Source organism: Mesoplodon mirus, assembly GCF_964341445.2.
Source record: "Mesoplodon mirus genome assembly, chromosome: 18".
Taxonomy (NCBI): domain Eukaryota; kingdom Metazoa; phylum Chordata; class Mammalia; order Artiodactyla; family Ziphiidae; genus Mesoplodon; species Mesoplodon mirus.
The window spans coordinates 17499248-17711531 of record NC_138994.1 but is presented as its reverse complement, the minus strand read 5'-3'; the positions used below and the strand labels follow the sequence as shown (position 1 = coordinate 17711531).

The window sequence follows — 212284 nt, the reverse complement described above, 5'->3', positions numbered from 1 at the left end:
AACCGGACGCGGAGGAGCTGAATGGAACTGGGCACAGTTGTGACACCCGGAGCTTGCAGAATGGGGCTGACTCATTGTGACCCAGCACTTGGGCGGCCCCCACTCGGCCGCTGTAGTTATGTAAACTCCCGCACCTCCGAGGTGGAGCTTTACCCGCAATTGTGGGGGTGAGGGGGACGGGTCTCACTCCCCACGGGGCGGCGCAGGTGCATCATTAATCTTAAGGGATCGGAGTTTGATTTTTAAGCAAACAACTGATTTCCGGACACGTGGTGACCAACTTTGGGATCCACCTGCTTGACTTGCCTTTTGAGTGAGATTTCCTAGGTGAAGGATCAAAAACTAGAAAATATTATGAAACAGGTAACAGCCTTCTGTGAGGTCTTGCGCAAAACCACCTGGAAGTTGCAGGACAAGTGCAGTGAAGTAGTGCATCATGGACATGATGAAGTCTGCCCTAAAGGGTTAGGGTAAATTCCACAGATACAATCTATGTAGCGGTTGAAAAGAATGAAGTCATATTCTATGTGCTGATGTGGAAAGATTGCTAAGGTTTGTCTGTACAACTGGTGTATAAATATACTTCTGTTTGTATAAAAAATAGGATAGGATCTAGATCTAGATATTTTCTTGAACAATCCACCAGACACTGTTTTGGCATTATCCCTTTGAAGCTCAGCTCTGGGAACTGGGGTTGGCAGGTGACTTACTGTGCATTGCGTGCTCTTTTGTACTGTTTGTTTACTGTGTGCATTTTAAATATTAATAATACATTTCAAAAAGAAAGAGAAAACCCACCCAGTAATGGGTGTGCAAGAATGGCTGCTACAAGGACCCTAAGAGGGAAGGTGGGACAACAGCGCAGTCCTGCCCTTACCCCTTTGCGACCCCGGTTGGTGGCAGAGGCAGAGGCGGGTTTTGTGGGGCCTGAAGCCTCTCCAACGTTGGAGGCCCTGTTTTAGAACTAAGATACACGATTATGAACACACAGTGCTGTGGCCACACTGAGGCCTCCTAGCAGGAGGGGAAACGTGATGAAGAGGAAGTCTGAGTGGAGCGAGATAGCAGGCTTAACCGATTCTGGCTTAAGTGTCCAAATTTTGCAAATTTTATAAAACCATGTGATCATGTGAACGCCTTGTGAGGGCCGCTCCCAGGTGGTGGAGAGGGCAGGTGCTTTCCAGGACCCACACTGAGGGGCTCAAGGGCAGTTCATTGCTGAACCAAGTAGGTGGCAAAAGGTCCTGTTTGGGCCCAGGTCTCAGAACTCAGATCACTCCTGCCTTCTAGTCCACACAGGCTCTGGCTGTTTCCAGAATGATCGCTTTTTGCTGAGCTGTAATTGCTCCTATTCTGCAGACTGGAGCTCCTTGATTGTGCCCATCACCACAGAACAGCCAGGCAGGGTCCAGGGTGACCCTGTTCCAGTCACCTTTTAAGCTCCAAGAAGCTTCATTTATTTGCCCCAGTGAGTTGGACAAGTATCATTTGTGCTAAACAAATAATCATTTTCTATGTGTGTCCTTATGTTTAAAAGACTAGAGAGCAGGGCTTCCCTGGTGGCGCAGGACCACAAAAAAAAAAAAAAAAAAAAAGACATGACACCATAAAACTCCTAGTAGAGAACATAAACAAAACATTCTCTGACATAAATCATACCAATATTTTCTTAGGCAATAGAAATAAAAGCAAAAATAAACAAATGGTGGGACCTAGTCAACTTACAAGCTTCTGTACAGCAAAGGAAACCATAAACAAAATGAAAAGACAACCTACAGACTCGGAGAAAATATTTGCAAATGATGTGGCTGACAAGGGCTTAATTTTGGAAGTATACAAACAGCTCATACAACATCAAAAAATCAAACAACCCAATTGAAAAATGGGCAGAAGACCTAAATAGACATTTCTCCAAAGAAGACATACAGATGGCCAACAGGCACATGAAAAGATGCTCAACATCACTAATTACTAGAGAAATGCAAATCAAAACTACAACGAGGTACCACCTCACACCAGTCAGAATGGCCATGATTAAAAGGCTACAAATAACAACTGGGCTTCCCTGGTGGTGCAGTGGTTGAGAGTACGCCTGCCAATGCAGGGGACACGGGTTCGTGCCCCGGTCTGGGAAGATCCCACATGCCGCGGAGCGGCTGGGCCCGTGAGCCATGGCCACTGAGCCTGCGCGTCTGGAGCCTGTGCTCCGCAATGGGAGAGGCCAAAACAGTGAGAGGCCCACGTACCAAAAAAAAAAAAAAAAAAAAAAAAAAAGGCTACAAATGACAAATGCTGGAAAGGGTGTGGAGGATAGGGAACCCTCCTACACTGTTGGTGGGAATGTAAGTTGGTGCAGCCACTATTGAAATCAGTATGGGGGTTCCTCAAAAAAGTAAAAATAGAGTTACAGCCTGATCCAGTAATCCCACTCCTGGGAATATATCTGGAGAAAACTGTAATTCAAAAGGATACATGCACCTATATGTTCATAGCAGCACTATTCACAATAACCAAGACATGGAAACAACCTAAATGTCCATCGACAGCTGAATGGATAAAAAGATGTGGTATATATATATACAATGGAGTACTACACAACCATAAAAAAGAATGACATAATGCCATTTGCAGCAACATGGATGGACCTAGAGATCGTCATACCTAAGCAAAGTAAGTCAGAAAGACAAAGACAAATACCATATGATATCACTTATATGTGGAATCTAAAATACAACACAAATGAACTTACCTACAAAACAGAAACAGACTCACAGAGACACGGACAAAGCCTGCAGCGGAGCCAGCAGGAAACCTGATCTCTCCCAGGGTCAGCAGCAGTCATAAGAGGGAACGACACCCTTCTCTCTCAGCAACTGCTGCTTTCCTACCAATGATACCCCTAGACAAGCTTTGCAACTATTGGCAGGGGTGCCTCAATACTAAACCACTCCCCTTGTGATGGCCCCCAGTCCCTAGTTAATCCCCAGTGCTTCTAATCCCCACCCAGAAACAGCACCCACTCCAGAACTGGTCCTTGCTTCCCATAGACTCTCCTCAGAATCTTTTAGAAGACACACCTGAAAAACAGCTTCCCTCTTCCCGCTCATGCATGGCTGGGCATCTTGGGGCAACCCTGGAGGCTGTACCCCCTGGTGGCTGGCTGCAGAGGCTTTACCAAAACAACTTTCCTGAAACGATATCTACCCTACTTACTACATGTTGCTGAAAAGCACTATTAGTTATGAGTTAGTTATGAGTGCATAGAAAAAATCTTATTGCAACATTGCACGCAAAGGAAAAGCTCCCTTGAGGGTCAATTCAGAGGTTCCCTCTTAGAAGGGACAATTTATAGAAGGAGTATGGTCAGAGAGCCACTGCTTGGCCAGAGGTCACTGGGTTTCTGATTGAAGACAACCAGGTAGGTGGGAGAGGTAACTAAGTTCCCAGAGCAAACCCCCCCTTTTTTTAAGATTTATTTATTATTTATTTATTTTATTTTTGGCTGCGTCGGGTCTTAGTTGTGGCACGTGGGATCTTCACTGTGGTGCACGGGCTGCTCTGTAGTTGTGGCGTGTGGGTTTTCTCTTCTCTAGTTGTGGCATGCAGGCTCCAGGGCGCGTGGACTCTGTAGTTGTGGCACGTGGGTTCCAGAGCACGTGGGCTCTGTAGTTTGCACGTGGGCTCTAGTTGAGACGCTCAAGCTCAGTAGTTGTGGCATGTGGGCTTAGTTGCCCCACGGCATGTGGGATCTTGGTTCCCTGACCAGGGATCGAGCCCACGTCCCCTGCACTGCAAGGTGGATTCTTTATCACTGGACCACCAGGGAAGTCCCCCAGAATAAATCTTAATGCCATTAAAATTTATTTAAAAATTGCTTAATGGCGGGGAGGGAGATAAATTAGGAGTTTGGGATTAACATATACTATATATACTACTATATATAAAATAGGTAGACAACAAGGACCTACTGTATAGCACAGGGAACTATACTCAATATTTTGTAGTAACCTATAATGGAAAAGAATCTGAAAAAGTATATATATATATATATGTATATATGTAGGTGTAACTGAATCACTTTGCTGTACAGTTGAAACTAACACAACATTATAAATTAACTAGGGACTTCCTGGTGGCACAGTGGTTAAGAATCGCCTGCCAATGCAGGGGACATGTGTTCAAGCCCCGCTACGGGAAGATCCCACATGCCACGGAACAACTAAGCCCGTGCACCACAACTACTGAGCCTGCGCTCTAGAGCCCACGAGCCACAACTACTGAAGCCCGCGTGTCTAGAGCCCATGCTCCGCAACAAGAGAAGCCACCGCAGTGAGAAAGAAGCTCGCGCACCGGAACGAAGAGTAGCCCCCGCTCGCCACAACTAGAGAAAGCCCGCATGCAGCAACGAAGACCCAACGCAGCCAAAAACAAATAAATAAATAAATAAAATTTTAAAATAATAAAATATATTAACTATGCCTCAATAAAAGAAATAAAAATTGCTTAAGCATTTCATCATAAATGCTATTTTTTTCCCCAGAAAGAGACTGTGAATTGTATCACCTAAAACAAAAAAAGAAAGAAAAGAATTGCCCCAGACCAGGTTTGGGACAATTTTTATTTTGTATTGTGATGTCCTCTGAGATTTTCTCTGATATTTTGTCATTTAAAAACTGCTAATTGTTGGGGCTTCCCTGGTGGCGCAGTGGTTGAGAGTCCGCCTGCCGACGCAGGGGACACGGGTTCGTGCCCCGGTCCGGGAAGATCCCACATGCCGCGGAGCGGCTGGGCCTGTGAGCCATGGCCACTGAGCCTGCGCGTCTGGAGCCTGTGCTCCTCAACGGGAGAGGCCACAACGGTGAGAGGCACGCGTACCACAAACAAAACCTGCTCATTGTTATGCCGTAAATTGATTTTGCAATCCTCAGCTTGAAAAACCCTGTTCCAGAAGGAAGGATGGGGGCAGAGGGCGACGGGGAGGAGAGAAGAGGAGGAGAGTCCTGGAGTTCCCCCACCCCCGCCAGAGACGGGACCTGCATCCACACACCTCCTGGAGCTGAAACTGTCCCGTATTTATGGTTCCCAAATCAGTTTACTAAAGGGTTGTGTCAATGAGATTTAGGTCATTCTCAACCTCTTGGTAGGGAGGAGATTTTTTTTTTTTTTTTTTTTTTGTGGTACGCGGGCCTCTCACTGTTGTGGCCTCTCCCGCTGCGGAGCACAGGCTCCGGGCGCGCAGGCTCAGCGGCCATGGCTCACAGGCCCAGCCGCTCCGCGGCATGTGGGATCTTCCCGGACCGGGGCACGAACCCGTGTCCCCTGCATCGGCAGGCGGACTCTCAACCACCGCGCCACCAGGGAAGCCCAGGGAGGAGAGTTTTTTTAAAGATATCACATCTTTGCTTCACTCTTCGTGGGCTAGGAGACTCAAAATACTGAGGGGCATTTTTCTATCCCTCAACCAAGAGGGCAGGCAAGACTTCTTGTTCCCAGGGCAGGGTTATGGGTTCCCTAACAGTTGTTTTCAGCTCTGGCTGAACACGGAATGTGCCAGATACTTTGAAGGTACCAAGCCCCAGGCTCTTGTCTGCAGCCTATTGCGTGTGTTTGGGGCTGTAGGAGCTGGAGGGCAGAAAGGGCAGAATGGTTGGACCTAGAGAGGGAAGGGGTGCCTTTCAGAGCCCCAGGACCGAAGCAGAGTTTGCGGGGTTCTCCAGTGGTAGCCTTTCCACCTGCCACCCGTCCTGCTCCCACAGGGCAATCCCAAGAGGTGGGGTGTGGTCAAGGGGGGGCCTGAACTGTGGTTTGGGGGTTTGTGTGAAAGGATCCAGCTATCTGAACAGAGAGAACTTACTATAAAGAATTAACACAGGTATAAAGCTAGCCATGTCGCTTAGGTCACTAGGTAACTGAAAAGGTGAAAAAAAATAATTCTAAGGTGCCCCAGAGGTGCCTGAACCTAGGACTGGGGGACCAAAAGGCAAAGTCGGAATAATTAAAACACAGAAGCTTGAAGGAAAAGCCCCTGGGAACTAAAACCCAACTCTCCGAAGGGGGCACATGCTTGCTGGTGCTGGAGTCTCTGAAGGGGGCTCCAGGCAGCTGGTTCTGCAAGGGTCGGAAAAACTACAAAGTGCATTTAGTTGCCGCTAAGGAACTGCAGCTGCCCCAGTGAAGAAGCCTTCCAGTGATGATGGAACCGCCAGCAGCTGGGAAGCAGCCAGCCCCTCCTCCTTCAGCCCTGTAAGCCCTCTAGCGCCCCCTGATGGCAGAGCCCGGCAGGGAGAAGCAGGTAGCGGAGAAATGCAGAGTCCCAGCCCCTGTATCACGGAGCCCAGCTTAGAGGGTGGATTTTATAAGTTGAATTTTGTCCCCCGTCTAAATTCATGTGTCAAAATCCTAACCCCTAGTTCCTCAAATCGTGATCTTATTTGGAAGCAGGGCTGTGGCAGATATAATTAAAGATGAGGTCATTAGTGTGCACCCTAATCCAATATGATTGGTGTCGTTTTAAAAAGGGGAAATTTGGATACAGATACACACACAGGTAGAACGCCATGTGAAGACAAAGGCAGAGTGCTAGAAGGATTGCCAGATATTGTCAGCAAATCACCAGAAGCTAGGGGAGAGGCCTGGAACAGAACTTTCCTCGAAGCCTCAGAGGGACCAACCCTGCCAACACCTTGATCTCTGACTCTGGCCTCCCTAGAGCTGGAAGACAATGCATTTTTGTTGTTTAGGCCACCTAGTTTGTGGTACTTTGTTACGAGAGCCCTAGCAGACTAACACAAAGGGGCTGGAGCAGAAAGACAACAGCTGGTCACAATCTCTAAACCTCGCTTGACTCAAGGGAGAGGAAGCTCACCATACAAGGATCACTTGGGCTCAGACACCGGGCATCTCAGCAGCTGCCTCAGTGGACAGAAGACCCCAACCCCCCAAAACATGCCTGAGGTTGAATTCCTTTCCCTCTTGGCAAAGGGCAGCTCATAATCAAATTTTATGATTTAGGAAAAATACCAAAATTGACATTTCTTGTACCTGAGTGTTATGGAGCCAATTCATGCTTGATCCACCGTATTTTTTTTTTTTTTTCACTCAGCCAGTCATCATCTTCCAATAAGCCAGCAAGAGAAAGACAACTCCTAGTAACCCTCAGCTTTCTGCCATTTGCTGTTGGTTGTTTGGGCTTCGGAGACAGAACGGGAGATGCCACATGGGGTGCTGGTGATGGGAAAGTGAGCTATTTCAGGGCGTGTCGTTTTGGCCACGGGTATTTCAGTAACACAAGTTCCTTGCTCCTCCATCAGTAAGCCCAGCCCGGGCTTGTCTGGGGCTGTTTCTGGTTGCTATGGAGATGAGCCCCACCCAGCGGTTCCCAGTCCAGACCTCCCTGCTCTGTGGAGTTCAATATCCCCAGGCACAGCTGCAAGGCCTGTTCTGAGTGATTCCTGCCATAGGAGTGTTTACACAACGCCCCTGCTGTCAATTTCCCCTCTGTGCCTCCAAAATCCCAGAAAGCCAGAAAGGCACAGGCATCACCTTCGAAGTTGTCCCCACCCCACCACGGAGGAGCCACGCCTTGAGGGACCCTTCTGCAGGAGGGAACTCAGGGAGGGGCTAGGAGGGGCTCTAGTGGGTCTGGGCCCTTCCCTGCTATTTCTGGGTCCTCCTTCCAACAGTCCAGGGTGGGTGGGTGGGGGGATCATCTCCATCTCCCTGGAAACATGCAAGGTCTCTCTCATCCTCTTTTTTCCCTCCTTAAACCCATTTCTCACTTAAATTACAGAGTGTTTTTTTTTTTTTTTTGGCCGCACTGTGTGTGGCATGCGGGATCTTAGTTCCCCAGCCAAGGATCGAACCCGCGCCCCCTGAAGTGGACGCGTGGAGCCCTAACCACTGGACCACCAGGGAAGTCCCTATAGAGTGATTTTAAACTTTCAAATCTGATTGTATCGTTTACCCATGTGAAACCCTGCCTTGGCTTCCCATTCCTCCTAAGTAAAGTCCAGAATCCTTACGAGGCTCTGCACTGCCACCTCATGTCACTTGCCTTCCTTAAAACACTTTGGTCCCCTGGAGTGCTTGGCCCCTTCCGGAGCGCACACCCATCCTCTTTGTCTTGCTAACTCCTTGTCCTCCAGGCCTCAGCTGTCCCTTCAGGGAGGTCCTCCCTGGAAATGAGCCTCCCCCATGCCTAATAGGGCCCCTTCTCGTGACCACTGTTTTTTTCCTGCTTTCTTTCTTTCTTTTTTTTTTTAATTTCTGTCCCTGGGAAATTTGTGTTTTGTTTTGTTTTGTAATATAGCAGAGGGAAAACTTTTCTTCCCCTCAGTAGTAAAATACACTGGATACATCATATAAAATTTACCATTGTAAGTGTACAGTTCGGTGGCATTAAGTACAATCACATTGTTGTGAGACCATCACCACGATCCATCTCCAGAACTTTCTCATCATCTCAAACTGAAATTCTGACCCCATTAAACACGAGGTCCTCAATCCCCCCTCCCCCAGCCGCTGGGTACCACCCTCCTACTTTCTGTCTCTATGAATTTGCCTATTCTAGGTGCCTCATATAAGTGGAAACAAACAAGATTTGTCCTTTTGCATTTGGCTTATTTCACTTAGCCTAATGTCTTCAAAGTTTATTCATGTGATAGCATGTGTCAGAATTTCATTCCTTTTTAAGGCCATTGTATATTCAGACCACATTTTGTTTATCCATTCGTCCACTGATGGACACTTGGGTTGCTTCCACCCTTTGGCTGTTGTGAATAGTGCTGCTGTGAACACGGGTGTACAAGCATCTGTTTGAGTGCCTGCTTTCAGTTCTTTTGGGTGTATCCGCAGGGGTGGAGTTGCTGCCCTTTTCTTATACAGTACTTACTACAGATGCAATTATCACACGGCCGGTTGTGTGGCACAGGCATCTCTGTTTGGGTCACTCACCACTGTATCCGCAGCAGTACACCACACTGAATAAATATTGTTGAATGAGTGAGTGAAAGTGTCCAATCTTAGTGGGTGGGGCAAAATGTAAGTAAGCATCCTGACAAATTTAGGTCTGGGTTAATCTTAGCACCCAAAGAACAAATCCATGGATCCCCCAAGGATTGACAAAACTTCCAAGAATATCAATTTTACTCATCGTTCAAGAGAAGAAGAATACCAATAACACTTATTGAAAGCTCACTCTGTGCCAGACTTGTGACAAGCACTTTGCCTAAATTACCTCATTTAATCCTCAAAATAACACAGACTTCCCTGGTGGAGCAATGGTTAAGAATCCGCCTGGGGGCTTCCCTGGTGGCGCAGTGGTTGAGAATCTGCCTGCCGATGCAGGGGACACGGGTTCGAGCCCTGGTCTGGGAGGATCCCACATGCCGCGGAGCAACTGGGCCCGTGAGCCACAACTACTGAGCCTGCGCGTCTGGAGCTTGTGCTCCACAACAAGAGAGGCCGCGACAGTGAAAGGCCCGCGCACCGCGATGAAGAATGGCCCCCACTCGCCGCAACTAGAGAAAAGCCCTTGCACAGAAACGAAGACCCAACACAGCCATTAATAAATAAATAAATTTATTTAAAAAAATTAAAAAAAAAAAAAAAAGAATCCGCCTGCCAATGCAGGGGACACGGTTTCGAGCCATGGTCCAGGAAGATCCCACATGCCACAGAGCAACTAAGCCCGTGTGCCACAACTACTGAGCCCGCACGCCTAGAGCCCGTGCTCTGCAACAAGAGAAGCCACCGCAATGAGAAGCCCACGCACCGCAATGAAGAGTAGCCCCCGCTCGTCACAACTAGAGAAAGCCTGCACCCAGCAACAAAGACCCAATGCAGCCAAAAATAAATAAATAAAATAAAAAAACTATATTCCATAATTTTATTTCATTAAAAAAAATAATGCTAGGCAGTTTACTCTGTATCTCCCTCACGTGTTTCTTGCCTCCCCCAACCCACTCCCCTCTGGCAGCCACCTGTTTGTTCTTTGTCTCTGTGTTTGCAGTTCTATTATTATCCCTATTTTACAAGTGAGGGAACCGAGGCATGGAGGGGGCTAAGCACCCTGCCCAAAGGCATGCAGCTGGGAAATGGCTAAAGTGGAATTTTTAGCCAAGACTTTCTGATTCCAGAGCTCACACACAAAAACCATTCTCCACTGTGGGGCAGAGAAGTGTTGTTCTTTACATTAAAGCAAAATCAGAGATATTATCGAGTAAAATTCAAAAATTGAATGTCATTTAAAGACAAAGTACACAAGGCATCAAAGAATGTGTCCTACCTGCCTCAGTGCTCGGGGTGTGAACTCCCTCCCTGGCGCCTTCTCTGAGGACGCTGGGAAGGAGGAGGTCGAGGCTTCTACCCAGGTGGAGACCATGAGGACCACCCACGGCCTCCTGCAGTTCTTAGGCATCTCAGGAGGATGTGATGGTGCAGAAAGGGCGTGACCTCGTGTTCCAGATTTTGAACGTTGGCATCAAATGGGAACGTGTCTGTTGGGTGTGGGGATGACTGGGTCACAGACCCTGCAGCTAAATGCTATTTTCTTCCCAGGGGAGAAAACCCAGCACCAGTAGAACCGTCTGCAAACCGCTGCCCCTCCCAGTTCAGCCCCATCTTCCTGGCCAGGCCCTCCTTTTTAGCCACAGTCTCAGTCCAGCCTCACCCTGTGCCTGGGAGGAGGGGAGGTGAAGAAAGGCACTTCTATGAGTTCCCTGAGTGGGTCGGAGGAGGAGAGGAAGGAAAAGGATGCATCTGTCCCTTTCCTCCTGGAGTTGGGGGTTGGGGGGGTATGGTGGGAGGGGTGAGGGGTACGGGACCCAGCTGTCCTTAGTTGCCAAGAGGGGAGAGATGCTTAAGTCCGTTGGTCAGTCTGTCGTTTGGAATTCCGGAGCTCATTTTCCCACAGAAACAAAGCTCAAGCGGCGGTTGGCTCCCCGCCTGGCCCAAAGGAGCCAGACTCAGCTAATAGCAACACAGCCTCAGAAGACCCTTCACATTCTTCACACACTGCCATTGTCTGTGACTGGCGGGGCTCCGGAGATCACAGACCCTCAGGCAGCTCTGGAGGAAGGGCTCTGGTGGCCGTGGAAACTGGGCCGAGGGCAGCTCTTACACAGGCTTAGCTTTGGGAAGCAGCGCGCACGCGCGTGCGCATGTGTGTTTAGACATTTTAAAGCACACACCTCAATTTCTTCATCTGGAAACGGTAGTGGTAAAAGAAGATGTGGACTAGATCGATCGTTTTCTAACCTTTCGCCTTTTTAACAGCTTCTCTTTTTGCAAGTCATCTTGGTTAAAATCTGCTCTGATTAAAGTGTTGTTAGGGGACAGTGAGAGGCTCGACCCCTGGTTTCCCCTCCCACCCCTCCAGCCTCGTTATACCTCCTCAGAACTCCAGGTGTCCTCAGAGCATGTTTGAAAAGTCACTGGGCTGGATCCACACACATAAGTACACAGACATACACACCCAGGCAGACGTGAAGACCTATACGCTAATGCACACGCAACATACAAGCACAGACACACACACAGAGGCACAGAGACACATAACATAGATACACATAGACACACAAACACACACATAGGCAAAGAGATACACCCGAAAACACACAGACTCTCACATACACCCCATCTCTCCGGCTCTAGTATTTTCCTAGAGTCACAGAGGAAGTGCAGGGTTGCAGCTAACACTCCATTCTGGGGATAACACTGAAACCTGGGGGCGGGCTCAGCCAGCTCCTTGTGAGCTGTGCAGCCCTGGGTGAGCCAGTCCCTTGCTTTGAGCTGTAAATCTGTTAACACTGGGAAGTGAAACTAGGATGCACAAAGTTCGGGACTTCCCTGGTGGCGCAGTGGTTAAGGATCCGCCTGCCAATGCAGGGGACACAGGTTCGAGCCCTGGTCTGGAAAGATCCCACATGCCTCAGAGCAACTAAGCCCGTGTACCACAATTACTGAGCCTGAGTTCTAGAGCCTGTGAGCCACAACTACTGAGCCCACGTGCCACAACTACTGTAGCCCACGTGCCTCTTGTGCTCCGCAGCCACCGCAACGAGAAGCCCGCACACTGCAAGGAAGAGGAGCCCCCGCTCGCCCCAACTAGAGAAAGCCCGAGTGAAGCAACGAAGACCCAACGCAGCCAAAAAAAAAAAAAAAAAAAAAAAAAAAAAGATGCACAAGGTTCCATGAGTCTTTGGAAGCTGGCAGTCACTCTGCAAGTTGGCAGGGACTTTGTGGCTGCAGACTTGACTAGTCAGGCCCGAATTCCAACCAGGAAGCGCCAGTCCTGTGCAGGGGCCATGTCCATCTAACTAACTCACGTTCCGGTTCCGTGACATGCCAGGACCCTGCATCCAAGGGTTCTCTGTAAGGGGAGTGTGTGGGGTGGGGTGGGGCGTGCCAGGGTAGGGGGTGAGGGTGGGGGTGGGAGGGGCTCTGGGAAAGGTGGGAGGCTCCCATTGGTCCACGTTGTGACAGCGACAGGAGCAGCCTCCCCCATCCGCCCCAGGCCCAGGGAGTCGGGGCCCTTGGCTGTCAAGGAAACCGTGTTGAGAACACAGAGCCCCAGGAGCCAGCAGGCCCCGCCCGGAAAAACAACATCCTGGCTTCTGGGGCACCAGCAGGCTCTGTGGGAGGGGCTATTTTTAGCTGGTGAGGCAGCCAGGGCGGGACTTGTATGGCCTTGCTGTCTGGCTGCATAACTCACCCATTGTCCCACCCGACCTTGGGCTCTTTGCCTGCCTCTGCTCTCCAGGCATGGCCCTCCCTGGCGTGCACCTGAGTCACAGACAACCCCAGGAGGAGGGGGCTGGCCTGGGAACACACTCACCTCGTAGCCTCAGGGGGCAAGCCTTCCCCTTGAAAGCAGAATGCGGGCATCCCAAGCTAGGATGGGGGTTCTGGAGCAGCAGGGGTACTGGGCCTTCTTGGGAGAGAGATGGAGGTTCTGCTGGGGCCCAGGGCCCAGGGTCTCCCCACGTGGAGGCGAAGCACCGTTCCAGCCGCACAGCTGGTGGGAGGCAGCTTCCAAAGGAGGACACAGGTCATTTTAGCGAAGACGTTCTCCACTCCAGGCGCACCCAGGGGTCGGTTCAACCACATCTCTCATGGGCTGAGAAGTTATGTGTATGAAAGAAGCTCTAGGCCTCAAACTTTCTTGCCCATGCCCAGGAGTCATGCCCCGCTCTTGGGGGGTGTGCTGTATTTAATCCTGGGCACAAACACCATTAGGCAGGTCCAGAACTAGGCTGTGGCATCATGGATGAAAATAGCGGATGGGGGCTTCCCTGGTGGCGCAGTGGTTGAGAGTCCGCCTGCCGAAGCAGGGGACACGGGCTCGCGCCCCGGTCCGGGAAGATCCCACATGCCGCAGAGCGGCTGGGCGCTGAGCCTGCGCGTCCAGAGCCTGTGCTCCGCAACGGGAGAGGCCACAACAGTGAGAGGCCCGCGTACCGCAAAAAAAAAAAAAAAAAAAAAGAAAATAGCGGATGGGAACCAGGCTGTCCAAAGCAAACACTCGGACAGCCAGAATCACTGTGGGGCTGGACCCCTCCGGGAGAAGCCACCTCTACCTCTCCCTGTCCAGCACCAGGGAGCAGGTGTGCCCCAAAGGGTAGGCACCCCATTTCAGCTTCCTCTTCCTGGGCCAGGGTTCTCCCTCCCAATAGGAATCTGGGACTAGGGGCTTGTTCCCTTGTCCTGCCTTTCAAGACCTGCTCTTGAAAGATGAGAAGTATTGGGAATTCTTGGTAGGTGGAGAGAAGGGTAGAAAAGGGAGTCATTCATTCGACAAATGTTTATTGAGCACCTACTATGTGCCAGGCACTGTCCCAAGAACCTGGGAGAGGAGGGGTCGGGGTAACCCTGGATCTGTCCAAGCTGCAATGCCTTCTCCCAGAAACAAGGCCTGCAGGGGGACAGGGTCTGGGGAGCCTCCTCCCTGAGAGGTGGAAGGCCTTGTATATGGAAGGTGGAGGCCTCTAGAAATGAGAAGCCTGGGGAATGTGTGGGACTCCAAGGCTGGTGTCTTCCCTGGGGCAAAGCAGGGTTGCAGAGAAGCAAGCTTCCCAGGAGCTGGGACAACAGCAGGAGGAGGCCCCGTGCCCCCTGCATCACCTCCTCTTCAGCACGGATATGCAGGACTTCTTGAGGGGCCCGATCTGCAGATGGGCATCCACGCTCTCCAGGAAGAAGGCGGGCTTGAGCCTGTGTGTGAAGAGCCCCGCAAAGTGGCTGTCCAGGCGGCTCTGGAAGGGGTCAACCGGGGAGGCTGGGGTGCCACTCCGGCGGGCCCGGGAGGACTTCAGCCTCCGCAGAAGGCTCATCTTGCCATCCCGCACGGCGTAGAAGGCCAGGGCTCGGTCAGCATATTCCAGGCAGATCCCGACGGTGGGCGAGAAGGGGTGGGGCAGGAGCACCTCCAGCCCGTGGAACCAGACGGAGAAGCTGCGTCCGTTCCACTGCAGGCAGCAGGAGTGAGCATTGCGTCCAAGCCGGCCCCGGTCGTAGGGCTCTTGTGGGGAGAAGTCTTCGGCCATGACTCCCACGCTGACCCAGCCCTCAATGATCTCCACCTCCCAGTAGTAGGTGCCCCGGTCCAGGGCGCCCTCGCCGAGCACCTGTTCGCAGTGGGTGAAGCGGGTGGGCGACTCGGGGTAGTTGATGGGACACAGCACCCTCTTCACACCCTTGGTTCCAAACAGCTGCAGGAACTTATCTGCCGTGTCGCTGTCCAGGTCCACGATGTAGGCAACTGCTCTCACGGAACAGAGAGAGATGCAGGGCTCAGGTCCAAGGTCAGGTGGGACAGCCCCTCCCCTAGGGGCCCACCTCCCCAAACATAGCCTCTCCCCTCCTCTGCAACTGGCCCTCTGCAAGCAGGCCACCCTGGGGAGCACCCCATGAGCTGACCTAGTTCACCACGTGAATGAGGGACAGGAATCCAAGCCCTCATGCGCCAGGGCCCAGCCCAGCAGCCTTGGGAGGGCCCCGTATGAGCAGCGGGGCAAGCCCAGATGTCGACTTACACTTGAGGAAGTAATCCCTGGGAGCCTCACTCTCCAGGCTGTTGGTGCTTTCGGGGTCCTGTGACTCAGCATCTGCTGCAGAAGAGGAGACAGTGCAGAGGGGGTCTCCCCGGCTGCCCGTGGCTGGGCCGCTGTGCAAGGTGACACACACCCCCGAACCTGTGACTGAACTTCCCCTCCTCCCCATTCCTCCCAGCACTCTAGGCCACCTGGGGACAGGCACATGCCCAAATATGGTACACTGTGTTCACACACAGGCCTGGTCCTTGGGCTCTGCCCTCGCTCCACTTCCTCCCTGGGCCTCAGCCCTTCTGAAGCTAGAGGGTGGTCTAGGGGAGGCCTGCTCTGCCCCCTGGGCTGTGGCCAAAGGGGCTGACTCGTGCTTACAGGGTGGTGGCTCCAGCCATTGGCAGGATTTTGGGTCCCACCCTGAGCCTGGCAGTTTCCATCCTCCACTCCTGAACGGGCACCAGGCCTGGTGGCCCGTGCGGGGAGTCTGGGGAAGGATGAGTCACTGGCGGGGGACACCCACCTTCCGCGCCTGGCTTCTGCAGCCCGTCCTCATCGCCGTCCAGCCCCTGCAGCTGCTCCCACTGGCTGGTGCAGGCCGAAGCCAGGCCGTCTCGTACCACCTGCATGGCCTGGGATGACTTGGTGAAGCTGAGCTCCCTTGGGGGCCCGGGCCCAGGGCCGCACCCCTCCTCCAGGGCCAGCCTGAGCTCCAGGAGCTCCTGTGCCAGACAAATGCCCATTAAGGCCCTGCTGGCCACAGCTCCTCCTGGCTGGGGTGAGATGGCACCGCCAGGGGGCTGGCACAGCCCTGAAGCCCAGGCACGCGCCGCCTTCTCCCTCCGCCTCCCGCCTACCCCCTTCCGTGTCCTCTCTGGCCTGCAGAGCTGCCCTCACCTGCAGGAAGCTGACCGAGTCGGCTTCAGGGACCTGACTGAGGTTGCGGCGGGCCCGGCTGAGCCGGCTTCGTTGTCCCTCCTGCCGTCGCAGGTCGCCCTGGGAGCGGCCCAGCATGGTCGCCTCCCCCTCGTCGATGAAGGCCAGCACCTCTGCCTGAAACCCCTGCAGGACGGCCTCAGCCTCGGCAAACAGCCGGCTCACCCTTTCCCGCTCTGCCACGGCTGCACTCTGCACAGGAGGACAGAGGTGGCGGTGATGAGGGCAAAGAACATCACTTCCCAGACCCCACTTTCCCACCCTGTCCTCTCGGGGGGACAGAAGCACCAGCCCCAGCTGCCCTGGATCTATGTCAGGTCAGGGGAGACACGTGTGCTCACTGGAGCCGGGCAATGCCTTGAGCGTGGGCTTCTTTAGAGTGCACGGTACCATGCTGAAAGCTCACACTGCCAGGAGGCTACTGCAGGAGTGAACGGGGGCGGGGGTTAGGACGGGATCGGACCTTGATGAGGGCCACCGTGCGCCGGGACTGTGCGATGCCCGCGCCCAGCTCGTCCATGCGGTCCTCCACAGCGCTCAGGACTTTGGGCTGCTCGGCCTGTGAACGACACCCTTGAGTACGGGGTCTGGCAGAGGTCACAACCCTGCACTGGGGTCCCAGGCCTCACCAAGGGGGGAGGAGAGGGGTGACCTGGGAGGGAATGGTATCTGGGTATAGGTGGGACTGAGAGTGGCCATGATATGCCAGAGGTGCTTCAAGCCCAGGCTGGTGCCATTCCCGAATGCCCAGGGAGAGGGCAGTCTGGCCAGCTGTAGGTTGTCTGCCTCCCCTCTTTGACTGGTGAGCAAGTAGAGGGCCATCTATGGTCCTCAGTGTTGCTCACATTCATTTGAGAACTTCCTTCAGTGGGGAAGAGGCAAAGAAAGAGAGTGAGGAGGGGGCCCTGCACAAGATGGCATTCAGCTGTCCCGGGGATCACTGTCCCCAAAGAGTCTGTGCCCCCAGCCCAGGCCTGAAAAATAGGGATTCCGGGCAAATCCCCTGGGTCTTATGAGTCACCACTCCAGGCAGGAGAGACGGAAAATCCCAAGGCAGAGGCGCCAAGACCGGGCTGGGGGCCAAAGGAAACTGGGGGCGGAGGTAACCGGCCAGGCAGCGCGCACATGCTCCCACCACGGGCCCCCGGAACAGCTGGACAGAGCGGTCTGTGTGCTCGGCCCACCCTCTGCAGCACTCCTTTCACCTGCCACACCCATCCAAACCCTCAGCCCAGGCAAACCTGAGCGGGGATCTGCAGGAGCTCGGCCGACGCAGCAGCTGCCCGGCGACAATCAGCCGCCTGGGACCACGTGGGCCTAACCCGGCTCCCGGTTGCTTAAACCCCCAAGGGCCCCGCTCCAGCCTCAGGCCCCCAGCCCGCCCATCTTTTTCGAGTTCTCACTGGGTCCCTCCAACCCCCATTCTCGTCCCGAGCGGAATGTCCCACAGCGAGCGGAGACCGTCAGGGCTGGAAGGGACCGCAAAAATCCTCAGGTTAGAGGAGGGAATTAAGGATGGGGGTGAGGGGTCCCCGGCCCTCGGCCGCCACGCGAGGCCCATCGCCCGCCCGCCCGCCGCGCCCGCGCCCCACCTCCTGAAGCGCGCGCTCCTGCTCCAGCGGCACGAGCTCGTGGCCCCGGTGCTCCTGGGCGGCACAGGCCTCACACAGGCACACTCGCTCCGCGCGGCAGTAGCGCTCGAGCGGCCGCAGGTGGCGCGGGCACAGGCTCTCCTCCAGCCGGCGCAGCGGCGGCACCAGGCGGTGTCCGCGCAGCGCGGGGCTGCGCTCGTGCGGGCCTAGGTGCGCGGGGCAGAAGGAGGCGAAGCAGGAGAGGCAGGAGAGCGCGGCGGGTAGGGCGGCGCCCTCGGGGCACGCGTCGCAGCGCACCGGCTCTTCGCCCGCCGGCCACGGCTCCGGCGCGCAGGGAGCCGACGGCTCCGGGGCGCTGGGCGGCGCGCTGGGCGGCGCACTGGGCGCCACCGGCTCGGGGGCCCGGGCCGGGCCGGGGCCGGGCCCCGGGCCCGAGCCCTGGCGGAGCTGCAGCAGCTCGGACAGCGTGTGGTTCTTGCGGAGCTGCAGGCCGTCGGGGAAGGGCTCCTGGCACAGCGGGCAGCGGGCCGTGCCTCCCGGCCCGCCGGCGCCACCCGCGCCGCGGTGCGGCCAGAGCGCGCCCAGGCAGGCGAGGCAGAAGTTGTGGCCGCAGGGCAGCGTCACTGGCTCCCGGAGCGGCTCCAGGCAGATGGGGCAGCTGAAGGGGCCGCTGCCGTCCATGGCTCCTCGGTCGCGGGGCACCGCCTGTGCTGCTCCCGTCTGGGAGGGACCCGGACTGTTCGCGATGCGGCGCCGCCCCTGGGACCGAGGCCTAGGATCCGACCCCGCCCGCCCCCCGGCGGACCGCCCCCCAGCGCCACAGGCCCGCCCCCCAGCGCCACAGGCCCGCCCGCCGGCTCTGACACCCAGCCCCAGCCCGGACAGGGCGGGGTGGCCTCTGGGCTCCGTCTGACCCTTAAGGGCTCCTGGACGAAAGGGCTGTGAGAGAGAGAGGGCAGAGAGCAGAGAAGGCAGTGCGGAGAATACGCTGAAAGCAGGGAAGGAGTTCACTCCTCCATGACCCCCCATAAACTCCCCCACCCCATTGCCAGCCAGGGGCTCCGGAGGGACTGGGTGACCCCACTGTGTTCCGCAGGCACCTTTGCGCTCCAGACCGCTCCGCAGCACCTTTAAGCAAAGTTGCTGAGCTGCTGAAGGCGGGGGTGGCGGGGGGGGCAGGGAATAACTGCTGATATGCGCATGTTTTTGCCCCTGTTTAACCCGGGTGGGAAACTTGGGCTTCTCTAAACTTGAAATGGGAAGTTGATGTCATCCTCCAGGTCCATCGTCCTGGGGACACTCATGTGGTGTGCCTGGGGCTAGGGATGTGGGTTCCCCAAGTGGAGGCATTTGCTGAGACTCCTTCAACTATGCACTCAAAATGGTGCATTTTATTATATGTAAACTATACCTCGATAATGTTAAATTTAAAAAAATAGAATGGCAACAAAATAACAAAAGTAGCATTGGGTTGTAACCCAAAGTATAAAATAAACCAACATCCATGAGTTCATGCTGGTGTAAATAAATGACTGGATAAATAAATAAATGAGGGAGAATAGACAAATTTCCCATTCAGAGGAATTCCAAACAGTTTTGGTAAATATCCAAGGTGGAGAATGGCTTCCCACTCCTTAAGTGTAGACGGTGCATAGTGACTTTCTTCCAAAGGGAGCAAAAGAGTAACTTTACAATGGAGAAACCTGATGAAAACCACATCAAGGTCAACATCAACAGTTATGTCATGTTGGCAGTAAGTACCCTGGATATGATGTGGTCTTCCTACCCAAAAGCCCATAATCCCACTCTAATTATGATTAAAACTTTAGACAAATCCCAATAAGACACAGACTACACAGCACCTTACCAGAACCCCTTGAAACTGTCAAGGTCATCAAACAAAAGCAGGGAAAGTCTGAAAAATTGTCACAGCCAAGAGAAGCCCAAGGAGACATGATAACTAAATGTAACGTGTATTCTGGACGTGTTCCTGAGAGAGAAAAAGGATGTTAGGGGGAGACTAAGGCAATTTGAATAAATTGTGGAATATAGTTAATAAGAATGTATCAATATTGGCTCTTTCAATGTGACAAATGTACCATATTCACGATGTGAACAGAAGGGGAAATTGGGAGGGAGGTATATGGGAATTCTGAATGATCTTTGTAACTTTTCTGTAACTTTGTAACTATTCTAAAGTTAAAAGTTCATTAAAAAAAAAAAGTAAAATAATTGGGGCAATGCTTCCTACCCCCAGGCCTGCAGACTTCCTGCTGATGAGAGGCCAAAGTGGAAGGAATAAAGTGGTGGAGAGGATTGATCCACCTAGAGGTGGGGATTAGCTTTTCTTGCTCTGCCGGGGGCCCTCTTGAAGCCTGGTGTAGTCTCAGAAGCCTTTCCAGAATAATGCTTTTAAATGCACAAAATAAAATGCAGAACATTCCATGGCATCCAATTACATTGAAATACAGGTCCAAACTATAAAGAAATAAATTTGTGATAAAGTAATATATGTGTTTCTTTAACACAAGAACAAATAACAAGATCTGATGGAGGCCTAAGAATTACTGTATTTTTGAAATAGTGATGAATGTAAACATATTTCAAGTTCTCTGCCACCTCTGTAATGTGCTATGAAAAATCTGTAACTTTTTTTTTGAATTTTATTTTATTTAGTTTTTATACAGAAGGTTCTTATTAGTTATGTATTTTACACATATTAGTGTATACATGTCAATCCAATCTCCCAGTTCATCCCACCACCATCACCCCCCCTGCCACTTCCCGCCTTGGTGTCCATACGTTTGTTCTTTACATCTGTGTCTCAATTTCTGCCCTGCAAACTGGTTCATCTGTATCATTTTCCTAGGTTCCACATACATGCATTAATATATGATATTTGTTTTTCTCTTTCTGACTTACTTCACTCTGTATGACAGTCTCTAGATCCATCCACGTCTCTACAAATGACCCAATTTCGTTCCTTTTTATGGCTGAGTAATATTCCATTGTATATATGTACCACATCTTCTTTATCCATTCTTCTGTCGATGGGCATTTAGGTTGCTTCCATGACCTGGCTATTGTAAATAGTGCTGCAATGAACATTGGGGTGCACATGTCTTTTTGAATTATGGTTTTCTCTGGGTATATATGCCCAGTAGTGGGATTGCTGGATCATATGGTAATTCTATTTTTAGTTTTTTAAGGAACCTCCATAGTGGCTGTATCAATTTACATTACCACCAACAGTGCAAGAGGGTTCCCTTTTCTCCACACCCTCTCCAACATTTGTTGTTTGTAGATTTTCTGATGATACCCATTCTAACTGGTGTGAGGTGATACCTCATTGCAGTTTTGATTGGCACTTCTCTGATAATTAGTGATGTTGAGCAGCTTTTCACGTGCTTCTTGGCCATCTGTATGTCTTCTTTGGAGAAATGTCTATTTAGGTCTTCTGCCCATTTTTGGATTGGGTTGTTTGTTTCTTTAATATTGAGCTGCATGAGCTGTTTATATATTTTGGAGATTAATCCTTTGTCCGCTGATTCGTTTGCAAATATTTTCTCCCATTCTGAGGGTTGTCTTTTCATCTTGTTTATGGTTTCCTTTACTGTGCAAAAGCTTTTAAGTTTCATTAGGTCCCATTTGTTTATTTTTGTTTTTATTTCCATTACTCTAGGAGGTGGATCAAAAAAGATCTTGCTGTGATTTATGTCAAAGAGTGTTCTTCCTATGTTTTCCTCTAAGAGTTTTATAGTGTCTGGTCTTACATTTAGGTCTTGAATCCATTTTGAGTTTATTTTTGTGTATGGTGTTAGGGAGTGTTCTAATTTCATTCTTTTACATGTACCTGTCCAGTTTTCCCAGCACCATGTATTGAAGAGACTGTCTTTTCTCCATTATAAATCCTTGCCTCCTTTGTCATAGATTAGTTGACCATAGGTGTGTGGGTTTATCTCTGGGCTTTCTATCCTGTTCCATTGATCTATATTTCTGTTTTTGTGCCAGTACCATATTGTCTTGATTACTGTAGCTTTGTAGTATAGTCTGAAGTCAGGGAGTCTGATTCCTCCACCTCCGTTTTTTTCCCTCAAGACTGCTTTTGCTATTCGGGGTCTTTTGTGTCTCCATACAAATTCTAAGATTTTTTGTTCTAGTTCCATAAAAAATGCCATTAGTAATTTGATAAGGATTGCATTGAATCTGTAGATTGCTTTGGGTAGTATAGTCATTTTCACAATATTGATTCTTCCAATCCAAGAGCATGGTATATCTCTCCATCTGTTGGTATCATCTTTAATTTCTTTCATCAGTGTCTTATAGTTTTCTGCATACAGGTCTTTTGTCTCCCTAGGTAGGTTTATTCCTAGGTATTTTATTCTTTTTGTTGTAATGGTAAATGGGAGTGTTTCCTTAATTTCTCTTTCAGATTTTTCATCATTAGTGTATAGGAATGCAAGAGATTTCTGTGCATTAATTCTGTATACTGAAACTTTACCAAATTCATTGATTAGCTCTAGTAGTTTTCTGATGGCATTTTTAGGATTCTCTATGTATAGTATCATGTCATCTATCTGCAAACAGTGACTGTTTTACATTTTCTTTTCCAATTTGTATTCCTTTTATTTCTTTTTCTTCTCTGATTGCTGTGGCTAGGATTTCCAAAACTGTGTTGAATAATAGTGGTGAGAGTGGACATCCTTGTCTTGTTCCTGATCTGAGAGGAAATGCTTTCAGTTTTTCACCATTGAGAATGATGTTTGCTGTGTGTTTGTCATATATGGCCTTTATTATGTTGAGGTAGGTTCCCTCTATGCCCACTTTCTGGAGAGTTTTTATCATAAATGGGTGTTGAATTTTGTCAAAAGCTTTTTTCTGCATCTATTGAGATGATCATATGGTTTTTCTTCAATTTGTTAATATGGTGTACCACATTGATTGATTTGCATATATTGAAGAATCCTTGCATTCCTGGGATAAATCCCACTTTATCATAGTGTATGATCCTTTTAATGTGTTGTTGGATTCTGTTTGCTAGTATTTTGTTGAGGATTTTTGCATCTATATTCATCAATGATATTGGTCTGTAATTTTCTTTTTTTTTTTTTCTTTTTGCGGTACGCAGGCCTCTCACTGTTGTGGCCTCTCCCGTTGCGGAGCACAGGCTCTGGACGTGCAGGCTCAGTGGCCATGGCTCACAGGCCCAGCCGCTCCGCAGCATGTGGGATCTTCCCGGACCAGGGCACAAACCCGTGTCCCCTGCATCGGCAGGCGGACTCTCAACCACTGCGCCACCAGGGAAGCCCGTAATTTTCTTTTTTTGTAGTATCTTTGTCTGGTTTTGGTATCAGGGTGATGGTGGCCTCATAGAATGAGTTTGGGAGTGTACCTTCCTCTGCAATTTTTTGGAAGAGTTTGAGAAGGATGGGTGTTAGCTCTTCTCCAAATGTTTGATAGAATTCACCTGTGAAGCCATCTGGTCCTGGACTTTTGTTTGTTGGAAGATTTTTAATCACAGTTTCAATTTCATTCCTTGTGATCGGTCTGTTCATATTTTCTATTTCTTCCCGGTTCAGTCTTGGAAGGTTATACCTTTCTAAGAATTTGTCCATTTCTTCCAGGTTGTCCATTTTATTGGCATAGAGTTGCTTGTAGTAGTCTCTTATGATGCTTTGTATTTCTGCGGTGTCTATTGTAACTTCTCCTTTTTCATTTCTAATTTCATTTCTAATTTTATTGATTTCAGTCCCCTCCCTCTTTTTCTGGATGAGTCTGGCTAATGGTTTATCAATTTTGTTTATCTTCTCAAAGAACCAGCTTTTGGGTTTATTGATCTTTGTTATTGTTTTCTTTGTTTCTATTTCATTGATTTTTGCTCTGATCTTTAGGATTTCTTTCCTTCTGCTAACTTTGGGTTTTGTTTGTTCTTCTTTCTCTAGTTCCTTTAGGTGTAAGGTTAGACTGTTTATTTGAGATTTGTCTTGCTTCTTGTTTCTTGAGGTAGAGGCTTGTGTTGCTATCAAGTTCCCTCCTAGAACTGCTTTTGTTGCAGTTTTGGATCATCGTATTTTCATTGTAATTTGTCTCTAGGTCTTTTTTGAAAAAAATCTGTAATTTCTATTGGTGATGTCACAGCTGTTGCTAATATCACTGCAGTGTGTTTTCTCCATTTGTAATAGAAATGCTAAGTTTCTGTTAGAGGACAGTGAAAATAAAGAGAATTTCCCCCCTAAGACCCTGGGTTAAAAATGTCTAATTTAGGGAGAATTCCCTGGCAGTCCAGTGGTTAGGACTTGGCTGTTTCATTGCCATGGCCTGGGTTCAGTCCCTGGTTGGGGAGGTAAGATCCTGCAGCACAGCCAAAAAAAAAAAAAAAAAAAGTCTTAATTTAGAAAAATGCTATGCAGAGCCTCCTGGAAAGAGAGAAGAAAACTAAGATCTATTACTTATTAACAGAGGTGGGGTCCACTCCTGGGGGATTTGTGGGAAGTGGGGGGAGGGCAGGAAACCATGGAGGCCTGCATGGAGGAAGTAGCATTTGAGTTGGGCTTTCACAGACTGCTAGGGCTCAGGCATGCAGAAACTAGGGTGGGAAAAGATCTTCTGGGCAGAGCAGCAGAGGGAACCAGGCTGGGTGTGCCTAGTTTGGCAGGAAGGCGGGTAATGAGTTCCATAAGTTGGTTTCCACAAGAAGCACTTGATCTTGACGGTCCCTTGTTTGCTAAGACCCAGCAACGGTTCAGAGGCTCAGGCACCAGCGCCACCCTGCTCTGCAGCTTGGCAGCCAGGAGGCCTGGGCTTGCTGAGACCACAGACCCGCCTGGTTCTGGAGGGGAAAGAAGGGTGCCACTCAGGTTTGGGGGTGCTCAGGGATGAGTCCCAGCCAGCCCTCTGCTCCCCACCCCACAGCCTGTTCAGGAAGATGTGCTCCCTCAGGAAAGCCTGGAGATGTGATTTGCCAGGGTGGCTGCATTTTGATACTTCATTTCTATTACGGTGGCTTTTTTTTTTTTTTTTTTTTGCGGTACGCAGGCCTGTCACTGTTGTGGCCTCTCCGGGTGCAGAGCACAGGCGCCAGATGCGCAGGCTCAGCGGCCACGGCTCACAGGCCCAGCCGCTCCATGGCATGTGGGATCCTCCCCGGCCGGGGCACGAACCCACGTCCCCTGCATCGGCAGGCGGACTCTCAACCACTGCACCACCAGGGAAGCCCTACGGTAGCTTTAAGTTGCCCAATATATTCATTATTCTTGAAATGAATTGGCTCTTAAGGGGAAAGGGTAACTGACGCTCTGCTCACGCCTGCATCTCACTCTGCCCTTGCCAGGACTGTCATGAAGGGGGGGAAATAGAATTCCAATAGGTTACATATCTTGCCAGAGGTCACATAACTAGTCCTGTGGAGGAGGTGGAATTTAAGCCCAGAAGGTGCAACCTGAAAGTAATCCTAAACCTCATATCATAAATGACCTTGTCTGGCTGCAGTACTGCTTACCAAAAAAACCCAATAACAAAAAGTCAAACAGAAACAAAAACAAACAAGCAAAAGCAGTTGAGCAAATGATAGTACTTAGCAAGCCACGCCTAGCTTTGCTTGCATCTCTCAAAAAAAATGGAAATGGGATCCAAGCCATGTCCCACAGTAGCACTTCTTTATGCTATTGACATGCTTTAAAACACTTGTGTTTATTTCAAAGTACTATATTTAGAGTATCTAAAAACTAAACAATTTAATGAGGCTTATAACAAAAACTGGCAGTCCCATGTCCCACCTCCTCCAGATTCTTGCTCCCATGGACAACCAGGTTCAACTCTTAACCACCTCTTCCAGCACTTACCTCCTCGTCTCTAAAGCACATGCTTATAAGCCTTGAATATGTGAATGTCTGTGCTCGTATTTCTGGAAATTTTGATTCTTTATCGCTTCTCCTTTGTGTTGAGCTCTTGTGTTGTGCTTGGATCCCAGGTCTCCCTTTCCCTTCATTAATTTCTTTCATTTTTGAAAAGTGGGTGCTCTGGGGGCTTCCTGGGAACAGATGCGGAAGTGTCTGCAAATGTCTTGGTGCAGGCTTTGCCCATGATTGACAGTTTGGCTGGGTGTGGAATTCTAATATTTATTTACTTATTTATGGCTGCGTCGGGTCTTTCTTGTGGCATGCGGGATCTTTGGTTGTGGTGCGCGGGCTCCAGAGCATGTGGGCTGAGCAGTTGTGGTGCGTGGGCTTAGTTGCCCCGTGGCATGTGGGATCTTAGTTCCCCGACGAGGGATTGAACCTGTGTCCCCTGCATTGGAAGGCAGATTCTCAACCACTGGACCACCAGGGAAGTCCCATGTATGGAATTCTAAATGGAAATCTTTCCCCCTCAGTCTCAAAGGCCTGGCTCCATTGTCTTCTAGCTTCCAGCCCCGTGTTACTTGAAGCCACATTTCCTATTGTCACCACGCTGCTCCCTTCCATCCCTTCCTGCCTGGGCAAGAGCAGCCTCTTATTCTCTTTACCCCTCCCCTCTCTGGCCTCCAATCCAACTCCCTCCAACTCCACTGGCCCAGAGGCCCCTGTCTTTTAAAATCTCTCCCGCCCTCCCCTGCTCTTTTTCTGTCCCTGTGCCCACCCTGCTGATTCTGCCTCACAGACGCCCAGAAACCATGAGGAGTGGGGTGGAGATGCTGGAAACACCCCTAGGCTCATCAAATGTGTCCTCTTTATAAAAGTTACACCCCAAAGCCCATGCTTCTTTCTCCCTCTACACCAAGGCATTTTTCCTGGAGAGGAGGCAGAGAGTCCTGTTAGAATCAGGAGGACCCAGCGAATTTAATCTGAAGTAGCTGTCCAGGAGATTTGTCAGTGCTTGCCTCCAGACCTACTTGGGAAGCACTTCTCCATAGCACTCTATAAAAATAGGGACTTCTGGGCTTCCCTGGTGGCGCAGTGGCTGGGGGTCCGCCTGCTGATGCAGGGGACGCGGGTTCGTGCCCTGGTCTGGGAGGATCCCACATGCCGCGGAGTGGCTGGGCCCGTGAGCCATGGCCGCTGAGCCTGCGCGTCCGGAGCCTGTGCTCCGCAACGGGAGAGGTTGTGGCAGTGAGAGGCCCGCGTACCGCAAGGAAAAAAAAAAAAAAAAAAAGACATCCCTGGTGGTCCAGTGGTTAGGACTCAGCGCTTGCACTGCAGGGGCCCAGGTTCGACCCCCAGTCGGGGAACTAAGATCCCACAAGCATCACGGCAAAAAAAAAAAAAAAAAAAGAAAAAAGAAAAATGGCAGTAGTGTTATACGTAAACAAAGGTTAATGATCACAATATAGAACCTTCCCACAGGACAACATGGAAAGGACTAACAACCCAATAAAAAAGTAAACCCACAGAATAAATGACCCAAGGCACTTCCCACCAGAAAGGGGGCTGTTCTTCCTATCTCTGCCCCTTTCAGAACGTGGGCTCGGCTAGCTGGACACTTGTGTCGGGTGTCGGGGCTCTGGGATCAAGAGGGACAGTTAGAATCTGTATGCCGGGACAGCCAGTGATGATGGCTACCTGACCAGTCCAGTCCTGCATTCTGCCCTGCCGGGTCTTTCAGCTCCTGTTGTTAACCCAGCTGTCACACTGTCGGGCTGCCCAGTGTCACAACCTCCTTCCCGTGTTTGGGGACCTCCCCACCTTAGGAATCTTACTGGAAGCTCCTTGCCCAGGCTGCACCAATCAGATGCCTGGCCCTGCCCTTGAACAGAGAGCCACACGGCTGAGGAGTGAGGCCACAAGATGGAGTCTGCAACCGTGGCAGCGGCAGTGGCCAGGTTACCATGTGGGGAGGGAGGTACACTTTATATAAAAATATTTTGTAATTTTTGGAGTATGTGTTATCCTTTAAAACTTTTATTGTCAGATACTTACACGTGAGTATATAAAACGTGAGTGTCCAGTGGGAAAAGTTATAAAGCAAACACCCTTGGAACCACCACCCAGATCAAATGGAACATTTCAAGTACAAAACTACTGCTCCCCTATGGCCCAGCACCCTCACTCCCAGAAACACAAGCAAAAACACGTACAAGGATCTTCGCGGAAACATGTTCTGAAGAGCAAAAACCAAAATAAAAGGAGTTGGCAGTGTGCTGGCACGTACACGAATGACTGTGCTTAATCCCCACACCCTGGCTGGGGATGAGGTGGGGAAGACGGCGGCTGAGGCTCTGCCACAACAACTTGCCTGGTGGGATGGCGGGGCAGGGGCACTAGCTGGCCTGACTCAAGGTTTCTTTATTTTGGTCCTTTGTATAAAAATAAAAAATCTTCAAGTGTTCATTGTTTCTCTGTTGAGCAATTCCTCTTTAGGAAATGTAGCCTATGTACATAACAATAAATATGGCCAAAGCTTTCTGTTCAAAAATAGTCATCACGGCCATATTTTTAGAGCCCTCAAGTAAAACGTTTTGAATGTCCAATAATGGGTAAACAGGGCTTCCCTGGTGGCGCAGTGGTTGAGAGTCCGCCTGCCGATGCAGGGGACACGGGTTCGTGCCCCGGTCTGGGAAGATCCCACATGCCGCAGAGCGGCTGGGCCCGTGAGCCATGGCCGCTGAGCCTGCGCGTCCGGAGCCTGTGCTCTGCAAGGGGAGAGGCCACAACAGTGAGAGGCCCGCCTACCGCAAAAAAAAAAAAAAAAAAAAAAAAAAAAAAATAATGGGTAAACAAATTCTGATTAGAATTTGTCTTTGTCATTAGAATGACTGTCTATACCGTAGTCATTCAGAGAAAAGATTTTAACAATGTGAAAAATGCTTGTTAAATAAAACGCGCAGAAAACACAATTGTTCATAGAATACGATCACAAGGATGTACAAAGTAAAAGAAGAAGACCAAAATATCCCAAATGTTAAGGAAAATAACAAAAAGAAAAGAGATAAAGATGAGGAGGGAAAAGGTAAACATCAATTTTCCCAAGATTCCCTCTAGGAATCGTTCGTTCCTCGGTCTACACTGCGGCTGTTGCACGTATGATTTCGTCTGTCCCACTCTGCGGTGTGTCCCGCACCACACTCGCTCTCCTGAAGGACCAGGAGCCCTGGGCACTGCGCTAGCCTCTGAGGTCCAGGCACTGCCTAGAACTGGGCTCCCATTTTATTTCCTTTAGCCCCTGTCCCCTTCAGAGAGGCTGGAAAGGTAAACTCCAGTTTGGAGGCTCCACCCACCTCTCTCTCCAAGTGGCTCAGCCTGGTCCTGACTCGGTCGTCCGGCCAACAACTGGTCCTGTTAGAGCTGTGGCCTCAGGCCCTCAGGCCAGGGGCTGGGGCAGTTCTTGGGCCCACAGGCCAGGTGGCACCTAGTCCTGACCCCGAGCTCCATCCCGTGCCTTCCTCAGCTGAGCCCTGAGGCCTCTTCCTGGAGCCCTGGAGGGAGCTCGGCCTCGGGCCGATGGCACAGGGTCAGGGTCCTACCCTCAAGGAGCCAGAAAACGGGGTGGAGGGGCCGGGCGAAGATGGCATGGAAGGTATACAAGGGTTGGGTCTCGGGCTCCAGGCTGTAGAAGGTGAGGCAGCCAGAGGTCAGGTCCAAATCCATGCCCAGGAGCCGCCCTGATACCCCCGGGAGGCGCTGGGCCTCCCCATTGTGCCAGGCCTGGGTGCTGTCCTCCTGAATGCAGAGCCCCCAGGAGCTGGGCCCGCGGCCGATGTTGTCTGTGTGGGGCCCCAGCTTGCGCCTCGTCAGTTCCGAGTAGGCGACGCCCAGCGTCACCGAGTGGTTGGACGCATGTACCTCCCAGTAGTGCCGCCCGGCCTGGAAGCTCTGGGCACACTGCACCTGCCAGAGCTCGAAGCTGCCCGGCCCATCTGGGCCCCGGGGCTTGCGACAGTGCTTTACCCGCTGGTCTTGCCGAGACAGGTAGAAGTGACGGTTGGCGCTGACGGGGTCGAAGGTCAGGTTGCGATAATCTGTTGGGCAGAGATGGACGGAACGTGAGCAGGCAAGGGTGCCTGTGCCTGGCCACCATCCTGTCCCCAGAGGGGAGAGACAGCAACTGAAGCTCCACGGGCGGATCGCCAGACATCTGCCGGGGCGACTGCAAGCTGAGCTAACATGGACATCATCTCAGCATCCAACCCTCCTCCATGCAACCCGAGGTGGAACCTTCCATCAGCCTCGTTTCACAGATGAGAAAACGGAGGTTCAGAAAGGTCACCTAACTTCGTAGTAAGTGGAAGAACTGTGATCGATCCCAGACCTGTGTGCCCAGAATCTCCTTAAACACTACACTGGCTGCACATTTAAGAGGTGTGCATCCTGCAACAGGTGTGCAGGGGGGCGAGTCTAGCCCCAGGGAGGGGAGTGAAACAGACTTCCTGTACAGAACAGTCACAGCACGTGCCCTGCACACACACGTGCGCACAGTGCACACGTGTACACACACAGACCCACGTGTACACACAATGCACTCACACGCACACGCTCACACAGGTGCACATACACATTCAATGGGCCTTCTTACTCTGCCAGAGTTTCCTCCTCAGTGGACAAACGAGGCTCGGGACTGGTGCCAGGGGACCTGGGGCCTCTAGGGGGCAAAGCAGTGTTTTAGGGGAGTGATCTGGAGGGGAGCTCATGGGGGGCTGGGTCCTGACTCCATTACCACCCCAGTGGGAAGAACAGCTGGGCCCAGAGGGGTAGAGAGAGATCTGGGGTCAGCCTTACCCATGGAGCCAAAGTCAGCAGCCTCAGCTGGTGCTCCGGGGTGGCCCCCCTCTTCCAGGAGGAGGGCACACAGCTGGCTCAGGGACTCCTTCAGGCCACCCAGCTGCTCATCTTCATCCCAATGTGGGAGAGTCAGTGGCCCAAGAGGGCCTGGGGGCACCAGGAGCTGTGATTCCTGAGCCCCGGGGACAGCTGCAGTAAGCCGGGACACGAGGGGCAGGCACACCGGTCCCCCACCCTGCCGCCCCAAGGCCCGGTACCTGGAGGAAGGTCCGGTCATCCAATTGCTCCAGGAGGTTGCAAATCCTGTGGTCACAGCAAGACAAGGCCTCCAGGTGGCCCTGCAGTCGCTGTTTCTCGTCCCGGGCCTGTTCCAGCGCCTGTGTCTTGGCCACCTCGATGTCCCTCAGAGCCAAGTCCCGCTGCATCTCCAGGGCCTGCAGCAGGCGGCTGAACTTGCCAGAGATCACGGAGGTCAGGGTGCAGGCTGAGCTCTGGGTGGGCACAGGAGAAGTCGAGGGCAGCCAGGGCCCTGGGCTGCCCGCTAGCCTGAGGGGTGGGAACGTGGGGAGCCACGGTCCCTGGAATCTCTCCCCCCGTTCAGCCCTTCCTTTCCTGCTGCCAGGAGGCATTTTCAAGGCAGCTTACACCTACTGCCCAGTGTCCCAGGGACCAGCCGGTGGCTGCTTGAAGGACACAGCATGAGGACATGGGGGGTGTGGAACAGACAGGCCTTATACCTGGATCTGGCTGCTTCGCTGCTGCAGCTCCTGTAGCTGGCTCTCAGCTTGGGTGGCCTGCTGCTGGGTGACCTCCAGTGTGGCTCTCAGCTGGGCCTGTGGTGCCCACCAGGGGACAGGTGACAAGAGGGGGCCAGGATCGGCTGTGAAGTTCCCCCCTCAGCCAGTCTAAACACCTGCAGATGCTGGGCATCCCCTCCTCATGCCACCCCAGGTGAGGCCAGCACGCAGAGCATCAGCCTTGGTGTGAGTCCCGGGAGAACTGGGTCAGAGTCCCAGGGAGGCCTGGACAAGGCCCCTTCCCCACCGGGAGCAGGGTGGCGCAGAGGCCTTGGGCTGAAGACGAGCAACCTGGGGCAGAGCAGCCCCCCACTACCCCCAGTCAATAAATGGGAGCTTAGGCGGCCTTGCGGGGAAGGGGCGACGACCCAAAGCACCAAAGCTTTTTGACAGGTGGGCAGTGCAGCGCAGGTATAAGGTGGGTTCTTCCAAATGCCTGGCCAGTCCTCAGGCCCAGCTTTGGACCTGAGGGGGAAGGGGGCACCCCTATTTGGTCGTGACATGTCTGGTCTCCTCGAGGATCAAAATGCTATACTCTCGTAGTTCAGGACTGCGCATCTGCTAGGGTTTGGTTCCCTGTACCAGGTCAAGAGCCTGTCTCGATTCTTCTCGTCCCAGCAACACTTTGATGGAAGGACGGATGTTATTCCCGATTCACAGATGAGGAAACAGGCCAAAGTAATCAGATCCTCCTAAGTGCAACAACGCTTGTGCCTCTGTTCAGGCCTCACCGCCTCCAGCACGTAAGACATGCTGAAGGTAGGAGGAGGCAGGGCAGACTTTTCTGGTTCACCCTGACTCTCCCCCACGTGTCCCTGGGACACTGGGCAGTAGGTGTAAGCTGCCTTGAAAATGCCTCCTGGCAGCAGGAAAGGAAGGGCTGAACGGGGGGAGAGATTCCAGGGACCGTGGCTCCCCACGTTCCCACCCCTCAGGCTAGCGGGCAGCCCAGGGCCCTGGCTGCCCTCGACTTCTCCTGTGCCCACCCAGAGCTCAGCCTGCACCCTGACCGCCGTGACCTCTGGCACACATCCAGCCCCTCACACCCCAGCGTCACGTCCCCTCTCCCTAGCCAAACTGTAGCTCCTGCAGTACGCCTGCCGCCGGCTGTACCACCTGCTCCTCCCTCTCTCCCTGGTGCTGCCCTCCACTGCAAACTTCGATGCTTAGTGCAAGGTTAGGCCCCACAAGCAGTAACACCCTGTCCTTACTCTGTGCCTTCAGCAGCCACAGGGATGATCCTCCACATCTGGCTCTGGGCTCCTTGACCTCCTCATTCCATCTCAGCCACTCACCCCTGTAACTTCACCCTGGACCCGTCACCAGCTCTAACATCTCTACTCCAAGCATCTATTTTCTGACCACCACCTCATTTCAAACCAGAATAAAAACAGGGCCAAGCGAAGCTGCTGAAGCTGCCAGCCCCGCCCGGGCGCAGAGAGCAGGACGGGGTCCCCCGAGGGTCACCTCGCGCTCTCGGCGCTCGGCGTCCAGCAGCGTCCGCTCGTGGAGGCGACACTCGCGCACGGTGCACACGCTGCACACGCAGAGGCCCTCGGTGCGGCAGAAAAGCTCGAGCGGCCTCCCGTGCCGGGGGCAGCGGGCGCCGGGGCCGGGGTCGGGGTCGGGCGCGGGCGCGGGCGCCTGCCGGGCGCACAGGCCCTCCAGCACGCCGCTCAGAGCCACGTTGCGGCGCAGCTCGACGCTGTCGGGGAAGGGCGCCCAGCACTCGGGGCACACCTTCTCGTGGTGGCTCCACCAGGCCCGGATACAGGCCCTGCAGAAGTTGTGGCCGCAGAGCAGCGTCACCGGGTCCTGGTAGAGCCCCAGGCAGATGGCACAGGTCAGCGTGTCCTCCAGCCTCTGCGCGGCCATGGCGGCGGCGGGCGGCCCCAGGCGGGCGGGCGGAAGACCGGAGCCTCTTAAAGGGACCGCCGGCGCCCGGGTGTGGGTGCGGCGGGCGGAGCCAAGACCCGCCTGGGAAGACGAACTTGACAGCCCTTCTTCCGCCCCGACCAGCCGCCACTCCCAGCGCGCTCGCTCCACCCTGCGCCGACGGCTGCGGGATTGGCTTCCCATTCCGTTGCTCGGCCCCTGTCAACTCCGAGACACCCCTGCCTGCCTTTTACCACCCCGGGCTGCGAGTTGGGGTCCAGCTCTCTCTGGGACCTCCATCCTGCTTCCCTAGATCCTCAGTCCAGCAGCTCCCGTGCAGGGAATCTGGACACACGAGGCTTGGGAAACCTGTCAGGCCTCCAGGCCTCCTCCTGGCTGAGGGCGACCACGGGAACCTCTTCTGAGCCCCTAATCTGAAAATCTCATGCAAATACTACTAACAACAAGGGTTGTTGTTATCTACCTCCCAGGGGTTTTGGCGATTAAATGGAACAGGACCGCACATGGGAGTGCCTGGCAATGAGCATGGGGCACACAGCTAGTACCCATTAAATGCTCTCTCCTGACCCGAGGGGCCCTGCTGCACTTTCTCCTTGAGCTGAGTTTCAGGCACTTGCCGGATTAGGGTGTCTCCCTTCTCTAGGTTATGCCCAATTTTGGTTCTTTCAAAGTAAACAGTGAGGTGGAAATTTCTGGTTACCAAGAGACAGAGACCAAAAAACAGTGGTTCCTTCCTACCCCCTTTAATGGAAACTCAAAGCAAGCTTCAACTGCACTTGGAATCCCCTCTTGGTGTCAGCCCTCTGCTGGGGAGAGTTCCTTGTTTGCAGGTCCCAACTGTTCTGGAACCTCACTTTTTAGAGAGGTGGTTCCCCTGCAGCTGAGCACAGAAGGATCCTGACTGCTAACCCACCTGCCCTGGGGCAGTGTGTGTTGGGCCCGCATGAGTTGGAGGAGGGTTAACTCTTTCTTTCCAAAGGAGCTGGCCTAATTTTGAGGCGGGGCGTCCTCTCCCTTCGATGCAGCAAGCATATTATGTCTTCTGTGTGGCAGTATGTGAAGTTTCTCTTGCTGGAAAAGGTGCATTGATCTCTTGACTGGCTACTAGGCAGTCTTTGCCTTTAGAGAGGAGAAATACCCTAACCATCCAGCAAGCACTCAGAAGCCTTCTGGGTTCTGAGCAGGGGGCGTGCCCAGAGATCTCTGAGACCTGCCTTTGCCCCACCTGACAATGTTTCTTATTCAAAGCATCTGGAGGCCAGGAGCCTGTGAATAGCGAGCAAGGGGCCAATGCCCAGGGCTGGCAAATTTCTTTCAAGAGGACTGTGGGAGCAGCCAGGGCCCACTGCCTGCTTTTCTTCTGCACCCGTCTTCAGCCAGTGGATCGCAGGGCTTCTGACACCCTCAGGAAGCAGAGGTGAGGGGTCACCTCCTGGGGTGGGAGGCAGCCTTCTTCCCACCCATAAAGCAAGAGTCCCACCAGGGGGCACTCTGGTTGCTCCCAGAACATAGACCCAGACCAGCTACAGCAAAAATCAATATATTCATACCCCCAACTCCCCAGCCTTCTTCACTCCCAAGCCCTGGGCCTGCTGGGAGGGCAGCAGAGGGGCTGCCTCAGGCAGGCCAGAGAACCCCAATGCTTGGCCCCCTTGGCACTGTGTCTCTATTGCTCCCGCCTGCAGAGCCTGACAGGGTGGCCTGAGAGGCCCAGTCCACTCTCTGAGGGGGGTGGCACTCCAGCCACTCAGTAGATGCCATAGGTGGGTTCGTGACTGTCTCTGTACCGGTCCAGGTAGCGCAGGGGCTGCCGGTGGGGGAAGCACTTCTGCTTAGGGTGATAGGGGGGTGGCCGCACAAACTCAAACACAGGCTCTCGCATGTCTGCAAGAAGAGTGAAGGGGCGTGTGTGTGGACTGCTGCTGGCCTGAGCCCCTCTCTCATCTGCCAGGTGGGACTGCCCAGGCTGGCACCACCCAGCCAGCCCACCCCAGGAGTGGCACGCCTGCTGGTGGCCCTCTCCTGACAGGCGCTCCTCCTGGCACGTCAGGAGAGGTCTGTGAGCTCAGGCCAGCCGCCCCCTCCCCCAGCCCACTCTGCCCTTACCCAGGAGCTGGTGGAAGATGTGGGTGACCGAATCATCCCAGCGGCACTGGAAGAAGGCCAGGCCAGCTGGAGTCATGGCATCTTGGTGTTTCTTGTAGAAATCAAAAGTGTGGAAGGTCCGCAGGGCAAGCTGGTAGCTGGAGGAAGAGAGGAGCATTAGAGAGTGGGGAGGGGGGCATCAGAGCCCCACAGGCAATGCTGAGAAGCCCCTTAGGGTCTGCCTAGCACAGCTCAAGTTACGAGAGAGGAGAACTGAGAAAGACTGACCACTGCTGGGAAGCTGGCCTGAGGCTGGGGGTAGCTGTGTGTGTGTGTGTGGGGGGGGCACAGATTACCAAGGTGAGGGCCGGGTGTCCCCAGAGAAGTCGATTGGCTTGTCCTGCTTGAAGAGCAGAAAGGCAAAGCGGTGGAAGCCGGAGCCTCGGGCAGGGAAGGGGGGCAGGTAGGGACACGTCTCCTGTCCTTCAGCCACCCTGTTGCCCGGGATGTTGGTTCTGGTGGGAGAAAAAGCATCTGTTAATTGCCACTCGCGGGGGGTGGCAGCAGGAACATCCCCCACCCGTGTGCCCCCTAGAGATTGATACACCTCCCCAGGAAGAGAGACCCTAAAATGATCTCTATTGTACAGTCAAGTAGGAAGTAGAGCTCTGTACACCCTCGGAGGGACTGCAAACTTGTGGACGGAACAGTAGGGGCTCAGAGGCCGACAAGGGCCCCAGGAACTATCAAGATGAGAGCTAGGTCAAGCAGCCCGTTTACTGGCCCTGGGGGGCTGTGGGGATGCCACAGCCGTGCATGCAGGAGAGCCATGCGACCTTGGGCTGTTTTTCTCCCCGTTTCCCAAAGCCTCTAGGTTTGTCAGGGAGTGTTTGCCCAGCCTGGCACTGGGATGGCCGCTGTACCTGCCCCAGGTACAACTCCCCAGAGGGTCCTGTTGCACAGGCTAGTAACTGCAGTTGAATAAAAATGCCTAACCTCCTCCCCTTGGCCTGGTGCTCAGAACCAAAGGCCACCGAGAAAACAAGAGGCAGCCCACAGGTACCAGAGGCCTCTCATGGACTCCTTTCCCATTTGACTGTCACAGAGCCCCTCAGGGTGGCTACGGCATGTGGTGGCATCATCCTAGTTTTACAGGTGAGGAAATGAGTTCAGGGAGACCAGGAGGCCTGTGGGAGAGGCCAAGGCCCACTGCCTGCTTTCCTTCTGCACCCGTCTTCAGCCACTGGATCAGAGGGCCCCTGACACCCTCAGGAAGCAGAGGTGACGAACCACCTCCAGGGATGGTGGAGCCAAGACTGAAATTCAGGTGCAGCTCTTTCCAGGATGCCAGGACCTCCTGGAATGCTTCGGACCCACTCCCCTACCCCAGGTACTCACACCAGCCAGTGCAAATACTCGGCATCCGGTTCCAGCAGGTGTCCATCTGCACACAAACACACCCCACTGACTGCGGGAACTGCCGCCCCTTCCCAGCTCCTCCCTTGGAAGGAGCTGGGGCTGGAGCTTTCCATCTGGCCCCTCCCCCAGCTCCCCAGGGCCCTGGCTCACAGGAGGTGAAGGAGGCAGGAGTCCTAGTGAGCCCCAGACACCTACCCAAGTTGGTGAGCAGCAGTGTCCACATGGAGCCTTCGTCTGCCTCATAGGTCACCTCCGGGGCCTGGGCAGCCTGGTGGGGAAAGAACGAAGGAGCTGTCCCCCCGTCAGGGATGGACAAGCTGTTCTAAACAGACCTTCGTTCTGGAGGTCAGGAGCCTGAGGAACCTTGGAGAAAGGAGCCCATTCTGAACCAAATGCCCATGACAGCCCCTTGAGAGGCAGGTGGGCAAAGAGAGACTTATAGAAAGAACCCTACAGAGTTGACTATCCAGAGATGTGAACCACAAGAAGGCCAATGACCAGGGGCTAGGAGGGCACTCTGAAGACAATCAGTCACAGTAGTATACCAAGATGGAGATTCTTTTCCTTTCATTTTACATTCTCTTCCTTGTAATTACTGTATCATGGTGTTGTTTATCAGGAAATCAAAAAGAGGAGACAGAGAACAAGAAAACCCCAGATCAGCCTACACAGATGCCATGCTTGTGTCCTTAACCACCATACAAACCACCTCTATAAATGCTTTCAAAAAGGAGTTGTTGTCTGTGGCCCCATGGTGGGATGTGTCTGCGTACACAGGGCGGGGAGGGGCACAGGCCAGCAGTTACCTCAGTTGGAGTGACCTCATTGCCGTAGTACACAGGCACCAAGTCGTCCTCGCCTACAGCGTAGGCCACGTGCAGGGGGACTCGGGGCACGAAGGTGGCCCCGTGGAACAGGTCTCGATAGAGGCCGTAGTGTTCGGCCAGACGCTGCTTGTGGTAGGGGCCACAGGTCCTCTCCCACTCAGCCCTCACTGCCTCCAGTGGGATGCGTGCTGGGAAGGAATGATGCCAGCTGGGATGCAGGGTCAGGGCAGGGACACACCCAGGACCCTCTCCCTTGGAAAGGCTTACCTGTGCGGAGGCGAGCGGCCCGTTCTTCCTCCACATTGGCCCGCAGCGCCCGGAGGACCCGCTTCCGCTCCAACAGCTGTTGGGTCCGGCAGACCTTAGGTGGAGGCAACCCAATGTCAATCTTGTCTTTGGGATCTGGGGAGGGAAGGTGTGTTGGAGAAAGTGGGATCAGGTCTTGGTTAAGCTGCCTGTCCATACCTTTCCTTTCACTGGGCAAGCTCTGCTGCTAAAGCTTACCCTTTAATTCACAAAACTAAAATACACTGTGTAGTCAGCTTCACAGACATGAACAGGGTCCAGTTGCTGAGCAAATTGGATATAACTTGAGACTGATTCCTAAACCAGGTTACATCATCTGTCTCGGTCACGGGAAATCGAGGTGGATGGTCATCCCAGTTATAGTTAGGGATCACCTTCAAGCCTGTTCACAGCTGGCCATGGACTCGCACCTGTGTACCTGGCAGAATTCAGAGCTGAAGCTAGAAGGAAAGAAGCACTTCTCACACTTTAATGCACAAAACCACACAAGTCACCTGGGAAACTTGTTCAAATTCAGATTCTGAATCAGCAGGTTAGCGTGGGGCCTGAGACTCTGCATTCCTAACAAGCTCCTAGGTAATGCCCATGCTGCTGTTCCCAGAACACACTCTGAGGTGCAAGACCCTAGAAAACTTTCAATCCAGCACCCTTTCCCATTTACGGTAGACTATGACAATAAGAAAAAGACACTGAGCCCACATCAGGAGTGACGTTAGTCTAAGAATTCCGATTAACTGTATCCTTTAATCCTCACAACGATCTTGTGACACACAATCTTTTTATTTTACAGTTGAGGAAACTGAACCTCAGGGAAGTCACTCCCAAGAGATTGACTTGGGTTTAAATAAGATTCCACATGTGTGCCCTTAACCATCATTAAAATGCCTTCATAAATGCTTTCCAAAGAACAAACTCCTTAAGCGTAGTTAGTCTCTCAGGAGCAGGGTCCCTGAGTCACCTTGCCCAGGGCTTTCAATTTAATTCAGCAAAGTATTGCACACCTACGTGCTAAGCACTGTGCGGGTGCAAGGATCCAATGGTGGTCAAGACAGGCAGGATCCCCATCCTTAGGGAGCTCATAAACTGGGAGGGAGACAGCGAAAAGAGTCAGGATACGGTGTGGCCAAGGCTACATGAACAGTATTATAGGAGCAGAGAGGGGCGTTCTAACCCGGAACTGGGCCGTGGGGAGCTGGTCAGGAAAGGGCTTTAGGTGAAGAAATATCTAAGGTGGAACTCTAATAATGAGAGAAGGGAACGTTCCAAGTAGGGGAACCGAAAGGTGTGAAAAATCCTGGTGGGACTAAATCGCCACCGGTGCGCACGGGAACGCTGGCAGGCCCCCTCCCCCAAGCTCGGGGAGGACGCCGGAGGGGCACCCCCGAGTCCCAAGGCGGCGGGGTCACTGCCCAGCTCCGGTCGCCCCGCACCTGACTGCTCCCCGAAATGCTGCCGGTAGGTCCGCCACCAGTGCGGGTCCCGCGCCTCCTGCTCCGCCCGGCGCCGGTAGCGGTCGAAGCTGCGGTACTTCTTCAGCCGCTCCAGGTTGCTCACGTCGATGACCTCGTTGGGCATCGGCCCCAGAGGAGCGGTCCGGCGGCTCAGGGCGGCTGCGGGCAGACAGCGGGACGTCAGGCCGGCCCCGACCCGGCCCCACGGAGGTCGGGGGCGGGAGCTGGCTCGATCCCCAGGGTTTGGCTATACGGAGACCTCCAAGAGCCCTCACCTGAGGTGCTGAAGCCCCGCCACCTCCGACTTCCGTACACCGCGACTCGCCACCAGGTCGCCGCCATCTTCCCTCAGGCCGCCGCCGCCGCCGCCGCCGCCGAAGTCGCCGCCGCCACTCCTAAGACCCGGAAGAGGCGGCCGCAGCAGCGCCTGAGCGCACGGCGGAAGCCCCGCCCTAGCGTCATAGGATCCACGCCCCTTCCTAGGCCCAGGAGTCTTACTTCCTGGGATCCCCGAGCTCCTCCCTCCGGGAGGTGGCTGCGAACCTCGGGCGCCCCGTCTCCGGAAGTGACCGGTGGTGAACGGCGAGGCGGAGCTGTGAGCGGTCCGGACCCCTTCCCGCGTCCAGCCACCAGGGGGCGGCACAGACTGGGGACGGTCGGCCGGGCCCGCAGCCGCCTCGGCTCAACGAGGTAGGCGCTTTGCGGGGCTCTGGGTGCTGCTCTCTCTCAAGGGTCACCCAGTCCCTGAAGGCAGCATCCTGAGCACCTCCGGCAGCAAGGGCAGGGGAAGGGGTTGCGAGCAGGGATTCAGGAGTCCTCCTACTTGGGTTCAGATTCCAGATTGTGACCTTGCTGTCGCCCTTGCAGTTTCCTCATTTGGAAAAAAAAAGCACGTAGTAATAGTGCTTACCTCATAGGATTGTTAGAAGGATTAAATGTGAATTAACATATATAAAGCACTTAACTGTGGGATATGTGTTAGCTTTTGATCACCTCCAAGTTTTTGCCTTTGCTTAAACCTTTTCAGGGTTGTGTTGTTCTTGGGATTCAGTTCTAACAAGATGAAACGGTACCCCTGGTGATCTGGACCCGCTTCTGCTCTGGTCCCTCTGTCCTGGAATTCAAGCTTCCATGACACCAACCGTTTGTAACCCAGCAAAGGGCTCTTGTGCCTGTGATGCAGAAAGCCAGACTCTTGACACTGGATTTGCAGCATAGTAGATTTATTGCAGGGCACCAAGCAAGGGAGTGGGAGACAAACCTCAGATCCACCCCACCTTGGTCTTTGGGTTTTATTTTGTGTTTTTTTTTTTTTTTTTTAGGGGAGGAAAAAGGAAGCTGGGATTAATCATCATTTTTTGACATTTTTTAAAAGAATTTTTTAAAATATGGACCGCTTTTAAAGTCTTTATTGAATTTGTTACAATATTGCTTCTGTTTTCTGTTTTGGTTTTTGACTGCAAGGCATTTGGGATCTTAGCTCCCTGACCAGGGATGGAACCTGCACCCCCTGCATTGGAAGGCGAAGTCTTAACCACTGGACCACCAGGGAAGTCCCTACATTTCTTAATCAAAGTTTTGGGAATCAGGATGTTTCTGGTTTTCAACTCTCTGGCCAGGTGGTCCATGGCTTGGGGGTCTGTTAGCTCATCTTGCCCTGGAGAAACGGCCTGAGTTTGCACATGAATGGCGATATCTATAATAATAGCAATTTTGGTACATTAACGATGTTATCAACAGCAGCAGTTTTAGTCATCTGACTCTGGTTGATTACTGTTCAGTTAGCACAGGATTGAGATCAGAGGGGATAAGAAAGGGAATCAAGTTTTGGATAGAGAGGTTAATCATAAACTCGGTAAGGGAACATGGTTTTACAGGGACTCGGTTTCACATTTTCACTTACTCAGCACTTTTCTCCCCCTGGCACTGGACCTTTGCACATGCTGTTACTTCTGCCTTGCACTCCTTACCTTTCCCCCTGTTGCTTGGCTACCTCCTAGACCCCGTGAAGTGGTCCCTCCAGGAAGCCTTCCCTGATGTCTCAACCAGGGCTGCTGACCCATTCAGTTGCTCTGGTACTAGCAGAAGCTTGAGCCTCACATTCACACTGAAATGGCATGAGGGGTCTCTTAATCCAGCAGGAAGTGGCCACACCTTGAATTTGGTTTTCATAAACAGCAGCCAAACAGCTAAACTCACTGTCACTCCCAATTTTCCCATCAATGCACAGCTACTATATGTTAAGGCCCGTAAGACCCAGTCCTGCCCTTAAGGAGTCATTGCTTATTTTTATTATTTTTTATATTTTCATTTTTATTCAGATGTTACTTATTTTATTTTTTTGGCCGCGCTGCGTGGCATGTGGGATCTTAGTTCCCCGACCAGGGATCTAACTCACACCCCCTGCAGTGGAAGCGCGGAGTCTTAACCACTGGACCGCCAGGGAAGTTCCTGGAGGCACTGCTTATTAATTTGTGAAATTCTGCTGATCGAAGAGCAGAGCTGAAGGTTGTGAGCAGACCAGGACTGTGCCTCAGGCCGGGAGGAGCACAGGGGTTCCTATATTTCTAAAGTCCTGCGTGTGTTTAAATCTGGCCTCCTTTGCTATTTTATCTTCTCCTTTTGTTTCTGAATCCTCTTCTACATGCCTCTAAACCCACCCCCACTCCAGCCTGCCCCTCAAGAAATGAAGACTCATGGGACCTCCAGGGGCAGAGGCACAGGGTTTGCTAGTCACTCAGATGGCTATTATTTCTCCATATTCCTTACTTTTGAAAAACATTCCTGTTCTCTCGCTGCCCTAGAACCCTCCAAGAATGGGGCTTGCTGGGATTTTAACTGTTTGAAAGGCCTAGCAGGGATTCCCACTGCTATCAACTTGAGGCAAATAATAAACATGAATAACTCTTGAAACTGGAAGTATTAGCCCAGCCAGTGTCTTTGATCATCATTACTTTCCACCAATATTTCTCTTTCTACAGGGAACATCTGGGTTATGACCTTGAGGAATTGTTTATAATTTTGAAGGGAAAAGGAAAGATCAGCAGATACATAACACTCACTCCTGTGTGCAGCCGTCTCCCACCTGTGGTGTGGGGGAACGTTAATGAAAAGAGGGTGTGTAAGCCACCTGCCACACCTCAACGCCAGTGACAGGGATCCAGAGCAGTTACAGGCATTGGGTAACGTGTCACCGTAACTAAGTGCCCGTGGAATGTGTCTACTTGGCTGTTCCCATGGGCACCCAGTTGCCCAAGACAGCATCCTGAGGGTCCTCCTCGACACGTCTTCCTTCCTGACCCTGCCTGCATGTCAGGCACCAGGTCCCTCCGTGCCATGCCCAGTGCTGTGCTGTCCCATCTCCCCTATACCACGGCAGACAGCCTTCTGCCCGCTTCCCTGTCCCCACTCTTGCCCCCTCCGGTTGGTCTGTTCTCCACCCAAAGCCACAGTACTTTTTCTAAAACACAAAGATGGTTCCACCCTGTTTAAAACCCTTCAATGAATACCCATTGCCCTGAAGATAAAGATTCAAACTTTAACAAGGTATACAGAGCCTCGTCGACCTGCCCCCTAATTCTAAACTCATTCCTGTTGGGTCTCCCTGCACCCTCCCCCAACATGTGCCTGTCATCACCCACATGTTTGTCAGGTGATTGCTTCAATGCCAGCTGCTCCCAGGCTGTACCCAACCTTAGACCCACCTCCGGCCCTTCACACAGGTGGGAATTCGTTAAGTGTGTGTTGAGAGGATTGAATTCCAAGCTTCAACAAGGCTTCTAATGGGACACGAATGCGTCCCTCCTCTGTGTGGGCACCACCCCAAGCAGCAGCTTGGGGATCTTCTACTTCACAGAAGCACCGTGTGCAGCACACTTTTCTAGAAGGAGCCAGCAGTGATGTGGCTGAGCGCCTGGGGCTTTGGTATCTGTCCAAGCAGAACTCAAATCCAGGTTCTGCTATTTGCTGCGTCACCTTTGGCAGATTATTTAACCTCTGAGTCTCAGTCCCTTCACCTGCGAAGTAGCGGTGATAATCACACCCTTCTCCCGCTTGCGGTCCAGCCAGGGGAGTATGGGGCTGGAGAGTCCCAGCCCTGGCCAGCTTTACAGCAAATAACAGCCCTACAGAGCAAACATTTCCAAGAAATAGGTTCAAACTGATGAGCCATGGCAAATTCTAAGAATCCAATCATTAACAATATTGCAATTTAGGGAATTCCCTGGCAATCCAGTGGTTAGGACTCTGCGCTTTCACTGCTGAGGGCCCGGGTTCAATCCCTGGTTGGGGAACTAAGATCCCACAATCCTCACGGCCAAAAAAAAAAATAATAATATAGCAATTTAGTGGGTCCAAGAGGCTGTATATAAATGAGCTCCCTCTGCAAGCGGCTCTAAAAGAGCAGAGATGCACCTGTGCCCGCTCACACCCCACTCGGCACTGCCCTCTCCTCCACCACCTTCCTGCTCCCCAGACGGTCCCCTCTGATGGGAGGTGAGAGAAGCCACTCTAGAGGTTAATTGTGATTTTATTAGTTGAGTCCTTGGGTCTGCAGGAGACAACTACCAATCCTCCCACCCCTCTCCTGGCACCCCTCTGGCCGGCCTTGGCCCTCTGCCCACACGTGGAGAAGGGCGGAGCCCCCCCACTGGGGACAGCAGCCGGGGTGCGGCCCCTCGTGGTCCTCGGCGCTCTGCATCCTCCCAGGCAGGGGCTCTCGCTCTGTCCTCTTCGTTCCCACTGGCCGGGGTTTTGTGGCAGGTGAACAGCACGGAGAACAGCCTTCTGTCCCTCCCCAGCCCCACTGCCGCCCGCAGCCTCCTCTTGGCCTCTGGGGGGCGCATTGGAAGAAGCCGAGGAGGCCAGCGTCTGTGCTAGCGAGTCCGCTGCCCCGGCAGCTGGGAACGAGGGGGGGGCTTTGTGCGCCAGCCAGGGAGCAGGAAGGGCTGGCTGAGTCCCAAGGGAAGGTCAGTCTGTGAGGTAAAAGCCGCGGGGCACGCGCCCTCCCTGCCCCTGCAGCACCTCCCACCCCCTCAGCCAGGAGGCTAGAAGGCTCTTGAAAATTTGCGGCCCGACTCTACGTCCCCATCAGGGGGGAGACCCGGCGCTCCCTCTGCTGGCCTCTCAGGCAGGGAGGGCAGCACACTCCTTGTGGCAAGGGAGTCGAGAAGACCCCCCGCCTCAGAAGAGGCCCAGGCGAAAAGATCCCCAGACCATCGATGGGCTGAGGGGCCGAGGGGCCCACAGAGCCCAGGCAGACGCTGGGCCCTGAGCCGGACGTCTGCGGGGCAGGAGCACCGACGCCGTCGCTGACGGTGTCGTGGGGCTGAGATGTCCTCAGGCTCGCGTCTCCCCAGAGGCTGCTGCCTCCTGGGGAGCCTGAGAGGCACGGGGGCGCCTGCCTGCCTCCGCGCGGGCCGGAGCGTCGGAAAGAACGCGCTGGCACCCTGTCCACAGGAAGAGCTGTAATCGGGCCCTGGGCGTTGCAGGGCTCTCCCCGGCGCCCCTGCTTGGCGCTGGCGGCCAGTGGGCAGTGGGACGGTTCTAGAGTCGGGCCTCTGCTGAGGGGGCAGTGGGGCCTTCAGGCTGAATGCGACGTCATGTTGTAGGAGGCTTTCTTCAGGGTCTCCAGGAAGAACTGTTCGTTCTCCAGGAAGTCACGGTCCTGAAAGGCAGAGCTGGGTGAGCAGCCACCCTCTGGTGCCCTCCTGCCCCCGCTTCTGTGCACAGGGACGCTGGGTTGCTGGACTGAGAGTGAGCTGGACCCTCGGTGCCAGCCGAGCAGCCCTTCCTCGGGGACCCTCTCGCTCACATCCTGGCTCAGCCTGGCTCTGGGAGTCAGTGGGGGTGGGGCAGGGAACAAGCACATGCCCTGGAATGAGACACCACTGCCGGTGGGGCCACTTGTTCGCACGTGACTTCATCCCTCTAAGCCTGTCTGTAAACTGGAGAAAATAACATTACCTGCCTTGTAGGGCTGTGGGAGGGTACAAGCTTATCAGGCTCGGCACAGAGCCTGGCATGTAGAAATGCTCCATCAGTGACAGGGCGAGCATCTCTGAGACGTGTCCTCTAAGCAGTCTGCGCTGCTGCTCTCCTGCAGGGGGTGGGTTCAGCCCTCCCCAGGGCCAGGCTGTGCTCCCTCCTGCCTCTGCCTGAGCTGCTTGTCCCCAATGTGAACACGAGGAGCCCTAAGTCCATGGGGAGTGGGTGGGCCTGGGCCGGGGCAGCATCTGCTCTGGGAAGCTCACCTGCTCAGCTGTGTGTTTCAGCAGCACCAGCTTGGCGTAGAGGTGCGAGGGGCCCAGGCTGGCTGGCAGCTGGCTGCACTGAGGAGCCGGGGGGACAGGAGCCATGATGGCTGTAAAGGCCGAGGAGGATGGAGTCAGGGACTGAAGCGCTCTAGAGCCCCTGAGCCACAACTACTGAGCCCGTGCGCCACAACTACCGAAGCCCGCGTGCCTAGAGCCCATGCTCCGCCATAAGAGAAGCCACCGCAATGAGAAGCCCACGCACCACGACGAAGAGTAGCCCCCGCTCGCCGCAACTAGAGAAAGCCCGCGCCCAGCAACGAAGACCCAACGCAGCCAGAAATAAATAAACAAACAAACAAAAAACCCAAGATGACTAAAACCCAGCTGCCCCCTAACCTGAGCACACAGGAGGCGTGGGCAGGATGTTGCTGGCCCTGCCCAGTGGGCAAGCCGACCCAATGTCCCACCCTCCTGGAGCCGCTTACCACTCAGGCCAGAGGCTGCTGGGCCCTGGGCCCTGGAGAGCAGCCCCACGGGCCCGGAGGGCAGGTCCTGTCGGATACGATCCAGCTGCAGCCGTTGCTCGGCCAGACTCAGATGCTCCTGTCCCCGTCCCCCCAGAGAGGACACAGCTGTGAGGGCAGAGGGCTGGGGGCAGGGGTGGGGGTAGGGATGCCCTGGGAGGTGGGGGGCGCGGGAGGCAGGAAGAGCCTTGCCTGGTGCACGTGCCGCTCCTGCTGCCGCAGCCGCTCCTGCTGCCGCTGCACCAGCTGCAGCCGGGCCTGCTGCTCCGCCTGCACCTGCCTGGCCTCGCGCAGGGCCCGCTCCCCCTCCTCATACTTCTGCGAGGCCACCTGCGGGGAGGCCGCCTGGGTCAGCTGGGCTGGCTGAGGTGGGTGCACTGCCCACGCCCAGGGGCTGTGCCGCTGGGCACCTGGCTCATGCTCTCCACCTCCTCAGCGCGCAGCCGGACGCGTTGGGCGGCGGCGCTGACCCTCTCCTTCTCCAGCCGCAGCTCCCGGCGCTCCTGTTCCAGAGCCTCCCTCTCGGCCGCCAGCTGGTCCTCTTTGGCCCGGAGCTCGCTTGCCCTGACCTTCAGCTCTGCCTGTTCCTGGAGACAGCAAAGCCTCTCTGCAGTCTCCTCCCCGGCGCTGAACTGGGCTCTGCTCAGGGTTCCGAGGACCCGCTGGCCGCCCTGCCTCATGGCTGTGGCTCGGCTCCGCCCTGACCCTGGGAGGAGGTGGTGGGAGACCTGGGGCCAAGCCCCGCTGCAGCCCCTCGCCCCTGTGCTCAGCTTCTCGGAATCCGATTTCTAGAATATCTAAGTCAAGGGAACGTGATGAGGAGTAAATGAGCAAATGTGTAGAAAGTACCTGCGATGATACGATAAAAGGAAGTAGTTATTACGATGACTGTTGTTTTAATTCCTATACTCCTGTTACCGCTGCGCTCTTTGCTAAACTGACGCGTCCTGACGGAGGAGCCGTGAGGCCCCGGGGTGGGGAGAGGGGCAGGGCTGCCTGGGCTTCCCGCTGTCCGGGGAGGCTCTGGGTCTTACCTTGGCCAGGCTGACGAGGGTGCCCTCCCGCTGGGTGTCCACCTGCAGCGCCCGCTCCACCGCACGCTCGGCTCGCTCCTTCCCCAGCTTCTGCTGTGCGCAGAACTCGGCCCACTCGGCCGCCAGGCGGCGCCGCTCCTCCCCACACTTGTGCATGACGGACTTCTGCTCCTCTAGCAGGGCGCTCTGGGGTGAGGGCGTGAGGGCACAGGTGAGCATCCCCGGGCGCAGGCGCTCTGGGGCGAGGGTGTGAGGGCACAGGTGAGCATCCCTGGGCGCAGCGGCAGGGACGGAGCTGAACGCGCTGTGGCCGGGCTCACCCTGGCCCTCTCCATCTCCTCCCGCTCCACGGCCATCTGCTGGGCCATGACCTTCCTCTGCTCCTCCAGAGCGCGCTGCGCAGACTCGGCCTTGGACTGCTCGGCGTTCACCCGCCAGCGTTCCTGCGGGCGGGGCAGGGTCAGGGCTGAGGGCTAGCGCCCCTGGATGCTCCGCCTGCCCCCAGTCAGGTCAGAACGTGCCCTGGGGAGCCGTGCAAGCCGCCCTCTTCTGGCTTCTCCCACAAACACATCCTTTCCTGAGCGGTGAAAACGGGAAGGAGCCTGAGCCTGCCGGGGCCCAGCCGCTGGGATTAACTGTGCTGAGGCTGATGGCTCGGGAACCGCTGCTGAGAGAGGCACCTTGTGGCTCCAAAGGGCCAAAGAACAGCAATATCCCTGCTCCCTGAATCGCCAACTACAGCACTGCCCACCTGTCTCTTGTCATCCAATAGGGAAAGAGCACCAGGGTGGGCATGACACCGTATGCCAGGGGACTCGGGGCACACACAAGCCTGGCCCGAGGCAGGCGCTGAATACAGCACCGAATGAAGGGCTGAATAAACATGGTTCACGATGTAAAAAATCTATGTCTACGTACTGATATGTCTACAGGATATATGTGATGTCATCAATGGCTATCTCTGGCTAGTGGGTAATTTTTATTTTCTTTATTGTTGCCTGTTATTTTAATGTTTTCAATGAGATGTATCACCTTATAACCTTGTACAGAAAAGGAAAAGGTATTATTATTATTTCTGAATTCATCAAATATTTATTGGATCAGTTCCATCAGGGATTGCTTTTTTGTTTGGCATAAGGTAGGGGTCAATTTGAGTTTTTTCATAAGTACAGCCAATTGTTTTATTTTTTAATTTTAATTTTTTTTTTTGCCGTGCTGCCCAGCTTGTGGGATCTTAGTTTTCTGACCAGGGATCGAACCTGGGCCCCCTGCAATGAAAGCACGGAGTCCTAACCCCTGGACCGCCAGGGAAGTCCCCACAAGTACAGCCAACCGTTTAAGCACACTTATTAAAACATGGAACACCTCACGAATTTGCATCATCCTTGTGCAGGGCCATGCTAATCTTCTCTGTGTTGTGCCAGTTTTAGTATATGTGCTGCTGAAGTGAGCACGAAAAGCCATGATTTTCTAAAGAATGAAGCTCGCTCTTATACCTGGAAGACACGTAGGGAGTTTAAATACGTTATCTGTTACAGCTCAGAAGGCAAGAGCACTTCTCCGAAAGTCCCAGGCATCCCTGATGAGCAGGTAGGAGCTGGATGGGGTAGGCCCGGGGCGCTTCTGGAGGTGGGGAGGTGGGAGCCCCTGCAGAGGCAGGAAAGGGCAGGAGAGACATTCCAGAGGAGAGTCCCGAGGCCCAGGAGGCGAGGTCCGAGTACAGCTGCCATCCCCTGGGTGCGCGGGGGAGACAGGCCCTGCGGCAGGAGGACGCGCCCCACCTGCTCCAGCAGCCGGCTCTGCTCGCTCAGGCGCGCCTCCATCTTCCCGATGACCTCCTGGAGCCGGCTCCGCTCCTCCTCCATGTCCCGCTGCTGCCAGCTCAGCCTCTCCTGCAGCGCTGGGGGCGGCCACAGGGCACTCACTGCCCGCCCACCTTCCCACCACGGGGGACAGGAGAGAGGGACGTGTGGCCTGTGGTACCTCGGAGCTGCTCGTCTCGCTGCCGGATCCCCAGCTCCCACTCCTGGGCAGTGCTGAGGTGCGAGGCCTCCACGCGGGAGGACAGCTCGTGCAGGCTGCTGGAGAACTTCTCCATCTGCTCGATGATGCCATTCAGGGACCTGCGGGGGGCTCAGGTCACGGCGGCCTGTGGAGCCCAGCATTGCCGCGCCAGGTGGGCAGGGCCTGGGTGGTGCGCCTACCGCGTATGGGAGGTGGCGCTGGTGACGGCGTCGATCTCCCGGTCCTTCAGCAGCTTCAGCCGCTGCAACTGCTCCTCGTGGTCCTTGCGCATCTCCAGGATGGAGGCCCTGGGGGACAGCGGGGAGGGCGGCTCTGCGTGGGAGGGGCCTGCCTCCGGGTGCTCCCTGCTCCGTGGGCCTCTCCTCCCCATCTCCGGGCACTGCCTCGCTTTCCCTGGCTCCTCTGCCTTATCTGTCTTGCTGCCTCAGTGCCACATCCACTTTCTGGGGGCAGATTCCTTGTTATTCAGCAAAGGACACTCGACAGGTGTGCCGACAACCCTTTCGTGTCTGGCCAACCTGAGCCGTGTGAAAAGGCCGGCTTGGCCCCCGGCGGCCAACTCCCTCGCGTGCTTTTTCTTAGTTTTGCTCTCATCTATAAGGTAACCAGATCAACACGCCAGGCACGACCTTTTCCAGGGCCAATCTAGTTACTAGACTCGAGAATTGGGGCCGGTGCGTGGGTTCACCAGTGCTGAGTTAGCCCTCGGGTTGCTTGCTGCTGCCAGGCCCTGCCCGAACAGCTAGTGACCTTGGGCCCTGCCGGTATGCCCTCCCCGCTCTGTAGGAGTGGTGGGTCCCCACCTGTGGGGCGATGGGGCAGTGAGCTCGGCCTAGGTCCTTTCCCAGAAGGGAAGGGGTCGAGCCTCAGTTCAGAGGCTGCTGAGCCCATGGCTTGGGGTCTCACAGCAACTGGCTTCCCCTGGCCACCCTTGAAGGCAGCCCCCCTGCCCCCGGGCCTCCCCCTCACCGCTGCAGCTCCCGGAGCCGCTCCATCTCCTGGTCCTTCTCCTGCACGGTGGCTGCCAAGTGCCGCTGGTGCTGGGCTGTGAGCTCGGCGCGGGCCTGCTCAGCCTCCTGGCAGCGTGACAGGTACTGGGCACACAGCTCCTCGTTCTCTCTCCGCAGCCGCTCTTCCCGTTGCTGGTACGATGTTTCTAGCACCTTGACACGGCTCCTGCCAACAGCACACCCAATCGTGGGGCTCAGGAGGTGCCGGCGGCCACCCGAAGGGCCTCTCAGAGCACGGGAGCTGGGGCCAGCCGTGAGCCACCGGAAGTCCGGGCCGGAGGAGCGGGGGTACCTGTGGGCGCTGTCGATGAGCTCCAGGTCTGCCTGGTGCCTCTGCTGCAAACTTGCCAGCAGCTGCTGGTGCTGTGTCCGCTCCAGCTCGAGTTTCCGCACCTGGGAGATGGCGGGAGGGACGGGGTGTGTGTGTTGGGTGGGGGCAGGGTCCCTCAGACCGCCTGGGGAAGCCGTCCGGCCCTCACGTGGCCCGCTCCCACTTCAGCCCTACCCCCGGAGCCGGCTGCCCCTCTGCCCCGCACCTGGGCCTCGAGTTCCGCCAGCCGGGCCTGACTCTGCAGGAGGTCAGCCTGGAGCTCGGCAGTGCCCCTCTGAAGCTGAGCCTGTGCCGCCAGGAGCTGCTGCTGGTATTCGGAGCCAGGCAGCAGGCTCCAGGCCAGGGACTCTGGGAGCAGGGACTGGAGGAGAAGGGAGGGATGTTCCCTGTTAGGTAGGGGACAGGGACTCAGCTGAGCTCACCTACCTCTGGCCCTCACTCATTGGACCTCCCAGGCCCTGTGTCTGATCTGTGGCTGTAGATGGGGACAAGGTCGTGACACCGAGAGGCCAAGGATGAGGCCCGGGAGAGTCAAATGGTCACTGTCCCTCCCCTCGCAGGTCTCGTTGGGGAAGATGAGTCTCCCTTCCGCCCTCAGAACAACATCCTCCCAGCAAGGGTTCCAGATCCCTGGATAAACAGCCGAGTCCCAGCAGAGCCTTAGCTACAACAAAAAGTTATGACCCTGGCCCTTTCTGTCAGGCCTGAAGTCCCAATGTAGACAGCTGTTCTGGTTCCTGCAGGCTGCCCACCACCCACCATCTCAAAGGCACTTCCGGGTTACCCGGGAGGTGCCCCCGTGGGGCTAGGCCTCCTCAGGCCCGGGGGTCACAGGCGCTGCTGCACCTGGGAAACAGAGGCAGTGCAGTGGGAGGATGGCAAGGATGGAGAAGGCTTTCTAGACAGAGCATCAGGACACCTGCAGCCCTGCTTTCTGATGAGAGCATTCCCAGCTGCCCCCACCTGGGTGCCACCTCACTTCCCTACTGGTGCTGGCAAATTCGCACCCAAACCTGCCTGGGAGTGGCACGGAAAGTGCTGGTGGGGAGCGCCGGGGGAGCTAGCTGAGAGCACGATGCATGCCTCCCAGCAGTTTGGCAGGTTTGGCAGGTGTTGCCTCTGAGCATATGAGAATTGTTCCATGGGCCCGAAACCTACACCTGTTGGTTCACCCTCCCTACCTGGACAGGCACAGAGAGCCCTGGGGGTTCCTGGGAGCTTGGGAAACCAACTGCAGGCTCTGAAAAATCAACAGCAGAGAAATGAGCAGGGGGTGCAGGGAGGCCCCGCGGGCTGGGTGTGTGCTCGGGAGAGCCCAGCTTCACTCGTCTGCCAGGGCCCCCCAAGGGAGCCCTCAGTGTCTCTCCTCTGCCCAGAGTTACACCCCTCGAACAAAGCAGAACACAAACCAGTGCCGGAGCAATCTCCAGGGGCTGCTCCCCTCTTTGGGTCACCTGCATGGAGGGCCAAGGCAGCGGGGTTCCAAGTCACGGGGGACCTGAGGACACAGGAATGGCGGTGGCAAGCTGAAGAGCCTTCTGTGTAGGACGCCGGGAGAAGGGGAGGGTTGGCCCAGCAGGAAAGGGAAATGTCAGGTTCAAGTCATCGACTGCAAAGGCCTGGAGGCTGGCAGTTTACTAAGAGTGAGGTCTCAGTTGGGAAAAGGGGACGGGGACCCAGCTTCGGGCCCCTTACTCCGTGGGCCTGCTACGTGGTCTGGGATAGCACACGCCATGCTGACCACGTGGAGCCCAGCACAGCCGTCCGCCGCTCTAGGGAAGGGGGCCCGGGCCGCCCCGCCACACCTCCCCTACCCGCAGCCCCGCCATGAATGTACCCTGAGGCGGCAGGCTGGGCAGGCGGCCTCTGTGCTGCCGTGCCTGGGGTCCCCCCGGCGGCTGCTGGCTCGAGCCCTTGGGTGCCGGCAGCAGGCTGGCTGAGGAAGTAAATGTTAAAGCAAAAGAGGCAGAAGGTCCGGGTTAGACTGGACCAAGACGGGCTGGGACAAAGCCCACGAGTGAAGCTGTGTGGCCGCCCCTCTTCCCGCCTCCCCTCAGCCTTCCTCCTGTTCCTACCCTCCCGTCTTGGTAATTCTCCTGCGAAGTCTGAGCGCCTGGCCTTCTGTACCCCGTCCTGGCCTCAGTGCTCACTGGGACCACCTGAAGATGTCCCAGGAGCGACCATGGGCCTGTTACGGGCAGCACGGCCGTGCGCCAGTCCACGCAGCTCGCTCAGCTTCGGCGGAGGGCCTGCCCACCCTCCCGCCGGCTCCAGCACCCTTTGGGCTCCTCGCTTCTGCTGTCGCTCCCCCTTGCTTCTCAGCTCTCGGGGTCACCTCGGTTTCAGGTCCAGGTCCAAACCGCCCTCCTCATTCACCAGAACCCCAGGGCTGGGTGACACCCCTGGCCTGTCACACAAGCGCCCCCCTCGTCTCCCCTTCGCTCCAGCTGCAGAGCATCCTGCTGCTTCCTTTGGACAGTCCCGGCCTCGCCAGCCCCCTCAGGGCTGCCCACTGTCCCCCCCACATTCTGCGGCCTCGCCTAGGAGCCGCCTCACAGCCACGGTCTTCTCGAACACTCCCCAAGAGCACGAGTGGGTCCCATCCCGCGCAAGCATTGCCTGCTTTAGCTTGGTCGGCAGGGCAGTTGGACACCGGGTGTCCCGCCAGCCCGAGGGCGCTGTGGACAGAGCCCCTGCTCAGAGGCACCAGGATGGCTGTGTGTTTGCCATAAGGGTGACCTTGGTCTCCTGCCCAATCAGGTCAGCACCTGTCCCCACAGCAGTCAGGGAGTGAGCGTCAGCAGCCCCCCAGCGCCCTCGTGTTTTCATCTGAGCAAAGGCAGGGAGCTAGACACCCTCCCCAGCACCTAAAGAAGGGGAGAAGCACGGCTAAGAGGCGGTGCTTTGCTCTGAGGCACACTGTCGGCACTCCCGACTGAGGCACCGAGGCAGCAAGGTCCTCCTTCCACTACAGACAGCAGCCCTGGGACTTCGTTGGTGGCACAGTGGCTAAGGCTCCGCGCTCCCAATGCAGGGGGACTGGGTTTGATTCCTGGTCAGAGAACTAGATCCGACTTGCCGCAACTAAGAGTTCGCGTGCTGCAACTAAAAAAGATCCCGGGGCTTCCCTGGTGGCGCAGTGGTTGGGAGTCCGCCTGCCGATGCAGGGGACACGGGTTCGTGCCCCTATCCCGGAAGATCCCACATGCCGCGCAGCGGCTGGGCCCGCGAGCCATGGCCGCGGGGCCTGTGTGTCCGGAGCCTGTGCTCCGCAACGGGAGGGGCCGCGGCAGTGAGAGGCCCGCGTACAGCAAAAAAAAAAAAAAAAAAAAAAAAAAAGATCCCGCGTGCTTCAACGAAGATCCCGCACGGCAACAAAGATCCGTGTGCTGCAGCTAATACCCAGCACAGCCAAATAAATAAATATTAAAAAAAAGAAAAGAAAAGGGACAGCAGCCCAAGCCCCTACCTGTCGGAAGGCAGCGCCCCTACCGAGTGCTGGCCCTTACAGGCTGCGTCGTGCTCCTCTCTGGCCAGACCTTGGGACTTCTTCCGAGACAGGGCATGGCTCAGCCAGTCCTCCTCCTTCTTCTCAGACGCTCCTGGCTGGGAAGGCTGGCTGCCTTTGGCAGGAGAACCGGTACCCTCGGTTGGTGGCTTTGCCCCCAAGGAGGGCAGCCCAGCCGGGGCGGAGTGGTGGCTGGGAGCAGAATGCTGGCTGGCGGGAGGGGGTCCCCTCCGAGCCTCCCTGGTCGGGGAGGAAGGGAGCAGGTCCAAGCCTTCGTCCTTGAGGCCCAGCCAGTCAGCGCCTCCCCTCCTGGGCTGGGTAGGGCTGGATGCTGCTGGGGTGCTCTGTCTGGAGCCTGGTTCTCCCTTGGGGTCTGTGCCGCCTTCAAAGAACCTACTTCAAGACAGAGAAGTGGGGGGTCTAAGGCAGGGCAAGCAGCCTGTCCCAAGAGCCCCCTGACGGGCCTTTCCCTCCACTGCTGGGGGTGACTATGGGGCCCGTGCTAAGAAGTCGTGATGCCCGGGGCCCTGCACAGCCAGAGCCGCGGCAAGCTGAGTGATGTCTGTAGAACACCACGAACACCCGTGAAAGACATCTTGGATTCCGCCCATTTTCCCAGCCGGCAACCTGCCTCCAAGGCCAAGCTCCTTGCAGGCCCCACTTACCTGACGGACTGCCGGCGGGACTGCCGGCCCTCGGAGGAGCCCACGGTGGGCTGATAGGCCCCAAAGGTGAAGTCCTCGTCCCCACCGGTGTCTTCTTTGTCTGTGAATGAAGGAACCTGTGATCTAGAGCAGGTGGACTCAAACTCTTCTTCTGTAGCTGCAGAATTCTTTAAGAAAAGCTGAACCGGGCTTCCCTGGTGGCACAGTGGTTGAGAATCCGCCTGCCGATGCAGGGGACGCGGGTTCGTGCCCCGGTCCGGGAACATCCCACATGCCGCGGAGCGGCTGGGCCCGTGAGCCATGGCCGCTGAGCCTGTGCGTCCAGAGCCTGTGCTCCGCAACGGGAGAGGCCACAACAGTGAGAGGCCCGCGTATAGCCAAAAAAAAGAAAAGCTGAACTGGCAGCTTGATGGGTAAGACGAGTGGTAGGGAAGCTGCTGTGGAGAAAGCAGGGTGAGGGGCTGGGCGTCTGCCAACACCTCAGGCTCCAGCCTACAAAACATCACCCAGGAGCTGTTAAAAGTGTACCAGCAGGCCCCTGACCCAGACCCCCTGCAGGTGAGGCCTGGTGAGCTGTGTGTGTCACGAAGGTGATGCTCAACAGATGGCCCGTGGGCCGATGCTCTGAACGGAGGAACACTGGTCCAGGGCAGTGTTTTTCAAACTGTGAGCTGCTGCCCATTAGCAGGTGGAACTACTCATTTAATGAGTTGCAACCAATGTATTTATTAGTCAAAGAGCACATAAATAAGTATTCAATGTGGTGATTATTATTTCCTGACATTTTTGGTCTCAGTTATAAACGTGAATAATTAAATGTGTGTCATGATGTAAAGCTTATTTCTTATTACGGCTCGTAGTAAAATCCTGTTCTGGGGGTCTACTCCCCACCGCCCCTGCCCCACAAGCTTCCTCACCCTGTGGCCGCTGATACTTCTTGTCCAGCTTGAATTCCCTGTGCTCCCTGATGCCTGGACGGGCCAGGAGTTTGGCGGCAGTGCCCCGACCCAGCAGCTCATCCAGCTTGAAGCGGGCAGGGAGGGGCCCTTCCCTGCAGGATGGGACATAGGGCAGGTACATGTGAACACGAGGGGCTCCTGGGGGGCCCACCCTGTACCCTCCCTCTCGCTTTTCCCTGGCCAGGGAGGGACTCTCCGCTCACAGGGACCCTTACTGGTCTCCCGTGTGCCTCCTCTCTGGTTTGGGGCTGTCTCCAAACCCCAGGGTGGCCATGATGTCGTCCCCATCGTCAAAGAGCAACTCCTGTTTCTTGCGGACCGGAGTGCTCTCAGGAGTTAGAGCGACAGAGGGCGCTAAGGGACAGAACACAAGGCACAATGCCCACAGCCTCTGGCCTGCAACGGTGATGTTTGAATGGGTCGAGGGGGGCGTTTCCCTGCAACCCTGGCCTTTGGGTGGAAGAGTGGGCATGGCAGTGTCTGGGCTGCCCACAGCACCCAGCTTCCCCGGCCCCACTCCCACAGCCCCACCCCCAGGCTCACGCATCCCCCCCTCCCAGTTCCCAGAGACTGATAACCTCTTGGTCCAGGATCTGAGACCTGTGGTCCCTGCCTGGTGGGGTGTCTGGCTCTGCACTGGAAAGTTCAGTTAGCCAACTGCACCTGCCCCGGGATGGGTAACACGCCCACCCCACCTTGATCTCTGGCCGGGGCTGGGCTCTTTACGGAAGCTGTTTTACTCTCCGTCCCCGGCAGCTTCTTGGCGATTCCTTCCTCATCGTCAGAGAGAAGTCCTGCCAACGGGTCTTCCAAGTCTCACGGCCAGAAGGGGAAGCAAAGGGAAGACTGCACACTTCGTTCAGGAAAACAAGCACTGTGCTGTGCTAGGGGAGTTAACGCTCTACTGGAGATTTCTAGCCGCTCTGATGCCTATACAAGCCGCTCGGCATCTGGGGGCCTGGGTTAGCGGGGCTCGGACACAGACCGGGCTGGGCCAGGGGAGAGGAAGCAGGGAGAGTGGCCCGGGCTTCAGGGCCTGCACTGAGGCAGGAGAAGAGAAGTAAAACATCCACGCATTCATGAAGGAAAAGGAACTTTTCCCCACACTTTAGAAAGTCTTCAGTTTGACACCTGGCTTCAAAGTCCTTGCAAATAAGTGCCCCAGACATGCCAGCCAGTAGAACATAATGAGCCCCTCCCTGAACTCAAGAGGAACAAACCCAGCGGCACGAGCTCTCTGCTCATCTGACATACGCAGTGGCCTGGCCTCGAGCAAGCAAGTAAGCGTCGCCCAGCCTACTGCACTCTCAAAACTGAAGCACCCCAGTTTTGTGACCCCACACCCCAGGTGTGACTGCAGGGCCTGTGGTACCTTCGAAGGAGAACTTCCTGTACTGATGCCCAAGGCTGGTGGGAGAGGGAGATAGCTTCTTGGTGGGAAGGGCATCTCCTGCAGGGAGCAAAGAGAAGGCAAGGTCACAGGTCTGGATCTCTCCTGGCCTATATTCTGCCAGACCAAGACTGGGACCACTGGGCTGGCGTGCACTTCTACCTGGAGGCTGAGGGCTTGTGGCCGTGGACACAGCCATGGGATGGGTCTACACCTCTCCGGTTCTCAAACAGGCTTCTGGCCAGGAAATGTGGTCTGGAAGCTACCTCTGGCCCCCTATTCACAAGTTGCTCCAACAGGGACATAGGTTTGGGAGATGCACAGGCTACCATAAAATTCTCCAGTTTAACTCAAATGGCTTCTCCAGGAGTTGCCATGTTGGACTTAGAGGGACTGGAAGAGCCGTAGGAAGGAGGAAAGCTCAACCTGTCTCCCTCCCCCACTATAAATACTCTAACGCACACGCACACAATGAGCTCCTGGCCTCTCCATCCCAGGCAGAGAAAACCCACAGTGCTGAGAGCTACCCTCTAAGCATCTCCCACATCCCCAAAATGTCCCTTGATTCGAGGACCTATCTCTCACTCACGTTTCACACTGGCTGTTAACACACCAGCAGGTTTAAGAGGACTAGGCTGCTCTTCTTTCCCAGAATCCTTTGCAGACCTTTTGCTTGAGGCTAGATTAGACTTCTTCAGACCCAAGAGATCAGCATCCATTTCATCCAGATCCTGGAAAAGCAGGAAGGAGGGAGGAATCCCCACAGGTGCTCAGCCAGTGGGTGCTAAACACCCTCAGGCTCTGAGTAGCCTGGTGAGGATGTTGCCTCCAACTTCCATATGGAACAAATGGGGACTTGGGGTGGGGGACTGACCCCAACAGGGTCACAGAACAAGGATAGAGGCAGGGCCAAAGCCCAAAGACTCAACATAGTCGATCTCAGATAAGCTGAAAGGTCTCAGGTTGGTACTCCTATCAGCCCCACCGGCAGCTCCTGCCTTGATGCTAGAATGAGAGGGTGCCTAAAACCTGCTTTCAGCAGCTTCTCACAAAGGCTTAGCAAATGTCAAAACTATTTGCAGTAGAAACGAAACAGCAGGATCCTGGGGTTTAAGACTCCCCAAGAGACTACCACTGGGCAGTGAGAAGGGACCTGGGGCAAGAAGATAACCCTCTGTCCAAAGTCAAGAAAAATTTGATCTCAGGAATTCCCTGGTGGTCCAGTGGTTAGGACTCCGCGCTTCCACTGCAGGGGTCCCAGGTTCAATCGCTCCCTGGTCAGAGAACCAAGATAACACAAGCCGAGCAAAAAAAAAAAAAAAAAAAAAAAAAGGCATGAAGAAGCCTGCAAAATACAAAGCCTTAAAAAAAATTTTTTTTTGATCTGGATTCCTTAGCCTGCCTGGGTCAGGGGAAGCAAACTGACAACGGAGGCAGAGGTATGATAAGAATGCTATTCTGGGTCAATGAATGGTCTACGGTAAGGGCATTAAAAACCACCATAAGCAAGCTGGGAGAGGAAGACGGTCAGGGACTCCCTGGTCGCCACAAGCCCTTGGTACAGACTGGGAGCATGACAATTTTGATAAGTGCGGTTGGCGTTCCAAGGGTGGCTGGCAGAAACGTGAGGAAACAAAAGAATGAGAAAACTATTCAGAAAAAAGGTAAGTTGGCAAAGATAATGGAACCAAAGGTAAGCAGAGTGGGTGGAGGGTTCAGCTCGTGCTTCTGGAATGAGAGACTCAGAGCCACCACTATGGACTAGTCAGAGGACTTGAGGGTCACGCCCAGGGGGCCCAGCTGCCTGGTCTTGGGGAGGAGCAATTTCAAATTGAGGTTAAAGAAGCTGATTCTGGAGCCAAGAAGGAAACAGACCCCAACCCTTCAGGGCCCCACAGGGCTGAAAGCAAGTGCTCAGCCCTGGCCTGTGGCAGCATGGGTTAACCAGAAGGGACGTGAAGCGGAGGTCAGGCGGGAGGATGCTGCTGGACAGAAGGGGAGGGAGAAAACAGGACCACTCAACGTTTTAGACCCCAGCCAGGCCACCCGAGCCCCATGAGATGGTGCTTATGTTCAGAATTTATGTCTTAAAATTCCATTGCAAAGATCAGCTTGGGGCTTGATCTCATGAGAGGACAGCTGTACTAAAGGGGACTTGGCAGGGGATGTGAAAAGAAATCTGGAGAAAGATTAAGAACAAGATTTAGGGGGGAATTCCCTGGCGGCCCAGTGGTTAGGATTCTGGGCTTTCACTGCCATGGCCCGGGTTCAATCCCTGGTGAGGGCAGCGTGGCCAAAAAAATAAAGAACAAGATTTAGGGGAAACAGTCTCCCCTTTCCTCAGGGGGGAGACAGCCCCATTTCACCAGAGGCCTGTGACGTGACTGTGTCTCTGGGTGGGTGAATTTCCGTAACTGATTTATACCCAGAGGGGCAGGGAGGGCAAGAGCTCATGGATGAATGCCATTCTTGCAGGAGGTAGGGCTCAGAAACACAAATTGTGAAAGAAGAAATGAGAGGGAGAATGAAGGCTTGGCACAAAATAGTATCCCAGCCCGTGTCCCTGGCTCCCTGAATTGTGCAAGCTGTTTCCTTACCTTCATGGCCTGGAGCAGAGGCTGCGGGTCTGCCTCGGAGATGTCTGAAACCTACAAGATGGGAGGTAACGGGGCGTGTTAGTCAAGGCCCAACAAAGCTCAGGGCCCTTGTGGCCTTGCTTCTGTTAGGGCAGGAGCAGAGGTGGGTCAGGAGGCATAAATTGGAGGGTCCTGCCCTCACTTGGGGCTCAGGTATTGTATGAAGTCAAGCCTGCCCAGTGTGGACACCCAGAAAGCGCTGCCACCTTCTGGTCCTCCCAGCAGTAAGTGCACAGCCATCATAGGACTCAAATTAGGCTACTTTCCATCCACGTGATTGGACAGCGTGGAGTTTATTATGGGAAGCACAGTCAGAAGTGGCAACATCGAGCCTAAAGCAGTTGCTCGGAGCTCTACTTTCTAGCTCATCTCACTGGTAGAAAGGAAAAGGATGCTGCTTTGGGTCCACTCAGCAGCCATTCATTCATTCATTCATTTATGGCCGTGTTGGGTCTTCACTGCTGTGCGCAGGCTTTCTCTAGTTGCGGCGAGCGGGGGCTACTCTTCGTTGCAGTACGCGGTCTTCTCATTGCGGTGGCTTCTCTTGTTGCAGAGCATGGGCTCTAGGCACGCGGGCTTCAGTAGCTGTGGCCCATGGGCTCAGTGGTTGTGGCTCGCAGGCTGTAGAGCACAGGCTCAGTAGTTGTGGCGCACGGGCTTAGTTGCTCTGCGGCATGTGGGATCTTCCTGGACCAGGGCTCGAACTCGTGTCCCCTGCATTGGCAGGTGGATTCTTAACCAGTGAGCGACCAGGGAAGCCCCAGAAGCCCTTTTAAGAACAAAGTGGCTTGGCAGGGACTTCTAAACCTCTGTGGGCAGCCCCTAGGCACGACACTCATTTCACTGTCTCTGGGGATAAGTAGGGTCGGTGAGGAGCAGGGAATGGGCCAGGCTCACCTCAGCATCAGCTCCTGCCAGGCCTGCCCTGGTGCTGAAGGCATCATCTTCCAAGAGGGACCTGCAAAGGGGCAGAGTCAGCACCCACCCACGAATGGTCCCCAGGGCACTGGATGATTCTAAGGAAGGAGAAGTGCCTTAAAGAGTCCAAGTGAACCTGGATAGACTCTTCTCTGGAAGAACAGAGTTGCTGAAAGGAATTTCACAGGTCACCTAATGCAGTGATTTTGTAAACTTTTTTAAAGCAGTAGAGCCCCTTTAAAAACAACAGGTAAGAGAGAAAAACAGAACTGCTTGGGCTAAAATGAAGGTGGAGGGCAGAGAGCTCACAAAGTGTCTCCCTATCTCGCAATTCTCAGGAGAAGCTCAGGAGGACAAACACAATCCGGGAGGCACCTATCTAGGCCTATCCTCTTATTCTGAGGGTAAGAAAATTGAGGCTCAGAGAGGTTCAGGAATTGCCCAAGGTCACACAGTAAATAACCCATGTAGGACTAGAAGCCAGAACCTCCCACCTCCAGTTCAGTTCTCTTCGCACTCCTCCAGGCTCCTTCACTGCCCAGGAGCTGACAGGAGGACCAGGAGGTGGTGACACTACAAGCAGGGACCACAGTGAGTGGAAAGTGACGGGTGGGTGGGGGAGGGGCAGGAGCATTGGGCCTGAAAGGGGCTTGGATGCCCAGGCCAGACCCCTGTGCTCACTTTGTTCTAGCCCTTGAGGGAGGGAGCGCCTGAGCTGCACCTGTGGCGTCTCTGGCACGTGAAGCTAGTTTAACAGGCTTCTCAGGCGGTGTCGCTGGCAAAAAAGAAAACAAAAGATGTGATTCGGTCACAGAGAACTGGAGTCAAGGGGAAAGGGATGGCAAGTTCCCCACCAAGCTGTCTCCCACACCTTCCTACTGAAAGAGGGGCCTTTTTGGAGGAAGGAAACTGGCCCTGTAGGCAGGTCCCTTAAAAACCTGAATGGGGGCGGGAACGGTACATTTCCAAGCAGGAAGTCAACCCAACTGGTGCCAAATGAAGAGGCCATGGAAATGCAGGAACAACAAGGCACTGCCATTGTCCATGGGCTTGTGCTTTGTGGGTTCTTGTGGGCCAGGTGGGGGGAACCTCGGCCTTGTTGTCCCTGGTGAGCTTTGCATGACCCCGAAGCCCTGCTTCTCAGTGCAGCAGACACAGACACAGAGGGTAAGGGACTAATGTCCAGAATATAGGAGGAACTCGCACAACTCAACAATAAAAAGATAAATAACCCAATTTAAAAACTGGGCAGGGCTTCCCTGGTAGCGCAGTGGTTAAGAATCTGCCTGCCAATGCAGGGGACATGGGTTCGAGCCCTGGTCCAGGAAGATCCCACATGCTGTGGAGCAACTAAGCCCGCGTGCCACAACTACTGAAGCCTGCGCGCCTAGAGCCCATGCTCCACAAGAAAGAGAAGCCACCACAATGAGAAGCCCGCGCACTGCAATGAAGAGTAGCCCCCGCTCACCGCAACCAGAGAAAAGCCTGCGCGCAGCAACGAAGACCCAACGCAGCCAAAAATAAATAAAATAAATTTATAAAAATTAAAAAAAAAGAAAACTGGGCAAAGATCTGAACAGACCTTTCTCCAAAGATATAAATGGCCAGGAAACACATGAAAACATGTTCAGCATCAGTCATTAGGGAAATGCCCATGGAAATCACGAGATGCAACTTTTCACCCACTAAGATGGCTATAATCAAAATAAAAATAACAAGTATTGGCAAGGATGTGGAGAAACTGGAATCCTCTTACACTGCTGGTGGGAATGTAAAATGATACAGTTGCTGTGGAAAATAGTTTGGCAGGTCCTCAAAAAGTTAATCATAGAGTTACCATATACCCCAGTAATTCAACTCCTAAATTTACACCCCAAAGAACTGAACACATATGCTCACACAAAAACTTGTACATGGAGGTTCATAACAGCATTATTCATAATAGCCTAGCCAAAATGCGGAAGCCACCCAAATGTCTATCAACTGATGAATGACCAAACAGAACAAGGTATATCATACAATGGAATATTATTGTCCAGCCGTGGAAAGGAATGAAGAAAGGAATGCTACAATGTGGACAGACCTTGAAAACATGATGGAAAGTGAAAGAAGCCAAATGCAAAAGTCTCATACTGTATGATTCCATTTTATGTAAAATGTCCAGACTAGGCAAATCCATAAAGAAAGTTAAATAAGTGGTTGCCTAGGGGTGGGGGAGGGGAGAATGAGGAGTGACACTAATGGTATGGAGTTTCTTCGTGGGGTGATGAAAAAGTTCTGGAATTCGACTGTGGTGATGGTTGCACAACTCTGTGAATATACTAAATGTCACTGAATTGTATACTTTAAAAGAGTGAACTTTGGACTTCCCTGGTGGCGCAGTGGTTAAGAATCCGCCTGCCAATGCAGGGGACGAGGGTTCGAGCCCTGCTCCGGGAAGATCCCACATGCCGCGGAGCAACAAAGCCTGTGCACCACAACGACTGAGCCTGAGCTCTAGAGCCCGTGAGCCACAACTACTGAGCCCATGTGCCACAACTACTGAAGCCCGTACACCTAGAGCCCGTGCTCCGTTAGCAAAGACAAGCTACCGCAATGAGAAGCATGTGCACTGCAACGAAGAGTAGTCCCCGCTTGCCTCAACTAGAGAAAGCCCACGCACAGCAACGAAGACCCAACGCAGCCAAAAATAAATAAATTTTAAAAAAAGTGAACTTTATGTGGATTTTATCTCAATTAAAAAAAAAAGAGCAAGCCTAAATCAGGGGATTCCAGCAAAGGGGCACTTACTCTCATCTCCCAGGAGGTCACCAAGGACATCATCGATGGAACCTGGAACAGAAAAGGGGCCACTGTGACTTCAGGAGGAAAGAATGGTCCTTAGGGCCTCACGTCTTGAGACCTCATCCGGGACCTCAGAGGTTGGGACTTAGGCTTGGCTCCCTCTTCACTGGCCATGAGATGTTTTCTAACTCCTGGCAACAAGTCACAATGCTTTGTTGAAAGACCCCCGGGTGGAAATTGAAAATAACTTGCTCAAAGGATGATGGTGAAGATTTTTCAGTAGAACCTACATTCTACCTGACACACTGGCCAACAAGCCCTAGGCTATTATGCCTATAATAGCCTATTCTCTAGGCTATTATGAATTGTAGGTTCTTCCAGACTCTGAACAAAGCCCAGATGCTTCTTTGGGAAAAGTGTTCAGGATTTCTAGGCACATATACAAGCTTCTTTCATACCAACAGTCTCCTTGTCCCCTTCCAGCTGAGCGCCCGCCCCTGCCAAGCTGGTTTGAGTACTGAATTAGTTCTCAGATCAAGCTTAAGTGCCTTTACCACCCTTAACCCCAACGGTATGCTTCTAGATACAAATACTTCAACAAGAAGGATTTTTTTCCCCAAATCCCATCTGTTGTTTATTTCTGAATTACTCCAAGGGCCAATGAGGCAGCATAAGGAATTCCCTAGGAAAACCAAAGCTGCCTATGGGATTATGGGGAAATCAGCAAGACTCACACTGAGAACATTCAGACAGACATGTCTGTGTTATGTGTGGACCCAAAGTGGGGGAATTATTTTTGGCCTAAGGGTGGTGTTCCACCTCCACTCACCTTTCAATCCCTTCTTGGTTTTTGGTGCCTAAAATGGGAAAAACAAATCACATTAACAAGATGAGACAGTGAACGTGTACTAAAACCAACAATGCAGAATGAACTGTTTTGCCTCTTGCCAAGTCACCAGAGGAGAAGGAGCACCAATGGCATTTATAGACAGAGGCCCTTTATGGTTTTGAGTTTCTGAGAACAGACTCATTCAGAGCATGAAAAGGGCTCCCACTAACTAGCAGGGGACACCACTGTGGGTGCCATCCGGTGGGCAGAAGTCTCTCCTTTTCCCTCAGATTTCCAGACACCACACGCAAACCCTCCCAGCCAGCCAGGATGTAAAGTTTTCCTCTATTCCATGTCCCCGACTCTTCAGGATCAGTGACAGACATGTAAGGATGCTTTCAGATGAACATTCAGAGGCTCAAAAGAGATGCTTGCTTACTGTTTAATAAGAAGTTTTTTTTTTTTTTTCTTCCGGCCGTGCCACATGATATGCAGGATCTTAGTTCCCTGGACCAGGGATCAAACCCGCGCCCCCTGCATTGGAAGCGTGGAGTCTTAACCACTGGATCGCCAGGGAAGTCTCATTAATAAGTTTGATATTGGGCTTCCCTGGTGGCGCAGTGGTTGAGAGTCCGCCTGCCGATGTAGGGGACACGGGTTCGTGCCCCAGTCCGGGAAGATCCCACATGCCGCGGAGCAGCTGGGCCCATGAGCCATGGCCGCTGAGCCTGCGCGTCTGGAGCCTGTGCTCCGCAGTGGGAGAGGCCGCAACAGTGAGAGGCCCGCGTACCGCAGAAGAGAAGGAAAAGGAAAAAATAAAATAAGTTTGATATCAATGCTCCTAACCATCACTCTTCTTTGGGGCCACCCAGCCCCCAAAGTACTTCATGCAGTCAAGATCTTGGAGGGGGGAGTCGGGGTGAGGGTGGCTCCCATTTCCACACACCTACTCTGCATTCTGCCTACCATCTCAAGGCTCTGGGGGCCGCCTGCAGCTCCTTCAAAGCGCTGTCCAGCTCATTTGAATTCTGCCCATCAGGCTCATCCTCCCTAATGAAGAAAATTGAAGTGGTTGCTTAAAAATGATTTGGCTTTAACAGTGGTTGAGCCCAAGGTTGATCAAGCCTTCTCTCACTTTACCCATTCAAGAGGTCAAAACATTTCCATCAATTAAAAATTCCTTGTAGGGCTTCCCTGGTGGTGCAGGAGTTAAGAATCCACCTGCCAATGCAGGGGACACGGGTTCGAGCCCTGGTCTGGGAAGATCCCACATGCCGTGGGGCAACTAAGCTTGTGAGCCACAACTACCGAGCCTGCACTCTAGAGCCTCCGAGCCACAACTACTGAGCCCACGCACCACAACTACTGAAGCCCATGCACCTAGAGCCCGTGCTCCACAACAAGAAAAGCCACCGCAATGAGAAGCCCGCGCACCGCAACGAAGAGTAGGACCCGCTCGCCGCAACTAGAGAAAGCCCACATGCAGCAACGAAGACCCAACGCAGCCAAAAATTTTAAAAATTCCTTTTTTTTTTTTTTAGGGTGAGCAATTCAGATGAGAAGCGAAGTGTTCTGGGTAACTTTTCTTTCTTTTCTTTTCTTCTTTTCAATATTTATTTATTTACCTGGTTGCACCAGGTCTTAGTTGCAGCATGCGGGAACTCTTAGTTGCGGTATGTGGGATCTAGTTCCCTGACCAGGGATCGAACCCAGGCCTCCTGCATCGGAAGTGCGGAGCCTTAGCCTCTGGACCACCAGGGAAGTCCCCTGGGTAACTTTTCGAGGCCTGGAGATTATTCGAAAAAAGTGCACTGGTCCTCATCCCTTACTCTGAAAGAGAATGTGGAAAATGGCAGGTACCCATCTCAGAAAAGAGGTGGGTGCCTAGCACTAAGGCCAATACACCTTCCCAGGTAACACCCATGACTACTTTCCTGGCAGCGTTCAGGGCAAAGAGCGGCTGCGAATGCTGGTTACTCCTTGATAGTATTTTCACTGTGGTGGAAAAATTTCCCTTCACACTAACTGTAAATCCGACTCCCTCCATTAATAGAGAACTGTTTTCCCCAGAATTATCATTCTCTCCCACCTCCTCCTCAACGTTGCCAAAACTGACCTTTGGCACATCTTGGAAGAAAGGAGTGGGAGGTGGGCCTCTCTAGTTCTCTGGTGTCGGCCTGTCCTGTTATTAGAATGCAAAGTTTATGTGAGGTTACTGTATAGGGGCCACTCTGAATGGTTGTGTTTCTCTTTCTCTGTAATGCAATGTTCACGGCCTACAAGTCTCAACACGTTTTGTCTCGTATCACATCCAGGGGCGTCTGCCATCTCCTAGCGATCCTCTCCCAGTCTCCCAGACCGTGGGAATTTCTAAGGGAGTATTGCAAAGGCCTCAGGGCCACAAAGACCATCGCGTAATTGCATCTGCTCAGCCAACTTCGTGCCAGGCGTTTTAAGATCCCGAGGCCGCCCCTTAGTTAGGGCCCTCCCGGAATCACCCCCTCGGTCCCGAGACTCCGCGCCCCTCCATGCGCCACCCCCTCCGCGCGCCCAGCCCGTCTCGATCCCGAGCGCAACCTACGATCCTTCCAGCCCCTGAAATCCCCCCCGTTACGCGCCATTCCCCTTGGAGGTGCAGCCGCTTGAACGTGTCCCAGACATAGCCGCTGCTCCAGGCTCCACTCGAGCCCAGCTCAATCAGGCCTCCCGCTTCGGAGCCTCTAGAACGCCAATCTCTCAGTCGCCCGGCCTCCGGAAGCAAGGCATGGCGCGAAGCATTCTGGGGTTGTAGTCCTAGGCCCGCTCACCTGCCCGAGCCAAGGGAACCTGGGGCACCGAGATGAACTACATTTCCCAGGGTGGCTCGCCGCGGCCGTTAGTTGGCGCCCGGCCTCTTGTTTGCGTCTTGGCACGTTGCTAGGAGCTGCCTGAACGCTCCTCTGTGAAGAGATCGCTACCGGGATCCAAGGCCGGTGAGCTTCTTCCTCCCGGTTTCCCTGGGGAACTGCCGGGGGCCTGGGCTCCACAACCGAACACTTCCAGGGACTTCCCTGGGGGTCCAGTGGTTAGGACTCTGCGCTTCCACTGCAGGGGGCATTGGTTCGATCCCTCTTCGGGGAACTAGGATCTCCCTTGCGCGCGGAAATCAATTTTTTTCCAGCTCTCTTCTGAGGGCTGACTTGCGGAGAGGTGGAGGGCGTGAGAAATGTGTCAAGAGTGGAAGACGGACGTGGTGAAACTATAAATATGCATTTATTCCACACCCCAAAGCTTAGGAAAGTAGCTGTGACCTTCCTGTTCAATTACGAAAATCAAAGCTGGGAAGCCAGAATGAAACCCAACACCATCACCTAATAAAGACACTTTTTGTGTTGATTACAGATTTTATTAAGGGTTTTTCAGTTTTACAAAAGAAGGAGATTAGTGGTTTGGCTTATTCGGAGGCCCAGCAAAGCTGGTGGGTCACCACTGTCCAACCATGATTCTCACGCTTTGGACCCCCCGCGCCTCCTTGGTACTCCCACCCTCACTGACACGTCCTGCCAGGAATGGGTAACAATACATGCTAAATGCATCTCGTCAGGTAGGAACCAAACTCAAACCACAACAGTTAAAGGGGAAAAAGGTAGCAAAGTAATTACACATTCTAAAAGATACAAGCCATTTCCTTGAATCCACAGCAATTGGAAATAAAATGGTCTTTACAAAGTAGCAATCAATTGGAATATTATGCGTAAGATCACATATTTGTTACCTAATCTGTGAAACGTTGACAGTAATGTGGCAAAACAATTTATTTTGGTTCAGAATTCTTTTTATACATTAAAAAAAATTTTTTTTTTTTAGCTATTTTTGGCTGTGTTGGGTCTTCGTTGCTGTGCGCCGTCGTTCTCTAGTTGCAGCAAGCGGGGGCTACTCTTCGTTGCGGTGCATGGGCTTCTCATTGTGGTGGCTTCTAGTTGCGGAGCATGGGCTCTAGGCGTGCAGGCTTCAGTAGTTGTGGCTCGCGGGCTCTAGAGCGCAGGCTCAGTAGTTGTGGCGCACGGGCTTAGTTGCTCTGCGGAATGTGGTGTCTTCCAGGACCAGGACTCGAACCCACGTCCCCTGCACTGGCAGGCGAATTCTTAACCACTGTGCCACCAGGGAAGTCCCTGGTTTGGAATTCTTAAAATCCCTCCCAATTTTCCGTGATCTTCCAGAGATAATCAGTGGCTCAGTTAAATTTAAGGCAAAATCAAAATCAAACAAAAATCCCTTCGAATCTAGGAATTTGCAGGTCTGCAACAGCTAACATTCAGTAACTCTAAAATTTCCTTGTTTCTAAGTTTACTATCATGGACCACAGAAATAGGTACTGAAAATTTTAGTTTGAACAACTATAAGCAAAACTCCACCAATATTTTAAAATGAAAATACATTTTCGTCATTTACAATGACTTGGTCTAATCCTCCAGGAATGGATCAGTAAATATTCAATTAGCTGAGATGATCTCTTTGTTATTCCATGAACATGATCAAAACCTTTATCTGAGGAGACTCAAAAAAACTCTTTGTCTCAAGCAGAATCATTCTCCTGGCACTGGTCCTCTCTCCAGGTGCAGCAGAGCTACTGCTTGAAGAAAAGCTATAATCCCTTCCACATGTATAAAAAGATTAGTGGGTGTTACAGGCCATCTGCATCTAATCCTCTCCCTTTCTACTAGGATGGATGGAAAAAACTCAGAAAGGGGTAGGAGGAACTTTGACCAACAGTCAATCGTCTAAGGAATTTTTGTTCCCCAGAGGACTCGAGGATGAAGAATCTGAATATATTTCCCCGACCACGCCTTGCACTGACGAGAATCCAAGAACTAAGATCTAACATTGGTAACTTTAGGAACTGTTAAACACCTCTAGGTATATGGTATCTGAAATTACAAGCAGTGAGTTCTCAGAAAGTACCTGAATGTGGTTAATGTTGCAATTAAGTGAATGTTCTGAAGATAAGCTGCTACTTAGCAGTACTATGTTCTGAAGACAAGAACATAAGGCCCCCGAAGGCTTTGGGGCCAACTGTGCTTTGAGGTCACTCATGTCCAAACACTTAAGTACACCTCGGTATCTACCGAGTAGAGCATGAAGTAGAACTCCAAATACATGAGGAAGTTATCAACCTTCATCCATTACAAATAGCAAAAACCTCTATGAAACTTCAAAGGCTTATATCGGTATCATCTAACAGAAAAATCTCATTAATTCTACTGAGATTTATCATCATTTTGGAGATTAGGTTGAAATTTATCTGTACTCTTTGTGAAAACGGCTCATAAAAGAACCCAACAGAACCAAACTTATCTGTGGCAAAGTCTGGCTTCTAAGGGACAGCAGGCTGGGTCTGCTGCTTCCTTACGAGCAGCCAAGAGACCTGTATTCCTGCATGGACAGAGCGCTCAGATACTCTGCATCGCGGCCTGTTCAGTCTTATCTGCTTCGGCAGTTCTCACGCCTTCCTTTTTTTGTTTAGTGTTACCTACACCTGTATCTTAAAATTCTTCATAATTTCAACTTACGTTTAGTTATGTGGCACATTCTTTCCATCTTGATAGTAACAAATTAGTGAGGTTTTACGATCTCTTTATTCTTTAATTACAGAGAACAAAGTGCAAGACAAAACATTCCAATGTTAATAAAAATACTGTCAATATGAGACTGTTTTTAAATAAAACTCAAGGTGCTGGACTGAAGGTGGCTCTGCAGAGTCCACCACCTGTTCCAACCTGCTTAGATCCCAGATCTATGCAGCTGGATTGGGTGGGTGTCATTTCAAACACCCTTAGATCCTGACCATGGATATCCCTCTGTGAATAAGATTTTTAACCCCTAATTGGAAACAATTCTACATTTAACAGGTCAACATTAAGGAATTTGAATTTACTCTCTGTTATTTCCCAAAATCTGATCTAGTCAAAGATATACCCAAATGAGATTAACAGAGTGCTTTTGTACTTCAGTCTTAGCACAATTATCAATCAGTGCTCCTGGCAGAAAGATTAAGGCTTGTGTCAACTGACAGTATTTCTTCTGCTGGACCTTATTTCCTATTACCCGTTCCACTGGGATAGATTTTATGGCAGGTCCCAAGACAGGAATTACATTTCCACTGAATTACATACTACATTGTCAAGACTGATGTTAGAACAACTGGTTTCATGAGGCAGATGTCACAAAGAGTTAACAAAAACAAAAAATCAAGTGACTTGTTTTACACTGATTTTAAGAAAAAATTCATTAAGAGATACATGTTTAGATTTTAAATATAGAGTGATTGTATAAATTAGATTTCAGCTGAAAGGACAATTTAGCAAGTCAGAAAAAGCTCCTAGAAACATACTGAAAATAATGCCAGATATACAATAAGAAACGGATTTTCTATGGAACTTCCATTTATCCTTTAGCCAGTTTCAATGATTATATTTTCTGATCCAAAAATCAGAACACATGGTTTGTCAAAGGATCTTTCTGTGCAACTCCTGGGTGTAAGAGGCGGCGAGTGATGCTTTTATTTTTGTAAGGCCAGACACTGTAACCACCGAGCATTTTTTTTTTTTTGCGGTATGCGGGCCTCTCACTGTTGTGGCCTCTCCCGTTGCGGAGCACAGGCTCCGGACGCGCAGGCCCAGCGGCCATGGCTCACGGGCCCAGCCGCTCCGCGGCATATGGGATCCTCCCAGACCGGGGCACGAACCCGTTTCCCCTGCATCGGCAGGCGGACTCTCAACCACTGCGCCACCAGGGAGGCCCCCACCGAGCATTTTAACAGCTTACACCAAAGTGATAGAATAGAGGGAATCTGGATTGTTTCAGAAAATTTAGTTAATATGGTCACCAGAGTTACAGTAACCGTAACTGATAGCTCTTCCTGCCCTTATTCTACTAAGAAGGAAATGTGACTCTCTTTTTCTCCTTTTTTTTTTGCCTCTCTCTCAGGAGAGGGAGAGGGAGGAAGAGAGAGAGCGGGAGACAAAACCACTGACTTGGAGGTCGCATCAGCTGCCAAAGGTTGTATGCAGAGATAACTGTGCTGCCTACCCCCCTCCCAAGAAGTTGGGGCGAAGGGAGCTGTACTGCTACGAGAGCAACAATTTAGGGGAACCCTCCAATGGAAGACTAGTTCCTAATCACATGGGGCAGTGACCCTGCAATAGCCTGTGCTGAAGAAATCCTTGTGTTAGAAAAAGGCTACTGTGAACAGGTAGACAGGAACAACACACCAGCAAAGGAGGGCAAGCAGGCAGGAAACATGTCAATGTTATCAGGCACGCACTCACACTCTCACTCACTCACACACACACACACACACACACACACACACACACACCAAGTTTCCTGATTAGTTTCTTTCCCCAGTCCCTCTTCTTCGGTCCTGCTTTCTAGCCAGGGCCCACGGCAGGAGTGGTAGGACAATTAGCAGGAAAGCTTGGAAGGGTTCTACCCCCACTTAAAAAATACCTTTGCTTAAAAACACTTGCATATCCAGTGATTAGCAATTAAGATGTGAAAATAATTAACTACTTAGTAGTTAAATTCTACTAATTATCAGAAGTCCTGGCCTCCTGGGATCAGCAGCATTACAGATGGAAGCCACACCGCATTTCTTAAAGCTTTTCCTGAATGCTTAACAGGTCTCTTTCAGTGTTAATTGCACTTGTAAAACACATCTGGTTTTTTCCTTTAATCTCAAATCTGTTCTTTTTTTTTTTCATTTATAAAAAGAGAAAAGGGTCAATTTATCATTTGCTCTAGCTTTTCTAAATTTGACAAAGATTCCACACAAATTTGTGTGACAGGTACAAGGCGAGTAGAGTATAGTTACTTCTGGGAGCAGATTGAACTTGTCCTCAAGACACTTCAGAGCTTGGACTGCAGTGACTTTAGGTGCTTGTGGTAAGATTCATGGACCTGCAGGGAAGGGAGAGAAAAAATTACTGATACAGAGTTTGCGATTTAAAGTAGCATACTTGGACTTCCCTGGTGGCGCACTGGTTAAGAATCCGCCTGCCGGGACTTCCCTGGTGGCATGGTGGTTAAGAATCCACCTGCCAATGCAGGGGACACGGGTTCAAGCCCTGGTCCGGGAAGATCCCACATGCCGCAGAGCAACTAAGCCCGTGCGCCACAACTACTGAGCCTGTGCTCTAGAGCCCGCGAGCCACAACTACTGAAGCCCGTGTGCCTAGAGCCCGTGCTCCGCAACAAGAGAAGCCACCGCAGTGAGAAGCCCGCGCACCGCAACAAAGAGGAGACCCTGCTCACTGCAACTAGAAAAAGCCCGCGCGCAGCAGCAAAGACCCAACACAGCCAAAAATAAATAAATAAATAAATATACTAATAAAATAAAATAGCATACTTTTCATCAAGAAATTATCTGAACCTTATTTGGATCCTGATTCAAAAAATCCGAAGTGAGGAGAAAAAAAGTATTGCGCTAACTGGGGAAATCTGGACACTGACTGGGTAGTAGTTCATGATATTAAAGAATTATTGTTAATTTGTTTAGGTGTGAGAATGGCATTGTGTTTATGTTTTTTAAGAAGAGTCCTTATCTTTTAGAGATACATACTGAAATATCTATGAATAAAATTATCTGGTGTCTTGGATTTGCTTCAAAATAATTCTTAGCTGGGAGGTTCAGATGAAACGCAACTGGCCATGAGCAGACAGTTGCTGAAACATGACAAAGGGTACGGGGGAGATGCACTGGAGTATTCTATTTGTGTATACATTTGAAATTTTTCAATTGTTGCTAAATAGTTGGGGAAAACTAAAAACCTGCACACTGCAGGAATGACCTTGTTCCCTTCAAAACCTGTTGCTCAAATAAAGAGACTGTCTGAAGTGGCCATGAGAGCTTTCAAAGCTTTCACAGATGATCACTCAGAGGTCTTTCCTGCCTTAATATTTAAATGAACAATTTCAAAACGTGAAAAGACATTGTTTTTCTTTTTTTACCTCTGTTTTGTTCAGTGGGGATTTCTTGGCCCATTCAAACAAGTTTTCATACACATTCCCATCATAGCGGCCAAGCACAGAGCCCAGTGTCACATCCTGAAAATCAAATGCATCAACCAGAGCAACAGCGTCAGGGCGAATCACAGTCAGTAACTCCTTTATGCGCTCATTCACTTGGGTGATTTGAGACTCTGTCATGATGCTCCCCTAAAAGAAACAAGCAAGCAAACAGAGATATTACATAGGTACGTATAAATATATTTATATATGTATATATACACATACAACCACAAAGTAAACCACAATTATTTTTCTATAAAAAATTAAGAAATACATAAATAAAAGGACTTAAGCTTAGAAAATACCTGAAGAAAATCCCCTGCGTTCCGACTGATTCCATACAGACAATACAAGAGACACAAATTCCTTAAGACGGCTTGGATGGATCTCTCTTGAATTTGGAGGAGTTTTTCTGAAAAGAGCTTAACTGCCACATAGTGGCAATGTGCCTAGATAAAAAGAAAACACCAGAGTGCAAGAACCTTTGAAAAAGACTCAACAGTGATACAGTTTTTGCACTAAGAAAATGAGGGGGGTGGTGAAGGACAGAGAAGGGGAGGGGGAGAGAGGACCATCGCTGACCTCACTTGCTTGAACGAGGTCAACGGAAGTTAGGTTCCATGCTACCTCCTTGCTTTTTCTGTGAGTCACTTCAGTTTGAAGGTTTTTCGCAGCAGTTTCTACTAATCTGTTAAAAAAAGAAAAGAACTGGAAAACTGGAGCTCAAGGAAGTGATCGCTAGTACTTGTGCCTTCCGCCTCTCCCGATAAGCCCCTGGCCACAGAGGCCCCCATGGCCCTGTCCCAGCTCTTGAGGGTGTGCTCACCTGGCCGCACGAAGCTTGTACGCTTCTGTCAGGCTGTCAGGGCTGTTGATATCCACCACGGTTGGCCAGACGGCCACCTGCTGTGGCTGGATGTGCTGGCTGGGCAGGTCATTCAAGTAGGACACCATGCCACACACCAACTTGCCTGAGTGCACCTGGTCATAACTTTTCATCAGGAACCTGAAAGTCACCAGGACACATGCTTTCAGCAACTATGCTTCTCGTGAAACAGAAATAAAACGAACTCCTGAAATGACTTTAAGCTGTGTGACAGCTGTTTCATACTAGCCTGACCCCAAGAAAAAACCGTGGGTCAGGATGGAAGGCAAAAATGACATCTTTCTGGAACAAATGAGAACAGGGCTTCCCTGGTGGTTCAGTGACTGAGAGTCCGCCTGCCGATGCAGGGGACACGGGTTCGTGCCCCGGTCCAGGAAGATCCCACATGCCGCGGAGGGGCTGGGCCCGTGAGCCATGGCCGCTGAGCCTGCGTGTCTGGAGCCTGTGCTCCGCAACGGGAGAGGCCACAGCAATGAGAGGCCCGCGTACCGCAACACAAACAAACGAACAAACAAAACCCAAAAAAACAAATATAATGAGAACAGAAAACATGGCAATAAGAACCAACAGAAAGGACTCGAACATTCTTGAGACCACATATGAGAAATCATGAATTAGATTCTCACCTGGCCGTCTGTAGCATCATGACAGTGTTTTCTCCCTCGAAGGTGCAGGTTGGGGTAAAGTTGACATAAATATTTGGAAGCCCACTGCAGTGAGAATAGCCATGCCCGCCACAAGCCATCCGACAGGCTTCAATACCAGCGTTAGTCGTCCAGGACGTGAAAGCCTTCAGCCCGGCAGTGAGGGCGTGAAGCTGAAGGGGGAAGCACAGGCCATCAGAACATCTGCGGTGCTGACAGCCCGCATTCCAATGAGACACACTTAGCCTCACTTAACAGCACTCATCACTTTCAAAATCACTTGGCAGGGACGTCCCTGGTGGTCCAGTGGTTAGGACTCCACGCTTTCACTGCCAGGGACCCGGGTTCCTGGTCAGGGAACTAAGATCCCACAAGCCACGTGGCGTAGCCAAAAAACAAAAAAACAACAACAAAAAACAAACAAAATCACTTGCTATGCCATGTAAACTGAAAAGCATGCTCATCCCATTGGCCTGAACTAGTAACACTCCCACATTCCCTTCTGAACTGTTTTACTTGGCAGAAAAGGCACCACTTAGGTTCCTTTGATTAATAAATGACCAACATGGTACAGTAATTCTGAAACTTAAAAACAAACCCACGGCGGCATGGACATATATACACTACCAAACGTAAGGTAGCTAGTGGGAAGCAGCCGCATAGCACAGGGAGATCAGCTCGGTGCTTTGTGACCACCTGGAGGGGTGGGATAGGGAGGGTGGGAGGGAGACGCAAAAGGGAGGGGATGTGGGAACATATGTATATGTATAACTGATTAAATTTGTTATGAAGCAAAAAAAAAATAAAAAATAAAAACAAACCCACGCATCTTCGCATCTGATCCACTCTCAATTACATAATTTTCTCTATCTTTTGAGAACATATGGATTCTTTTCAAGATACCCCAATGTTTAATTTTCTCTGGACATGATCCAATAGGCAAATATGAACCAGAAGGGTGCCCACAAGGGAACAAGACATGACGCAGACCTCAGGCAGCTCACTCAGGTCCCCTTGGCTGATGTCTTCATTAATCCGATGATAGGTCTCTTTCATGTATGCGCCTACAAACTGGAAGGCATAGGCAGTGGCCAGGAGGGGAAAGAGTTTATACTGCTGGGTTTGATAATCCAAAATCTGTGGTTCTGGTTCACTAAAGCATATAAAAAAAGGGGGAAAAAATTAAATGCCTATACAGAGCTTACTATGTGCCAGGTTCTGGTCTAAGCACTTTGAAAGACTAATTTATCGAGTCCTTATAAAGATCCTGTGAGGTTAACTTTTATTACCCCCATTTTACAGATGGAGAAAATGAGAAGTTAAGAACCTACCCAGGGAAGAGAGCTAATAAGTGGCAGATCCTTGATTTAAATCTAGGGCATTTGGCTATAGAAGACCACGTGCTTAACCACCTTAATGAGCTGCCTTAGTTGGACAGGATTTTCTAGCTGACTTTCATATTTTTCTTAGTCTTTCCAGTCTAAGAAAATTGTATCTCATGGCAACTTCCGGAACCAAAGTTCATTAACTTCACAGGAGGAAGACAACGTTAAAGGGGCCTAGATGGCTGAATAAACTATATTCTGACCACAATCTGAGGAGACCCAATGCACTGAGTTAAATATTTGAAGTCTAAGCAGGTCTGCTCTTATCAATTTCTTTATTCCTTCTTTAAGAGTAAAAAGCTTATCAAAGAGTCATGCCCAAGTAATAGGCAGTAGTAAGAGTAAAGCATGTCCATGAACACAACAGAGAACCAAGTTGAATGTCACTTTCACTATACCCGATTTGTAATTGTTAGTAGCAACTAGAATCTTCACACCACCTTCAGTGTTTTCAACATTTCATTTATAAAGCTCAAGTAATATTACTGTTTTCCTTAGAAGGTTAAAAGTAATAATTACGTGGTTATTCTCATCTTTCCACTTAAGGGAAGTCTAGGTTCTCAGACCCAGTACACTGCCATCCTAGCTAACTTTACAGCAAATGCACTTTCTCCACAACACATTTGGGAATTTTGATATTTGGATGGGGTCCAAGCCAGGTCTTCAGTATCAAGCTCATCTCAGACTCCACCCTTACCCTGGCTTGATTTCAGACTGATGCCTCACGGCACTGTATCGGATGGCAATGGTGCATGCCTTAGACAGAGACCGAGCGGATTCTCCCACAAGGAAGGACCTGATAAACACCATGGTCCCGTAGGTCAGCTTGTTGCTCAGGGGTTTCACGTATGTGCCATCAGGCTTCACCTGGAAAAAGAACATGAGATGGATGCTTCCTTCTGTTAAAACCAAGTGGCAGTTTAGGCAAGTCGTTCTCAAAGTGTGGTCCCCAGAAAGGCAGCATCAGCATCACCTGATGCTCAGTCCCCACCCTGACCTCCTAAATCAGAAACTCTGGGGGCCAAGCGCTCTAGGTTTTAGCCAGCCCCCCAGATGATTCTAATGCATGCTAAAGTTTGAGCCCCCACTGGTTTAGCAAAACAAAACATGTTCTTCATACCTGCCAACTGCTTTTGATTTCATGGCCATAATAAAAGCAGCTTCAGAAGTAAAAATCTGTTAGTACCTTCTAAAAGAATAGATCCTTCTAACCCCGTGATTATCAACAGCCACTGAAATCCCCGTGTTTGACACCTCTCCTCCTATTTTCTGTCTAAATATACCTGAGCGTGCTTCATCAGCATGTTTTCCCTGGGAATGCGATAATTGTCCATCTTCAGGTAGCCGTTATCCATCTCATCATAGCCAAATTTGGGGCCAATGTCTCCAACAGTAATACCTACCGCAGATGAAAGTCACAAGGTGTTTATGCTCTGGAATTCCTGGCTTCCCTCCTCTTCTTTAGTTATGTATTATACTTTTTGCAGAAGAAAGTGATTGGTTTAATTTTCACCTCAACATCAGATGAACAATTCTAACCTGGTAAAGGCTTATGGGTCCCAAGTTCACGAATAGGTACAATGAAGGCATGTAATCCACAGCGTTTCCCCTGAGTGATGAGTTGGGCGAGTACTATCGCATGATTTGAAGTCTTTCCAACTGCAACATCAAACAGAACAAGAGAGGGAAGTGATCAAACATTTTTACATTTTCATAGAAACAAAAGAGGGGGAAAAAAAGCATATGTCAAATATAACACCAGAGTCCATCAATAAAGTGTGCCCAGAGAGCTTTGCTTATGACAGTGCCATGCCTAGTTTTCAGAAGGAAATCCAGTTAAGCTGATAGTTATTCATTGAATTTTGGCAAAGCAATCCTTCATTTTTTAAAATATATATAAACACATTTTAAATTGAGATATAATTGACATATAACATTGTCTAAGTTTAAGGTGTACAGCATGTTAATTTGATAGCATTTTTAAAAAGTAGGCTTTTTCTACTTATTTTTCATTCATTTACATAAATAAATTTTTAGGATAATCCTAGAACATTACTTTAAATGACATCCTTTTTCTCCCTTAAGGCAAGGCTTTCCCAAACAGTAGCCACTAGCCACACGTGGCTGTTTACATTTAAATTAATTATAATTAAATAAAATAAAAGATTCAGTCCCTCAGTCAGCTAGCTACATTTCAAGTGCTCAAAAGCTGAAAGTGGCTAGTAGCTACCATACTGAACAGCAAAGACAGAGAACATTCCATCGTTGCAGAAAGTACTATGGGATACAGCTGCTTTAAGAGATTTTTGGTTAGCACATCCAGAAATATTTCTTTTTTTGCATGCTAGTTTTTTCCCTATCAAAATGTAACATCCCATATTAAAATATATAACATGAATAACAAAATCCTTCAACCACTAATCTCATCTGAAATATATATCCTAAAACAATAACTCAGAATGGAAGACGGTATTAAATAAATTTCATGTCAAAGCTATTTATAATAAAAATTTGAAAACAACTCAAATGCTTTCCAGTATGGAAATGACTAACCAAACAGGGAAAACTAAATTACTTTAAATGATGACTATGGAAACTATGCTAACACATGAGAATATTTAAATGAAAAACCATGAAAAGCAGAGTAAGATAGCTGCCCTTTCTGCGCTTTGCAAAACGTATAAATATCTGTAACATGCAACACAAGAGAATGTGAAATAGCTCAGAATAGTTTAAGCTCTAAGAGCTTTTTCTATATTTCAAAATTATATTCTCATATAAGCTCTACATTCTAAACACATTATAATAAATCTTAAAACATCCAATAACTGTTAAAAAATTCACTTACGCCCACCAGGCCACCACTTGATGGAGGTCACAGTAGGACTATTAAGAATGAACTCCTGGGTTTCAGAGTCATAAGTGGCTGTGGTTTCCAAGCCTCGAAGATGAGTTCCTAAGAAAATGAATTACACCTACTTCAGATAGAATATGGGAAAAAATAGGTACAGGGCAAAATCTCCTGCCCAGTCCTTTAAAGCTTTAGCATTGCAGAGAGTAACAAAATCTTGTTTTATTTTTTTTTTTATTTTTTTTATTTTTTCCAGGTAATTTTATTTTTTTTTAATTTATTTATTTATTTTTTTTTGCCTTATAACAAATTTAATCAGTTATACATATACATATGTTTCCATATCCCCTCCCTTTTGCGTCTCCCTCCCACCCTCCCTATCCCACCCCTCCAGGCGGTCACAAAGCACCGAACAAAATCTAACAACAACAAAACATCTATAGATGAACTACAAATGGTTGATAACCAAGATACGTAATTTCCTATGCTTAATTAATATGTGATTTCCTGATTTGTTCCTATTAAGCTGAAAATATGAATGTCAAGCATATTCCATTTCTGTACTTGATTTAGTGCACTTCTGTGGCAGTGGATATGGAACATTTATTTAGATCAACCAAAAGAAAATGTAAAATAAAGGCAGATTAGAATCGTAGTTTCGTAAGGTCACAGGATACGAATTTAACAGGGAAGTTAACTGACCTTTTAAAGGCATACCTAAGTTGTTAGTGTGCCAATTTCAACTCATTTGTATTGTGTCTACCACACCAATGCAATGTTCTGGAATTCTGTATTATAACAAAGAATGAGAACACGTGACAGGAAGAGACTCGGCTAAAGTTCTTGAAAACCGAGAATTTATTTCAGAATGAATGCTAGAAAGGAAAACAAGAACTTAAAAAGTTATAACCAGGACTTCCCTGGCGGTCCAGTGGTTAAGACTCCGCGCTTCCAATGCAGGGGGCGCGGGTTCGATCCCTGGTGGGGGAACTGAGATCCCACATGCCTCGCAGTGCGGGGGGAAAAAAAAAAAGTTATAATCATTATGCGGAAAAGACCTGCAACAGTGATTTTTTTTAATTTCTAAAAGTCCAATAATAAGGTCCAAGTTCACCCTGCAGACTCAACGCTAAGCCTTAACTTATTCCTGGCTGGTTCACTAGTGTGACTAGGAAGAGTTTCCATTTTTATGCATAATGGAGATGGACAGGGATTCGTGTTTTAAATCCTAATACAAACGTGCCAAAATTATTTGAAAAAAGTTACAGAAAAATGTTCTAAGTGACACCCTCCCTAGTAATACTATCCTGTAGCCAATGCTGAGAACCTTCTACCAAATTGCTTTGATAATGCCGGATCTCATTAAACACTTAAACTGTGAAACACTTAGAAACTCCCGAGTTAAATAACGGAAATGGACAGTTTATGTGTGATCCACAACCTTTCCCTGTGTGGGAATCAACGAATCAGACACTAAGACTGCTTTCACCAAAGAAGAAACTTTTATAGAAAACGAGGTAGCATATTAAACGGAACAGGTAATGACAAAACGTTTTCAAATGCACAACTGAATCAAACAGTATTCCACTTTGAGCCTTAGGAAAATCCTCTAAAATACTATTTACACGGAAGCTGAAAGCCAAATTAGCAATCAAATGAAGATAAAGTTGTACAGGAATAAGGAGCAAGTGGAAAATATACACTAGACCAGCTGTTCTGAAATGTCTGAGTGGGAAAAGAGAAGCCAGAAGTAAATGAATGGCAAACACAGATACCAACGTGGAACGGATGCTACCAGGCACAGCCACCACCTCCAGCCCCATCCAGTTCACAGGAAAAGACAGGTGAGGGATGGAAAGAAAAAAGAAAGGTGGTGCAGGGACTTTCCTGCTGGCACACTGGTTAAGAATCCGCCTGCCAATGCAGGGGACACAGATTCCATCACTGGTCCGGGAAGATCCCACATGCTGCGGAGCAACTAAGTCTGTGCACCACAACTACTGAGCCTGCACTCTAGAGCCCGCGAGCCACAACTACTGAGCCCACGTGCCACAACTACTGAAGCCTGCGCACCTAGAGCCCGTGCTCCACAATAAGAGAAGCCACGCAATGAGAGGCCCACGCACCACAATAAAGGGTAGCCCAACTCTCCGCAACTAGAGAAAGCCCACGCACAGCAATGAAGACCCAACGCAGCCAAAAATAAATAAATAAATTTGTTTTTTTTTTAAAGAAGAAAGGCAGTACATACAGAGTGTGAAATCAACTGCCCACAAGTACAACTTATCCTATTTTTTCTAAACTGTGGCCAAAGCCACTTTCAGAACTTTACTGAATTTACTGAATCAAGGCACAAATAATGTCAAGGTACAAAATGCTGCATGTTTGGGTTATAGAAGCCACTCATTTCCCTTCAGCAAGTCAAAGAGCACACATTCTATTAATCTGTATTTCTTCTGCAATCTGTGCAAGTTCATTAAGGTATCAGTAGCAAAGATAATCAGATAGTAATGAAGAAAAAGAGATGGGTTCAGACTCTATATACACACAAATTCCATACAACTTCAGTAAACTTGAAAAATCACTTATTAAGTAAGGCCTGACTTGTAATTCTTGACCTTCTGAAGGGGAACCATGAACAATCCATCAGCATGTCTGTGATAACATAAGCTTTAATTTCCACCGACCAAAGCATTGTCTATGCCAAGACTTATATGTGTGAAAACCCTGCAGAAACACTGCATTTAAACAGATCTTACACAGCACGTGGACGTGCCACTGCTGACACGTTGTGGACACTCTATGCATGCTAAGCTCGAAGAGCCCCGCCCAACCCAGAAGGTAGACTGAATGCACCGTACCATGACCCATCTCTGTCTGGGCATAAGTGCCAATGATCTCCAAGTTCCAGGCGGGCACGAAGAAGCGTTCCTGCTGTTCCTCGGTTGCCTGGTGAAGCAAGGTGGGCAGGAACATGCCCAAGTGAAGATCCAGAGGCCCAGACTGCCCTCGGTGCACAAAGCTTCAAAGAAATACCAAGGATGGGCATTTGAGAGAAGATTATCAGGTGTGAGAGAATCAGCAATTTGAACAAACAGAGGAAGGGAAGGAGAAAAAAACCCTTCTGTTAAGTATGAATTAATGGGTGGACTTTATCATGGATGGGAGCACTGCCCCGTCTGTATTACTTTATAACTCTTAGCTATTTCCATTTTTCTTACGTTGGCGAGAAGTACTTTCTCATGTTACTCATCTCTAAAATTAATTAATCTCGGTAGGGATTGGCTACCGATGCCAAAGCCTGTGCAGCACAAGACCATGTGAGCAAGGCAGAGGATTCGAGCCTTGCAATTAAAGTAAATAAAAAACCTGAAAAGCCTGGATGGAATGGAGAATTTAAGTTGTACAATGACATTTATTCTAATGAAAAGTTGAGACAAGAGAACATAGTGGTTCTCTTGGACAAAAGTTATTCCAGGATCTAATTCCAATAATGCTTCTAGGCTAGAATCTTTTCTGTTTGTCCGTAAAACATCCAGCATTAATCCACATTCCTCACATAATTCTGGTCATTTCATCTGGATCCATCACAAATAACCAGCCACATGCTACTGAAACAATGTAATACAAAAACTGACAGTGCTCTTCATCCCAATAATTAATTTCAGAAATAAAAAGACATGCGATTTTTAGTGAAGACCGTAACATTTACAAATAACAGATTCATGCATAACAAGCTCTCCATTATAATTATATGGGAATTATCACAAACGATACTAAACATGTTAGTTGTCATTTTAAATCCACTTTCTAAAGTCATTCTTTTCCATTTAAAATTTGCAGGTGCCTTAAACTTTTATGTGAATTTATTTCTAATAGGAAATAGTTCTATATGGCTTTGTAATGTTGCATGCTACTGGCATTTTATTTAACTTCCAGCTCAAAATTAATCAATTCTATATTACTCTTACTGTGCTCATTACCTTAGAAATGAGCCTAAACATTTCAGTTTCAAAATTTCTCCAATTGTTCCACCTGAGGAGGAGAATAATCAGGACAGGGTGCTCTAGGCAGGGGCTGACATGTGATGGCTTCCAAAGAGGCTGGGGGTGGGCTGAGCTTTCAGTTAACCAATCACATAAAGATTGAAGAATGCATGAATAACTTTCTCATTTTACAGAGAAATTAAAGCTGAGATGAACTATGTGTCTTCAGGTCAAAAAGATAATGGCAAAACAAGGACAAGAATCTCATCTCCTAATCACGTCTTCTAGTGCAACCTGGGCTGAGGACAACGGTGGGGACGCTAGAAAGACTTGCCAAAATCAGAGCTAGACTTGGAAGCATCAAAGTGGAAATCCTGTAAGGTGTCAGCACTGGTGCAAACTGGGTGAAAGGTTCACGGGACATCTCCGTGCTATTTTTGCAACTTCCTACGAATCTGTAATCATTTCAAAATAGAAAGTTAAAAAAAAGAAAAAAAGTGGAAATCCCTGGAAAAACACATTCCAGGGATGAGAGAGTACGTTTCACGCACAGACAAGAATGTCAACTGTGCTGTTTTTAAAAGAATGATGTGTAGGAAGAAAAATTAATGTGCGCCTAGGAGCTAAAAGAAGAAAACTCTAAGTTGGACTGAAAGCTGTGGCCTGGGGCCACCACTCACAGTGTTGAGAGGCTACTTTCCATGACTAGAAACCAGAGCGATTCCTGGTGAAGGAGAGGCCATTCAGAGGCGCCCATCAGACTCGTCACGGGTGGGCGTGTATTTGGGAATAATGAGGGGCACCAAGGGTTACCACAGAGTACACACTCAGGAGGGCAGGGGTAAAACTACTTATAATCAGAAACTGTCTTGAAGCAGAAAAATGTTTTCAGGAGAAAAATGTCTCTTGTGACTAGGATAAGGATTATTCAGAAGTGGATGAAATGCAGAAATGTTACAGGGAGAAAGTGACCTGGATAGTTTTTGATTTAAATCAAGTATTTGCTATACTCTTTATGCATGATAAAGATCATATATTATTTTTAATTAATTTATTTTAAAATTGCAAAGCACCACATTTTGCTTGGTAAAGAGCTGGAGTCGATTCTTCCAAAACCGTAACACCAGGCCTTCCCAGGCTCTGCTACATGATACAGGGCTGGGAAGGCTAGCAGTCAATACTGAGGACAAAATGATTAGATTAATAATATATGAGAAAGGAAGAAGTCAAAATTGCATCTCCACGGACAGTATGATTATAATCCTAGGAAATCAACAAAAACAAAACATCATCAATAATAAATGAATTTAGAAAAACCAGGATTAAAAAAAAAATCACTCATTCTTATCCATTAGAGCTATTCAAATAGAAAACCGTGGTAAAGAGAAAGGTGATTTATAACAGCAACAAAATATTTTAAAAATCTGTTAAGTAATTTAGCTCAGAATATTATAGATTTAATTAAGAGAAAATATAAATACCTAATTAGGATGAATAAAAGATATGAAAATGGACAATAGGAAAGAAATTGCTAATTCTTGTCTGAGAGGACTAAGTAAAATTAATACTTCCCAAGAAAATACAGGGATTTAAGGTAATGGGTTTTAAATTCCTACAGAATATGTTTTCGAACTTGGCAAATGAGATCAGAATTCATCTAGAAGAATAAGTATGCAAGAACACCAAATACATATAAATTGAAATATAGCAATAGTAGGCTTATTCTATCAGATTTTTAAATATCTTAAAAAGCAACAATGAGCCAATGCTTACGACGTTAGGAGAAAAACAAAGAAAAAAATTAATGTAATCTATTTAAGGTTCCATAAATAAACTGAAACTATTACAAACCTCTAAGACGAACCAGAAAGAACATAACAAGGGGAAAGAGGTACTAGTTAATAAACATAAAACTAGTGCGGGGTTCACTCATCTCTGTATCATACACGAGTCAAAGCATTAAACACAAATCAAACAAACAAAAAAGGGGATAAAATAGAAGATAATTATCCAAGATACGGGAAGAAGAAAATTTATACCTACTCAGAGAAGGATGCATTGAATACATAAGGGCAAAATGTTTAATCAAACAGAGGCAATAGAAAGAAATATTGGAAGGATACAATAAAATCTTATAAGATCAATATGCAGATTCTATTTATTCAGTACTCAAAGGAGAAAAAAAAGGCAAGAAGAATTCCCATTAAGTGGCCAGAACGTGAAATGATCAAATACCTGTGAAGACCAAACACATTACTTGCTTTGTGACCTGGAGAAACGTACAGTCAGGATAATACCCCTGGACCACGTCCCAGACTGTCCCTTTAACACCAGAACCCCAGGAAGAGGGTGCCCTCCTTGGCCCAGGCCTCTCTGCCTTTGATTAAGGCTCGCGCACCCACAGACCAAATGTGTGTTGGGGCTTGTGTGCCTATATAGACAGGTGTGTATTTAGAGGAGGGAAGACACAATTCTAGAGGGCAGAGAGAAAACTGGTGACCTAGACTTTCTGCAAGTGGTTGAATTTTAAGATTCTTGAGGATTCTGGAATAAGCCTGAGAAATTTTGAGTCTCTCACTTCTCAGCAGCTACCTAGAGGTGAAAGAATCCCAAACTCGAAGTTACAGCCAATTCTGTGAGAACACTTAGATAATCACTGTTGACCGTTCCAAGGTCTCAGAATTTAAATGGTCAAATCTTCATCCTGTACAAGTTGCTCTATTTCCAATCCCGTTGATGTTGAAGTACTTTTTATATATTCTACATAAGACTGTACTGTCACAGGATGCAAATTAGCCAACAAACTGACTGGCTTCTCTGGAAAAGAACAGCAGTCAGTGAAGCACAACTAATATGAACTGACAAAGTTCCAGCAAGAAACAAGACCTAATCTTAAAACTCTGTTCTCTAAATAAACCATAGAGATTGAGACAAAGTTGGTTCGAATACAAGAAAGCATTCGAAAACTAGAAGGAATAAGGGAAAGAAAACTCTAACAAATACAAACTCGCCCAGAGCAACACAGGAAGGACCTCAGTCCAACATTCCAGGCTCCTCAAACCAGTGAAGTTCAAGTCTTCATTTCCTCCTGTCTTCCTTCAAATATACATTTGAAATGTACCTTATAAATAGAGGCAGAAGGATTAGACCAACAAGAGATACACAGATCAGACTCACTTAGCCTCACAATAGTTTACATCTTATGCCCCCTATTTCAAAGCTATCTCAAGATAACAAAACACGAGCGCACACTCCAAGACAGGAACATTGTAGGAACGTGATATTCCTTCCGTTAGGACACCTTCCTTCAGGTCTGTCATCTCAGTGTTGATCATCCTGAAGATGGCCATGGGTGTTTGGCAGGGTGTTCATAAAACTGTACCAAGACCAGAATCTGCAGTTCCCACAGGCACTATGGGAAAGAACATTTCCTTAAACCAATTTGCAAACCAAAAAGCACCAAATCAAACACAAAAATGAAGTCTTCCTGATATCTGCATCCTTTTCTCATTCTTTTTCTTTACTTTTCTTTATTTACATAAGGGAAGCATTATGAACCGGGCAGCTCAAATTCCAAGACACTCAAACCTGTCAGTGGCCTCATCTATGAAAACAAACCTGTTTCACAAGACTGAACACAAAACTTTTTGAAAGTAGCCAGGTTTTTAGGAACAATTTAACCAAGAATTACTGATAATATAAAGTCCACGGACATGAATAGAAAAATGAATAAAAAGAAATGAAAAGCATCGTGGACTTTTTCCCAAACCATCTCACAACCTTCACCACTCTAACCCTCTGCCTGTTTAAAATCCACATCTTTAACTTCATTAAAGCAGAGCATCTTCCAGATGCTGCTGAGGCATGAACCCTCTTAAGAATTTTCAACGAAGTCTTTAATCAGACACCAATACAATGGGGCGCTTTGCCATATTTTCAACCCCATCTTTCCAAACTGCTCAACACCCATTTTAATGGGTGTATGCAGCAACGGTAACGAGCCTTAAAAAATAACAATGACAGATGCTTCAGGCCAGAGTCTTGGACCAGTTTAAGGGGAAAGAAACTATCAGAAAATAAGAGGCTGAATTTTATTTAAGATTTAACAATTTAAAAATAAAACCCCAAATGTGTAGCAGCAGGAAAAAGTCAAATGCCAGGAGTCATTTTTGTTTGTTTGTTTGTTTGTTTTTCCAGGAGTCATTTGTTAACTGAAGTCCTGAGGTGGGTTACCCGCTGAGCCTCAAACATGGACTAACCGTGGCCCATTTCCGTCTGGGCGTAGGTGCCAATTATCTCGAGTCCTTTGGATGAAGGCAGCCATTTCTCTTGCTGAGCAGTGGTGCCCTGATTCAGCAAGGTAGGAATAAACATGGAGTAATTGAGGCCCACAGGTTCCACAAAATTGACCAAATGTAGTCTACGGGAGAGAAAAGAAAAGGATCTCAGCCTTACTCTGGAAAGTAGTAGCATTCTACTACCAATCCTGCCAGATAGCTGTGGCCCTGAGGATGAAGGTTAGAAAAATTTAAACCCCTTTCTTATGAAATTAAGACTAATATTTATCATTTACTACCTAAAAAGCCAACAGCAGAATCTAGTGGAATCTCTTCTCCCCCTAGTCATTTCAGGGCCAGAATTCTGAATTTCATACTTAATCCAGGAAGCAAATTCTACCATGTTTTAGCCTCAACTCCCTTTTGTTTATTATATTGTTGGTGTTATTTGTTAGTTTGATTTTTTGGAGGGTTTACCTGTTTGTTTTTGCATTATTTTCAGGTTTTACTTGTTTCGAAAATCAAAAGACACTCCACAGAACACTTATTTGTTGACCTGTTAACAAAATGTCCCAAAGAAGAATAATTTAAACTATCTTTCCCTAGTAACCAAAGCAAATGTCCAGGATAGTACATATACATTCTGGGGCCAAAGCACATATCTCTAAAGGCCTTCAGAGCTTAGAGACAGCTAAGTAGGTAATGTGAGTGTTAAAAATTTATCACAAACGGTCTTTGAAAATTATTCCAGATTAAGGGAACTCTAATCATAATGAAATTCAGTCTTCAACGATTTTCTCACAAAAAAGAATCTGTGAGATAGTCAAAATATGAGTTATGTACACTAGTCAGCCTCGGCTACATTGTGCTATATATATAGATTTTTTAGGGGTCTATTCTGTCAGATCTATCTATATAGAGAGCTTCAGGGGCTTCCCGGGTGGCACAGTGGTTAAGAATCTGCCTGCGGGGCTTCCCTGGTGGCGCAGTGCTTGAGAGTCCGCCTGCCGATGCAGGGGACATGGGTTCGTGCCCTGGTCCAGGAAGATCCCACATGCCGCGGAGCGGCTGGGCCTGTGAGCCATGGCCGCTGAGCCTGCGCGTCCGGAGCCCGTGCTCCGCAATGGGAGAGGCCACAACAGTGAGAGGCCCGCGTACCGAAAAAAAAATAATAAGAAGAAGAAAAAAGAATCTGCCTGCCAATGTAGGGGACATGGGTTCAAGCCCTGGTCCAGGAAGATCCCACATGCAGCGGAGCCACTAAGCCCGTGCGCCACAACTACTGAGCCTGCACTCTAGAGCCCACGAGCCACAACTACTGAGCCTGTGTGCCACAACTACTGAAGCCCACGCGCCTAGAGCCTGTGCTCCGCAATAAGAAGAGCCACCACAATGAGAAGCCTGCGCACCGCAATGAAGAGTAGTCCCCGCTCGCCGCAAAAGAAAGCCCGCACGCAGCAACAAAGACCCAACACGGCCAAAAATAAAAATAAATAAAATAAATAAATTTATTTAAAAAAAGAAAAAAATATAGCTTAGGGTACAAAGTAAGTACCACCTAACTGACCCTCATGACTTTTCAAGGGATGGATTGGAAGCAGTATCACCGCCAGCCTATCCTGGCTTGTACAAAAGCAGAGCATGAATTAAGGGAAAGGGGGGGTAGGCTGCCAATTCACATCTGGGGAGGCCCTGAAACCATCCCACCACCTTTCAGGGGTGCTGGGGACAGATTCAAACATCCAAGGAATGCCTGGACTAGCCAACATCAGAAATGCTTTTTAACCCTGAGGTTCTATGATTTTCACACAAATATCAAATATTAATTTAAACTGAGGGCTTCCCTGGTGGCACAGTAGTTAAGAATCCACCTCCCAATGCAGGGGACATGGGTTCGAGCCCTGACCCGGGAAGATCCCACATGCCGCGGAGCAACTAAGCCTGTGCGCCACAACTACTGAGCCTGTGCTCTAGAGCCCGTGAGCCACAACTACTGAGCCCACGTGCCACAACTACTGAAGCCTGCGTGCCCTAGAGCCTGTGTTCTGCAAGAGAAGCCACTGCAATGAGAAGCCCGCGCACCGCAACAGAGTAGCCCCTGCTCGCCGCAACTAGAGAAATCCTACGCACAGCAACAAAGACCCAACGCAGCCAAAAATAAATAAATTTTAAAAAAATACCTTGGAAAAAAAAACCCTTAAACTGAAAGGAAAGAGGGGAAAGGAGGTATAGGAACAGCAGAGGTGAGTTCCAAGTAACACCAATCAGCAGCAGCTTCCTGCTACTGTACTAGAAAAAGAAGTAAGGCACTTTGCAAAACATACCCATCACTAAAGTGGAGATAAGTAATGAGGAGATAAATGTAGAAACTGGCCTCTTAACAGCAAGGGCACCACAGCACTCCCTTACAACCATGCTTTACTAAAGGAGGAAATGAACCTGCGAGAATTTCTGAGAAATAAAACCAGTAATTCAGGTGCTAAAAATGGTGGCAATATAAGACCCTCCCAGTCCCTTGAGGGAATTGAGGAGGCTCTGGGTTGGTAAAATGATGACACTGACACGAAATAATTAACTCTAGGAAACTGAGAGGGAAAAATATGTGACACAAAATAAAGACTGTCAAATACTTATGTTTTCATAAACATACTGAGACTTTTTTTTTGAGGCCACTTGAAAGTTAACTCAAGAACAAAATCTGAGTGTTTGTTTTTAAGTTATGTTTAATCCCTCCTGAAGATGCTTTTCAAGCAACTAGCTTTAAAAACCTAATAAGGATAACAGAAACCATGAATGATTCTCATCAGAATTTTAAATTACTTTTAAGAATATTTTACAGTTTTTGCATAGCAAACTGTATAGTTAAAAGACAAAATTACAGGAAAGGAGATTAGGAAAGTAACTCCTATTCCCCAAACAGCAAAGTCTTATTTTCTCAAGGAATGGAGAGGTGAATTCTTTCACTGCTCAAGTTGAGAAATCTCAAAGTACTTTACTAATACTTTAGTCAATTTCAACATACTCTCATGAGTTTTATTTTGTGATAGAGAAATTGGATGTAAAAGAGACCGGTAAATGCCCAAAATCCCCAGAGAAATATTACTATATTTCATTAACTATAGCATCCCTCTCCTCACAGCCAATTTTAGCATTTAAGAAATCTGATGCATCTCACAATTAATGGTACATCATAGTTAACTTTGTCAGTGATACATAAGACATGGGTGTGAGTGACAATCGATGGCGTTCAGTAATTGCCAAGACTAATTTTCAATCCCCTTCTCTAACATACATCGATCTCCCTGTCACATCCCAGAAATACTGGAAAGATGTCAAAGGGTAAGCCAAAGTTTGTACTTTGTATTTCCCAAATAGTGAGGTCTGTGTCGTAAAAAATGATACGCAAAACAGTTGGCTGGTGTCCACTGATCCTTAACTCACATAAAGGACTTTATTTCGTTGTGACTTCACTGGAGTCTGGTTACACGTTATGCACCACCACAGATCATGAAATCTTCTAACCAACTCTGAAACATACGGCATCAGCCATCTTAAAGTAAAACAAAACAAACCTCCTCTTTTGTGTTGTTTTAAGGAAGAACAAAATCTTACTAATTTTTTAAAGTTCACAGACCGAACTCAGGAAAATTACAAACATAATCTTCTAGGAGTTACTCCACCTCAGTATCCTCACAGCCATGAGTTACAAACTTTAAAAATAAAAAAAAAGCATTTGGAAGTTAGTAAGCACTCTGACTGGACTACCAAATTAACTGTATTTTTGTAACTAAAATGCAAAGGAGTTCTGAGTGTGGTCCTAAGGGCTGGAGTAAATCATTTCCTCTTGACAATAACAACCAGGTCAAACTGAAAATAATTATATACCACAGGTAACTGCAGCAGTAGTATAAGGGAGGAATGCCTATTGCGACATAAAGGCAGAACTTGTAACATGTTTCATTTTTCTTGGCTCTTAAATATGTACCATTCACACCATTTATTCTTTATTGATGAAAATATTGGAGTTCTTCTAAAATGTAGAGGCCTAAAACAGGAAATGCCCAGGAATAAGCGAGAAGTGTAAGAGATGCTGAAAGTCAAAGAAATCTTGTACTAAGATCATATAATTATAGTGTTTATTTACATAAAGGCAAAAAAAAAGTTTTATTTCTAATCTAAAAACACAACAAAAAGCAGATGGTCTGAAAAAAGGACATACTCTTTTCAGCAGTAGGACCAAGGCATGTTTTTATGAGGTCTTGTATGACAGGGGAGCCATTTAAATACCACCACCAGATTCAACAATGCTGGGTTGAGTACTTTATACTCATTCTGAGGTTTGACTAAAGTTCTTCTTCATCCACCCACATTTTCCATTATTTTAAACTCAAGATCTACACACATATGAAAATACAAACTGTTACTGCTCCAAAGTATTTAATATTTGGTCCTTGCAACTGAAAACATCCTTCCAAATGCAGCTTCTAAATTTAGCAGGCCTCCTTCTTACAAAAAGCAAAGTCATTCTGTATTTAAATCACTCAAAATTGAGACATCTGGGCCGAATTTGTATGATTCTTGAGATAGAAAATTATAGCATTTCCATGATCAATTTTTTACAAATGCCATCCCTTTAAAAGGCTTAAATACAAAAGTAAACATTATTTTCGACACAAATAACTTCAAAATGGCGTGAAAATATGCCAATTCGAGTCTTCAAACGTCAAGCACGATGAAAAAGGACGCCGCAGGTTGCGGATTTGAAGTTTTGGCTTAGGCACTTGATCTAAGCTAAGGCATACCTACTTTTTAAACCACATGATTTCAGCAGGGTCTGCGATGTTAAACTTCCTCATCTTCTCCACCATGGTAGCACTCTTCCTAACAGCCACCTCGTAACGCTGGCTACGACTGAGGAAATTCAAGTCCTCATGCTGGAAGTCTGGGTCTTTCAGAATCAGGTTCTCTGGTAGGGAGTTAAAGGGTATCAAGAGGAAGACAGAAATTCAGGGCTCCGTTAAAGCTCCCTGGGTCACAGCAGGTTTCAGACTCACGGGCACAGGTCCCCTCTCGTTATAGGCGATTCCCCCAGCCAGAGCCGCCCCTGGAAATGGGGCTCCCGGCTCCCCTAAAGCTGGGCCAGAGGCTGCGGCCTACGCCCTACAGCGCCCCCCGACTCCTCCCGGAGGGAGTCTCAAGCTTTGCTCGGGGAAGGAAGGAGGCCTGGCCCGCCGCCCTCACCGATCTCTCGACGGCGCCGGGTGTTCTCGGGGCTGCCGTCCAGGACGTGCGTGAGCAGCTCCGGGTTGAAGCTGGCGGCGGCCCGCTCCTTCTGCAGGTCCTGGTTCATGGTGACGGCCAGCAGAGGCAGCGGAGGCCGAGGCGGCGGCAGCAGCAACAGCGAGTGTCTGGACCTCCAGCGCGGGCCCGGCCCTAAGAGCCTCCCCAGGACACCGCGAGTCCCCGCCCCGTTCGCCTCGGCCCGCCCCGGCCCTCCCTTTCTCCTTCACCGCGGCCCCTCCGCGCGTGACCGACCGCGGCCGAGGCGGAGGCGGCGCCGGGGCGGGCGGGTACCCTGCTTTCCGCCAGGGTAGCCTCTGAGCGGCGCCCGGCAAGGAGACCCCGGAATAAGGTCAAGAAATTGCCCTGGGGGGGAAAGCGAAGCGCTCCCCGCAACCCGCCCCTCCCTCGTCACGTGGTCACGCTGAGCGGAAAGAGGGAACCCAAGGCCAGGAGGCCCAGAAAGGTTCGCGAGTGGTTGGGAAGGGGCGGGACAACGAGGCTGAGGAGGACTGCGCCTGCGCCTCGGGACGCGGCCACCCCGCCGCTTCCGGGTCCGCGCGCTAAGGCATCCCAGGGAATGAGAGGTGGGAGGAGACTCAAGGCTTGAGGCTGGGAACCCGCGTGCTTTTCCGAGTTACTGGGGAGGTCGTAGGGTTTCCCAAAACCTTCCAAGATTGGAGAAAAAAAGGACGGGAACGAGGGTCGCACCGGGGAGAGGCTCCAACTATCGTTTGTTAAGATAACGGCATCTTTGCTGCCAGAGGCGTGGGCCGCGGGGAGCTGAGTGTGGAATTGGGGGCGCTCCCCCCTGTTTATGGGGTGAGTTTGGACTTAGAGTGAGACGGAACTGGCAGTGTGCTTAGAGGTCTTGGAAAGGAGACTTTTTTGTTTTCACAATTATCGTCATCAAAGTAGTAAAAGCACACGCTGAAAAAAGCTAGTGTAAGAGGATTTGTAATGAAAAGCAGAAGTTCCCCATCCTCAGAGGCAGCCACTTTAACCATAATAAATTGTTTCTAGTTTTGTTTCCTAAAGAACATCGAAGTAAAATACTCTCAAGCTATTTCTTGATTTGCTCATTTTAGTTACCTTTTGACCTCATGCCATGGTAACGAAGGTGTGGTACGCTACCCATCTCCTTTATCTCTCATTTACCTTTGTAACTTTAAACAACATACTAATCCCATTTTTTAAAACTATACACTTTTAATAGTGTTAATAGTTTTTTAAAAACTTGTTTGTAAAACTGACGCATCAATTTTTAATAACAGTACTGAGAATAGGGTAAGATGAGTGAGGCATTCCCCTCAGACACAGTACAGGGAGCACCAAAAAACTAATCAAGATTAGTTTTTTTTTTTAATAAATTTATTTATTTTTGGCTGTGTTGGGTCTTCGTTGCTGCACGCGGGCTTTCTCTAGTTGCAGCGAATGGGGAATACTCTTCATTGCGGTGCGTGGGCTTCTCATTGCGGTGGCTTCTCTTGTTGTGGAGCACGGACTCCAGGCGCGCGGGCTTCAGTAGTTGTGGCATGTGGGCTCAGTAGCCCACATTATGGCTCACGGGCTCTAGAGCGCAGGCTCAGTAGTTGTGGCGCACGGGCTTGGTCGCTTGGCTTCATGTGGGATCTTCCCTGACCAGGGATCGAACCCGTAGTCCCCTGCATTGGCGGGCGGATTCTTAACCACTGCGCCACCAGGGAAGCCACCCCCACCCGCCCCCCGCCGCGTCCCTTTTTGAATCCCAAGGAGGCTTCCTGCGCATGTGCAGACAGGGAAGTTTTCCTTAACCTCAGGAGTGGTCATCTTACCTCTTTACTTAGCAGAGCTCAGCTTCTGCCACTAGCTTTGTCCTTGGAGTGTCTGGGTGAGAACAAAGCTTCAGTTTTACTCCACTTGACAAACCCCAGCTGTCCGGCCCATCTATCTCCTACCTCAACAGATCCAATCAGTATTCAGATTTCTCTGACTGCTTTGTAAAAAATTGTCTGCAGTTGGTTCATTCAAATCAGGGTCCAAACGAGGTCTACACATTGCAGTTGGTTGATAAGAATCTTAAGCTTCTTTTAATGTATAGGTTTCCACTAGACATTGATTTTTTCTTCGATTTATTTATTGAAAAAGCTAGGTTGTTTTTCATGTGACTTGCCCACAATTTCCCTCTCTGTGATATCTTGAACATGTTCCTCTATTTCTGTATTTTCTATAAGCTGTTGGTTAGATCTAGAGGCTTTATAAGATTCAGGCTTGAGGCTTTAGCAAAAAATACTCCTGTGGCATGTTTTCTATTTTAAAATATCACTCTGGGGACTTCCCTGGTGGCACAGTGGTTAAGAATCCACCTGCCAATGCAGGGGACACAGGTTTGATCCCTGGTCCAGGAAGATCCCACATGCTTCGGAGCAACAAAGCCCATGCGCCACAACTACTGAGCCTGTGCTCTAGAGCCTGTGAGCCACAACTACTGAGCCCGAGCGCCCAGGGCCCGTGCTCCACAACAAGAGAAGCCACCATAATGAGAAGCCCGCACACCGCAGCAAAGAGTAGCCCCCGCTCACCACAACTAGAGACAGCCTGTGTGCAGCAGCAAAGACCCAACACAGCCAAAACTAAATAAATAAAAAATAAATTTATTTTAAAAATACAATAAAATATCACCCTGGTTGTTATGAAGAGAATGGACTGTAGAAGGAAAAGAGTGGAAACAAAGAGACCAGTTATAAAGGCGGTAAAGGCCTGGATGGAGTGATGACCATGGAGATGGAGGGAAGTGGATAGATTCAATATGTATTTTGAGGTAGAACTGACAGAAATTTGTGATGGATTGGATGCAACCATGAGAGAAAGGGACACATCAAGAATGACTCCTGGAAAAAAAACAACAACAAAGAATGACTCCTGGGCTTGAGCCAATCAGGGATGGAGAAGGGTGGCTTGGAGGTGGTATTAAAGCCATGGAACTTGGTTCTGGTTAAAACATCGTCCTCCTGTGCCTATTTCCTCTCCCTCCCAAGGATCCACCTAAATGGACAAAGAGAACAGGAGAACAGCAGTTATCAAATTAAGGAAACTTAACGTTGATACAATACTGTTACCTAATCTACAGACCTTTCTGTGGATTTACAATTGTCAAATAAAGTCCCTTATCACAATTTTTTCTCCCAGCCAAGGTCCAATCCAGGATCCTGAATTATATTTAGTTGTATTAGTTTGCTGGAAGTACCATAACAAAGTACCACAGACCGGGTGGCTTAAACAACAGAAACTTGTTGTCTCACAGTTCTGGAGGCTAGAAGTCCATGATCAAGGCATCGGCAGAGTTGCTTCTTCTGAGGCTATGAGTGAGATCTGCTCTATGCCTCTCTCTTAGCTTCTGATAGTTTGCTGGCAATCTTTGGCTTTTCTTGGCTTGTATACATATCACCCCAATCTCTGCCTTCACCTTCACCTGGCCTCCTCCCTTTGTGCATGTCTGTCTCTGTCCAAACTTTCCCCTTTTTATAAGGGCACTAGTCAGATTAGGCCTTCAGTAATGACCTCATTTTAACTTGGTTACCTCTGTAAGACCCTCTTTCTAAATAAGGTCACATGCTGAGGTCCTTGGGGGTTAGGACTTCAACATCTCTTTTTGCGGGGACACAATTCCACCCATAACAGTTGTCCTATCACTTTAGCCTCCTTTAACTGGAGCAATTTCTTTATCTTCTGTGATTTTGACACTTTTGGAGCATATAAACCAGTTGCTGTGTAGAATGTCTCTCAATTCAGATTTGTGTGATATTTCTTGGTGATTAGATTCAGATTATACATTTTTTTACAGGAATATCACAGAAACAATGTATCCTTCTCAGTGCATCACATCCAGAAGGCACATGAAGGTTGTATTTGCTAATTTTCTTCACTGTGAAGTGGACCATTTTTCCCTTTGAATTAATAAGTAATCTGTGGGGGAGATACTGTTGAGACCATGTAAATATGCCGGGTCTTCATCAAACTTTTACCCAGTACTTTTTGCATCCAGTGGTGATGTGGTGGTGCATCAGTGATTCTTCCCTGAATCCATTTTTACTCTGGTGATTGCAAAACTTTTAAAGGCATAGTAAAATAATCATTTTACTTGGTTACTGTAAAACTCATTTAGTTGAGATTACACTTAAAATTGGAAATAATCCCCAGGTGATAGAATCTTTTTAGGCCATAGGTCAAATCATGTGGCATAACTCGAGTTTTAATGTTGGAGATTCACTGTATAATATAGACTAACAAAGACTTGTAACTTTAAACACATTGATGAATGGCTTCTGGGTTGGTGAACACAGGGAGGGGCTGGGAAAGTGGCAAAGCTCAGAGAGGGCATGGAAGCTCCACACCCCTCCCCACCTACCGTGTTCTATGCACCTCTTCTCTCTGGCTGTTCCTGAATTATATCCTTTTATGATAAACCAGTAACCTATTCTAATTGTGGGGTGATAAACATATACAATCAAGTTTCTTGTCCCCAAGAAACAAACCCAAAGCCGATAAAAGCTATGATGAACTTAGTTATAAGTATTACTTCTCTGACCTTCAATCCCACTACAGAAATCTTGACAGTTGCTTCAGAAAAGATGAAAGAAGCAGTCAGATTGGTTCACCATCCTTCCTGTACAGTATTTTCAAACCTCCCAGTTGTTAAAAAGAAGCATATTTCTCTTCTTCATACCATGGATTTTTTTCTCCTAGAAGATATTTTGCCTTGGGGAATGAAAAGGGCAAGGCTTGAAGTACAGATTGTACCATTACTCAGACTTCTAGAGAGAGTATTTGAAATCCAGTTGACCCACAAGAGAAGCCTGTCCTGATATGTCTTCTCAGAAACTTTCCTGAATGTGTGATAATGTATGGATAATGATTTATGGAGCCAGCTGTGCTTATTTAACAGAAGTGTCTTAACAAACACATAGCAGCTTTTGTTTGAAGAAGAAATTGAGGTTAAAATTTACAAAAGAGTATCTCCCCCAACCCTAACCCCACAAAGAGTCAAATGCTACTGCATGGTCATTTTAAAAATAAAAATAAATTTAATGATATAGTTACTTATAGCTTAGCTTATACGTAGTGAGAGTAGAAAAATTACTTTTAAAAAGATTCTAGGACTTGCCTGGTGGCGCAGTGGTTAAGAATCTGCCTGCCAATGCAGGGGACACGGGTTCGAGCCCTGGTCCAGGAAGATCCCACATGTCGCGGAGCAACTAAGCCCGTGGGCCACAACAACTGAGCCTGCACTCTAGAGCCTGAGAGCCACAACTACTGAGCCTGTGTGCCGCAAATACTGAAGCCTGTGAGCCTAGAGCCCATGTTCCGCAACAAGAGAAGCTACCACAATGAGAAGCTCGTGCACCGCAATGAAGAGTAGCCCCCGCTCGCCGCAGCTAGAGAAAGCCTGCGTGCAGCAACGAAGACCCAACGCAGCCAAAAATAAGATAAACAAATAAAATTTATTTAAAAAAAAGAAAATGTAATGTGGGATTCTGGAGGGGACTCTGGAACAGGAAAGAGACATTAGGGAAAAACCAGTGAAATCCAAATAAAGTATGGAGTTGAGTTAATAGTACCATATTGATACGGGCTGATTAATCGTGACAAATGTGTCATACTAATGTAAGATGTTAATTATAGGGAAAACTGGATGTGATGTTTATAGGAATTCTCTGTACCATCTTTACAGGTTTTTAAAAAAAATAAATGAAAACCATTCTAAAATAAAAAGTTTATTTAAAAAATGTGAAGACTCCCTTTATATACAACTATGAAAGTGTCAAAATATATTAAGTGAAAAAAAATCAAGAACAATATGTATACTATAGTATAAGGGAAATAAATATATACTCATATTTGTCCTTATTTGCATAATGAAAAGATAAATAAAAATTTATGGAAATGGTCCCCTCAGGGCAGGGGTTGGCAAACATCAGCATAGGCCAAGACAACTCATGACATGTTTTTGTAAATAAAGGTTGAAGGAAATAAGGTACACTCATTCGTTATTTATTGTCTTTGTTTTCATACTGTAATGGCAGAGTTTGGTAGTTGTGACAGAGGTCATTTACCAATCCCAGGTTTAGGGGCTTGGGGAGGGAATGGGCTGCATGGGAATTAGAGTGGAAATAATACACTTTCCACATAGATCTTTTGTGTATATATATATATATATATATATTTTTTTTTTAATATGTGAATGCATAAACCTATCAAAAAATCTTTTTAAATTTTAAAACACCACCCCCTGGAACTACCTTTTCAGTTGTTGCTGGTCTCATGTCTGTTAATCTCCATCTTGTGGTTGGCTTGGTTTGTCAGGAATCTTCAAAAATCCATCTCAACTATTTGGTTACAGGAGCAATGATGCTGCCCAATCCTGGGATCTATTACTTCCCCTGGGAGGTCAGTGCCTGCCAAGTTCCTGATGGGGACACACTGAGGACGTTTGGCAGGTGAGAATGTTGTTTTCACACGGTGGGGGGATGTTTTAAAAAAATTAGTCTTTTTTAAAAATTATAATATTTTAAAAATTATTTTTAAAGTATATATATTTTTTTAATAAATTTATCTTATTTATTTATTTTTGGCTGTGTTGGGTCCTTGCCGCTGCACGCGGGCTCCCCCCAGCCGCGTCAAGCCAGGGCCACTCCTTGCTGCGGTGCGCTGGCCCCTCACCTCGGTGGCCTCTCCCGTTCGGAGCACGGGCTACAGGCACGTGGGCCCCAGCAGTTGTGGCGCGCAGGCTCAGCAGCTGTGGCCCGTGGGCGCCCAGGATCAGCCACCGTGGCACACGGGCCCAGCCACTCTGCAGCATGTGGGATCCTCCCGGAGGGCTGGAACCTGTGTCCCCTGCACTGGCAGGCAGACTCCCAACCCCTGCGCCACCAGGGAAGTCCCCTAAAGTACATATTTTTAATTACTAAAAAAATCACTTATTTTTACATTTTAAATTATTTATTATTATATATTTTCAAAATTATTTAAAAAATTAAAATAGTCATAATTTTATCTAATTATTTTTGTGTTTTTAAATAAATTTATTTATTTTTATTTATTTATTGCATCTTCGTTGCTGCGTGCAGGCTTTCTCTAGTTGCGGCGAGCGGGGGCTACTCTTTGTTGCAGTGTGCGGGCTTCTCATTGCGGTGGTTTCTCTTGTTGTGGAGCACGGGCTCTAGGCGCGCGGGCTTCAGTAGTTGTGGCTCGCGGGCTCTAGAGGCCAGGCTCAGTAGTTGTGGCGCAGGGGCTTAGTTGCTCCGTGGCATGTGGGACCTTCCCGGACCGGGGATCAAACCCGTGTCCCTTGCATTGGCAGGCGGATTCTTAACCATTGCACCACCAGGGAAGTCCCTAATAATTTTTTTTTTTCCGGTACGCGGGCCTTTCCTGTTGCGGAGCACAGGCTCCAGACGTGCAGGCTCAGCGGCCGTGGCTCACAGGCCCAGCCGCTCCACGGCATGTGGGATCTTCCCGGACCGGGGCACGAACCCGTGTCCCCTGCATCGGCAGGCGGACTCTCAACCACTGCGCCACCAGGGAAGCCCCCCTAATAATTTTTAAATGCTAAAAAATTAATACATATTCATTGTAAAAAATGTAGACAATCCGTAAGGGTGTAAAGAAAGCAGGTAAAAATCATCGGTAATTCCACTGTCTGGACAACCACCCACTGCTAACCTTTTGGTGATTACATGCTTTTTCATGTGTGTTTGTGTGTATATGTGGGTGGGTGTGTATATACACAATATGTGTATATACATATATACTGTGTTAGTCACATATTGCTGTGTAACAACTCACCCCAAAATTAAGTGGCTTACAATAACAATAAATGCTTATTTTTTCATACTTACTGAGTGTCAGGAATGTGGGCGTGGCTTAGCTGGGTGGTTCTGTCTCAGATTGACTTTGAAGATTGCAGTCCAGATGTTAGCCAGGGCTGCCAGCATCTGAAGGCTGGCGTGGACCTGGAGGATCTGATTCTACGATGACTCATTCACATGTTTGGCAATTTTGTGCTGCCTGTTGTCAAAAGGCTCACTTCCTCAATACGGATTTTTCTATATGGCTGCTTGAGAGTCTTGATAACATGGCAGCTGGCTTTCACCAGAAGGAGTGACTCAACAGAGAGGGCAAAGAGAAAGCTACAATGTCAATGACCTAACCTCAGAAATCACTCTAGGTCATCTCTGCAATGTTTTATTGGTTACACAGGTCAGCGCTAGTCAGGGTGGTAGGGACTACACAGGGATGCGGATGCCAGGAGATAAGAATCATTGGGGACCATCTTGGAGACATATATATACATACATGTATAAATATTTTAAGCTAGATGAGATCCTATTATATTACTATATTGTACCATACTTAACTGTGTATGGTAGACCTAGTTCCTTGCCAAATATGTAAATCTATATCATCACTTTAAATAGATCCATTTTATTTCATTGCATAGACATACCATAATTTATTTAACCACATCTATTTATTTAACCAAAAGCAATTGATTTTCAGCAGAGACATCAACTTAATTCAGTGGGGAAAGTATAGTCATTTCAACAAATGGTGCTGGAACTACTGGATATTTTTATGAGGGTAAAAAAACACCTTGATCCCTACCCCACAGCATACCAAAAAAAAAATCATTCTGACTGGATCATAAATGAACAAGCTAAAACTATAAAATCTTTAGAAGAAAACAGGAGAAAACCTTCACATACACCTTGAGATAGGCAAAGATTTCTTAGACTCAGAAAACAAAAACCATAGGGACTTCCCTGGTGGTTCAGTGGGTAAGACTCCAAGCTCCCAATGCAGGGGGCCCAGGTCCGACCCCTGGTCAGGGAACTAGATCCTGCAGGCCGCAACTAAGACCCGGCGCAGCCAAATAAATAAATAAATATTCAAAACAAAACAAAACAAAAACCATAAAAGAAAAATAATGAATAAATTGGACTTCAACAAAATTAAAAGCTTCTCATCAAAAGCTACCATTAAGAAGATTAAAAGGCAAGCCACGAACTGGTAAAAAATAAGTGAACATGTGTGTGTATATTATCTATATTCAACAAATGATTTGTACCTAGAATAAACAAAGAACTCACATAACCCAATAAGAAGACAAAGAACTTAATTTTTAAATGGGTAAAAGATTTAAACAAGACACTGCCAAGGAAGATATACAGAGGGCAAATAAACATATGAAAATTTGTTCAACATCATGTGTCATTAGGGAAATGCAAATTAAAACCACAATGGTATGGTATTTCATGCCCACTAGAGTGGCTAAAATTAAAAAGACTGACCGTATCCTGTGCTGACAAGGATTTGGAATGACTAGAACCCTCACATGTTGCTGGGGGGAAAGTAAAGTGGCACAATCACTTTGAAAAACAATTTGGCAATTTCCTTTAAACAAACAGATTGACCATATGACCCAGAAATCCCACTTGGGTATTTCCCCACGAGAAATGAAAACATATGTCAGCACAAGTCTGTAAGCAAACCAAATCAGCTGGTGAGGATAATAATAATTTATTGATCCATTCAACTGAGTGCTGCCAAGCAATAAAAAGGAACAAACTACTGATTTACCCAACAGCATAAATGGGTCTCCAAACCATTATGCTGAGTGAAAGAGGCTAGACACAGAAGAATTCATGCTGTTAGGATTCCATTTACATGAGGTGCTTGAGTAGGAAAACTCACCTGTGGAGACCAAGAGCAGATCAGTGGTTGCCTGGGGTGGGAGGTGGGGAGACTGAGTTCAGAGGGGCACAAGGGGACTTTTGGGGGTGATGGAAATGTACCAAAGCTTGATTGGGGTGCTGGTTACACAGTGTATACTTTTGTCAACAGTCAATGAACAGGTCCCTTTTAATGCATGTAATTTATACCTCAGTTATGTAGACCTAATTAACCTTTTCTGTTGCTGCCACTTTAATTTCTCTGATCCGAGTGAGGTTGAACATTTTTCCATGGATGTATTGGCCTCCCAGAACCTTTTAAGCTTTGGGTTGGTTCTGTCTATGGATGGAAATGATCACACTTACCTGACCTCCAGGTTGTACAGCTACGACATGACAAAGTCCCGAGTGACCCTGATGGCTCAGCACAGATCTGACCAGCACCCGATCCTCGTCTGTACCAAGTTGGTGGAACCGTTCCAAGCCCAGGTGGGCTCCCTCTACATGGTCCTTGGGGAGCTGGAGCACCAGAAGGGTAAGCCTTGGCTTCACACACCCTTTTTCACTCTGGGTCCTGAGTGGGGCAGTCTTTTGGGTGCCTGGACTTGGCTTCTGACCCAGCACGGGTCCCTCATTGGGGTTAACATTCCTTCCAAATCAGCCCACGAGTTATAGGGACTCATAGGAAAGAGATGTGATTGGGCTTGAGGTGGACCTGCCGTAGGGAAGCGAGAAAGGGGGGAGAGAAATCATTAATTTCTGAAGGCCTACAACATGCCAGGCCTGGTATTAGGAGGTTTGCTTAAATCTTTTTGAATCGCTCACCAGCCCTTAATGAGTCATCTTATGGCTATTTCATAGATGAGAAAACTAAGGCTCAGAGAGTATGGGGCTGGAGTAACAGGCCAGGAAGTCAGGGTAAGAGAAATAAAACACAAGGGAAGGAACAGAAGAAACCTGGGAGAATCTCTATGGCATCAAGTGTTGAAGCTTGCCCTTTAAAACCTAGGTACTTGTATTCTTTGCCTCCCTCTCTGGCTGTCACTGTGCCATTTTCCTTTACATGCTTTATGTAACTATAACATGTTGTATCTGGTTATTTTCATTTAACATTATATCATAAGCAATCCCCCGTGTCTTGAAAATGTTTTCTAGATATAGTATTTAATGGCTGTATAATATTTTATAGATTAGATGTGTATACTAATTCACACAAGCATTAGACATTTGTATTGTTTCCATTTTTTGCTCTTATAAGTACACTGTAAATTAATTGGTTAAAGAAGCTATGAGATATTCAGCCAGGAGAATATTATACAGCCATCAAAAATGGTGTTGTAAATTTATATCAGTTGACATGAAAAGATGTTCGTAGTATTTTACTAAGAAAAAGCAGTTTACAAAACAGTATGTATCATATGATCTCATTTTTGTTAAACAGACATTTTTGATACACATAAAAGTTTGAAATATTATTTACCAAAACGTTAATAGTAATTATTTCTGGGTGGTGGGGCTGTGGGATTCCTTATACTTTTATTAGCATTTGACAGTGAAAATGTATTGCTTTATAGCCAGAGGGAAAAAACAGTTTAAACAATCTATCTAGATATTTATTAAAAATGCTGTAGTTAATAGCCTTTAACTATTACCAATCTTTGTCCAAGATCAGAGTACCAGTCTTTGTCCATTTTCTGATTATTTCTTTAGGGTAGTTTCCTAAAAGTGGAATTGCTACATTAAAGGATATGAACATTTATGTTTCTTGATTTACACTCCCAACTTACTTTCTAAAAGTTGCAGTGGTTTTTAACTCTGGAAGAAATGCACTAGAAAAAAAGTAAATGGGGCTTACTTTAATTATGTTTGATTTAATAAAAGTTAATTTTTATTCAGGCTTAAGCCTTTGAGCTCAGAGTCCCTGCCTTCATAATTGATTTGAGAGAAGTATCAGGAGGAGGGGTGGAAATGGGTACAAAGGGCCTTGAATAAATCATTTCCACTTTGACTGCAGCCCACATCACCTGAGACTCCCTCCTGCACTCCTGGCCCCTACAGGGAGCCCTGGGAGCTCTCAGGAGCCAACTGCCCAGTATCTGTAACTCAAAGGTCTGATTGCAGATACAGAGAGGGGTTGATACTAAGGTGGGACATCAGGCCAGGACCAGGGCGGGACTTGGAGAAGACATTTAGAATTATTTGTGGGAAGAAAAATGGAAAAAACTTTAAAGTACAAATTCAACCCATATAACTTTTTTTTTTTTTTTTTTTTTTGCTGTACGCGGGCCTCTCACTGCTGTGGCCTCTCCCGTTGTGGAGCACAGGCTCCGGACACACAGGCTCCGCGGCCATGGCTCGCGGGCCCAGCCGCTCCGCGGCATGTGGGATCTTCCGGGATCGGGGCACGAACCCGTGTCCCCTGCATCGGCAGGCGGACTCTCAACCACTGCGCCACCAGGGAAGCCCCATATAACTTTTTTAATTTAATGTTTTCAAATCAAACAAGCACAAAAGTAGAATGAGCCTCCATGTACCCGTCACCCAGATTCAGCAGTGATCCACATTCCACTGTTGTGTCATCATCGCCCGCATTTACTTACTTATTTTGCTGGTGTATTTTAGAGCAAATCTGACATCACTTCATTTATCCATAAATACCTCAATGTCTATCTCTAACATCACGATCACGCCCAACAAAATGAATAGCTGTTCCTTAATATACTCTAGTACATACCTTGTCTGTGTTCATTCCCCTCCTCGGCCCCAAAATGGCTTTTTACAAAAAGTTAGTTTAAAAGCAGGAGGCAGGGCTTCCCTGGTGGCGCAGTGGTTGAGAGTCTGCCTGCCGATGCAGGGGACACGGGTTCGTGCCTGGTCTGGGAGGATCCCACATGCCGTGGAGCGGCTGGGCCCGTGAGCCATGGCCCCGGAGCCTGTGCTCCGCAACGGGAGAGGCCACAGCAGTGAGAGGCCTGCATACCGCAAAAAAAAAAAGCAGGAGGCAAACAAAGTCCATGCGTTGCCTTTGGGTTACATATCCCAAGCCTCTATAACAGTTCTGTCTTCCTTTTTTCCTTTTTTTAACGCCATTTATTGGAGAACTTGGGTCTGGAATTAGCTAATTGCTTCCTCCTGGTTGCATTAAACCTGCTCTTCCTTCCCTTGAGTTTATCCTACCATTTTCTGAACGGATTGTATTTCAGGGAAACCAAATGGTTGGAGGAGGGAACGTTCTTTAGAGAAGAATCACAGTGAATAAACGCAGGAGAAACAATTAAATTCTAAAGTGACCATGTTAAAAGCCCCGAGGAAATAATAAATCCAGGCAATGATCGTTATCACTGGCCACTCAAATCATTAGGTGGAAGCTTGCCGGGAACACTGTAGCTCAGGTGATCAAACATTACAAAAATCTGACTGATTGATCGTGTACCTCTGGTGTGATGCACCAGGAGAGCACGGACAGTACTGCTCTGATGTGTTCTTGCCAAAAAACAAACAAAAAAATGGAACCTCAGTAGTCAAGCCTCAGACCCAGCAGGATTCTTCCTAGGCTCTGGCTAGTTTACCACTTATCATTATTTTCATCACAATGTGTAGGGTTTCTTGTTTCTTAAAAAAAAAATTTTCCCCTCAGTTTCTAATTTCTGAGACTACATGCTCGACATTCGAGACTGACACAAGGAAAGAAAGACGACGGTGAGGAGGGAGGGCAGAGTGTGGGCTGAGCTTGGCAGTGGTCGCTGACCTCCAACCTGCAGTGGCCTGTCTGGCCCCCGGCCAGGTCTGAAGTCCTGTGGGGACACAAAGGTCAACCACACACGGATCCTGCCCCGTGGCAAGGCTGGCAGTTCTGAGGATGGACTAGAGGCCCCCTCAAGGCACCTTTCTGAAATGTTTGCACATGAAAGAGAAGAAATGCCAGCCATGTGCCAACACCACCTGGCCAGGACACCCCGCAGGGCCGAGGGCCTCCAGTCCAGGGACTGAGATGTGAGGACACAGCCTCGGCCCCTCTCTGCTCCAGGGGCCCGCGTGGAAGACCAGGCTGAAGGTTACTCGCCTATAGCAAGAAGCTGCCCCAGAGCTCTCACCACAAATCCCACCTGTTCTGGTTTCCGTTCACCTGACTGCTTCCTGCCCTCACAGGCCTTCCTTGTGTCCTCTCGAACCTTCAAGCCCCCTTCTCTGGGACTTGCCTGAAACCTGGCCTTTCCCCCCAGGCAGCAGTTCCCCTCCCGCCCTCCCACGTGGAGCCTCCCAGGCCCCATCACAGAACCCAGAGGTGGGACGGAAATCCTGCCAGCTCCTCCTTTGCGGCGCCAATTGTACCACCTCCGCCCTACTGCTGCCTGACTTACCCGGACCCGCCTGCCTCTGCCGCCTGAAACTAGGTTCCATCCTCAGTGTCTTTCTGCCTCGCCACCCATCGGGACCACCTTCTCTCCTCTCCAGCTTGACCTCACTATCGTTTCAACCACTTTCCTGGCAGAAGTTCCAACCCCTCGTCTTCCATCATTCCTCCCTGCTTAAACCCCAATCCCCACCCTCTCAGGTCCCACCCAGCTGTTCATGGAGAAAGTTCACAAAGCTCCAGGGATTCCTAGCACAATGGTTTCAAGGTCTCTTATCTCTTCCGGGCCCTTCACGCTGCCTAGAATTCCTTCCACATGTCCTGGCTGGTCCCCCCTCCCCCTGACCCGCAACAGCTATTTCAGGCATTCACGCAGGACCCCCTTCGTCATCACCTCCCCGTCCCTTCCAGCAAATTACCTCACCTCCTACACCCCGGGTAAAATTGAGGCCACATCTGCAGCCTCTCCTAAAATTATATGCATCCACACCCATCAGTAGCCCCTTTCCTCCAGTCTGGGAGAGAGGAGGGTCCCTCCTGCCTGCGGTGCAGCCCCTGTGCTGTGATGCATGCCTGCCTTCCTGCAGGGGCTTTGCTTTCTCAGCTGAATCCTTAACCTGTTACCACTGGTTCTTCCCTCCCAGCATATAAAGCGCTCAAGTTCAGCTCTATCCCTACCTAGCTGTGACCCTCCTCCCTCCACAGTCAAACTTCCTAAAAGAAGATCTGTTCTCCATATCACCCCTCCTTATCTCAGACTCACACCTCAACCCACTGCATTCTGGATTGAACCCACACCCTCGGCAGTGAAAGCGCAGGGTCCTAACCACTGGACCACCAGGGAATTCCCTCAGCCCTTCTCCTTTGCCGCAGGTTCTTTTTCTTTGTAAGAAGAGATTCCCCTAAATGACTATTTCTCTGGCTTCATAAACTCCTTTCTCCTCCCCTGCAGCACTCTTCAAATGCCGTTCTTTTATTCCATTTACACAGAGCTTTTGCAGATGGACTAACAGAATTGCCGAATTTGTCCCTGTGATAATCATACTTCTAAAGTTCACTTCCATTTTTAATAACTTTTTTTCATTCACGGGAAGAAGCATGTTTCACTATCTGTATCTCGAAGAGATACTTTCCCCAGGCTGAGGCGAGGAAAGAGCTGACACGCATTATTATTGTAAGGAAAGTTCTGTGAAATTAAGTCCAATAGTAAGAAAATCTTAATACAGGGAGTTTGGAAACATTTGACCTATGCTTCTATTTTGAGATTTTAAACTGTGAATTAGAGCACTCTGATTTTGTCCTTGCTCTCCCTGTGTCATCCTGAACACATGCAGCTGCTCTGTGAAAACTATTTAGGGCCACATGTGTCACAAGAAAAGGTCTAGGCCTTTCAGTGCCAAATGAAGTTTAGGCAAATATCCTGTTTGATTGATCAGTATAGATGAGCCAGCTATTCCTGAAGAGGCCCGAGTGATGAGAATCAACAGTCTACATCCATCCACAGATCCACATACTGTTCCATGCCCCCCCACCCCATTCTAGGCCATGCAGCCCCTGCAGTCCAGCGCTGGGGCCAACAGAAGCTGACGACACACAGGCAACCTCATGTTTCAAATGAGTTCATCTTCCTGTGTTGAAGCCTGGAATCTACACAGTCCAGCTCTCTGAATTCTGCCCCCGGGCTCTGTTAACTCAGTAAAGTGGCCTAGACTAGAGGAAAAGTTAGGCATAGACTTTAACCAGAGAGAGCCTCTATCTCAAAACGGCATCAAAAGAGGACGGCATAATGTTCTAGAACATTGAATGTACAGAGAGCAGAGAACATAGTGCAAAAAAAAAATACAACAACCAAAAACAACCTATTAGGGCAAACCCCAGATGTCCTTCCTATGTGGTGTCACCTGAACACTGACAAACCTTTCCATCAGCTCACCACAGCATCTGCTAGAAGCGCCCCCAGCCCCTTGTCCAGGGTGGGATGACTTGCCCCTGTAAGTCCAGACTCTCCCCTTGGATTGATTAAATATGGGGTTCTCTTTGCTCCAATTTCCAATGCCAGTGAACCCTACGAAGCCAAGGGGCCCTTCCCTTGGTACAAATGGAGAACTAGGGTGGTGATTGAGACCCCTCCTCAACTCTGGGCACTTGGGAGCTACAGAGAAGCTGGTAGGAGTTAAGATGACAAAAGAGGGAAGTAGAGGCTACACCTCTCTGGGCCGGAGTGGAATTTTCAGGCTACCCCCTGAGTTTCAGCCATGTGCCTGTAGTGCATGGTGGGCCCGCAGTTCTGAGGCCCAAGTAGGCAAATGGTCAGCATTCTGTAAACCATCCTTCTCACCTGTGCCCTGTCAGACTCTTCTGTCAAAACCCAGGACCGATGGGCTTCCCTGGTGGCGCAGTGGTTGAGAGTCCACCTGCCGATGCAGGGGACACGGGTTCGTGCCCCGGTCCGGGAGGATCCCACATGCCGCGGAGCGCCTGGGCCCGTGAGCCATGGCCGCTGAGCCTGTGCGTCCGGAGCCTGTGCTCTGCAACAGGAGAGGCCACAACAGTGAGAGGCCCGCGTACCGTAAAAAAAAAAAAAAAAACCCAGGACCGAGAACAAGTCGAGGGGAAACGGCTGGAATGCATCTGCAGGGTGTGTTGCTGACACTGCCTGTGCCTTGGTGTCTGTGTCTTTCAGATGGAGGCTGCGTGGTGAAGGCCCGGGTGCTGACTTGTGTGGAAGGAATGAATCTCCCCTTGTTAGAACAAGCCATCCGGGAGCAGAGGCTGTACCAGCGAGAGAGGGACAGCAGCCAGTAGAGAGCAAAACGGCAGCTCCTGGCAAACCGCGCCCCCCGCCCCCGCGCTGGAGCTGCTGCTGAGAAGATGCAGGAGCTTCCTGGAGAGAAGAGGGGAGGGGTTGTTCATCGGGATTGCCCCAGAAATGGGAGCCTAGAGATTAGAGGCCGGGCTCTGGGGCCCTGGGGGCTGGGCCCCGTGTGGGTCCTGGAGGGTTGCAGACGGTCCTCGTGAATAAAGCCATGTGGTGTGACGGAGCAGTGCGTGCACGTGGTGCAGCGCCGGCAGGGGCCAGCAGGGGGAGCCTCGGAGCAGGCAGCCGGCCCGGCAGTGAGGCTGCAGGAGCGCAGGGTTTCTGGTGAATTCTGGGCTGGGGGCCTGAGGGGAGGGCGCTGGGGGCGCTCAGGACCTGGTGGGGGGCCAGGGACACAGTGGGGGCTGCTCCTGCCAAGGTTCTGCCCTCACAGGAGGCCAAGCGTCCCCAAACAGGCCAGGCCCAGCACCTCGCCCTGGCTATGCAGCCTAGGGCAGGACTGTGGCTTCAGAAGCCCTTCCTGACCCCTGACCTCTGCCCTGAGTTGACCCTGGCCCCCCTGGGCGGCCCCTCCGGGCAGCCTTCTGCCCCCGGGGTCCAGGCCTGGCTGGGCGGGGGCGGGGGCTGGGGCAGGAGAAGTTTGGGCCCTCCGGTGCTCCGTAGCCCGGCTCAGGGCAGCCGCTTCCTAGGGCCTGGGGCTTTCTGCCTGGGCTGGGCTGGGCGAGGGGCATCCCTGCGCCACACCAGGTTCCCGGGGCTGGGCTGGGGCTGGGGCTGGGGCTTTGGTGGGCGGTGGGAGCCGGGCCTGGGCGGCCTGGCAGGCAGAGCAGGGTGAGCCCTGGGGGCCACAGGCCTCAGGAGCCGGGGTGGGGGGCGGGGCAGGGGGGCGGTGGGGGGCCTGGGCAGGGGCCGGGCAGGCTGTGCCGTAGAGGCTGGAGGGGCAGCGGGGGTGCTGGGCATGGGGGCGAACGCCCCAGGCGTCTTCTGTTTCCAGGGCGACTCTGCGGGCATGGATGTGTTCCAGAAGGTGGAGAAGATCGGAGAGGGCACCTATGGGGTGGTGTACAAGGCCAAGAACAAGGAGACCGGGCAGCTCGTGGCCCTCAAGAAGATCAGGCTGGATGTGTGAGTTCTGGGACGGCCTCTGAGACCCCCTGGTCCAGGGGTGACCCACAGCCCACCCATCCATCCCTCATCACAGGGTTTTGTGTTCCACTCCTTTCCGAGTGCTCCCCAGTTACACGGGGGCCACAGAGGTGCAGCCGTCATGCGTCCTCACCCCGACCAGGCTTTGCCCCCGGCCGCTGGGGGTGACGGGTGTGTGCCGAGGAGCACAGAGCCCCATCGCTGGGGAGGGGGGTGGGCATCCTTAGGGAATAAGGAACAGAGGTGACACACCCCGCCCGCCCCCCGCCCCCCAGCAGAAGGGCCTGCTCAGCTGCTGCCTCCACTGCTGTACCACTCTGTTCTCCAGGGAGACCGAGGGGGTCCCGAGCACCGCCATCAGGGAGATCTCCCTGCTCAAAGAGCTTAAGCATCCCAACATCGTCAGGTGAGGCGGGAAGGAGTGGGGAAGTGGGCCTCTCCCAGCCCGGCTGGGAGCCGCATGGTGACTGGTGTCGCCCGGCCAGGCTGCTGGACGTGGTGCACAGCGAGAAGAAGCTTTACCTGGTGTTTGAGTTCCTCAGCCAGGACCTGAAGAAGTACATGGACTCCACCCCAGCCTCCGAGCTCCCCCTGCATTTAGTCAAGGTACCGGGGGAGGGACGGGGGCAACCAGCGAATGCTCGCTCAGCCGGCCCCGCCTCTGCTCAGCCAGCTCCTTCTCACGCTCGCTGTTCCAGAGCTACCTCTTCCAGCTGCTGCAGGGGGTGAACTTCTGCCACTCTCATCGGGTCATCCACCGAGACCTGAAGCCCCAGAATCTGCTTATCAGTGAGTTGGGGGCCATCAAGCTGGCTGACTTTGGACTGGCTCGGGCCTTCGGGGTGCCCCTGCGCACCTACACCCATGAGGTACCGCAGGACAGAGGGGAGAGAAGGGATGTCACCCGTGCACCCAGCTACCCTGAATGATGCTGTTTTCTTGTCCCCACAGGTGGTGACACTCTGGTATCGTGCCCCCGAGATCCTCTTGGGAAGCAAGTTCTACTCGACAGCTGTGGATGTCTGGAGCATTGGTTGCATCTTTGCAGAGATGGTAGAGAGAGGGCCAAACATGGCCACAGGGAGGCCACAGGGAGGCCACAGGCAGGGTCCTCTGGGGTGGGGGGTAGAAGGGGCTCTGATTCTATTAGAAATGGATTAAGGGGTGTTTGGGACTGGCTAAGGTCGTTTTCCAAAAAAGGCCAGGATTTTTAGCACAGCCCTGGGAAAGATATCTTGGAGGTGCCTCCCTGGTCTGGCCTCTTTTCTGGTATTGGATTCTGCATGACAAGGGAGTAGACCCCACACCTTCTCCCCGTCCCCGTTCCAGGTGACCCGCAGAGCCCTGTTTCCTGGCGACTCTGAGATTGACCAACTCTTTCGTATCTTTCGGACCCTGGGGACACCCAGTGAAGCCATGTGGCCAGGAGTCACCCAGCTGCCTGACTATAAGGGCAGTTTCCCCAAGTGGACCAGGAAGGGGCCGGAGGAGATCGTGCCCCACCTGGAGCCAGAGGGCAAGGACCTGCTCATGGTAGGTACAGGTGGGCGGCAGGGAGGCTGAGAAAGACCTCCTCGCGCCAGCTGTTGCTCTTGCTAGAAGTGTCCCCTTTGTCATCTAGCCTCTTATGCAGCCCTGGTTCCTTCTGAGTCCCAGCTCGTCTCTTTTCTGACTCCTATACAGTTGGCTTGTCCCCATGTGTATTGATTGCTCCACCTGGAAGCCTCTCCCATGATAGGTCCAATGTTCATCATCCCTTTTAAAACTTCTCTCTTCTAGTTAGCTTTGTTCTTATGCTGTGATATGTGCCCTTTTTCTTAGTTGCCTTGTGTTTTGGTAATTTTTTCTCGTGGACATTATTATCCCATCTAAGCTGTAAGCTTTCCCAGGCAGGACCACACCGCCCACTGCCTCGGTACCCCCGCAATGCCTTCCATAGCGGTTACTCTTCACACGAGGCTGTTCAGAGCAGGCTGCTCCCCGCTGCCTCGGCCTCTGCCCCAGTCCTCACTCACCCCTCCGCTTGTACCCTCTTGACCCCTTGGGCTGGCCCCGGCCAAGGCTGCCTGGAGGGCCTCAGGCAGAGCTGTCCATTCTTGCCCACAAAGACTCAGAGCACGTTTCTCTCTTTAGTCTGGTGTTGGGTCAGAGGAAGGCAGGGCAGGAAGTTCATCTTCAGGCTCTGTGTCCAGCTTTCCAGAGGGCTGTGTGCGCCTCCCAACCCAGTGCCAGGAGGATGGAGTGGACTTCCCACGGAGCCTCCTAGCCCTCCATCCTGGCTACTCTAAGGCAGGGGGGTCCTTCCGCAGCCTGGCCAGGTTTAGGGATTTCTGTGTTTCTGCCCCACCCTCAAGCATGCTCCCCGGACAGGTTTGGTTCCCTCATCCTGATACCTAGAGAAAAGTCTGTCTCAACTAGAACTAGGCTGGAGCCTGGAAAGCTCCCTAAGGAAGAGGCGAGACTGACTCAGCCTCAGTAACGTGGAGACGGGGTGACTTAGCAGGGCTGGACTAGAATGAAGTCTTTGTCCCCAGATTCCGGGAGTGTCCAGAACTGGTTCTCAAGCTGGGAGGTACTGGCTTTGTGCCGTCTGGGTGTGACGGCAGCTCTGCTTCGGGGCTTGGAGCCCCGGCCACCCCTGGGCCCAGTCTCTCTCCTCCTCCTCTTCCTCTTCCTCCGCAGCAACTCCTGCAGTACGACCCCAGCCGGCGCATCTCAGCCAAGGCCGCCCTTGTGCATCCGTACTTCTCGTCCACCGAGACCTCCCCGGCCCCACACCAGTGTGTACTGGAGCGTTTCTGCCGCTGAGAAGGTGTGAGGCCTCAAAACCTCTCTCCAGCTGCTGCCCCCCTGCCTCCCCACTCACTTCCCAAGAAAGAGGACACATCTGGGGGGGAGAGCAATTTGGCATCAGCCGTCAGAGGGCTGAGTTTGGGTTTGTCCTGCCAGCAGGTTAGCGAGTTCCTGTGTTTGTTGGGTTTGCCGGTGCCGTTTCAAGATGGGGGCACAGAAGCCCCATGCCCGAGGGGGTCCGTTAGAGGCTGGGTCCCCTGGCACCAGAATGGCAGGTACCGAGGAGAGTAGGAAGCCTGCCCGGGCCTCCAGTGAGGCCCTCCTAGTGCCCTTCAGCTGCCTGGCCCTCAGTTGCAGAGCCAGAGCCCGGGGGAAAGGGTTTCTCCCGGCTGGTCTTCCGGATTTAAAATGGTTTGGGGAAGAGTTGAGTTCCAGTTAAGAGTCCCAAGTTAAACAGGAAGCGGGCTGAGGGAGAGAGGACATCTTCCTGATCCTGGGGCAGGCCGCGTGTTCTAAGTAGTTGTCTTGTCACCTAGGATATGCTTAACGTTTGTTTGCTTCTGGCTTTAAGAACAGAAAATAAAACTGATGCATTCCTGAGTTTTCCAGTGTTTCTCTGCTCAGGGGGGGACACCAGGGACTTGCTGACAAGGGGGAGGTTGACAGCGGGCTGAAGACAGTTCCTGGCCTGAACTGAGAGGCCCTGAGCCGGTGGGGAGCAGGGGGAGGGCATCATCCTCCATGGCCTGCCCCCGTCGGGTCCTTCCTAGAGTCAGAGGAGCCACAGGCCTCCGAAAGCACCCCGTCCCCAGCAGGGCCAGTTGGGCGTGTCCACTCCCCAGGACCCAAGTAGTGCTGTCCCTCATGCTTATGCCCCAGACGAATCGACTCTTATGTTCCCAAATGTGAACAGGACACCAGGAGAGTTTGTTTATTGGAAGCACTGGGTTGAGGGAGGAGGGAGGAAAACAGAACTGCTGATCTCCATCCAGATCAGGGGACGGACTGGGCACCAAAGTCGGGGGGAGGGAGCCCAACACCGAGAGTCAGTCAGACAGAGGGAAGACCCACCCCCTAGGATTGGGCTGCCCTGGGGGCAGGGGTGCATGCATCCTACCCTCCCCCCTCACACAAGCTCCTGTGACTGCTTTGGCCCCCGTCAGTGCAGGGAGCGCAGGCTAGTGCGGGAGGCCGAGCGGTAGCAGTGGTACCCCTCCAGCGAGGCTGGGAGGAGCAGCAGGCCGCTCAGGGGGTCCTTCCGGCAGCGCCCCATGGCCTCCTTGTAGCTCAGCCGTTCCTTGGAGATGGGGTCTGTCAAATCCTTCTCATAGCTGGCCTCGTCCTGCAGGAGCTGGGCCAGCTCTTCACTGATCATGCCGGAGAGTGTGGCCTGCGCGACGGGGATGCGGCCCGTCCTCTTGGGGTCGATGAGCCCTCCGGTCAGGTGCTGCGCCCGCAGGTACGGGAGCATGCTCTCCTGGGGCATCCAGCCCTTCTGAATGGCCTCGCCCACCGACAGCCTCTTCCTGGTGACGGGGTCCTCGATGCCGGTGAAGCCCTTCTGGGCACTGAGCAGCCTCTGCACTGAGCTGTTCTCGATCAGCCCCCTCTCCACAGCCTTGTGCACGGAGTAGCGCTCCCGGCTGAGGAGGTCCACGATGCCCCCCGTGGCTGCCTGCGCCTCCAGCAGCTTCTGCCCGGTAATGGGGTCCAGCATGTTCTTGGCCACGGCCGTCTTGATGGTGACCTTGTTGTCCGTGGTTGTGTCGTAGACGCCGGCGATGGGGAAGTTGTCCTCGCTGAGCCCGAGAGAGAAGCCGAGAGAGAAACCGGGAGAGAAGACTCTGGTGCTCTGGGGGGCCGGGGAGGCCAGCGGGGACTTGGAGATGATGGTGCCGATGGAGACGGGGGAGCAGGGCTTGGTCTCCCCGGCCACGAGCAGGGCGAACTCACTGATGGGCAGGTGGCCGTCCTTGTAGAGATGGTACTCCTCCTTGGAGATGTGCCGGCAGCGCAGGGCGGCCTCAATGGAGTACTGCTTCCCGCTCTTGCGGTCCAGGAGCACAGTCTCCTCCCCTCGGGGACCCGAGGTGGTGACCTCGTCCCAGTCACACTCGAGCTCCTGCAGCTGGAGGTACTGGCCTCGGTCGATGATGCCCCTCTTGTAGGCCTCGTATGGGGACATGTCCTTCCCCGTCTCAGGCTCCAAGATGGAGATCTTGGTGGAGAGGTTGGTCTCTCGCGTCTGGGTCTCCTGGTTGAGCTCCTCCCGACTCACCTTGGTGTGGAGGTCCCAGAGGGTCCTCTCCTTCTCGTAGATCTGGTCCTTCTCGCGGAGGATGGCCGTCTCGAGCCGCGAGAGCTCCTGGCCCCGCTGGGCTGCCCTCTGCCGCTCGCTCTCTGCCTTCTGGCCGAGCAGCTTCGACTCCTCCTGCAGGCTCAGCACCTGCTGCTGCTTCCGCGTCTCCAGCTCCTGCAGCTCCTCCTGCAGCTGCCTGCACTCCTGGCTCTTCCAGTCCCGGGCCTTCTGGAGCTCGGCTTCCTCCCGCGCCCAGGTCGTCCTCAGCGCCTCCGCCCGCTCTACCTGCCCCCACAGGCACCTCACCACCTCCTCCCGGCTCTGCCGGGTTGCGCGCTCCCTGTTGAGCATCTCCCACACCCGGGAACGCTCTCCCTCCAGGACCGGGTCCTTCTCCACCCTGATCACTTCCTTGTAGATGGTCTTCTCCTGCGGTTTGGTTTTCTGGAGCACGTCGATCTGCACCTGCAGCTTCTCGCACTCCCGACGCAACTCGGTCACCTGGCTCTTCTCCTGGTCCAGGTCCCGCCGCTGGCCTTCCAGGGACTTCTCCAGGTCTGGGTCCTTCTCCAGCTGGACCACCTCCTCCACGATGACCTTCTCCTGCACCGCGGGAGGCCGCTTCTGCAGCTCCTGGACCCTCAGGGTCAGCTGCCTCAACTCCCCCTCCACGGCCAGCTGCTTTCCACGGTCCTCCCGGAGGCTGAGCAGGCCCTCATCCTCCTGCAGGGCGGCCCGCAGCTGCTGCACCTCCCGCTCCAGCTGCCGCCGCCGGCCCGCCTCCTCGTCCAGGCTCCGGCTCAGCCGGCTGTGCTCCTCGCGGCACTTCGGGTCCCTCCGGGTGACCACCACCTCCTGCACCACCACCTTCTCCTCGGGCCGCCTCCGCTCCAGCAGCAGGTACTTGTTCTGCAGCTCGGAGACCGCGTCCTCGGCCGCCCGTCGCTTCTGGGCCGCCTCCCACAGCTCCTGGCGCAGCCGCTGGGCCTCCTGCTCCAGGACCGGGTCCTTCTCGTGGCGCACCACCTCCTTGTTCACCGTCCTGGTCTCCACCTTGGAGCGCTCCCGTCTCCACTCATCACGCTCCCCCTGCAGCCGGATGAGCTGCTCCTGGGCCCGCCCGCTGCCATTGACCAGCTCGTTGAGCTGGTCCTTCAGGTGGTCCATCTCCCGCAGCACCTCCGGGCTCCTCTCGTGCCTCACCACCTCCTGCGTCACCTGCTTGTACTCCACCACGGGCTTCTGCGCCCGCAGGACCGCCAGCTCGGGCAGTAGCCGCCCCGCCGCCTCCTCCACGCCGCCCCTCCTGCGGGCAATCTCCTGCAGCTCGGCCCTGAGCCGCACCATCTCCCGCTCCGTCTCCGGATCCACCTGGAAGATCTCGTGGACACGCTCCTGCAGGTCCACCCTGGGCTTCTGCTTCTCCTCCGCGCTGTGCTTGCTGCGCAGCTCCTGCAGCTCCCCGGCCAGCGCCTCGTTCTCCCGCCTCTCCGCCTCCAGGCGGCTCCTCAGCCAGGACACCTCTTGGAGGAGGACTGGGTCCTGCTCCACCCTCTTCACCTCCTTCACGATCACCTTCGGCTGCACGGCCCGGATCGCCTGCTCCAGCTCCGCGATGCGAGCCTGCAGCCCAGCCACGGCTGCCTCCGCCCCCTTCCTCTGCGCCGCGTCCTCCTGCACCTGAAGCCTCAGGGCCTGGGCTGCCTTGACCATTTCCAGGTCCTTCTCCACCTTGACCACCTCTTTCACCACGACCTTCTCCTTCACGCTCGCCTCCTTCTGCTCAAGGGCCAGCAGCTCCGTCTTCAGCGCCTCCAGTTGGGCCAAGACGGCGGTGTTCTCCCCCCGCAGGAGCTGGATCTCGCTGCTGAGCTGGGCCACCTGGCCGTCCAGGCCAGGGTCCCTCTCGATCTGGGTGACCTCCTTGGTCAGCAGGTGAGGCTGTGTGGCCTTCCTCTGGTTCTCTAGCTGCACGACCTTCTGGGCCGCCGCCTCCAGATCTGCCTGCAGGCCAGCCCGCTTCTTGCCCTCGTCCTCCACCTGGGACTTCACCCTGGACAGGTTGCTCTCCAGCTGGGGGTCCCGGGAGAACTCCACCACCTCCTTCTCCTCCAGTTTCTCCAAGGGCCGCTGGGTCTTCAGTTGCAGCAGCTGGTCCCTCTGCTCCTCTAGCTCGCGCTGAACCTGGGCCACCCGCTTCCTCTCCTCCTCCAGCTGGGACTTCAGGGCCTCTGACTCCCTCTGGGCTCGGGCTGGGCTCTCGGACCCCTGCCGTGCGTCATGGGTCACCTGGATGTCCTCACTGAGCTCCTTCTGCAGGGTGAGAGGAAGAGGGGAGAGTCCTGGGGTGAGGGGAGGAAAGGGATAAGCCCACCCCACCCTCCTGAGATCAGGACCCTTCCCTGCTCCCTGAGACTTCCTAGTAGGTCCTGGGAGGTGGAACTGAAGACCTGGGATGCTTGGAGGCAGGATTTTGAGAGGCTCCATCAATGCCCAGGATGTTAGCATTCAAGGCAGCGTTCAGGCCGCGTTTGCAAATAGGAAGGTCCTCCCTTCCTCAACTTTCCCCCTTCCACTTCCACCCAGGCTCCCAGAAATGGGCCCACACTCCTCTGGGGGACCCTGGAGCACGCCTCTGGGTGGGAAGAAGCTGGCCAGTCCTTTGGCCAGTCACCAAGTCATGGAGAGCACCTGGCTCCTGGTCTCTCAGGGATGGAGACCTAGGTGGCCTCTTGCCCACTGGGGCTGGATCCTAGGCTGAAGACCTTGTGGGGATTCTCTCCCGTCCCCACCGGAGCACTGCCCAGTGGCGAAGCTATGACCGCATCGAATGACATCTCCTGGTACTAACTCTGAGACGGTCACCAGCCTGTAAGAGCTGCTGGGGGAGGAAGGGAGCAGCACCTCCCTCAGGCTGCTGAGCTGTCCCGGGGCTGCAGGCTGCAGTGGGGGGAGGAAGGGGCGTCTGCCAGGTCGGTCACCGGGCCAGGCTGCTTAGTGCGGGCGCCTCGCCCCCATACCTTCCCCAGAATCCGTCCCGCAAACTCCAGCCGGTGCAGGTGCTGCTGGTGCACGGCTGCAACCTCAGCGTAGGCCTTCAGCAGGTGCTTCTCCTGGAGAGGCCACAGGGAGGTGGGGGCGGGCGGCGTCAGCTCCTGCCTCAGAGGCCGCGGAGCCCGGCGGTGTTGAGGAATGAGGGACACAGAGCCCCGGCTCACCTGGGCCTGGATGCTCTCCTGCAGGGGAGCCACTCGGGGTCTCTTGGGGGCCGACCCCGCCTGGGTGGGCTCCAGGGAGCAGTGGTAGGTGTCTGCCTGCAGCTCATAGTCCTGAGCAGGGGCGGAAAGGACAACAGGCTGGCCGTCAGTGGGGGAGGTGGATGGAGGGGGAGGAGGAGACTGTCAGGGAGAGGGAGAGGGAGAGGGAGAGGGAGGAGGGAGAGGAGGGAGAGGGAGGAGGGGGAGGAGGGAGAGGAGGGAGAGGAGGGAGAGAGAGGAGGGGGAGGAGGGGGAGGAGGGAGAGGAGGGAGAGGAGGGAGAGGGAGAGGAGGGAGAGGAGGGGGAGAGGGAGGGAGAGGGGGGAGGGGGAGGGAGAGGAGGGGGAGAGGGAGGGAGAGGGGGGGAGAGGAGGGGGAGGGAGAGGGAGGGAGAGGAGGGAGAGGAGGGAGAGGGAGAGGAGGGGGAGGGAGGGGGAGGGGGAGGGAGAGGGAGGGAGAGGAGGGGGAGGGAGAGGAAGAGGAGGGAGAGGGAGAGGAGGGAGAGGAGGGGGAGGGAGAGGAAGAGGAGGGGGAGGGAGAGGAGGGGAGGGAGAGGAGGGAGAGGGAGAGGGATAAAAGGGACAAGCTGAAGTAACTGCTTACCTGCAGGGCCGCCTGCAGGTGCTGGGAGAGGCGGGATGCCATGGCCCTGTCCTGCTCTCGGCCCTGGATCTCCTGAAGCAGCCTCTGCCGGGGCAGAAGGGAAAATCAGGAAATACCGCTCACCTGGACTCTCCTCCAGCTGGGCACCTCCAGGGCGTCAGGCAGCCAGTACCGCCCAGAGGCGGGAAGGACTCTGCAGTTATCCACCGTGGCCTCTGCCCAGGACATTTCACCCCTCCACACACACACACACCTGGCCACGCTATTTATTCCTCAGGCCTCAGCCTGGGTGTCAGTTCCTTCCAGGCTGCTTGCCCCGACCCCCATGCATGTCCTGCAATGGGCTCCCGCAGTGCTCTGGCTTCTCCACCAAAGCACTTAGCAGCGTCACGGCCTGGGATGCACCGGCCTCCGCCTCAGACTGTGGGCTGCCTGAGGGCCGGGCTGTACCCCCGCCCCTGGTTCATTACCAGCATGTAATAGGGGCTTGGCAAGCATGAGGAAGAGGATGCAGTAGGAGGGGGGGAACCCTCAGGAGCATAGGGCCCACTGTCCACCTCGGACCAGACAGAGAAGGGCTGGCTGTTTCTGTGGGCAAACTGGAGCATTTGGGGTGGGGGCCTATGACACAAGGCCTTCTGGGGTCTGAGCTTTGAGGTCATTAAAACACTGGCCACTAGAGGGCCACATGCACACAGGCAGCTCTCCCTGTTGGGGAGGTGGCCCGGGAAAGGGATGCGGCTTGAGGGCCCAGTTCCGGGTACCGGCCCCCAGGTCGCCTGCAGCCCCAGCTCCTCACCTTCTGCACCTGCAGCTTGTAGGCAATCTGGCTGGGCCCGTCTCTGGGCCGCACCTCATTGCGGGGCAGGTGCTCCAGCCAGGAGTTCAGGTTGTCCCTGCAGTTCTTGAACCGCTGGTAGGTGAGGCCAGCGTCCTGCGCCATCTTCTCCCTGCAGGAGGACGAGGCCCAGAGCAGAGGTGAGAGCTGCCCTCAGGGGACAGGTGAGGGGTGCACGGAGGAGGCTGGTGGGTGCCTCCCTCCCTGGGACAGTTGGGGAAGGCTGAGTGACCCACCATGCCGATTCCCTAACTCTGGCCCTGTGCTGGAGCTGGGCATTCAGAGATGGACCGGACACTCTCTGCCAGGTACCACCTGGGAGGTCGGTGCCGTTATTATCCCTTTTTTTTTCCTTTTTTAATTTATATGGATGCGCCTGGTCTTAGTTGTGGCACATGGGATCTTCATTGCCGTGTGCGGAATCTTTAGTTTCGGCATGCGGGATCTAGTTCCCCGACGAGGGATCAAACCCGGGCCCCCTGCATCGGGAGCGTGGAGTCTTAACCACTGGACCACCGGAGTAGTCCTCTATCCCATTTTAGAGATCAGGAAACTGAACCTCAGAGAGGTGAAGTCGCCAGTCCAAGGTCACACAGCTCACCAGCCGGGCCACCGTGCACCGTGGGGCTGTGCTATGAGCCGCGATGGCCCCGCACTCACCGCAGGTCCAGCTGGTCACCCACGGAGTGGTAGCGGTCCGTGAGGGCCCGCACCTGGCGCTGCTGGCGCGGCAGGTCTTGGCAGAACTCATGGAAATTACTGTGCAGCGTGCCGCACGTGCGCTCGGCGGCCTTCAGCTGGCGGTGCAGCCCCAGCACGGAGGCCTGCTGCTCCAGCAGCTCCCTCCGCTGGCGCTGGGGCAGGAGGGGACACAGCGTGATGCACCCTCATGGTTCGGTCGGACGCCACCTCCACCCTCCACCTGCCCTCAAATGCTTGGTCAGGCTGTGGCCCCCTTCTGCCAGGAGGCCACCAGCCCCTCACCTGCAGCTCGCTGACCCTCTCCTGCAGCGCACCTGGGCCTGCAGGGATGGGGGCCTCCTGCACCAGGGTGGACTCGAAGGCTCGGATGACCCTGTCCGCATCCCGGATCTGCCGCTCCAGACCCAGGGCAGCCTCGGCTCTGCCACAGAGGAGGCCAAGGGTCAGATGCCCCCTTGGCCACACCCATGCGGCCTCGCCCAGCGGCCCCCATCCCCAGAGCACTCACTTCTCCCCGTAGAGTCTGCAGAGAACCTGCACATCACTGTACTTGTTCTTGACGTTGCTGAGGGCCACGGGTAGGTGCAGGGCGGTGGGGCCCGCAGGGTGCCCCGACAGAAACGCCTCACACTCCTGCTGGGCTGCCGCCTTCTCTGCTCCCAGGCTCTGCAGCCGCTGGGCCATGCCCTGGGGTGGGGTGGGGCTCAGGATCTCTGCTCTGGGCAGGTGGCTTCCACCCAACCCTCCTGCCGTGTCAACCTAACTCTGCCCAGGAGGCCCGAGAGTGTGGTGGAGACGTGCTCGGGCTCAGTTCCCAGGTAGATGACCATGGGCGGGTTAACCTCTCTGACCCTCAGTCTCCTCATCTACAGAATGCTTGATGGGAGGATGAGACGAGACCCTGTGAGTCAGGAGCTCTTGCCCACCTTGGTCGTCATGTCACTATCCTGTTCGCAAAACCTTCAGCTCCCTGCCCCCTCGCTCCAGGTCAGGCAGCAAAGCCCTAGCTCCATCCACTTGGGGTTATTGCGTTGATTCTTTTATCAGTTATTCACTCATCTAGTCCATAAGCCACTGGTGCCGACTCCATGCCGCGCATTGCCTCCTTTCCAGGTTAACTGGACCCCCGACACCCCTGACGCTGTGACTTCAAAACCCAAGGACCTATTTGGAGACTGCCAGGTCCCAGGGCAGTGGTAACCAGGGCCCGGCATGGGCAGAGGCATCGCTGAGGCCGTGTTACCGCACAGTGCCTCCTCCTGCCACTCCTGCTTCCTCCCCCTGCCGCCCCAGGACCCCATCTGCAGCACCTTTCCCACCTCTGGAGCCCTCCCACCCCCGGCCAGCGCTCTGAACCAGCTGAAACGCTACGGAACACTGCCGAGTGAAAATAACAAGTTGCACGATAACGTGAACAACGAGCTTCAAATTTTTAAAAACTATATCCAGACAAGGTATTTGAGTAGAAACCGGTTTGGAAGGATCCAACCCAAACTGCTGCCCCCCAGGTGGGGGGGGGGCGGCTTTCACGTTAGCACTTCTGAGTCCTTCTGTGATCATGTTTATACTCCTGCAACCTCTCCAGGGAGGCTCCCTGCCAGCCACCCGGGAGAAACCACCCCTAAGATGCTCCAGGCTTCCTGCTGCTCTCAGGACTCTCGCCAGAACACCCCTCCAGCCTGGGGTACAGGGCCTTTACTCTGAGCCCTGCCCCTCTAGAACCTTCCTGGGCCTCGCTATACTTCATCCTCAGGACACCCAGACGAGTTGGGTATTATTCTGCCTTTTTTCAGGGATGAGGAAACCAAGGCCCAGAGAGGCTGAGTGAATTGCCCAAAGTCACAGAGCCAGTCAGTGGAGGAGCCAGGATGGGAACCAGCTTGCGTGAGTTCTGGACTGTCCACTCCCTTCTTCCACCTCGGGGCCCCATGGCTGCTCCCACACTTGCCTCGTCTTTACTTCGTGCACGCCCCCAGGGCCGGACCACTTCTTATCCCAGCTGCCCTGCTTCACCCACCTTGTGGCTTTGGATGCGGCCCTCCAGGTCCTCCAGTGGTGTGGTGTGGCTCAGCGGGGCCCGGATCCAGGTCAGCACCTGGTTCTCTATCTGCCCCAGGTCCTCCTCCAGCCGGGTCATCTGTGTCAGGAGCTTCTGGGCCTGTGGGTCGGCTGGGGCTGAGCTGGTTGGAGCTGGGGGAAGAGAGTGCCTTTGAGGGTCCAGGGCCTACCTCACGTCTGCCTGTCTGCCTGGTGGGCCCCTCCCTGAGTGCCTGCAGAGGGTCCTGTGTGGGGTGGGGCGGGAGGGCCATGGGCAGTGCCTAACTGAGGGAGGGACATCCCCAGGGGCTTGCCAACCCAGGAGATGGAATCCCCAGAGCAGAAATCCTTAATTCAGGGTCACCCCCTGCCTGTGGCAGCCCTCACAGTGACCAGAGTCGAGTCTACTCCCTCCCCCTGTTCCCTGGCCAGCCCTCAGTACCCTTCTGGCTAGGCCGTAAGGGCTCTGCAGCACTGGCCTTCAGGCGGCTCTGGACTGTGGTCAGTTTCTGCTTCAGGGCCTGCAGCTCCGAGGCCAGCCTGGAACAAGAAGGAGATCAGAGAAGGACGTCCCTCCACTCTCTCCCCTCGGCCCCAGCAGTCACTGGTCCAGGCGAAGGCCAGCAATGGCCTCAAACCACAGGGCCCATTCTGGGCCCACAGCCTGCCTCCTGCCCCTGTGGATCCCCAGGCAGACTCACCTGGAGGCCCTGGCCATGGCTTCAGGGTCCGGAGCTGGGATGCAGAAGCAGGCGGCTGGGGCACGTTTGGTCTCGCCTGCCGGGCCCTGGACCAGCCAGGTGTGTGGGTCAGTGTTGTCTATCAGCGTATACCGTTCGCCCTGCAGCAGCTGCACCTAGGGGGCAGGTGGGGAGGGGCTCATGCAGGCTCAGGGGCCTGGCCGGAGAAGGGATCAAGGCCAAGGTGGGTAGAGGCTGGGGACGGGGACAGGTAGAGGGACAGGAGCTGGAGCAGGGGTGCTGGGGTAGGGACAGGGACAGGCCAGAGGCAGGACAGGGCTTGGAGAGGGGTAGTGCTCGGGCAGGGGTGGGGCGGGGGGTGGGGCAGTGGCAGGAGTGGGTAGGAGGGGGAGGGGAGGGACTGGAGGAGGGAGGGGAGGGACTGGAGGGGGCAGGGCTGGAGGGGGCAGGGGTGGGGTGGGCGGGGCTGGAGGAGCTGGGCAGGCAGAGACTGTACTTCTCCCATGTCCCAGTCACAGATGCTGTCCACGTGCAGGGACTGCTGGGGTGGGTTCCTGCGCTGCGGCAGAGGGGCCACCTCCCGGCTCCGCAGCTGCAGGTCCCCAACAGTCTTTTCGGCCACAGCCAGCTGCTTCTTCTCTGCCTGCAGGGACCCAGACAATGGGGGCTCAGGCCAGCCCCATACGTGCCCCCCAGGAGGGCCGGGGAGGGGTCTGGCCCTCATGAAGACAGGGTCTCTTAGTCAGCAAAGTAAAAGGAGCCCCTCCCAGGGCACCCAGGATCCTAGGGCCTGCTGGTTGGGGTGGGGTGGGGTAGGGGGCTGCCCAGCATCACCCAGGCCTGCAGAATGGGAGCTGGAGGGGCCTCAGAGCTCTTCTGGGCAGCCCCTGTCACATTACCGATGAGGATACTGAGGTCCAGAGGTGGGAAGGGCTTGCTGGTAACAGACCAGGCTCCTGCTGCTGTAGCAGACCTCCTTCTCCTGCTCCCAAGGCTGGGGCTCCGGGCAGGACTAAGTACCCGGGAGGCCTGAGGCCCAGACACACCGGCAGGCCCCGTTCTCAGAAGTGGGTGCAGGGGCTGGGTGGGGCCATCTCACCTCCAGCTGCAGCAGCTCTGTTGGGGCGCCAGGTGGGCCCCCGGGGGCAGGGCTGTACTCGGTGTCCAGGCTGGAGTTGAGCTTTGCCAGGGTCTGGCTGACAGAGTCGGCCTCTTCCTGGAACTGAGGTCGGTAAGTGGTCAGGGGCAGAGCTGGGGCACCTGCTGCCCTAGGGCACCCCGCAAAGCAGCTAAATGCAAACCGGTTAAACCCAAACTGCCACTTGCCCGTCGGCCTTTCTATCCAGGCACTGCAGTCTTTTTAACTAAAGTGCCCTGCAAATCAGGCATTTTGAGGTCACTGAACTTCATTTCTTTCAGTGTCGTAAAACACTTTGGTTTTCGTCCTTCCTGCACAGATAAAGGGCAGTGCCCCTCCCGCCTCACTCTAGCACCTGGAGTCCTGGCTGGGACCCTGGGTGCCCAGGGTGCCTCAGAGTAGAAGCTGGGAGTGTGCTTTAAAGATACATCCTACAGTTGGGTGATATTGCGGAATTCTCATCAGTGGGTGTGATAATGGTATTGTGGATATATAAAAAAATGCCTTTTAAACAAAAGAAAAGGGAAGGAAAAAATCCTTGGCTTTTGTCTTTCTCAAAGTAAAATAAACCATTTTAGCTGGAAATTATTAAAAAAGAAGTCCCTGTTGTATATATACTTTTTTATTTTTATTTTTTTTTCTTTTTCTATCTGGAAGTCTATTATGTCAATGTTTGTCAACCCTTGTTTCATTATTGTCCCTTCTAAGGAGATTTTTTAGACATTTTTTTCCTTACTTTCCCCATCGTCACCATGAAATGTTAGTATTATAGATATGCTGTATATCCTTTACGTACGTGTATCTGTGATTTATGCATAAAAAACGATTTTTTTTTCCACCCACGAGAACCAACTTTCATCCCCCAGGAGTGATATCACCCTGTTGAGAATGTATGTGTGACATTATTTTCCCCCTGGGAACTAGTCAGAACAACACAGCTCTGTCTTTTTTATGCGGTGCCTTGACCCCTGAGATGCGAGCGTGTCCTGCGGTGTCCTCCAGACACAGCCCCGTCCCCCTGCCCGGCCCTGCCCGCAGGCTCACCCGGCAGTAGTCCTCCACGTGCTGCAGTTGGCTCTCCTGGCAGATGCACAGGTTCAGGAAGTTCTGCCACTCCAACTTCAGGGCCTCCTGGTGGGCCTGGGGGCGGCAGCACGGAGTCCTCGGACCGCGCCCCGACCTGGTCCATCCACCCGCCCACCCACAATGCTGGTCCTGCCCACCGTCTCCCACCCAGGTGGTGTCTCCCTCTCCGTCTTCCCAGCCCCCCTGGGAAGCTCCCCGAGTGAGGGAGTTAGGGTCCCCGAGGCAGCAGGGAGTGGGAGGGCCTTCGCACCTGGATGGGCCCCACGGCCGGGTGCCCGATCTCCACCAAGCGCTCCCCGTCACGCTCCAGCTGGTTCACGCACTGCTCCTGGCTCAGCAGCTCGTGCTGCCTGAAGTGCTGGGAGAGTCGGGGAGCGGGCGGTGAGGATGAGGATGTCCTCGCCCCCCCACCTCGCCCCCACTTGCCCGCACTGACCTCGTACTCCCTCCGCACGCCCACGGGGTCTGCCATGAGGTCGCTCCAGTCCTGCTGCAGGATGCACCGCTGCTGCTGGGCCAGGGTGCTCAGCTGGCGCGTGCAGCCCTGCAGGTGCGTGTACAGGCTGCCTAGGCTCTCCCCTCGCCACAGGGCTGCCTTCTGTGCTCGGGCGAGAGGCAGGGAGAGAGAAGGGGTAGCAAGAGGCACCATCACGCTGTGTCCCACTCCCGGCCCGCCCAGCCCGCCAGCCTGTCCCATCCCCCTGCTCACCAGGAGATCCTGGTATTGGCTCTGGATGCTGGCCGCGTCCTGCCTCGACCAAGGGAGAGAGAACGCAAGCGCAGTGAGAGATGGGGTGCAGGGGAGAACGTCCCCACGTCCTAGGCCTCCCGTGCCCCCCTCCTCCACCCCTAGCCCTAGAGGGCCAGCCAGGCCTCACTCAGGATCTGATGGGAGAAAGGGAACTGGGGCTGGGGCTGGGGCCAAGCAGGGATGTGCGTCCGACAGCTCACCCACCGGCCCTGTGAGGCTCTGCAGCTGCTGCCCATAGGCCTCGATCTCCTTCTTCAGGATGTTGTGCTCGGCGATCTGCTGCTCCAGCTCCGCCATGCCCGGCCCATACAGGCCCTCACAGACCTGCTTCTGCAGAAGGGCTGGCCGCTCAGCTCTGCTGCAGGGCCTGGGGTGGGAGCCCTCCTGCACCTACCCTCCCCCTGGCCCCTGGCATCCCCATCGGCAGAGGCGGAGCAGGTCACTGGGGCAGAGGGTGGATAGGTGGGCGCCTGGGTGAATGGCTGCAGCTCACCCGGGGGAACATGCTGTTCTCCAGTGGCCCTGGCCGAGGCCTGAGCATCGCATGACTGAGGACCCTGAATCTCACTGGTCCCTAGGACTCAGGGCTCAGCCTCTGAAAAGTCTCCATGCTCCGCCCTGCCTTCTGCCAGGACACCTCCAGCCTGGCTCCAGGAGCCCGTGCACACCCTGCCCTGTCCATGCTCTCCCTTGTCCCCTCGTTGTTATCACAGCACCCCTTCTGTCGTGATATCAAAGCACAATTCCTCACGTGACGCTCAGGGTGCCCGTGACCTGGTTCTGCCTACCTGCCCAGAAAACCCCACTTCCCATCGCACCCCAGGCTTCCTCCAGGCCTCTTCCTTTTCTCTGGAATGTCCTCTCCTCACCACCTGACCCCAACCCAACCGAGTCCTCCCACCTGCAGAAAGCCTTCCCTGACTGCACCATCACCTCTGCCCACTCCCTTCCCAGATGGCTAGCTGCCCCCAGGTCCAAGCACGCATCAGCCCCTGACGAAACGCAGCTCTGGGTTGCCCTCTGATTGCTGCTGGGTGTGACTTCCAGCTCCTTGAGGTGTCTCCGACTTTGGGGATGGCTCCTGACCTGCTTCTGCTCCAGCACCCGTGCCCAGTCGACCCTGGGCCCCACGTCAGGCGGCAGCACCATCCTCTCATACAGGGCGCGGTACTCGGAACACTCCTGGGTCACCCGCTCGTGCAGCTGCTTGATGCTGCCAAGGAAGTGGCCAGTAGGTCGGAGCTGGGCCCGGGGCTCCCCCCGGACACCCGGCACCTCCATCCTTGAGCCCCAGCCCCCCACCGCCACCGCCCCCACCCCACTCACTCCTTCTCGATCTCCTTGGCCTGCAGGTGCTTGAGCCGCCGGGCCTTGTCCACGTCCAGGAAGAGGTCCTTCAGCAGCTCCTCGGCCTCCTTCAGGCTACGGCCCACCTCCCCTCGGTGCTGCAGGGCCTGGCCCTGCTCACTGAGTTGCCGGTCCTGCGGCAGCAGATGGCATCCTCACTGCCCACCGCTGCTGCCTGAGCCCCACCCTGAGGGACTCTGGCCAACCTTGGTGCCCACACTGGTAGAGGGCAGGGCATGGACACCTGCGGGGCGGACTCAGGACACAGGGGAGGCCTGGGCCCTCAAGCCCCTTTGACCCCCCAGGTTAGGAGCCCGACAGAGGAGGGATAAGCCCTCTCTCCCACTGTGTTTGGAGAGTGGCGAGGGAAAGACTGGACTGTCTGTCCACCTTCACCACGACAGGTGGGCACAGGAGGGACCGCCAGGCATGGCAATGGGCCTCCCAGGTGCCCACGCCCTGTCATCTGCCCCCAGGCCTCACCTGCTGCAGCTTCTTCTGGGTCTCCAGGATGTCCCTCTCCACCTGGTCGGCTTTGGCCTGCATGCGAGAGATGAGCAGGGCCAGGTCCTTGGTGGCAGCTCTGATGGGTGGTGGGGACAGAGGGCAGCGTGGTTGGAAAAGGTCCCTCTGTTTCCCTTGGGCAGAGGTCTGCCCACCTGGGTGGTGTCCCTTCCTCCACCTGCCCCGTCCTGCCCTACAGCCGGGCTCACTGCCCTGGAGGGAGGAGTCCAAGACCTGGGGATCTCTGGCCTCTCTGCAGGAAGCTCTGTGAGATACCCAGTTCTGGGCGGGGAAGCGCAGCCTCCACAGGAGGGCTCAGAAAATGGGGGTCTCGGGTGTGCGCGGCACCGCAGAGCCAGCCGACCTCCCTGTCCTGGAAGTGTGTCCCCAACCCCGCCTAGCTCCCTGCCGCTTCTTCTGGTTGTAGGGCAGGCAGCCCGCAGGGGAGTGAGTGAATCACTGGCTCAGCCCCTAATACCTGAGACGGAATGGCTGGATCTTGGGGAGGGGCAGTTGGGCTGGCTGGGCACAGGGGAGCAGCAGCGTGTCCCCCAGCCCAACTTCCATTCACGCCAACCCTGTCTCCCCACTGCTGCCCTGGGCTCTTCCTGTGCCTAAGCTAACAAGCTTCCAGAGGAGACACACAGCACCGGGCCAGGGGGAGGCCACGAGATTGCCAGGGCACCCTTTCCAGATTTAGGGGTTCAGAGCCCAAACTGGGACCTGACTTGCCCCAGGCCACACAGCCAGGAGCAGAGTATGAGCCTGAACCAGGTTGCCAGGGTCCTTTCCCAGCCTCTGTAGGGCGCCTGCTGTGGAACTGAGCTCACTCTGGAGCCCAGAGGCTCGAGCAGACCTAATAAAAGGCAGAGTGGTCTAAGCCTCAGGAGCACAGCACCCTGTGAGGTCACAGTCCTGGGGAAGGTAAACCTTCATGAGCTGGGCCTTGAACCAGGGGGCAAAGGATAAGCCTCCTCCAAGCAGAGGGGCGGTGACGCAAAGACACAGTCTGAAAGAACTCTGACAGACGGCCTGGTTTTTATCCTTCTCCACCACCACAGCTGTGTGGTCTTGGGCAAGTTACTTAATCTCTCTGTGCCTGAGGTTCCTTACCTGTAAAGTAAGGCTCTAGTAATATCTACCTCACCGAGTCATTACGTTAAGAGAACTGATTCATCTTAAGTGTCCTGGGCAGAGTCAGAACCCAGTTAAATGTTAGTTTTTATTCCTCTGGAATGTAGGCGCTTCGAAGGCAGGGAGGGACCTGTCGATTCTGTTTACGATGGCATCCCCGGGGCCTAGAACAGTCTTGGCACACAGTAGGTGCTCAATAAATGTGTTGAACAAGCAGATTGCACATGAGGGGAACGATAAGCCCTCCTGGGGCGGCTGCAGCCAGAGGACAGGGCCCTAGGGACCGAGCTGCCAGGGAGCCTCCCTGGGGATGGGAGCTCTGGGTCCTGAGCCCTGGGGGCGCTGCTGGGAGGAGCACACTCCACCCTGGGCAGGGAGGACAGCTCGCTCCAGTGAGTCTTAACTGCCGTCTTTCCCGTCTGCCCAGAAGCCCAGCCTCGGAGTCGTCACCCTGGTCCCTACTGGGGTGATGGGCCTTTCATCTCCACTCCCACCTCCACAACCAGGACCCCGGGAGCCGCCACTTCCACCCTGCAGAGGGGACTGATGGCCAGTGAGTAGGAGAAAGCTGGCCAAGTCTGCATACTGTGCGGCTCTGGAGAGCTGGGCTGGGCCCTGCCGGGAGCTGGGGGAACTGAGAGAGGTTCTGAGGATGTCTGGGGCCCACGGGCCCCTCCCCCTTCCCTCCAGCACCCCCTCCACACACCCATAGGGTGAAGGAATCATCTCAACTCTGTAATAAAACTCTCAAGGCCCGAGGCGTGAGCCAGGTGGGGAAAGCTGCAGCTTGGACGTGGGGGCAGCACAGCCCTGCCTCCGGGCACCCCACCTGCCACCTCTTGGCTTCTCCGGCCTCAGTCCTTCTGCCCACCCTGTGCTGTGCCCAGGTCCCACGGGTCATCAAAATCCAAGCAGAGCATTGAGGGCAGAGCCATGGACAGGGAGACAGTCCCCCAGCCTCCCAGCAGAGGAAGGCAGCTGCTCAGGCCCCCATCCAGCACGTCTACAGTGCAGCCTTAACCCGTGGCCCTCAGGCCCCCCGGAGAATGTGGGGAGCCCCAGGCCATCCCTGGTCTCCTGCCAGGGCTGGAGCTCGGCCTGGGTCGAGGAGAGAGAGTCCAGACCCAGGCTCTCGGCCTCAGGACACCGAATGCCAGCACTGGGCTGGCCCCGGCTCTGGCCTGCTTCCCCCAGGTGGCTGGAGCACCTGGGTCTGGCGCCACCCCGGCCCCAGCCCCCTCCCCCGGCCCCACTCACCGGCTGTGCTTGTTGGGGGACCCCTTGGGGGAACCTTTGGCCAGGGAGGCCTTGGGGGACCCCTTCCCCTGGGAGCCTTTGCTCAGCCCCTTGAACATGGTGGTGAAGGCAGGTGCGGGTTCAGGCTGGGCTCGGCCGGCGATGGCAGGCGGGTGGCAGGCAGCTGGTGTGAGGCCTCGCTGGCTGCTCAGCTGGGCTCTGGCGAGGTGGGGCGGCCGGGCACTGGGCAGGCGGTCTTTGTGCGGCCCCTCCCTGCAGGTGAGGCAGCCCAGCAGCCGGGGCTGTGCGCATGCACCCACGCTTGCCCACAACCCCCTCACGCCCGCTCCTGCACAACCAGTTTGGGAGAAAAGGGCACAGCCCAGAGGGTGGGGCGCTCGAGACTGCCCGACTCTCAGAGGAGGTTTGGACTTGTTACACTCACACACCCAGAGCCAGACGGAGTCGGCAGAGATCACACCCAGATGCAGAAATCGCAGGGTCCAGGAGGGACAGGGCTCCAGACAGATGTGCGTGCGTGCGTATGCACGCGCAGGCTCAGGGACCGAGTCCGACCTTAGAGCTTGGGCTCAAGGTTAATAAACACCTCCAGCCAGCACAGTGCTGTCAGGCATGCCCCCACCCACAGCTCTCAGCCTGCCGGAGGGGGGCTGCTCCCTGCCAGCTCAGGGTGGGTGGGAGGCCCTGGGCTCTCTGCTCACCACCAGGGCGTCCAGGTCTCTGTTCCACGTCCTCCACCGACATGATGGGGCAGCCAGGGGGCATTCACCCCTGGCAACTGGCACGAGGTACATTTTAAAAGTGGACACCACCCAGCCGGCTCCCCAGAGCACCAGCCCACAGTCCTGCAGCCCGCTAGTCCTGGTGGGCTGGTTATCCCACCTGTCCATGGCTCCGGGGCCAGATACAGTCAGATGCGCATTGCTGGGATCCTCGGAAGTTTCAGAACAGCGCCAGAGGGGCCGGGACTCCTCCTGGGCGCCTCCCCCAAGGGCCCCCAGCACTAACCTTCAGGTGCTGCTGCGCCCAGGGTCTGGAGGAGCCTCCTGGGAACCCACTGTTACTTGGGTTTCCTACCTGCCTCTCCTCTCTCCCCAGAAGTGGCCCCTGGTGGCTTTTCTGGAGTCAGATGGAGTGTCTAACAGCAGTGCCAGTTTACTGGTCTTTTCCTCACATTGAGGGCCAGGGAGGTCATCTTGGGAGCTGCCTTCTCCTGTGGTGGCCCCCAGGATCTTCAAGACAGGTGTGGGTTCCTCCATTTCCAGGCACTCATTTCACTGCCCCAGCTCAAGTCCCTTCTATAGATCTAGAGTCATTCCCTGGAACCATTACAGTTTCGGTGGAAGGAGGGTTTGAGGGCGAACAAAGGGGGAGGGATGCAGACAGGCTGGGTTTGGAGCACTGGGACATCCTAGCAGGCCCAGCTGAGGACAGAAAACAACCGAAGAAGAGATAAGGGTCCCAGCCCACTAGGGAGATCAGGGACAGAGGTCTGAGACTGGCCACATGCCCCCTGGGGCAGAAAAGGCCCCGAGTCCCTTTTGGCTGCATCTCATGAACAACCCACTGAATTTAGCCCTGGAGAAGGGACACAGGAGTCACCATCTATCCTGGAGGGGGAGGGGCTCACAGTGGTAGTGGCGGTGGGGAGGGCAGCAGGAGGCCTTGACCCAACAAGTAGCAACAGGGAAGCAGTGGTTTCCAGCTGTTCTTCTCCCAGATGAGTGTGATAGTGAGATGGAGCCAGATAAGGAAGCCTGGCCCAGAGGCCACTCACCCTCTGCCCCAGCCCCCCTCTCCCTGTTACTCGTGGGTGACAATTTTCTTCTAACCACTAGCTGCATGCCTGCCACTTACTGTTCTCAGAAAGGGGCCCATTTGTTGAAATGCCTACCGGGTTCAGCAGCCAGCCCTGACGGCTGGCCTCTCACATCAAACCCGAGAGCCAGCTCATGTCCTTATCTTTGAGACCGGGCAAGTGATAGCAATATCCCAGGAGGGCCAAGACAGGAGACAGCAGCCCCCAGTCCACTGTCCTGCCTCCCTGAGAACTCCAGGCCTTTCTTGGGAGGGGGTGGTCATTGGAGGCGGGGGTCCCAGGGGGGAAAACGTCCAGACTCCAGCCCCAGGAATGGGAGCAGCCAGGGGAGGCCCCACTGAGCTGTGGCCCCCAGGTGGAGGGCAGGCAGTGAGACTGAGATCTGGAACGTTTGAGCTTTGCCTCCTGTCTGCAGAAGCACCCCTGGAAATAAGTGAGTACCATAGGGGGCCCTCACCCGCCCCAGAGATGAACTGATTCACTGCAAGAAAAACAAGGGCTGAATTCCTGGCGTGACTGTCTAAAGCCAAATCAAATCAGACCCCAGCTCCCAGACAGGGCTGACGTGCCACAGGCAGTGACACCCAGGTCTCTGAGCTGGCTGTCATTGCAGGATGATCCTATTCAGATAGCAGTAACCCTGGCCCCCCAAGACGAAGGCACAGGAGAAAGGACAGGGACAAAGAAAGATGTAGGGTTTTAAATATCTGAGGAAAAAAAAAGAGTCGTTCATTTAGAAGGCTGGGATGGAATCACCAGCCTCCGTGGCCACCTGCACTGTCCCAGCCCCGTCACTCTTGAGCACTTGAAACGTGGCCGGTTTGAATTGAGATGTGCTCTTAGTATAAAATTCACACCGGACTTCAAAGACTTAGCATGAAAAAAGGATGTAAAATACCTCAATAATGTTTTATACTGACTACATGTCAAAATGATCTTTTGGATATATTGTGTTAAATGAAATATATTTAAAAAAACTAATTTCACCTATTGCTTTTTAAGTTTTTTTGGCTTGTAAACAGCAGAAGTTTATTGCTTACAGTTCTGAAGGAGGGAAGTCTGAGGTCTGAGCAACGGCATGGTTGGGTGAGGGCCCTCTTCAGGGTCATGGATTCTCGTGCTTTCCTCACATGGTGGAACGGGTGTTGCTATTTTTATTTAATGTGGCTACTAGAAAATTTAAAAGTACAGACAAGGCTTGCATTTCTGGCTCACAAAATGATAATTCTATCAGACAGCTCTGACCCAGAAGCCAGACTGGGTGACCTGTTCGTTTCAGCCTTCCCAGGCCTCCTCCTTTTGAACCAGAAAGGAGTCCCAGGACCTGGCTTCTTGTCCTGTCCATGAGGCCTTCCCCTTGCCTGGACTTGCTACCCGCCCTGTGGATTGAGAGGTTTGAGATCAATGGATCCCCAACCTCCTTCCAGCGCTGTGACTCCCAGCACTGTGGCAGCTCATTCACATGCCCCAGCCTGGCACTTCCAGGCATGTGATGTGGGCCACTCACAGCTCATGGGGCCCAAGCCCGGAGCAGAAGGGCTTATCAGAGCTGAAAGCAGTGTAGCTCCCGGCTCTGAGGCTGCCATGCATGCATGCAGCTAGGCAACAGGGTGGCAGCTTGGACAGTGTGCCAGGGCTTAAGTTACCCACTCTCCTCCAGCTCATGGGGTCCTGCAGGGAGGGGCATTCTCCTCCCTGCTGAAGCAGATGGCGGCAACTGCCTACTTTGCCCTGGGAACTGTAACCTGTCAGGCTTCCATATGCTCCCTGATCAGGACAAGCTTTGCCATCTCAGGAAACTGCCCTCTGTCTGTACAAAAGCTCTGCTACCAGACCCTTGGAGCCGAGCTGGCTGGTAACCTCTCTTGCTTTACACTTCCCTGGCCGGCTGAGGAGCCAAGGTGCCTTCACCGGCTGGGCGGAGCGGACAAGGGCTGGTTGGGTGGGGACTTCAGGGATGGGCCTCCTTCTGTCCACAGGTGCTGGGGGAGGAAGGGGCTGCGGCCCCAGGAATCCACTGGGCAGTTTGGAGGAGGCTCTCTTGGCTGCCAAGTCTGCCCAGCAAGCCTGATAAAAAGAAATACTGAAGGTTGGCCTGGAGACCGTGGCTTGCCCAACTAGAACAGAGCGGGCAGAAAATGGTGCTAGCTATTCCTTCTGGGCCTTTTATAGAGTCTAAAGGAAGCAACTCAAGCAAACCAACCACCCAGTCCTGCCCATGTCGTGAGAATAGGGCTCCCCATACTAGGTGGCAAGAGAGAGAACACAGAGGGGACCTCAGGAGTCCCCAGGTCCCGAGTTGGCTGGGAGGGCAAGGCCAAGGATGTCTTGGCTATCTGTCCCTCCCTAGGAGTGGTTCCCTTTCCCTACCCTTGGGCAACAGTGGCTGGCCCCAGTTCACCTGTGGGACCAGTGCTGGTACAGCCCACACCTCTGGGCCATAGCAGCAGCCTGCTGGCACAAGCCATGCCTGCATTCCAGAAGTCTGCAGCCCGCCCACTCTCACTCAGGCACTGTGGAGCCTCCAGGTCTCCCCAAGTTTCCCAACGGCTCTGGGCCTCTCTGTCACCTTGAAGACAACAGCTAGCCTTTAACAGCCAGGTCTGGGGACCTGCAGCCCTGTTGTGGAGAAGTTCAGGTTTAATGGAGGCGGCTTAGCCATGTCCCTTACAAGGTCAACAGCCCAGCACAGCAGCTGGGGAGAGAGTTATATTGGCTGTACTGAAGCAGCAGGGGTTCAGCTGCACCAAACCCCGTTCAATGGTCTGTGGAAGAAAGATTTATAAAACAAAAAAATGAAAGAACGAATAGATCTTTATAGCTGAGGGGTAGGCCGTCCTCATCAGTCTTTGTTGCCAGGAAATCGGAAAGCACACAAGAGCAGCTCATTACACTCAGCCTGTTGTCCTAATGACATTGCCTAGACCTAGCAGGACTCAGCTCTGGGGAGGGAAAAGGAAAAAGACAGTGGGGCCTGCCGGGAGCAGGGAGCAGGCCGGCTATAAGCGGAAGGCTCTCCTCACCTCTCAGCTGCGCTGGCCCCACCAGCTTGGTGCACAGCAGCCTGGAGCCTGGGCTCAGGCTGCATGGCTACAGCTAGGAGGAGAAGAGACTGTTCCACGAGTTCAGTCCTAGCTAGGCAGGGGCTCCCTCTGCAAGGCCCCAGGTCAGGGCCAGGACAGGGCTCAGGGGTGAAGGTGGCCTACAGGCAGCAGTGGAGGGAGAAGCATGGTGTGCTAATGCCAGCTCCATCCGTGGGGGAGCGAAGGGAAGGAAATTCATCTGTCAAGGGCCTATTGGTACTAAGCAAGCCCTCTGCATGGCGGAGAACCAGATGACCCCATCTTCCAGGGGATGACCCCTACCCTCCTTCCATTCCAAGATGAGTGAGAGCTCACGAACATCACCAGCTTTCAGCGACCAGTTACCTGCCCGTTGTAACTGCACTGCTTCCTGCCAGAAGGTCCCTGGGAAAAGTTCAGCCAAACAGAAAGAACGTGGTTCTTTTCCAAGGGGTCATTCAACCGCACACTGAGCGTGAGGACACATAGTTGCAGCTAACGGAGGTGAACAAAACCATCTGCTGAAAAGAGGGACCACAGAGTAGCAAGGCTCCCCTTTCCAACACAATTAAAATCACCACAGTGGGTGCGGCTGAGGGAGGAATGCAGTGCCCCCTGCCTCGGAGCCCTGCAGGTCTTGGCCCCAGCGTGACACAGACTCTGATAGAGCCACCAGGATCCTGCCCCCAAAACAAAAGCAACAAAACCAAACCTGAGCAGCTCGAAAAGGTTGGATAAAAGGTTCCCACAAGTGTTCCATCAGTATTCATGAGCTGAGGTTATATTTTAACTTGTACCAGCCAACAATACGGCTCACGAACACTTGGCGCTCACATGGAGGGCAGATCCCGGGCAGCGAGGGGCCGTGTTGGTCATTCGTACCCTCCCGCCTGTGCACAGTGTCTCCAGCATCTCACAGAACCACAGGCCAGACTCTTCCAGTTGGCGTCGTCAGGATGCAGGCAGTTTCCAATTTATCTCTGCTTTGGAACATCGATAAACTTTACAGCTAAATCTGGTTTCCATCTCCTCTGTAGCAACAAGTGTCTTCCAAAACAAAAAAAATTAGAACCAACACATATTTTTGCTATCTTTGGACATTTTCCTAGACCTCTGAAGGTTCCAAGCTTCTCAAAGCTGTAGACGGCAGCATGTTTAGAGATCCGCAGTCGATTAGCTTTTGTGTATGCTGATGCCGAGCGCGTGAAGGATCAGCATTGCCACGGCGATGGCAGTGAACAGGCAGAGTGAGCGCAGCCCCTACCTCGGAGTTCCTGGAGCCGTGCGTCCTCTCCTGGCTGGGAGGAGGAGGAGGCCATCGCCTCAGCTGCAGGAGGAAAGACTGGCGAAGTGCCAGGGCCACTGTGGGTGGACGGGTGCACTGCCAGCACAGGCTGTCACCTCATGGCCACGGTGACAGGCTCAGGTTGCCACCAAAGGAAAGGGATGGAACGAAGCCCGGCACTGTTTCATTTCAAATAGGGAATCCAAGAATTCTCATCTAGTCAAATGGAAAACTGGGGAATTCCCTGGCGGTCCAGTGGTTAAGACTTCGTTTTCCAATGCAGGGGGTGCGGGTTCAATCCCTGGTCCAGGAGCTAAGATCCCACATGCCTCAGGGCCAAAAAACCAAAACATAAAACAGAAGCAATATCGTAACAAATTCAATAAAGACTTAAAAAAAAAAAAAAAAGGAAAACTGGAGAGTACAGCGAAACAATGCATATGGAAAGGAAAAAACCAGGAGACTGAGCAGCGGAGAGCCTGTCCAGCTCCAACTGCCTTACGCTGCTTTTTCCGACAGAACCAGCAGAGTTAAGGATAACAAACTTGGCCAAATCATGTCTTTCCCATCCAAGGCTCAGCATTCATTCTCTAAGTCTGTACGCAGAGCGTTCACCTCGTGGGGCTTTGAACTCTAACGTTTCTGCAGATCAAGACCATCACTACCCAACAGGTAAGAAGGTAAAAACCATTAACACAGCAGCCCTCAGGCATGTTCTAAAAAACGTAGACTCAACTGAGCTTGCGCTCCTCCTCTCTGGATCTGGGGAGACAGAAGACTCTTCCAGGGTCAAATCCTGCTGACCACGCCACAGCCCACCCTGTGGGAGGGATGAGAGCCAAAACAGCAGGACCCACCCAAAGCAAAGCGACTGTTCACAACCCTTCCTCACACCGGCAGAGCTCCCTGCCCTCCGCTCCCTGGGAAGGAGGGACCGGGTGGCCTCTGCAGTTTCATTCTGTGAACCCATCCAGCCAAGAGTGCTGCTCCCTGGGCCTGACTCTGAACCCGTTCCCATGAGCTGCAATAGCCGCTTCCCAGGCCTGAGGACAGGATGGGGTCCTGCTTCTGGCGTCCTGTCCCCCATATCACAGCCTGTTTAACGTCTGGGGATTCCAGGTGAAGAGATGTGCGAGCTAAGTGAGACCTCGGCCCTGCCAGGTCTTTCTTCTTAGGTAAATATGCGTTTTGATACTAATCACATCTTGTCATGGCCTCACTGGCTGACAACAGTCACTGCTACTCAGAGCAGCCAGCAAGGACACCAGGTGGAGGGGAACTTCTGGTGTGTTTCTTTTTCATGAGAAAGAGAAAGCTTAGAAAATCTTCAAAATGATCGACTCGGGATTCTGGCTCCCCCCGCCCCCGTATGCCGGCACTCTGAAGAGAGTAGGAAGGGCTGGAAGGAGCAAGACAAAGGGACATCTTCCCAGATGAGGACAGACAGAGCTTCTCCAGCCCCGGCCACACCCCTACAGTGCCACAGACACTGGCACAAGCAGACTGGAGGACCACCTGCACAGTGGGGCCTCAAACTGGCTTCCTGACGCTGGAGGACGCCCCAGCTGTGGCTGCAGCCCAGGTCAGCGTGAGAATGAGGTGAGGGAGATGAAGAACCTTGGGCCACAGCCCTGGTGCTGCCAAGCGCACTAGATAGCGGGATGAGGGTGAGGAGGAGAACGAAGGGCCCCGGCGCTCCCCCAGCCCATCAGGAACACTGACCGGGCCTTCAGGACCAAAATCCAGGACCTCAACCTAAGATCATCTGTGCTGTATCTTCAGAAGGAGGTAGGGAGAGAGGAAAGAAAGATACCCCTAAATTGCATGGCACAGATGATGAAATGATGAAACTTTCAATTAAAATTAAAAAAGATCAGCTTCCTGAGACTCTCTGACCCAAAGCAAATCCTGGGGGGAGAAGAGTTCTTATCTCTGAGCATCTCGAAAGCCCCTGCCAATGCTCAAGTCTAAGAGACACATCTGATCTGTCTTCCCACCACCCTCTCCTAACTTCTGGCGATTTCCTCTGCAGCTCACTGGGAAAACAGAGGCACCTCTGAGCCCAGAGGGTTTCATGCATCTCATGTTTAAGTCACTTTTATTCCTTGCTTTCTGACATTACTTTTGTGACTCCTATTATTGATACTATAATAGAAATAAAAACGAGTGACAAAGAAAAAATAAAGGGTAAGGAAAGGAAGTGATGAAAATATAATGGCATCTAAAAATTACAGGTTGGGAACTCTTTAGAAACAGTGCCTCCATCACTCGTATCAGGCATCAGACATACCCACGTTGCCAGGAAGTCAGGATCCACATGACATGACAGGATCTTGCAACAAGGTTCCCGAGGAGAAAGCTGGGACCAGACGTGAATGAGGATGTGCAAAGAATGAGCACAGTATCCAGCATCTTTGCCTTTTAATATAAGATTTGTTTTCATCATTTCTGAGTGTAACATATTTCTTCTAAAAATAGAGCTCTTTGCTTGTTCTGAAACTTCTTAACTTTCACTTGGAGGTGAAGGGGAATAAGGCTGCCAATGTTTCCTAGTCACGGACAAACTCTTCAAGGGATTCTGGATGCTCACAGCAAGAATGAGTTCATTTCAAATCCATGGTACTGAAGAAATACGACAAAACATTCTCAGCCCCAATCTGTGCCTGGTGTGGACCCCCACGACCACATTACTGACCAAAGGCTCACATGAGACCAGACGGCAGGGGCCCCTCCTCCAGGGGACGGACACAGGACCCTGCACATATTTATCAGAAGACAACAGGGTGCCCTTCTAGCACCCTGGTTAAGAATGGAAGTGTACAAACACACAAGACATAGGAATGCAGGGTTGAGGATGTTAAACTTCTGCTCTGGGCCAATGCAGACCTGGATTTAATATCATGGAAGCTGCTGGGGTTTTCTCACAATACAGATTAAGAGTCAGAATCTCCCCCTGCCCCCAAGGAAGAGCCTGGTTAGCTCCTGAATCCAAAGATGCCCTTGATATATCCAGTGAGGCCACTCTTGGTCTTCTGCTCCAACTTGTCCTCAAGGGGTGGGAAAGCCACATGGTTGAGGGCCAGGTCAAAGAACAAAGGCTTGCATGGGATGGGCTGGAATCCCGGCGGGAAGTGCACGAGGTTGGCTTGCTTGGTGACGAGGGAAGGGTCCAGGCAGAATGTCTCAAACCGTTCGACCAGGGGCTGGAAGTCAAACCAAAAGCAGGAACCCAGATGTTAATCACAGCCCACTGGTGGAACATTCACTACGGGCCGAGCACCCAGTTCAGAGCTTATATGTGCTATCTCACTCGATGCCCACAAACCTCCTATGAGGGGCTTTCATGTCCTCATTTTATAGTTGAGAGTCACTGAAATCTAGAGAGGTTGAGAGAGGTGGGCTGGGACTGAGGTATAAGCCTGTCCGATGTCCAAGTCACAGCTCCTAGCCAGGGCACACAGCAGGTTCCTAACTCTATTTGGGACCATCTAGATGACACCTAACAAATCTTACATAGGCAGCTTTCAGGTCCTGAGTAAAAGAAGGGAGGGAAGTAGGGTGTTCACTTAGAAATTTAGGGTCCTCGTTCTACAAATGAGTACACATTCCTATTAAGTTATGAATCCTTTTTATTCCTCAAAAGCCACAGCCCAGACTCACCTTATTGTCCTTGACTTGGAAAGAGGTCTCTGTTTGGTGGGAATCATTTGTATCTGAAAGTTTCACAGGATTCAGTAAGAACAGGGACTTATAACACACCATAGTCACGAATGACACCTATCACACGTCTGGGTTCTAAATCCTAAGAGCAAAAGTAGCCCATCTGTGGGGAGTTAGCCCTCTGCCTCCTGAGTCCAAACTCAGAGAGAAGTAGTGCAGATAACAGACAACTAACCCCAGACCAATGTGGTCGGCCCAGCGAAGCAAGCACCGTCGAATGCAAGACACTGATAGGCAGAACGGGCAGCACAACAGCGTTTCTCTAAATTCTTCCACATAACCTGATGCCTCAATGGGGCAGAAGGGAATGGCAGGAAAAAACTGCTTACAGGTTAACCAAAACAGCCCCTTTCAATCTTAAAACAGTGGCATAGGGGGTGGGAGAGAAGAGGGGCAGCAGCGAAGGGGAGTCTGAGAAGACAGGCCGCAGAGGACAGGCAGGCGGCTCACCCAGGATTGCGGCCGCCTGCAGAGAGCACTTTTCCGACCTCACTTGCGTGATGAGCTCTTGCACGTCAGGCAGGTCCTGTAACAATGTGGAAAACGGGGACTCGTGAGCTGGAGCCAGGCCAGAGAAGCGCACCACACTAACCTGAGCTAAGTGACCCCACTGGTATTTTCATGAGTTTTAGACTTTTTAAAATGGTCTCCCTACTAAAAGAAACAACACACAAAAACTAGCCTGTTTCAAAGGGGGAAATCTATGCCATGGCTTAAGTAATACTGCCTGGAAATAATAATGACAACAATGATAATATTAATAAATTTATCATATACTAAATGCATTATGTGCCAGGCACTGCTCTAAGTAGTTCACATAATCGTTCATTTCATCTTCGCAATAATCCTGAGATAGTCTGTACTTGCATTTTACAGATGAGAAGACTAAAGCACAGAGGGGCCAAAGAATGTGTCCAGTCACATTCCCCGTGGCAGTAGGGCGGGGCTTCAGAACTCGGACGGCTGGCTCCAGGGCCTGAGCCCCCACCCACTGACCCCTTCTACAAGGGCAATGCCATTCTCTTGCCTCAGCCTCTTACTCGGCAAATTGGGAAAGATCTGACTAGGTCTGGATACTGCTGAATCCCCTACACCTCTGTTCCCTAACGCTTTCCCCTGAAACCAGCCGTCACATTAGGTCAGATGGGCTTTTGTAAAATGCCTCTTACTTCTCTCCGGAGATAAGCCATCCACACTGGTTTGTCTCCACATTCCAACGACACCCTACCAGATGACGCTGCTACACTCGCCAGCCCACCCTCTGCCCACAGCCGCCTCCCATGTACTCCTTCCTATTTCTCTGACCTCACCCTCTATCTTCTTCTGTATTCACAGGTGGGTCCTATGCAAGTCCCATGGCTGCAGCAAAACCACAAGCTCTCCGAAGGGAGAAACCAGAGTTCTCCTCCACCCCCGAGCCCAGGGCTGTTCCCAGCAGACACGAGTGCCCCAACAGCAGCCCCTCTCACACTGCCTGTGACAGTGTTAGGAACAGTAACCCTAGCTCGCTTTTCTAAAGTCTCTACTTATAAAACACACATGGATTCCTTGGACCAGTGCTTTAAGAATCTATAACCTCACAGCAGTCCACAAGCTTAAAAAGCTAGCTGCCATTCAACAATCACTAAATCAAACCAGATCAGCATGTAAGCTTTGATATATACCCAAGTCACCTGGGGGTCTTGCCAAAACGCACTTTTGACTCAGCAGGCCTGGGGTGGGGCCTGAGAACCTGCATTTCTAGCAAACTCCCAAATGCTGCTGCTGCTGGTCCAGGCACACATTGTGTGGAAAGGCTTCACCAGTGGTTTTCAACTTGGCTACACATTAGAATAACTGAGGGGCTTAAAAGACCCCAATGCTCATACCAGATCCCACACCAATTAGAACCAATATCTCTGAGGGTGGAACCCGGACATCCACCTTTTAAAAATCTTCCCTGGCAATTCCAACATGTAGCCGAGTCTGAGAACAGTACTTCAGGGTGGTTTTAACCAGAGGAAGGCCGTCCCTCTTGGTACCCGAGTCCTCTTCGGGCCTGGAATGCTGTCATGAGCTGCACTCCGCAGCTCCTGGGCACTCAGGGATGTACCACATGCCATGGCTGACCAGGCAGGACCAGTCTGGGAAGGCGTCGCAGCCTCACAGCAAAAGCGCTCAGGGCTTCGAAAACAAGAGAGAACAACAGCTCACCTTTAGGCTGTTCTTGAAGGCTCCGGCATCAGAATTCACCTCATCTGCGTATTTCAGGACCCTGTCGTACAGGACAAGGGCTTCGCTCCACTTCTTCACCAGCACATAGGACTGAGCGATGAAGAAACACCTGATGGGGAAGGAAAGAGCCACAGTGTTCTTAAGCAAAAATCACCCAAGATCAAGGCTTTCCTCACTGTTTAGGCTAAATAAATTGTAAAGTTTCTTAACCTCAGGCTCACTACCTGGGATGGGAGATCCCACCGTTCTCACTGTTCCAGTTTGCCAGCCTAACCTGTGGACTTGTCCCCGAAATTGGAGCCAACAAGTGTAGGTCCAAAGCTGACCCACTGTCTTTTACTTACTGTTGGCTCTGCAAAAAAGAGGTAATTCCCAAAACGCACAGGGAGGAAGCTGGAGACAGGCAGGAAGGAGGGAGGCTGCCCAGATATAAATCCCACCCACAACTGCCCACACATCGAGGTCGGAACCTTTCACCTCTGCACATGTCTTTCAAAAACCAAATCCAAAGAAACAAACCTCTTCCTAATAGCAATTACTCTGCTGGGATCAACAGAACCTGAGCGCTGCTGGCCTTTGACAGGAGCCAGAGAGCGCAGGGGCAGGCGGGCCAGAAAAGGGCAAAAGCACTCAGGGTTCTACTGAGCCATTCTGTCTAGACCCCATGTTGCTACACAGTCCACTCCCAAACTACAAATAGCACGGTGCATGTAAGAAACTGAGACACTGAGCTTTCTCCCAACTCAGTTCAGTCTCCCTGAATCAGCTGCTCTGGTTCTGCTAATTAACGCTTTTTCCAACACTTATCCCCTTTCCACTGGGAGGAGGAAGGAAAGGGAAGGGAGAAGACAGGTAATGTATGTGCTTTCCAGCTCCCCCAACCTTTCCAAAGAGCAAAACTGCACTGGAAACTCCCAGCCACAACCTGAAACTTCCCTTGAGCACGCTGGGCTAACTGCTCTCTGATCACATACCCAACCTTCCAGGGACGTACTCCCAAGGCTTCTAGAACCACTGGATGGTAGAGGAGAGAGCCTTGTCTGTCCCGCAGGCACTTACCTGTAAGCCTTGTAGACCCGAGTTTTAAGGCCTATCTCTTTCTGGAAGGCTCTGTCCTCCTCTAAGCCAGGAAGCTGGAGCAATTCCACCAGATTCTGCACAACAGATGCAACAAGAAAACTCATGAAGAGGAGGCCTCGCACTGACAGTTTGACAGAAGACTTGTGAGAACAGACATGGGCAAAACGAAAGAGTCTAGGCTTCAAATAATGGGAAAAAGTCTGTGACGCGTGACTCAGCAGCAGCCACATCTGGTGTCACCTCCACCCTCCTCTCTGACACTGAAAGCCCACGTGTCCTTTCTCTCTCAGTCACACTCCACCTCCTTCAGAGACTTCTTGGACCCTCTCAGCTAGAGGGGATTTCTCCGGCTCTGAATTCTCATTTCAGACAGCCCACTCCTGTGGCATCTACACGAGTAAGTGCAGATGTGCAGGGGTCTCACAACCTTACTCACTGGTGAGCTCCCAGTGGGCCGAGGCAGAGTGGCCTCAGGTCCCAGGATGCTCCACAGCATACGGGAGACCACCCTGCAGAGGGGAAGTGCTCAGTGAATACCTGTGGTTTACAAGTGTCTACACATAAACACGTCTGAATATCGGGCTCACGGATGGCTAAAATGGCACGAAAACAATACCTCTATCTTTTATCGAGACGCTAACAGCTCCTGGCTGTCACAGCCCTTTCGCTATGCAAAGCTCAGTCATTTGTGTCCAACACAAACACGGGATAGACTCTTGCATTCCCAGCCCTCCAGGGTCACCTGAAGAATGATGTCATAGAGCCGGATCAGGTCCTGGGGCCGGGGGGAGCGCTTGCTGTCATCCTCCGGCTGCTGCTGCAGCACTGCCTTCTGCAGGCCTTTAGCCATGTTCTCGTTCCGCTTGATTGCTGTTGACAGCTTGATGTAAGTCAGGTAGCTGGAATGGACCACATGTCAGCTCAGGTTATGATGAGGGAAGCTGATGTTCTGGGAAGAGCACTGGACCACAAGCTGGGACTGCCCTAGGGGATTATGGGGGTGAGGGCATGTCATATCGCAGGGCTCTCCGAACTGGGCCTCAAGCTCCAAGGGCCTTCAATTCTGGCTGCTGTTCAGTGGCTAACTGCAGGGGACCAGTATGAAACCTTATGACAAAATCTGATTTTAGCTTGAATTATATCCTCTGTGTCTTTATTTTTTTAATTTTTAAAATTTTTGCGGTACGCGGGCCTCTCACTGTTGTGGCCTCTCCCGTTGCGGAGCACAGGCTCCGGACGCGCAGGCTCAGCGGCCATGGCTCACAGGCCCAGCCGCTCTGCGGCATGTGGGATCTTCCCGGACCGGGGCACGAATCCTCGTCCCCTGCATCGGCAGGCGGACTCTCAACCACTGCGCCACCAGGGAAGCCCCTCTCTGTATCTTTATTAAAGAGCCAGAGAGCTACTAATTTCAGAGGACACTGTTGGTCCTTAAGATGGCTAATGGATGGCAAGCTAGTCCCTGGAACAAGGACTAGTTACCTGCCTGGCCCACACTACAGGGACAGCGTACATGCACAACAGCTGCTCCTGTTCAGCTGATGACCTCCTCTTCTCAGAAAATACCAAGGGACAGTCTCTTTGGAGGGTTATGCATATTAAATGTGTGTATATACCGGAGACTATGCGTGATGCCTGCTTATTTTAACTGTACCATCTGGAAAGTCCTTTAATATTTGGCGATTAAAAACATGGTAACTATTTAAGTTTGCTTAAGAAGCGTTTAGGCCTCTAGATCCCCATCTTACTGTGGCAGAGGCTGGAGGCATCCTGGGAGAGGGAGGATATAAAAGAGGCCTGGGGACAGGGGATACAGGCACAGCTGAGGTCAGGGGCTCCATAATGAACCAGGGGGGTTAAGAGACTGTCAAGTTCTGAGGGCTGACCTCCTAGCATTCTTCTCCTACTCGGCTTCCAGAATAAGAACAGCTTGATATATTCTGAGGATCTGACCAGCCCAAGAGAAAAAACCCTTCAAGATTCTGGAGTCAGGGTCCTCAGTGAAACGCAGACCCAGAGCGCCTACAGTGAAGCCACAGCTGAGGAGCTCCATGCAAGAGCTCCCAACAGACAACACACAGTCTTTAACAGGAGTGGATGAACAAGGATCACCAGACACTTAAGGAAAACCTCTGATAAGACAGAAGGGGCCAAGACTGAGAGGGGGAAAAAAGCAACTTGGAAGAACCAAACTTTGTAGGGAGAAGAAAACTTTAGACAACTATTATTAATAATTTCAGAAAGTGAAGACTTTGTGGGTGTGAAGTTAGAATGAGACACTGTTTTAAAATAATATTCAAAGAACACAAATGAGCTCTTAGAAATTAAAATCGGGACTTCCCTGATGGTCCAGTGGTTAGGACTCTGCACTTCCACTGCAGGGGGCACGGATTTGATCCCTGGCCAGGGAACTAGAATCCCACATGCTGTGCGGTGCGGCAAAATAATTAATTAATTAATTTAATGGCATTGGAAATGAGGAAGCCTGTGTAGGAGTCAGACGGGAAGTCAAAGAGGGGTCAGGGTGAAGAGCGGGAGTAGAATTGGTGAGAGAAGGCTGTAGGGGAAAGTGGTAAGAAATGCTGAAAGCCAAAAATCAACAAGTAGCAACATAACTCATGTCATTTAGAGACATGGAGGTAAATACCAAAAGAATTAGTTAAAAGAATTAAAAGTAGGGACTTCCCTGGTGGCGCGCAGTGGGTAAGACTCCACGCTTCCCTTGCAGGGGGGTTGGGTTCAATCCCTGGTCAGGGAACTAGATCCCACATGCTTGCTGCAACTACGAGCTCGCATACCACAACTAAGGAGCCCGCCTGCCGAAATTAGAACCCAGCGCAACCAAATAAATAATATTAAAAAAAAAAAAGAATTAAAAGTGGCTGCTGCCACCTTTTTTTTTTTTTTTTTGCCACACTGCAGAGATTGTGGGATCTTAGTTCCCCGACCAAGGGTCAAACCCGCGCCCCCTGCAGTGGAAGCTCAGAGTCTTAACCACTGGACCATCAGGGAATTCCCAAAAGTGGATGCTTCTGAGAAATGGGAGGAAAGGTCATGAGATGGTTTTTTCTAAAGCTCTGTAGAAAAATCAAACTCTCAAAATAAAGTAACTATTATTCAGAGTAGTATAGGAGTCCAGATACATCTTTATTAAAATACAGGAGTTTTATTAAAATACAAGAGCTACCTGATTCTCGACTTCAATTTACCCCAAAGCTGGCTTCCGATCCTAACTGATTATGATCCTGATACTAGCTACATGTGGAAGTGGGAGAACGGATCCAAGGGCAAGGGGCTTCACAATTTGAAAGTTTCCTGAGCCCTGCTGAAGCTCTCTGGGTCTTTCAAGGTTAGGAAGTTGATCAACTGCCTCTGCCTTGTTACGGTTGTTAACTACCAACATGTCCCCTAACCTCCTGAAGCCTCATCTTTCTTCTTAGGTTATTGAAGAAGACGGCTAAGGGCCGTTCTTGCTGATATTCCGTGCACCCGAGTCATCTAGCCGTCAATTTGACATTCACATAACACCAAATCCCCTAAGAACGGAGATTAAGGCAGGGAGAGGAGTTTTTATGGTTTTGCTTTTTTTATAAAAGAGGGAGGGGGGGCACGGGAATGACTGAAAATACAGCCAGGTTCACTAAAAAGTTATAAGCAGTGACTAAGAAATTAAAATTTCAAGGTCACATGGAAAGAGAATCTGAGGAGAAGTGGAATTTTATTTCTCCCCAGGAAGTTCGAAAAATGTCACTCTTCCTCCTTTCTCCTGTGAAACAAAATGATCTACCTCTTAAAAAATTTAAACTTGACAAGGTGATTTAAAAATGCATATGAAAGAGCAAAGGGAGAAAAACAGTCAAGATGCGCCTGAGCAGAAACCTAGTGGGGAAAACTTGCTCGACCAGATACCAAGACGTAGAATAAAGTTATAGTGAGTCACTGTGCTGGTGTTAGCACAGACACATAAATCAGCAGAGCAGAAGAGAGTCCAGAAAAAAAGAGCACGCAAGGAGAAAACGGAATGTATTCCTGCAGATCAGTGGGGAAAGGACAGAACAGCCAATAAATCATACACTGGACTAACCCACTGTCCTCATGGAACAAGGTGAATAGATCCTTACCCCACTCAAAAATAAACTCTAGATGGAAGTAAACTTGAGTTGAAATTGAACTCAAATATAAAAGGGACAATGTAAAACATTCAGAACACAGAGGAGAGTCACTCTGGGAGCTTGGCACGGGAAGGACAGTGGTTAGCTCCAGAAGAGGGGGAGGAATCAGCAAGGGTGGGGCCACAAGGAGCTTCAAAGTTACTGGCTGTATTCTAGTTCTTACACTGTATAAAAGTTTTAAATTATATGTATATTAGAATAATATACAAATTCAAAACTCATATGATAAAATGTGAATAGATGCATTCAGATTTTAGTATGTATCAATAAATTATAATGTACATAAACATTATATATACTCTTTTGTTCCAAAGATACATCATACAATGTTAAAAAGTAAAAACATCACAACCCTTACCTGTGCAGGTACTGAAGATTAGATACCTTCCCCGATTCCCCTTCAAGGGTATAATCTCTCTGTTTCTGCAGAAGGTGAAAAGGTAAAGATAAAATGGCTGATCCTATCCTTGGCTCTGACCACCTCGATTTTTTTTTTTTCTTAACATCTTTACTGGAGTATAACTATTTTACAATGGTGTGTTAGTTTCTGCTGTATTACAAAGTGAATCAGCTGTACATACACGTATATCCCCATATCCCCTCCCTCTTGCATCTCCCTCCCTCCCACCCTCCCTATCCCACCCCTCTAGGTTGACCATTTCATTTAATGGCGTGGTCCCCCAAGTGCCCTGGAATACAGGCATAGACTCTAGTAAGTTAAGGGTCCTCAAATATCAGAGGTCTACTGCATATATTCTAGAATGACAGGGTCACTCAGTTGCCACTGGCATCTAAAAATCAGACTTGAATAAGAGGGTTCAGAGTAATGGCCAGTAAGGCTTCCTGTCCACTGCGTCCAGTGTTCAGACCCAAAGCATTAAGGCAGACAGTCCATGGTCCTCGGTTCCGTTTTAAGACCTGTGTCTTAGACCCAAGTTCTATGCCTGGTGCCGTTAACTCTTGCCTTTGTGGCCGGCGGAATAATGGCCTCTAAAGATGTTCACCTCCTAACAGGAGCCTGTGAAGATGCTACCTTACATGGCAAGAGACCTTACAGATGTGATGAAGTTAAGGACCTCTCAATTAGCCTGGATTATCCGGGGGGGCCAACGTAAACATAGACTCCTTATAAGAGGGAGGCAGTAGGGTCGACAATACAGAGAAGATACTGGGACTGAAGCAGAGGTCAGACAGGAGAGAAGACGCCATGCTGCTGGCTCTGAAGATGGAGGAAGGGACAACAGGCAAGAAATGCAGGAAAGTGCACTCTCTGGAATACTGGAAATGGATTCTCTCCTAGAGCTTCCAAAAGGAATGCAGCCCTACGAACTCATTTTAGACTTCCATCCTCCAGGACTGTAAGATGATATACTTGTGTTGTTTTAGCCACTAAGTTTGTGGTAATGTTACAGCAGCAACAGGAACACCTTGCTATCACCATACTCATTACATTCTGTGAGCTGTCTGCTGAATTCAGCTGCTGTGAATTCAAAGTGAATGATGAGGCTGGGGCTCTGTATGTACCTGCTAAATGAATCAAGGGAAGTATAATATATAAAGGCTGCTTTACTGGAGGAGGAAACATGCGACTACAGCCCAACATACATTTATTGAATATTTCATACAGAAGGTACTACGGCAGATGATTAAAGAAATATATAGTTACTTTTCATATGCTTATAGTCTTAAAAAAATGTAACGAGAAGGTAAATATAAAACAATACACAAAATGTTAAAAGGCTGTGCTTGACTGGGACTTCCCTGGTGGTGCAGTGGTTAAGAATCCGCCTGCCAATGCAGGGGACACGGGTTTGAGTCCTGGTCTGGGAAGATCACACATGCCGTGGAGCAACTAAGCCCGTGCACCACAACTTCTGAGCCCGTGCTCTAGAGCCCACGAGCCACAACTTCTAAGCCCGTGTGCCACAACTACTGAAGCCCACATGCCTAGAGCCCGTGCTCAGCGACAAGAGAAGCCACTGCAATGAGAAGCCCGCACACCGCAACTATAGAAAGCCCGTGCTCAGCAACGAAGACCCAATGCAGCCAAAATTAAATTAATTAATTAATTTTAAAAAGGCAATGCTTGATTAACTATCAAACAAAAATTATAGCTGCAAGGATCAGATATTTGTAAAATGGAGAGATGTGGGCGAGGATGGTATAGGCAGGCTTCTCAGAGACAGTGAGCTATGAGCCACATCTTGAAAGACAGCCAGCGTTTGGACAGGTGAAAAGGGAGTGGAAGAAGCCAGGTGTGAGGAGGGGGGAAAGGACAACAGTGTAAGGAATGCACTGCAGTGGGACAGGCACAATAAGACAGTGAGTACAAGAGCCTGAGGCAGAAGACTCAGAGGGAAGTAGCCAAGTACAACACTGGAAACAGGCTAGAAACACCCAGCGGAGGCTCATATACCAGCTCAAGGAGTTTGAACTGTATTTGCTAGACACTGTGGTATCTAAAGTAGGGTGTACATAACCCTCAGGGTACGGGTATAAGAAGAAAACTAGAACTTCTATTTATATCTATCTCAATTCTAAAAACTTTATTTTAATACATTTTCTATATCACAAATCAGTTGAATAATAAGGTATATAATTTACAAATAAATGTTATCAGAGATAAATGCTCAATTTTACTTATGGGGTGCATGATCATAGAAGTTTAGCAACCACTGCCCTAGACCTCAGAGAATCACTGGGCTTTTTTCACAAGTAGGCAGTGAAATAGGATCTGGAGAGGTTCAGTCTGTTCTTCTGGCAAAAAGGTCTGGAAAACCAAACTGAAACCAAGATAGGAAAAGCAATCAGGAGACTTTTGTGGTAGTCCAGGCATAATATAAAGGGCTTATTAGAAACAGGTGGAATGGACAAGAGGCGAGAGAAATTACAAAGGCAAAATAAACAGGGTTTTTGGTGACAGGGAATAAAGAGACAAAAATGGTTCTGAGGTTTTCAGCCTAGATGCCTGAATGAATCACAGTGATATTATTAGAGAAAGGGAGCACTGGAGAAATCCACCTGGAGATATGAATTTGAGATCAAAGCTTACCAGGTAATACGTGAAACCATTAGGAGAAACAGGACAGACAAAAGAATTTCTCAACCTGATGGAGCCCAGAAGAGGCTTCTGTTGTTCATTAGCCAATCACACCTATATATAACGGTGGCTAAGAGTCAGTGCACTGAGAATGCGACACACAGACTGAAGAGGACCTCAGCCCAGAACAAGAGCCCACGGCTCAGCTCAGAGTCCTACCTGATCTGGCTTGAGCTCTTCCCGAACGGCCTGGATGGCGTCCCGACACTCACTGAGCATGGATTCAAACAGACGCTCCTTGGTTTCTTCACTTTCAGCCTAAACAAAGGCAGAAGGCAGTAAAAAGATTTTCTTTTGAGTAAGACATAGCACTCTGATGGGAGGAGGGCATAACATCGCTTTGATTCCTCCCATCAGACACAAATACACACATCAACCAAAAAATGGCCCGAATCGGAGATCATTTCAATTGTTAATATTCTCTATCATATACGATTTTTCTTATGGTTTTAGTCTTTATTTGTATGGAAATGAGAAATATATATATATAAAGTGAACATACTGAAAAAGTATCTGTATAACTGATCTAAACTGTCAGGCAACAGATGCTTTAATGTTTCCTCTATCATAGAACTTTCTACTATTCTCCTCCAACTCTTCTACCTCTGCTCCCGACCTGCACCTGGCTTCCCTAGAGGGGCCTTATGGACTAGATTCGGGGCACTGCTACCTCACACTGAGGCTCAGCACAGCAGAAGTTTCTTTTCCTTACAAATGTAACCCAACGGACTTGCACAGACTGGATTTCTTTTAAGTCCAAGCAGGTGAGTAACATTACTAATCAATACCTAATCAAAAATATATTTCTCCTAAATGCCATATGAGGTGCTCCTCACCACAGAAATTCTGCCCTCAGATATTCCATACGGCTATGCTGAGAACATTTTTAGGGCAGATGAGGTTGACAAAGCATAGGGCGTCAACCCTCTGCCAGCCGGCTGGGATAAGGCAAAAAGTGATTCATTAACTGAATACCTGCCAAACCACATTATCATTCTAAAGAATCTGACTGAGCAGGTGGGAATGAACAAAAAGCAAAAAGGAGATGAACTTGTGTTACTTGCTGACCCACTCTGACATTAGAACATTCCCATGATTATGTTTGACTTTCCACAGAAACTAACATCCAATCTGATCTCCTGACACTCAACTGACTTCCAAGAAAGCCCCAAAGAAAACCGGTACCACCCACTCCTTTAAGAGATGGCTGGGAGGGGCTTAAAGAAAAACCTTTTCTTCTCTTAAGAACGCTTATGTTTTTCCTAGTTTCCAGGGTGGAAAAAAACTTCCTTGTAAATCACCCAATATAAATCGAACATACTTTTCTATTTATAAGTTACTTGACTTTCCTGTTGTTCAGTAACTTAGGAACAAATCAGGGGCACAGCTATCCTATAAACTTATAAAGGCAAACACAGCCACCATTAACTCACTGAAGCCTAGAGCAGTGCTGTCCACTAGAACTTTCTGTGATAATGATGTATCTGCACTGTCCATTGTAGTCATCGTTAGCTACATGTGGATGCTGAGCAATCTGAAATTTTAATTAATTTAAATAGCTGTATGTGTTCAAGTGGCTACTGTACTGCACAGTACAGCCCAGCTCTGGAGAAACACACTCACATGAAACACTGGTAATTAAGCATCTCAAGTTAGCAAGATTCTTTATAATCATTTAATCAAACTGGCCAAATTTTTCAAAGTACAGATCCCGTGGAACGGAGCAGCCGTAGAATAAGATACGCGAACAGACCTGGCACTAACCACACACATACCAGAGCCATGTCGTGAGCAGGCAGGATAAACTCCAGCATCAGTTTGATACCATGCAATCCAGCAAACAGGCCACCGACACCCTTTTAAGATAGGTGGGGCTCAGCAGTCAGGGCAATGGGTGTATAAGTAAGAAAAGAGTAAATTTGGTTTTACCAGCTACACAGGATCTGTCTCCTTTCCTACAGGGAGGGAATGGCTCAAATAAAAAAATTAAAATGATGTCTAAAATGCTAAATCTCGGGCTTCCCTGGTGGCGCAGTGGTTGAGAGTCCGCCTGCCGATGCAGGGGACATGGGTTCGTGCCCCGGTCTGGGAGGATCCCACATGCCGCGGAGCGGCTGGGCCCGTGAGCCATGGCCGCTGAGCCTGCGCGTCCGGAGCCTGTGCTCCGCAACGGGAGAGGCCACAACAGTGAGAGGCCCGCGTACCGCAAAAATAAATAAATAAATAAAATAAAATAAAATAAAATAAAATGCTAAATCTCTTTAATGCCATGTATTACCTTCGTCCCCTTTGAATAAGGAAACCTCTGTATCAAGGTACTGAACATAAGCAAATTTTCCCTCTGCTTCCAGAAAATTCTAAGTTCCATTGGGAATCTTACAAAAGTCTTAAACCACAATGAAGGAAAAAGCCTATCTGAAGGGGAGGACTTCAGTCAATTGTGTTTTCCTAATGGCAGCTGCACTGCACAGTGACGTGGAGACCACTCATCTCCGGAGCAGAACTTCTCATGATTCTCCCGGGCTGGACAAAATGTCTCCAAACAGGAAGCCTGAAACGTATTTTGCTACTTACCCGTTTATTCCATAAACCTATCTTGGAGGCTAAGATAATCCTGAAAGGGCAGTGGAACAAGAAACATCTCTCTATACGTATGCAGAGGGAGGGTCCCTCAGAATCCACATGCATATGTCTCAAGTCTGCCACTGAACCAACAAGAACGTGCTCCTAAACACAGGGGCAAACCCCCTACGTAAGAATTTGTGGTCTGCTTGGACCTTTCCCAGGTGTGCCTATGACAGAGAGAAACCTGAAGCCCAGAAGTAATGTGTTACTCAGTCCTAATAAACAAACTCGAGATCAATTTTTATAAAACTTCAAACACTCTCCGATGTGCTTTTCCACAGCCTCAAACCACGTCTCAACGCTGACTAAAACCAGCTGCTTGTGTCCTGAGGTAGAGACCCCCAGCTCTTTAAAACAGAGCTCCCAGAATGTTTTCGCTTGTCTACAAAAATTGCTGGTGGTATGACTAAGAGACAACAAGGCGAGACTGACCACATTCTCCACCATACTCGCAGGAGAACCAAGGGGATGGGAACCAAGCCTCACTCGGCCCAGTGAGGTCTAGTGAAAAACACATGGGCCTTGAGTAAAAGAGGATACAAACCTCACTTAAAAATAGATTTTTTTTTTTTTTTTAGAGAAAAGGGGAAATGATCTCCCTTCCAGTCAAACATTAAAACATTAGCCATGGGGCTTCCCTGGTGGCGCAGTGGTTGAGAGTCCACCTGCCGATGCAGGGGACACGGGTTCGTGCCCCGGTCTGGGAGGATCCCACGTGCCGCGGAGCGGCTAGGCCCGTGAGCCATGGCCGCTGAGCCTGCGCGTCCGGAGCCTGTGCTCCGCAATGGGAGAGGCCACAACAGTGAGAGGCCCGCATACCGCAAAACAAAACAAAACAAACAAACAAACAACAACAAAAAAACATTAGCCATAACCTGAGGATAAGAATCATGAAACCTGCAGAGACTTTAAAGCTGCCCACCCCCCCACCCCACCCAAGAGCTGCCTTACACCCTCAAATCACCACCAGTGACAATTCAGGTAGGACCAAGGACTAACAAAGCGAAACAGAAATAAATTATAAAGTAAGACAATATTAAAGACATGAGAACCTAAAGCTTGGCTAAAGAAAGGAAGGATTTTGCAGCTGGAGTTTGGCAGCTGATTAAGCCTCAGCTCCAGTCTTTGCAGTTTAATATTATCTCCCTGAATTATTTCTTCCTTCCACGCTTTTCAGTAAACTGCAGTTTAATATTTAAATGTCATAAAAACCTCTACAAGCAAGCAAGAAGCTGGGGCTACCAAATTCCTGAATTCCAGTTCCCAGAGGGTGGTGAACACCAACATCAGCCGGGTTAGGAAACACTGCAATGAAAAGCCCTGTCTCTCTCAGGCAGAGCGCTTGGTTTCCAGGGCAGAGAACAACTCAATACAATAAGGAGAACAGGCAAATCATCCTGTGTTCCCTGTGCTATACAGTAGGTTCTCACTAGTTACCTATTTTATACATAGTATCAATAGTGTATATATGTCAATCCCAATCTCCCAATCCATCTCCCCCCACCCTGCTGTTAATGTTAAAACCTTAATGGGATTCCTGGGATTAATACACATTTTGTTTGACCTACCAAATTATTTAAAGGTCTCTGATACTCAAGTGATCCTAATGTACTGTAAGATGCTTAAAAACCACAGATAACTATTCACCGCAACAAGCACATTAACCAGGCACTTAAAAGATTCTACAGACATTAAAATGATAACGGAATATTGTAAACTCTATGTCAGTAAAATCAACAATTTACATGAAATTAACAAATTCCTTTAAAAAAATAAAATCCAAACTGACACAAGATGAAACAGGAAATCCGAACAGCCCTACAACTTGTAAAGGAATAATATTTGTTTAAAACAAGCAAAAACAAATTTTAAAAACCTTCCCACAAAGAAAACTCCAGGACCAATGGTATCCCTGGTGAATTATAACAAACAGTTAAGGAAAAAAAAAATACCAGTGTTTCATACTCTTTCATAAAAAGAGAAGAAGGGAACACCTCCAAATTTGTTTTATTAGGTATGTATAACCCTGACCCCAACCCTAAAAAAGACATTACATACAAGACAAGAAAATCATAGGCCACTCTTTCTCATGAAAACAGATGCAAAATTCTTCAAGTATTAACAAACCAAATCCAGCAATGTATAAATAAAAAGTACAATATATTATAACCAAGTGGGTTATCCCAGATATTCAAGGTTGGCTTAAACACCGAAAATTAATCAATGTAATTCACTAAGTTAACAGGCTTCAAATATTCTTCCCGCTTCAGCCTTTAAAGATTTGAAACTATCCCTATATGGTTCTTTCCAACCCTTTGATTTCATACACTCCTCAAACACACCACTGTATCTTGAAGGATAACAATTAAAAACTCATACAGGACTTCCCTGGTGGCGCAGTGGTCAAGAAACCGCCCGCTAATGCAGGGGACATGGGTTCAATCCCTGGTCCAGGAAGATCCCACGTGCCACGGAGCAACTAAGCCCGTGTACCACAACTACTGAGCCTGCACTCTAGAGCCTGCATGACACAACTACTGAAGCCCGCACACTCTAGGGCCTGTGCTCCGCAACAAGAGAAGCCACCGCAATGAGAAGCCGGCGCACTGCAACAGAGTAGCCCCTGCTCGCCACAACTAGAGAAAGTCATGGTCAGTCACCTCATCACAGGTTGTTTTCTTAAGTCAGGTTGATTTCTTAAAAACATTTATATTTTGGGGCTTCCCTGGTGGTCCAGTGGGTAAGACTTCACGCTCCCAATGCAGGGGGCCCAGATTTGATCCCTGGTTGGGGAACTAGATCCCACATGCCGCAACTCAGAAGTCCACGAGTCAACTAAAGATCCCGCATGCCACAACTAAGACACGGCACAGCCAAAATAAATAAAGGAAACATTTTTTTAATTTATATTTTATAAATGTTAAGCATGAACAACTTTTTAAAGTTACTTAATAAATGTTATCTTTTCTTGTCCTTTGTCTGATGTATGTCTGTGGCCCCATTCCTAAGGAGTCCCTGTTTTATTTGCCCCTACTGACCCCCTATTCTATCCAGAAATTCTGCCCCACTGTCACTGCCTGATGCCTGGCACAGAACTGTAGCAGTTCTTTTCTTCCAGTATGTACCGCTTTAAAACAAAAGAGTTAACGCAGTTGCATAATCTAAATGGTCGCTATCAGCCCTAGTCCAGAAGAGAGACCTCTATACCCTAAATGCCAATGAAATGTTCTCAGAAAAAGTTTAGTCTTTTAGATTAATGAAAACTCAACTTTCTGGTATTGTTCTAGTCTTCTGTCTTTCAAGGAAATAAAGGGTAAATAAGAGGCAATATGTAATACAGACAAAAGGCACAAAGAAATCCTTCAGTTGTTGAAAGCTGTCCCCAACCCGAAGGAGCCATTTTGGAACAAGTCACTGAAAGGTTTGGATGCTTAAGACAACTCATCAGCACAACTAAGAAAGCACCTCATACAAATATCACTCCGGGTGCAGTAGCTTGCTGTGAAGTCTCACGAAATGCCACTGGTCCCTGCTGAGGCTGGAGACACAGGGAGCAGCCTGGTTTTCTCTCAGACGTTCTTCACCTAATATGGAGAAGGAGCTCTAGAAAAATGCCTCAATCACTGCCTACTTCATACAAACCAAGATCACCAGGATCTCTCATCTTTTGGAACTCACTTGGTTGTTCACACCCACAAACAGGTAAGAATCATCTCAGCAGGAGCATCAGGTAGTATGGCTTTGCATGAATACTGCATACATACCACACATAAAACAAGATGTTCTGGTTTAGCTGTCTTTAAAGGGCCCAGGGACAAGAGGTGGCCCTTAGGGCTAGAAGGCTAGGACAAGAGGTCAGACAGAGACAAGGGACATAACAGTCATGCTGCTGCACCACCTGCTGGGCCGAATGTAAGCCCTGACTTTAAGCAGACCCTTGTTGCTCCCATTTTTACTGAAGGCTGTCACTGTCAATTTCTTTGCCCTCCAAACACAAGAACTCCTTGATAAACTCAGCTTTCAAAATAATTTTATTCAAGAGGGTACATCTTGAGACTGTTACCAAATCCCAAGCAGCAACAAAACACTACGTGTTAAACACACAAGGACAACCTCCAGACACACACAGAAGAGAACAGAATAGGTCCTTGCTCCTTACCTGGGCGATGGCTGCCTCATTGTCGGCCAATCCCAGTAAAAATATCCTCACTTTGTCAATCTTCACCGGGACCGTTCTGCCTCTCCATTCCACTTCACTCATGGTGGCCGCCTGCTTGGCTCGAGTCTGAGTGATCAAGGCCTGGAAGGTGGTTTTAAAAAGTTAAAGCTTTAACTGTGGATATGAGTGATCAAGGTGGAAATCAATGGAAACTATCATTTGTCTCTTTCTAAAACTAACATACTACAGCTTATAGAGTATATACAAATTTGTATTTAAATTCCTCCCTGGCATATTTCTTAGCTTATAGAAACTCCAATATTAAAAGGACACGACAGAAGGCTAACAAGAGCAACATTAAGTTTTGGCAAGGAGTGTAAGGAGAAAAGCATCGCAAGCAGAAATGTAAATTAGTAGAAACTTACTAAAAGTATTTGTCAATATGTATCAAAAGCTTCCAAAACATTCAATTCCACTTTTACAAATTTATCCTCAGGAAATAACTAAGAATGTATACAAAAACTGGGGACACAGATATTCATGGTAATACCAGTTACCACTTTAAACAATTAACATGAGTGGTCAAATAAAACATGTACCACAATGGAATACCATGCGGTCATCAAAAGATGCATGGAAATGTATTTACTGAAGTGGAAAAAATGCACGTGACATTAAATTTAAGAAGCACGTTACTAAACAGTGTATACTGAGATTCTATTTTTAAAACATATGCCTTTTTCTCTACATATACAAGTTTGCGGGACTTCCCTGGTGGCGCAGTGGTTAAGAATCTGCCTGCCAATGCAGGGGACAAGGGTTTGAGCCCTAGTCCGGGAAGATCCCACATGCTGCGGAGCAACTAAGCCTGTGCCCCACAACTACTGAGCCGGCGCTCTAGAGCCCACGAGCCACAACTACTGAAGCCAGTGCGACTAGAGCCCGTGCTCTGCAACTAGAGAAGCCACCGCAATGAGAAGCCTGGGCACCACAGTGAAAAGTAGCCCCCGCTCGCTGCAACTAGAGAAAGCCCACATGCAGTAGTGAAGACCCAAAGCAGCCATAAATAAATAAATAAATAAATAAAAATTTTTAAAAAAAGGTTGCAAGATATTCATATCATTAACAGTGGTTACCTCTGGGTGGTAACCCACATGATTCTTTTTCTTTAAATTTATTTTATTTTTTATTTTTGGCTGTGTTGGGTCTTTGTTGCCGTGAGCGGGCTTTCTCTAGTTGCGGTGAGCGGGGGCTACTGTTCATTGCGGTACACAGGCTTCTCATTGCAGTGGCTTCTCGTTGCGGAGCATGGGCTCTAGGCGCGTGGGCCTCAGCAGCTGCGGCACGCGGGCTCCAGAGCACAGGCTCAGCAGTTATGGCGCGCAGGCTTAGCTGCTCCGCAGCAGGTGGGATCTTCCCAGACCAGGGCTCGAACCCATGTCCCCTGCACTAGCAGGTGGATTCTCAACCACTGCGCCACAAGGGAAGCTCCTAAATGACTCTATTTTTTTCCCCCAATCTTTCCCAGTCTTTTATATTTCCTATTTTTTCTATGAGTACCAAAGTAAGAAAGTTGAACACTTTAAAATATTAAGTGAAAATAGTTTTTGCTAAAAACAGATATAAATATGCATATATTGACAGCAATTATCCTTGGATGACGGGATTATGGATTACTTCTTTTACTGGACTTTTTTCAAACCAAAGACTTTTCACAAAAATGTGCATACTGGATTACCTCCAATTTTTCAGCCAGGAGACCCTCAGTGCCCCCAGACCTCAATCTCATCTGCATGAGTTCATTGATAGCTGACTGGTCCCCTAAGAAAAAGATAGATATTGAGTGGAAAATCCTCGAGGGAGTTGGCTGTTCCCTCAAGAACCACTAGATTCAACTCCAAGCTCTTCTCCCTCCATAAGCACGTTTCAAGGCCTCCCAAGTCCTTTCACAAAGCTCTTGGCGAGTAAAGAAGATGGCAGGGCCAAAAGTGAAGCAATGGAATTCCCTTCCGGATTTCGAGCAGGGCTAACTCCGACAATTCTACTTTTTTCATCAACCAAAACCCACACCAAATACGTAAGCAAGGGAAAGGGAAGAAAGTTAAAGAAGTTCTCTAGGCTCTCTGAGATGAACTACCACCAAGCCACCTGTCGATGCCCTATGCAGCCCGCTCACCAATGTTATATGCACAGTAGCGGATGTTGGGCGAGATCTCCTCCACACGCTGGTTGTACAGCACAGCCTGCTCTTCTGTGAAAGCGCTGGCCAGCTTCTCATAGATAGTCCTGCAAGGAAAGAAACATCACGGTTCACAGCAGCCTCACTCTAAGAAAATAAACTCACAAGGAACACAGACCAACTACCAGAACTGGCATGTTCTGAGGCTGAAAGAGAAGAATCAACATTTCTAAAGAGAAGAAAAAAAGAAAGAAATTGTAATAACTTTCACAGAAACAAGCATTAGCTGATCTGCAGCTTGAATGTTACTATCATCAAAACTGGTCACAGCCTTTGGACCAGAGGACTTACTTGCATTTGTTAAAAGCCTCAATGGCGGCTTTCCATTCTTGATGTTCAAACCGCAGCATTCCTGAGAGGTAAGCTGTGTAAGCCTGTAAGGTGACGGGAAAAGAGAAACTGCTTCAACACCCGATAACCAGACAGCCCAACCTCCTCTACTTGCTTCGAACTTTGATATCAAGACTACAGAGATATTCAGGTTGATTCTAAAAGAAAAAAATTTATTTCACTAATAAAATGTGATACATAGGTAATTTTATGATTCATTTTACTTCCTCGGAAAGAACTGCAAAATAAAGAAAATTTGTTCCCTTCATTTTATTTAACAACCCGCTTCTGGGCTATAACATAAGCATTAAAAGTTGAAATATCTTTCATCTCTTTTCAAATATTCATTAAGAAAATAATTCTTATTTTGTGAACTTCCCAGATACAAGTTCTCCATGCACGTATCAAAAGAAGCACGGGCTTTCTTAAGTCAGAGCTAATTGTTAAAAACCAAGAGCTCAAAAACAAAAACAAGAGCCAACTTCACCTTTTAAAAGCAAGATTAGGTTTTTTCCTCTCCTGACTACCAACATATAATGTAAGAAACTCTGTTCTGTTTACGCCTCTAATCTCCACAGTAAAGCAAAGCTGATGTTGAGACACTAACCTGAGCCTCCAACTTGGTCTTGGCGTCCACACGATTGCTCTCACACAAGCGTTCCAACTCCTCCGCATGCTTCACAGCTTTGCGTAGGCGAGATAACAAGTGGAACCGTTTTCGGGGTTCAGTGTTGGCTTCCTGTTTGAGCTGCATGGCATAGCTCCAGGCTCTCTCAGCATCCATCAGAACCAGAAGCAAGTATCTAAACCAGAGACAGAATGGGCCAACTGAACAGCAAAGGCCAAGAGCACCAGACTCAGATATTCTCTGACGTGCACTCTTTGGCCTCTCACCTTTTCCCTATGCTCTTCCTTGCCTTCCTCCTCAGAGCTGCTCTTCAGTATCAACCATGGCTCCCAAATCAGCATCTCTGATAGGTTTCTAGCCACCTATCAGACACATCTCATTGAAAAGCCTGCTATCGCCTCAAACTTGGCAAACCCAGACTTACCCCTCCCAAAGTTAACAAATAGAGGCAGCCTAGGCACATAATCTGGCCTCATCTTTGAATCATATCTCCTTCATCCCAACTCAGTTAGAAACCAAGTCCTTGAGAAGCAGTGTATACATACATATATATATATATGTGTGTGTGTGTGTATTTTTTTTAATTGAAGCATAGCTGACTTACAATATTATATTAGTTTCAGGTGTATCACACAGAGATCCGATATTTTTATACATTATGAAATGATCACCACAGGAAGTCTAGTCACCATCTGTCACCATACAAAGGTATTACTATATTATTGACTATATTCCCTATGTTGTGCATTATATCCCTGTGTCTCTATTGTATAACTGGAAGCTTGTACTTCTTAATCCCCTTCCCCTATTTCACCCACCCCTTCCCACTTCTCTCCCCTCTGGCAACCACCAGCTTGTTCTCTACAAGTCTGTTTTGTTTGTTCATTTGTTTTTTAGATTCCACATATAAGTGAGATCATACAGTATCTGTCTTCCTCTAATTTCACTTAGCATAATACTCTCTACGTCCATCCATGTTGTCGCAAATGGCAAGATTTCATTCTTTTTTATGGCTGAGTCACATATATGTAACCTGATCTTGCTTTTACAAGATGAAGTTGGCATCCCTTGTTTTTGTTTCTGAGCTCTGGTTTAAATATACATAAAAATATATAGACACAGACTTAGATATAAAACCTTCTTTATCTGTTATCTATCAGTGGACACTTTAGCTGCTTCCACATCCTAGCTATTGTAAACAATGCTACACAATAAACGCTGGCATGCATATATCTTTTTTTTTTTTTTTTTTTTTGGTACGCGGGCCTCTCACTGTTGTGGCCTCTCCCGTTGCGGAGCACAGGCTCCGGATGCGCAGGCTCAGTGGCCATGGCTCACGGGCCCAGCTGCTCCACGGCACGTGGGATTTTCCCGGACCGGGGCACGAACCCATATCCCCTGCATCGGCAGGCGGACTCTCAACCACTGCGCCACCAGGGAAGCCCCATATATCTTTTTTAATTCATGTTTTTGGGAGTTTTTTCCAGATAAATACCCAGAAGTGGAATTGCTGAGTCATATAGTTCTATTTTTAATTTTTGGAGGAACCTCTGTACTGTTTTCCATAGTGACCGCACCAATTTACATTCCCACCAACAGTGCACGAGGGCTCCCTTCTCTCCACATCCTCACCAACACTTGTTATTTCTTGTCTTTTTGATAACAGCTATTCCGACAGGTGTGAGGTGATATCTCATCGTGGTTCTGATTTGCATTTCCCTGACAACTAGTGACGTGGAGCATCTTTTCAGGTGCCTGATGCCCATCTATATAACTTCCTTGGAAAAATTTCTATTCAGATCCTCTGCCCATTTTTTAATCGAATTGTCTGTCTTTTTGATATTGAGCTGTATGAGTTCTTTATATATTTTGGATATTAACCCCTCATCGGATATGTCATTTGGAAATATCTTCTCCCATTTAATAGGCTGCCTGTTCATTTTGTTGATGGTTTCTTTCGCTGTGCAAAGAGAGGCAGTATACTGAAGTGGTTAAGGGCCTGGATTGGAATCTCAGTGCCACCACTCACTAGCTGTGTGATTTTGGGCAAAATACTAACCTTTCTGTGCTTCACTCTCCCATGCAGTAATACATACAACACACTTAGACCAGAGCCTGGCACTTACTAACTGCTATATAAGTTAGCTACTTTATTATTATTATGGTGAATCTTTCTTTAAACTACTGCCTTGATTAATCTTCCTTTAACTGCAGCTTAGCCTGGTCTCACTGTTATAACAGACTCTTCCTAACTTCATCTCATCGGACTTAATCAACCCATCCTGCTTCATCCCATCATGCTCTAGTTTTCTGACTGTGTCTCATACACCAAGCTCCAAGCCTCTTCGCTGCCTGAGCAGTAGCTACCAACTGCCCAGAGCATTACAGTTCCTACACTGCATTCAAAGACAACATGGCATGCTGTTTCCCTGAACACAGAATGTCTTTTCTTCTCACAAACCCTTAAAGGTCCAGCCTCCTCCATGCAGGCTTCCTGGCTTCCCTATCAAGAACCCCCAAACTAACTTCTCCCTTCCAAGACTTCAGAATTCTTATGAGTGAATTACACACGATATAGCAGTTCTGCTATCTTGCAGTGTTCCCTGTTCTGTACTCAACCAATATCTCTCAACAATATCAGAGTCAATGAGGTTCAGTAACTATGCCTCCCCAACTCTTCTACATCCAATATGGTGTCTAACGCAGTTCTGGCCACATACTGGACCAGGGGGCAGCAAACTTTTTTCATAAAGGGCCCAACAGTAAGTATTTTAGGCTTTAGAGGCCATATGGTCTCTGTCACAACTACTCTGCTACTGTAGCACAAAAGCAGCTGTAAGCAATATCTAAATAAATGGTGTGGCTGTGTGCCAACTTTATTTACAATAAACAGGTGGCAGGAAGACCATTTTGGCCCACAGGTCAAAGTCTGAGGAACCGACCCATAGACTTTTAATACATATTGCTTTCATAGAGTAATCCTGTCATGTTAAGCATGAATGCATTCAGCACCGAAATATAAAACTCTTCTGTAATAATTTACACATGGCCAGATTTCGCTTAAGACATAATGATTTAAGTAAGTACTCAAACATTGAAATTTGCGTTCTAGAAACCTTACCTAATAACCAGTTAGAGTCTAATCACTGACTTCAACATTTACCATTCTACCATGGTTCCTGAACAAGTTAGAGAGTCTCTCTGAGGCTCAGTCTCCTCATCTTATAACACAGGAGTAGTAAAGATGTCTATTCCACAGGATCACGTGAAATAACTAAGAGTCTGACACAACACCTGTCACGCTGTAATTGTTCAATAAATGTATTAGCAAGATGCATTCAGCACTTAGCACTGAGCAGTCAATACCTGTTATCAGTCAGAAGATCTTCCGTTACTTTTTTCCCTGTGAATTTGTGTCTGTTCCCCATCTTGAAGTTGAGTGTTTTCCGAAGACGTCTTTGTCTACGGGAACAGTAGCCTCTGTAGGAAACCACAACCAAAAATCATTCGGCCAAGCTGATAATACTTTCAACAGTAAATTCTACAATAAAGTAAGGTCAAAAGTTCGGGGTATTCTACTTATGGTTGCTATAGATACCACCATCCTCTTGCAAACATTTATTGAATGGAAACTTGCAAGCAATATGACTGGTATCACAGAAAACATGAAGAGACAAGGACACAGTACCCATTCTCAAAGAACCCATACTCTAGTTGGAGAGAATCATGCAGATAGAATGGCAACCAGAAAAACAAGGCCAATGTCAAACTGAACGTATAGGACACAAGTCATCATTCTCTTCTTGCTAACCCACTTTGCTGGAGTGGACTTATGGTGGGTTTTGAAAGAATGAGTAGGATTCTGATGGATGTAAAAGGGAAGAAGGGGCATCCTGAGGGAGACTGTGATGACAATGAAGACGTGAAGAAAGAAACTGCAAGCATATGTGAAGAAAAATGAGGAGGTTAATTAGGATATCAATAAGAAAACTATAAACATCACCTCTATGCCAAGCCTCTCTCTTCTGTACTCATGCAACTTTTTATTCTTACTTCTACTACAATATGAGGGCATGATATTATGTTCTTATTATGTCTATCTCACTAACATAAACTCCTTTAGTGCAAAGATGATTTTATTTTCAAGTTTCCCCCAATGTCATAGCACAGTGCCTAACATATAGATATGCAATAAATGTATTTTGACTAAACTGTGTAAAAGTACATGTAAAATTTTACCACCCTTAATCAAATAATATAGCATAAAATTTACAATACAAAATGATATTAAATGGTACTTCAAAATCTCAGCCTTAAAGCTACCAGAGCGGACCTCCCTGGTGGCGCAGTGGTTAAGAATCTGCCTCCCAGTGCAGGGGACACGGGTTCGAGCCCTGGTCTGGGAAGATCCCACATGCCGCGGAGCAACTAAGCCCGTGTGCCACAACCACTGAGTCTGCACTCTAGAGCCCATGAGCCACAACTACTGAGTCTGCACTCTAGAGCCCATGAGCCACAACTACTGAGCCCACGTGCTGCAACTACTGAAGCCTGCGTGACTAGAGCCCCTGCTCCACAACAAGAAAAGCCACTGCAATGAGAAGCCCGCGCACCGCAATGCAGAGTAGCCCCCGCTCGCTACAACCAGAGAAAGCCCGAGTGCAGCAACGAAGACCCAACACAGCCATAAATAAATAAATAAGTAAGTAAGTAAGTAAATAAATAAATAAATAAATAAATAAATAAAAAGCTACCAGAGCACAGGTTATTAAAAAGAAGAAATAATAGTCTGACCGAATCTATGAACTAGATCTTTTCCGTCGATTCATAATTATGCTTTAATTATCACATAAAAATCAAATGGGACACTCACACATTATGAGTAGAAATATAAATCGGTAAAAATTTTCTTGCAATATGGATACATTTATCAAGATCCTTAAAAATGTTCATACTTCCTGAAGTGACAGTCTATTTCTATACTACTCTATATTAAAGAAATGATCAGATATACAAAGAGGTATGAACAGAGATTCACGGGAACAATATTTTTAAACCTACAAAACTGGCTATGATATAAATAACCAACTTGGGGGAATAGGTAAATAAATTATGGTAGGCCTATATATTGAGTTATACTGCAACTAATAAAAATCACGTGTATGGAACATTTTTATAGGCATGGAGAAATACATATCATATAACGTTCGGCAAAAAAGCAGAATACAAAGTTGTATATACAATATGAGCAAACTTATGAAAAAAATGCATAGAAAGAGACTAGAAGAACAAAAATACTACTTGGTAGGCACATACATACAAATATATTTATGTACTAAAAGACATAAAAACGTACTAAAAGGTACACATCAAAGTCATTTTTATGTTATGAATATTTTACCACCAAAAAATCTAATCAAAAATGTAACACTGAAAACAATAATAACTAGAAAAAACAAAAACAAAAATCGGAGTCAACCAATAGCCATTCAATTGGGGAACAAAAGCAGACTGCGATTCATCCCTGCAATGGAATACTACTGAGCAGTATCTATTAGGTGAGAGAATCTAGACACAAAAGGCTATGTTCTGAAAAAAGCAAAACTATAACAATGGAAATCAGAACAGTGATTGCCAACAGCTGGAATGTGACCCAGATTCTATAATATGGTTAAGTTAAAAAAAAAAAAAAAAGATTACCATAACTGTTATTTTCAGCAGAAGCCTCCAATGTATCTGCAATATTGTGAGGTAAAATGGATAAAAAGATTGGCTCCTTTTAAATTTGAAAATTAAGTATCTTCTTGAGAATTCAATACAAGTTAAGAACTAGACTTTCTAGGTATACTTTCTGGTACAGCAGAATAAGTAGGATAGTAAAAAAGCAAACCAAATTTGAAAATTCCACAGAGATTTGTACATATCTTGCACATGATACTAACCTGTACCTCTGAAAATCTCCATGCCGTAAACCATGCTGCTGCTGGGATTCCTTAATAATCTGAAGAACTAGAGCCAAGATTAAGGAAACGCTTACAGTGCCAAGAATCCAAAGAAATCAAAACATTCATCTATATTAGTACTATTAGTCTACACTTGTATCAAATCACAGCATATTAAACATTTCTGAAATACTCAGTACATGAGTGAAATCTCTGGTAAGCATTTTCAATAGGTATCTTACCATAGGACAGGACCAGGGCGAAGCATGTAGAAAAGTTGACTGCCTGAACTATTACTACTTTCAAACTAAAAAAGGAGGGCATCATTAGCCATTGAGGATTAATAAGACCCAACAGCTAAAGCTGCTGGATTCTAAATACTGACTACATCTGGGGTGGTTCCCAGTGATTTACACCTGGACCCAATGTTTTACTCATTTTAGCAGATTCAGGTTATAAATGACGTGTACTACTCCTCTATTTGCATAACCTCCTACATCTGCCAAATCTGACTTTCCTTAACAGCTGTGACGCTTCATGTGCCTATGGTGAGCACATGCCAACCAAACCAGACCACAGCTTGCATTTAAATACTAGTTTTTCTTTAAAAAAATAAAAAAGCCCTGAGCAAACTCTCCTTTTTAAGAATCTTAAAATATTTTAAGATTATGTCCCAAACTTCAGGAAGTCCAACGACCTTTGTCTACAGTTTTAGTGTCCTTTTAAAGTTTCCTCCATGCTTCTTTACAGATGTATTTTAAAACACTGGGGCTATTTCAATAATTAAAAAGAGACAAACATATATAAGGTGTGCAGTAAAATCAAGGCATTCTAACATCCATTTGAAAGGATACCACCAGTTCAAAAAGTAAAGCTTCAATCTCCTGAAAACTTCACTATATTAAGATGTCAAGCTAAATGTATATCAGAAATTCACCTACATTTTCTCCACTACTTATTCATTTCAAAAAGCCACAAACTAATGTCGTCAACACTCAATTGTAATACACTCTGATGAAAACTAGAAACCGATTCATCTGAATGACTCTCAACAAGATAAAAGGTCTACAGACCTATTAAGAAAGCTATACAAGTAATGTTAACAATCTACAATGATTTATATTCAAAATGGGCAATAAGCTTTCCCTTACAACACGGAACCTTTGCCTCCACTTCCAAAACATCAAACTGTAATTTTTATTATCCATTCCCCAACGGCTGTCAGACAGAAGTATTAGGCCAAAAGGTCAAGACTGCAGTTTCCTCTCCCCAGTTCAGTGGCCCCAGTTGCCAAGGCAGTAGTTCACCAGAGTGGCCAGTGTCAGCCCCATCACCAGCCCTCCAACTGGGCAATTGCGGGGAAACTGAAGAAAACTGCCCAATATTCCGGTGCCGCTTGAAAGAAGAGGACGTTCCCCAGACTGGAGGACAAAGAACATGCGAGGAAAGGCCAGTCGAAAACCAGACCCTGAAACTCTAAGTGCCAAAAAGTAGAAGCGAGAGAAACTGCAACCTTCGGCCTCTCCTGCCCAGGTCGTGCCGCAACCCGCCGCCTCTCCCGCCCCCGGCCCGCCAGATCGACACGTAGTCATGGCGAATTAGGCCCGATTACTGTAGGATACTCTCCAAACTCAGGCTATCCCCGAATTCTTTGTTTGCCTTCGATCCAGCTGAAGGCCGTTCGTTTTCCTTATTTTCCTCTCCTCCGGCACCGCGTCCACCACCGCTACCGCCGCCGCTGCTACCACCACCGCCTGCAGGTATCTGTTTCTCAGCAGCCATCTTGCCCCTGCGCCGCAGAGCAGGACGGGATAGAGAAGGCGGGACGACCGGGGAGAGAGAGAGAGAGAGAGAGAGCGGAGCCGGCTCGGGCGGGCTGACGGGATTCCGGCGGACTCCGCCGCCGACGGCCCTGCCCGCAGGCAGCGGCCACTTGTTGGAGTGCGCCTGCGCGTGGACTAGGCTTCCGGGTCTCAAACGGTGGTGGGCTAGGCTGAGGGTCCCGAAGCTCGCGGACGCCGTCACTGCTGAGGTCTCCTGGGGGCAATCCTATTTCCCGTCCACCAAGGGTGGAGAACCCGGAGATGTCCCCCTCCCACACCTCCTGCATCCCTGCACAGGGGATCCGGCTCACGTCCCGCGCACAGAGAGCGGGTGCAGTTGGCTAAGACCTTTGGATTTCGGAGTGTCTACCTCCCCGGGGGCTCCGGAGGTGGGGTTCCCACCCTACACAACGAAACACCACGCCTGGGAGGGAACCGCCTCTGTCTGCGCTTTCCTTTGGAGCCGACCATAGTGCAGGGACTTTCCCTAATGGATGGGGACCGGTGCCCTTCCCTGGACTTCCGGTCGAGCAGTCCGAGGAGTGAGAAGTGCTGAAGCGAGGGATACTATGAATCTTTCCTCTGCAATATGGCACTGCTAGCTGTGGAGTCTGATCTCTGCAGCTCCAATTCTGGCTCTGCCATTACTGGTTAGGAGATGTTGGGCAAATAATCTCCCTCTAAACCTTTTCCCTCATCTGTGAACGGGGATAACCAATTAGGGTGGTGAAGACTAAATTAAATGGTGCATTTTTAAAGTAAGTCTGCACTAATCATTAGGGAAATGCAAATCAAAACCACAATGAGTGATCACCTCACACCCATTAAGGTGGCTACTATTAAAAGGATAATAATAACAGAAAATAACGTGTATTGGCGAGGATGTGGAGAAATTGTAACCTTGGTGCACTTTTGGTGCAAATATAAAATGGTACATCCACAGTGGAAGACAGTATGGCAGCTCTTTATAAAATCAAAAGAATTGCCATATGATCCAGCAATTTCACTTCAGGGTATATATCCAAAAGGATTGAAAGCAGGGTCTTGAAGAGTTATTTGTACACCCACGTTTATAGTAGCATTATTCACAATAGCCAAGAGATGGAAGCAACCCAGCGGCCCTCAGGGATAAGCAAAATATGGTCTGTCCATACAATGGAATATTATTCAGCCTTAAAAGGGAAGGAAATTCTGACACATGCTACAACATGATTGAAGCTTGGAAATATTGTGCTAAGTAAGCCAGTCATGAAAAGATATGGTATGATTCCACTAATATAAGGTATCTAGTGTAGTCAAATTCATAGAAAGTAGGATGACGGTTGCTGGGGGCTGAAGGCAGGGGAAATGGAGAGTTATTGTTTAATGGCTATAGACTGTCAGTTTTGCAAGATCAAAAAGTTCTCGAGATTGGTTGCACACCAATGTGAATATACTTAACACTACTGAACTATACACTTAAAATGTTTAAGGTGGCAAACTGTGTTTTGTATATTTTACCAAGATTAAAAATAATTTTTAAAAAAGTAAGTCTCCCAAATGTCTATCAACAAATGAATTTGATAAACAAAATGTGATTATCATACAATGGAATATTATTTGGCCATAAAAAGGAATGAAGTACTGATACATGCTACATTGTGGATGAATCTTGAAATCATTAGGCTAAGTGAAAGAAGGTATACACAGAAGGCCACATATTGTATGATTGCATTCATATAAAATGTCCAGAATAGGCAAATCTATAGAGACAGAAAGAGTGGTTGTGTAGGGCTAGGGGTGGGAGGCAGGAACAAAAACATCCTAAAATTGATTGTGGTGATGGTTGCACAACTCTGTGAACGTACTAAAAAACAAATGAACATTTTATGTGGGTAAATTGTATGTGAATTATATTTCAATAAAGCTTTTTAAAAAAAAAGTAAGTCAGATGATGTTAGTCCTCTAGTCAAAACTCTGCAATGGCTCCTCTTTTTAGTCAGACTAGAAGACTTCCTTGCAATGGAAAAAAGTCCTACATGCTACGCCTCTCACCTTCTCTCATGCCAATCTCCTTCTTGTTCATTCAGCTCAAGCCAGACAACCCTCCTTGCTTAGGGACACGGGCACACTCCTGCTTTAGGGCCTTTGCACTGGCTGTTCTATCTGGAATGCACTTCCCTTGGCTACCTGCTAGGTAGCTCCTTCAACTCTGCTCAAATATCACCTTCCTAATGAGGTCTGCTTGACCACCCCATTTTAAATTGCACCATCACCACCACTCCAGTACTCCCAATTCCCTCACCGTGATTTACTTTTCCTGCAAGTACTTAACTTGTAATTGATTAATAACTTGAGTTATACTTATTGTCTCTTCCCTGCTAGAAAGGAAGCTCATGAAGCGCCTTGATCTTTGTAGAGCTCACTGGTAAATCCCAAGGACCTAGAACAGTGCCTGGAAAGGAGTAGGTGCTTTATAAATGTGTATTCAATAAATGAATGGCAAGCATCTCAGAAACATGGTTATTATCTTCCTATTCAGTGAATAAGCAGGCAGGGCAGAGGTGTGAATAAGGTTTCCTTACCAAGAGGAGCAGGTAGCTGGGCTCCTGAGGCTGAGATCCTGGAGGGGAAAGTGGAAGAAGAATGTTTTTGACTAGGACTCAAGGAACAGGGCGAGGAAAGGGGAAGCAGAGGTCAAGCTACAGAAGGTAGTGATGTTCAAACCCAGTTTCAAAATTATATAGAAACAGTGATGATTCTGGGTCACAGATGTTTGATGCCTAGTATGTCAAAATCAGAAACAAATATTTAAGTTGTTTTTTTTGCAACCTAAACACCCTCCTGGCTATCTAGGAAAATGCTCCTGATGCATGGTCCTCTGCTGTTTTGTATTTCCTTTAAGTTTCCCCTTGTTGGATATCTGAATAGGGTAAGGAGAAAAAGAAGAAGAGTTGGATTCATCCAGATTCTACCAACTCGCCTCAGGTCTCTCACACACATCTCATTCCATTCTCACCAGAGCCCTCTGAGAAGGTGTTATTAGCCCATATTGTAATATTGAGGAAACCGAGGCACGGCGCCAGGAACAGAGCCCGACACACAGCAGATGCTCAATAAATTTTTACCGGACTGAATTGGAGCGGGGAGCGCTCAGTGAGGGAGAGAAGGGAATGAAAGAAATCCTTGCACCATCCCCACCGCTGCTCCTGGGAATTAGAAGTGGGAAGAGGCGTGGGGCACACGGCAGGGCCGTCCCACTCGCCAGTTCTGGAAAACGGCAGCACTCCCATCCGCCTCCGCCCTTCATCACTCCCACCCCACGCTTTAGGCGCCACCTGGAACTCTCTCGAGGACGCCCCCCAGCCTGCCCCAGGAGGTCTGGCGCGCCCGCCAGGCTGCAGGGAAGTGCCGAGGCGCGCGGGGTAGCGGGCGAGCGCTCCCGGCAGGCGGTCCCTCCACCACTCCGGCGTCTGCCCCAGAGGTCGGTTCGCTGCTCAGCCCGGCACAGCCCGGAGTCGGAGGCTGGAGCGCGCCGACGACGCCGGAGGGCCGGGGAGCAGACACTGGCGAGGCCTTCCGCCCCAGGGGTAGGCAGCCTGTGCCTTGGCCGGGGCGCGCCGAGGCCACTGGACAGCCCTTCCCCCAGAGCGGCCGGCCGCCAGGGGGAACACCCCACCCTTCGGCTGCTCGCTCCTCCCCCTGCCCCCAGCGCACCCGCTTCTCCTGCCCCAGTCTCAGCGAGACTCACTCCACCCGCAGCTCCGCCAAGTCGCTCTGGGCGCTGCAGCGGCTGAAGCCGCTGGAGCTGCGCGCTCGCCAGGACGCAGACGGCTGCAGAAATCGGGGCAGCCCCGGTGCAGCGGCACTATGAATGGCTCGGGTGGCCTGGACACCGAGGACTCGAACGAGGCGGGCGGCCGGGGTAGCTGGCAGCCTGAGGCGGTCATCATGCCCATGCTATTTGCGCTCATCTTCCTCGTGGGCACCATAGGCAACTCACTGGTGCTGGCCGTGCTGCTTCGTGGTGGCCAGGCCGTCAGCACCACCAACCTGTTCATCCTCAACCTGGGCGTGGCCAACTTGTGTTTCATCGTGTGCTGCGTGCCCTTCCAGGCCACCATCTACACCCTGGACAACTGGGTGTTCGGCTCGCTGCTCTGCAAGGCGGTGCACTTCCTCATCTTCCTCACCATGCATGCCAGCAGCTTCACACTGGCTGCCGTCTCCCTGGACAGGTGAGCTGGCAGGCAGGCTGTGGCTGGAGAAGGGGGCTGGACTTGAGGGTCAAGGAGGGATGTGTGGAAAGTAGAAAAGAACACTAGGAAGGCAAGGGAACCAGGAAGGAGTGAAAGACAAGCAGGCGTGTAAGACAAAAAAGAATAAGAATGGGGGACCTCCGTGTCTCTCTGTTAGGTGCATCCTCAGGGGCTTCAGGCTGGAGACCTCAGCTCTCCAGCGACGCTGGCATGTGACAAAGCACAACGTTTCTGGGTACAAAGCGTTTTTCCCCGTGCTGGGTCTCCTTTGAAGCTCAATGCCCCTGGGAGGCTAGGATGGGAGGGATTACTGTGCCCAATTTACAGACCAAACCGAGTTTGTAAGTGATTTGCTCAGAGTTGCCCATCCAGTAATCCTGTGCGTGAAGCCATTGGCCTGTCTCCTGGCATCAAACTCGGGCGCCTCCATTTCGCTGGCCTCCAAGCCACAGTTTGCTCCGCACAGCCGACTCTGGTGCGGACTGCAGAATTTGGGTCCTTCGTGAGGGCCCATGCCAAACTCCGAGCAAGCATGCCCGAGGCTCCATAGCTCGGTCCCACAACCTGACCAACAGGCCCGGGGGCAAGGGCAGGAGAGGAGCGGGCCCAAGGGTCCCCCTGGAAGCTGAAGCTTGAAAGGACACCTGGGGGATTCCTAGGGAGGGAATCCTGGTATCTCCCCGGCCCCCTCCGTCCCCACGTCCTCCCAACTTTCGCTGGACAGGCAGCGAGGTGAGGCCCCATTCCCCATATACCTCCCAGTTCCACTGAATGCCAAGTGTGTTGGTTCCAAGAAGAGAGCACTGGTGGGACCCATAGAACGTCGGCTTCTCTAAGGAATTCCCTCGCGGTACCTTGCCTGACAGTGTCTCCAGGCTGTCTCCTAGGGCCTCAAGGCGCCTGGGTCCTACCTCTCCGGGCACCGTCACTGGTGGGTAATCACAGCCTGCCGGAGCCCCAAAGTCTGTTTAATCTTCGGGGTGCCCTCCCGGGTGGAATCCGATTGTGGTCGTAGTCTCAGGAAGAGCAGATGAGTGGCCTTTCCTGCTGCCGGGTCCCGCCCCACATGTAGGCGCGGCTGAGGGTGTCCGGGATGCTCTGTGTGGCCCTCCGGGCTTGTGCGGTATTACCGTGCGCTAGAAACATTCCTCGACACTGAGCGTGGGGCTCGAGGTGGAGGGGTCCGGCCCTGCCTCCGCGAATCCGCCGGCACACGAGACGTCTCCCTTTCTGGCCTGACCCGCAGGTATTTGGCCATCCGCTACCCGCTGCACTCCCGCGAGTTGCGCACGCCTCGCAACGCCCTGGCGGCCATCGGGCTCATCTGGGGGCTGTCGCTGCTCTTTTCCGGGCCGTACTTGAGTTACTACCGCCAGTCACGGTTAGCCAACCTGACTGTGTGCCACCCGGCGTGGAGCGCGCCGCGCCGCCGCGCCGCCGCGCCATGGACCTCTGCACCTTTGTCTTCAGCTGCCCGTGCTGGTGCTCGTCCTGACCAACGCGCGCACCCTGCGCTACCTCTGGCGCTCCGTCGACCCGGTGGCCGCCGGCTCGGGCGCCCGGCGCGCCAAGCGCAAGTTGACGCGTGTGATCATCATCGTGGCCGCGCTCTTCTGCCCCTGTTGGATGCCTCACCACGCGCTTATCCTCTGCGTGTGTTTCGGCCGCTTCCCCCTTACGCGCGCTACCTACGCGCTGCGTATCCTCTCGCACCTCGTCTCCTACTGCAACTCCTGCGTCAATCCTATCGTCTACGCTGTCGTCTCCAAGCACTTCCGCAAGGGCTTCCGCAAGATCTGCGCGGGCCTGTTGCGCCGCGCCCCGCGCAGAGCCTCCGGCCGCGTGTGCGTCGCGGCCCAGGGTACCCACAACGGCAGCGTGCTGGAGCGCGAGTCCACCGACGTAACGCACGTGAGCGAGGCAGCCGGGCCCTCTGCTCCTGCTCCTGCGCCGGCGCCTCTTAGCTGCCAGTCCTCGAGCTCGGTTCCCAGCCTGTCCTGGTGGGACCAAAAGGCTCCCAAAGCCATCTTGACAGTTAATGTGACCCGAAGGCACTTAGGGAGTACACTTGGGTGTTGAAAGATTGGAGTCAGAGGTCGGGGGATCGTGGAGGGAGTTTCATCTGTTAATAAAACGCGCAATCCATTCCGCGTGCATTGGCGCGCCGTGTCTCCGCATATCTCACGAGGCTCTACGACTTCACAGGGGAGCTCTCGATAAATGAGGGCGGGTGCCCTGCCTAGTTACAAGGAAAGAGGGCGGCCCGCACCGAAGGCGGCAGAGTTAAAGTCCGTGTAGAAATCCCTAACTGAGGCTGGGGAGCGCGGGACGACCGAAGGCTCTTTGCACGTGGCCATGCGGAAGCGCCAGGTGTATATAGATCGGGGAACCAGCAGCCGCCAGTGAGCGCGACAAAGGCGGGCTGAGTGTTTCAGCGTGCTCGATAAACCGGTCGATGACAGACTTGGACACTGTGTGTTCCTAGTAGCGTTCATGCGCCTGCGGGTGGCGGGTCCTTGCCTGTTCCCAGCTCCCTGGGGTCCCTTGGAGTCATGCCAGCCGGATCAGTGCCTACCCACCTTCAACCTTTGGGTTTCCTTCCTTCACTGCAGCTATCTGGGATCTGGTCTCCAAGGGCTTGGTTTATCCTCAGGCCAGGAAAGTCACCCGCACACCCGTCAGTCCTGCTCTGGGGTGCACAGCAGCGGTTCTAAGGCACTGCTGGACCGGGGCAGGCTGAGAATCCCGCCCCGAACAAAAATGCCCCCAAGCTTTGGTCAGGAGCTAGCCTCTACCTGTCCCCGGGTTTGCCCCACTCCAGGAGTTCTTGAGCCAAGCTTTTTACATGAAATTAGTTCAGTGTTTGAGGAGAGGCAGGATAACCCAAGGGTGTGCCCACTTCAGGTCTTTGAGCACAGAGCACTTTGGTAAGGGTCCGGGTATTTAGCCAGGCGGTGCCTGCTGTGGAAACAGAGGCTGCACCTGGCCAGATTGGAAGGACAGTGTCAGAGAAAAGTGTGTGTGTTTGGGCAGGGGTCCCCCGCTTCCCTGGTCTGCTTGATGGGTCTTGAGTGTGATGATTGGTTCCAGGTGGTGGAAATGGAGCAGGACCGGGAAGCCTAGGCAGGTGCAAGGTGGGCGGAGCTGGGTCCTGGGCTTTGTCTTCAGGTGTTTGCTGAACCTGGGGTGGGGGCGTGCCAAGTCCAAGGCTCCAGGGTTGGTGCGCAGAACAGCTGCCTCCAACCAACTGCCCAGAGGCCGTGACATCCCCCTTCTATGCCCACCCCTGCGCAACCCCCACTGGAAAGCCCCGACCTTCTTCCTTCCAGTTGCGCCTGCAGAACACAGCGCTAAAGGCCATCATAGCGCTCTTGGTACCCGGGGAGGCACTGCTGTTGGCTGACCTGTGCGGGGCGCTGCTGCCCCTCCGGAAGGAGCGCATTGCCTACAAGGTGACCCTGCTGCTGGGCTACCTCGCCTTCCACTCCTCCCTGGTTCAGGCCCTGCCCAGCTTCTCCTCCTGCAACCCGCTGCTCAGTAAGGCCCACACCCTCGCCTGGCTGGAGGCAGGACCACGTTGTGCTGGGCCCACCTCATTCTGCCCGCACCTGCTGTCGCCCAAGCCAGGGTGCCTCTGCTCAGGTCCCTGGGCTCTCAAGGCCGGACCTGGCCTCTGGCCTCCCCTCCCTGCCCACCTCCCCAGTTCACTACTTCACTGCCCTGCTGCTGCTCTTCGTCAGCACCACGGAGACCGAGCTGTTGTCTGGGCTGCTGGCCCACAGCAACCTCAGGGCTGAGAGCAGCCCCAGCCCAGTCCTGAGCGGGGAGCAGCATGACTGTGGGAACCCAGGGCCTAATCCTGAAGGTGGCCAGGGCCTGGGGCCCGTTCGTTGGGGGCTGCTGAGAAAAGAGGCCTAGGGGCAAAGCTGACGGGCTGGGGTTGTGGGTTACCAGGCTGTTTAGAGGTTCCTGCATGCACTCTGCTGGCTCCACTGTCCCTGGGTTCCACCACGGCTGCCCTTGGAAGCAGCAGGTCTGGAGCAGGGAGCAGGGTTAGCCTCCCTAAAGGCCCGGGTGACTTCAGACTCCCTGGGATAACCCTCTGCCTTGCAGAGCCTCTCTTGTGGGACGTTTTTTCAACTCAAGATGACCTAGAATGGGCCAGACCCAAACATTCATTAGTTGTGACTCTAACGAAGGGAGAAATACACACTGGCACCTCCTGGGATTCACCCTTCTGCTCCGGGAAAGCGTGCATGTCAGGGGAGCCCTGAAGTACACCTCCTTTTCCTGCCTCTCCCCACACAGAAGCCTCCAGAGGAGTAACGGGGTCCAGGAGGAGCTGGGCAGCCTTCACATCTTCTTCCTGGTGTACGTGGCAGGGGTGCTGTGTAGCCAGTTCATCTTCGCTGTGCTCTGGATGTGGGCGACATGCAAGTCGGACCCAGCCCCTGGTGAGGCTGCACCCCACGGTGGGTGGCCCAGGCTGTAAGTGGCAGGGCCTGGGGCTACAGACCTGAGGGGTTGGGCTGTGACAGGGTCTCAGGAAAGAGGTGGGGAGGGAGGTCCACTCTCTTCCCTAAGCCTGGAGGACCCCAGGCCACCCTGAGCGCTCCCTTCTGTTAGCATGCAAGCAAGGAGTGTGGAATAAACCCATCATCCCAGTGCAAGGGCGCCTCAGGGGTCTGTATTCACTGAGCTCAGCTGTTCACTCCTATCGAAGTAGGTGGGGCCCATCTCACGCCCCCCGACCCCCACTCTGCCCCAGGTCGCCTCACTGGTCCCCCAGTCCCCACACGCAGCCTAACTGCTCCTCTGCAACCACTGCTGCTTGGCTCCAGGCACGGGCTGGTCAGAACTTGTTCTGTGAAGTCCTGCAGAGCGCTGGCCCCCAGAGGGCAGGGGAGAGAACACTCCCGCTCCAGCCACGGCGGGGTGTGGGGGGGGATGCCTCGGGGGCAGAACCCCCCAGACCGCAGGACTGCGGGGATGGGGAATGCGGTGAATCTCTGCACTGAATCCGAGAGCGGGTCAACCCTGCCTGCCTTTCTCCAGGCCCTGTGGCTGCAGTGTGGCCTGCTCCTCCGAGCCCAACCCTCACGCCTGGGCTGAAGGGGGTTCTCCACCCTCAAGTCAGAGCTGGCTCGGGGGTGGGCGTGCTCCGCTCTCCTGCTCCTGTCCACACGAGGCGGCTGAGGGCACAGACCTCCGTCCCCCTTCTCTGTCCTTCCTGCCTTGAAGCCGTCACGTGGCCCCTGCGGGCTGCAGTCAGGGTCACGAAACCCAAGGTGCGGGGGGAGCCCCGAGTCCCGGGAGAGCGCTGCTTATGCGGGGACTGGGGGCTGCGAGAGGAAGGGCAAACCGGGGCCTGAGAGCTCCGGGACGGGGCTCCTGGTCGGGGTGGTGGAGAAAGACCCCCGTGTCAAAGGACGCCACGCTCACCGGGCCCAGAGGCAAGTTAACACAGGTTTATCTGTCCACTAACACGGCTGGCCCGGCAGAGCAGGCAGGGGCGGCGGCGGCTCAGGCGGAGGTGTCGAAGAGGCGATCGATCATGTCGCCCACCTGCTCCACGCGGTACCTGATGTACTTCTCAGGGTTCTTGGTGAAGGGCACGCTGCCGTACCTGACCGGGCGCTGAGGTCAGTGGGGACGCCCAGCCCCTCCCCAGCTCTGCCTCAGCCTAAGGCCCTCCCGACGGGGTGCCCCTGGGTGATGTCCGGGTCTGGCCCCACGCCAAAGCCCTGGGCACTGGATCTGCCACCCAAACCCACCACCCTCTCCAGGTTTCCTTGAAGAAGAGAAGGGCCCAGTGGTCCAGCCGGGGCAGCGGGGAGCGTGGGGCTGGCAGGGCAGAGACGGAGGGCTAACCTGTGCAGAAAGGCCCCGTAGGTCTCCTTAACAATGTTTTTCTGGGCTTGGCGGATCTTGTCCCTCTGCTCCGTGTCGGGAATAGCCCAGGCCTTCTGTATCTTGCACAATTCTTCCAGGCCATCGTTGAAGCCCTGGTCACCAAAACAGTGGAAACAGAAGTGACCCAAAGATAAATGTCTGAGTCTGTGTTGCTACAGCAGCAGCGATCAGTGAAGCGGGCAGGATCCCGACTTACCTTAAAACGTTCCTTGATCACCTGCCGCTCCTTGTCCCGAAGCTGGGGGGCCAGGGGAGACGGCAGAGAAAGCGTCCCTCAGAGCAGAATCATCCTGCCCCTGCTCCTTCCCCAAACCCCAAGCCCAGCCCTCTCCCCCGCTGCCCGGATGGCCATGGGCGTCCTTTGCTTTCTCATCCCAGTTGTCTGTTTTTTCCCAGAGACACAACAGAAAGCACCACATCTGCTAGACATCCCTTCCCAGCCCAGGCCTTCAGCCCACCTTGACTCCGGGCTGGAACACGGGTAGATTCTTCTCAGCAATGTAGTCAGTCACCTTTAACCAACTGCCAGGCAGGGAGGGAAGCAGAGGGCAGAGAAGGGACAGCCTCAGGCAGCTGCTCCTTCCCTGGGGCTCGATTGTTTTGTTTTTTAAAAATCTCTTGATCTACTGGGGGAGAGGGTGAGGGCAGGGATCAGTCTGGGTTATAACTAAGCAAAACACAGCTGAGATTTTTTCCCTTGGGAATAAAAATGTTCAAGCTGCTCGCTTTTAAAATTAAGAACAGGAAACAGAACATTCAATAAATTGAACAAACACTACGAACTACACTTCACGTTGATATCGTGGCCAATTAAGATGGAGAAGCAATGAGAAAAGAGGGAATGGGGGACAGATAAACGGGAGAGCAGAGGGAGATACGGTCACGGGGAAGAAACACCCAAAGGGAGAGGGAGATGCACAAACTAAGAAACAGGAGGAGAGGGGCAGAGAGAGCCCTGTAGAGTGAGGCTCAGCCAAGTTCAAGGGACCTTGTGAGTCCCTTGGTCTAAACGTTACCCACATCTCTGACGGGCAGCCCTTCAACCATTTTAGTCGTCACCCTTGGCAACCACCCTTCTCCACCCCATGAGTGTGATTAAAAAACAAGTAGAGGATTGGGGTTCACAGGGTGGCAGTTCCCCGTCATTGAGCCCACTCTGACTGGGCCCAGCATCCCGAGGCTCTGAGAAGGAAGCGTTACTGGTGGGGACACAGGTCGGGGAGCGGGAGGGTGGGCGGAGGCCCACCTGCGCTGGTAAGTCTGGATCTGCTGCTCGATATGCTCGCGGTAGGAGCGCTCGGCAGTCTTCTGGGTCACGGCCACCAGCTGGATCAGCTCAGACCTGGGGTGGGAGCAGGCGAGAGAGGAGAGAACGATAGAAAGGCTGCCGGCCTCTGCAGCAACACCAGTGGGGCCTACCTCCCACCTCCCTGGGTCCTGGGACTGGGAAGGGTAAAGCGGCACCCTCCCCGCCCTGGACACGAGGGGGCACAGCCAGCCCAGGCAGGCCAGGCAGGGGCAGATGAGAGCTGCAGACCAGCACCCGTAGCCACTTACTTCTCCAGGGCCTTGAGGATGTAGTTGTAGTTGTTGTGCAGGAAGATGGCGCTCAGAGCCGGGTCCTCGTACACCTTGGACTTGCTCAGCAAGTTCAGCTGCAGGTTGCCCAGGACTTTACCTGCACAGGGCAGGACGTGGTCACGCCTCCCGTGGCAGTCTGACCCAAACGACCCAATCCTGGGGCCCACAGACCAACTCCCACCCGTCGCTCCTTGTTCCTCCCGGACTCGAGACCCCACCAGCCTCGCCAGCCTTGGGAGGCTTTTGCCGAGCCCCCGCGGCCCCCCAACCAGAGGTCAGGCTGCAATTCTAAAAGTCGGGGCACTGGTGCTCAGGAGCGGGACCTGGACTAGCAAGAGAGCACAAAAAGGAGACGGAAGGGAAGAGGCAGGGAGGCAGGGAGGCCAGGGGCTGGAGGCTGCTGGCTGGCGGGGTGCACTCACAGATGTAGGTGCTCAGGAGGCGCTTGCTGAACTCGGAGCTGTAGCTGGTGGCTGAGGAACTGGTCTCTGTGAGAGGAGGAGTCCTGTTACCACAGCAGTGGCAGCAGCCGAGACCCTCTCTGGCCTCCCCTAGGCCCGCGGAGCGGCTGAGGAAACCTGGGAGGGGCCCGAGCCTCCCTCGGGCAGAGCTGGGGACGTGCTGAGCTACAGGGCTCCCTTCCCGCTGCGGGGGGTGCTCCCTGGGACTCTTCCTGGAACCCAGGGCCGGCGCCTCCATGGTCTCGGCTGGCGGGGGTAATGAGCTGGCCCAGGGCCAGCAGGAAGGCTGGCAGGACAGGAACGGGACAGCCTCTGCAACCCAGCCCCTGACCCATGCTGGGGGTACAGACAAGGCCCACTTCTTCCATTTGTCAGCAACAGACTCTTAGAATAGGCCCCCCATGGCCTCTCCACCTTCACCCCCACTGCCTACAACCTCCTCTACCAGGGCCTTCTGAACAGACTTGCTGGCTGCACAGAGCAGAAAGCCAAGGGGGGGAAGGGAGCGGATGGGGGAGGAAGGGGACGGGGAGGTGCTAGACCAGCTTGAAGGGTGTACTCAGGATGCTGGACACAGCAGGATGCTGCCTGGAGAAACCCAGAGACAGAAAGTGGCCGTCAGGGAGCTGAGAGGGTTGGGAGCACCCGGAAGGAACCCGTGTCCCCTCTGACCCCGCTCCTACTGGGGTCCTGAGTCTGTCCAGGTGCCTCTGTCCCCAGGGAACCTCACTCATGGGGCTTCAGAGGGGAAGGATGGGGCTGCAGAGCCCTGCTGCTTACCTCGGGGGTCTAAAGGAATATTGTATGTGTCCCCAAGAACTACGCAGTGAGAGGCAGTGTGCACAGAGGGGAAGGGGGGAGAGACAAAGGAGGGAGAAAGATGCAAAGTGCAAAAACAGGTTAGAAATGGCCGCAACACCCGAGCCAAGCAGACTACTCCCCGCGACGCCAGAAACAGACAGCAGGACAGCCCAGGCTGGACCCCTGAAGGCCAGCGACACACTGGAAAGTGGACATCTGGAGAACCACAGGCCAGAGGCTGCACCTTGGCTCCTTGCCCCTAGACTGGGGGGAAAAGGGAAGGCCTGAGGGCCCAACAAGCTGCGCTGGGTCTCAGTGCTCGGAAGCGTGCTCTTCCCCACGTGCTAACCTCCTGAGCCCCAGTCCCAGGACAGCAGTCACAGTCACGGGAAGACACCAGGCTGGCCCTGAGATGCCAGCTGTAAAGGGTCAGCTGTATTGGACTAATTAGGAGGACAGGCAACACAAGAGGAGGTGGGGAAATGCAGAAGGAGGGGCGGGGCGGGAAGGGCATCTCCAAACCAGTGAGTTCTGCTCTCCAGAGTGAGGACAGTGGAGGGAGCCGAGAGGGCATGGAGGCAGGAAAGGTAGTCACATCCCGGCTGCGTTCCTGAGGCTGGGCCCAGATGGCCCAAGCAGCTTGGGGGTCCTGCCACAGGCCACATCTCCTTCCCACTCCACAGGGTGGGGGAAATCTCCTCACCCAGAGGGGGCTAACCCCACGTCTCCAGGCCAGAGGGAGGAGTGGGGCACGGGGCCCCGCTGGGAGGGGCCAAGTACCTTGGGAGGCCAGCATGGCGCCCGCCGTCTCCTGGAAGTCCAGGAGCTGCTGCAGGAAGAGGATAGCCTGTGTGGGGAGAAAACAGGTCCAGGAAGAAGGTCAAGGGCAGGACCCAAAGGTCAGATCACCTCCTACAGTTCACCCCCTGACCATTCCAGGACAGGTACAGGGCCAGGGGCCTGCCCAGCGAAAAGGGTGGCTGCAAACTTCGTGCTTCACCCTGTGGGTTTGGCCTCCTGGGAAAGGCTCTGTCTGCTGGGGGCACTAAGCACCTTGCAGTCCATCCTGCCACCTGCGCCCCCTCCCCACCCCAGGAGCCTCTGGGCAGCACCTACGTTGCTCGTGAGCTCGTGCACAGTGCCATCCTTGGGCATGTTGTACTCCTTGTCCGGGTCGTTCTGTGGGAAGAACAGCCTGACTCCCTGAAGCAGCTCCCAGGGAGTCTCGCGCCCACCCCACACCCCAGTCTGCGGGCTCATGGCGCCACCTCCTGGCAGACAGGTGTCAGGATGCCCCTGGGGCACAAAGGTGAGCGGGACAGACATACGGACATGACTAGATGGGAAAAGCGGGGCAGAAGCTTGACGCCTGGGGTGGAGGCCTCTGGAGCCCCTGGGGAAGAAAGGGAGGCCCGTGGGCACTGACTGGAGACTAGCAGCACGGCCGGCTTCCCCACAGGGCAGGCCCGCCCCTCTTGGAGGCCTGCTTTCAGAAAGAGTTTCCAAGCCAGGTCACGGGTGGCCCTGCCCACAGCCCCACGGGCCGTCCTGCATGGCAGCAGAGGGAGAGAGAGCACCTTGATGTTGTCAGCAAAGTCCTCCAGCGCTTTGGCTCCAACGGTCTCCATGGAGGTGATGAGGCTGGGCAGCTTGTTCTTGGTGCTGGCGGCCGTCCCCTGAGGAAGCACATGGCTGCACAGGGCGCCAGAACCCAGCTATAGGCTGTGCCTGGGGCCCTGCTCCTTCCCAGCCCCTCACCCCAGGGGACTGTCTCCCCTCTTCACTCACCCTGAGAGCACCTCCACATGCCCGGGGCCCCGAGGAAGCTGCCGCCACTCACCCTCGGAGCAGACGCGTGGGGGTAGAGAACACAGTTCTCCTGGGAGGCCGTGCCGGGCAGCAGGATTCCTCCTCCCAGTGTCCCCAAGGGCATCCTCACCCACATACCTGGAGCACCTGGTCAAACTCAGGCTTGGTCTGCTTGAGGTGCCGCAGGATGGGGAAGACGGTGAGCACAGCCGAGAAGTCGTGTCGGATGATGGCCTTCCGGGCAGCAATCACAATGTTCTCCCCTTCAAGCATCAGCCCGTCCAGGGCATCCTGAGAGAGCGGGGCAGGGAGAGGGCTCAGGGGAGGGGGCAGACAGCCGGTTCCCAGGGACAGTGAGGGCACCTGGAGGGGCGTGGGGGAAGTATGACCCCAATGGGGAGGTCCCGACCAGGACACGCCACCCAGGACAGATCCCCAGGATGGGAGGTGGAGGTGGTGGCTGGACTTGAGGGCTATGGACCGCATGCCTGGACCAAACTCAAGCTTCTGAAGTGACAGCTCTTGCTGGGGCATCTCGTCAGGGCCCAGGGGCAGGGTGGGGTGGGGCAGGACCTGTATCAAAGAGTCAAAGGTCTTTTTCTGATGGTGCTCAGGGATGACGTCCGTCAGCAGCTGGTACTCGCTCTGGGCCAGCTTGACAAAGGCACTGACGCAGTGAATGTAGGCGTCGGTCTCCACGTCCAGCATGTCATCTCTCCCTGGGGGAAAAGCAGCGCCCCTGAGCTACTGGCTTGGGGCAGACCCTCTCCCTGCTAGGGGGTGGGGCACGAGTCTCCCCAGTTCCTGGCCTGTAGCCAGACTAGCAGCAGATGGGGAAGAAGACTGTGCTGGCAGAAAGCTGAGAGAACTCCAGCAGACCCGACAGGGTGCGAGGGGAAAAACGGGCTGAGACCAGCCTTTGTTCCAGAATGTCAGGTACGAGAGGTGTTGGGGAGATGGATAAAAAGGATAAGAAGATCCCCTAATCGACTTCCTGGATAAGACACGCCTGACCCCAAGACTGAGGATTCTGAATTGTACTGGGAAGAGGACACCCAGGGATGGGCAAGTGGCCGCGTCCACCTCAAGGAGGCAGGCACAGTGGTCATCCATCTCCGAAAATGCTGGGCCTCTGGAGCCAGATACCAGCCCCGCCAGGCCTTCTGGAACGTATAAAAAGGCAGTGGGCTCTGGTCCATAAGGCTAGCTGGCATGGCGTCAAAACTGGAGAAGAGGCAAAATGAGCCTCAGAGGGGGAGGGCTCCCTGGTTGTCAGCTCCCCGCAGAAGACAGGATCCCGCTACTGCACTGGAGGCTGGGGCAGGGGTGCCTGCTGGCAACCTGGTCCTATGTGCCGAGGGACGGGCTCCGAGGAGTCAGAGGTTTGGAGCCATCGCTGGAGTCAGGTGTTGGTGCTCCCTGCCCTCCAGGGGCCCGCCTGCCCTCTCTGCCCACCTTCCGAGTGGCGGCAACTTCTGCCCTTGGCCCAGGCCCTGAGAGCCAGGCGTGCACTCCCACCTGGAGAGAGGCAAGGGGACCTAGTGCCCAAAAGAGAGACAGACCGGAGAGAGAGAGAGGCGAGTAGGCTGGGCTCATCCTTGGAGCGGAGCGGCCGGCTAGGCCAGGCCGGAACAGGCCCTCTGGGGACGGCCGTGAATGCAGCGGCGGCTGCCCTCGGGCTGGGCTGCAGTACTCACCGGCCAGTGGCCCGTGCTTGTCGTTCAGGGCCTCGGACAGGTGCTTAACTCGGAAATCATGCTCGTGACCTAGCGAGACGTCGGCCGCAAACACAAGCAGCGTTTATCCAGGGGCGGGGTGGCTGCCTCTCGGGGGACTGGGAAGAAGCCCTTGATCTCCAGGGGGGGATGTGAGATGGGGTGTAGAGGAAGGGGCATTGGAGAGGGCTCTGAGCCCCTCCTCTGCTCAGACCACCTTGGGAACAGCCGTTTCAAGCCTGACTTGCAGTGCCCCGGACCATCCTCGGGAGCTGGTTTCCCCAAGCCTGGAGGCTAAGAGAAAGCCGGGTTTCTTAAGTTTCCAGCAGCTGCGGAAGGTCTGATGCTTAGCCCCAGGGGGTTTATCTCACCATATTTGGGGAGAGATCCAGTTAGAGAAATGTCACTGCCCAGTGAATGGGGACAGGCTTCTTTTTGCCCCCAGGGTCATTCTTTTGAAGGCGGATCTGGTCCACTAGGGCAGGGCTGTCCTTCCTCTGATGGGAGGGAGGCAGGGACATGGTGTACGGACTGCCTGTCCCCTGTGGCACATGCTCGCCTTTCAGGTGGAGGGGGGCGGCCAGGAGGCCTCGGCCGCCTTGGTCCTGCCACTGCTGGTCTGAGCGTGAAAGGGCTGCCCGTGACAGAAAACTTTCTCTGAGTTCAAACAGGAGACAAGGACAGAGACAGGGAGGGGAGGGAGCGGGAAGCCTCCGGGAGGGCAGAGCTGCCGTCAGCCAGACAGGACCAGGCCGAGGGCCATGAAAGCTGCCCCCGAGCCAGCTGGGGTCAGAGGCCCAGGACCTCAGTTCCCACCCCTGGTCCCCTCTCAGGGTTGCGCCCGAGGCCCTCTGGGGGGTTGGAGGCTCTGCCCTACCACGTGAGTGGACACACGGTGGAGGAGGAGGGAAGAGGAGAGGAACACAGGATGATTACCTTCCAGAGGAATGAGGTTAGAGCCCCCCTTTTTCCCATCTAGACCATGCTGGGAATACTGTTTCAGAAGGTTCTGAGCCTTACGGATCGTCCCTGTCACCAGAGCCACACAGAGAGGAGATAAGAAGACCTAGGAAACGAGTGAGAGAAAACAGCAGCAGCCCTCCACCTGCCCCCCAGGCCCACGCCCACCCCCAGCAGAGAGCACGCCCGGGTACCATCTCTCCCAGCAGGCCTCTCCCGGGCCCGCCGGAGGCCCCGCGGAAGGAGATGGAGAAACGGACACATTTCCTTCCCCCAGTGGAGCTCCTGATCCTGCCAGCGACCCTCACTGTTCCAGATCTGAGTTCATTTTAGGAAGTGCAGAGGGTGAAGGAGATGAGATGGGCCAAGATCCACCAGGAGAAGCCAAAAATAAAAAAACAGTACTGAGTGGCACTTAACTCAGAAATAGACAAGGGCCTGGGATGGAGGAGCTAGCGATGGAGCTCTCACACCTAGAAGGCGAAACCAAGTGGCAGAGCCTGGGGGTACCTTGAAGCGGGCAGGCCCATGGCTCCTCCCCAAAGGGCAGGCAGAGTTCTCCGGGCATGCTCAGTGCTGGGACGCGGCTAAACAGTAGCCAAAGGAAAGCAGCACCCAGGAGTTGGTGAAATGGGACTGAGCTTCCTGGGACAGCAGCGCCCAAGATGGAAGGCTTGGAGACCCAGAGGCAGACTGGCCCCATACACCAGGGGAGGGACCCAAACCACCAAAGCAATTGGGAAAAACTCAAAAGCCAAAAAGAAGTTAATAGCCATCACACAGAGAGCAGGAGGGAGGGCAGCAGGAAAGGGCACATGCTCTTGGCATGGGGGGAAAAAACCAACAGTTAGTATCACAAGTGAGAACAATGAAAACAAAACTGCAGCGCCCACAGCCTCCAGGGTCAGCTACCTCTGTGGGAACGAGACATCGCAGGGCAGAAAACGTGGGGAAATAAAACAGCATTTAAAACAGATGTGTACAGCTGCCCTGTTAATAAAATGTACTGGGGCAGGGGAGGCACCCATGAGTGTAACTCCGTCCCTCTTCCCTGGGGACTCCCAGGTGCCCCCTTGCACCTCTGAACACAGTGAGGCTTCTTGGGTCCTGGCAGCTCCCCAGAAGGCTAGTGGAGAAGGGACGGCGTCTGGAGTGGCTCGTTTCTTTCTGTTTGCACCAACCGCAAGTAGTTACTAATGACCAGGTTTGGGGCTTGGGCTCAGCATCTGTCTCGCTGGGTTCTGCCCCTTCAGTGAGCAGCCCCGCTAATGAGCGAGTCAGTGCCCTGCCCCACAACCGACCAGGAGCAGGTGGGCCCGCTGGGCCTCCAGGAGCCTCGCCAGTATGCTCGCGTGGACGTGGGCTGGGGACACTGATCCGGCAGCCGCCAAACCCATCAGGAGCACATTGACCACAAACGACGCTGAGGTCGGTGCTTCATTACCCACCGAGGCCTCCCTGCTCCTCTCCTCAAGGGCTGGGAACTGATGTCCCAGGGGCCTGATTCCCTAGTTCCTGACGTCAGTCCTGAGCCCCCCAGCTCCTGACAACTCTTGAAAGCCCACAGAAACCAGAGGGACGCTCAGAGCCCGAGTTTTCCTCTTGGGGCTCTAAGCCAAGCTAGATTAGGCCCACTGGGGGCCCCGAGATCAGATCCCTGCTCCCTGCACGGCCAGCAGCACTCTTGGATGCAGACTGGGTCCTGGGGCCTCCACTGGGCCCATCAGAGAAGAGACAGAGGGGAAGAGAGCACAGACCGGCCAAGGCCCAGGCAGCCTCACAGCCTCCCAGAACCAAGGCACAGAGACGGACAGGCCCAGGTGCAGCCAGCTGCGGCTGCGCAGGCTGGCTTAGTAGGGTCACCGTTTGTGGCAGGTTCCCCAGGGGGTCGGCCAGGATATCCACACTGGGGTGGGCGAAGGCAGGGCTCTTCCTGCTGGGGCCACCCAGATTCCCTTACGCTCGACTCCCCTGCGCCCCTGCAGGCACCCTCGGCTCAGCCGTATCTCCGAAGCCTGAACAAAGGCCTGAGGAGGAGCAGGTGCTCGCGGCGAGTGTCAACAGGCCCTTCGTTCTCTGACGGGCAGGTAAGGAAAACGCCGTCATGAGGGGCGGGTCCCGCCGGGGCACCCGGGATGTGTGCCCACAGCAGCAGCTGGACAGGGAAGGCTAGGGTGGGAGCAGCCCCCAGCCTCACTGGCTCTCTCTCCCTGGGGCTTGCAGCAGCCCCTCACCCTGGAATACCCCAGCCTCTCGAGGGCCACACCTCTCAGCAGCCAGACACAGCCAGGCTTGCCAAGTGGAAGCTGACACCCAGGAACACTGTTTACCTGGAGCATAGACTACAGGGGACATGATGACGGGAAGAAGGACAGTGAGCTGTTCGCCCAGGATACCAACGCCCACAGCCCAGGTGTCTCCCACCTCAACACCCCTCCCTTGACTCTCCCGCCGCAAGGCACTAACTTTCGAGTGGGGCCCAAAAGCCGGATTAAGTTCTTTGGAGAAGAAGGCGTGGGGTTATTTTCCTTTCTGGGTGACTGTGAAAGTGGAAACTCTCCCCAATCCACTTCTTCAAGCCACCCTGGCTTTCTGCAAGGTGACGGCTGCAGTGCCTGCCCGTCCTGTCCACGGTTTTGGCGGCAGCAGCGTGCCTGGCCTCCTGACGCAGGGAGGAGAAGGGGGTCCAGCAAGGGGCTCTGCCCCGGCACCCCTGTCAGCCCACCTCTCCGTGCCTGTGACCCTCCACTCCAAGGACACTTATGTAGCCCCCAGACTCGGCTGGGTAGAGGGAAGCTCACCGGATGGGGCCTTGCTAGGTGGGCAGACACCTGCTTTCTGTCCTGCGTACCTATAGTTGGGGGTCGCTGTGAGGTCAAGCTGTAGCAGCTGCTACCCCCAGGGTGGCCAAAGGCAACCCGGGTCCCACAGAGCTTCTGTCTGGTTCTGAGGTGGGCCAGGGTGGGGACTCACCTGGCCGCTTGACCGGCTTCTTGGTAGGTGTGTCCTTCCTCTTGTTGGGGACAGCAGGGGAGTAGGGGACCCCGGACGAAGAACTGCTCTTCCGGAAATGCTCCTTCAGGCCTTTGATGGAGCGGTCCAGCTGGCTGGAGCGGATCTGGTAGTAGACGTTCATGAAGTCTGAGGAGAGATGGGCGACAGCTGGGGTCCCTGCCTCTGCCTGGCCCCAGGGCCTCCCTCTCACTTCCAGACGCAGCTCCGCAGGGCAGCAGTGGTGCCCACCACTGCTCCTTGCTACCCCCTTCCTAGCAGCCTCCCACATGGCCTCGTCCGTCCCAAATCAAAGGCTTAAAAGGGAAAGTATCCCCCAACAGAACCAACAGTTAGTTGTTATTTTTTATTTTATTTATTTATTTTTGGCCGCGCCGTGTGGCCTGTGGGATCTTAGGTCTCTAGCCAGGGATTGAACCCGGGCCCCTGGCAGTGAAAGTGCCAAGTCCTAACTACTGAACCGCCAGGGAATTCCCTGTAAGTTTTTTTTTTTTTTTTTGCCATGCCACATGGCATCTTCCCTGACCAGGGATTGAACCCATGTCCCCTGCGCTGGAAGTGCCGAGTCTTAACCACTGGACTGCCAAGGAAGTCCACAGTAAGGTTTTTTTAGATAAAAAAAATGTAAAGTTAGCATCCAGCTTCAACTTGGTAAGGGGGTCAAAGGATGTGAGCAATTTATATGCGGTAAAGAGACAACAAGTGTCACTGAATTAAAAAACACACCATTTCTTTAGCCATGAATGAAATGCAAATTTTAAAAAATTAGAGGATTGTGAAAACCCTGTCAAATAGCTAAGATAAATAAAGCTAATGAAGAACAAACAGCTGTGGGATTTTCGATGGGTCAGTCGACTGGCCCCACCTACCCGGAGACGAACTCAAGATGGCAAGAAGGTTACAGATCTACTCATTAGAGAAATGCAAATCAAAACTACAATGAGATATCATCTCACACCAGTCAGGATGGCCATCATCAAAAAATCTAGAAACAACAAATGCTGGAGAGGGTGTGGAAAAAAGGGAACACTCTTGCACTGCTGGTGGGAATGTGAATTGGTACAGCCACTATGGAGAACGGTATGGAAGTTCCTTAAAAAACTACAAATAGAACTACCATATGACCCAGCAATCCCACTACTGGGCATATACCCTGAGAAAACCATAATTCAAAAAGAGACATGTACCAAAATGTTCATAGCAGCCCTATTTACAATAGCCCGGAGATGGAAACAACCTAAGTGTCCATCATCGGATGAATGGGTAAAGAAGATGTGGCACATATATACAATGTAATATTACTCAGCCATAAAAAGAAATGAAATTGAGCTATCTGTAATGAGGTGGATGGACCTAGAGTCTGTCATACAGAGTGAAGTAAGTCAGAAAGAGAAAGACAAATACTGTATGCTGACACATATATATGAAATTTAAGAAAAAAAAATGTCATGAAGAACATAGGGGTAAGACAGGAATAAAGACACAGACCTACTAGAGAATGGACTTGAGGATATGGGGAGGGGGAAGGGTAAGCTGTGACAAAGTGAAAGAGCGGCATGGACATATATACACTACCAAACGTAAGGTAGATAGCTAGTGGGAAGCAGCCGCATAGCACAGGGAGATCAGCTCGGTGCTTTGTGACCGCCTGGAGGGGTGGGATAGGGAGGGTGGGAGGGAGACGCAAAAGGGAGGGGATATGGGAACATATGTATATGTATAACTGATTAAATTTGTTATAAAGCAAAAAAGAAAAAAGATAAAAAAAAAAAAAGGTTACAGATCTGTTCAGGCAGTTCTGCCTGATAATTGCACCTTTGAGAAAATATCTCAGAGAACTTCCTAAATAAGAAAAGCAAGCCATACAGTTGTGCTCACTGCAGCACTATTTGCCGATACTGGAAAACTGGAAAATCCAAAAATGCAAACGAGCAGGAAAAAGATACGAATGCCACGGTACATTTTAGCAGTTCCCAACGAGTGTGTCGCCAATGTGAAAAATGGAACAAAGCACTGAGGCTCTGACTGAAGGGGACTGAGGGGTCTGGAGGAATCCACTGGCCTCCGGCTTATCCCAAGGGAGCCCCTGAAAAGCTCCTGCTGAGCCCTCAGCTCCCACAGTGCAGCTCATGAGCCACAGACATGCCATGTGGTCAGTACAAGCGGCCCTGAGACCTGGCACCACAGAGTCCTCGAGGGAAGGCAGGGATAGTGATAACGCACACTGACAACTTGGTATGTGTACAAACTAACAAAGAGAAGAAGAGTGTGGAGGGCTAAAAAGCTTAAAATTGAATATTCATTACAGTTGGGTTTTTTTTTAAATTTTTTGCTTAACTTGGGATTTTTAAAAAAATTCTGGGACTGGATTTAAAGAAATGATGGTACCAACATAACATGGAATATTATGCAGCTGCCAAAAAGAATGAAGCAATATACATGTACTGATATGGAACACTCTCAAGACATATTACTAAGTTGAAAGCAAAATCCAAAAAAACAATCGTAGGGGAGTGTTTAGTATGCTCCCTTCCACTTGGGAATGAGGAGCAGATACACACATATTTATTCTCTCTCTCTCTCTCTCACACACACACACAGTGGCATAAAGAATTTTTTGGAAGGGTATTAATAACCTTAACAGCACTCATCTTTGGGTTATGATACTGTAAGCATCAGGGAAGTGGGGAGATGGACTTTTGCTTTTCACCTAAGCCTTTCTGTGCTATTTGAAGTTTTTATCATTAATCAAAAAAAGGAAAGAAACAAGAAAGTAAGGTATATAAAAAAAGTTTGGGGGCTTCCCTGGTGGCGCAATGGTTGAGAGTCCGCCTGCCAATGCAGAGGATGCGGGTTCGTGCCCTGGTCTGGGAAGATCCCACATGCTGCGGAGCGGCTGGGCCCGTGGGCCCGTGAGCCATGGCCGCTGAGCCTGCGCGTCCAGAGCCTGTGCTCCACAGCGGGAGAGGCCACAACAGTGAGAGGCCCGCGTACCACAAAAAAAAAAAAAAAAAAGCTTGAATTTAGCTAGATTCATAATTTGATACATAAGCTGTAGACTTATTGCTCATATTGTTTCCTACTAAACTCCTTTGTTTTAAAAGAAACAGGTGGATTAAAGAAACAGAGGGCAGGGCTTCCCTGGTGGCACAGTGGTTGAGAGTCCGCCTGCCGATGCAGGGGACACGGGTTCGTGCCCCGGTCCGGGAGGATCCCACATGCCGCGGAGCAGCTGGGCCCGTGAGCCATGGCCGGTGGGCCTGCGCGTCCGGAGCCCGTGCTCCGCAACGGGAGAGGCCACAGTGGTGAGAGGCCCGTGTACCGCAAAAAAAAAAAAAAAAGAAAGAAACAGAGGGCAAAGTCCACTCCCTCTGGCCCTGCCACCTGGGCCCCCGCCTCCCCAGGACACCTCACCTTGGTTGCGGCCATATTCCACCAGCCAGCGGGAGATGCGGATCACGTCCTGCAGCACGCTCTCAGGCAGGTGCTCTAGGGGCACCTCCTCCTGTACCTCCAGGTCATCCTCACCGCTGATCAGATCCAGGATGAGCACAGGGGACACGACCTTGCTGTGCCGGGTCATCAGGCTGCGGAACTCGGACTCCAGTGACTCCTTCCCCCGCTCAAACAGCAGCTTCTACAGGGAAGTAGGAAGGAAGAGAGGAGGGAAAGAAGAAACAGGGTCCACGGCTGTTCCAGCATTCGGCAGGCCCTCGCCTCCCCATCCCCTTCCTTTGCCTTCCTGATTCTGGGCCTCGGCCCTCCTCTGCCTTCACTTCCTTTTTCCCAGAGAACAAACGCTGGGAAGCTTTCCCTGATGATTTCTTTCCCTTGTGTTCTCTCAAAATGTATGTTCATAGGTGAAACCCAGAGTTTTACAAGTAGGTGCTTCACAGATATCAGCTGATTATTTTCTCATTGTACCATTAATTTGTGTTCTTGTTAGAAAAAGGTTTGCAAAAGAAAAAAAATAGATAAATTGGACTACATCAAATTAAAAACTTTTGTGCTGTAAACGATACCATCAAAAAAGTGAAAAGACAATTCACAGAATGAGAGGAAATACTTGCAAATCATGTATCTGACAAGCGACAGGTATCCAGAGCAGATAAGAGAATTGAAAACATATGTCCACACAAAAGTTCGTACACAAGGGTTCATAGCAACACTGTTTGTAACAGCCAAAAAGTGGAGTGTCCAAGAGATGGATGGATAAACAAAACGTGGCAGATCCATACAATGCAATATTATTCAACCATACAATGGAATGAAACACTGCCACACGCTACCACATAGATGAACCTTGAAAACATTATGCTAAGTGAAGGAAGCCAGACACAAAAGGTCACATATTGTGTGATTCCATTTTCAGGAGAAGCCCAGGATAGGTAAATTTACAGAGACAGAAAATAGCTGAGTGATTACCAGAGGCTGGGTGAATGGGGAAGGGAAGGGAGGAAGAGTGACTGCCAATGGACTTCTTTTTTTAGGCGATGAAAATGTTATAAAATTTATTCCAGTGTTGTTGCACAACTCTGTGATTATACTAAAACTACTGCGTTTTATACTTTAAATGGGTAAATTTTATGGTATGTGAATTATATCTCAGTAAAGATGTTTTAAAAATAGAGAGAGGAGTTGGAGCATTTCTGCTTAAATGAAAAGTACGTCCCCTAGGGTAAACCTATAGCATACTTTTTGTATTCTCCTTCTCTAATCCACTCCCACACCCAAGTTCTAGCACAGAGCTCTTCACTCTGTGATCCAAACTTGGTAGAGACCCTCAAGAATCAAGTTCTCCAGCCCCTGGCATCCCAATCTCTGAGTCCAGGCTGCCCACCCAAGGGCTGCAGTATTATGGTTTTACTGGTGTGTGCCCACTGCGTTACTGGTGTGCCAAGGTATTGATCTTGTCAGTCCTCCGGGTAGCCAGGTGGCGCTGTGCGCAGCCAGACACCACTGGCTAGTTACCACTTTACCCCAGTGTGCCACACAAACATTCTCATTTCCGATGGAGCCACGATGGGAGAAAAGCTGGGAGGCACTGTTCTAAGCAACAGCTTTCTGGGTGGGAGAAAAGCCAGTTTCCCATCTTTGTTCCCCAGCCCACCCCCTCTTCTGGGTAAGACACACGCCTCAGGGCAAGAACTGTGGTGCCACCAGGAAGGTGTGCCAGGTGACTGGGGGTCCAAGCTGGCCTGCCCTCTAATGTTCCTCAGTGGCTAGGATGTCTGGGCCTCTGCTCCCACCTTTTCTCCTGTCTGCATTCTCTCCTTTCCTCAATGCATTGAGTAAATCTCACTTCCCAGCCCTTCTCCATCTCCCTCTGGTGATCTAAAGACCCCAAAATTTAAACACAAAGATATGACACAAAAAAATTGAATATGAAAACATGAATGCAGGTCCCCTAACTAGTCAAATTCATTGAGTCAGAAAGTACAGTGATGATGGCCAGGGGTTGGTGGGGAGGAGAAAGGGCAGTTAGTGTTTAATGGGTACAGGGTTTCAGTCTGAGATGATGAAAAGAATTCTGGAGATGGTTATATGACAGTGTGAACGTACTTAATGTCACTGAACTGTTCCCTTAAAGATGGTTAAAAAGGCAAATTTTATATTATGTATTTTTCGCTACAATAAAAAAATACCCATGCATTTATAAAAATCAAATGTTAAACTTATACTTCATATTTAACTTATAATTTAGTTAAATTATTAAGATGCAATAAAAACGTATACGTGTAATTTCTGAGACAGAGATCTTAATGCCTACAGTATGTGTATGGTATTATATACTTGTGTTTATTCTACTATATTCTCTTTTAAGCTGGTTCAGTGTCTCTCATGAGACCAGGGCCATGACTCGTGTCCCCAGACCTCTCACATCACTCTGCTGGCCCCTTACCACTTTGTTGAGCTCTGGGCTGTCTGGGCTGTTGTCCTGGAAATACTCCACAGCCTTCTGAATCTTGGCCATGCTGCCCAGGTACTCTTCCAGCCTACCTGTGGGGCTGGAAAGGAGAAAAGTACTATTAGCCTGGGCAGATGGAAGTTGAAGAGGAAGGACCAAGAGAATGGTATTTGGAAAGGGGAGAAGAGAATTAACACAGGGGACTCGAGGCTCAAATATATTCTACTCCTCCCTTCCAAGGCCTACAGCCACTGGTGCAAGAGGCGTTAGGAATGTGACCTTCTGGCCCTAGCTCACCCCTCCCTGATGATCTTCTCAGTGTCACTGGCCACATGGTAGTAGCTGATAACGTGGTCCAGACAGGACAGAGTCTTCTCAACATTCTCCTGCAGCCGCTGCAGGTTCTCCGTCTGTTTGTGCACAGGGATGATGGAGTTCTCCAGCTTCATAAGGCGACTCTCAAAGGATGACAGGATAGACACCTGCGGGGGGAAGCTCCGTGCTCTCAGGCCTCAGGGTTGTCCCAGCACTGCTTCTGCCACCCACCAGGTCTTTGGCAATTGCTGCCTCTTCTCTGGTTTTCTAGACAATAAGCTCCATGAGGGAAGGGACAGGGTATATCTGTTCACCACTGTATCCTCAGAACCTACCATGTGCCTGGCACATAGGAGGTGGCCCAAATAAATTGGCTGAAGTTTGATTTGAAGGCAAGTCAAGCATTAAATTAACTCCTCCTCAGATAATCACCTCAGGATGGCTTCCCTTCCACCCTTTGAAGCCAAATCTCAATCTCTATTCTCTCTGATGCTTTCCTGGACTGAACAGGAAGTAGTTTCATACAGAGTAGCCTCAAATGCATTGCTGGTACCTTCAAAACCCTTTCTCTCTAAGAGTGAATCTCATTAAGTAAGGCCTAGCACCTGATGACTGTGTTACTAAATACATACTCAAGTTTGTATCTGCTCAGTTTGTGCTTTTCCAGTCTTCTCTAGGAACAAGGAAGGAAACTCATATTTACTGAGGACCTATTGTATACCAGGTACTATGCAAAATGCATCTGCATGCATTAGCTTCTATGACCTTCACAGTTACACTGGAGGTTGGCATCGTCTGTTTTAGCAGAGGAGGTAACTGAGGCTCAGAGTTACCTGTCAGGGGCCACACACAAATAAGTGGAGGGGCGGGGACTAGACCCCAGATCTCTCTGACTTCAGAGCTCATTTTACACCTCAAGCCCTCTGGGGTGAAGGCTGAGTCTTTTTCTGCCCTCAGTAATCTCAGAAGTGGTAACCCGGCCGTCCAACCCTCACTTGAATTGACGATGACGCATGGCCAGTACCCAGCCCACCTAAGTCAGTCTCACTAAATGTCTGCAGAAGGAGAGAAGGAAGAATGGAGAACTTAGGCGGAAAGCAGAAAGTTCAGGCCAGTGGGGGCTGCAGCATCCTCAGTGAAGGGGCGGACAAGGGGAAGGGAGTGTCAAGAGACGTGTCATACTGTTGCTAGAGAAACCCACAGGTTACCACCACCACTACCCAGACCCGCACCCCCAGGCCTTAGGTGCCTGAACTACCGGGTCGCAGGGTTCTCCTCCAGCGTCTGGAAGCCCTCCCAGCTGAGGGGTTACTCACCATGTTCTTGGTAAGCTGGTCGCTCTTCTCTAGGCTGTCTCGAATGAAGGACAGCGTCTCCTCCTCCTGGGGGGAGCGCACGCAAGGACATCACCAGAAGCCGAAGGCTAAAGGAGACCACCGCGTCCTAGATCCACGGCCTCGCCCCTAGGAGACTAGGTCTCCTCACAGGGAGGGCCCCCTCCCACTCCCGACGCCTCCCTGAGTAGAGGCCCGGCCCGCATCTCGACCCCCTCCCTCACCTCCTCCCCCGCCTCCCCAGCTCCAGCCCCACCTGCTTCAGCTTGTCCTCGATCTCCCGCCGCCGGGCGGACGCCTCCTGTGGGGGGATCATGACTTCGACCCTCCCAGCGGCTCTCACTGCCCAGTACCTCGCCTCCGAGTGCCCTCTCGGCTCCCGTCCCTGTCACACCCACTTCCGCCCGCGGCCCCGCCCCGGGGTGCCGCGCTGATGTGCCATGTTAGGAGTGGCAGGCTGAGTGCGCCTGCGTGCAACTCAGTACAGGGGCACCGGGAAGGTGGCCATCTTGGGTGTGGCAGAGAACAGTGTTCGGGTTTGTCCTTGATGCGGGTTTCCACCCTCAACAGAGAAGGTTCTCTTGAGCGGTGTTTTGTCACAACAGTTACAACTCACTTGCCGTCTTCGTGGGAAGGCTGACTCTTCTCACAAAGATCAATGACGAATTCGTTTCTCCAGATCGAAGTCTGGATCCAGGCATCGATGTCGCGTTCCCCACAAAGCATAGCACAGAGCTTATCACACAGCAGGCGCCTAATGTGTGCCCATTTAATGAACAAGGGGCCTGTGTAATCTTGTCCCCCCTTCGGCCCTAAAGCTCATGGAACGGGCCCTATGTGCAAGCCCTCGTATGGGGACAGAGTGGTCGCCCATGGTCCCAGCGGCACCCATAACTACAATCCTGCCTTGTGGAGGGGCTCAGCCAAATTCCTGTGGCGGGAGTTCTCGGCGCGTCCATCCCAGGGATTTGGATGGCACCGGAGAGCAAGCCCCAAGCTCCACCGGAAGGTGTCTGTTTTGTAGAGAACTGTGTGGTTTTATTTGCTGGGGGTGAGGACCCCGCTGGGGGAGGGCGTGGGTGGTGTGGCTGAGGACCTGGGCGGGTAGAGAAGTGGCTTCAGCGGGCAGTTTTCCTACATCTGGAAACAGTGCAAGGGGAAGGCTGAAAGAGCCCAGACCTGTCTGAGGGCTTGGGGCCCAGGTGGTGGTGTCAGTTAAGGAGAGGTTGAGGCCTGCCTGCAGGTATTCAGACACACGGGGAGCATTGCTCACAGGGCCTTTGAGGAAATCAGAAAGGCTTGGAGAGCTGCTAGGGCCCCTTCTGCAGGGTGCCAGAATGTCTCAGTTCCTCTGTCCAGACTCTCCTCTAAGTACACCTCTGGGGCGGGAAGGGGGACCTGAATCAAGGTTCCTGCAGGGATGGATGTTCTGGATTCACCACCAGAGCCAGCTCCTGCAAAACCTAGTTACTCCCTCCTCCATCCATTCCCTGCTCACCCTGTCTCTGCCCCCAGCCTTGGGGAAGTAAGTGGCCACACAGCTTTGTTCATTTCGTCTGTGGACCCGACATCCAGGTACAGGTAGATAGACAGTGAGGCATACGCTGGTGGGCACAAAGCCATAGGGTTCCCAAGGCCCTCCCAGGACCCAGTTCCACAAAGAGGAGAAAGAAGTGGGACAGAGAGCCTGGAGGGGGATTAGGCAGCTCTTCTGGGGCAAGAGGACAATTTCAAATCTGGTGGGTGGCCGTGAAAGTGCTGATGAAGGAAATATCCAGGAAGCGCAGCCCTGTTGCAGATGAGGGAGATAAAAAGGCAGAGTCCTTGTGTAAGGATACCTAGGATGATTTAGCTGAGGTGGTCCTTGTGCAGTCCTGAGAACTAAGTGAAGGGAGAAGTTTAAACTGCTAGGTGCCACAGTAAAGAATAAATGGGCTAAAGGGCGGGAATTCCCTGGCGTCCAGTGATTAGGACTCGACACTCTCACTGCCATGGCCCGAGTTCAATCCCTGGTGGGGGAACTAAGATCCCACATGCCATGCGGCACAGCCAAAAAAAACAAAACAAGACAAAAAAATGCTCCAGAAAATATTGATAACATCTTGCTCTATAGGTCTCAGGAAGAAATCCTCTATGGGGCTTCCCTGGTGGCACAGTGGTTAAGAATCCGCCTGCCGGGCTTCCCTGGTGGCGCAGTGGTTGAGAGTCTGCCTGCCGATGCAGGGGACACGGGTTCGTGCCCCGGTCCAGGAAGATCCCACATTGCTGCGGAGTGGTTGGGCCCGTGAGCCATGGCCGCTGAGCCTGCGCGTCCGGAGCCTGTGCTCCGCAATGGGAGAGTCCAAAACAGTGAGAGGCCCACGTACCGGAAAAACAAAAAAAACAAAAAAAAGAATCCGCCTGCTAATGCAGGGGACAAGGGTTCAAGCCCTGGTCCGGGAAGTTCCCACATGCCGCAGAGCAACGAAGTCCGTGCGCCACAACTACTGAGCCTGCGCTCTAGGGCCCGTGAGCCACAACTACGGAAGCCTGCGTGCCTAGAGCCCATGCTCCGCAACAAGAAAAGCCACCGCAATGAGAAACCCATGCACCGCAATGAAGAGTAGCCCCTGCTCGCCGCAACTAGAGAAAGCACGTACGCAGCAAGGAAGACCCAACGCAGCCAAAACTAAATAAATTAATTAAAATAAAAATCCTCTATAGTTGTGAACAAATACTTTGAGCTTTGTACATTATCACTGCAATTTTGTAAATAAACTACATATGTGTGTGGGTTTTTGTATTTTCTCCAATTTCCTTCTCTAAGGGTAATTTGGTAGCCAACTCAGTTGAGAGCCTTCTGTTTGCCCATCTCTGTTACAAGCCCCACCTTGTGTTATCTTGTCTAATCCTCACAATAAACTCACAAGTCAGGCACAGCTATTGTCTCCCTTCTGCAGACGAGGAAGGTCAGGCTCAGAGAGGTCAGCTGCACTGAGTCAGCACAGCTGGCCAGGACATGGTACAGTTAAGGCTGTTCTCGGTCTCCCCATGCTGGGTAGCTCAGGAGTTCTGATTATTGTTATGCAAAGCTGCCAATCTGATTTTCAAGAAAATCCACTGTGAAAAGCAAGTTATTATATTTACAGCAACCATATCTAGTAAAGGGTAGACAGAATGAAAAGATGAGTTCCAATGATTCCCAACCCAATGTCAGGCTGATGTTGACAAGTGGACATTGACTCAGTAAAAGCTGTAATTCCCCAACTATGCTCAGCACAAGCTGCTTTAGCAAAAGGAGCAAGTGGTGTTTCAGCTGCAGCCTCAGAAGCTTGGCTTTCATTCGCAAACTTGTTCAGAACACAAAGGTGCAGGTCACCAGGGAGCCCTCAGCTGCCCACTCACAGAGATGCTCTTTCCACAGGGAGGGGGGAGGAAGAGCTTGTTCCCCAATAGGCTGTTCTTTTTTTTTTTTTAATAAATTTATTTATTTAATTTATTTTTGGCTGCATTGGGTCTTCATTGCTGCGTGCGGGCTTTCTCTAGTTGCGGCGAGCAGGGGCTACTCTTCGTTGCGGTGCGTGGGCTTCTCATTGCGGTGGCTTCTCTTGCTGTGGAGTATGGGCTCTAGGTGCGCGGACTTCAGTAGTTGTGGCACACGGGCTCAGTAGTTTTGGCTTGCGGGCTCTAGAGTGCAGGCTCAATAGTTGTGGCTCATGGGTTTAATTGCTCTGCGGCATGTGGGATCTTCCTGGACCAGGGATCAAACCCATGTCCCCTGCACTGGCAGGCAGGTTCTTAACCACTGCACCACCAGGGAAGTCCCAACAGCCTGTTCTTTAGTTTGGTAACTTCCTAATTCCAGACTTTGTGCTCTTTCTGAGGAATTAGCTATATAATTCCTCCAAATTAATGTTTCCTGGCCCTGCAGCAATATTGAAAATGAATACGGTATGACATAACAGCCACAAAAGCAGATCACAAGAGTATATGTTCCCTGGGATGACAGCCATTTAAAATATGATAGCTGCATTGCAAAAAAAAGTCAGGAAAACACCACAAAACACTAAAATAGTAAGTAGAGGAGATGGATGATTCTTTTTCTCTAGTTTCTAAAGATGATGAGTTTAAATTACCTTTCTATAAAAACACATCTAAGAAAACAAATCTAGGGAATTCCCTGGCAGTCCAGTGGTTAGGACCCTGTACTTTCACTGCCAAGGGCTCAGGTTCAGTCCCTGGTCAGGGAACTAAGATCCCACATGGCCAAAAAAGAAAAAAAAAAAAAAAGGAAGAAAACAAATCTTCATTTTTTTCTGTAGTGATTAAAATTAGTCTCTTTTCCTCATTTAGAAACCACCAGCCAGCCATCAACAGTGCCATCTGACACAGTGGTCAGGAGGGTTTTCTTTCTTTCTTTTTTTTCTCTTGAAATCCTCTTATATATAAAATGAGAGAAAGGACCAGGGTGCCCAAAGCCCAGGGATGGGCAGCCTTTCTCATGCTCTCATATAAGGCAGAGACAGCAAAGGAAATGCTTAGTGTCCTTCAAGCCACCTGTGGGCTCAAATCTGCAATTTGGGTTTAAAACTGCTCTTCAAATTAAATGTAATACTTATTCAAGGTTAAAAATTCAAACTGTAAAGAAGGTATAAAGTGAAGAAAAGAAAGTGCCCACCTCCTCCTTGGCCCCAAGCACCTCTGTTCAAGATATAACCGCAGTTATGACTTTCCAGATGTATCCATACAAATCCAAGCATATTATAAACAGAATAAGCTATCCTTAAGAAAAAAAAAACCCACAAATGCTATCTCTTTAAACATACTATTCTTGTAGCCTGCATGTTCACTTAACAGTATACCTTGACCATCTTTCAATAACAGGGTATTCTTTGCATAGCCTTTGCATAGTATTTCACTGAATAGATATTATATATTGAAGCAGTCTCTATTATTGGACATTTAGGTTGTTCCCTGGTATTTTACTATTGCAAACTCTGCCCCCTGTACGTACATACACTCTGCTCTCAGCCTTCTGAGAGTGGAATTGCTAAATCAAAATGTATACCCTTTTTTAATTTGTACAGATATGTACAAATTGCCATCCAAAATGGTTGAACTAGTCTATATTTCCAATACCAATGTACAAATGTGCCTTATACTCCCTTATACCACCTTAACCCACACTAAATATTATCAAGCTTTAACATTTTGGCCAATATGATAGATGAAAAATGGCATACCATGTTTAAGTTTTTAAAATATTTATTTATTTGGCTGCTCTGGGTCTTAGTTGCAGCACAGTGCCATGAGCGGGATCTTCATTGTGGCATGTGGGATCTTTAGTTGTGGCAATGTGGGCTTTTAGTTGTGGCATGCGGGCTCTAGTTTCCTGACCAGGGATCGAACCCAGGCCCCCTGCATTGGGAGTGTGGAGTCTTAACCGCTGAACCAGTAGGGAAGTCCCTCATGTTTAATTTTTGAACTAAATGGAAAGGAAAATAAAACAAAAATGTGTGGGATGCAGTGAAAATAGTGTTAGAGGGAGATTTGTAACACTGAATAGATACATTAGAAAAGAAAGATCTAAATCAGTAATCTAAGCTTCCACCTTAGGAAACAAGCATAATAAAAGCAAATTAAATCTGAAATAGGCAGAAGAAAAGAAATAGAAGACAGGAAATTAGTAGAGAAAGTCAAGAAAATGAAAAGTTGGTTCTTTGAGGCAATTCCCTGGTCCAGTGGTTAGGACTCTGCGCTTTCACTGCTGCATGGAGCGGCCAAAAAAAAAAGAAAAAAAAAAGTTGGTTCTTTGAAAAAATGAATAAAATTGATAACCTCTAGTCAGGCTAAACAAGACAAAAAGAAGACACAAACTACTAATATCAGAAATGAAATACAGGTCATCATTACTGATCCCATGGGCTTTAAAAGGATAATAAAGGAATACAGTGAACAATTCTATGTCCCTAAATTTGATAATTTAGGTGAAATTGGACCAATTTCTTGAAAGGCACAATCTCCCAAAACTCACACAAGGAGAAATAAATAGGTCTATATCTATTAAAGAAATTGAATCAGTCATTAATAAGCTTCCAAAATAGAAAACACCAGGCCCAGATGGTTTTACTGGTGAATTCTACCAAACATTTAAAGAAGAAATGATACCAACTCTCTACAATCTCTTCCAGAAAATAGAAGCAGAGGGAATACTTCTAAACTTATTCTGTGAAGTCAGAATTACCCTAGTACTAATGTCTTTAACTAAAAGTGAAAGACATTACAAGAAAGAAAAACTATAGACTAATATCGCTCATGAATACAGATGCAAAAATACTCAAAATGTTAGCATATAGAATCGAACAATGTATAAAAATAAATTATACAGCATGACTAAGTGGGATTAATTTCAGGTATGCAAGACTGGTTCAATGTTTGAAAATCAATTAAGGTAATCCATCACATGAACAAGCTAAAGAAGAAAAATCATATGATCATATCAACAAATGCAAAAAACAAAAGAGCATTTGACAAAATCCAATATCCATTTGCAATAAAAATTCTCAGCAAACTAGGAATAGTGAATAACTTCTGCAATTCAATAAAAACATCTACAACAAACCTACAGTTAATATCATATTTAATAGTGAGAAACTAGATGCTTTCACTGTAAGACTGGGAGAAAGGCAAGGATGTCCTCTTCTCACCACTCTTATTCAACATCATACTAGAAATCCTAGCTAATGCAATAAGAAAAGAAGGGGCATATGGGAACTCTGTACTTTCTGCACAATTTTTTTCTGTAAACATAAAACTTCACTAAAAAATAAAGTCTATTAATAAAAAATCTTTCAATGGCATCTCATGTTCAATTTTTCTCTTCAATTAAAAGTAAGTTGAGGGACTTCCCTGGTGGCACAGTGGTTAAGAACCCGCCTGCCAATGCAGGGGACATGGGTTCAAGCCCTGGTCCGGGAAGATCCCACACGTTTCGGAGCAACTAAGCCCATGCACCACAGTTACTGAGCCTGAGCTCTAGAGCTCGAGTGCCACAGCTACTGAAGCCCGTGCGCCTAGAGCCTGTGCTCTGCAACAAGAGAAGCCACTGCAAGGAGAAGCCCGTGCACCACAACAAAGAGCAGCCCCTGCTCGCTGCAACTAGAGAAAGCCTGCGTACAGCAGTGAAGACCCAACGCAGCCAAAAATAAATAAATAAATAAAATCCTTTTAAAGAAAGTAAGTTGAGGGACTTCCCTGGTGGTCCAATGGTAAAGAATTCACCTTACAATGCAGGAGACAGGGGTTCGTCCCTGTTCAGGGAACTAAGATTCCACATGCCGTGGGGCAACTAAGCCCGTGCGCCACAACTACTGAGCTCACGTGCCTCAACAAGAGAGCCTGTGTGCTGCAAACTACAGAGCCCTTGTGCTCTGGAGCCCGTGCGCCACAACTAGAGAAAAGCCCGCATACCGCAACTAGAGAGAAACCCGCACGCTGCAACGAAGACACAACACAGCCAAAAATAAATAAATAAATAAATAAATATTAAAAAAAAAAGTTGAGTATCTTTCTTGTTTAATGGCCATATTAGTTTTTCAGAATTCTTTATATATTAAAGAAATTAGCCTTTAACATTTATGTGGAAATTTTTTTTCCTTTTTTGTTATTATGTGGCTTAGTTTTTTGTTTTTGCTGATTTTTTTCTACTAGAGTTTTAATTTTTTAATTTATTCATATTGATCAGACTTTTTATTTTATAGCTTTTTGGTTTTGGTGCCTTGCTTGTAAAGGCTTACCCTGGTCTAAGCTTTTTTTCTTTTTTTTTCCCTTTTTTAATAAATTTATTTATTTTTGGCTGCGTTGAGTCTTCATTGCTGCATGCGGGCTTTTCTCTAGTTGCAGCGAGTGGGGGCTACTCTTCATTGCGATGCACGGGCTTCTCATGGTGGTGGCTTCTCTTGTTGCAGAGCACAGGCTCTAGGCAGGCGGGCTTCAGTAGTTGTGGCACGCAGGCTCAGTACTTGTGGCTCATGGGCTCTAGGGCGTAGGCTCAGTAGTTGTGGTGCGTGGGCTTAGTTGCTCCGTGGCATGTGGGATCTTCCCGGACCAGGGCTCGAACCCATGTCTCTTGCATTGGCAGGTGGATTCTTAACCACTGCGCCACCAAGGAAGCCCTTTCTTTTTTTTTTTTAAACGCTCTTGTTTTTTTCTATTAATTTCTTCCTTTTTCTTCATCTGCTTTTTTTTTTTAATGTTTACAACATTGAGCCATCTGCATATTTTCCTGGATGGACACCCAATTGTCCCAATATCATTTTTTCAATAATTATTCAACCACTGGTTTGAAATGCCACCTATATCATAAATTACTCCCCATAGATATTTGGGGTATACTCTATTCAAATGAACTGCTTTTACCTATTTCAGCACCAGTACCAAACCAGCTAAGGTAATGTAGCTTTATGACTTAATTATATTTAATTTAATATTTGGTGGGCATACCCTTCCTACTTCGCCTTTTTTTTAATTAATAAAAACTTCCTAGATATTCTAATTTTGTTTATTTTTTTCAGGTGAGCTTTAACATTATTTTCACAACTGCAAATTGAATGTCCCCAGAGTAAACTGGTTTGAATGAAGGTCCTCAGAAAGGCTGGGACATCACTTGGGGATCCATGCCTGCTTGAGGGACGGAGGCAAAGTGAGCTTGGAAAGGGAGGGCTGGAAGGCTGGACCACAGTCCTTCCAGCGGAACCTGTTAAGTGGCCACACCTAGAAGACGGACCTCACAGGCAAGAGCTGGAACGAGGAGTGGCCAGGACAAGGGAGCCTTGCTGAAGGCAGATCAGAGGCAGGCATGAAGCAATTGTTCTTCACAGTTGAGTGACAAAAGCGAGAGGAAAGCTAGGTGACAGGAAGACCTTGGGCCAGCCTTCTAAAGGGCTGTCTCCAGCACCCAGCCTTGGCCTGACACAGAGAGGATGCCCAGCAAATCTGTGAGGAACAAATAAGTGTGTGACAGCTAAATCCAGGAGGGCAAGGGAGGAGCAGGGGCCTGGAGGGAGGACTAAAAGGGTGAGAGAAACTGGTGGGTATGTGTTCCAGAACGGGGAAGCAGGGGAAGGAGGGCAGGTGTACTTTTTTGAGGCTACCGTGAGACTATCTGCCCTGAGAATTATAGCAACACACTCAGGAGGGGGCAGAAACACCCCACAGAGATGTGGCTGGAGAGAATCAGTGACCATTCCTGCCCCTCAGGGGATCCCCGCCCCAGCCTCCCACCCTCACTGTCCCCTTACCCAGGGGAGGTGCCAGGAGAGGTCTGTGGAGCAGGTGGCGGTCAGGCTTCGGACACGTGTTCCCATAGGAGTGTGTTCCACGTGGTTGCTGACCCCTATGACAATCACAGCCAGGGCGATAATGGCAGAGCGAGGGAGAGTGAGAACCAGGTGTGAGGTCAGATGGGCTCATCTGCTCCCAGCCCTGCCACCCATGAGCCATGTGACTTCAGCCAAGGGAGGGACCCTCTGAATAACATTTCACGGGAATTAGGTGACACAGCAAATATAAAGGGCCCGGCACATAGCAGGTGCTCAAGGGATGTTAACCAGTGTCCACCCCAGCCCTTCCTTGGCTGGCCTTTCCAGCTATAGCTGGAGTATGTTAGGAACTAAATTGATTTCTGCATAGAAATTTTTTTTTTGGCTGTGCTGCGCAACTTATGGGATCTTAGTTCCCTGACCAGGAATTGAACCTGTGCCCCCTGCAGTGGAAGCGTAGAGCCCTACCACTGAACTGCCAGGGAAGTCCCCTAGAAATGTGTTCTGATATCCAAATTGTTGATTTATCTAGCACCTTTGGAACCTCACCAACTCCTGCTGTCTGCCCCCAAAACAGTCCTGAGTCACCGACAGCATCCTGAGTGGCCTGGCCCTGGTCCCATCCACTGAGGTCATTCTTAAAGATCAAGGATGCACCCCAATGTTCACTGCAGCTCTATTTACAATAGCCAAGACATGGAAGTAACCTAAATGTCCATCAACAGATAAATGGATAAAGAAGATGTGGTATACATCTATTCTATATACAATAGAATATTACTCAGCCATAAAAAAGAATGAAATAATGCCACTGCAGCAACATGGATGGACCTAGAGATTATCATACTAAGTGGAGTCAGACAGAGAAAGACCAATGCCACATGATATCAGGTATATGTGGAATCTAAAATACGATACAAATGAACTTATTTACAAAACAGAAACAGACTCACAGACATAGAAAACAAACTTACGGTTGCCAAAGGGGAAACGGGGGAGGGATAAATTAGCAGTTTGGGATGAACATATACACAATACTATACATAAAATAGATAACCAACAAGGACTTACTGTATAGCACAGGGAACTCTACTCAATATCTTGTAATAACCCATAAGGGAAAAGAATCTGAAAAAGAAAAAATATATATATCTAAATCACTTTGCTGTATACCTGAAATGAACACAACATTGTAAATCAACTATACTTCAATTAAAGGAAAAAAGAGGTAGTGAGACCCAAATGCTGATGGATTGTTTAAAGAGCGGAGGCCACAAGGCACTGGCTGAGGGGAACACATGAGTGACACTGACCACATTTTACAGACCAGGAAGTAAGCCTGAGGTATGAGCGCTACCATGTGCTGGCACCATGCTGAGCCTTTAAAATGGTCACCTCCGAGTTCTCACAACCACCTGTGTGTACTGCGGGGTGAGGTGAGTATTTTTGTTTTAATGGCAGGGGGAACGAAGGTGCACAGAAGTGTCTGGAAGATGCCAGAGCCAGGAAGCAGATGCTCCATTTTTATCCTTCATCATGTGGCAGGCTGGCTCACACAGATACATCAGAATGACCCTCCTGGGACTAGCTGGAACACTTCAGGCCCACAGCCACCGTCCCACCTGGGGAGACCCTGAAGGACTCAGCCTTTCGGGTCCCAAAGAGAGAGAGTGGGTCAAGGAGGCACCCAGCTACTTCCCTGCTGCTGGAGTCTGCGTGTCACAGCCCTGCTGCTGTCCCTGGGCCTGGTGAGCCTTTGCTCAGGGACCCTGGTCGCCAGGCAAGAGGCTCTCCACTGTCTGGATTTGGAGGGGGACCGACACTTGAGGGAACATTTCCCATTCGCTTTTTAAACTCTCGTCAGTGGGGCTTGGAGGACGGCAGGGATTTGCTTCTGATCCCAGGGTTAAGGCCTGGCAGAAGGCCAGCTGGGGAGGCCCAGTCCACCAAGGCCAGATGATCCCTCGTGGCTACTGCTCCCTCCCTGTCCCTTTACTCCTGGCTCGATTCCCCCACCTCTGCCCCTGTCCCAAAACACACACGTTTCCCTCCATTTCAAACTGCAGACTTCCCAGCACATCCCTGTGCTAACTCTATGGAAAAATGGGTGAAGAATTTTGAGACTTTTCTGAACTTATTTACAAAACAGAAACAGACTCACAGACAAACTTATGGTTACCAAAGGGGAAATGTGGGGCGGGGAGGGATAAATTACGAGTTTGGGATTAACAAATACACACTACTGTACATAAAGTAGATAATCAACAAGGACCTCCTGTAGAGCACAGGGAACTCTACTCAATAATCTGTAATAAGCTACATGGGAAAAGAATTTGAAAAAGAATGGATATATGTATATGTATAAAGGAGTCACTTTGCTGTACACCCGAAACTAACACAACATTGTAAATCAAATATACTCTAATATCAAATAAAATTTTAAAAATTAAAAAAAAGCAAAACAACAATTAAAAAAAAAATTGAGACTTTACTCTTCCTTCTACCTTAGCTAGCAGCAACATCTGCCTCTTCTCCAGCCTGCTTATCTTCAGTCTCAAGGTGCCTTTTTCTGGAGGCCGCTTTCCACTTTCCAGAACCCGGAGAGTGGGTTTTGAGGATGTGGCTGTGCCGCTGGGGGGCGCGCGGCTCCCGCTAACCTAGAACCTGAACCCCAGACCTGGGCGGGTAGGAGGTGGGGGCTGGGGGGTGGCGAGTGGCCGGTCCCCTCCCAGGCCGGAGGCCAGGCCGGGAAAAGTGGGCCGCGAGGGGGCGCCCGACGCCCACCGGTACCTTTCCACCGCGCCCCTCCCCCCTCATCTCCGAGAATGTCCGGGGGGTGCAAGGAAAGGAGGAGAGAGGTCTAAAGGCAGGTGGATGGATGGAAACAGAAAAGGCGGGAGCAAATGGGGCTCTGAAAAGGAGAGGAACGTGGAAAGCAAATAAATGAGGACAAAACTCGAGAGGACACGGAGGAGGGAACCTGCGGGAAGAGGGGCACTAACAGGGTGGCTGGGGCCTACGTTCGGGGCCTTTCTGCGGGGCTCCCCTCCCCCCATTCCCCAAACGGGCCCCGGAAGGGACGGTCTGGGCCGGCGGGCAGCGGTGACGTCAGGTGCTGGCACCGGCCGCACTCCGGCCCCGAAACTCCTGGTAACCGAGGACGCCGGCGGACGGGTTGCGGTCCTCGGGTAGCCGGGCGACCCGCGCGCCCCCGCTGCTCCGGGCGCGCCCCCGCAGCCCCGCACACGCGGGTGGGCGGCCTGCGCGCCCCCGCACCCTGCAGCCCCGGGCGCGCTCGCGTCCCCGCAGCCCCGCGCGCGGAAGGCCCCCGATCTCTGGGTGTCGCGTGCCCGGAACGTGACTCAGCGCTTTTTCTGCGCCTAGAGCGCCCTGACCCGTCTGGCCTTGGGCTTGGGGGAGTGGAGACCCCAGCCTCAGGGATGGACCCACCCGCATCCTCCCTCTGCCTGCTGGCAGGGGCCTGCCTGGAAGCGCCCTCACATAGGCCTCCCTGCTAGGCAGGTGAATCTTTGTGGGGAGGGGGCAGGTTCAATCGTTTTTTTCATTAACTGCAGGGGCTACTGTAGGCATGGGGAGAAAGAGAGGGGAGCCTGTCTTAAGGGGCTCACAGCCTGCGCAGGGTGCACTGGACCCCTTCTGCTGGCTTTTTAAAATTAATTTATTTTCTCCAGTTTTATTGAGAAATAATTAACATACGTCACTCTATAAGGTGTTGGGACGTCCCTGGTGGTCCAGTGGTTAAGACTAGGCACTTCCAATGCAGGGGGTGTGGTTCGATCCCTGGTGGTGGAGCTAAGATCCCACATGCTCTCCGGTGCAGCCAAAAAAACCCCCAAAAACAAAGGGTGTACAGCAAGATGGTTTGATTTACACATACAGTTGATCCTTGAACAACAGGGGTTTGAACTCTGGGGGTCCACTTATACCTGGATTTTTTTCAATGAGTACATACTACGGTAGTACACAATAGTACTGTGGATAGGGAAGGCCAACTGTAAAGTTCTGTGTGAATTTTCCACTGCCCTAGGGTCAGTTCCTCTAACCCCTGCTGCTCAAGGGTCAACTGTATTGTGAAATGATTACCACAGTGGGTTTAGTTGTCATCCATCATCTCAAATAGAATCAAAAGAAAAGAAAAAAAAATTCTCCTTGCAATGAGAACTCAGGATCTACTCTGTTGACAACTTTCCTGTCTATCACATAGCAGTGTTAACTAGAGTCATCATGTTGTACATTACATCCCTAATTTTTTTTTTTTAAACTTATTTGGCTGTACTGGGTCTTAGTTGTGGGATCCTGAGTTGCAGCATGTGAACTCTTAGTTGTAGCACATGGCATCTAGTTCCCTGACCAGGGATCAAACCCGGGACCCCTGCATTGGGAGTGTGGAGTCTTAGCCACTGGACCACCAGGGAAGTCCCCATCCCTAGTTCTTATTTATCTAATAACTGGAAGTTTGTACCCTTTTAATCACCTTCCTCCGATTCCCCCTCCCCCAACCCCTGCTTGTTGTAACCACAAATATGATCTCTTTTTCTTTGAGTTTGGTAGTTTTTCTAAATTCCACATCTAAGTGAAATCATGCAGTATCTGTCTTTCTTACTGGCTAAGTTTGCGGGTAAGATAGTTCTCTAGGAAATATCTGGGAATTTGGGGTGCACTGCTGGCCTGTGGAATTCAGGCCACAGGAGGGACAAAGGTCTCCAGGCCTGGCCTGGGGGAAACAGTGTTCCCAGACCCCTGGGCAGATCAGGGAGACTTTGGAGGGCACAACTGTGTGGATTGGATTTTGAAGGCTGGGAAGAGGGACCCCAGGAAGAGGGCCCAGCCTTATGGCAGCTGGGAAGTAGGCAGGGTGTCCAGAGAGGAGAGTGGCTGAGTGGCCTCTGGGACCAAGCATCGGCTAGGGTTAGACTGTATTTGGTGAGGTGCCTCAGCAGGGTGGCCTGGGGCTGGGACCTAAGTGAGCAGGCTATGGTCATGACCTGTATGATAACTAGAGTGGACACAGGGAGATGGCAGTGAGAGAAAATGGCGTTGCTCAGGTAGTGGAGCCCGGGCGGGGGGGACTCTAGATCTGCTGGCTGGGAGGGAGGGACCACAGGAAAGTCCTGCCAGGAGCAGGCTGAGTGCCATTTCTTCCCCCAAAGGTGCTGAGGACAGATGGATGGATCCTGCCTTTGCCATGGGAAACCAGGAGGCCTCCTTCCCTGACTTGATAGCTGCCCTGAGGCAGGGGATTGAGTGAGATGACCCTGCCTGGGAAGAGGGACCTCCCCTGTGCAATCTTTTTTTTTTTGGCTGTGCATGGCTTGGGGGATCTTAGTTCCCAGACCAGGGATCAAACCTGGGCCCCTGGCAGTGGAAGTGCAGAGTCCTAACCACTGGACCGCCAGGGACGTCCCTTGGTACACTCTTGGGACCCACTTGCTCTATGCGTTTGGTGTTCTGTTGTGTGCATGCCCTCCACACCCAGTGGAAGTGTCTTCCCATCTGTCTGAGATTTGTTGAATGAGTGAATGAGCACAGAGACCAGTGACGGGCACATGCGGTTCTCAGTGTACACCACCGGCAGGGCACCACACACAATCACATCTTCAGCAAGGGCTTTTTAATAAGACCAAGGAAGAGGGGTGAGCTGGGAGGCAAGGCCTGGGGTCCCTGAGGGCAGGGAAGACAGGCCGAGCTGCCTTTCCTCTGGCTCTCCACTGTTTGCCCAGCTCAGAGTGCTGGCTTCTGGATCTAAGTCACTGTGAGAATTGGGGCGTGCACTCCCACCCCCTCCATCTGTTCCGCCATGCTCTGTTGAGCACACACCATGTGCCACTCCCAACTCCTGGCAGGTGCCATGGAGAACCAGGCACTGCCTCTGACTTCCTGGAGCTCCCAGTCCAGCAGGAGAGGCCCATGCTGCCAACATGGTGAAACAAAGGGCACTGGAGGATGGCAGTGGGTGGAGAGGTGGCAGATGTCCAGATG

General features: G+C 51.1%; 12 protein-coding genes across 21 annotated transcripts; 4 read left to right on the top strand and 8 right to left on the bottom strand.

Annotated features, from left to right (window-relative positions):
• Positions 1-13786: 13786 nt before the first annotated feature.
• Positions 13787-18324, bottom strand: TRIM47 (tripartite motif containing 47). Of its 2 annotated transcripts, none has more exons than XM_082605242.1 (6): positions 17570-18324; positions 16441-16536; positions 15939-16169; positions 15565-15763; positions 15033-15104; positions 13787-14758 (listed from the first exon to the last, which is right to left on the bottom strand). In XM_082605242.1, exons 1-6 carry the CDS (start codon positions 18248-18250, stop codon positions 14118-14120), a joined length of 1920 nt encoding a protein of 639 aa, XP_082461368.1. In that variant the 5' UTR covers positions 18251-18324; the 3' UTR covers positions 13787-14117. The 2 variants fall into 2 exon arrangements, with proteins under 2 accessions (XP_082461368.1, XP_082461369.1); XM_082605243.1 differs by having other exon boundaries at positions 15033-15107; positions 17570-18273.
• A 9929-nt stretch (positions 18325-28253) lies between these two features.
• Positions 28254-33304, bottom strand: TRIM65 (tripartite motif containing 65). Of its 3 annotated transcripts, none has more exons than XM_082604961.1 (6): positions 32526-33302; positions 30999-31094; positions 30519-30752; positions 30259-30433; positions 30056-30121; positions 28254-29501 (listed from the first exon to the last, which is right to left on the bottom strand). In XM_082604961.1, the coding sequence occupies exons 1-6, from the start codon at positions 33135-33137 to the stop codon at positions 28927-28929; spliced, it is 1758 nt and encodes a 585-aa protein (XP_082461087.1). In that variant the 5' UTR covers positions 33138-33302; the 3' UTR covers positions 28254-28926. The 3 variants fall into 3 exon arrangements, with proteins under 3 accessions (XP_082461087.1, XP_082461089.1, XP_082461088.1); XM_082604963.1 differs by having other exon boundaries at positions 32799-33299; XM_082604962.1 differs by lacking the exon at positions 30056-30121 and having other exon boundaries at positions 32526-33304.
• A 1174-nt stretch (positions 33305-34478) lies between these two features.
• Positions 34479-39464, bottom strand: MRPL38 (mitochondrial ribosomal protein L38). The gene is made up of 9 exons (XM_082604964.1): positions 39318-39464; positions 39022-39201; positions 37553-37687; positions 37265-37473; positions 36654-36726; positions 36438-36483; positions 35396-35554; positions 35061-35197; positions 34479-34838 (listed from the first exon to the last, which is right to left on the bottom strand). Exons 1-9 carry the CDS (start codon positions 39382-39384, stop codon positions 34702-34704), a joined length of 1143 nt encoding a protein of 380 aa, XP_082461090.1. The 5' UTR covers positions 39385-39464; the 3' UTR covers positions 34479-34701.
• Positions 39465-43552: 4088 nt separating this feature from the next.
• Positions 43553-66621, bottom strand: FBF1 (Fas binding factor 1). Its single transcript, XM_082604506.1, is given in 30 exon segments — positions 43553-44707; positions 45294-45403; positions 45782-45899; positions 46013-46150; positions 46231-46407; positions 46855-47040; positions 47175-47297; positions 48636-48754; positions 48838-48977; positions 49059-49166; positions 49849-50055; positions 50182-50282; positions 50426-50581; positions 51402-51460; positions 51630-51718; positions 52058-52156; positions 53690-54124; positions 54394-54493; positions 55311-55444; positions 55568-55706; positions 56048-56167; positions 56725-56802; positions 57332-57473; positions 59340-59390; positions 60276-60336; positions 60978-61071; positions 63087-63128; positions 63910-63937; positions 66491-66508; positions 66510-66621. Coding segments are annotated over 30 exon segments (3477 nt in total). The 5' UTR covers positions 66531-66621; the 3' UTR covers positions 43553-44623.
• Positions 66622-71746: 5125 nt separating this feature from the next.
• Positions 71747-92430, bottom strand: ACOX1 (acyl-CoA oxidase 1). Of its 3 annotated transcripts, none has more exons than XM_082605163.1 (14): positions 92228-92430; positions 91793-91952; positions 86969-87129; positions 78721-78828; positions 77412-77531; positions 77156-77271; positions 76570-76739; positions 75478-75640; positions 74470-74660; positions 73784-73963; positions 73540-73645; positions 73263-73406; positions 72898-73104; positions 71747-71847 (listed from the first exon to the last, which is right to left on the bottom strand). In XM_082605163.1, exons 1-14 carry the CDS (start codon positions 92334-92336, stop codon positions 71797-71799), a joined length of 1986 nt encoding a protein of 661 aa, XP_082461289.1. In that variant the 5' UTR covers positions 92337-92430; the 3' UTR covers positions 71747-71796. The 3 variants fall into 3 exon arrangements, with proteins under 3 accessions (XP_082461289.1, XP_082461288.1, XP_082461290.1); XM_082605162.1 differs by lacking the exon at positions 86969-87129 and adding an exon at positions 81585-81745; XM_082605164.1 differs by lacking the exons at positions 91793-91952; positions 92228-92430 and adding an exon at positions 81585-81745 and having other exon boundaries at positions 86969-87115.
• A 165-nt stretch (positions 92431-92595) lies between these two features.
• On the top strand, positions 92596-109371 carry TEN1 (TEN1 subunit of CST complex). 2 transcript variants are annotated; one of them, XM_082605166.1, is made up of 4 exons: positions 92596-92732; positions 98646-98742; positions 102354-102511; positions 109014-109371. In XM_082605166.1, the coding sequence occupies exons 2-4, from the start codon at positions 98651-98653 to the stop codon at positions 109133-109135; spliced, it is 372 nt and encodes a 123-aa protein (XP_082461292.1). In that variant the 5' UTR covers positions 92596-92732; positions 98646-98650; the 3' UTR covers positions 109136-109371. The 2 variants fall into 2 exon arrangements, with proteins under 2 accessions (XP_082461292.1, XP_082461293.1); XM_082605167.1 differs by lacking the exon at positions 92596-92732 and adding an exon at positions 92832-93088.
• Positions 109372-110084: 713 nt separating this feature from the next.
• Positions 110085-113681, top strand: CDK3 (cyclin dependent kinase 3). The gene is made up of 7 exons (XM_082605165.1): positions 110085-110273; positions 110623-110700; positions 110780-110900; positions 110993-111163; positions 111246-111347; positions 111624-111827; positions 112977-113681. Exons 1-7 carry the CDS (start codon positions 110107-110109, stop codon positions 113100-113102), a joined length of 969 nt encoding a protein of 322 aa, XP_082461291.1. The 5' UTR covers positions 110085-110106; the 3' UTR covers positions 113103-113681.
• A 332-nt stretch (positions 113682-114013) lies between these two features.
• On the bottom strand, positions 114014-130909 carry EVPL (envoplakin). The gene is made up of 22 exons (XM_082602928.1): positions 130741-130909; positions 128329-128428; positions 127825-127979; positions 127585-127711; positions 126703-126828; positions 126457-126495; positions 126184-126345; positions 125998-126105; positions 125706-125801; positions 124623-124745; positions 124020-124166; positions 123524-123678; positions 123265-123362; positions 122803-122975; positions 121294-121472; positions 121068-121206; positions 120744-120937; positions 120045-120195; positions 119246-119329; positions 118605-118715; positions 118407-118499; positions 114014-117699 (listed from the first exon to the last, which is right to left on the bottom strand). The coding sequence occupies exons 1-22, from the start codon at positions 130836-130838 to the stop codon at positions 114247-114249; spliced, it is 6111 nt and encodes a 2036-aa protein (XP_082459054.1). The 5' UTR covers positions 130839-130909; the 3' UTR covers positions 114014-114246.
• An 8078-nt stretch (positions 130910-138987) lies between these two features.
• On the bottom strand, positions 138988-168936 carry SRP68 (signal recognition particle 68). The gene is made up of 16 exons (XM_082604714.1): positions 168738-168936; positions 167116-167182; positions 164540-164653; positions 161153-161348; positions 160507-160589; positions 160153-160262; positions 159715-159797; positions 157977-158117; positions 151352-151450; positions 148451-148515; positions 144663-144819; positions 143900-143994; positions 142820-142949; positions 141077-141152; positions 140567-140619; positions 138988-140109 (listed from the first exon to the last, which is right to left on the bottom strand). The coding sequence occupies exons 1-16, from the start codon at positions 168895-168897 to the stop codon at positions 139882-139884; spliced, it is 1857 nt and encodes a 618-aa protein (XP_082460840.1). The 5' UTR covers positions 168898-168936; the 3' UTR covers positions 138988-139881.
• A 3851-nt stretch (positions 168937-172787) lies between these two features.
• GALR2 (galanin receptor 2) lies at positions 172788-175255 on the top strand (the record flags this gene model as incomplete). Its single annotated transcript, XM_082605423.1, is given in 4 exon segments — positions 172788-173155; positions 174423-174594; positions 174597-174641; positions 174647-175255. Coding segments are annotated over 4 exon segments (1194 nt in total).
• A 276-nt stretch (positions 175256-175531) lies between these two features.
• ZACN (zinc activated ion channel) lies at positions 175532-177948 on the top strand (the record flags this gene model as incomplete). Its single annotated transcript, XM_082605422.1, is given in 6 exon segments — positions 175532-175578; positions 175879-175952; positions 176405-176713; positions 176880-177041; positions 177485-177526; positions 177529-177948. Coding segments are annotated over 6 exon segments (774 nt in total). The 3' UTR covers positions 177669-177948.
• A 681-nt stretch (positions 177949-178629) lies between these two features.
• Positions 178630-197379, bottom strand: EXOC7 (exocyst complex component 7). Of its 4 annotated transcripts, XM_082604709.1 has the most exons (20): positions 197242-197379; positions 196968-197033; positions 195634-195818; positions 195331-195436; positions 192843-193065; positions 189390-189557; positions 186393-186485; positions 185439-185507; positions 184315-184460; positions 183880-184032; positions 183510-183608; positions 183049-183111; positions 182713-182779; positions 181093-181158; positions 180647-180767; positions 180336-180431; positions 179548-179611; positions 179286-179327; positions 179048-179181; positions 178630-178802 (listed from the first exon to the last, which is right to left on the bottom strand). In XM_082604709.1, exons 1-20 carry the CDS (start codon positions 197299-197301, stop codon positions 178700-178702), a joined length of 2124 nt encoding a protein of 707 aa, XP_082460835.1. In that variant the 5' UTR covers positions 197302-197379; the 3' UTR covers positions 178630-178699. The 4 variants fall into 4 exon arrangements, with proteins under 4 accessions (XP_082460835.1, XP_082460834.1, XP_082460836.1 ...); XM_082604708.1 differs by having other exon boundaries at positions 183880-184460; XM_082604710.1 differs by lacking the exon at positions 186393-186485.
• Positions 197380-212284: the final 14905 nt, after the last annotated feature.

Coding starts and splice junctions, on each gene's coding strand:
- EXOC7 (XM_082604708.1), bottom strand. CDS start 197,301: ATGATCCCCCCACAGGAGGCGTCCGCCCGGCGGCGGGAGATCGAGGAC. Junction 195,437..195,633: donor GAGAAGATCATCAGGGAGGG/GTGAGCTAGGGC, acceptor TCTCCTTTCCAG/CCCCACAGGTAGGCTGGAAG. Junction 189,558..192,842: donor GGAATATGGCCGCAACCAAG/GTGAGGTGTCCT, acceptor ATCTCTCCTCAG/ACTTCATGAACGTCTACTAC.
- TEN1 (XM_082605166.1), top strand. CDS start 98,651: ATGATGCTGCCCAATCCTGGGATCTATTACTTCCCCTGGGAGGTCAGT. Junction 98,743..102,353: donor ACACTGAGGACGTTTGGCAG/GTGAGAATGTTG, acceptor CCTGACCTCCAG/GTTGTACAGCTACGACATGA. Junction 102,512..109,013: donor GGAGCTGGAGCACCAGAAGG/GTAAGCCTTGGC, acceptor TGTGTCTTTCAG/ATGGAGGCTGCGTGGTGAAG.
- CDK3 (XM_082605165.1), top strand. CDS start 110,107: ATGGGGGCGAACGCCCCAGGCGTCTTCTGTTTCCAGGGCGACTCTGCG. Junction 110,274..110,622: donor AAGAAGATCAGGCTGGATGT/GTGAGTTCTGGG, acceptor TCTGTTCTCCAG/GGAGACCGAGGGGGTCCCGA. Junction 111,348..111,623: donor GTTGCATCTTTGCAGAGATG/GTAGAGAGAGGG, acceptor TCCCCGTTCCAG/GTGACCCGCAGAGCCCTGTT.
- SRP68 (XM_082604714.1), bottom strand. CDS start 168,897: ATGGCTGCTGAGAAACAGATACCTGCAGGCGGTGGTGGTAGCAGCGGC. Junction 160,590..161,152: donor AGACCAAGTTGGAGGCTCAG/GTTAGTGTCTCA, acceptor GTCACCTTACAG/GCTTACACAGCTTACCTCTC. Junction 151,451..157,976: donor ATGAGGCAGCCATCGCCCAG/GTAAGGAGCAAG, acceptor GCCTTTGTTTAG/GCTGAAAGTGAAGAAACCAA.
- ACOX1 (XM_082605163.1), bottom strand. CDS start 92,336: ATGAACCAGGACCTGCAGAAGGAGCGGGCCGCCGCCAGCTTCAACCCG. Junction 76,740..77,155: donor TGCTGATGAAGCACGCTCAG/GTATATTTAGAC, acceptor TTCTTTTTCCAG/GTGAAGCCTGATGGCACATA. Junction 73,407..73,539: donor ACCTCGTTCAAGCAAGTGAG/GTCAGCGATGGT, acceptor CTTTTTATCTAG/GCACATTGCCACTATGTGGC.
- TRIM65 (XM_082604961.1), bottom strand. CDS start 33,137: ATGGGAAGCCAATCCCGCAGCCGTCGGCGCAGGGTGGAGCGAGCGCGC. Junction 30,753..30,998: donor AGCGAAGCAGCCAGATCCAG/GTATAAGGCCTG, acceptor GTGCCCACCCAG/AGCTCAGCCTGCACCCTGAC. Junction 30,434..30,518: donor ATGACCGGACCTTCCTCCAG/GTACCGGGCCTT, acceptor CCCGGGGCTCAG/GAATCACAGCTCCTGGTGCC.
- EVPL (XM_082602928.1), bottom strand. CDS start 130,838: ATGTTCAAGGGGCTGAGCAAAGGCTCCCAGGGGAAGGGGTCCCCCAAG. Junction 124,167..124,622: donor CAGAGCTGCTGCAGCTGGAG/GTGAGATGGCCC, acceptor GGGTCCCTGCAG/GCAGAGAAGAAGCAGCTGGC. Junction 118,500..118,604: donor AGGAGAGCATCCAGGCCCAG/GTGAGCCGGGGC, acceptor TGGCCTCTCCAG/GAGAAGCACCTGCTGAAGGC.
- MRPL38 (XM_082604964.1), bottom strand. CDS start 39,384: ATGGCGGCGACCTGGTGGCGAGTCGCGGTGTACGGAAGTCGGAGGTGG. Junction 36,727..37,264: donor ATGAGGTCACTCCAACTGAG/GTAACTGCTGGC, acceptor TTTCCCCACCAG/GCTGCCCAGGCCCCGGAGGT. Junction 35,198..35,395: donor GACACCCGGCCCTCACCTTG/GTAATCTGTGCC, acceptor CTCTTCCTCCAG/CTACCAGCTTGCCCTGCGGA.
- TRIM47 (XM_082605243.1), bottom strand. CDS start 18,250: ATGGACGGCAGCGGCCCCTTCAGCTGCCCCATCTGCCTGGAGCCGCTC. Junction 16,537..17,569: donor AGGAGCGCGCGCTTCAGGAG/GTGGGGCGCGGG, acceptor TGTCGTTCACAG/GCCGAGCAGCCCAAAGTCCT. Junction 15,108..15,564: donor GCAGAAGCCAGGCGCGGAAG/GTGGGTGTCCCC, acceptor CCTCTTCTGCAG/CAGATGCTGAGTCACAGGAC.